Source organism: Agelaius phoeniceus, chromosome 5 (genome assembly GCF_051311805.1).
Source record: "Agelaius phoeniceus isolate bAgePho1 chromosome 5, bAgePho1.hap1, whole genome shotgun sequence".
Taxonomy (NCBI): domain Eukaryota; kingdom Metazoa; phylum Chordata; class Aves; order Passeriformes; family Icteridae; genus Agelaius; species Agelaius phoeniceus.
In genome coordinates, this window is record NC_135269.1 from 10685528 (window position 1) to 10973885 (window position 288358).

Consider the following 288358-nt stretch of genomic DNA (forward strand, 5'->3'; position numbering starts at 1 on the left):
TCTCCAGAAGCAGGGCTATCGAAGGAGCCACAGCAGAGCTGCAAGGGTGGCTCTCAGTCCCATCTCTGGATAAAGCACACTGGCACACACAGATGGCATTAGCTGGGTAAAGCAGGGCTGCAGACAGGGCAGTGTTGCTCACCTGCTCTTTTCCTCTCACTGAAGACTAATTAGGTGTCCACAGGCCAGGATGCTTGGTTTGATTTTTTTCTTTGTTTGTTCCTGATGTAGATTTTCCCTTCTTTTACAATTCTTCGTTGTGAAATTTCGTTATGCTGTTCTGGTTGCTACAGTTTAGGTATTTATGCTTTGATTTGCATCACCTGCTGCAAATCATCATTTGCATCATCTGCTCTTTTAGAATAGGGGGAAGTAGTGACTGAATTTGGATTCCATCAAAAAAATACAGGACTTCAGCAAAGACTAAAAGTTAATCATGCACTTGAGTGAAGAACTTCAAGTTAAATACTTTTTGATGTGCTCCTCTGGCCTAAGATTAGCGAAGCATGGAAGGTTGCAGTCTCAATCACAGTAGTGCTTTACTTGTATTAATTGCATTTTCCCTGTGTACCCATCTGGCCTGCTCTCCCACATGGGCTCAGATCTGATTTTGGGGAGTATTTGGCAGTGGAACTGTTACATCAGCACAGACTGGCAGAGAGAAGGGTTACAGTGCATGTCAGAGAAGCCACCTTTCACATTGTCCATCCTGGAGCTGCTGGTCTGCCAGACTGTGGTGATGGGATGCTGCTTAAAGAGAAGCACAGCACAGCCATCAGATTGCTTTGATGGTGCAGCACTGTGTGAGAGCTGTGTTTTCTGGTGGGTATAAGGGAGCTGAGCAACACCTCCTCCCTCACACTTGTAGAAAGGAATTGTATGGATGAAGGTGTGGTTGGTCATAGGGGAAACACAGTCATTTCAGCAGGGGAAATAAAAGCTTTGCATACTGTCAGTACCACACGCGTAATAACAGCCAGCTGGTTTTGCTTGCAGAGTCCTTTGGAGAGGAAATGGGATTGGCATGGTTTGGGTCAGTTGGTGTTCCTTGTATGCATGGAGTACATGGTGTGGAAACTTGAGGGGGTAGGAGAATGTTTAGATACTGGAAGTTTTATGGGTGGCTTATGGCTGGCAGAGTGAAAAAGTGGTTCTTTTCCCCATTATGTCCTCTTGCCTTCTGCCTGTGCAGGAAGCAGAAGGGAGCACAGACATTGTCTCTCCTCAGGAGGATGTTCTGTTGCCTGCTGTGACGTCAGAATGCAGGAGGGAGGATAGAGAACCACTGACATGAGCAGACTGGAAAACCCAAATGGAAGCAGATTTGACTGTAGAGTGGTTAAATCCAGTCATTTGAGAGAGCAAATGCAATTGAATCTTCCTTGGCAGGTTTTACCTGCTTGTACCCAGCAAATTGGGCTTTGGCAGGTCTCTAATTCTCTCTCTTTCTCTAGTAGTTTTGGTGTAATACACAAAACATTCCAAGAAAGGGACACTTTTGACTGTGAAATTTTTCCTTTTTTATATATTCAAGGGATTGTGTATTGTAATTTGGTTTGAAGGCAATTCCATTAGCAATTTGAAGGGCAATAAACCTGTTTTTTTCTTTAACCAAAGAGAGTTTATTTTTTTTAAAAAGAGAGAAAGAGACTCCCATCTACTCCAGAAATTAAATGAAGCCACAAATCATGAGCACCAGGCAATGAGGATACACCGTGGAACTCAATCTTTCCATTCACTTCTTTTTTTCTTTTTCTCTCTCTCTCTCAAGTTTCTGACATCTTTTTGAGTAGCTAGCTTGATAAGCAGAGCAGAGAAATTCACACTAAATATTGCTGCTATCCTAAACTGTAGGGGATGTCAAAAACTTTTTTCTTCTCTTGTTATTGTTCACATTGATTTAAGTGTTTTAGTGGTGACATTGCATTGTGCAAATGGTGAGCTCTGTAGTGGGGATAAGCTTCTGGATGCTCTGCATGATTCTGTAGTGTCTCCTCTGGATTTAAGACACTGGTTTTGTTCCTGTGGGTTCATAAAATCATAGAATATGCTGAGTTGGAAGGGACCCATCAAGATCAAGTCCAACTCCTGGCCCTGCAGAGGACACCCCAAGAATGACACCATGTGCCTAAGAGCATTGTCCAAATGCTTCTTGAACTCTGTCAGGCTGTGTGCTGTGACCTCTTCCCTGGGAAGCCTGTTCCAGTGCCCAACCACCCTCAGGGTGAAAAACTTTTTCCTGATATCCCAAACAGTGATGCTGTGGTCAGGCCAGGCACAGCTGGGCGTTGGACTTGGGCTTGTGTTCTTCCATGGCTTTGCAATCATTAGAGATCTGCAGTGTTACTTGTGGGCCAAATCCTGGATACCTGTATGCAAGGTCTGCTGTGGGTAGGCAATACAGATGGGAAAGGTGTGGGAAGGGAATGTTTTCCCTCTTCCTGTTGACATAGCTGTCCCTACCATGGTCCCATTTGCTGTGTGAGCTTCAAAGCAGTTGATACGTGGTCCTGGGCACTTATCCACGTCACCCTCCTGGTGCTCCTGTGAGAAGGACCTGTGTCCCAAGTACCTGGAATCCCCACCTTATTTCTCAAGGCCCACTTCTGTGCCTACAAATCATTTTTCTCCCTCCAGACATAGGGAGGAGATGGTTCTCTGCTGCTGAGGTTCCCCCACTGCCGTACTCCAACAAAGCTGCCTCTGATGACGGTGACAATTTCACCCTGGGTTGCAGATGCTGAGTGAGGTGCTCAAAGAAGTGGTGCCAGTCCTGTTGTTGGTGGCTGTGCAGAGACTCCTTGCAGGGGTACTGCACTGGGTTAGAGGAGCTGGGCTTTCCATGCTGGTCTCCATCCCTGTGGTCCATCCTCCCCACCACTACCTGTGTGTGTATTGCTGTGTTGCCACCATGCTCACCAGGCACACAGCGAGACCCACAGCAGGGGTGGCTCTGGAAGGAAGGCCTGGCAGTGTGCACAGGAGCTGCTCACAAAGGCTCTGTGCTCAAGGGTTCCTTGTCCCCTGTGACAAATGTGATTGCTGTGAGGGATCCCAGAGGCAGTGGTTACCTGTGAGGAGCTGCTGATGCAGGTGGTGGTGTGAGAACCAGTCTGAAGGTAAACTCACCTGGGTTCTGCATGTGTCAAACGCTTTCAGCGGGAAGACGTGGATTTAGAGCATTTGTGTGTGTTGAGAGTGAAATTTGAATGGTAGATTGGCTTGGTTCTTCAGAAGTCTTATGAAGCATACTAGGAGGTTTTGTGTTCGGCATTTGTGGTTTGAAACTCCTGTTTCTCATTTACGGGTTAGCTTTGTCCTTCCAGTTTTAGCAGTGCTGCTATAACAGACTATTCATGTGTGTTTGAAGATAAAGTTTTTGTTTTTAATCTTTTGCTTATCATAGTTAATCTAAGAAAGGCAATACTAAAGGTATATTTTTTTCCAAAAATGATATTTTTTACTGCACTGATAAATATTGTGACATCTCTGTTCTTAACTCTTTCGCTGTGAGGGGAACTGTGTGCAGATTCACACAAACCTTGTAAATATTTGTGTGTACTTCTGACAGCCAGGGATCGATCTTCCTTCCTTCCTTCCTTCCTTCCTTCCTTCCTTCCTTCCTTCCTTCCTTCCTTCCTTCCTTCCTTCCTTCCTTCCTTCCTTCCTTCCTTCCTTCCTTCCTTCCTTCCTTCCTTCCTTCCTTCCTTCCTTCCTTCCTTCCTTCCTTCCTTCCTTCCTTCCTTCCTTCCTTCCTTCCTTCCTTCCTTCCTTCCTTCCTTCCCTCCCTCCCTCCCTCCCTCCCTCCCTCCCTCCCTTTCACCTCTTCCTCCCTCCCTTCCTCCACCCCTTCCTCCCTCCTTATTTCCATTCTCATTTCCTTCTTCCTCTTCTTTCTTTCTTTCTTTCTTTCAAACAAGGTTTCCTCTTTGAAACAGAAAGCAATGGGGCAACAATGCTCAGCAAAAGCAAAGCTTATCCCACTTTTAGAACGTAGCCAAGGAGTTTTTGCAGTGCTGGCATAGAGTTAATATTTAAGCCGATGTATTTTGATTTTTCAGCAAACTGTTTAGAAAGGAATAAGATGGATAGAAAAGCTTCGGTCTGGAATTCTGATCAGAAGAGTTACCCATCTATTTTATGGCATTTTCTTTATGGTTTCCTTTTCTTTAAAAAAAACCTTAAAAATTAAAAAAGGCTTGTTGCAGGCTTGCTTGCCTGAGCTCTAGGCTGGTTGGTGGCTGTTCTGGGAGTGCCTTGTGCTCTGGGACTGCTGGCTCCTTTGGAAGCAAACCCACTGATCAGGATTCTGGATTCTGATTGCTTCAATGGGTATCCCCCAGTACTGTGGGATACTTTTGCTTTTTTAAAAGAAGGATTTAAATACACTTACATTACGCAAACTGTGACCTAATGGCAATAATTACCTCAAATGTGGGCATTCATCCTGGTTTTAGCCTTTCTGAAATCATGTAGCCAGCTTGAACTTTGATTCAAAGACTCTGAACTCCATAGGGGCAGAATAGCGATAAATGCCCACCCTGGTCATTGTTGCTTGAGTGAATTCTGAAGACAGTGAATCTTTAAAAAGAAAAAAAAAATTAAACCAAGGAATAGATTACTCTTTTATGTATTTTAATCAATTGTGATGTTAAAATGCACATGTAAGTATATATGTTTATAGCTACTGTAAAATGCTTTGGCCTTCTAGAAGATATTTAATGAGTCACATTTTAAACCAATATGAACTGAGTAATAGACTGTGGCTACTTAAACAGTTTTCTGGCTACATTTTATAGTTACTACAGTGTTTTATAGTTTACATTTAAACTGGTACTTTTTAAGGGAAATCTTGTGTTTATAAGTGACACCTTCAAAAACTCAGTACAGCTGCCTCTTTTTTAATTTTGCCCGTTAAAAATAGAAAAGTACAAGTGTGTTTTTAATATGTATATTCTGTTTTGAGATATAACATAGTGTTGGAAAGTCAGTCCAGAGATGAAGTAATCCAATGTGTTCCAAAATCTGATTAAAAAAACACTCCACCCGCTTTGAAGATTTAGTTCAACAGATAAGCTATTTGTTTGTTTGCTTGTTTTAATAACGTGCTTTATCAGGCCTCCCTGGTTTGAAGCAGGGAGCATGATAAAAAATTCACTGTCCTATGTAAGATCCTCATTTGGATGAAGATACCCACATTAGGAGAATGAAGGATATTCATAAGAAGGATTGTATTGTACTGTTGATAAATCATTAGCCAAACAAATAATTCCTGAGTTAGTGAATGCTTGTTTTATTTGGGGGGGGTGGGAGGGGGGTTGTTTGTAAGTGTGTGTGTGTGTGTTTGTGTGAGCCACTCAGAGGCAATGCTGTAATTTGGCTTTCATCTGTTCACCCCTTTCTTACAAATGATGCTCACCACCACAGAAATGTTTTAAACCAGTAAACAAAATACAAAGTTCACTCACCATCTCCGTGTCAACTCTGTTTTCTCAGCACATGCCAGTCCCCATTAACGCTGTTCCCCACTGCTGCTACCCTGTACTTTGCATTTTGATATATCACATTCCCCACTCCCTGGTCTCACTTAGCTGTCTAGTTTTTTCTGTTGTGTTCTCTCACTTGGGTAATCAATGAACATGGTATAAATGTCTGCTGGGCAAAATGGTACTTTGAGGTCCCGAAAGTACAGGAACTGACATTTAAAAATATGTATATGTACATCTGGGCTTCAGCTGTGGAGCTGGGCTGCTCATGGGAGGGCTCCTTTTGCGTTTCCACCGTGCTGTATTTGTCAGCTGGCAGCAGAGGTGGGGAAAGGAGCAATCGTGACGCTTTGCAGCTGGGCACGGGTGCTGCTCCCAGTACAATCACAGCCCTGGGGCCGGGGAGCTCAGCCCGCTTCCTCCTCCTCCTCCTCCTCCTCAGCACCGTTCCGGTGGTTGCCATTCCTGCCTGGTCGCATTGCCAAAGCCATCAGGTGTCACACGGCAAGGCAGGAGTGCCAGCAGCACTCGGGCCAGCTGGCAAACATCCACCCTCCCTCACTGTGCCCCACCACTCAATCACCAGGCTTCACTGCCCGGCTCCTGCCCGGTCCCCTGTTCTCCCGGACGGAGTCACACTCACGAATAAATGCCAGCACACTCCAGGAGCCACAGAGTCTTGTTGAATACCTTGGCTTGCAGCTTGTTAAGCAAGAAGGGGTTTCCAACACTGGCAACGCAGATCCCATAGGATCTGGATGGTTACATACAGCACCTCTGCCCTCAGCAAGGAAAGAAAGCGCTTCTGCAACGCTTCCACCTCACATGGTTACATACAACACTTCTCTGGCTTTTCTTTTCCCCTGTTATCCCTTATGTGTTTGATTTTTTAATTTTCTCTATATATTTTTTTTACTCTGTATTCTTGAAACAAAACTTCCACAGCTATTCCAGGGCACAACCATTTCAGGTGTAAAAAAGGATCTCCACATCCCATGTTTCACCAACAAAGCAATCAAGGCGTTTTGGGTACCAGATTCTACTTGGGCAGAACCAGAATGTAGCCTGTATATTTCATACCAAATCCAATTTCTGAAAGGAGAGGAAGTGTCATTAATAGCTTTAATAAAGGAGTGTGTGTGAGAGAGAGAAAGAGAGGGAGTGAGAAAGAGAGAAGAACAAGGGGCATCTTGGAAGGTGAAAAGTCTAGATTTCGGGTAGTTAAAAATGAACCAATGGGTGAAACATTTTTTTTTTTTTTTTTTAATGAGCTGTAAAATCCTTTTAAAAACAGGAGGGGTGAAATGGAGGGAACATTTTATACCTTTCAACTACCCACAAGCCCAGCATACTCTGGATGGAAAGTGGAAGTTAATATACACTGCACCAAAATTATTAAGGGAAGGTGGGGGCAGAGCTGTGAGAGGCAATTGCAGTCGCAAGGGAAAAGATGCCCCTGCCCCAGCTCTGGATCTCAAGTGGTTCTTTCTCTACAGTATCATCTCAGCCCAGTAACCCCACGAAAGCCCTGAGCCGTTGTGTTCCTTCACTGTACGGTTTCTGTAATAAGAGTGTTAATCCATGTTAATCTTTGTGGAAATTATTGTGTGCAACAGTATTTTCTTGTGTACTGCTTTTTACCTATGTGAATTGTCCCTTTCTGTTTTCTTTTTTTTTCCTTTCCTTCCTCTTTTTTCTTTTTTTTTCTTTTAGTAATATGTCTTTCTTCTTTTAAAAGAAAAAACAAAAACGAACTGATGTGTTGTAGACCTATATGTAACCTATTCCTTAGTCTCATATTATAGGTATGTTATAAGAATGGATATTTTACTTGGCTTTAGAATGTTTTACAAGAAAACTAATTCTTAACCAATCAAGTTCTTGCTACTAAAAAAAATGCTTGTGTTTTTCATCATGACGTTGTGTGCTTCTAATTAATAATCATTTTCGTTGTAGAAAAATGGAGTGAATTTATATTAGTCTTGGAAACTAATAATAGCATTGTAAATTTATGAGATGATTTTAACAGAAAATACATTATAGAAGAATATAGTTATTTTAATTGTAATATTACTAACTGTAGGGTGAGAAAGGAGGTCCCGTTGTGGTGAACTATGTTATAGCTTGTTATTCACAGTTTCTTTTTGATCATTTTTTCAGTCTCTGAGGTGAAACGAGTTATTAATCAGAATTTGTCAACTCACATATGCATATTGTATATGTGTAGAAATGTAATCACACTTTGTCTTGGAATTACATTAAACTGTTTTAAGTCACTGCAAAGTTTGTGTGTCTCTGTCTTCTCACTACTTAAAGTTTGGCCTGAACATTTGGTTAGTTTTCAGATACTATTATTTAAACTCCTCAGTCAGTTGAAAAAAGAGCCCTAATAGTACCACTAATAATAAATACTCTTCTCTTTGAGGTAACATGTTTGGATTTGTGAAATGCATTTTTTTCCCAGGGCAGAAGAGCATCTGCATTCAGATGCTTCACTGAAGCACAGGAGGCTGCTCAGAGCTGCTGTGTTCAGCTGAGTCAAGAGCTCCCTGCTATATCCTGCTATGCCAAATGGAGTGTGGTCATCAGCTGCAAGTACAGGTCTGGATTTTCTTTTAACCTGAGCCCTCAGTTCATTTGCTCCCTTTTCTCTCTTTGCCAAGTCCCAGCTGACCTTTGAAAGGCTTATATAGACATTAAATGCTGAAACCAGCCTGTGTTGGTAATTGCCCTTTTGGGCTGGGCTTGATTTTCACCAGGAGGTCTGCTCAGGAGCAAGCTGGAGGCATCTGCAGAGGTCTCCTGTTATACCATAGTGTCACCCTGGAGGAGGCCAAGGACTCCTCAACAACTCCTCTCAACAGAGGGAGAGTAAGACCAGCTTGGGTTTGTTGCTGGCCTTTCCTAACATGGTGACAGGGTTTCCAGCCCATGGGGTTCATCTTGTTGGGTCAGCTTCTCCCGTCTTAGGCACAGCCTGAGGGGTGCTCCAGGAGCTGTACTGGCTGCCCATGGTCCAGGGCCACACTCTGCTTTCAGGGTCTGGCAAATGGCTTCTGCAAACACCATCACTGCTAGATGGCTCTGCTTATCACTGCCAGGTGAGGGGACTGCCTCAGGATGCAAACCTGGAGATAGCACAGGAGGCTCCTTTATCAGCGAGTACTGGCACCTCGGTTTTACAGCCTTCTGTCTCATGTTTCCTTGGAATAAGCAGGGAGCACTGCAGAAACTGTTGCAGTGAATTTCTAGGTGGAGATGAAACTTTTGGTAACAGGAGGTCATGGACACTTAACTGACTTAAGCTGGCTGAGACCCAGCTGAGCAATAGCAGCTAAAACTGTGTGTGTCCAGCAAACCAATTAAGTCAGTGTTTAATTTAAAATCATGTGTCCTTTTAAACAGCTAACAGGTAATTGCAGTGTTAAGTACTCTAAGGGAAATGAGGAGTTTACTGGGTCATGATATGAGAGCCATTAGTGAATGATCTAACATCAGCAACAGATGTAAATCCAGAACAGATAGTTTAACTAGGGTAGTTGCTCCATGTGCATGTTGTGTTATGATGTCTTCTTTATTTGTTTCTTCTTTTTGTAAAACTTATCAATAAAACTGTAAAAATTATTTGTCACACTGTTGTCCAAGACCAAAACACATTAAAAATGCATTGTAGTTGGAGAATGTACTTTCTGACCCTTTTTTCCCAGGAGGGAGAGCAGGTTCTCACTTGAAGCAGGCTTGCTTTTAGCAGAGCCTGTGAGAGGAAACAGCAAGGGCTTCAGCCACCATATAAGAGACTGGGAAGGGTCTTCTCAAACCACTGGAGCTGCAGTAAATGTCAGCACCTGGAGACCACAGTCCTGAGCAGCTGGTAAAAATTACCACCAACAAACCTGAGCACATTCAGCTCTTTCTGGGCTACAAGGAATCTCTGTTGATGCTTTCAGTGTTCACCTTAGCTGAAGCAGTTTATTCCAGGTGGGTATGGGTCTCTTAAAATTGGGAAGGTGGAGGGACTCATGGTGTGGTGTATGCACAGTGGTGCTGCTGTTCCTGGCATGTGCTGCTTGTGCTTTCCAGTGCAGTGGCTATGTTTTAATTTACTGAAGTCCAAAGTTTGGCACCTAAATTAGTATTTATACATATAAAAAGAGCTTGTTTTATGCACAGTGCAGCTCTGCCCTCCTGATTGCCATTAATGTCAAATTAAACTGTTAATGGGGTTCTGGTAGAAGGAGAATGGTCCTGCTCTGTGAAACACAGGCTGCTGTCCTTTGGTTACCTGTGGAACTGTGGAATCTCCACAGCAAACCTGTGCTGGAGCAGTGGATCTGCAGCTTGTAAATTCTCATTCTCTGCTGGTCACGCCAGGGCAAAGACACCTGCATCAGCATTTCCTGCAATGCGCTTTTCCCTTTATGTTTTCTCCTGCAAGGTGGCTGTGCAAATAATGAGCCATAAAGGCTGTTATTTAAAGGCCCCTGCACTGCACTATATATCAAAGGCTCTGCTGTGTGAGGCTTTTGCTCACAGGAAGGCAGCCACAAGAGGGGCTTGATGCACAGATCCACACTTAAATCCATTTGGCAAAGCAGCAGTTACAGGGACAGGAGCAGGCTTCTCCAGGCAGCACTGCCAGCCCTGGGAGCCCAGCACCAGCAGCACTCCATTCCCATGGGGACTCTCACCCCTGTGGTAATGGTGTAAGGAGCTCCAGTGGAAAGGCACATGGGGTGGCTTAAGTACACTTAACTGCAGGCTGCATTTGTGCACAGGCTTTTCTAGGCATATCCAGACATGTGTGTATGGGGTGCAGGAGGCTGCAAGTCCAGGAGGCACCTGGAACACTTCCCGCTTGGACTTGGACAGCATATTGCCTCGGGTGTGTGAACTCTTTAAATACAAAGAAGTCATTTTATTCCCTTTTCTTCTTTCCAAGCTCATAAAAAAATAAATTAAAACTTGAAGTAATGTGTCAGAGGAAAAAAAAAAGGGAAGAAGTGCAGTTTAAAAGAAGGACTTACTGTAATTCACAATACGGTGACAGGACCCTGCACTGAAAATTCTCATCCCCTCTTGACAGCCATTGCCAGTCTGAAAACCACAGAGAAGAATTCCTGCTCCCACAAAGATTGAGTATGCTTACTGAATTGGACTTCCAATGACCAGGGTTTGGGGGCTGCTTGAGAAAAGCTTGCATCAGTTCTCTTGAAGTTGTTTCTTCCATGCCCAGCTATCCTCCATCTGCCTCTCTCCTTCAGACATCAATAGGCCTCCTCAGGAGTTTACAGAGCAGGAGTGACAGGAACAACAAAGGCAGGCCTGCAAGGAGACTGCAGGAGGATCGATGAAGGTTCAACCACACTTCACCTGCATATGCCAGATTATTTGTCTGTCCTGTACCCTGTTCTTTGTGATGGGGAAATGCAGATGCCAGAGCTCTGCTCTCCTCTATCAGTCTGCTGGTCACATTTCCCTGCTTTATCCCTGTTTTCCCTGGGTTAGGATTACCCCCTCCTTCTTTTATAATGACCCCTGTCCTGCATGATCCCATTTCCTCACCTCCTTTCATGTCTCCCAACGTGGTGCTGACCCCAGGGTGCAGGGAGAGGGGAGGAGATGGGAAAAGCAAGCGCCATAGGGCTGGGTTTGGTTTTTTTAAGACTTTAAAATAATATCAGGAATGACAGTGTTTGCAGGTAGGTAAAGGCTGGAGACACTGCCTCCCGTGACAAGATGTGTGAGGGGGTCTGGAATTACTGAGAATGATGGATAAAGGGGATGAAATGCTTTGAAAGCAGATACGAGGGGACATAAAAGACAACCGAGGGGGGAGCAGGCTGAAGAGAAGTAGAAAATCGATGGGAGAGTGAAAATTCTTAGATGTCCTGAGTTTCCACTGCTGGGAGTGGGGCTGCAGGGGAGGGTTGTATGCTCAACGCCTTGGAAAAATCCGGTCCTCTCGCCATCAGATTTCTCCATGCAGCCTATGGAGCGGGGTGTGCACACAGCAGTTCATGGGAGTGCTGGAACGAAGTGTTTTTCTCCCGGCTGCGAACAGCGGAACCCCCGGGCACGGCCTCTCAGGGCAGCGGCCGCCGGCGAGCACCGGGCCCTGACGAGGCGGAGGGACCCGCCGGCCGCCAGAGGGCGCCCGCACCTTCGCTCGGCTCGGCTCGGCTCGGCTCGGCTCGGCTCGGCTCGGCTCGGCTCGGCTCGGCTCGGCTCGGCTCGGCTCGGCTCGGCTCGGCTCGGCTCGGCTCGGCTCGGGTGAGTGGGTGTAAGGCACACGCTGTCGGTAACAAGAAGTGAAGGGATTAAACAAACCCTGCCTTGTTCCTTAGCTGTAATTAAGGGGCACTGGAAAGTCAGTCTTGGCCAGCATGCTGTGCTGGGTGCTGTGCATCCGTATGGCACAAAGTAGTTTGGTGCTGGGTAACACTTCAAGAGCTGAGCACGGTGGGAATGGAAATAGTCATGGATACAGGGGTGAAAGAAAGCTAAATTGAGATTAAGACACCTTAATAAGTAAAGAAGAAAACCCAAAGTGATGCAAGGTCACTCACCACCTCCCACCAGCCAGGCAAATCTCAGACAGTTCCTGGGCAACCTCCTTGGAATCGCCCCCTTCTCCACAGTTTTTATTGCTGAATGTGATGTTCTGTGGTATGGAATATCTTTTGGTCAGTTGTCCTATCCCAGCCTCTTGCCCACCCCCAGCCTTCTTGCTGAGGGTGCAGAGGGAAAAACAGGGAAAAAAGGCCTTGACCCAGTGCAAGCAATGTCCAGTAATAGCTAAAACACTTCCATGTTAGCACTGTTTTGGACACAAATCCAAAACACGGAATTATACGGGCTGCTGTGAAGAAAATCAACTCCATCCCAGCCAAACTCTGTAGAGCAGGGCAACATTGTGGAAGACATTATAATCCAGGGGCCTTGAAACAGAACTAGCAAAAAGGATTCAGAGAACATACAATCACAAAAAAAAACACTTACAGATTTCAGTCAAAAAAATAGATGATACTAGAGGGAAAGCAAAAGCGAACAGAATATTCGTTCAACACTCAAGTAAGGATATCACTGGTGCTTTTCTCTAGAAAGAGTCAAACACACACCTTTGATCACAGGGCTTGCTTTTGATCACAGGCAACAGCCCTGTGCCTGCACAGAGGATATATAGTACCTTAGCTGGGTATCAAATATTAAAAGTTCTGACACATCTAGTGCTGGAACCATTGATTGTGATGTTCACAGCAAAATGATGGAACTGCCTGAATGCAAATTCTGGATGGCAAAAGGTCACAAGGTTCCCTTCATCCATTCCTGTTGCCCTTCCTTTAAATTGGAATGGGAGTCCCTGGCTTCTTAAATCCATTGCTCCTAAGATGCTTTTGGCTACAGTAAGGAAGATGAAGAACACAACTTCTGATGAAGGTGAGGAGCTCTTTGGATTGCTGGGGTCTTTTCACAACTTTTCCCAATTCCCCGGTATATTTCACTGCAAAGGCAGCATCCTGATTTCAGCCCCAAGAGAAAAAAAAAAACAAAAACCAAAACTAGAGAGTAGAGAAGTGTGTCTGTTTTGGATTTTTCTCATTACCACTTCCAAAATTTTCAAAGGAGACCAGGCTTTCACCAAGAAATCCTCTAAGGTTTTGATCAATGTGAAAACACTCAAGAAGCCAATGATCTGCTTTGCAGAAAAAGTGTATCTTATAAGGAGTCTCTGAGAAGCAAACTGCTCTCAGTTTCCACCTTATGTTGAATGAAAATTTGGGAAAAATTTTTCATAACTGTGTATGACCTTACAGTGAAGGTTACAGAGAAACCTGTAACAAGGTGAAGGTTACAGAGAAAGGATCTGGGGTTTAAAAGAGATTTTTAATAAGGTACATGTCTCCTTGCCCTCTAACTCTATGCAGACAGTGCCACAGGTCAATGCACACACTTACTATAAAGCTGAATTTTCTGTGACTTCCTTCTCTCCCACTTTTCTTTTTTCTTCTTTTATTTATTTTCTCCCATCATTGTGATTTTTCTCCTTGTGATAAGCAGAGTTATCAATGGTCTGAGCTGGTCTGTGCTGAGCTCTCTGTAATTGAGCCATCTCACTTCCTTGCCCAGGGCACTGTATTTACTCTCTGAACTGTGAAGCAGTTGCTCTTTAGTTTATTATGGCCTTTGTCTCCATTTATTAATAGGTTTTCTCACCAAATAGCACTTGAAGTGCTTTGCTGAATACACTAACCTCATCTGAGACCAACTCTGCTGCATCTGCCCTCTATACAGTGCAATGTGTGTTTCTCCTGTGCCTCTTGTGGTCTGAAATATGCACTTTGTACAGGCTCATATGGCAGGTTACCTGGATGGGATAGCTGCAGGATCTTGAGTCTGTTTCCTTGTGAATAAGCACTGATTTCTTTCAGGATTTGTGTGGAAAATCTATTTTAATCTTCTGGTGAATCCTGAAATCAGAGAATGTAGCTTGGTGGAAAGGAGCTCCACCAGAGGCTCTGAAGCTGTGTGCTGCATGAAAGAGGCCTGGTGAGTGGAAAGAAACCCTGTAACTCCTCTGGAAATGCAAATGCTGCTGCTGTTCTGCAGGACAGAACCGTGCTGAGTATCCCAAAAAGGAAGAGGAGTGCAAGCATCTTTTACATCTCCAGGGAAATGCAAGAATAAACTCTGATCTGATGCTAATGAAAGGACTCTAGCAGACTTTGGGATAGGCCTGCAGGTAAGGAGAAATGATATAATTTGAATCTCACTTCTGCTAACAACCAAAAGGGTTGTCACAACCAAAAGGATTGTCACAATCAAAAGGATTCTGATAACAACTAAAAGACTATGCCATCATCAATCATGGCACAACTGTTAAACCTTTATACAAAGATTAGGAGCAGTGTAAGCAGGGGCAGCAGAACCTCCCAGCTCCATCTTTCTCACTTATCCCTTTTTTTGGGTCAGTCTGGTCCCTCTTGTGACCAGGGCTGTCTCTGGATCAGAACAACACATTGTGGAGGTGCCAGGGTGGTTCTGTGGGCTTGCAGATCTCCACAGCTCTCTCTCTTGCCCCCTGCCCTGCCTCCAGGAGTGAAAGAGAACCTGCTACTCTGTGAAGGAGAGCAGGGTAGGGACAGTCAGAGAAAGGTGGGGTCAGGGCACATTAAAGACACGGAACAGAGGAAAAAAAGACTGGTGATAATTTTGCCCCAGTGAATGAGTCCAGTAATTGGAGGCTGGCTAGACTTAGTTACTGAGAAAGTAGAGGAAAGCTTGTATGGATCAGTCAAGAAAGAACTAAATGAAAGAATACAAATAATTCCACTGACAGAGTTTATGGGACCTATAAGCAAACTTTCAAACAAACCTGATTTTTGTGCTTTGATGAGACTATGCATTTGGTTGACAAAGGAAACTGCATAGTGATAAGGTATATGAAACTGTGTTGGGCACATGAGTCAGCAATACACTCACTGCCTTTTCAGCCTAAAAATGACATCAATACAGCTTGTGTGAACAGCACCAAGAGGAGGCTGAATGACACACCTCAGGATAGCCAGTGAGAAGCCCAGGAGAGGCTCATGCAGATTAGGACAATGCTGGGAGCTGTTTAATCCATTAATGTAACAATTTATTATCTAAATGCACATGAAATCACTTGGTAACAGCAGGGGTTGGCAATGAGTAGCAGGACAGAAGACAGTGATGCAGACAGTCATGCAGAGTGATCAAGCATGGTCTGACAGCAAGGGGCTACTTAGGCTTGGAAAGCTGGGAGATGTGAGTGGGAGTAGACAGGGAAGTTTTAGCACAGTGGGTGGTGTTGGTGAGTCTGAAACATTCAAGATCTGAGAGGAGATTTAGTGAAATGAGAAGCTTTTGATCCAGAGTGCATAACGGGTTTGTCTTGGATCCAGAGGCAAGATCCAGGACACAAGACCTCCATGATCAGGACCCCCTCTGACTCCCTCTCAAGCTTCCTAAGTAGCAGAGGGCCTTTTCCTCCCCAGTACATATGCAGACAGGGATGTGAAGAGGACACTGCTTCCTGCATCCCATTGCCAAGACGTCCTGTAGTGCAAACAGGAGTTGAAAAGTTTCAAGCCCATGTGGAAAAAAGAGAGCATCTTCAGGTTCTGCCTCCTGCTGCCATTTGCTTGATTAACATGCTCAGGTCTGCCACAGGGGAAGATTGTGCTGTGTCTGTGAGGAGTAGGATCACTCTCTTTTTGCAAACTGATACCTTTTTCCTTGCCTTCAACCTGGCAGGGGCAGGCAGCAGCAGGAGAGCGGTCGCCTGGGAAATATGCAGCACAACCCAGTGGGAGAAACTGTAGAGTCAAGTGACAGTAAACCTTTCTCAGGTTTACCTGTTTGTTGGGGGGATTTCTTGGGTTTTGTTTTGTTTGCTTGCTTTGTTTTGTTGTTATGGAGTTGCTTCTCTTGTATGAGAATAATGAGCTCTCCCACTTGTGTACTGCTGCCTAGGGGAGGAAGCACAGGCTTGTGAGGCAGCTGGCATGCTAAGTCATGTCATGTCCCTGCCAGCCAGGGATGGTTTTTTCCCTCCACACAGTCCCCTCCAGGGTAGTTGAATACAGCACTCACCATGTGAATAGAGAAGCCAGCAGTGCCTGCTTTGCACTGCACTGACCCAACGCACTTGGGGGCTCACAGCACTGACTGACCCAGCAGCTGATCCACAGGGCTCAAGAATATATATTTTTTTCTACAGAAAAGATGTTTATTCAGCCAAAGGAAATCAGAAGATGAAACAAAGAGAGAGCATCTGTACATAAGTCTTACCAGAAAACACATTTGTTTTAGCAGTTCTCACAGAGCATAAACACACCTGTTCAAGGTCAAGTGCCAAACCCAACTCTCTCTTAAAGACTGACATTTTCTGACTCATCTCAACACTGCTGTTCATCCATTCCCTTTGTCTAGCTGTGCTTTTCAGCAGTTCAGTGTCTTCTTTATTCTCCCAGGAGAAGGGAGAATAAAGAAGAGAAATTAAGAGAAAATTAATTTGTTCAGGAGAAATTAACACTCACCTGCCTGAAGGTATGTGGGAAGATATTCCTTAATATACTACTCTTAACAGTGCTGTGATATTTGAAAACTGTATTGGTACATTGTTGTTGTTTTCTTCCTATTTGCTTCCCTCTAACATTCTTCTGTACAGCCTGACAGAAAAATAACCAAAAAGAAAACTGAGATATTGTTGACATTCATAAAAATAACTTGTCTTCTCTATCTTTTTTTTTTTTTCTCACAGAGATCTTACTACTTCTGTTAAAAGCACCCCAAATCATTGGCAAGTGATTTCAGCAGAAAAATATTTCAGGGATTTTAGTATGGTGCATCTTTCTGGGCCACATTGTTTAAGTGCAGTGCCTTGAACAAATGGAGCCAAATGGCCAAAAAGTCCAGATTTCCCAGGCTTGTAGTGAGGATTGGCACAGCTCAGTCCTGAGGCATAAGCTGGTAGAGGTCCCAGAAGAGGCACAATGGCTCTGGACATGTGCTTGGTGTTTCCATGGTGGTGATTATATGAGAACACCCTCTGTGTAGACATGCATGGTTTGGCCATCCTCAGAATCTTCCTGGTATGGCTCATACACACACATAATTTTAAAAAACCCTCAGCCAGCTCCAAAATGAGTGTCTAGAAGAGGAAGGCCTGAAGCATCTCTCCCTCAGCATAAACAGCAATTGTTTTATTAATGTGATCTACCTTGTTTCTCTTTCCCTAGAAGTATACTCTGAGGAATATTTCATTTTCTACGTATCTGACTTTTCTTTGGTCATCTGATATTTCAAAGGTTTGCAAGGTAAGTCTGCTTGCCTTTAAGTGAGCTATTGTTAGGCTACTTATAAAAGCATGACAATTACCCTAAGTGATGAATTATCAAAAGGCAGCCCTCTTCCCCATAAGCTTTTTGTGGCTTTTCTTTCCCTTCCTGCAGTTGCTGTGTTCATCCTCCCTCTTGGGCACACTGAGGAGCAGAATACACTGGTGAAATTCCACTGAATTTGAGGGGAATACCTCAGATTACAAATTACATTGGTGAGTCACCCTTCTGTCCTTCACACAGTCACCCTGATCAGAGTTGTATTTAAAGTCATAAAATCAGTGCAACTGTCAGAAGCTATGAACTATCCAGGTGGAACACATTAGACCTTAGGGGACCACGCAGATCTGTAACTTGCCTGAAGGTACCCAAGTTTAACCTCCTGAGACTTCAAAATTTTCTCTCTGGCTGTGACTTCATCTAATTTATTCTCTAGTTGATGCAGAGTTTTTGCCTTCTATCTTCCTCCTACACAGTTTCCCATCTTTTGCATCCTCCTTTTTTTTCCTCATTATTGCTTTTGCTCTTCAGCTGCATGTTATAATAAAGTGTGCTTTTTTCCTCAAAGCATTTCTGCATGAGGTTGTAGGGAAGCTAAGGCTATGGTGAAAGAAAAGATACCACAAATGTATCAAGTGTTAATTTAAATTACACTGCTGTGTAATTTAAAAAATAATATGTCTTATGTTAGTCAAACAATAGAGCATTTGATAAGCTATCTGCAGCTGAGAGGATCATTTTCAAAGGGCTGTCCACCTGCAGCACAAAATTCAAGGATAGGAGGTAAACTTCAGACTGAACTCCCAGCCAAGGATCCTCAACAGTCTTTCCTTTTCTTTCTTTGTGGTGGAGGTCAGGATGCAAGAGCTGGAGACCAGAACATTTGACAAGATTCTTTTTATTGTAGCAAGAAACAGCAAAATGGGAAGGAGGCATAAGGACGGCGAGGGATGGAAAAGATTGATAATTGTTTCCTTGGCAACTGAAACTGTGGAGCCTCATGCAGGAATCCCTGAGAAAAATCCTAAAAGATCATAATGGTCTCTTCTGCCTTCAGACTCTGTTCCAGGCTAAGTTTACACATCCCAGTGTGGTGCTGCATGAAGGGATCGAGTTAGTGCTAAATGGAAACCAGAAGCTGCATGGTTGTAAAAAATCCTTGCGAAGAAGAGAAGCACTGTTGTCTCCCTTTCATAAAATGGGGAACGTTTTATATTGCAAAAGATGAAAAGATTGAATAACTTGGCAGGGATTATTAAAAATGTCTTTTCAACACAGAGGACAGCAACATACAAGTCTCTGCCATCTCCCACATCACTGCAATGAGAACATAACCCCCCTCAACTGAGACTGCACTGTCCAAGGAATTAACAGAAGGGCTAAGGGAGCAGGAAGCAGGTGAAGTGGTTGCTGTTTAATAAGTGCTGTTTGCCCATCATGGAGTTCAGTGCTACACAGGGCAGCACAAAAGGGTCCCAGTCCTGCAGTGTTCGGCTGCAGCAGCAGTGAATCTTCATTAGTGAGTTTAAATGTAAGAACTGGGGCATATATATGAATATTAATGAAAGAAAGATTGACTAACTTCATGCTATTAAAAGATTTCTAGTCTCAGAGAGTAGGTGGAGTCTTTTGAAAAATGTATAATTAAATACGATATGTGATACACAAGAAGCTTTAAGAATGTAGATTTTGATCTCTTCCAATTTTCTGGAAGAAGGAAATTTTCTTTAATAAGGAAGTAGGAAATGGAAAGATGCCTTCATTTGAACATGTTTCTTTTTTCTCCTCTATATCCTACATGCAGGTGTTTGTTAATGCAGAATTTCATGGCCATGCATTGTGGGGAGCCACTTGGCAGTGGGCAGCTAGTATTGATTTCTGCTCCAAAAATAGGGCATCAAATGCTTGTATATTTATAGAAGTATGGGTGCATGTATATATATATACATATATATATTAATGAGTGTTGCAAAGATGTGAAAGACAGAGGAATGTTAAATCAAAATAGTAATTAATTACCTTGCCTGTTCCAATGCAAACTTTTGTGCTAGCAATGCAGATAACAAATAAATGCTAGAAAGCTTTTATACAGTTCCATGCCTGTGAAAGGCATTCCTGAGGAGAGGCTGGTGTATTACTACACATTCACTAGAAACCAGAGATTCAGGGCAGCAGAATTTCCAGACAGTCATGTGAGAATGAAGTGCTGCAGCATCAAGGCAGCCAGTCCACTTATTTCTGTCTGTTCAAAATGTTAAATAATTGCCAAGGCCTGCATTGCTATCAGTTGCTTCTTAGAGAGGCTTAATGAGAGGAAACCAGCTTTGTGAGTGATTCCCTGTGCAAGCGAGTGGAGATGTTACACGTGTCTGTCTCATGCTCTGCAAGGAACGAGCAATTGTGGCAGCTCTAACAAAGCAGACAGAGCAAATGAAAGGATCCTGAGAGAGCCAATATATATTTTTTTATTCTTTGACATCTGTGATGGGGATGGCTGGCACATAGCACAAAATGAAATTTGTTTTCCCCAAGACATTCTTCTGGGCTAACAGTAATTTCACAAATAAAATCCCGTGTAAGTAAAATGCCAGAGTGGCCATGTTTGCAAGTTCAGTGACAAGGGACTAGTGTAGAGCATGCCAGCCAAAATAAGATGGGAGAGTCATGCCTTACTATCTATAGGATTCCATAAAGATAATTAATGACAAGGGTATCTATGTGTGTTTATCCGGGTGCATGATTATATAAGTAGTATATAAAAGGTGAAATGCAAAGGTAAAACCAGTGTGTTTGTTCTTTATTGCTCTCCTGCTTAAAAATTTTCTGTTCTTTTTTTTTCCCTTCCCTCTTTTTCTGATTATTTTTCCCCCCTTTAACAACCAAAATATGATGTCTCAAATTCCTCTTCTATGATGAAGGTCATTTGGAGACCTGAATAATGATATCAGATAAATATGTAGCTTTTATAAGGAACAGAAATTTCACTGCCTGGAAAGGCAGCTGTTCCTTTAGGGCAAAAAAAGATGGAAGATATTTAAGGCAGCAAAAATGAAAAAGGAATTTAATTTTACTATTTTGAATTATGGCTATCCAAAATATGACATCAGGGTTGAGATTAATTTCATGTAACATTATCGATGTACAAAAAAAGCCCAGGTTATCGAAACCTTCCTCTATAGACAAATGAGAGAGCCAGGCAAGGCCAGAGGCTGATATCTGCCCTATCTCATAAAGAAATGAATATTATTTCTTTCAATTCACAACAAAGGAATGGAGTTTAGAGTCTCAGTTTCAAAGAAATGTAGGTAGGTAACTTCAGTTAAAAATGATCTATTACATCTGTCCTGGTTGAATCAAGCAAGGCTTGTTCCCTCCAAAGTGGATGTAAGAATGATTTCCTCCTACCCAATAGGTCTGCAATCGACCAAAAGCAAAAGCACAGTAAAAGAGCACAAATAAGGAAATGCAGGATAGGTATTTCAGAGGAACAGGAAGAGTGGGATGTACTAGACCAGAACCAAACCCTGCAAAGCTTCAAGGAAGTACACTCTGCAGTATGGCACTATCCACATTTTTCAAGGTGCATGTTTTCTTTCCAGAAAGGCAGGTCAGCTGACTAGGTTAATTCATTAACTTGATTTGGGGAATATAGCACATTGTCCCTGGCTCTTACAAGTTTCAGCTTCTTTAGTATTTTTCTTTAAGTTCTAGTTCCTGGAGTCATATGATTTAATAAATCCTGGATTTTACTGAAAAAGAAAAAAAAAGCTCACTTTTTTTTTCATAGATTGTGGACTAAATCTCACAGATACAAACTGTAAAGGCCCCAAAAAGGAAAAAGTAAGTACTAAACCAAACCAAACCAAACTTACCAAAAGTAAGTACTAAAACACCTGTGAACCCTTAGCCAGCCTCAGGATATCTTAATACTCAGACTTGAGCGCCAAGTTGGCACTAATGGAGTGTCAACATCATCCACTGCTTGCCTTTCAAAACTGTGTTAGCTCTGTTATATATGTAAGGAAAAGAAGATGTAATTCTCTGTATGGCCTTCCTCTTTTCTTCCCCTGTATATTCATAAAGCCACACTTTGCCCCACATGTGCAGCTCAGGAGATATTTAGAGGTACAATTATGGTGCAAACACAACTGGCTCATTACCACAAAAACACAACAAACCGCTCCAGCTAAAGTATATGTATTGCAAGGCTGTGATGTTAAAATCAGATTTTCTTCAAGTGCTTTTGGTTGCAGACAATGAAAACAGCCTGCATGGCAGAAGACCACTGAAAATAACTTCTAAAGAAAGGTTACATTTTTACAATAGCAGCGTTTCATCTGAGCTTGGTTCATAATTGAAAGTGAGACAGCCAAGGGAACTAGTAGGATTAGGTTATGGGAATTCAACTGAACAATGTTTTGCATTCAGATAATTGCACGAAATTGGGCTATTAGTGTAAGTTTTGTAAATTGCAATAAACATAAAACAAAGTAAAATATTCTCTGTGTATACATTCAACTAATATGCTGAAAGAGAACCCCACTGACTTCAGACAGAGGACAGAGAACCTCCATTAACTCTTCAGAGCTGTGTCCAAATATTATTCTGTTTCACAGGTTCCTCAAATGGACCTTCAAAGGGAAACTCTTTTTATCAAACAGTAAGTAAATAAACATAAAGTAGTAGTGAACTTGTGGTTTTCACTGGCAAGAACACTACTAATATGTCCTTTATCTGACCTTAATTTAACATTGCATAAAATATTGCTGAAAAGAACGGGAGGAGGAAAGAGTTTCGTCTCAAATTGCAGCTGCTTGCTCCAGTAGCTCTCCTAACAAAACTTTGGCAGCAGCTGCAGCTCGTGCCTTTTTAACTTTTTCTGTGGCACAGGATTATTTTGTCCTCCTTTGTCTTAACTTCTTGGTGTCTCCTCTTTGTGCTGCCTTTTCCCTTGGGACTAAGCCTCGGTGTTTAGAAGGAGCATTTACAGAGTTTTGGAGGCAGCTTTGACGAGGCAGCTCCACCCCAGTAAAGTCATCACAGCAGAAAATACTGGCCCACCACTGACTCAGGCTAATTATTCTAATGCTTTAACCCCAGTCTGGGTGATGCCTGCTGCCATGGCACCTGAAAAGGAAGACTGCAATTAGTCATGCATTTATCTTTATGGAAGACTTGGCTGCTCAGGAGCATGTGCCAGCCACATGTCTCACTGCACTGCTGAGGCAAATGCCCATGTCACTGATGTCTCTCTGTGCTTCAGAGGCAATTTCACATTTGCCTATGTCTTCTCTCCCATTTTTGAAGGAAGGAAAATAATTTTAATAACTTCTGTGATGAACACAGAATATGATAATATCAAATAGCCAATTAATGCATCTGTGTCAGTAATTCAATCTTGTTCACAAGGTTTTTCAGCTTAAAATCTGTATCAGAGTACAGAAGAAAACACCAGATCAGCATCCTGTAATGAATATTAAACGTAAAAGACAGTTGAGCTTGAATAAGAGGTACCTTGGTAACACCAGAGCTTTCAGCTCATTTCTCTGTCTCTGAATTTAGCAGCAGAGTAAGCCTTTCATGGCATCTAATGTTTTTCCCTGGATTCTGCTCTGTGCACAGTCTACATGAGCCTTGAAATTCCAAAGGAAGAGGGGATTATTGCTGTTCTTAGAGGGTGATTTCCATGCTGGTTTATCCCACCGCCAGAAATTTTACCCGGAGGTTCTGACTCAGGTCTGGCTTTTTTGGATTAAATTATTTCTCTTTCAAACATTGTCTTTACCAAACTCTTCTTTTTCTCGTCGATTAAGGCTTTTCAAGTGTTTTATGCCTCTCTATTATGCCTGCCTGTCACAAGTCTGTACAATGGTCTTTTAAAGTTTACTTAGGGCACAGCTGCACTGTGACACACCATGGTGCAAATATCCCTGAGGCAAAGCTGAATGAGCCAGCTCCAAAACTGGGATTTGTACTCTGGCTGTTTAATAGAGAGAGAGAGACAAGGACCATCTTTTCTAGTTCCCTTTGCTCTGTGTCTGTTGAATTTGATACAAAGGGGTCATGGTTTGCAGGCAGGGTTTGTAAGCTCTACTTTTGGAAGAGAAAAAAGTAATGAACGTAACAAGGAGTTGCACATCACCCCGACTGCAGTGTTCAATGCTAACCAAGGTAACCAAGGGTGTTCAGTGGGGGACCCTGTTGTCAGAACAAATAATGTGAAACATGGTTTAGGAATCACAGAATTTGGGTCTCAAGTATAGTAATAGAAAGTACGTTTCTTGCTTAACAAAGATTTGGATGGTGACATTTCACTGAAAGGTGGGAAAGCAACAAGGGGAGAAAAGGTCTTTAGGGTGATATAAAGGTAGGGAAACTGTAGGAAGATGAATGTGAGCAAAGAAAAAAAGAGGAGAGAACAGAAGTATAAGTATTGTGTGACAGCTATTGAATGGGAGGGAGCGTGGGGTTGGAACTTCTAGAGGGACCAGAAACCATCAACAGTAGGAAATCAAAGTGGATTTGAGGGAAGGGAAAAGGGCTGCTAAAGCATTTCTCTTAGGAAGATCAAGCTAGCAGCAACTGTCAGCAGGTGCAAAAGCTCACTAGAGGGGAATGGCAAGGACAAGATTTTGAAAATGTTCCTTCCAGCTGTTCCTGCTAAAATCAGGCAAAGCATCTACCAGTTGCCTGATTTAGTTATTCTTACTTTCCAAAAGACACTGGTCCTTGACTCTAGTGAAACTTATTGATCTGCCCTGTTCATTATATAAATTCGGATAGCATTTGATTAATCTCTGCTATAAACTATATCTGGGCCAGACAGGAGAAAGCCTTATCATTTATATGAAGTTCAAATGGTTTCTGGAATGGGATGGGAGATGTATTCTGAATTATAAAGTGATAACTAGAAACAGATGTGGGGGAAGATTTTGCAAAGTCTGGGTATTTTTTGGATGTATTTATTGACATTGCATAAAGTGACAGGAAGGTTCATTTATTCTGTTTTGTGGGAGGAGCTTAATGGATATATGTGTAAGTGACCTTTTCAGTGAGCACTGTGTTCAAAATGGGATTACCAAGGATATTTTATAGTAAATCCACTGTACTTGAAAATTGATTTTTTTAAGTTACACAACTACAACAGAAAAGATCTAGCTTGCTCTTTTTTATGTGTGCGTCATTTCATAACACAGTAAAATAATCTAATTGCTAATATGATCAGTGCTATAGCATTATTGTTATTACAGTGTTATTTTAAACAGGGTAAGTTAGCTAAGGAGAGATGGAATTATTTACAGTTGCTCAGTGAGTAAGAATGAAGTATAGTTTGATAGAGCAAAATATATCTGTGGTGCAATAATTTCTGAATATGGTGTGTCTATGTGTTACAAAATGATAGATTATGAACAAAATAGGATAGTTAAGGGTGAGGTTGGCTGTGGGTATGAAGGAAAACTGACCAACACTTCAGACATCTACACACCTCTACTGGAGGAACACTAAGCCTGTTATTGTAACGCATTTTCTCTGGAAGAGAAATGAATTTGAGATAAAAGGCTTTGGCAGGTAGTGAAAGTGAGGGAGTCAGGGAAAGCAATCAGAGTAATCAATCTTAGGAGGAATAGTATGAAGCTGTATATCAGAGATGTGTTGCAAACCCAATGCCAGAGGTCCAGGAACTTGATTAGGTATTTGCAAGAAGATGATGAGTCTGTCAGAAAACAGAGATGCGCTCGGACAGTCTCTCTAATGTCTCAATGAAATTTGTAGTGGAAAATGTAAAAGAAAGACATTTATTAGACGACACCTTTTTCAAAATGCAAGGCTATTTCTCAGAGTTACCTCTGTATATTCATGTATTTCTCCAGCTTAGAAGCTCAGGATTGCAAACAGAGTACACATACATCTCTTGTCTTTTTACTTTTAATATGGGGAGAATCTGGTATTTGTATGAGTGTTTCTGGTGCCAGTTCCCAATATCACTTCTTACACTGTTACAACATGAGACTGTACAGGAGAGTCTTGTTAAGCTACTGGAATACAAACATTGATACTCTTAGAAGGTTTGGGTTTTTTTTTCCTTTCACTTTTTAACCTAGAAAAAATACTTTCCAGTACTTTCATGGGACTTTTCTAGAATAAAACCAATCTGTTTCAAAGTTGGCTTTTTTCTCTTGTGCCAGCAGTTGTTGCTACTGTACTTCCTCAGCTAGTTAAAAGGAGTAGGGCAGAAGTAACCCAGAGCACAGGTTTGCATCAAGCAATCTGTGACAATTCAGAAATAGAACATAAGAGCACAGTAAGACTGAGCTGTATTGTTCTCTAAATGATTTGAGTCTTTTTTATATCACATACCATGTGACTTTCCATAGCACACAGCTTTGCAGAGACTGAAAGGAAAACATTAATTTTAAAAAAAGCATTCTCTGCTCCTTAGACACAAGTGTTGGTAAGAAAACTAGATGTCTGAGAGCATTGGAATAGTCCAACAAACTGTTTGAAGGTCTTCACAAAGCCAGGCTAGAACACTGCCATCAAATATTTTTTCAATGGGTAGTTCAATAAATTGGAAACATTCACAAAAAACTATTTCTCCACAAATTTATGCAGCAGCAAAAGAGCAGGAGAAAAAAAAAAACTGTTGTTTTTTTACACAAATACTGTTCACAGAAGGAAAATATATCAGCAATAGCACTGGTCACTGAGTCGCAAACTAGAAATAACTGGAAGTTAAATTACTGGGCAGTTGTCTGGATCTGTGGGAAATAATGTTGATGATTTCTGATTCACTTCAGTGTCTCTGAACCAGGGTTCTGATGTGCAATTTTGAGAATTGTGTTTCTGGATTTGGGTATTACATTTGCCACAAAAAGCGAGTTGATTGGAAAGTGTTTCCAGGTTGGCAAGAGGGTCTAATTTCATACCTTTCTTTCCAGCAGAACCTGGATGTGAGCAGTTCCAAGAAGAGCCTTCTGAGGACGCTCTTGTTTCTATCACTGCAGTGAGGGTGCACATTTCCACAGCCGAGGATGCAGCTTCTGAATGTCCCTCTGTGTATATTCACTTGTAAGGTTCCTATCTAAAATGTTGTGGGGTTTTTTTCCCTCCTTACGCCCTTCACAAAACAAACTCTCAGTTTCCAGGTGAAGCCTGTCATCATTAATCTAATCATACTTTGCACAGCCTTTGATTTTTTTTTGCATCCTCAGCCTTGACCCAGTGATAAATCAGAGTAGCCGCCGCTGTAGTGGAAAGCTCAGTAATGTCAAAAGCTTCCTGGTGAATGTGCAATGGGAAGTCATTCAGAAGTAAGTAAATAACCCTTGCAAGTCACACTGTTAGAAAAGATTGCTTCTACTCTTCCCTTGAGCAGGATGTCTCATATCTTGCTCCATATCACCATGGATCACAGCAGGATACCACAGGAAACAATTTCTCACCTTCAAAGTCAGTTACTTCTTATGATAAACGCATTTGCAAGCTGTAGTTTAAAACTTAGTTAAAATTACAGCTGCTTTCACTCTTTGAGTTTGCAAAGTTCCACTATTTCTGGTCTGTTTTAATGTCCTAACAAAATGTGACATTATTTCAGATTTCTGTTTTAGTGGAATCTGAAGTGTCCTATAGGTCTTTGGGGATTTTGTTTTTTTTAGTTTTTTATATTTATATAATTTACTGTCCTTCTTAAGATACTCATTAGAAGCATGTAAGGTGTTTTGGGTTTGCTTTTTTTTGCTGTTCTAAAGGGAAAGGAAAAACACAGCCTCCACCACAAACCCCAGCATGTAATCTGAACAAGGGACATCTGTGTGAAGTTCTTGATGGTTATTCTGTAGCATCTTTTATCTGTGCATCTGCAATAGGTGAAAAGGAGATGAGAGAGAGGGAGAGTAGGCAGTTGGTCTTAAATCAGTGGGAGTCAGCTACCACAAAGATGCAAAGTTCATGTGCATAAATCCCACCCTGGTTCATCAAGACAAATGGGTGAAGTAAATGTCAATCAGGTTGACACAAGTGATGTGGCTTTCCAGGACGGCAAAAATTAAAGAAACTAAACAACAGTACAAAAATCCTAAAGTTAATGTAATTACTAAGAGGAGTAGGACTTACAACTGCAAATGCATTGCCCCAGTGTGGCAAAGTATGGCTCTGGTGAAAGAGGAGGCTAAACAGGACAGAGGATCATCTGAGATTAGGGAAATTCTTTCACACCTTCTGGGAAACAGCAGCCCAAACCAGAGGATGAACTGTAGCATAACAGGTAACCACCTCACAGCTCCTCTTTCAATGCCTGGTTATTGTTTAACAACAGGACTTTAATTTGGAGGTGTCTGCTGGAACGTGTGAAATTGCAAGGGAATAGAGAATATGTGATGGAATGTGACAGTTCTTAAATCGCCCCAGGAAGCGGGAAGTAACAGAAATACCAGTTTGGTCTCAAAAGACACAGAAACTGGGGAACAAGAACCCAAATACAAGACAAGGAGATTATTTTCGTGAACTGAACTCTGGGAACTGGAGCAAGAAATCGTGTTAGGTGAGACAGTGAATGAGTTAGTGGTTGCAGAGTATTTCATTATGGATGACATCTTAGAAATGCGAGAGAAGTCTCACACTTTAGTCTGGAAAGTTACCTCTGAATCTTGGTGAAACAAATTATCTACAGGCAATCTGAAATGTACTAAAGGCAGCATTAGGTGCTCTGTTACTAGAGGCACTGTTAGGACAACAGTGAAATGTGTTATCTTTAGGTGAAGATGATAGGCAGGGTCTGAAATGTGTTTTGTAATTAAGCATTTCAAGGGTCTTAACTGCCAAATCTCCCACAGAATCTGAAGGAGAGATGGATTCCTGTCCACTTACTGAGGGCTAGCTTATTAAAAGAAAAAGAAAACCACATTTTGCAAACAGAAAGAGTATGTGACTGCATGCTCCAATGCCAAACATGCATGCACACAGCTGCTTACAATGAAGTCATATTGGAATGATGTGGGATTTTTTAAGCTTTTGGTGGCTATTGTTTAGTCTGCGCTCCAGGTTTGCAGGAGAGGTTAGGGAGGACATGAGTAACTAAAAGAGATGGCAGCAATGAAGTACCTGACATGGCTTGTATCCACAAATGGTGGGTATGTAATTACAACAAAAGGCTAGAGTGCTCTTTTGAGCTGAGCTGTTTTCAGGGACTGGCAAGTCGCAAAGAAGAAAATTATGTCCTAATGGGTTCTGGTTTTAGTAAATTAAAAGGAATATCAAAGCCATTCTTCTGTCTATCAGCAATTTAATGCAACAGAAGTAATCCTCAGGCCCTGATTTTTTTATTTGCTCAGATAAAAGGGAAAAAGGGTGATGTGATGCAAGTTTTTCTGCCTCCAGTTTTCTGTTAGATATTTCAAAAACTATGGGGCGGAGGGGGATTTGTCCTACTGCGGTCTTCTTTTTGCAATGTTTAACATCTTTGCATGAGATTTTATACCTTAGATGTTTAATTTAGAGTGAAGATATATGTTGTAAACACCCATGAAATACTCTGTAAAATGTCTCTCCACTGTACAAATTGAAAAAAATTATATCTTGCTGACCAAGAATGACTTTTAGAATGAAATTATAGGTCAGTATAGTAAAGTATTGTGCTACAAGGCCTGAAATACTCATCATAGTTGATTGCTTCTGATAAAATGGCATCTGTGGACTTTTTGACCCTGAAAATGTCTAATGTAAAACTAGGGTTTGGGTTTTTTTTGAGATTTCCCACCCTCTCTTTACTTGTGGTGTCTATATTGAGCCACACCTTCAGCTGATGTGATTTCAGCTTTGCTTATTTCCATTGCCAAGGACTCACCATGCTTTATTTTCCTTTGCTGAGTGAGTGTGATGTACATCGTATGATGTACAGGTATAGCTCATTGTTTTACTTCTGTATGTCAGCAAAATGAATCCTCTCCTTCCATCCATCTCTGGGAATGAGTTGTTTCTGTTGCAATGGATGTGTTCCTGATGAACTGATACCCTGGTTAATTGTGAGTGCAGCTGAAAAATATGTGAGCCCAGCTCTAATCTGTAGTGGGATCTTTTCCCAGCTGTCCCTGGTTGGTGCTCCTTAGTGGCTGTGTGCCCTGGCAGCTAAAAGAGCCATCCATGCCCTGGGATGGATCCAGCACAGCATCTCTGGCCAGTCTGCCCTACACTGCTGGAACCTCACCTTGAGTCCTGTGTGCAGTTTTGGGTGCCACAATATAAAAAAGAATCTAAAACTATTGGAAATCATCCAAAGGAGGGCCATGAATATGGTGAAGGGCCTTAAGAGGAAACCATAGGAGCAGCTGAGGTTGCTCGGTCAGTTCAGCCTGGAGGAGACCTCATAGCGCTCCACACCTGCCTGGGGGGGAAGCAGAGTGGCAGGCACTGATTTCTCTCTGGTGACCAGTGACAGAACCCGAGGAAATGGCCTGAAGCTGCGTCAGGGAGATTTGGCCAGGATATCAGGAAAAGGTTTTTCCCCCTGAAGGTGGTTATTCAGTGGAACAGGCTTCCCAGGGAAGTGGTCACAGCACCAAGCCTGACAGAGCTGAAGAAGTGTTTGGACAACGTTCCCAAGCACATGGTGTGACTTTTGGGGCTGCCCTGTGCAGGGCTCCCCTCACAGCTCAGTGTATTTTGTGCTTCTTTAACTGCTGCACTCACGCCTGCTCCTGAGGAGAGCAGGGCTAGGACAAACCCTGCGGTGAAAGAGTCCCCTGTCCTTATGTCTGCAATCCCCTGGATGTCCTGTCACAGAGCTCCACCCTCATAGCCATGCCCGGTACCGTTCCAGCTCTCAAACTTCGTGCACCGCCTGGGGAAGAGCCCAGGCACCACTCAGCCTGCCCTGAGGGCTGATGGACGGGACTGTCGGCTTGCCAACCTCGCTGTGCCGCGGGAGAGCGCAGTCAGGGAGCAGCGGCTGCAGGGGCACCCCGGTTCGGGAGCAGACAGCGGCAGCCACCGGCCATCCCGGGGCACTTCCAGCGCCGTCCCGGGTCGCGGCGGGCGGGAGGCGCCGGGCGGAGCCGCAGCCGTCCCGCCCCTCACGGCCCTGCCCCCGCTCCCACCGCCCCGGCGGAGGAGGCGGGCCGGGCGCGCCCCCGCGCAGACGCGGACGCGGCCGGGAGCGCGCAGGTGGCGGGCGGGCCGGCTGTGCGCGCCGCCGCGCGCCGGGTTCCGCCGGGGGCAGCGCGTCGCCGGCGGGCGGGGAGCGAGCGGGTGCCGGGTCCGGGCTGCCGCCGCCTTCTCACACGTGAAGGGCCGTAGCCGTCCCGCCGAGGAGCCCCGCTGTCCCGCGGTGTGGGGGCTGCCCCTCCGCCTGCCCTCCGGGCGCCGAGCCGCACCGCTCGCCCTCCCCCGCCGCTCTTGGGAGGCGCCGCGGCGCTGCCCCCGTGAGGGCTCCCCACGGGGTGGGCGTGGGGAAGGGTGGGTGCTGCGGCGGCCTCCCGTCCGCGGGCGTCCCAGCTCCGCCGGCGGTGGATGCGCCCGGGAGGAGCCGCCGAGCCCGCCCAGCCCTTCCAGCCCCCCGCGGGGGGGACGCGGGGACCGCCGCGATGACTTGACGCCGGGCCGGGCCGTGCCGTGCCATGGAGGGGATGACACGCTTCGCGGTGGCCGCGGCGCGGTGGCGGCCGGCGCTGCCCGCCCTGCTGCCGCTGCTGCTCGCCGTGCCGGCGCTGCGGGGCTCTCCCGCCGCAGGTAAGGGAACAAAGAGGGCCCGGGGGCAGGTGTGCGGGGCCCGGGGGCCGTGCCGGGAGCGGGGCGGTGCGGGGGGCGGCAGCGCCGGTAACAATGCGGCGGTGCCGGCGGGCGGGGGCCGGCGCGGCGCGGCCGGGGAGCTCCGCCAGAAAAGGCGCGCATTGTTCGCAGGCAGACGGCGAAGGCTCCGGTGCGGGGCCGCGGCAAGCCCCAGGCTCGGGGGCTGGCACCCGACCGGCGGAGGAGAAGGGGAGAAGCCGTGGGGGGACAAAGGGGACAGCCGGCGTTTCGAGCTTGGAGGGTGTCCTGTGCCGGGCAGTGGTCACCGCGCGTTGTGGCCTCAGCGCCCGGGGCGGCTGGAGGTGCCCCGTGTCGGGCTGCGGTGGCACCTGCGGGGTACATGCAGGGCAGCCTGGCTCTCCTCCAGCTTTCGAGTAAGGAGGCATTCGGAACCTCTCGAAACGCCCAATACGACTTTCCAAGCACAGCCGTGGCATGACTTGTGCGTGGAGAGAACGGTTCGGGCTCCAGAGGGTGGTGTATTCAGTAGGTGTTTCGGAAAAATCATGAATCAGTGACCCCTTTTTTTTTTTCTCTCGTCTTTTCTCTTGTGGCTCTAGGTATTCAAAATTAGTCTGTAGTTAAGCAGGCAGTTTAATCACAAAGATGTCTCATTTGGTTCTGGTCCCATAGCACTTCTTGGTTCATCTTTAATACTTAAAAAAAATATTAATAATTATCATTTCATGGAAAGGTACAGTTTTGCTGTGATTAGATTTTCATTTTAGTAGATAACAGGTATAAAGTAATACATTTTACTCAACATCAGAAAGTTGTTGATAAGTGGCAATAAGTGATAAGAGCCTGCAGTAACCTGTGTCATGAAGCAGACCAATTAGTGTTGACTCTTTTGTTCAAACACAGGAATTGTGGTGATTATTGTTGGGTGTTTAAGAACCCTTGGTGTTATAAAACATGCTTATCTCTTTATAATAATCCTTTATTCCACTTCAGAAAGTAGTTCATGATTTGGAGGTGACTAGTTAGCTTTTCAGAGAAGTTACACTCTCCTCCAGCTCCCGTCCTAGCCTACGAGAGATGTTCCAGGCTACATGAAAATTGATATTTCAGTGTAAACTTCAGTGATTTTTCTTAAATAAAACAGGCTTTGCATACAAATAGAAGGCAAAGCACTAGGTTTGTAAGTTGGAAATTTACCTGTGGTGTTTTTTGCCTCTGAGAATGGCTGGGTTTCTTCTGTATTTTCATAGTAAGTCATTGAAGGCTCTTGTTTGTTTCTCTGGTATATAGTAGCTTTTAATGAAACGTGGCTGTGAATTTCTGTAAACATTTGTGTGATTCTTGTACATTCTTGTATAACTTAGAAACAGCAGTAGAAAAATTATGTAACTCAGCCAGTGTTTGAGCTGCTGGAAGAGAGTACTTAGAGACAACAGATCTTGCCCAAAGCGCTGCTTTCCTGCTCAGTCCAGGGCAGGAGCCTTTAAGCTGTTTTGATTTGAGAGTCCTCTATGTTTTCAATTTCCACTGGGCATGTGAATCATGTGCAATGAACTTGAGGATGCTGTGAGTAAACTTGCTCTTCAGAGGATGCTTTTTTTATTGGCATCTCATAAATGGCCCATTGGTTGCAGAGATTTAAAGTCTGTAAGTTGAAGAGAGCAAGGATATTTTGTTCCTTTTTCTTAAGGTGAAATGCTTTATTTAAAAGCATGGCAGAAGTCTGATTTCTCTTTCTGGGGCCCATAAGGTTTAGAAAACACCATCTTTATCATAATCTTGTCTTCAGTGTTGAATGTTTTGATGGGGTAATGGATGTTGTGAAACAGAAAAGCTGCATACTGATCAAATGCCCTAGGTTTGGGCAGCATTCACTTAACTGATCAACAGATTTACAATTCCTGTAAATCTCTCTAGGGTGCAGTTCATTTGCCTTTCAGTGCCATATGGTCTTGACCAGTCTAGGGACAGCAAGAGCAAACTCCTACAGCTCTGAGTTACACAGAAGGAACATACAGTAAGAGTGGAATGGCCACTTACTGCAGTTGAAATAGCAAGGACAATACTTAAGAAAATTTAGTAGTTAAACAACTTGGGTTTTGGAATGCTTGATCCAGCTCCCACAAAAGTCACATGTTGCTGAATCAGGGCTTCAGCTTCTCCAGTTAAGCAGATGCTGTACTCTTAGTATGTGGTTGGGCACCAGTGTGCTGAAGGTAGGTTTGCCTCTGAGCACCTCAGCGAAACAGGGCCTTGGCCAGGCTATTTGAATTTCTTGCTGCTCAGCACAGGCTGTGTTTTTGCTTTTGTTCCATTGCACAATCTGCACAACTCCCGCACTGACAATCAGGAGGATTTATCTTGTCTCGCCGTGCTGTTTTCATGGGAGGGAGGAGAACTCTGTGGTGTGGACTCTGAAAAGACTGCAGTGAGTCTCCTCAGAGACTCGGGGACCAAGGGCAAGTTGTGGAGGTCAAGCAGGGAATCAGATGTAGCTGTCTTATGGGAGAGTTGCAGGATATTGTTTATTCAACTTAATTGCATTAGTCTGTTGCAAACACTTGAGTTGGCATCACATCTCTTGTGGCCAGTTGAGCTTGTCAAGCTTGCTTCCAGTTCATTTTCACAGAAGACCCATATGGTTGGAGGATTCTCTTTATGACTGCTTTCTATGCTGTGCTAGCTTTATTTATGTCAGCCTCGTGTCTACAAGCTACACTTGTAGTCCTGCCAGAGGAAATGTGTTTTTTGTTTGCATGTTCTTTCAAGAAGTAAGAATGCTAAACAAGCTAGTGGACAGTGCAGCTTTTTGTTCAGTGGTCTGTTTTGTGAGTGCTTTTTGTGAAGCAAAGTCTTTGACTTCTCAGGCAGGGCTGGGACTTGAAATACAGCATGACTTTAGCAAAGCAGGCTTTGACCTACCTTGGGTGATAGATTTCAGGAACTGGGCACACTAAAGAGCAGTGACTCCTGCTGCAGCACAGATCTTTGTCTTGGGAAGCTGGTGATTGTGGTAAATGGCAGGTTCTGACATCCCAATTCTTGCTTGTCAGTTCAGAATGTGTGTGCATGTGTGGGAGTTGCTTGGGAGAGAAGTGAAGCAGAATAGACTTCTTAATAATACAGTCTCACTTCAGCTGTGGGAGACATGGCTTTCCTTCATTTGAAAGTAAATCTCATTGTGGCTGATGTCCTAAACTAGCAGAGAGTCTCCAGCTCTGCCCATTGTGGCAGACAGAATGAATAACACTGGTTGTGTAAGAGTTATTGTGGATGGTGTCCTTAAGTACCAGTGTGTCTCCAGCCTGGCCTGTTGTGGCATACAGCATGATGAATGCTAATTACATAAGAGTTATTAAATACGGTGTGTCCTGGGAACCTGGGTATGAGGAAAAAAAGCTGCAAGGAAATGGTTATCCTTGAAATTTTGTATTAGTTTAGTAAAACAGTAGCATTAAATGAACTTAATTATGCAGTCAATTTCTATTTTGGCTCATGTGAAGAATCCCATTCTCATGGAGTCCTTGTAAGTATGGACAGTTTTTCACTCTGGAGTTACCTGATATGATGCCTTTCTAGCTCTTGAAAAGTCATATATTTCTATGCTTTTTTGCAGTGATTGCCAAACACACATGAACTCAATAACAAATTTGATTGATACTCCCTATATGTAGGGAGTATTAATCAAATATGTATATATGTAGGGAGTATCAATCATGTGTTTTCAGCTGTTGATGTTACTGGAGACAGCTGTTTTGGAAGACTAAGGAAAAACCTTTTATAAGAGCAATTCATTAGCGGTGTCTTTTTTTGGTAGCACATGAGATTAGGGGGAAAGAAAAGATAAATTTGACTATCAGTACTCATTTGTCAGTGTAATTAATGGCATGTAAAATGCCCAAATAAATATTGGAAATGGGCCTGACTGTCCTAGATCTTACTTAAGTTGTAAGGTGTGTCTAAGAAATATTTCTGCTTTGCAGTGGAGTTGAGAACAAACTTAAATATTTCAATTGAAATTTTGTAAAGTGTGCATTTAGCTATGGGCTGGAGCTTTTCCTTCTTTGCAAAATATCAGTTGAAAGAGTTCAGCAACTGCTGATGTTGAGGCAAGAGGAAAACAATGGCTTCTGCTTTGAGTTCTGCCAGCTTCTTTTCTTAACAACTTTAATACCCTTATGCTTTGGAGCAGTGCAGTTAAACTTTGCTGGATTGTGTCTGCTCTGAGGGGATGTTTTTTCCAGTCTTGCTTTAAAAGTGATTTTTCTTTTTTGAAAGCTTGTAATGACTGAATTTAGGTAGACATGGCTAGATTAGAGAAGATGACTTTTCTTTTTGTTGGCTGAAGTTTGAATATGGACTATTCTTGTGGGCTGTTCTTGAATATGGATATTCTCACCTACCTGTCAGTACCGACCTGGTGTATGTGTGTTGCTTGGGCAGATGTACTCAGCACTCTTCCCATAGTCCAGAATGGTAGGTGAAAGATTGGACTTTGCTGTGAAAGTCTGTCTAAGCTGCTCCAGAAGTGGGACTGGACTGAGCTTCAGGACTGAGAACTGAGCACCTGCCTGCCTTGTTTTTAAGGCCATGTGTCTGTTATGTAATGCTTTACTTTCTTTAGGGTGTCTTTGGCATCTGCCTTCTGGTGCTCTGTTGTATGGTGGTCTTTGATTGCATCAGGCCCAAGGGGGCAAACAGAAATAAGTCTTTAGAAGGAGTCAACATGGGACTCAGGTTTAATTTGGAGTAGGGTCTGAGGATCTTTCCAGTCACTCTTCAGTTTGTTGATGAGATTATGTCCAGAAACCTGGAAGTTGTAGGAGGGGAAGAGACACAAATTGCAAGAAGGCTTGTCAGATGAAAGAAACTGGAACTGGCAGGGCACAAAGAGTAGGATGCAGGACAGTGGGTCAGCAGTGTAAAATAGGTCTGTAGATGAGGGAAACTGCAATGCAGAAATTAATCCTAGGTGAAGCAAGCAATGCAGTTTGATGGTAGGATAAGCACACTGGGAAACACAGATGGACTCAGTTTAAAAAAGGAAAATAAGCATCAAAGAAAATAGTGTTGAAAGGATGAATCAGAAGACAAGGAAGACAAGGGACTGGGACAAGTGTGGAGGAGATGTGACCAAAAGCATCAAGCTTGCAGTTTAGAAATGGGAAAATGTGTGCCTGCTGCTCTGGGACACTTCCTTCAGAATTTGGCACAGATTTTAGGGCTTCAGAGTGTTGGTCCTTTTCTCCTCTTAGCCAGAAGCATGATAATCTGCTGCTGCTCCTTAGAACATTTCATGAATGTGCATGAATCAGCCTTGTGACAGAAGTGTTTTTCTAAGTTTGTTTTAAGAACTGGAAAAATTCCGCCACAAAAATTGTAGCAGCATATGAAGACTGCAGAGACAAAAATCAGCAAGTTGGAAATATTGACATTAAAATAACCTATTAACCCATACAGTTGTAAACTTCTGTACCTGCAAGCTGTTGTACAGCTATGGTGACAAGGCATGTATCCATACAGATAATATTTCTAGCTATAGAGACACCTGCACGTGCACACACCTACACACAGACAGCACCATCGTTGTGCTCAAGGACTGATCCTGTTCTGGGGAAAGATGGGAACTGGGTAGCAAATGAAGAAGTCTGTAGGACTCTTGCTCCTTCTGTAGCAGATGTTTGAGGTGTGACATGAAGGGAGGGGCAGGGAAGTTTGAATAAAGGTTTTGCTGTTAATGTAATTGTCCTAGACAATTGAATTGTGTTGCTGTTGCAGAGTTTCAGTGATGCTCAAGTTGCTTAAACCAAGCTTGCCACAGGTGGTCACTAGCTGTGTGTGTTCCTCATTTACTGGATGTCAGACCTCTGGGATCTGTGTTGCAGAAATACTGAGTGCTTCCAGCTGCCAAAAAAATCAGGGGAAGCTGTTCTTAAATAGATGTTGTGTCTTAAATTCTAAATACTAATTAATGTTTCAGATTAGGCTCTCAGAATTTGACCTTGTTTCTTAGTTTTGCCATTTGTAAAATGTGATTTCTCAGATGCAGTTCCTCATTTGATTTTCGAGATCCTAAGCAATGTCCAGATGCAATAACAGTGAGCAAAAAAAGTTGGTCAGAAAGCCAGATTTTTGTCTTGAGAGCAGAAAAAGATCCAGCAGATGATAAACCAGTCTGCAGAACTTGACTCTACAGAAAACAAGTATAAGAAATAAACTAGTTGTTAGCAAATAGAAAGTAACCGGTGATGGTGTAGCATGATGTATTTACCACACTAAGACTTTTTTAGGGAGTTAACTTCCCTTAGAGATGGGAAGATGTATTATGCTGTATCGAAGTGCAGTAGGATTTTGATGTTGGAGTTTTTTATAAATCAAATATTCTTTAAAAGAAATCATGGTTACTGATGTTTGCTCACTTTCAGTTTTAGCAGTTTCAGCTTACATCCTCTACCTGTTTGCTCTTCATGTGCAAACTGTTTTCTAGTCCTTTTAGTCCTTTTCCATTCTCCCCTCTAGTTTAGAGAGGCGTCTCTTCTGTGAATTAATATCCTGTATAGAGCTTTGATTTGGCTTCAGCCGTTTGCTCAAGACAGCACGTTAGATCTTGTGGTTAGAAATAGATAAGAGGCTAAAATTCACCTGCAAGTAAGGGCAACAGGAGGGAGGAATGGTGGAAACACAGTAAATCAAGAGCCTGAAATCCATGCTTTTCAGTAAGGAACATGCATAATAGTGTCATACTGAAGGACTTGAAAACCTGCTTAGCTCTAGGATGGGGACTGGACAATGCAGTAGTGTTGCCTTAAGGGGCCTGGTGTCTATCAGGGATCATGGACAGAATGGGATTCAACAGGATCCCAGTGATACTGGGCCTCATGAACGCATTGGTTTTGAACTGAGCATATCCTGTGTAATAACTCATTTGTTTTCTTAATAGCAGAAGAGCTCCAGCTGGAATGCTGTGTCTAGTAAAGGGCCTTGGCCTTCAAGGAGCACAGGCTACCAGAGACAGTTCTGTTCACAAAACTATTGGGACTGTATAATCTAGAAAAAATTCCAGGTGGACAGGACTTTTTTCAAACATATAGAATATTAAAGGGAGATGAAATAAATAGTTGTTTATGTTGAGGAAGAAAAGAAGACTTGAATTCAAGTGGACAAGACAGGTTTTCTAACTGCTGATCTTTTTAACAGTGGGGATAATGAAACTGTGAATTGCATGGTTTGGGGCAATAATGTCATGTGTCACTGGAGTTGACATGAGCTTGTAGAATGACCTAACAGAAGAGGATTGTAACAATGATATGAAATACTTTGCAGTTCTGTTTTTGTGAGATACTACAAATAATAAATAACAAATAAATAAATGTCATTTATGTGCAGACTGCAGCAGTGGGACTAATATCATTCATTACTGAGAACTTTGGTGTACTGATGAGGTGAAGAAACAGTCTGTGGTTTTCATGTTGGTTGATTTTTGGGATTAACATTTTTTAAGGTTTCAGAGAACATTTTATAATCCTTGTTATAGTTTTTTTTATCCATGGTACTAACAGGCAGGATGAACACCCTGACTTTGTAAGTTGCTCTCTGTGCGAGGTCAGTTTGTGAAGCATTTTAGAATGCTGCTTCACTGAGAGGTTATCACTATCACTGAGACAACAGCTACTAAGTGGAATGGATGTGAGTCTGCATGTCTTTATTCATCAACTGAATTATTACTAGTGTTTTTGTATCTCAGAGGTGGGAGAGAGAGCCAGTATTGAGCTCAAAACACTTTATTGGTATTTCTATGAAATGTGTAGTTGGTCAAGCTGGGAACTTTTTCATCCTGGCACAGAATGTAGGATTTGCCCTTGTCCTTAGCAAAAGGAGTGATGGTGCAAGCAAGAGGCCCAAAGTGATGCAAGACAATTGGGAGACTGGGCAAAGAAATGGCACCAGACCAAAGCTTTCAGCTGCCACGTTCTGTGTGCTGCCATCTGTGGGTCTGTGTCAAAGGGAGAAGACAAATCTTTAGCTCTTCAGAAGCTGAGAGACATCAGTTCTCCCACCTGGCATTCTGACTGGAGCAGCAAGTGCTAGGATAGCAGCAGGGGTGTCCTGGCCAGAGCTGGGAGCTTGTTGGGCTGGGCTCAGGTGTGTCAAGTTCTCAGTTCTGACAAAGCTTTTCTGGACAGTTAAAGCAGCGTGGGGCTGTCTTTGTGCCCTCTCTCTGAAATTGGTTGGTGTGGCAGGGTGAGAGCAAGGAGGGGGATACGAACTTTGGTCAGGAGGATACTGAAATAAGGAACAGCAGAGATAACACTGGGCTGGAGCTGTACTCAGAGCGGGTGAAATTGGGAATATAGATCAGGGTATCAATAATGGAAGGCTGAGTTGGGAAGTTTTTTGAGCTAAGAGGAGGGCTGCTTGATGTTGCAGATTTGGAGGGGTTTTTGTGGCTGCTCTGAATATTTGACTTAAGCATCCTCACTTTAGAGCTTGCCTTAGAGCTGTGGAGAAGGGCTTTATCTAAATGGGTAGCTGGTCTCAGTTATAACAGAAAACTCTCAGATGTCTGGTAAGATAAACTCGAGAACTCTAAATGCACTCTGAAAATAAATGGTCACATAGAACAGGTAGATAGTACAGGTAAAGATTATTTTTCTTAAGCAGTATTGATACAATTTACAGATTTTGTTTTCAGCCTCTTTTTTCTTAATTCACACCGTCTTGGACTGAATTTCTTACTGAATCTTTTGATATGGAATAAGAAATTTAAACTGTTACAAATTCTTATAGGAAAAGAAGGCTCTCCCTTTTTTGCTCCCCAGCCAGTCATGTATTGAGCTGGTATGTGGAGAGTCTCTAAAGTTCTTTCCTTATTTAAAGGCAGCTGTTTAGTGCTGCAGGGTGGTTGGGTGTGAACTTGATTAGATGTTGAGCCTGTCTCACCTTTTCCTGTGGCTCGTAATTCTCTTGTAAATAAATTCCTCCTCATGTATGCAGATTGCAGCGAGCTCTGCTCAACCGCAAAGCCACAAGGATACAGCTGAGCATTGCTTGGAGACAAAGCTCCAAGCATTTATGTAGCAGACCCCTCTGGGCTGGTATTAGGTTACTTTTTGAATGGGAGGCAGGCCGTTGTTTGTCAGCTACACTGGATTCTGGTTGGGTAACTTCTCCAGTGGTGGCTGTACTTAAAACTGAAGCTGCTGCTGAATTGGGACTAGCTTGTGTGATATATTAGGATAGAAATTGCACGTCACAGAACAAAATCCTGATCTAGAGCAGAAGTCTGGTTTGAAGATGTTTTCAATTAAAATCTGTCAGTGACCTTACTTCCTGTGCTTGTGGTGAAGGATGAAACAGATTTGGGCTTCCAGCCATTGACATTCAATTTTTAGAAGATGTAATTTGTTCCATTCTGAAAGAACAAAAAAGGATAATTTTCCTTTGTCTTCCCAGAGTATGTGTGCTTTTTATAGTAAGTTGGTTTTAAAAATTACATAAATGCTTATCAACATGGTAATCAAAGTTTTCTCAAGAAATATTTATCCAATATTAATACAAGCAAGAAAGTTTCAAGAAAATAAATTCTATTAGTCTGTCTACTGTTTGCCTCTGTGAGCAGTTACTTTGTTGCTTCTACCACAACCATGTTCTTAAAACTGTAAAATTTGTCAGAAGGATTAGGAAAGCTGAGGAATGTGAAATGAAAGTAAATCCAGTTTCTTTTTGAATTGACTGGATTCCAAGCAGACAGTGTCACTTGAAGGTATAATCTTCTTAACATCCTGGGAGTATTAGAAACTTAGAAACAAAACTGAAAAAAATTTCTGTACTGACCAATTCTTGTGATTCTTTAGTATTTACCATGTATAAAGTTTAAGCAGAGGAATCAGGTGAAGATAGGTCTAGAAACCGTAAAGAGGTTCCTTCAGATTTTTTCTAAAATAAAACTCAAATGATGGTTTTGATGTATTTTTTAATGAGCAAAAGCCATCATTGAAACATGCTATTGATGTGTGAAACTGCACTAACAATTTAGAATGGTTGTATTATTTTATATTTGGAAATAAAACTCAGTCATTGAAGAATAGAATGCAGCCTTATGTTGGATCATATATTCAGTAAAAACATCTATGTGACTTAGATGAGATACTTCAGAAATATTCCTCAGTATTTTCCTTCATTCCTAAATAGTATCAGCCTTGGAGGCCACATGTAAAACTTGTTCTCTGTAAATATGATATGTAAATATGAAAGTTAAATAGCTTTCTAGATATTTTCAGAAGAAATAAATATTTTACATCTTCCAAATGCAGGTGCGAGAGTTAATATGCTTTATGAAGCCAGGTATGCTGAATTGAGTGAATACTTATAGCTTGTACTTCCATTTCTCCTAATCAGAAATTATATTTCTAATGCATTAGTGGACTTGGGGTTTATGAAAATGTATTTTGAGATTTGATGCTTTTAGTTTTGAGAGAGCTGGTAAAAATGAGGATATTACCAGTAGGATGAAAGTAATGGATTAAATACCAGCAGCTATTTGGATTCTTCAGAGTGTTTAAGATCAGTTCTTGTGGATGGAATTATTTGTAGGAGGACAGGTGAAAAGCACAGGTGCATGCTAAGTATAGTTTGTTGCAGACAGGGAAAGCAACCACCCAAACCAGCAGGTGTTTGTGAAACCTCATCTAGGCTGAGGCATGTAGTGCTGGGTTATGCTCATAATTCATTAACATGTGTGTTTTGGATTGGTTTTGGGGTTTTTCCCCCTCCCTTGGGAGATAAGGGACAATATTCAATCAGGTAGTTTATTTTTCATGACTGAACAGTGCATAAAGGTTGAAGCCTATCTGTGCTGGTTTGGCCATATGAACTCCTAAAGTTTAATTGGAAGTGCTGTCTCAAATTCTGTTTCTATTGTGCTCACCTTGGGAGCTACCTCATGCAGTAACCTGAGAGCAGCTTTACTCTGGTAATTCTACAGTGCCTTCCTTAGGTTTCTTTTCCTGCAGTGGGAAGGAGCAGGAACACAGGCTGTCAGCAGGAAAGAGCAGGGAGCATGTGGAGTTCATGAGATGGGGAACCCCAGTGACTAAGGTTCCCATTTGGCCTGTCTCTAAAACCTGCAGTGTATTTATTGTGCCAACTTTAGTATGATTTATCTTGCTTGGAAATGGTATAAGGTCATAAGCTTGTTGGTGCTTCCTGATTTGTTTCTGCAGTGGAAGACAAGTGGCATTATTGCATCCTTTGTAACTTCTTGGATTCGGTTCCTTACTGCTTCAAAACTGTTGAGGCAGGAATTTCCTTTCTCTTCCAGTCTAAAGAATATAGAACCTTTAAATTGGAGCTCTGTTGTCTCAAGCTAGGTGGAAATATTGAAGTAGAAGTTTTGCTTGAAACCTAAATATTTTAAAAGAACATTTATTTGTTTGGGTTTTTTTTCTGATTTGCTTTCATGAAAGAATATCAAAGCCAATGGAATATGTTATTAACAATAAATGTTGTGCATGTCTCAGACTCCTGTTCATAGTCTCTTGGGGGAGCAGGTGGGGGTTCTTCTTAATGTGTCAGATATTTTTTATATTGAGCAGTTAAAAAGGACATGCTGAGTGTATTTTATTTTTAATTAAACACTTATGTTCATGCAGAAATTGTTCAGTGGCCATGTAATTGAGTTAAGAGTAGCATGACTTGTGATGATGTAGTCTCTGATAGCCATATCAATAGTCTGTTTGCCATCCAAAAAATCTTGCAGGCTTCCTCATACTATTCTCTGTTGGTGTTTATGGAAAATGGCACATTTCTAAATAAAAATCCTACTTTGGTAAGTGGGCTGTTCATGAAGCAATCAATTTCTATTTTAAACAAGTAAACCCTCTAGATTTTCCACTGTTTTTACACATTACAGCAGGTGTTATGTATATTTAATCAGAAGACACAGCAATAATAGTCAAAGCTAGTCTTTTGAGCTCAGCCTTGTTTCATATCAATGTTTTATGTTTGTCTGGAATGTTGAATTGTCATAAAATGTGCCTGTTCAAATAGAGACACAAGACCAGGAGATTTTGCTACACAAACATGGTAATATGGTTTCTTCTAACCAATATAGTAAACTTCAATTACTTTTTTTTTGGGGGGGGGGGGGTGAGAAAATAATTTATGAGATTTTTTTTGAGCAAACATTGCCTTCTCTGCTTTCCTCAGTGCTTCTCTTATTTTCCCCCATATATTCTGTCCTATTTGCTACCTCTTGTGTCTTAGAGTGAAAGTTGCAGGGAGTTCCATCTTACCTCTTACTGAAGACCAGGAAAAACGACCTGATTCCATCTTGTGTTGGTTTTTGCATTCTGTGTACTTCTTCCAGGCTCTTAACAGCAGAGTTTGTTAGGCATGGGTGGGGTTTTTTCTTCTTGGGGAAGGGAATACTTGGAAAAAAGGGGAGGAGGAAGAAGGAGGAGGGAGTGTAGTCTCTTGCCAGACATGAATGATTCAATTTAAGATGTTTCTGTTACTTCTGTCTTAACTTGCCTCATCAGTATTTTTTTTTGTATGGTTTTTGTATATATTTATTTTAAAGTAATTTATTGTGATATTTTTACTGTTTTGGTTTTGCCTTTTCCACTTTAAATGGGATAGTTCTTAAAACCCTTAATAGAGCACAGTCATGCAAACAATTGTATTGGCACCTCTGAGTGCAGCAATGAGTATCAGGGGACAGAAGGGAACGGCAAGAACCTTTCAAAACACAGCTGCCACTGACAGAATGGCACCACAGCTCTCTTTTACTCCAAAATGAATTTGTTAAGCATTTGAACTTGCTTGATGTTAAATAATAGCCTGTCTTATTGAGAAACCTTCATTTCGACAGCAGCTCCTTTCTCGTTTGTACTGCATAACTTACTAGTAGTTTGTATGAATTGTTGGTCATTCTGGAAGTTTTATTGACTGAAATGAAAATGGATCTTTGTTCAACTCAGAGTACATAGTAAAAAATTTTCTTTAAGGAAACATTCCTATCAATGATTGAATTAAAATGTCCCGTTGGTCCTCAGTCCAACATAATTTGTATAGAAAGTTTAAGCTCCATAAATTCTCCATAGATGAAGAATTTTCCCTTTTCAAGCTGACAGGTATAGAGAGCCAGTGTTGTTGCTCATGCATTTTGGTACATCCTTTTTTACAGTTGATGCCTTCTGTTTCAGTCCTGGCTTCAACACTTGCCCTAGCCTGAGAATTATTTACTGTTCAGTCCCCATGTGACAGTTCCTTTCTTCACACTGTTTCTGCATGTGCTCTCCCTGTGCAGCCTCATGGGCCCAGAGCTTTGCCAAAGTGCTCAGCTTCCCTCCATCTGCTTGCTGCCCTGAGCAGCAGCACTGCTCCTGCCTTGTGGAGGGCTAGCTGGGCTACTGGCTAAACCACTGCTGCTCTTGCATTTGTGGCTCTCTTCTATTTCTGTACACTCAGCTGTCCAAAAGGAAACCACCTTGTAGTTACACCTGTATTACTGTGTGTACAAATCAGGCCATTGCTAGAAATTTGTTCTGGTCTAACGAGCCAAGCTTGTCAGTAGGGCAGCAAATGCATGCCTGGGTGTTCTGAGGTGAATCCAACACATCTCAGAGATCTCAGTGCTCCTAATTCAGCAAGCTAGGACCATGTGAAAAGCAAGAAAATGTTGGGGTGACCCAATATGAAATGGTAAAGGTCTAGCACCTGACTGCAATCAGGTGTTCTGTCATACATCATGATGTCTGCCTAGCACTGCTTAAGATGTTTTCTGCATCGTCCAAGAGAGAGCAAGCTTTCAATTAGTGAGCTTCAGCTTTAAATAGGTAGTGGAAATGTTTGTTTTTCTGCCTGACTCAATGTTACCATGTGAGAGACAGGATTTGAAAACACTGTCAATAGTGGAGACAAAATATTTTGTAATGAGCACACTCATCAATTCCAGCAGACTTTTGCAGTTTTTTCAGCAGGATCTTGCTGGCAGTGGCTGCTGGTGGCAACTTTCCTGTGAGCATAAGAGTTGAATTAATGGTGTGGGGCAGCATGGTGGCATGTCACCCCTTTTGATGGAAACTAATGTATTTTACAACAGAAAATGCATGAGTCTTCCTGAAGGTTGTGATAGTGTAGAGGGTTGGGAGCAGAAAAGAATACTGAAATACTGTGGAGAAAAATATAAGTGTAAATGGTTTTTATTTTTGTCTTTATGGTCTTTTTAAAGCCAAATGATACAAAACTCAGTATTTTGTTTAATTTGCATATTGGCTTAATGATGGAAGAGTGTCTTGGGGAGAGGAAGCCTCACTAGAGAAAAACTAATAGAAGTGAGATATTTGAGGCAGTGCATATTGTAGGTCACTTGAGAGACTTGTGTGAAACTGGAAGTGTTGCCTTTGTGGTTTTGTTATAATGATTTAAATATCATCACATGGATGCAAATGTTAAAAATTCTAAAGCATTTCTGGCACTGAATTTAAAAAAATCATGATTGCAGTTCTCAGTGGTGCCTAAAATGGAGGAGGACTTTTTTTGCCATTATAGGCTTTCTTTGAAAAAGAGTTCCTGATATGTCCCTCCATAATGATGTAAAAGATTTAGACCTTTTGCTGTTTTCCGTAGTTAGCTTCAATACTAAAATTTTGTGCTGCCACCAAGAACTAATGCAGGAAAAATTTCCAGAGGTATATATTTCAGCATAGAATCTCAGTCAAATTTAATTTCATTTACACTGAGAGTTTTCATGGGTTCTGTTCAATAACTATTTGGAGATCAGTAATAGGTGCTTCTCTGTCCATAATGTCTGGTGGTGTGGTCTTTGAGATACTCAGGGAAATATGGAGACCTCTCCTGATGCTGACTCTAGCAGATTCAGGCTCTAATTAGGGCTGGTTTATGTAAACCAGTTGGGGAACTGACAAGTTCTCAGTTTCCTCATCCCGTGCAGAGAAAGGAGGAGAGAAAAAAAAACAAACCCAGAAGGCTCAAGAGCACCATACAAATCTGAACATGCTGACATTTTAAAGAAAACTGCAAGTGTTGGAAATGCCAAGCTTTATTAAATTTTTTTCAGGTTAGATGGGCTTTACTGGGACCTTTTTTCGCACTGAAACAAACACCAAAAAGTGGTTTTGCTCAGAAATGGTACTGTAGTGAATATTAAGATGTTCATAGCTTTTTTTTTAAATTTTTTTTAATCCTTGGCCTGTTCCCTGTTGTAGAAATAGTGGTGTATGGCACAAAATTGAGGAAGGGGTAAGAATTTAGGTGCAGATTTACCAGGCTCCTGTAAGGAAACTGTGGCACAAGCTTGATGTAGTGAACTGCTTCTCATCGGTCACTTGCGTTCTACAGAGCAGGCATGAAAGTAAGGATGCTGTGAGATGTCCCAGATGTTTGGTGAAAAAATGGTATCAATGGCTTTTAATATACAGGTTTTTCTTCTTCCTAGACCAAGCTTGAGTCAAAAACACAGGTGCTGACTTTTCAGATAAACTTGGTTCTTCTGTCAGCAGCATCACTTTTTGGCACCCACAACAGAGATGCTGACATACTGCTGGCATTTGATAACCTGGGGCTACTTTTTATAGGCTTAATGTCTTAAGAGTGTCATTTTGGCTTGGTTAAATACAAAAGTTTCTTTCACTTCACATGTACTTCGGTTTATGATGAGATTATTTCATTTTAAGCATTTCTGAGGTAAATTGCATTTCTTGGAGTGTTAATCTCCGGCTTAGAGCCCTTGGAAACTGTCTTCCATGCCAAGGTCTAGTGTCTTTATTGAGCTGGATCTTACCCTTCATGAATAATATAGCTGGTGCATGTAGTGAAATGCTTCTTGGTGAAGGAGAGAAGGCAGTGTTTCTAAAATCCTCTAGCTTGTTAAACCTGGAAATGTACTGGATAAGGGGGGAGGAAGGGCAGAGGAAATGAAACATTTTGTTCATTGGCTTAACTTTCTAGAAAGTGCATGGACCAAGCTTGAATCTTGGCATTACAGTAGAATAAAACATGGTAAATATATTTAGTCATGTGGTTTGGAGTCTTTTAGATCCCTAATGACAGAGGAGGAAGGAGGGTTCTTTTTTTTTTTTTTCGTTTTTTATTCCTGTCTTGTTTTAAACCCTATTTATGTGATTTTATTCCCCAGTAACAGAAGTTAATAGAATAAAATGATGGTGAGGAGAGGGAAGGACTCTTGTGCAGCTCTCTTTTGGCATTGTTGACATTATCCAATTTCATATTTGCTGGGAGGAGCAATTGTTAACTGTGCTTAATGAAAGATACCACAGACATTTTCATTTACCATAACTGGATTATTGATAGTGAGAAACATTACTGAGTATGTTTCTCCCTTTTATTCTTCCTTTGTGGAGACAGGAGCATTCAGTTTTTAGGTTACAACAGCATCTGCATTTGTGTTGAAGTAGTTTTAGCCCAGCTTAATGAATGAACAATTTAATATTTTGAGTATAGCCTCCTGTTTTATGACTATGGAAAGACCCACTATTGCAACTCCACTGGTTTCTGTGAGATGAATCCTTGGGTAGCATTTTACAGGTGTTCTGTGCATTGTCATTTACACAGCACTACTGCAGTTCTGTCATGAACTATTACAAACTATCACCCAAGGTACCAGGCCAGTGCATGATAAATGTGGCACACTGCTTGCAAACATTAGAGGGATGTTGCTGGTTTAGGGTTCATTAAGCTTTTCAGAGATGTTGGTTTGTCTGGAGGTGTGAAAGAGACATGAGGTGACTTTCTGAATTGCAGAGATGTTATTGGGAGTTGGGAATAACTTCTCCTGTGGGAGCTGAGCCCTTAAAAGTGTACTCCACAAAGGTACAGCTGTTGTGATAAGGTATTAGCTTTAGATTAAAAAGCTTATTAAAGCCATTTGTTTAAAGATGCAATGGAACAGTCACCAGCATGTTATACCAAGCTTTGTTCACTAATATTTTGAGTAAAATATGTGTAGGTAATTTCATTTTGATTGTTTTTGTGGGAAGGTTTTTGAATAAATAGCACAGGGAGACAGAACTGATTTCTCTAGAGATAAACAGTGAAGTTCTGTATTGATAAGACGGCAAAAATTTCTGAAAACCAGTCATGTGGGGCTGGAAGGGAAAGTATCAGGAGGAGGAAGAGTTTGGTGGGCTGTTGAAGAGGAGCTCACCGTGCAGTGGTATGGTTGGGAAAACAGTTTAAATGTGAGTGGAAGCTGGAAAGTTTTCCCACTTGTGTGCCAGCTGTGTGGTAGCTACAAATGTCAACTGCTCAGGAAGGATGTTGATTAAGTGGGAATGGTTCAGAGAATATCCCTGTGATGCTTTGGAAAGATGGTTCCAGGTGAAAATGTCAAAAATAGCAGCCTAGTTACTGTGCTCTAGAAACAATAGAGATGTGACTTAATTTCTGGTTGTGGAAAATATTAATTCTGTAGTGGAAGGGCTCTTGGACCAGATAGGAGAAGTTTTCAGTGAGGGGAAATTGAAGCTTAAGAACATTAGAGTGGAAGTTACAAGATTTGTAACAATGAGGAATAATTATCTGTAGAGCAACTTACTGTGTTGGAAACTTTAAAAAGCAAGAGTTAATTTAGGCAAGATTTATGAACAAATTAGGCCAGAGATGGGGATGGAAGATCACATTGTCACTTTCTGTCCTTAAAGGTTTCTGGCTATGTGCTGTAAGAGAGTGACATTATGGAGTCTAATCATGTAGCGTGGAATGTAATTCTCCTTTCCCTTGACTCCAGTCACCTTCTATTGGAATAAATGGCAAAACGTGCTCCGACCGAGAGCATGAGACGTTGCTTGTGTTTGTTTCCCTTGGCTGGGATTTAGAGGAGATTGATGCAAATTTTTAGTGGTTTGGAAACATTCACTTGCATACCAAAAAATATCAAGATGGTCATGAATTGCACTAAACTTACAGAACGTGACATTGAAGCATAACATGCAGCTTGATAAATAAAACTTTGGCTTATGTAACAGTTTGCAGTGTCATTCAGGAACATACAATGTTCTGGAGAGTGACAAGGCACAGCATGGATGCTGGTGGTGCCAGCAGTGGGGAGCTGGAAGTGAGCTGGGTCCCTACCACCCAGGCTGCCTGTGCCTCTCCCTTCTTTTTGGAAGGTGCCAGAGAGGAGTAAAGGTGTTACACAGACTGTTGTGTACCCATGCTAGGAAGGGTTCTGTGGGTGTAGAAGCAGATGGTTGTGTTTGGATGATATTCTGAATTTCCATGGAGAGTCAAGAAGGAAGAAGGAAAGGAAAAGAAGTCTCGGAGTCAACTTTTGCACCAAACAAGAAACTCCCCAGAGATGTAGGCCACCACAAGTAAGAGGTAGCTCTAGAAATAAAACTGGAAGTAGACCAGACAACAACATGTTCTTCCCTTGCTGAGTGACTCTTCTATAGCAAAGGTTTAATTTGCTTGGAATATTTGTAGTATTTCTTTAAAAAAAACCAAAGTTTAGGTGTTACTGCCCATTATTATTTGTGGAAGGCCCACCTCAAGCATATTCTGTACACTGGCAATTGTTAGTGTGCACAGAGTGGTGAAGCTGGAGTGAGTTCAGCTGACACTTCTTTAGCAGTGGAAACTTATTAATAAATAATTCAGTGCAGCACTGTGGAAGTTGATATCTGTGGTGAACAATCTCAATCATTTTAATGACTCTCTCTTGCTTCATTGCTCTGTTAGCCATTTAACAGGAGTATTTGTCATTTTAATCTGTGATTGGAGGGGGACAGCAGCAGCTCAGTAGTTTTGTGTGGTTTTCAGCTGTGACCTTTAAGGTCTCTGTGAAGTTAAATGGTAGCATAGGGTCTTGCTGTGCTGTTCTGAGGAGAGGTCCTATTCATCTTGTAGTTCCTGTGCTGAAGATGGCACTATCTCACCTAAACCCTTCAGGCCAAGCTCATTTACTGTTTGCTAGCTGAACTCGTTTGTGTTTGTTCAGCTCAGTTGTTTAATGCTGAATTTCTACCACGTTCAGAAATCCTTACTGAATTTACTGGTCCACAGGCCATATGCAGCACAGCTATGACTCTCTTTAACTTGTAGACTTTGAGTAGCTAGGAAAAGTTGGTGATGATAAGTTTTTCCCTTCTGAGTTTGCTTTTGTGGGTGTTTTGTGGTCTTCCTCAGGAGACTGGGAAGTAATGGTTGAAAAATCTTGTTGTAATGACTTCTGGGATTCGTGAATCCAGTTTTACACCAGATTTCAAACTTAGTGCAGTGGTTGACCAAGAAAAGCAGTGACTGGGGGAAAGACCAGCTGGATTAATATGAGGCAACTTTTACAGCTTTTCATTGGAGAAATGAATGTGTCTTGAGAGTTTTTTATTGCTGCTGCCCTTTATTTTATTCACGGATAATAGAAAATGTGAACGCTGGGCAAGAATGTAAAAAAGTGGGAGGGGAAAGATGGTGTGGTTCAACGGGGTTGTGTTCTGAGAGGTGAGGGCAGAGGACAGACCTGAAAAAGGCATGGCAGATAAAGGTGCAAATAGAACAAAAAGGGCAAAAAAAGAAAGAACAGAGAATAAAAATAGGATTTTCAAAACCACTTTGTCTAGGAATCTTGTGTTCCCTTGAAACTAAATTAAAAGCCTCCATTTCTATAGGTAGTGGTACATTTCAGGAAAATTATTCAAAAGCTCCACTCCCACACCCAAATACATTAATGTGCAAGAATTGTCTGACAAAAAATATTGCCATTTATAGGAGCATTTGATGAGGAAAAACCACTAGTGTGGAAGAAACCAAGACAAGTATGTGTCCCTTATGTTTGTCTTGAAATGACAAAACTTGATTGTCAGTTAAAACCTGACAAACCTTTAAAGGTATGCTGTGTTCATGACTTAGTGAAACTTGAATTCCTGTTAAACTGAGGGCTGTAACTTGTGTTGCAATATGTTGCATACAGAACAGCATATTCTAAAGTAATGTAACTTCATGGAATACATATTACCTAAAGATTGATAGTGTTGGAATGAATGATGGCACTTCCATGGAAGTTGTGGGGCAAGTTTTCAAGCAAGTGTTTAGATAAAATTCTTGAGCTAAAATTCTCAAATCTTCCCTGGTCACATGAGGAGAAAGTTGACTTTCATCAACCAGCTGCAAATTTCTTAAAGGAGGGTAGTGATTCCAGTTTATGTGGTTGATATTTCTGCTACTGTAAAGGTTCAGATTAATTTCTGAAAAGAGTTCTAGGAGGAGATAACATTTTACCAACAAAACTTCAATTGAGAGAGCGTTAGAAGTGTTTTAATGAACAGTTTAAAAAGTACCATATGTTTAGATAACATGCACATCTACTGTCATGTCTGGGGCTGTGTGTTTAGTGTACTTTATCCACATGGCAGATCCTGAAATCTGTTCCTACATTACTCCTGTCTCTGCTGTTTTGTAGCAATGGTCAAATTAATTCTTGTTACTCATAACTAACAGAGCAAGCTTATAGTATTCATTTCTCTGATGTTTATTCTGGTTTTCTGCAATTGAATGCAGCATGAATATGAATACAGTATTTTCCAAGTGTTTCCCTAGGTTTTTTTAAAACTTATATATGCTCTTTGGGCTCTTAACATCCTATGGCATTGAGTTTCACAATTTCATTATGTCTGGGGAGAATCTAATTTCTCACTCTTAAACTTACTCTAGTTGATATCTTTATTGAATTTTTTAGCGATTTATTCTGAAACATCGTAATTTTTATTTTAAATTCATCACATCTGTCCTGCTTGTGGTTTTAGAAACCTCATTCTCATCATTTCACTTCTGTTGTCTCTTCTCCAGTCTGAAAAATCTTACAATGGAGTCAGCCTGTACCTACACTTTATCCTTAATTTTCTCTGAGACACCTCTGTTTCTCTATTCTCGGGGTGATAATTATAACCATGCAGCACTTGAGATGAGATCACAATGTTTGCATATAGTGTGGCATAATAACACATTTCTATTCTCATTCTCTGCTCCTTTCCTAGGAGTCTTTAGTATTCTGCTTTGTATCTTTGACTTCTGATGAGCACTGAATGGGCATTTTGAGATCATGGTGGATCATGCTTTACAATCTCTTTTTCCCAAGTTAGTAGTAGCTAATTTAAGCTTATTGTTGAACGTGTAGGTAGGGTTTTCTTCCTTTCTATATTTTGCCTTCACCAATATTGAATTTTACTTAACCTGACGTAGACCCATCGCATTGGAAGAGCCTTCCACTCTTTTTCAGTGTCAGTTTCCAGTGGGGACTTTCCTGAAACACTGTTGGCAAATGGTGTCAACTTTACCTCTTTGCTCCTGATCACATTTTGAGGACATTTAGCATTCTAGCTGCACCTCTGCTGGAAATATTTTTGCATTCTAAAGCTTTTAATTGGTTTCTGCTGGCACCTTGAACTTACTCCATAGTGGTTAAATTTAAGAGTTTTGACCAAGAGCCTTGCTAAAGATTCTGAAAATCCAGTTTAAATTGTTTCAGGTGCAATAAGGTTGTGTACAGACTGCTCTTCACTGTACTGTCACTGACAAGTGAGAGACAATTTACTTCTACTGAAATTATTTGTGAACCTCTGAGATTGCAACTATTAACTCTTTGACAGATCATTGTCTTTAGTCCATCTGTGCAACACAATTAGGTAGCAGATCCAAAATAGAAATGTTGATGGATTATAGGGAACTCTACTCTCTTGAAACTATCAGTCTGAACAAGAGTAATCTTTAGGTGGGTTTATTCAAAAAGTAGGTCTTTTTGGAGGTACTCTCAGCATAAGCTTGGGGGCTTCTGTCTGCTGTCAATAAAACCCTTCTCCAGTAAGAGGCTGTGTGTCATTGCTGTACACCCAGAACTTGGGTCTATAAGCAGTGCATCTTGTGAGATTTACCTTTGAAGTGCTTGGCTGCTATCAATGGAAAGAAAAGTAATTTTACTTATTATTTTGGCTTTCTTGGGGATTGGCAGCCATTCACAAATGTTTTACTTTTTGGTTTATGCTATACGTATTTTCATTCATTTGGTAAACAATTCAGAATTATTTGTACCACTAGCAAAACCTGTGTGAATGAAAATGATCTGTGTGAATGGAAATGTTCTAGTTTCTTTTTTTATGTGTATGTACAGCCATGAAAGAGCAGAAGTGAATAATCAGTATGTTTATTATACCAGTTCTAAGGAGGCTGAGAATTTAGTTGAAATTACTTAAAAGTGAATATCTGGACCTCAGGATACTGTGTGTATCTGAACTCAACATATCCTGTCATTGATTTTCTCATGTTTCTCTGATATAAATGTTTATCAGTGAACTTAAGGATTGTATGTTAGTAGGCATCATGGCCCATAAATTTAAGATCCCACAAAATAATGCTGTGTATTAAAACCCATACATTTTCAACAAATTTTTGACTCACAGCTTAAAATCAAACAAAGTGTGTTTAATAACCTTCCAGTCTGCCCTCAAGCAGCTGAGTTGATGTAATTCATCAGATCATCCTATGTGGTGGATGTTCTCTTGTGAAATCATTCTCTTAAACATGGTGGGGGGGGTATAGTTTTCTACAACTTTTGAGTGGGCTCTTGATACAGGAAACCCGTTTATCTCGGATACGCAGCATATGTGCATACATAGCATCCAAATCCTGCCAACTGTTGCTGTGGAGGAATTTTTAGGAGGAGGTATCTGGAGGAAGTGAAGCCATGATTTGTTGTCTGTTCCAGAATTAAGTGCATAACGTTTTTGCATTATTATTAGATTAATTATTTTTGGCTATGTGTGGTTTCCCATCGCCCTTGGAGTGGCCTTTGCTTGTTCAGATGTAGGTGCAGTTAGCAACCAAACCTTCTGGAAGGCTTGCTGCAGGTGTGAAGGTAAATGGGTACTGGATTGTCATCCCCAAGCAGCTAGAGATATGCCAAAGGTGACAACAGCATGCAAAGCATTTTTAAAAATTGTGTAAGCCACTCTAATAATCTCAGTTGTGAAGGCACCAGAAAGGTTGCTGAAAAGACTGAATATTTTCATTGTCAAGGCCACTTATGAACAAGGTCTCATATTATAAACTTAGCTGTCACTTTTATCTGATTTTGCTTATTAACAAAGATTAGGAGACCAGTATAAATGGTAGCCATCTCTCCTCTTGAAATCCTCAGAGGAAGTTATGTTCAGGGTCATATAATTTCCTTACAAACTGTACACAACTGATGTTTACAATCCTTGCAGATGACAGCAGGCTGATAAGCCATGCAGCTGGCTAAGGCAGGCTTTTTATTTTGCTTAGGGCTTTTAAAATAAGTCTGACCACAGAGTTTGTGGGTTGATACTGCATAGAGAGCTGAAACTAGGAATTTGCTGTTTTCCTTGGAAGTACTTGATATACAAAATGCTCAATTTCTGTTTTTCTTGCCATGTTTGCTAATTGAGAAGAATTTTAGTTTATTTGAGATGCCAGACAATGCAAGAAAATGTGTGATCATGTCAAAGTTTTTTTCTATTCTGATTCATACTTGTGTGATGGAGAAGATTGGGGGTAAGAAAACACCTGACACATGAAGTTCATTAAAAAACCTTGACTTGCAAATACACTGACAGTTGTTTTCTGAAAATAATTTGCATTTTGAATGTCTTTTCCATTATGATCTTGGTAATTTTTTAGTATTTTGGCATTCATGCACAGTTTTGCAGAACCTGTCTGTATAAAACTCAAATTTTAGTTTCTGTAAACTTACATAACACACGAGAGAATGCAAACTAATCCAGACAAAATGTCCTCAAACTATCAGAGGTGTTCTGTTGTTCTGTCTTCAAGACCTTGCTCTTACAGAGCTGTGAACTGTGTCAAAGAATATAATCCATTTACTAGAAGAAAGATTAATTGAGTAGTACAGTTTGTCATTATTTTTTCCAGTTTCCACATAGCAGCCAAATGGAGCCTTAAAATTCTGGTGCAAGGAGTCAGTGCCTGAAGATATTTTTCACGTGTGCCCCAACTGGCTGAAATAAGAGGGATGTTAAAGCACAGTTCCTATTTAAACCACATACCTGAAATTTTAAATTGTCCAGTGTTTCTTCAATGGAATGAAAGATTCTATGGATGGTTTGTGGGAGCAGTCGATACTGGAAGTGTGACATATCCATCTTCAACTCTTGCAGTCTGTGATTTTGGAAGTAAAAAAGAAAATAGAATTGATGTAGTGCTGGCCAGTGTTCTCATGATAGATGCATTTGTTGTTAGTAGTAAAGTCAACATACATAGTGTGCAGCAGAACAACTGGTCTGAGTTATTTCTACATGTTATTTCTACAAGTGTTGTGTATTTTTTGGAAACAACATGATTGTATTGACCTTCCTCTGTTGAGGTAGAACCAAATCCCATAGTTCTCAAATGCAGCAGACAGTAACTGGTTTGGTAGGAGAAATAAGACTTGGGCCAACATCTCAATCTGTAATGTGGCTGTACACTTGTTAGTTGTATTTATTTACTTCCCTCCATTTTGGAAATCTTAAGAAGTTGGAGTTCCTTATCCCTCCTATGTTCCCTCACTTAGTGCAAAAGTATTACATAATGCTCATAAAAGCTTGTCAAACATGTGCATCCTAATGGGAAAGTCTGTTTTGAAAGCAATATTTTTAACTGTCTGCATCTAGGATACTAGAGAAATTTCCAGTTAGGATACTGAGAACATGCCTTTTGGTTCAGGTTGGTTGATGTTCTTTAAAGCAACAGCCCTGCAGGGTGCCTTGCACCATCTACATGTTCCTGTGTTTCTTGATGAAAGTACACAGATCAGAAAGGTATCGTGATAGAATCTCTTTGAGTATCCCTGGGTGTATAATGAATCCTACTATATTAGAATTTAAATACTGAGGTTAATTTTTCATTGGTGTCAGTGAACCTTTTAGTTATCTCAGCTGGGAATGAGCTCACTGCTCTGTATAAATATTATGAGACTTATTAGGTCTATGAGTGTTGCTGTTTAATTGGGAGAGTAAAATGAAACTTCAGTGCTACCTAAGGCATTGACTTAGAGTAGCTTTTCTCATTAAGCTTCTGAAAGGCACCCTTCCACTTGCTTTCCAAAGCACACTGTTGATGACAGGGTTCTTAATTTTTACTATGTAATATATAGTGTATACTGTATAATAATTACAGTGTGCTGTTTTCTTTTGTAACCCCTGAGCAAGGAAAAATTACGATTTCCCAGCTGTGTTTAGTAGCATGGGTTCCCTACCTGTATTGTTCTGTATCCTTAATATGGGAGATATGGAAGTGAGAGCTGTGTTTAAGTAGCATAACACTTGCTTCTGTCTCACAGTGACTTCTATTAGAGCAGTTGATAAGATTATTTGCATAAATAGTGACTGCAGAATTGGGAACAAAAATGTGTTGATGGAAATCTCTTTAATTAGGTTGCTTGCTAGCTTATGGAATGTAATTGAAGAACTCTGCATACATTCCAGGTTATCCAGCTGTTCAAGGTACAAACCTTACAGTGATGCTGAGAACATGCAGAGCAGCAGTAGTTTCAATGTTTGTGCTTCTGTGTACATGCTTTCTAAATGGACTTTTTCTTTTGATCTCAAGTGACAGCTGTCCTCACTTGACCAAGGTCCGAGATCAGACACGTCTCCTCTCACTACCTTTGGTGTTGCAGGGAGCATTGGGGTGTGCTGCTGTGGTTTCTTACTCTGAAGGCCATGTGGAACTTCAGCTGGCCCTCCCAGAACTTGGATTATAAGCCACCAAGTTTTGGAAGAATTGAATTGCCCCAGTATAAGGCTGCCTCAACTGCTGAAGGCTTAAAAGTCTGTTGGCTGGGCTGGTTGCCCAACTGTTGCTCACTGTGTGCAGAGTTTTCATCAATCTGTTGGCTCAGTGTGTGGTGGCAGCTGCTAGAGACTGAAACATGCCATGCCGTGTCCTTGTACAGTCAAGAACACCGATTTCTGCATCCTCTAGGGAGTTAAAACAAAAGATAGCAATTGGAAAGAGTCTTACTGAGAGTTTCCTTATCAATTACTAGGGCAAACAGAGTAGAGTGTGTCATAGATTTGTAATATGTGAATTCTGAAAGATCCAAGTGTATGTTTTGTTTTGTTTAGCAGAGGTTAGAGCTGGGGGTGATGTGGGGGTTGCAAACTGTTGCCTGCTGGTGTTCCTGATGGCTGCCTTGCCTCTATCAAAGGTTCAGCTACAACAGTTGGTACTTTGTGTCAGGCAAAATGTTGGTTAGATTATACCCTGTTATAATGCAGCTGTTTTCTGATGGGGCGTGGAGTCAACAGATTGATCATGTGTCTTTAGTACTGAATGTTTCCAGGCCTTATGGCTTCATGAATTATCCTGAGTCAATGAACCTGAAGCAGTTGGGGCCTTGGGGGTGTTGGCAAGGACAAACTAATTTAACTTGAATTTAGCCGTTGTTTATATATTCTATACAGCTGGTGTGATATGTCTGCACATTGTTATGCAGATCACATGATACTTAGTGAGAGCTTGTAACTGAGTCATGAGGGAAAACAGGTAATGTTTCCATCAAAATATTTTGATGTTAATTTACATTTGTTAATTTTAATTTGGAAGAACAGAAGACACTGGCTAAGATTTCTTGTATAAATCAGTGTATCAGAATGATGGGGTAGCATAAGCAATTGCAAAACACTGCTTCTCTGAAATACTGTAGTGTCTGGAAATGTAATTTCCAGCTCTTGGAATGAAAGAGGAAGGGGTCTGTGTCTAGCTGAAAGCAACGTAAAAGAGGTGTCAATGGTTGTATGTACAGGGAGGGCATAGAGTGATTCTGCTTTCAGGTCTATAATAAGCTTTTGAAATTAGGAAGCCTACATAGGCTTGTATGAAGTATATGATTTCTCTTTTTAAATTGACATTTGCTTGTAAACTACTTAGTGAGCCAAGGCATTTACATCCAGTGTTGAAGAATTGTCTTTACATTTAGCTGGAACCTAAGAACTGCTATTGGCTTCCTCATGTGTTCCCTATGGTCTCACTTAAGTCCCTTAATGAGTCATTATGTCTTAAATTTCCTAAGTTCAACAGACTTATTAAAGAAACAGAATAATCTGAATTTTGGATGGTTGTTCATGTTGCTGTGTTCAGTACATTATGCTGCTGTTAGTGAAACTTCAGAAGGGACACGTGCTGCAGAGCTGGCAGGCTGTGCTGAGGCTGTGGTACAACCTGCCTAGAGACCTGTTCTGGTCTTGGCCAGTGATGTTACTTGAGTTATGTAAATTTTAAGTACTAAACAAGCTGTGTTCTCAGCAAAAACTGACTTCTATAATGCACTGAAATGTTGGGCCAAAGAATCTGTGGTTATCAAATCTGGTTGAAAAGGAAATCTTGCCCCATGAAAGACAGAGAGTAATAAAACTTTTTATAAGTATTTTGTGGAATACGTAAAAATATGATGTAAGAGTTATGTCCAAAAACACAGGACTCTAAAGTGTAAAAAGCTATGACCAGAAAGTTACTAAGAGCTGTTTCATCTGCCTATCCAAACTTGTGAGTTTGAGCTAAAGGGTAGATGGGGTATGGTAGGACAATATAAACCAAGATCTTGCTTGTCTTGCTTGTGCTCTAAGAGAATAGGGGTTTTGATTCCATAGTGAAATCGAGGTAGAGTTATATTAAATGCAAGGATTTATTGTACATAAACAATTATGTTTGTGTATGGGGGAAGCCTTTTTGAAGTTTTGCTCCCATTTGCTATTTGAAAATTGCTTTCTGGGTTCCTCAGGATTACTGAGCAGTGCAAATATGCAGTAATGGATTTGTTATAATGGGGATCTTGTAGACCCTAGATATGTCGACACCTGCCTACATACATACATATGTATATAAAATTGCTAATAGCAATCCTTAAACTGCATTTTTCTTTACAAAGCAGACTTGATATTATATCTCTTTATCGTGAGTCATCTGCTTAAATCAGACTTCCTTTAGCCTGTAGAGTGCATGTTGATACAGCAGAGTTTTCATTTTAGCGTTCCGTAGACTTTTCACAAAGGCGCAATTGAGCGCCAGGCACTGGCTGTCTGCTTTAATGGAATGCGTGAGTTAAGGCAATTTCCTGTTGCACAGAGAGAAACCTTAAGTAGATTTACTGAATGTGACAGGAGATGTACGCAAAAAGCAAATTATTTAGTACTTTGGAACAAGACATTATGTTGCTTTGGAAGATTTGACTGAACGACATGTTACATAACAGGTAATTCTGTAGAGTATTAAATATATCACTTTGGGGTAAATTATCAACACAAAGGCACTTTTCTTGTGCCTCTTTTACATGCTGGATGATAAGGCATATCAGACAAGACTCTTGACACTGTATTGTCCTGTTCTTGTCCAATTTCTCCTTCTGATGGTAATGGAGAAGCGTGACACTGTGGTAAAGTGCATCCAATTGTAGGTAGTATTTAATAAATGTTTCTCCATTGTTCACAATTTGGCGGCTGTAACAGTCCCTTTTAATGGCAGGCTTGTTTACAGCATCAGCTGTCAGAGCACCAGGTTGCTTTTGAACCAGGCTTTTGTTACTTTTTTTTTTTTTTTGCTCCTGTGAAAGGATTTTGCATTTATTTAATTCCAGGGAAATAATTTCAGGGATTTATTTTTTAAATAAAATGACTAAACGCCACGTGTAGCTTGGCTAAAGAGAAGCCAAGAATTGACAATTTTAAACACCAAAGTTGTGCAGGCTTCCCCTCACGTAGTACTGCTCGTAAGTGAGAGTGGTCCATTGAAACAGAGAGATGGGGTGGAACAAGGAAAATGTCCTTAGCTTGTGGCTGGCCTTGAGGGAATTAGTTGCAGCACAACAGTCCATTTATAAAATTAAAATGAACAAACATGCAGTAAAAGATGTGGGGATAAAAGCATCACAGTAACCTACAGTGGAGCAGAGTACGTGTACGGGTGGAACACACAGGATATGAGACATCTTTTGCCACTTCTGTTTGTTTAAAACCTTAGCTAAAAAGTTAAAGCTCTCGTTTGTTCTTTCACGTCCAAGGATTTGCTAAACGTTCACATTTTGAAATTAATGGAAAATTTGAGTCTGAGAAAGGATTTGTCAAAGGTGTTTTCTGTTCTCTTTTTTTTTTCAATGGAAAAGATTACTTTAGGAGTAAACACTGTGCTATTTATTCCTGTTTTTTCAAAACAAAAAACAGGGTGACTGTTCAAAGGTAATTTTGAGGTCATCTGTTATAAATAATTTTCATTTGAGAATTACTTTGCTGTATATGGCACGAATTCCTTTAATTGAAAAAATTCATCTTCCCTTTTCTTGTGTAGCTCTGAGCACTAGCACTGTATTTTGTACAGGCATGTGAAAGATGCATGCTATAGCAATGTCCTGGTAGAATTTTCCTCTTTTCAAGGAAACCTAGTATTTCAAGAAAATTGAAGCCACAGATGTTTGTTCACTGTGAACTATTTTTCTATAGTTACATTTTTTACATTTGTGTAATTACACAGAAGATGGTGCTGGCCTTTGAGATCAAAGGCAAAGAAGGCTTTCTGTCTTCTCAGCTCCATTTGGGGTGTTGCCAGTGGGCCAAAGGAGTGATCCTTCTGTTCAGGGGAGCCCACACCCAGAATACTGGGTCCAGTTCTAGGCTTCCCAGTACAAACAAGATACGGGCACCCTGGAAAGAGTTCACCAAAGAGCTGCTAAGGGGTTGGAGCATCTCCCAGTCTGAGAGGGCTGGAGGCTCTTCAGCCTGGAGACAGGAGGTTGTGGGGGGTGAAAAGCAGTGTATGTTAGTGCCTGGAGTGAGGGTGCAAAGGAAACTGAGCCAGATGCTATTCACTGATGCCCAGGTGCAGGACAAAAGGCAGTGGGTACAAACTGAAGCACAGGAGGTGTCCCTGAACATCAGGAACCGCTCTCTGTACCTTGATGGTGATCGAGTATTGTCACAGATTGCCTGAGATGGTTGTGGAGTCTCCATCCTCAGAGATACTCAAAAACCTGAACATGCTGGACAACCTGCTGGAGGGGAGGGAGGTTGGATGAGATGATCTTCAGAGGTCTCTTCCAGCCTCAACTATTCTGTGATTACAGAGGTACATTTTGCTGTCAGTTAAATTGAACCAATAAACAAGGAGAGATTTGTCATTCTGTTTGTGTTTGTTGCCTCGAAGCAAAAGAAAGCTTGAAGAAATGATAGATTTCCTAGGAAGAGACCTCATCCTTTTTTTTATCCTTTTCTTAAAAGCTTGATATGACCATATTTAGCCTAACCTAAGGTTATGCCATGTGAAATTATGTTCCTTTTTAAAAGAGGAGTCTTCTGATTAATGTGTGATTCCAGTATGGATAAGATTGCCCGCTCTAGATCTAGAGCAACAAAGCAGGCGAAGTAAAACCAGGTGTGGTAGTTTCAAGTAATCTGCAACATGTATCCCACTGTTCCTTTGGAGCACTGAGAGGGAGTGGTGAAAGTGGTTGTACTGACAGCTCTGCAACAGAGTTATCTCCTAAGGCAAAGGAGTATTTTAGTTAAGAACTTCCTGAAATGTTGAGATGGATGGCAGTCCTTAATTTTTTTGTGAGTAATTTTTTTTTTCCTGTGCGATGTGCATTATAAACTAAAGTTGCTGGTTTGGTTAGAATTGGGCAAGGGAGCATTTGAGTGTTTGTTCAGGCTGAGCAGCATTATTTTGACTTCAGCTCTCTGGGAGATAATGAGAAATGAGCTGTCTGCACTAATACTTACTTGCTTTGTTTTCTGATGTAAAGAAAAGAGAACTGTCATGTTGCAGGGTTTTTTCCTTCCTTTGTCTTGTCATGAAAGTTCAAGAAGAGGAAAAGAACTACAATGCTTTGTGACCTGATCTAATGTGTAAAAGCCAGGTAGGGGGCAGGTTGTCATCTGTGTGTCCCCCTTCCTTGCCTGCTTTTCCTTCCAAGACATTTCTCTGGCACTCCAGAAATATTATGAAACCTGAGCTGCAGTGAGTTCTAGTCACTTACTATGTGTAATTTGAATAAATGCAAACTATATTTAGCATTACTAGAGCACACTGAACACCATGTCATAGGAAGGATGTCTTAAGCTACCTGGTAAGTCATTCCTCTGAGCCTGAAGCAATGTGTTTCATCATTCTTGAAGAGAGTTTTGAACAATTTTGGCTCTGTATATGCCTGTGGAGAATGTGTTCTGCATCAGGGTGTAACCTGCCTCTAAAAATTATCTGTTAAAATGTCTTCTGATTGACAACATGGGAAATAAAACATGGGAAAATAAAATGGTTGTGAACCCAAAGTCAAACCTTGCTGTACAGATACCGATTTCTACAGAAATTACTTTGGGACTGAGAATCCATTTTGTAAATTGTGACCATTAAAATGACCCACATTGTATATGAAGCTTTATGAAACCCATTATTATATACGAAGCCTTATGAAACTCATCTGCCAGAGAGCCTGGTGCTCCTGTTATTGTGTTACAGGGGGACTAATGCACACACCCTACCACATAGGAAAAGGTAAGGTAGATTGTTTTTGGGGTTTCTATAGCAGGTAGTGCTGTGGAACTGTAACTTCCTGCTTGTCTGACTATTGCTGGAGAGGTTAATTGAGATATTGCTTGATATAACATAAATATTTCAGAGGTAGGCAAGGGATTCTTAGTGCTCTCTGTTCAGCTACAATTCCCTGTAGTGCCTTTTACATTCTTGTGGCTCCCTAAATTTGTGAGTTCAAACTCTGCCAGAAGCTTCAACTACACGAAAATCACAGTTTTGTTCCTTTTGACAAGTCTGTTTATATTAACTGTACTAATGCTTCTGTAAATTGGTCCAAGTTAGTTTTTCAAAAACTAAAATATCTCAATTAATAAAAAAAGAGACCCATTTTATTTTCATAACTCTGTCACAAATTCCTGGCTTATGGTAATTCAGATGGTGGGGAGGATGAATCCTGCTGCTGCATGACTAAGGCTTCAATGAGCAATTAATTTGTAAATGTCCCACCCTACCTGAAGCATACTGGTGGTCTCAGCTCAGTTCTTGGAGCTCTGCTGACTGCTAGCCAGTCTTTTTCTGTCTTTTTAATTGGCATTTGCACTTTAAAACCTAAATAACAAATCTGTGGAGAATAAGGGGCCCTAACACTACCACTCTCTCCTACCCATCACATGAGGTGAAGTTCCCATCAGTATGGGGGCTAAGCAATTAATTTTGTAAATGTTTAAAGACTGTTTAAAAAATATTCATAAACTAAGTCTTCTTTAGCCATCTTGCTCCTCACTAAAAATGAACATCCTACCCTCTTCCAAAAAAAAATTATCCAGTAATGAATTAATTTAAGTAAATGACAGCATTTGTCATGGCTTTTGTTACTAAAGGCATTCTTACTATTTGGGTATTCACATGCACTTAGTTGGGTAACTTTAACTTCTGATTTCTTCTTCAGAGGTCTCTTTCAGCTGCCCATTTCCTGGATGTGCCATGACTTTGTCTGTAAGGACTATATTGAACATCACATGCTCACCATACAAATGCTGAGGGGTTGAAGACCTGCAGATTTCTGTACCTCCCAACAATTCAATATCACTTTGTCAATGTTGAGTTCATGTTTGTCACAGTAACATGAATAAATGCTTTGATAGGCTGTCTCCCTCTTCATCCTGAGAACCCCACTCTGAAGTACTTTTTGAGTAGGAAAATACGTCAAAAGCTCTGTACAATAGAAGTTTTCTGAGTGAAGAACAGCAGTTTACTGTTTGTGATCTTTCTTGGAAGTGCACTATTTAAATGGAAGTTTGTGCTTGCCTCATAGAATGATGAAATAAATTTTAAAGCAACTAGTGTATTTTTAAATGCACAGTTACAATAACATGCATTTAATGTAGGCTTTTCTGTAAATTCTTTATTAATAAAGAGTATGATTTCTAGTTAGCTGCAGTGTAGTGGGGATAGAAATGCCCCCATGCAAGACATTGCTGATGAGGACTTTGCCTCGTGTGGTGGGTGGGAGAGAGTGGTACTGCCAGGTACTCCGTATTCTCTGTAGATTTCTTATTTGTTTTCAACTGCAAGTGCTAATTGAAAAGACAAAAAAAATTGTGGCTAGCACAGCAGAGCTGTAGGAACTGAGCTGAGACCACCAGTATGCTTCAGGTAGGGTGGGACATCTTAATTCTTTCTGTCACTGTCTTATGGGCATTTTGGCCCTGTTGCCTCTCCTAAGCAGTGATCTGAAGATGTGCACCACCAAACGTCATTGCCGTGGGAAGCTTCTTGTATTGGAATGCATGGATGTTACAGGGGAGGGTGGAATGAGCTAGAAATACCTTGCAGGACTACCACAAGTATGGCTCCAACCAGTCCTGAATCTTCAGGCTCTTCATCTTGATAAAATCCCTGAGAGCTTTTGAAAGTAAACACTACTGTGTTTGAAAATGATGGTGGCAGCTCACAGGAGGACTGTATCTGTCCCTGGTACTGCCAGTTCACCGGTAATTCTTTAGAGATCTTGAATCAAACCCAGTTCTAGAGGCTCAATAAGCAGCCTAGTCTCCTTCAGAATCAACTGCATTCAAAACTAAGCAGAACATTTTGGAACCTAATGGAGTTCCTAAGCTTAAACGAGCCAAGTGCCTGAACTTTGCAGCACATAAATGGTTTGTTATCAGGTTGAAGGGTAAGTCTTGGAAAGCCTTTATCCACTCTTTGTTCCTCTGAGCTGTGACTGCAGTACCTGTATCAGGCACCTGTCTGTTATTCCCCATAGAAGTGCATGTGCAGGATGCTCGAGATGTGCTTCAGCAGAACCAGGCCAAGCAGGTTCCAGTCTCTAGGGCAGTCAAAAGTCACAGCTAGAGAGAATTTCTGTGTTAGGGAAGCTGGCCTATTCTGTCCATTTTATATTAAGGGTCAGTTATGTGCTCTGAGACTGGAAATTTTCCTAATCTATAGTTTTGTGTGGTTGGTAACACAGTGATGAAGCTAGGTGCAGCTTTTTTTTTCACTCTGTTCAAATTAGCAAGGTGTAAGGAATAGTGAATACATTTGTTTCAGGAGTAATTCCTAGGTACTACTCTTGTGCTGCCTAAACTGGAGAAATTTCCACAGAATGTATGTGCTTGTTTGCACTTCTGCAGGCAGAGACACAGACTGAAGCGTGTTCAATGGTATTGACATTTCTGACTGAATGGCACTTGATCTTCTATGCTAGTTGTTGTTGTTCATTGGTGGGTTTTTTTTTTTCTTCTCTATGAGTCCCGTTGGGTTTTTATTCCAGCCAATTCTTATGTCTGCAGCTCTCAGTATGGTGGCTGTGGAGAGTTCATAGGGGTTTTTTGTTACAACTTGGTAAGCGTATTTATTTCAGGAACTCTTTATCCTTGTTTCAAGGCATGGAGAGCTCATATGGCTTCTGAAACTACTTCAGCTGAAGTCTGTTGAGGTAATTTATAACAAACAGGTAGTTTTGGTATGACTGTTTATGTAAACATAAGCCAAATAAATACTAGTTCATTAAGTACACTTATGTTAGATCAGATGTCTTGACAAACTTCTTATCTTAAACACGGTAACATTTGTAACATCATCTGAACCCACAAGATGCTAAAATATTTATTCTGAATATCTAATTTTAAAAAACAAACCACTTACTGTTGTATTTTGTATTTTGCCTGGGAAGTAATGAGGTAAGACTTGCAGACTTTTCCATGACAGCCTTATCTGAGCACTAGAGTATTGGATGTAGCAGAAACCTGCTAGAGATACAGGCTCCCAGAGGTGAATGTCTCTCAAGCCTATTTAGGTTGTGTATCTCCATAACTTGCTAAAAGCCTTTATATGAATAAGAAATACTTTCGTATACGGGAAGTCTGAAGGCCATGTGGTGCTAAAAGCATTGGCTTTGCCTGGCTGTCACTTTCTTAATTTCACAAATAGCCTTGGCACAGTCGCTTTCCTATATCAGAGCCCTGTGGCATTTCAAGTAAGTATTGTTTTGAACTTAACTGATTTGCCATTTCCTCTTCAGTATACACTTACTTCAGAGGGAAAACTGAGCAAACTTGAAGTGCACAAGCGCTTCCTTGAAATGGTGAGGGAAGCGGAAATGATTTCTACCTTGTAGTTTATTTAATGTGTTTATGGGCTGCCAGTGATTTGCAAGGGCATGTTTTGTATGTGACTGAAATTTTTTTCAACTTTTTTTCTCATACAGCTCAAAAATACATTGGTATTAAGTCAGTTCAAAAGTGTTTTGGGAGTTTGTTCAAGTTTTTCTGCAGGTATTGCTTTGATTTTTAAGTGTTGGAAGTTGAGGTCCATTTTCTCTTTTCACAGGACTGCTCGCTCTGTATATAAGAGGCCTCACTTTCCAGAAAAGTCTTAAAACAGTTACGTGGACTACTTAATAACAAAGATTGTAACTAATAAGGAGTTATTTACAAATGCAGGAAACTTAGGGATAAGTTTGTTTTACGATATTTCCTTGACTTGTTCTATAACTGTCAGGCAGGACCATTTACTCTCTGTACTGCAAATATGGTCTCTGCCAACAATGTTTCAAAAAAGCGACTGGCCTAGTGCCAGCACCATTATCCTGTCATTATTCTGACAATAAAGAAATGCAGATGTGCCCAAGTTCATACTGCCTGAAACACTGAAGAATTAAGAATGATCAAAGTACATCTGATAGGATTTTGGCGCAACCTTATCTCAGGGGAATCTGGAGGGGAGGGTGGGGTTGGTTTAGCTCCCTTTTTCGTCTGCTTATTGTATTTTAAACAATGCTGGCTCATTCTGTTGGTCATGGAGCTAGTGGCAAAAACGGACTTTCAGGTACTAAATTAATTTTATGAAAATGGTGTTTTATAAAATGAGAAGTTTTCCCAAATAATGTTGTCTTTTGAAAAGTCTATATGCTCGTAACTGTATGCCCAAGCATTATGGGAAATGGTAAGACATCCTTATCCATGCTGGAGACTTAGACATCTTAGCACAACTAATGCTTCTTAGCTCTTCAGAGTGTCTGGAATACTTCACTGCTAGGACTCTTAGGTTTTTCAGGCCTGGCTTTGTACCTTTGTAGTTGCTGGAGATTGCTCATACCACACTTTAATCTAGCTGAAGATCCCTGACTTAAACTTTGAATCTCGTGAGAGATTCAGCGTTGGAGTAAAAGTTGTTTCTTTGCAGAATAAATTCATTTTAATGTTTTAAATATCTTGAGGTGAAGGCTGTGTGACTCCATCTGACTTTGCTCTTGAGGCAATGCAATAATATAACCTAAGTAGTAGGTTATATTTCACTTGATGTGACTAGATTGCCCTGCTTGCACAGACAATTCTTCTGAGCAGTGAAGCGTTGAAGATGCATGGGCAGTGATTTTGAGCCTTGGCTGGCCAACAGTGATATTTTGAAAGACCTGAGAGGGAACAAGAATTGATGTAGACCAATAGCACTTTTGAAGTAAGACACGTGAAGTAGCTCTGATGCTGTTCCACTAAATGTGAGATAAACCAGTGTTCCCAGCAAGGTGGAGCTGAGGCCTTTGTGTAGTATTTGACACTGGTGAGCATCTTGGCTTAGGTGAGGGAAACATTCAGTATCCCTCAAGAAGAGCCTGTTGTCTTCCTTTCTTTTAGCTTGTTTTACATCTGGGAAACATGAGAGACACTCAAAGGAAGTAATGATCTTGGGAAAAGAAATTGTCGTTAAGTTTTCATAGCAGCATGCTTCAGTCAGTACTTCTAGGCCTTTTGATTACCAAAAATGGCTTTACAGAGGTGCCTTTTACAAACCTCTGCATGCAACCCCTGATTTATATCTTATTGCTTTAATCGATAGTCACATCTTCCCAAAGTATCTGCTTGGCTGAAAATATTGAATAAACAATAATGGCACTGAAAGATGATACTTGATGTATTAGCAGGAGAAGAAAAACTATCCCCACAAACACTTTACCCATTTAATTAGGCAGAAAATGGGTTCTGTAGATTGGTTATTAAAAAAGGCTTTTTATTAATGTGATTGTTATTCCATTAGTAATTGGATTGAGAGAAGTTCTCTTTCAGTCTGCAAAGAAGGAAGAGAATACAGATTTTAATACTTGGGGTTTTGTGTATAACCAATTAGAGCTTAGGTTGATGATTTACATAATGCTTTCTTGGTTTTTAAATGCAGTGGAGAGAACCTCTCCATTATTTATCTCTTGCTGCAGGGTGGGGCCCACAGTTTTAATTATCTTACAAACCACTTTCTAGATCTTTGTATTAACAGTGAAAGATCTCATTTAATTTCTTGTTCCCTATAATTTCCTAGTTTGCAACTACAGGTGGTAATTATTGAGTTCTTCATGGAGATGGCTGTGTGCTTCATTTAAGGAAATTTCTTTAGAGGTCATCTGTAAGTCATTTTGAGTTCCTTCTGGAGATTCACTTTTGCCAAGATTGATATTTTGTTGAGAAATTGGGCGACAGAGAAGGTTGCCAAAAAAATAGCATGGGATGTCTTCATGACTGTCCAAGGCATGTAAAACCTTGGAGAAAGAGAGCATTTCTTGCTTGTCACTTTGATCCTGTCTCCCTATTATGGTTTTTACCTTTATCTTTTCCGTTCTGTGAAAGGAATTTGACAATAGCTGTTTTTAGAAATTGTTTGACATTTTGGTTATGTCCAAGATGGCTCTGTGCAAAGCAGTCTTAGATGTTTGAAAGGGACTGCTTGCTTTGCAGAGCTGCTCTGCTGCTGATTCCAAAGCCAGCACTTCTCTTCTCATAGTCCTGCTGCTGAGCTCACATGTCCTGCTGGGCCTGTGGTATCCAGAGCAAGGTTTGTGCAGGCTGTATTCCCTCTTTCCTCCTAACTCAGTCTCCTAGCATGGGAGCTTAGATAGTCTGTGCATGGGCAAAGTAGAGCTGATCTACTGACAGAAAAGCAGCTGCTTACTGACAAGTGATGTAATCTGTCTGCCATGGTATTAGCACTTACACAGTGTCCTGATTCATCAGTGTATTTTTGTATGGGTGTTTTTCATATGGTACTTTTATAAGTGCAGGTACAAGGAACAATAACTTTACAAGTCCAGAATTAGACCTCTCGAGTATTGTTTGCTTCATTCTCTGATGTTATGGTGTCACAGAATGGGTCAGATTGCCTGACAATGGATCATCTGCTCAAGCAGGGTCATCCTACAGCACTTGGCACAGGATTGTGTCCACATGGTTCTTGGATATCTCCGGTGATGGAGAGTCCACGTTCTCTCTGGGCAGTCTGCTTCAGTTTCTGGTCAGTTGCACAGTAAAGAAGTTCTTCTTCATGTTCAGGTTGAACTTCCTGTGCATTGGTTTCTTCACGTTGGCTCTGTTGCTCAGCACCATGGAGCAGAGCCTGGTCCATTGTCTTGACACCCTCCCTTCAGATACTGAGAGACATTGATGATGTCCTGTCTGTCATCTCCTCTCAAGGCTGAATGGGCCCAACTCCGTCCTTCCTCATAAGAGAGATGCTCCAGTCTCATCATCATCTTTGTCACCCTCTTCTGGACCCGCTCCAGGAGCTCCGTGTCTGTCTTGCCCTGAGGATCCCAGAACTGGACACTACACTTCAGATTGTTTCTCACCAGGGCTGAGTAGAGGGGCAGGATCCCCTCTCTCCACCAGCTGGCAGTGCTTTTCCTGATGTCCCCCAGGATACCATTGGCCTTCTTGGCCCCAAAGACACACTGCTGGCTCAGGGATAGCTTGTTGTCCACCATCCACCACGACCTCCAGGCCCCTCTATGGAGAGCTGCTTTCCAGCAGTGACAGGCCCTCCAGCTAGACTCAGTGCCATGATCAGACCCTCTGGGGTGTGCCTTTCAGCCAGCTCTCCATCTGCCTCACTGTCTGCAGGTCCTTGCCTATGACCATCTTGTTGAAAGTCAAGGTGGACAATATCCACTCTGCCCTCATCTAAGCAGTTGATCATAGAGGGGAGATCAGCATGATTTACCTTCAGTGGCTGCATGCTGACTACTCCTGATCACCTTTTCCTCATCCGTGTGGATAGAGACAGCCTCAGTGAAGAGGTGATTCCATCAAGCACTGTTTCCTTTTAAATTCAGACCCTCACAGCAGTGAGGAAGGAAGAGACAATAAGCACCGAGTTCTGAAAAGTCTGTCATGTCTGTGGGGAGAGCTGGGGCTGCAGAGGAGGCAGGATGGCTTTTGTAGCAGCTCAGCAGCATTGAGTATGTCTTTGTCAGTTCATTTGCATTGGGAGCAAAAAGCTTGGGAATACATTTTACATATGCAGAAAAAACACCAAACAGAAAATAGCAATCTTAAAGTCTTGAAGGAAAAGAGGATTACTGCATATGTAGCTTCTCAATGCTTGTGGCCTAATTTTTTTTTACCATTTAAAGCAAGCAAATCTGGTTTTATACCACAATGTGCAGCTTAATCTTAGAGGAGTTTGAGTTGAAATAAATCTGGCCTTTCTTGTGGACAGATATCACATTTGCTAACCTCCAGTCACCCAGGTCCTCGCTGGTCAGCCAGGACTGCTGACCACCAAATCACACCTCAGAAGTGATTAGGGTCTCTTAGTGAGAAACTGACTATTATTTTAGTTAAAATATTGCTGCATCATATTTTATTCATCATTCTCATTAGCATGGCTAATTTCATGTGGCATTTTTAGTATTGTTGAATCTTAAATATTTTGAAGCTTTGCTGGTTTTTACTAGCTAGGGAAATCTTGCTACCCTTCAGGGATTAAGGGTTTTTTTAAAGTCATGGTAAATATTTCAAATCTTTTCACTTGTGATGTAATCTGTTTTTTAAATGATGATAAAAAGATTTTTTAAAAACCCAAACTTTTATGCACATACTAATTTCAGCTTTCAGAGTTCTGATTTCAAGGCAGAAAGTCCAGTCTTGTCCAGCCAAACTTTAAAAAGCTGTCCTATTTTTTCCCTGTTTCCAGTGGGTGGTAGGCCCATATACATTAGAAAATAAATCAGGTCACCTCTATCTCAGCAGCAAGCTTCACATGTAATGTTGTAGCTTCTAGTTCAGCAATAAACCTGAAATGCTACCAGCAAGCACTTAATGACTTGCCCCCAATCAAGGGGGATTGTAAGATGGAATCCCCAAAGTGTAAAGGTCATTCTGACTAAGTTACTCAGAAGATTCAGTTTGTTTTACGTATACTGATGGCTCAATTTTTATTTGTCCAGATATTTCTGTCTCTGTATGTGTACAGATGTATAAATATATATTTAGTGTGTGCATGCAGTAAATTTTCATGAATTTAAACATTTATTATCCATTTGAGAACTTCCTGCCTTTGAAATGTTTCTAAGTTTTTTTTATAACTAAATCAACTTAAATATTTAAAAGATTAAGTTCTAGAAGTTATCACAGGCATCTTGCTTTGGTAGTTTCACTTCTTCCTTTCTATTTAGTTGGAATTCACTTACCAGAGCTGCATTTGCTGTTTTTTCTGCACCTTTGATATAATCTCATATACACCATTGCAATCGAATAGTAGTTTTCTCTGTAGAAAGACTTGAGACGAATAAAAAATCTGCATAACAGTGTACTGTATGTCATCAGTTCAGATTTTTCACTACTAACTGGATGACCAGTCTGACCTAAACTTGAAAATCTTGATCCTGACAAAAGTACTGAGCTTTTGAACTTGGAAACAAGGCTTAGTTTGAAAAAGTATGACCATGTATCAGGTCTCCCATTGCTTCCCAGAAAAGAAGTAAATTATATGAAGTATATGTAATGTCAAGACTTGTTAGTACTTTGCAGCAAGCCTGACTTAAATTTTAAACATGAACTTTCATCAGGATATTTAGAACCACTAAAAAGGAAAGTAAGAATAATTTGCCTTAATAATGGCTGGACTTGGAAGAGCTTAGAATTTTCCCATTTTGGCACATTGGTTGAATTAGTGAACCTTAACTGCTTTCAATAGACTGCTTCTAGTTGTAGATGTGCTAGTAGCTAAAACCTCTCTCTTGCTGGCATAAAGAAATGCAGATATATTTCAGTTTTCAGTATTAATATCACTGCTTCCTCAGTGTTTGACCTGTATGAATAATATCCTGCCACTATCGATGAGGACCAAGTGCAAAGTATCTGCAGCATTCTCCAAGCACAGAGTGTCCTTAGCAGTGTTGTGTAGATTAATGCTGCAATTGCATATTCCAGATGCATGATCAAGACACATTTTTTGAATAGTGAGCAAAATGATGAGCAGCAGATGCACCTTCATCCAGGCCCAAATGCTGTTCTGGTTCTGTCTGACATGGCCTGAGATCTCCATGGAAAAGCAGATGATGATGTTGGAAAGAGGGGAGTTACATCCTATTCTCTGTTGGAAAAATTCATCCTGCTTTCAGCCAGAATGGGTTGCAACTGTTTAGCTCTAGATGAATTGCAGATTTGCATCAATAAAAAATTAATGACTTGCAGCTCAGTCTAAATTAAATATTTAAACTTCTCCATTGTGCCCCAACTTTATTGTTGCAAGGAGAACTTCAGTGTTTAAAGTTTGTCATTTTTATTGGGCAGGACCTCTTATAAAATACTCAGTTTTTATGTAAAGAGGCTTAATTGCCTTATAGGTTTCAGAATTAAAAGCCTTACTCAGTTAGCTATTTGCTAATTCTGTAATGTGCACCAGAGCTGAGACAAACTATATTTTTGCTAAAAATAAACAATCTTTCAAAATTTCAGCTGGACAGTATCTGGCAGTCTTAATTTTGAAGTCATGAGCCATGCTAGGGGCAAAGTATTTTTGTAGTGAACTATTTCTCCTCATGTTCTCTCTTGCCAATAACAAGAAAGGGAATTTGTATGTATTTTTGGAGGTACAAATTAGATTCTTTGTTAGCATAGGATAAATGACAGGTTTTGTATATTTAGCAAATAAACCAACTAGCTGTACATGCTTTTGCAGGTGTTTTACTTTTATTCCTCACTAAAAGATTGTGGTGACACATGCAAATATTCTATTTAACATTTCATGTAACTTAAAATGTAAGATCACTTATGTTTGTAGTGTTACTGAACTGTTAGCACTACTGTCCACTTCTTGTTCTGTAACCAAAAGAAAGGGATGGTTTGAAATGAAAAAAACAAGTGATACTTATTCACCAAACTCTTTGCTGTATGGACAATATATACATCGGATTATTCAAAGATGCAGCTCAGTAAGATCTGGGAATAGTCTTGGAGATCTTGGTTTTGAGGTGTACCACTTATAACCTATTGTGTTCAGTCAGTATTTAATGTACTTTCTTCTGGCAGAGAGCACTCGGAAGCTTGTAGGAAGAAGCTCAGTCTTAAACCAAATTACATTTTTCCGAGTAAAATGTAAGTAATCTTTAGGTTTTCAGAATAGAGAGGCATTTGAATGCAACATGCATTTGACATATTTTGTAATCAGGTTCATTTGGGAAAGATGCATTTTGAGTAACTTAAAATTGTGGTATCAGGTTACTAAAGTGCTGACTTTATTTCTGACCTTTGCTTCGGTTTCCATAGTTATGCATATTCACTGCTGCAATTCCATATGGGGCAGCTCTGAACTGCAGTGTATACGAACATCTGGTTATGCAAACGATTGTGGATGGAGGGAGAGGGATGCAAGTAAATTTCATGTGCTAAAAGACTTCTGCCTTGAACAAAAACTTTGCATGTGGAGTTCAAGTATAGAATGAATTTTGTTTGGTTTTTCTTTACCTAAAACATTTTCCAAAATAACATGTGGTTCTCATTGAATAGTTCTCCAAGCATTTTATTCTTTCTTTAGCATACATAACTACCTAAAAATCAAGAAACAAAATGCTCATCATCTCCTTAATCCCATTTTTAAGACTTCAGTTTCTTCTGGAGAATAGAAGAATAGAAAGGGCTTGGAGAATGCCAGATTGCTGAACTTTTCTGAATATACTGAACATAACCATGTGATGCTGGGATCTGTGAATTAAACCTGTCTGATAAAAGCAAAGCCCTTCGGACTATAGGAATATCAAAGTATTACTGTGGAGTCATGAAATAATAATGTAGGTGGAGGAGAGCAATCAGGTTTTACCTTGATTAGCTCCAAGGGAAATGCTTTTGCACCCTAAGCAGTGATTAGTGTTTCTTCTGGCACTTCCTTCGTGGATGAACCACTGATAATTGGATCTTTTTGAGTAGGAACTGCTGTAAGTTTCACAGAGTGGTAACAAGCTGTGTGTGCATTCTGTTCAAATGGCTGTGTCTTCCCAGCTGAATGACTGTAAGGAACCTTTAATTTGAAACAGGTACTTAAGTGAAAGATGCATTCGATATATTCATTAGAATTATGTACATATTTGATATTTATGTAATGCTCAGGATATTCTTTGCTGTGGTAACCAGGGGTGGTGGTTTTTATTTTGGTTTGTTGTAAGACTCTCCTGGAATCTCTTTATCAGCTTAGGGGTAGCATAATTGAAGTCTTTATTACATTTAAAAATAGATAAAAATCATACTCTTTTATGTGATAAAGCTGACAAGCTGTTGCAAAACATGAAGTGCTGCATTGTTGAATATCTAGATAAACATAGGTAAGTGCATCTAAGTGGTGACTGTCTTGGATTTAAACATCTATTCTTGCTCATGTGGAAGAGTAAAGAAGAAAAGGGAGATGGCAGGTAAATCTCAAGATTTAAGACTTCAGAAGACAATTTTCTTTCTCCCTTTCTTGTCTAAATTGTAGTGTGAGGTTGGAGTCTATTAAGGAAAAATACATGGTAGTTTTTTGTGCAGCCTTGGGGATTACATCTTGTTGTATCATCAACACAGCTGTTACATTGCAATACTGTGTCATGATTCCATTTTACAGGAGGGGAAAAAGAATTAGATCAAGTGATCCTTTAAGCTCCCAAGGATTTAACATTCTGTTTTAAAACATCTTGCAGCTTTAAATGTAAATAAAAATAAATAAAATTTAAGTAAATATAAATAAATACAAACAAAAAGGAATAGCTGTTTAATATTTACATTGCTGTCTTAATTAGAGGAATATGAGAAGCCAAAATAAAATGTTCACAATTTACACAGCATTAAATGTAGGATGTACAGAAGTTAATCTGGAGTTAGAGAAGCCTGTATGGCACTTCTGACTTGAGAAAGATTTCTAAGCCCTTCCAGGATGATTGCAACAAACTGGACAAAAAAAACCAAAAAGAAACCTCCAAAAACCAGGTGCTTTTTTTTATCATGTAGGTTTTTCTTGTTTTCATGATGAAGTGCTAGAGACTCTAGCAGGGCTAGAAAAGAAAATGGTGGTGAAGATGAGTAGTTGTAGGAGCTTTGCTTTAGAGAGGCTAAAATTACACTTGCTATGTTATCCGTTGTTGGGAGAAGCTTTAATGAGCTGGCATCACCCAAACCAGGATGTCATTTTTGAAGTTAAGCAGGGAATCAAAGGAAGTATCCCAGTTAAGAGATGAGCTGAAGGAGAGTGCTCTGAAGAGAGGATGGGAGGTATGAGGAGGAAGTGCAGGGATGTAGAGAGTGTGGTTTTTTCCTCCTGCCAGGTGTGTTGAATTCAGGGAACCCTAGGGTATTGAGAGTTGCAAGTCAAAAAAATGCAGAGATTTTATTAATAAATTTTTGTTCCAAGGTTTTGATTTCAAGGTACTGATAAATCTACTGCTTTTAAGTGGTTTGTGTTTTGCTAATGAACTTCAAACCTGTGTTCCTGAAAGCAGACTTGTATGTGGTGCACTCTCAGCTGGACTGCTGGGCTAGCCAAGAGCAATTCCCTGAAGACTGTGGCTCGAATTTTTACTTAGAAACCAGCAAATTGGAAATGATTTGGAGTTTTCATGCCTGACGTGAGAACTGCAGGAAGATGCTGTGATAGAGCTTTGTTGATAACCAGGTCAGTGCTGAACCATGGAGCACTTGAAGGTTATATTGGTCGGCAGAATTTACTTATGGTACAGGGAAAGTGTGTTAAGCATAGAGCTTGATGGGGGGAGAAACAACTGCACAATGAATCAATCTACCAAAATAGGTAAAATCATCACAGTGGACTTTTGCATATTAAAAAACAAAACTGCAAATTAAAAAATGGTCTCCTGTGCAATTTAAGTCCTGGTGTTTTGAGTCTGACTCAGTTTCCTTCATGTTTTTCCTCATGGTGAAGGCCAGATAATGCTTTTTGTGGCAGTGGTCCTAATACACGTCAATCTGATGTCAATGATTTGTTTTTAAATGAAATATGAAGAATGATCTCCTCTGAAATTAACCCTACCCAGTGATTGGAATGTTTAGATTTGTGTTGTTAGCATATAGAAAAAAGCAAAAGGCAGGACAAATTTAATACTTCATTTACTTATAAATCATTCAGCACCCACAGCTCAGTTTTGCTACTATTAAGATCAGACATTCTTTCTTACATTTCTCTAGAGGTAGAGCATAAGCTAAACAGATTTTGTCTGCTCAACTACATGATCTGAACCTGGTCTCATTTAATTTTCCCTTTTTAGGTTTTTTCCTCTCTTTTTGGTGTTAGCTTTCTGTTGCTGCTAGGATACTGAGCTGGCTGAATTGGTTTACTGTTGCTGAAACAGGACAGCTCACTTGACTTTCTCTTCCTTCCAGTGTTCTGAGTGTTGGCCAGCTTCACTTTTTCAGTGGTTGTGATGTACTTTGGACTCTCCACTGAGCCAGTTCATCCAACTCACGCAGCAAAACCATTTTGCTTTTGCCAGGTCTGTGCTGTTTGTAGGCTGCTCACTTGTATAAACTAGCTTTATTGTTGGACATGCTTAATACCTTTCAAATAATTTTGCTGAAATAATTGTATCCTGCATGTTGTTGCCACTTTCAGAGACAGGACATTAAATCTGTTTTACAGAATTTTAGAATTTTCAGTAGTTATACTGACTTTGAAGGGCACTGCACATCACCCAGCACAAGTGGAATTTGCTGTTGAATTGTACTAATTGCAGTTCCGCTTTTTGGATTTTTAGAAACTGAGCACCAGAAAACAGAAAAAAAAAAAGTAGATCTGGAGTTAACAGCTACAGGTACACTCAAATAAATCAGAGCCTCTCATTATTTCATTCTTCAGTTTCTGAAATCAAATGCAGAAGAAGCAGGCTTGAGATGGAGATGTTTTTAATCAGTAAAGCACCAATTGTGTTTGTTTCACCTTCATAGCTGAGCTTAGCCAGACTGAGCCTGGTGTCCTCCTGATTTCTGTCATCTGAAGTCCTGTGCAGTTTCAGACTTTACATTTATTGTATTTGCAGTGCTTCAGTACTTCCGTTCTTGGCACCTCAATAAACATTTTGTGATGTTCCCTCTCCATCTCATCCTGTATGGCTTCTAGACTGCTGTGTGTAAGGAAATGAGGAAGAGATTACATCCAATTTGTCTTTGCTTACTGTTGTTGTTTGTTGGGCAAATATCAAGCCAGAAATTATCCTTATGTTTAGCTAGCTATTCAGTTACATAATTAAGTGATAGAGCATCTCTTCAGTCTTGTTCTCTCCTGGGATTTCATCTTATCTTGCTGCTCCATGATGTAAAAGGGGTATGTTTTCCTTGACTTCTATCTTGTACTGGGTCTTATTCCTTGTTATCTCTCAGGAAAGAATTAATGTCTTCATTTTTGGTTACACATATGATTTTAAGCTACTGCAGGTGGATGTGTGGAGTGTTTTAAGCACTGTGATCTTCTTTCTATTCTCCTTTAAATGTAAGCATAGTACTAGTATTAACTGCAAGTAATAGCCTATGTTATGAAAATTTCTATCACTGCTTAAATTTCAAGAGTTGATGCTTTTTTCATGTATTTAAAAGAAAAACTTAAATCCTAAACTGTTAACAATGCAAAATAATTTAGTTTTATTTCAAAAGTTCAAACCATAGAATGTTAGAGGATCTAGGATTTTTTTAATCTGGTTCTTGTCACTGTAGTGTTCAACATATAATTGGAATTTCACCTAATTTCATTTTCTCTTAGGCCAAGGTACAGCAGACAAATTCTGACTTTCTTGTTCAGCCTCCTCCTCCCTCTTCCTCCCTCAAGGACTGAAATGTCCTTGCAGAGATCAGAACCGTGCACTAAGAATGCGGAAATTAGTGCTGTGCAGCTGGTTAATTCATTAGCCTTTCTGATTCCTTATGGGAGTTAAATTTCTGTTGGAAAGGAAGGTACACCACAGTGGGATTCTTGAATGCTGTGCTAATCAAAGCTGGCATGCAACTTGGGTCTCCCAAATCTTATATTTTTGAGAGAAAAGATCATTGCCCTACTTAGTCACAGTGCTGCAACAACATAATTTTCTGAGTAATTAGAAATAAAATAGCCTACTATATCTTTTTCTGGTAGGGTATTGTTTGATATTAATTAATTATTTTTTTTAACAGACACTTAGCAGAGGCTTGGTATGCTTTCTTTGCTGTCTTAGCACATTCTCTTCAAGGGCTGATTCGGTTTTGCTGCTTGGTGTTTTGACAGGCTGACTTCTGACATGACACGCATAAAATGATGGTGGCAGTTTTGGTTTTATATAGCTTACAGATAAATCTTTTGTACGTATGTGACTTGATTTGGGAAAATAGCCCATAGATTTTAGACTTCTGCCCCCCTATAGCTGTCTGTCAGTTCCAGAGTCTAACCTGTGCATATTGAAGTTCTGATTGTTAAGCTGGAATGTGTAAGGAGCAGGAAAGCTGAATGCCATGCCTTTATGCCAGATCTGACCTCTTGATGTGTTCAGGGGCCAGTCCTGTTTAATATCTTTGTTGATGATCTGGACAAGAGGGTCGAGTGCACCCTCACTTTTCAGGGAACACCAAGTTTTGTGGGAATGTTGATCTCCTCAATGGGCTGATGCCAACTGTGTGAAGTTCAGCAAGGCCCAGTGCCAGGTCCTGCCCTGGGGTCACAACAACCCCTGCAGTGCTGCAGGCTTGGGGCAGAGTTTGGAAAAAGCTGCCCAATGGAAAAGGACCTGCAGGGGAGTGCTGGTTTGACAGCAGCTGAACATGAGACAGCAGTGGGCCCGGGTGGCCAAGAGGGCCAGTGACATCCTCCTTTTATCAGCAATAGTGTGGCCAGCAGCACCAGGGCAGTGATGGTCCCTCTGTTCCTGGTGAGGTCACATTTGGAGCGCTGTGCTCAGTTTGGGGCCCCTCACTACAAGAAAGGCATTGAGGGGGTGTCCAGAGAAGGGCACAGAGCTGGGGAAGGGTCTGGGACACCAGCTGCTCCTTATTAGACTGAGGGGGAGAGCTGGGAATGTTTAGTGTGGAGAAAATGAGGCTCAAGGGAGACTCCATCACTGTCCACCACCTCCTGAAAGGAGGTTGTAGTGGGGTGGGGATCAGTCCCTTCCCCCAGGTAACAAGTGGTAGGACAAGAGGAAATAGTTTCAAATTGTGCCGGAGGAGGCTTAAATTGGATATTAGAAAAAATGTCTTTACTGAAAGAGTGGTCAGCCATTGGAACCAGAGCCCAGGGCAGTGGTGGAGTTGCACTTTCTGGAAGTGTTAAAAATCCATGTGAATGTGGCATTAGTGCCATGGTTTAGTGATGAATTTGGGTTGTGTAATGGTGGGAGTCAGTGATTTTGGAGGCCTTTTCCAAATGAAATGATTCTATGATTTATCAAGATCCGATAACAGATTGTGCAGAATTTAGCTTATGGTTTGGAAATAGAAGTAAAATTCTAATCCATAGAAGCTGAAAGGACTGACTAAATTCCAAATGTGCATATAAATACAGTGCTGCTCTAAGTATCCAGAAATAACAATTCTCCAATGAGGACTGACTGCTAAGCCTAATTACAGATTTTCCAAGTCAAATTATTAAATAACTTAAATGCATTAATATACACAGAATTTAATTGTGCACATAAATTAGGGCCAGAAGGCTTTGGAGAGTAATGAAGATGCATATTCTCTATCCTTCTCTCCTATCCTGAGTGATGCTGAATTTAGTGCTCTGACTAATTCACGGTGATGTATTCAATTCTAGCTATTACTTACATCTGACTCATGATCTCTGTAAATCTGAAGAGAACATCTACCTTGGTGTAACTTCAGCCCCAAGTCCAAGTTATACTTGTAGTTCAGTCTACTTTAGTTTTTAGTTTATAACCATACTCCTCTCCAATTTATTTTCTTTTATACATGTCATGTAGGATGCTCATTTTGCAATTTTATATTAATGAAATTATTTCTTTTGTGAAGTGAACAAAATGTTCAGTAAGAATGAGAAAGGAAATCACTCTTCAGAGGACTTCAAGCTGCAGGCTGAAGTGTAGGCCATGCTGGAGCTGTGTATTACTGTTCCTCTGTTAAACCAAGAAAGAAACCATGCTTACTGTCGAGTTTTTGCAGTATTTAGAGCTGGACACAGGATTTGGAAAAGGGCAGATTTCTCATAGATACAGGAATTTGTTTTAGTGGAAGAGGGAACTATCGAATACAATAGTTTTCAATGAAAATTTTGGTTTTGAGTAATAGGGAGTCTGCTGCAGGACTGCCATCATTTCATGTATGTTCTTTCTGTAATGGGAACAGGAATCAGAATTGGAATAATGTAACAGTTTCATAATATCATCATCAACATCATTGTTGTCAAGCAATTGTTCTAATCTTTTCACTTACCTAACAAGTGAATAATTATTTGGGGAAAACAAGATTGCCTCTTTTTTCATTGGGTGAGAACCCATTGTTTGTGTTGGGCATTTGGCTGTCTTTGGCACCCTGAGGTGATCCAAACACCGCAGGTTGAACCTGTGCAGCTTTTCCTTCTTACACCTGTCTTGAATAGGCTGACTTTGGGAATAAACCTCTGAACTAAAAAGACCTTGAGCCCCTCCAAAGAAGGTCAGTGAAGCTGGAATAGGGGCTGGAGCAGAAATTTTATGAACTGAGGGAATATTTAGCCTGGAGAAAAGGAGGTGCCCTCATTCTTGTCTCTTCTCACAAGTAACAGGCAACAGGATAAGAGGAAATGGTGGCTTTGAGTTGTGCCAGGGAAGGTTCAGATTAGGTATTAGGAAGAATTACTTAATTGAAAGGGCTGTCAAGCTCTGGAACAGACTGCCCAGGGAAGCCATTGAGTCACCATCCCTGGAGGTATTTGAAATACATGTAGGTGTGGCTCATAAGGACCTGGTTTAGTGGTAGACTTGACACTGTTAGGTTAATGTTTTGACTTAATCTTAAAAGTCTTTTCCAACCTAACCAATTCTATGATTGTTTGCCAGCTTGAGCTTTGAGTCTGGAAGAGTTGGGGTGCTCGAACCATATGCAGAAGTAACTTGGAAGTAGGATTCACTTTCTGAAGTGATTAGGTTCAGTGTTTTGTGCAGCCAATTGAGAAACTGTCGTGACTAGGTGGATTTGGGGTTTCTGCACAGGACAGAACTAAGTGGGTGGATGGAAGGACATTGTGATCTCAAATAAATATATTCCATGATGGGCAGAATTTATGAATCCTAGTACCTTGACACTAGTGTTCTGTTTCCCTCTCCTCTCTTTATCTCTATCCAACCAGGGCAGTCACAGAAGATCAGTGTCAAAGAGATATTTGAACTGGGCAGCAAACAGTACATGTGGTGCTATGTGTGGAACTGTGGGTATGCAAGCTTGCTAGCCACCTGCTCCCAAAAGGCATCTTAAAAGCATGATTTCTGCCTGAGCCTCACTCTGGGGAGAAGGGCAGATGAATGATTAATTTATACTTTCATCATCTCAGATGCTTATGTTCATGAAATATGAAAGTGGCTATTTCTGAGTTTCTAGACTTCTGTTGAGTATATTTTGAATTGGCTGTTGGATTCAGAAGTTACTGGAGAAGGCAGAAGTAGAATAAGTTACTCCATACTCGCTTAGGAAAGCAGGCTTAGTATAGCGATTTTGGATTATGGTCTGTGCATCGTTGGCAGCTGTTAGAAACAGATCTGCAAAGAAGGCTCCTGCAGTGTCTCCCAGAGACTGGGCTGGCAATCATGTTCCTCAAATTGCCCATTTCCAGTGCTGCCTTCTGAAAGGAGGAGCAGCATGCTTTATTTACATGTCTTTGGTTGTTACTGCTGGCTGGTTTTCTTGTAGCCTTCCTTAAGATGATAATTTCACTTACTATGCCAAAGGCCCTTGGAATTTTTAGAGGTAGATCAGTATCGATGCAGGCACCCTGATGACAGGGAATAATGTGCTCTGACTCCATGATTCAGGAGGCTGAACAATTGTTTATGAAGCTATACTATATTACACTAATACTAGGCTATGTTAAAGAGATGCTATACTAAAGAGATACTAAAGAAAAACCTGTGTCTGTCTGGCCACAGTCAGAACACAGCTTTTACCCAATTGTCCATTCAATCCAAACAACCATCACAGGTGTCCAATTAACAAATCACTTTGTGTGAGCAATCTCCATAACACATTCCACATGTGCCAAACAACAGGAGCAGCAAGTAGAGATAAGAATTGTTTTCTCTTCTTCTCTGAGCTTCTCACTGCCTTCCCCAGGAAAAATCCTGGGAGAGAGAATTGTGTCTCTCTGTTCAGACAATGTGAATACCACAGGTCAGGGTCTTATAAATCTTCACAAGAATATTAAGATCTTCATCTTGATTTAGATTGCTGAGTGAAAATTGGGCAGAGGAGGGAGAAGAGAGATGGAGATGAGGATTTAAGTCTCCATAAAATCATAGCAGAGTTTGGATACGAGTGTTATGTGATTCCCTGTACTTTGATCTCTTGTGTGAAGACAGAAGAATTTGTTACTGAAATAAGAGCTGAGTCTCAGGCTAGGAAATGGTGAAAGATCCCAGCTTTAAGCTCTGCTGTGTAGGGAGGACCCTTAGAAATGACCTTGAACATGCACATATTGATGTGTGTGTTATGTGTATGTATATACTAGAGCTAATATATGTATGTTTATGTTTAATGTTCTCTTCACCTGCTTTTTCCAAGACCTTTAACTGTTCATATTTTCATGGCATGAGATGCCTTCCATTTGCCTTCATCCTCATGGTGATTTGTGTAATGTGACATTTCAGAGACCTGGCAAACAGGAAACCACATCCCACATCTCTGGGCATGGAAACTGCTAAAACTAGAACTGGCAACTGTACTTAGTTCATTGAGTGTCAATATTTTTCTCCTGTCTCCTAAAAGGATAACTGGTCCTTGACCACAAAGTGTGGTTACTGTTTTTTGAGTTAGTGCTGCAAGATATGGCAAAGTGATTTTTTGGGGGGGTTTTATGACAACTAGTGTTAGCAGGGACTTCTGAGAACATAAGAAGATTGTGGAGGTAATTATGGGGGTGCCTGGACCTTGAGGGTCTCAAGGAAGCTTTTCAGAAGCTGAATGGGTGCTTTAGTGACACAGCTGCCTGTGAAGATGATGGTGCTCTGGTTTTGTAAATACTTACGATAATATGGCTGTTTTTCTGTATGTTTTTTGTTTCTTTATTAAGCATGTTGTGGTTTGACTGAAATGTGTACTAGACCTGGCTATTTATTTTTGAATAAAGTTTTCTTGGATGGAAACTTTACTGCTTACACCTCCCAGCTGAGTTTGGTACTGAGTGTTCCAGTCTTTTAATGTCATTCATTTTGAGGAAATATTAAGCAAAACCACTTGTGGGTTAAAGATTTGATGATCTGATGGACCAGAATGGAAAATATTGCTGGAAATAACCTCAGATGTTACTGTTGAATCTGTAGAAAGCTTACGTGGCCATATGCTTTTAGCTTTTTCCAAATCCTAATTAATAAAGAATGAACATGTGTATGTGTGTGAACAAATAAAATCTAGGCTCATCTTAAGCTGAAATGGTGCCAGGTGGTTAACTTTACAAGGAGGGAGAATAAGAAGCTAGAGGAAAAGATCTTTTGGGTCTCGTTTCAGCAGTTCAGAATAAATTTAATTTATGATATTATGGCTGAGACAAAACTCCTGCCAGCACCTTTCATTAAGCTGGTTTTCATGGAACAGGTATTGCCATGGCCTGGAGTCTGGGTCTCTGTTGGGGCCCTGTACATGGTGCCACAAACCAGCAAGTGAGAGCAAAATCTCTTTCACCTGCTTTATCTTGGAGCATCTCCAAGGGTTCCCTTTTAAACTTTTCTGCCTGTTGGGGGTCAGTGTATTATACTAGAGGAGGCAAACCACTCTTCTTTGATCCTAGGATGGCAATGTTAGAATAGCTCTATCTCTTAGGGCAAAAAGTGCATACATAGATTTTCTTCCAGTTTTACTTGCACAGAAAGAGCAGCCTCTGTTGCCTTCCCAGCTGAGGCTGAAATAACCTCAACTGCTGCAGGTGCCAGAGCCTTCACCCTACAGCACACAAGTGTGACTGTCTGAGTCCATTTCTCATCTGAGTTTTGCAGGTGGAAGCATCATAAAGGATAAGTTTGGGTGGGGGGGGGGACAACTTCCAGTGCAGTATATGCTTGGAAATTTATCTCACACCATTTTTGTCAGCAGCGATAGGAATTTGAGGCATTCCACAGCAGCAGGAACTGTCCTACTGTGCTCTTAATCTCTGTTTCCAGGGCTGCACTAGTTGTTAAAATGTGTGTAGTTTTGGAGGTCCAAGCAGGTCTTGGGAGTGCAGCTGAGGATAACCACAGCCTAGGCTGATAAAGAAAATTCTTAGCTAGCTGTAGGAGTCCAAAGCAGCTCAAAATAGATTTTTCATTTGGTTTCATCCTTTCTGTAGGTATTGTGGGAAGCAGCAGGGTGGGGGAAGGAGAGGGTGAAATGGCCTCATGAAGTAAAGGGTGGCATGTTTGTGATGGGGATGACTTTTTTGACTTTACAATTGTTTGGAGGTTTGTACTGGATGCTTTTAAAATGTCTGTGGTAATAACTAAGAAACTATTATAAGTTCTTTCTCCTTTCTCATGGTTGTAAGAAGATGCAGAAACAAATTCTGGGGAGCTGAACATCAGCTGTGATTTGCTTACAGGTGGAAATGCTGCTTGGTTTATTTGAGTCTTTCATAACATTTGACTTGTTATTCCCATTGTAATCAAGGACTGAACAGTGTGGCCTTTGAAAGAGAATGGGCAATGCTGGAAGGCAAAAAAGAGAATTTGGAGGCTTGCCTCACTTGAGAAAGGTCCCTGACAGCACAGCTAGACAAGTTGTGCTTCTATAATGAGTTTCTGTGGTTGTTCAGAGATGCTGTAAATAACACATTCACCACAAAGGATGCACAACTGGTGACTAAGTCCTACACATACTGCTCTCAAACACTGGTCCCTTTCACTGCCAAGTTCTCAGTGGTGTGAAGTTGTTTGTATATGCTTTTATCCAGCTGAATACAGAACATATTGTTCTGTTGCTCTTCTAGTTCTATGCACTTTGCTTACTACCCATGGGCAACTAATGGCCAGTTAGGATTAGGGAATTCCCTATAATCACTAATTAAAATCCCCACTCAGCATACCTTTAAGTGTGTTAGTTTACCTTTTCCTTGGCAACTTCATGTTTATGGTGAATATATATATATTTTTTTTGTATCTACATCCATATATCTATATATCTCACTATATATAAGATAATATTTTTGATTTCACATATCCTAGAGAGGTTTCTTTCTCAAGTAGTGGGAAAGTTTGGATGTTCATAAGCACAGCCTGTTGAGGAAATAGGTCTGAAAGAAGTATTAAAGCAAGAATCAGCTGAAATTATAATTCCTGATGTGGTTCTTTTAACTGTTCTTAAAGACCTGTAGTGATGGAGGCTCCTGGATCACCTGGAGCAATCCTTTCCAATACAGACTGGCCTTTGGAAAACATCCTCATGGCTAGTAGTAAATTGCTGAGCTATCCAGTATAGATGTGGAAAAGAGATTACTCCTTCTTTCTATAATTTTGCATAAGCTTGAAAACAATTGGCATGTTTTATTCTGCACCTTCTCTTTAGACTCTAATAATTTTTCTTTTAGGATGATTAATCCCAAATTTATCCTAGTTGTTTCCTCATTGGAGCACCTCTGTCCCTCCACTTGTGTATTTTTCTTTGGATTATTTATAATTAGACCATATTTTTCCTTAAGTTCAGCATCTAAATCTAGACAAAGTCACACAAAAAGCTCATTTAATTCCTTTTCTAGTATCATAGCATGAGACTACCCACTTGGGTTTGTATCCCTTCCTGAAGAATCTTGTGCAGTCAGCTGGAGGAGAGCCACTGTTTCCTAAAGCTCTCTGGGGGCTCTGCTTAGGACTGCTAAGCTGAGTTGTCCCACTGTGGTGGCTGCCATGTCATGTTGGCCCTGCAGGAGAAAATCTGCACAGAAAAGAAAATTCTTACCTCAAATTTTGAATTAAGGCTCAGATCATTGCAAGTGGAAATGTTTAAATATCATGCATTTGAATTGAAAGCAAAGCTCAAACTGTGATACTTCCAGTGCTTTTCCTCTTTTCATTTTAATTAGCAGGTTTTATCTGTACCACATCCTTTCCTGGGCAGTCCAGTATTAGTTAATGAACTGAATTCTCTGTGTAGTTGAAGTTTTGTGTGCAAACCTCCCCAGGTTAGGATAACAGCACTTGACAGATGTGTGAATACCTGTGTCAGATTAAAAGCAAAGGATAACCAAGCACCTGTACTCCAAAGTCTTTTCTTTAGACCATTTTGAGCCCCATCTGATCCACTTTAAAAGAGTATAGAAACTTCCCTGTGTTTTCAGAACAATTTATTCTAATTATTCTTTGGGGGAAAAAGCCTCACTGAAGTGGGTTTTTTTCTATCCAGGGAGTGGAGAAATTGTCTTAAGTCTATGGTAACTGTATTTGTGCCAGTCTGTATATTAGGTCAGTTTATAGCAAGAGAGTATTCATGGGATAGTGGGAATATTGCAGTGAGAGATAATTAGGCTAAATGTCCACTCTCAAGTGACTGTTTGTTGTGGGGGGAATTGAAAGCACAGGGAATGAAATAGAGTAGATTGTAGCTCATAGCTTGTGTAAGACTGACCTGCTTTCCTTTAGCATAAATAAAAATTGTATGCTAGCTTGACAATACAGGCCAAAGTAGTACAGAGTGTGTGTGCTGTGAACCATAAACACTGGCCTTTTTTTGAAAATGGACACCTAGGCATTGTGACTTGGGAAAAGCCAAGCTTTGGTCAGGGGAAAAAATACCCATATGCATGTGTAGCCACTTAAATAATTGAAATCAACTTCATACAGAAGACTTAATTGGTTGTGGCTGCTTTTCTCCATAGGAAAGTATTTTCTCATGAGATAATTTTATTTATTTAACTGTATTTGAAGTAGTTGCTTCAAGAAATTTAATTTGGGGTGTCTCAGCACTTTTGGTGGTTTCAAAGGTGTGGACATATAGTTATCTGTAATGTTATTACATTATCTGTAATGTTATTTTTTGGGATTAGGTTATTAGAAAAAAATGCATCAACTGTCAGTGGGGATCTTGAATTTAGCCCTTCCATCTAAGAAAGGGGAATGATCCCAATGTACAGGAGCTCGGGTTGGCTCTTAAGAGAATGTTTGGTTATACCTGATGTGCTTTCCTTTAGCAGTCTCTGTCCTTTAAGGCAGGTGTGGATTTTCCAACTTTCTAAGGGATACGTGAAGGAGCATTTATGTACAGGTGTGGATTTTCCAACTTTCTAAGGGATATATGAAGGAGCATTTTTGTACATTGTAAATACTCTGTCACAAACACTTACTAGAGAACATTAGTGTATTTTCCCCTTTCTTTTGAACCCATTTCAGGTTTAAATAGGACTCTTTTGAGCAGTAAGTTTCTTAAGACTGATACACTATGGAAATTATCAGATGAGTGTTATTTCTTTATCCAGTGTATTTTAACAATACTGTGTATTTTATCATTATCTTGGATAAAAGTGGAAGTAGTTAATAATATGTGCACTCATTTTCATTTCATTTTTGTTTGGAGACATTGTGTTGATAAGCCAGTTTTTTTGAAAAATCAACAGAAGAAGCCTGCAATTATTTTAAATTGTACTAAGCATGCAGTAAAGCAGAATAGCATCTGGTTTTTTTCTTGGAAAATCATATATATTTTCAAATTATAAAATGTGCATCAGTCTTGTCTCTACTTTGTGTTCTTATTCTTGAAACTCAGGTCATTATTCCCTATAAAACTGAACTTGTGCTTTCCCACAGCTCTGTCTCATTACAGATGTAACTGAATTTATTTCCTTCCTCTGGGAAAATCTGGAAAGGGAAGGGAAATGCTTTAAATGTGTGGTACCTTGTGGAGAACAGTGGCAGCCTCAGTTTCAATGCAGTGATATTTTTTAAGTAGAAAGGTTGTAGCTATTTGTGACATCAACCCCCAACTTCTAAATTCAGTTTAGAATCCAGTGGGTGGCTCTTTCAGCTTCTAAACATAGTTAGTGTTGTCCTGAGGTGTTCCTATGAAAGGAACCTGGTACTTCACCAGATTCAATGTGACAATATCTTTTTAAGTAGATAGATTGAATTAGATAGGTTGACCACATCATAAGCAGAAAAAAAACTACAGTTTTTCCAAGTTTCTTGGTAATCTAAGGTGTATGTATTTCAGCTTCTAAAATCTTTGTGTACTGTCTTGAGAGGTCCCACATAATGAAGGAACTCATCACACTTCACTAGTTTAAACTTCTGTGTTGTCCTAAAATGCAGATGAGATTGTGTCAAAACAAATACCAAGGTCTGAATTGAAGAGAAGCTTGTATACTTCTCGTGACACCCATGCTTACTGTTCTGGATATTATTCTTTTTACTTGCCTTTGTCTTGGAGACACAGCAGCCAGAATGCATCTCAGCCCTGTTTCCCAGTTGCTTTCTCCAGAGTGCATGGGAATGAGGCTGGTTCTAACCAGATGTGAGATTCACCTGAGTACCTTTTAAACCTGGCCCAGTTTTTTTCAGCAGAGACTGTTTTTACCAGTGCCATGTGTGGTACATAGAGTGGTATCTCTGGACCTGTGCTTGATCAACGTGTGCTGCAATTCCCAACCCTTGCTGTCTCATGTCTGTAGCTTTACTGAGCACTAATGGGGGGAGTTTGGAACCTTAGGTAGTCTTGCACAGTAGAGACGTGGAGGGATGAGATGACCCAGGGAGCTCAAGGGCCAGCAAAGGTCCTGTCAAGGACTTGGAAGGATCATTTCTTCAGTGTCATCATTTGCCTTGGTAGCAATTCCCAGCCAAGCTGTACTGCAGGATCTTGAGTAGTCGTTGTCAGCCAAGGTGACAAGTGTGCAGTGATTATTTCTGAATGTGTCAGTCTGGCTGGTGTTATCCACCTGTGAATGATGCCTTGCCCACTTTTTTCCTCCTTGCTGCTTTAAGGTAAATATGTTTTCTTGAATGCCTCTAACAAATGTCAGTCATAATACAAACATCTTCTCCGAGCTGTGCTGTGGTTTCTTAGTTTTTTTTAATGCTCAGTTGTTCTGAAATGTGTTTCAGTTGCTCTGCTGGTAGTCTTGCCTGAGAAAGGCACATGAATGGATCTGTTTCCCAAGATTGTTTCTAAATTGGCTGGTATGTCCTAAGTTTTGGTAAGATGAGATTCCTTGCCTGCCCTTTTTATTGTTGTTTTTCCAATTCCAATATATGAATTAGAAAGTTTTACTTTGTGATGTTTCTGAAGAGATATTGTTCCTGTAAAACATGCTGTGAGCAGACTGCCCCATAAAGTATGACTGCGAAATGCTTTCCACTCCCATATACTTCTCTTGACAGTTGTTTTGTTACCTTCCTGGTTGTCCTGTACACAAGAAATATATAATCTATGCTTAGATTCTCTTTTTGGATTATCTATATGTTTATCGTTTCCTCCAGCAGATCCTTTTATGGTTTATTTCTGCTACTCTTAGTAACATAATGTTTACTCCTTTTTTTTTTTTCCTGTTGTTAACTGAGGCTATGAAGTTTCTAGGGCCATGGAGAAACTGTAGTTCTTATTACAGGATAGTCTTACTGCCATGACTTGGGGACTTCAGTATCCACAGCTCCTTTATGCTAAGTTTGGGAGGCCACACGACTCTAAAGCAAAAAAGAGTACCGCGAAGTAGAAGACTTACACCTTACAATCCTGGGTATTTTAGTAGGTATGTCTGATAACTGGTGGTGTCACAGCTTCACCAACTTCTGTGCTGGGAAAAGAGGGTCTAACCTGGCTGGAGCTGGCTGAGCTGAACTCATTTGTGCTGGTCATGAAGTTGTTCCCAGGTCTGGAAGCTTGGGCAGCAGTAGCTCAGGATAACGTGTTTCCAGCAGAGTGCTCTGAGAGCGCTGATGAGGGCTGTTGGATTGCATTAAGGACGTGGAAGGAAAGGCTTTGGGCAAGTTTCATTTCTCTGCAGAAGCAAGCTACTGCAGTTTCTTTACTTGTCATCTTTGGAGTATGTTGCTAAGGAGAAAAGAACAAAAAGACAAGAATGAGTTGCTAAATCTTGAGATACTTGCACAGGAAAACATCCTTGATAACATAATTATTCTTAAAGCCAGTGCAGTTCCAGAATCTCTAATAAAAATATCTGCACTGAATTTGTCTATGTTGTAAATGGATGCCTAAGTTTGACAACCTCTAGAGAAGGTAATTTTTGTTTGTTTTGCTTAAGTTCTTGTATGGGTCTTATTGTTTGAAGTAATACTTCTGTTGCCTTCTTTCTAGTAATTTTGCCAGGAAATTGCCTTCTGGAAGTTCTATGGGTATGAATTATGGCAGAAGTCTGATCTTTGGTGTTATGCAGTAGCTCTATTTATTACAGGGTGGGATGTCTTTTTTTTTTTTTTTTTTTTTTTAATTTCTCTTTTTCCAGGTGAGGTCAAGGTCAATAACAATTGCACATTGTAAAGAAAAGGCTTAGGTAACCTCCACTTAAATGTACATGAGTACTTCTTGAATTTCTGTTCCATCTCTTTGAATGTCCCTTTTCTTTCCATGTTTTCAGCACTCTTTTGGTGAAACGCTTATTTTCAGCCTCAAAGGCTGGGGTAGCTGGGACTGTTCTGCTCTCTTTCCCAGCTTTTCTTTGAGATCTCCTTTTCCTGTGAAAATGCGTTGACAGATTCTCTTTCATGTGCCTTGATTTGCCAAGTGATACATGCTGCGAGTACCACTAAATGCCTTCATATCCAACTGAGCAGGAGATTTTTGGTATTATTTGCTTATTCATATACAACTGTTTGAAAAATTAAGCATGTACAGGCATATTGTTGCGATCTGGCCCCGGAGCAATGAAGTTGTTGTTCTGAGTTCAATACAGAGTGATGGTACCCTGCCAGCTGAAAATCTCATCTTCAGATTTTTTCATTGTGCTTTTGTGTCTGCAGCGGAAGCCTTGTGAATTAGCCTCTCACAGGAGCTGCTTTCAGGTGCTGCAGGTTGGGGCTTCCATTTATTCCTTGAAGTAACAGGATTTTGGAGCAGCAAGCCTGCTGACCTGAGCAACTTAAAGCTCAGTTGAGGGTATTTTTCCTCTGTTGGTAGCACAGCACAGTTAAGGATATGTGTCAATGAAGAGAGTCCCTGTGGATAACTGGGTTTCTAGGATACAGCGTATGATCTGTTTTAATTAGACAGTTACTCTTGTCTTCAGGCTCTCTCATTTCATTGCTTGTAGAGATTTTATAGTGATAATGCAGTGTAAGAAGTAAAATTGTTTCGTTTTAAGGATGTATTTTTTTGCTTGTGTGCAAAATGCCACTCAGCGATCTGTCACCTGCACTAAGAAAGAGGCTGGTAGGAATTTATTTGGTCTTTTCAGAAGCTTGCAGGATCTGCATTTTGGTGGACACTGCAGTGTTGAGTATAAACATAAAGCTTTTCACTAGTCATTCAGTTGGATGAAAACTGACACTGCCTGCTTAGAGACTAAAAATCAAGTTGCTGTGCAGAAAGCAATTAAAAAGGAGAAAGAAAAAAAAAAGGAAGTGGGGGGAAGGAAAGCTTTTACATTTTAAAAATGTGACCTGGTTATCCCAATGAGCAAATCTGATAAGAGTTTTTCTTAGAATTAACATTTGTAAAGTCAATTCAAGTTTGTGTGTACTTTATCTCTAGCATATGGCTTCCCACACAATGATGTCATGTACAACGAAGTGCCAAAAAAAGCGTGAATGCTCCCAGCAAAAGCTACACTTTGAACTGGGATTTGATGTGTGGTTTCTGTGCCTGTGTGTGCGTGGCCAGACAGCCGGTCCTGTTGGAGCACCGAGCTCTGCATGGAGGCACTGCTGTCCTCAGCTGTGGGTGATGGTCTGCAGGAAGGCACAGTGGCCATGGAAGGCTTCAGTGTCATAAACATCTACTTTTCTCCTCTCTGAGATGTTGGAAACGGAGTGAATTGTCACAGCTAATTTGCTTCAGAGGAGTTCTGGAGAGGGACTGTCAGCTCGAGGCATCTCGGTGCTGTAAGAGCTTCATGCAGTTCCACAGGAGAGGATTTCTGTATCCTTGGGGTTTGCAGGTGTTGTGTAGGCATAGCAAACTCTTCTGTGCATGGGCTTTGTTCCCAGCCCACTTCTTAGCTGAGTCACGGTTTTCCAAAGGTTGTAGTAATGTTTGGGAGGTGGATCTCGCTTTGTGCTTGTGTTTATGGAGTGGATGGTGGAGTGGCTCACTCTGACCCCTTCTCTATGTTCTCCTGGCCATAATGCCTGACCTGGTGGTCTGCTTGTTGTTACCTTCTGTTACAGAAAGCTTTCCTTGGGTTGCACAGTTTTCGATCTCTCTCATGCAAAACAGAATGTGTTATAGTGGCATGAAATAAAGACAAACTGTGGGTTCTTTTTCTTTTAGTCTGCCATTTACTGTAAACTACTAAAGGGTCCTGTTCTGCTTCAGCAGTGGCTATGTTAGGAAGATTCCTGGATCAGAGCATAGATCACAAGTTTCCTCCTGAGCTCTTCCATTGGCCATAGAGTGGAAGTTGGAATCTCAGACTGCCTACAGGTCTTTAACAACGTGATGGTTACTAGCAAATGTCCTAAAGGAAATTTTGAGGGTGGCTTAAGTGTTGGAGAAGGAAAAAAATGTCAGTGCCAGTGCCTGCTGTTACAGGTTCATTGGTATTGGCTGCCAAATGCAAGAGTTCATGAGGATTTTGTAGTGTATGTTTTGACTGGAGTATGAAATGCAGTTAGGCTGCCTTCTAAACCTCTTTCTTTACAAAGCCTTCATAACTCTGCTGGCCAGCAGGTTTGTCTTAGCCCCTTTGTGCTGTGGTGCACGTTTTCTCCTCATACAGAGATGGAAGCTTGTGCTTGTTTGCTGTGCAGCAGGGAGAGGTTCTTGTCTACTTGCACCTGGGCAGCAGCTGAACCACAGCTGTGCATGTGGGTGAAGAATGACTTCAAGATGTTCCTGATCTTTTTTGGCTATGTATTCAAACCTGAAATATGTAAAAGTGAGCATGTGTGTACCTAGGCACTCACTTTGCCTGCTTCTTCCTAGTAACACTTATTTTCCTCATAATACAGATTTTTGTGTCATGAAATTTTTTCATCAACTGCAGTGAGAAAGAGGTCTGAGACAGCATAATTTTTCAATTTCATTACTTTCTCTTTCTTTTAGCCTTTCAGGTGGTACAAGCAGCTTCATTAGTTAAAATTCATATGAGCATCTGGTAAATGGTGAGAGATTCTTTTACAGTAAGAAAATCAACATCTTTGAGAAAGAACTGTTGAGACTTAGTATGGTTTGTGTCCCTTGCTGCCCTGACGGTGCACTGGGCAGGGGTGCAGCATATGCTCCAGGGACCAGAACCTTCCAAAATCTGCAGGGAGCCCCGCAGAGCAGCTGTGAGCTGGAGCCTGGGAAGGGAGGGACAGTTCAGGCTCCCATCCCCTCCTCTCCCTGGCTTTTGTGTGCCAGGGGTAATTATTGTCACTGTTCAATCCGTGCCTAATGCCTCCCAGAGAAGAAAGCAGACAGCTTTTCGTCTGCACATGCTTCTGTGACTGGTATTTTCCTACAAGCCAGACACCTAAGAAATTTAGTTAGAGGCTTGCACAAGGGAGCTATATAAATTTTTTGCAATGACCTAATGCATACAAGCTTTTTTGGTGGAAGCTGTACTAAATCCTGTTAAATAAATTAGGAAGTTATTAAGTGTTAAGCTGTAGGAGGAAGAGTTAAGTTTTTTTTCAGATCCATTTGCTTCTATCATTCTTTCTACCCTTGGGTGGTCTTGAGTCCTATGCTGCATTCAATTTCCTACTACCCATTTCTGGAAGAAAAAGTTAAAATATATGTTATCAAAAGCTTCCCTTAAGTGGGATATGCTGCTCCATGCCGTAATCAGGTAAATGTTTCAAGCGGTGACTATTCCTAGTGAGCTCATAGCTTTAATTTTAATAATTTGGGAGCTCCTGTTATGTAGTTAGTCAGGAATTTTACCGTAATATTTGGAATGTATGTAGCATTGATTTCCTTTTTACCTAAAACACATCTGTTTGAAACAATGGGTAGCAGTAAAAGAGCAGTTTTTCTCCTTGCCTTAAAAACATAGCTACTAAAATTTAATTTTGTTGGTCATTGTGTTAGTACACTGAAGATTTTTTTTTAAGTGATACGTGTTTTGAACTTTTTTGCTGCTAGTCTGCTGGCATTTTCTGTTGTTTGCAAACTTTATTATTCATAACTTAGTTTCTCAAAAATAATAGAGTGAAAATTACTTGTTCTATTGTTAAGGCCTAATTTTTATTACAAGTAAAGATTTCATGTCTTTGTTGTCATGCCTGTACCTGTCTTTGATTGAATATCATGATAATATAGAAAATTACTGACTTTTTAGTAAATATTGAGAATTGTGGTAGTGTACAGTTGCCGTATCTTAATAGCAGAGCGCAGAAAAGTGATGCAACTTTTTTGAAGTCACATGAGGCATCAGTGACAGAAGTGAGATTACATCTGGATCCTGCATTTAAAAAATACGTGGAAGAATATTTGTTATAAATGAAGAATATAGAAAAGCATATCAGTATATATATATGTAATGTATATATGCATGTATATATACATGTATATTACAAATATATGTTTAAAACATCCTTTCTTCTATTTATTACAGGTTACAGAGCAGACATTACTTTTTAGCACTGCAGCTACAGGAAGAATGCAATCTGCATCCCTGTAATTGCTATCTGGAAGAATGACTAGTCTAGTTTCTGGTTTATGAACTTGCTGTAGTTTTCTGGCGTGCAGACATGGTATATTTTTGTCACCAAAGAACTCTGTGGACTGCAGCAGTCCTTTGCTGTAGTCATGAGAAGCTTCTGTCCTTGCCAAATTCACACGTTGCAGCAGCCTTAGCGGGGCACGGCTGTGCTGCTATAATTTCAGATTTGGCAGTTTCAGGGGTCGCTCATTTCAGTGACAGGTTGCATTACTTGTGACACCAGCTAGTTGTTTTGGGGGGCAGCAGGAGCAGCAGAGAGCTTGCCCCCCGAAGGCCACCAGCAGATTTCCTATGTTACTGCTCCTCCCATGTCCCAATGTCATTGTCTGAGCTGTGGCATTGTAGCAGTGCCATCTGTGACTCCTGTGGCCCCTGCCACTAGTGCTCGTCTTTCCGTGCCTTTGCTGTGGCTTGGGATCACAGCTTTGTTCCCTAAGCTATCTATTCTTTTTCATATTGTTATCAGCCTGGTGGAGTTTGGCTTGTCTGATGTGAGCCCATCTGAACGGGAACGGGGAACAGTCACCCGACAGTGACAGCTGTGCAAACAAACAAGTCAGCGTTGATACTCATCAATAGCTTTGTGCAGCCATGGCATTGAGATGCAGCAGAACATGTGCAATCTGTCTGCTTCCTTTGTCCCACAGCACAGCCAGAGCAGCCACTCTGCGTTGATTGTCATGCCATGGTGTGCCTTCTCCTCCTTCCCTTTCTCCTTTGCTTTGCCTGCCTCTTTGTGGGCTGTCTGGCTGCTCCCAAACACATCTGCCACGCGTCCCATCTGCTCTCCCTGAGAGGCACGCTCAGTCCTGACAAGCGCTATTCAAGTGGTGCACTGTTCTGTGGAGTTGACAGAAAACACTAATTTGTATTATTAATGGCGTATCACTAATGCTCCCTGCTTCTGAAACACTGAGCAGAGTAAATAGGGTGGAACATCAACTTGTAAACTTGCTGGTTGGTTTGCTTCAAAATCCTGCATGCGTAGGCGAATTTTTCCTATTTCCACTCACCATAGCTAACAGTGCTCTTACTTTGTCTTAGAGCTTGTAACTTTCTCAAGACACCGTGTGTTTTCCTTCCAAAAAATGAAACATTTATTTCAGAAGTTGTGTTCTTTCCTTCCTGGCATCAGTGGCAAGATTCTTTACATTAAGAGGCAAGGCACAACTGTGTGATGAAATATTAATTTACTATTCCTTTGTCTTTCAAGGAAAAAAAATATTATCAGACCATCCAAAAAATTTAAAAACCATATTCTAAAGCCAGAAAGAATTTAAAGCCTTGCCTGTTCTACACGTCTGTTGGAAAGCTTAGGGTTATGCACTTAACTCTTCAGAACATCTTTTCTGTGACATTCACTTACTTCCAGCAGGATCTTGCCATGTGCCAGCTCCCCAATCAAGCTGAAGAAAAATAAAGTGGCTCTCTGTGGGTGAAGGAACATGGTGCACAGTATAGGCATAGCCAGGCAGTAGAATTGTTTTTGTGGCATCACCTCTAGCTTTGAGTCAAAGATTTGTGGAGATACCTGATCAAAAGTGCAGTTACTAATTAGTATGAGTATTCAGCTCTGTCTGGTCATATTAACTGTCAGCTGTATTCACTGTGCTCATTATGTTGGTGCTGTCACAGCTGCCTTGTGCACTGCTGCAGAGATTTACAACATGAAGCTGTGGTGAAGAAGGAGTAACCTTCTCTGGTACCATGTTTGTCTGCAATGTGGAATTCACTGTAAGCAAGGGTTTGGTGTCCAAAGTACCAAACCTGGGCAGGATTTTACAGGGCTGCCTAAAAGGAAATGCACGTGCATACAGGGAGGGAAGTGGTTCATTTTGGCAATGTTTGGTCCATAGCCTTGTAAGTCTTCCTTAAGTAACTCCCTGCTTACTCAGAATGTCACAAAGAGAAAAGTAAAGGTTGGAAGCGTAAGTCAAAGCAAAGAATGAGGCCAAGGAGGCTTTTAGCAATGAAAAAAAAGTTGAGCAACTTTTGGTCAGCTAGCAGAGCTGTGTCAGGGTGCATTTTGGTTCTGTGCTTCTTGGAAGCTGCTTTGTCTGGTACTCATGTTAACTCTTTGTGAAAGCTGTTATTCCATGGTGGCTGCACTGTTCTGCACTGTGTCGTGTTCAGGCATCTGACCTGTGCTGAAGAGTTGAGGATGGACTTGTTTACTTGTCTTACATAGCTTTTACAAGAGTGTTTTTCTTGTCTTCTTGTTCTTTACCTTGGAGCATTGTAATGCAGGATATCTTATCATCATACTCCAACTAAGCATCATAAAGCTGGTAATGCCTACAGTGAGTTTGAGGAGGAAAAAAATGGATTGGGACTGCTTGAGAGAATAGTATCTGTCATGCTACAAAACATTGTGCATGGAATTTTTAAAATAAAGGATATAATTACAGCATTCACTTAGGTGTGATCAGTGGTAAGCATTAACTCTCCTAGTTGTGCTTTTCAGATCAGCACCTTCAAAATTTATCAAATCAGTGTGTCAGCACTTGAAAAGTTGTGCCAGGGAGTTCAGCAGAGAGACCAGGGAGAAGGGGATAGGAACAGCAGTTTTGTCACCTCTGGAAAGTGGTGTTAGACACTGGGAAACAGGTGGGTGAGCTATTCCTGCAGGACTTTCTGTGAGTTACTGAGTTCAAGGCATCCTCTAAAGGGTTACAGATGTAGTTGCAGTTGAGCTGTGTACTGTATCACTTGTCCAGCGCTTTATAATGTGTATGCTTGTTTTTACTTTAAACTGGTCCCTGGTGGTTTAACTGGATGTGATTCCTGCCCCTCCAGCCTTGTTAATGGGTGTTGCCAGTGGGTTCCAGCAGCACTGCCTGGACACTCCCATGTGAAAATAGGGTGATCAGGCATGCTAGATAACTTAAAGATGAATGCTTTGTGTGTACCCTTGAAAACTATTCTGCAGTTTTCTGTGATTTCCTTTAATAATTCAGCTCTAAATGCTATTAATCCAATCTCAACATTTCAGGAAAGCAATCAGCCTTTTCTCTGCCAAACTCATCTGTTCTTGGAAAAGCTTATATACAGATCTTCTCTGTAACCCAAGAATGCTTTTTGAGAGAGGAGAGTATTTTATTTGTTGAAATATGTAGTGAATTCTCAACTTTTTCTCCTTTGTGTTTGAATCTGGCCATTACTACTTGAGCTCTGCAAACTAGGGGAGTGAAGGCTTTATTACAGGTGGCCTCTTCTTTATTCTTCATTAGCAGTCCTATAGAGGGCTGTGAATAAACATAGCAATTGTGTAAGGAAGCAATTTGTCAGTGACTGTTAACAGGCCAGACTTCAGATGAATGGTGGACAATGTAAAAATAACATATTACAAATGTGTCACAACATGTTAGCAAATTCTTCCTGTTGATACCAGGCCTTATGAAAAAGGGAACCCTTCTTCATCTCTGGTGTCACTCATTTCTGATATGAGGGGGAGGATCTGGTTCATGAACAGAGTAGATCTTTTAGTGACCTTAATATTAAGAAAGAATGAAATCAGAGGAAATTAAGGGATACTAAAGGAGAGGAAAACACCTAAAATGATGTAGATTTTCCCGTGAATTGTTCCTCGTTTCCTTTTCTGATGTGTTTGCTTTGGGAGACCACTAGTTGCCATGGAGTGTAACATTGCCCAGGTAAGAGGGAGGAGGCACTTTCTGCTCTTCCACAGGTCTTACTGGAGTGCTGCTGTAGAGACATATCAGTGCTTTGAGAGGAGCTTGTGTTGTCCTGTTCATTTCCAAGGAATGGAGTTTCACAAAAATTCTTACTATTTGTGCTGACTTGCTTGTGGAGGGTTTTTACTTACTTTATATTCACCCTTGAATTCTGGGCAGTTGTCTCCAGAAATATTCAGTGTCACATTTGCTCATGGCAATCTTGCTGCTTGTGCTGATCTGTTGTGTTTTGGCTTTTTTTTTTTTTTTCTCTCCCTCTTGATTTAGATGAGAGATCCTTGGAACAGCAGAATTTTTCCTTTTTCTCAACGGTGCATGAAAGCATATCAGGCAGCAGGACACAAACAGCCTTAGCAAGAAGTACTTTGGAGTCCCAAGAAAGTCATTTGCTTCAAACAGTTTTATCATCAGTTACCACTTCCTTTGATGGGACTTTACTTAGCCAAGAAGAAACAGCCATGATTTCAGAAGGGAGAAGTACGCCGTTGGTAGATGTCTCTGTAAGGAGCAATGAGGCATTCCTAAGTGATGATGAATTTATTAGCTCCTTTTCAAAGGCACAGTGGACTCCTCCCGTGAAGTCTTTTGCAGTTTTAACAGATCATCACTCAGTTAATACAGTAGAGCCATCAAGAGAAATGTTAGAAACTGTGTTGCTAACACCTTCATTATCTGTCCTTTCTTCACTGTATGATATCTCAGAAACAGCACAGCAGAAGACTCCCTTGAGTGCTGTCCCTGAACGCAGCCACACTCTTATGGAGCTAAAGCCTTTTGTACCAGATCCTGAAAAACTAACAGCAAGCAGAGACTTGCTGTTGTACCCTCCAAATACAGCTGTTCCTTTCACTTCCATTCCTTCTGACACGGGAGTTGTGGCACAGGAAAACATCAATGCAAGTTTAACAGCTCTGCCTTTTGGGAGTGCTTCAGAAGGATCTCCTCTCCATCTCAAGCTGCTGGGTGAAACCAGCCCTGGAGCCCCAGATGCCACAGTGCAAGGTGCAGACCTGTATGGTGATGTTTACACCCATGTGAGTAGCAGGGCAGCAGAATCTCTCAGTCGAAGGACTTACCCCACTCCAAGCATTCCCTGGCTCACACCAGCTTCAGCAGCCAGTGCTGAGCCTGCTTTTTATCCTATTAGTCTTCCACTTGTGTCTTTCCCTCTTGATTCAGCTGCCATTTCTGTGAACTCGAATACAGTTCTTAATGCCAGCCTGTTTACACATGACTTCTCCACTACAGCACCAAATTTGCCTGCTGGTTCAGAAATACCAAGTCAATCAGAGCTTGTCAGTGAGCTCAAGAGTCCAGTGCCTTTCACGAGATCCTACAGTTACTGTCTGTATTGTGACTCTGTTTCCCTTCTGCCAGAAGCAGGCTTTGCCCCAGAACATGATGTGGGCTCAGGCGATGATGCTGAAACTTTGTCCATCAGAGCCTCTGAAGTACAAGGCATAACTGCATTTACAACTATAATTACTGATGGGTATGAATTAGAGGAACCTACACCTGAGATTTTTGATACTTCTTTTCCATCAAGACCAGTTGTTTCACTTTCTTCAAGACTTGCAGAAATCCCTGACTCAAGCATGTTTTTATTAAGCACTACAGACACTACAACACCTATAACAATATCTCCCTCCTTCTATCAGCTCCCTGGGGAAACATCACTGAACATCTCAGTTTCCCAGACCCTCCCTGTTCTGGAAACAATTTCATTGACTCCAAGTGCTCATGTAGAATTTCCTGGTGCCACCACTGCTCTGTTGGACTCTGCCATCACCCCCAGTGAGCCAGTTGCGTCGTTTGCAATCAGTCGGACAACCTTGCTGGAACTGCCAGAATTAATGCCATCAGAATCCGTGGTTTTGCTTGGCAAGACATCTACAAGTGATGAACTGTCTTTAAATATTTCAGATTTTCCATCCAATCTTTTATCAACACCGTTTCTTATTGAATCTAGCTACTTGTCTTTATCACTGACCATGCTAAATTCTTACTCTGTCACACAAAGTGATTTATTAACACTGTTACCTCAGACCTTGTTGACTGGGACATCAGTACTTCCTGAGGATGTTACCAGCTGGGACTTAGCTACCACTGTCAGCTCTGCCACTGATGCCGAGGTTTCTCAGTTACATCTTAGCCAAACACCATACTTTCATTCAAATACATCATCCCTTCCAGATGCGCAGGTTCCTGAAATAACGCCATCATCAGAGTTTCACTCAGAGTCATCTGTGTTTCTGGAAGCATCCTCAGTACTGCTAGTGGGCTCTGAAGTTGTGTTTACCTCAGCTGCCACAGGAGCTACCTCTCAGTTGGAGCCTTCCCTCTCCACCTCTCCCTCTGTGGCTCCTACCCTGGTGCTGCCCACTTCCGACACCCAGTCTGTTACCAGCAGCATCTTGCTCAGTGAAACAAATCTGATCTCTTCATTTACTACCTTCCCAGCAACTCCTGTCTTAAACATATCTTCATCTCTACTTTCAATTGCTCTGGGTTCTGATGAGGATATTGGTGCTACAGTTAACCCCACGCTGCTTTTAACATCTGGCAGCAGGGGCAGTGTCCCCACAGCCCTTCCTCCCACAGACCCTGACATCCTTGCATCAGATGCTGACGCCATCAGCATAATGCCCTTTCCTACAGCATCTCTGTCCGTGACCTCATCGTTTGCTCCCACACAATTCCCTCTGACTGCCAGCCCTCCCCCTGGACATGAGGTTCCATCAGGAAGCAGTGTAACTGCTGGTGCTGATCCATCAGCTCCTTCCACCGCTGCCACCAGTGCTACAGGCAGCCCAGGGACCATCTCCTCCAGTGCTACAGGCAGCCCAGGGACCATCTCCTCCAGTGCTACAGGCAGCCCAGGGACAATCTCCTCCAGTGCTACAGGCAGCCCAGGGACAATCTCCTCCAGTGCTACAGGCAGCCCAGGGACAATCTCCTCCCATGCTACAGGCAGCCCAGGGACCATCTCCTCCACCCCTCTGAGGACCACTACTTTGTCTGAAGTGGTGGCTGTGACCTCTGCTGTGACAACCACCAGGCAGCCGTACGTCTGCGACATCACCATTCCCGACGCCTACTTAGTCACTGCAGGTAAGATATCCCCAGCATTTTCATTTTGGTTTTCAGAAGCCACTGTAACATGAACTCCTAGCTAAATTGCAGATTTTGGATTAACTAAGTGAACCTTCTGGTGTAAATTTAGACAAAGAGCTGTAAAAGCATTGATTTATCATTTGTTGTTAAAAATAATAGAGTTCACTTGAACAAAGTCCATTGTGAGAGAGAGTTACAAATACATTACACTGCACAGAGAATGAAATTGTCCTCAAAAATTGCTGATACAAATGTGCTGAGTTAGAGGCTGCTTTATCATTTCATTGGTTGTAAATGAATGTTACTGTCATGGTACTGTTCTGCCAAACTGTTTATTGTTCTGACTGAGTAAGTTTCTCCTTTCAGTTGTTGCTGCTGTTTATTAAAAAAACACCTGCATGTGAGGTAATGTTGTCATATTTAAGAGGAGAATTGGTTTAAAAAAAGTTTGGGTTTTGCAACCATGTTTATAATTTCACCTTACTAGCTTATGTTTGTATCTTACCTCCTCCCATACTTACTTTCAATTGGATTTGGTGTGTTTGTAACCAGAAAAAGTGACATTAGTGTGTTTGAAAATTAATTGTCTTAGCATCTGTGTTTGCTTTTCTGGTGTTTTGCTGCCTCTTCCTAGCTTGTTAACAAAACAGTGCCAGCAAACTAATCCAGGGCAGCTGCAGAAGTGCTGCATTTTTTGCTGAGCAATTTTTTTTACTCTCAAGACTTAGTTGCAAGAAATAAAGCAGAATGAGATAATCTCATCCTCCAGATATATAGGTGATCTAGCTATGCTAGTGATGAGGAAGACTTTTTTAAAATGTAATTTGAGTACTTTTGTAGGCAAGTAATTGATGGAAAGTAAATGCAGGATGACAACACAACACTTTCCAGTTGTTTGCTTAACCCACAGTCACAGTGTCAAGTGTGACTGTAACAGACGTGACATCTATTGGGATGTAGGGATTTTAAAGCTCTTTCTAACTCTGTGGATATCCCTTTCATTAATTAATGTCATGTTTGCTTACTTTTTATTTAAGAGAAAAGTAGATGCATATTTTCTGTGGCTTTTGTCTGACCTTATCTGCATTCCTTGTGTTGCCTACAAAACTTTTAACTGTGTTGTGACAGCGAACTCACTCACAAGTCAGACCAAATATGCTGCTACTTTCCCATTTGAATGCCTTAGTGGCTCTTTAAAAGTTTCTTTTATCAGAAGGCTGAAGACATTAGCTGTGGAAAAACAAAACAAGAGAAAATAAACTTACAGTTCCTTAAACTTTACAGTCACTTTTTAGGATACAGTCACACCTTCACCCCCATCCTTGTTGTTCATCTTACCTGTTTGATGCAACTGATCTCACTACCTGCTTTTTCATGCACTGCACAGTTGAAAATGCATCTTTGAATAAAAACCTTAGAGATGAAGCTAAAAGGTATTTTCTGACTGACGTTAATTTCTAGTGCTGGCCCGAAGAGCTGTTCTGCGAAATGTCAGTGAATCCATCAGAGAAGTGCTCAGAGTTCAGTTCAGGAGATCAGTAGAGCTGGAGGTAAGTGGTATGAAGTGTGTACAAGTAATCTTTGGTCAATATAATACAGTAGGGGTTTAGTTCAAAAGTTAAAACAGTAATTCAAACAGTCTATAGATACTGTATCAGAGAGAACTTTATTTTAAGTTAAATGTTAGTCATGTTTTGGTTGTTTTGGTTGTTTTTTTTTAATTTGAACATGATGTCAACTTTTTTACTTTTAGAATGCCATAATTTTCTAGGACAGACCTTTCTTGGTTTTGCTAGAGGTGAGCAAGTCATGTCCAGAATCTACTGCTTACCTCCTTTGCCTTGTGAATTGAAACTGAAGAACTTTTACCCTTCAAAATACCTGTTAAGCAGATCTGTTTGTTCTGCTAGCTGATTACATACTTGGCACTTTAAACAAAATTAATCCTTCTGCACAGCCTTGTGCTATGTTATAAGTGAGACCATCAACACTTGCAGGGGAGGTGGTGGAGTCCTGAATGCCTGATTTGGCAGATGGAAAAGGTAGGGGGGAAAAATCAGGTGTGCAGTAGTAAGATGTTATTTCTAAGCCTTCAGGTAGGTGTAACTCCTGTCCTTACTTCCCTCAGGAGTAGCTGTACTCTTGGGGTTTTCTGAAAGTTTTCTCTGCTTTGGTATTCAAGGAATCATCTTTGAACAAGATTTCAATATTGTTTTCTAACTCCAATTGTTGAAATAAGGGTTAAAGGCTCTGTTCCCTCTGTGTCAAACCCTCTGAGAGGAAAAGACACAGGGGTAGTTTGGGGTTACCTTAGTTGTGTAATCAGATACTTCAGTGGTGAGGAAATACTTCAGTAGAATTATTGGTGTAGATGACGTTCAGCTGCACTTGCAGTTTTGCATGTCTGTATTCATCTAGTTGTCACAGCCCAGTACCAGATGATCTTTTGTGAGTCAGTGATCTCATTTTTGTTCTGTAGTTAACTCAAGTAGCAGTTCATTGAACATAACTTGCATTTCTCTGTGCACAGAATTGCTTGGTGCCTTTAATTTTGGCATCTCCCATGATCACTGCACTCAGTAATTAAACAACTCCTGTCTGATGTTTGAGGATGCACATCTCTACTACTCAGTCAAGATAGGAGTGTTATAAATTCCTGCCAAACTTCAGCTACAGTGAGCTGCCTCTGTAAATTATGAGTAGTTTATTTTTTAGCAACAACTGCTCGTGAGCTACTTAGATTTTATATATATATATATATATAAGAGATTTTTCTTCTGGTTCTCTAAATTATACCTTTAGTTTGTGCAAACTGGAATAGTCAAGAAGAAGTCAGATGTTCATAATGATAGAAACATTTAATTTTCAGTGACCTTACACAGCTCATTAATATGGAAGCACTTATGTTCTTATTATTAACAGCAGTAGGACAAAATCAATTACTTAATATTTGAAGGTTAATTGGAACAAGCATTCAATTTACCACTTTATATTTTTCCCTTTAATTTCCTGCCTTTCATGCCTACTATTGCCTTGTAAAGCTCTCAATAGGGAGAAAGCATCCAAGAAGTCCTAAGGCTTCTCAGAAGTAACTGTTTTTATAAATAATGCAGCTAGTCTAGCTTCATCCTTTGGAAAATCTTTTTTATCTAAAGGAAAGACATCTTTGCTGAATCAGTTTTGCTTATTCTAGAATGCTGCTATCATATGGGTTCTGCACTAAAAATAATCACTAGCAAATATGTTTTCACCTCTAACTGTGGAATACTAACAAAACTGTTGGTTCAAAAAAGAGCTGTCTATAACAGCAGTGTGTTGAGTGGTGATGTAATGCAGTATTTTAAACAGAATTTCTCCATCTTGCTAAACTTAATCAATCAAACAGACCTGACCTTTGTTAGTTGAAAGTACCTAGAAACCATGTGTGTGTTTGCAAGTTATGGTAAAGCAGTGCACTTCTCTAAGCTGCTTTTTTACTGTGTCTCTTATTACAGCTCACAGATGTTCCCTTGCTGTGATGTAATGTACAGTAAATCAGGAGACAGTCCAGTTAAATTTAACTTTGTAGTAATGTATGCTTTAAAAATAAAATCCATGGCTGTGATGGCTATAACTGCTGCTCACTTTAAATAAGAAGCAAGTTTAGCAGTGAAAGGAGGATTAAAGCATTTCTTGCCCTCAACTTTTTCAGTTGAAACTTTGGCCTCTGCTACTTTATTGTTTCAAACACTGTGAGTTGCTGAAGTGGAAAAAAGAGGAGGCAGGATCCTGCCAAATGAAAAAAAACTTCTGTCACTTTTTTCCCTAGAGAAATCCTTACAGCAAAGTGAGAATAACCAAAAATTTCAAAGTTTTTTCTAGTTGGTCTCAACATATTGCATCTGCAAAAGAATAAGACACCATTGTCTGAGTAAGAGTAATTTTAGTCAACACTCTGTAATGTAAAGCTTATGACACTTGGGTAGGATCTGTTAGACAATGTTCTCTTGACTTGACTTGAACTGGGGTGTAAAATAAAGTAGTGTTGGCAGTGACTCACTGCCAGGACCCCTGGTGCCATTAAGTTCATGCCAGCAGGAAAAGGGTTTTTGCCAGCCTCATTTGCACTTGGAAATTTTATCATGCATCTGGCATTTTTACCTTAGCCACTAGGTTGTTGTATTTAATGTGGGTTTGGTGGTGTGTCCTTAACCTACCAGTTCCTATATTCCCAAATCAGTGAACTCTGCCTCCAAAGTGTGGAGTTCAGGTCATTGCCAGGTAAATGCTTCTTCCAAAGATGCCACCTTGTGGACTTGCACTGACTTCATCTCTGCTTCACTAAAGTTGTGGCTGGTATTGTAGAGGTGTGCAAAACCAGTGAGAACTGCTGCCTCAGGATCCTAACGTGCCTAGAAGCAGAAGCTTTATTTTATTTTTAAGACCTGTGAGCCTTTGTAGTCCATCTTCAGGAAGTTAAACACCCTCTACAGGCTCTTTATAGGATTCTTAATAAGGTGGTGGTGAGAAAATCAGTTGTTGATGCTTTCTGCCAGATGTTTACACAGCGTAGTACAGTAGAATGTAGGCATGGATTGGGTTGTGGCAAAGGTGCATCTGGTCAAGTATTTTAGTAGACAATAATCAATAGCAAATGCTTAGGAAACATCATAAGGGACAAAGAAAAGATACAGTCATGCTTTTCCTAAATACTCTTCTAGCCTTAGTAAACTGAGCCTTAAAAGCTTTCTGTGCTGGACGTGCTCTCTCTTGTGAGGGTAGCTTGGAATGAGCTAGGTTGTGTCCTGGGAACAGCAGAGTTGGGCCAGTCATTGCACTTGGGAGCAGGGATAGCTTAACTCGAGGTGTTGGAAGAGTTCTCTGCTTCTGCTGAAGGTTTCTGCTTTTGCAGTGAGGATGGCTCCAAACTGCACGTGGAGTTTTGTGTGCTTCTCTGGCTTTCTGGCCCAAGGTGCTAAAGTTAAAATACTTGTACATTTTAATATAAGAAATCCATGCTTGTGTACTTTAATAGCGACACTCTAAAATGTGGTAGTTCAGCCACCTAATTTGTTAGCATCCAGCTGTCCTGGCAGTAGAGGTGAAACTTCCAAGAGAGAGCTGGATTGGATGGCTGGGTCTGTGAACCATTAGAGCTGTGCCAAGAGCAGCTATTCTCATTCATGAATCATGATTCCAGAGTCATGAGCTGTGCTCATCTAGCCTTGATAATTTTGTAGGCTTCTCTGTGAATTAGCTTTTAGACAGCATCAGGCTGTCGTGGGTCTGTTATTTCTGTCATATGGATGAGGCTGAAGAGAGATAATTCTAGACAACCCTGCAATACCTCAAGCAGAAATAGCTATTGTTTTGACTTGTAGTGGTTCTAATCTGCCTACCTCAAAATTACTGTTAAAAGTGGATTTTTATTTTGGATGTCCATTCTGGAGTTGCTGTTGCTCTTCTGATGAAGTGCAGCACAGAAGGGAACCAGTGTTAGCTGTTGAGCTGAAAAAGTTAATTCCAGGGCTGCTTTCCTGGCTGTCTGTGGGGCAGCACAACCAGTCAGAGATGGAGGGAGCTGAGTTGGTTACAGAGGCTTGCTTTTGTGTCTGAAATACCCAACTCCCGTGCATAAGTATATGCTGGCTGCAGCAACCCTCTCTTCCTCAGCATATACTGCTTCAGAAATCACCAGCAAATTGTCACTGAGATTTGTAATTCTAATTCCTCCTTTTCTTGCCTTTTAAGCAGTCTCATTTGCAAGTAATGGGCAACTTTCTTTTGGCATGTGTTACCCATTTTTAACTGCTGTTTGTTTGACAAACTGAAGCTGCGGAGATTATTTCATCATGAGATAAAAGAATAAAATTTCAGATAAGAGGAACTGAAAGGAGCTGTGCACATTATTCATATCAAACAAATTTGAGTTTTATGGATCTAAATCCATTTAAAATAAAAGTTGGATGTTGCATATATTTGTGGGCAAAGAAAGAAGAAAGGCATAATGAGCAGCATAGATTATTTTTTCTCATTTCCTTCTGCTGCTGAGGTAGTTTCTTCTGGTGGAGATGAGCTCTCTGAAATGCAGGCATTTTAGAAGACAGGAAGGAGCTGCTTGCTGTCTCATCTCAGCAGCAGTTGCCATCACTTTATACTACAGCAGAAATACCAAAAAGGAATATGTGGGTCGCAATTTAGTGGCACTGTGGTTTTCTATAAGGCTGTTCCTGAAGCTTAAGGTGTTTAACACATCCCTTCACCAGCATGGCACCTGCAAGGTGCTGGCATCCCTTCAGTGAATTTATCAGAAACTCTGGGTCTCTGGTTTACATGATTTATCATTGAGGCCATCATGTTGGATATACCAAAATACTTTTGAAGTGTGACTGCCACAGGCAAATAAAGCAAACTGGGGGAGTAACCCAGGAAGGAAGAAAGTAATGGTGGGGAAACAGGTGTTCTTAATGTTCAGAGAGTTTCTCTGAAGGAGGGAAGACACTGCAGTATGTTTAAATAAATAAAACCTTTCCGTTTGTTCTACTTAGGTGGCTGAGAAATGATGGATAAGAGTGTCTGCATGGTTCAAGGTTTATATTTAACTTGCAATCTCATTTCTTTTACATGATGTGTAAGGCTCCTCAGGGTTTTTAAGAAGACTCAAAGTCAGGACATGAATTGGAAGAGGAGAATTGTAATATGGTAACTGTGTTGAAACAAGCAGATAGAAGTGTTCCCTGGAAGAAAGTTTCTTGAGTGTGAAAATTATATCTAAAGAACATTGTTTATGTGTATTTTACTCCTTGTGCGCCACATATGAATGGTATAGGATGCATTCACTATGTGATGTATGACTGAAATGCAGAAGCTATGCAAGCAGTTCAGTAAGTAAACAGGAATTTTGTATGGGAAATGTTATGTACACCAGGGGAACGTAGGCAAGGGGGAATGCTAATATGTGGGAATGTGATAAATGAAGGAGTGCTGAGATTGGTGTGTTGTACTGAAGAGATTCCAGCAGGTGCACCTGGCACAGGGGAGTTGTCTCTGATGCACTGGAGCAGAGACTGCAAAGCACAGCACTTGTGTTTGTGCTTCTGCTGCACTTTGAAAAATAAGGACTGCATTTTCCTGCCTCTCAATGAGGTGGCTTTGAACTGCATGGGACTGTGTAGGTCTAAAATGTTGCCAGATTTAACATTGACATATTTGGATTTTCTTAATTTCAGATTTTTTCTTTTTTTGTAGGTTTATAAAATTTCCCCCAAATTTGCTTTCTTGGTGACATCTGGTCCCTTTGTTTACACGGCCATAGCTGTCATAAATGTGCTTGTGAACAGCAGTCTTCTTCGTGGGGAAGCCCCCATCATCCTCTCACTGCACCCTTCTTTCACTGTGCCAGACAACAGATTCCAGGTTCAGACAGGTGAGTTCCTCCTACACAGAGGGGAAAAGGTAGCTCTTGTTGATTCGCACTTCTTCACTTGCCGTGCAAGGTCAAGTCAAAACCCTATTGTGAATCTTAATTCTTTTTGTTAATGACATAATTTGCAGGTCTGTGGCAAAGAGGTGGTAAATTGTAAACAGTTAAACCCATCACTTCGTGTGTTTTTTCAGGATTTTTTTTGGTACATTGCAAAATAGTTGTGCTCTTTCTCTTGCTTCTCAAGGTGAGAAGAGAAAAAAAATCCATGAAACGTTTATTCATAAAATCACAGTGCAGCTACTTTGTAATACTTGTGTCAATTTCAGATTAAAATTATGTTAAAAGCTGCCTTTTTGTGTTGTTGTGATGTAGGAGAACTGGTGAGCAGGAGGATTGATTGCTCATGTATAACATGAGCAGGAGGGTTGCTTATGTAGTATTCAGCTTTCCATGGCTGCTGTATTGCAGCAGTTCATGCAAAGTTTGACTGCTAATAATCTAAAGCAAAGCAGTACCCATGTAATAGATATTGAGAGTCAGTGTTGTCATTTAAAATCTTCTTTGGGCCCTGTTTGCATGATAAAACTGCTTGCCTGGTTGGTTGTCTGTGTAATGAGGTAGTGACAGGGACTGAGCATACAAGCAGGTTAATAAATGTCAGCATGGTACTTTTGTTCAGATACGCTTTGTGTGTTGTTGTGCTGTGTTAATAATTGTATGGCAAGACATCACTTCAACTGTGCAGGTGTGATGTCTTTTTCCTCTGCTTAACATGGTTATATAGATAGACAGGAGGTGTATTTTTTGGGTTGGAACCTTGTATAACATTGCTGTTAGGATCTGTAAGCTAACTATAGCATTTCTTTGGTAAGGCTATATGTGGAAATGCACAGATGTGCATGTAGTTAAGGTCTGTGTGCCTGATCACCTTCCACTACCCTCACTCCTTCTGTCTTGTGCTCTTTCTTTCTCCTTCTGAATTTAAAGATGTCTGTATCTAAATTTAACAGATAGCTTACTAAGTGTTTTGAAAGTATTAGACAAATACTAATGTGCATTCATGGATCCAGTATGTAGTCTTTTAGGCAAGCTAAATACTGTATTTCAGGCTACAAGAAAGAGACATTTGTTGCTTTATTTTCTGAAGATTTTCATGGATTGGTTGGTTGCTCAGAATTTCAGTGTGGCCAACTCAGTGGTCAGGTGAGGTAAAGTTAGCCACATGTATATAGTGAAGGTCTTTTAGTATACAAGAGGAAACAGTATTTGTCACTAGTATCTTTTAGAGATCTAATTACTGCTGCAACCAATCTTAGTGAGCAGAGAATTTACTGCAGCAACACAAAATTTATTTTTAATGTATTTTCATCTGGTGTTTCACTGAATGTGTCCTGAGCTTCATGAAAGAAGAAAATGATAGCCCTGTGAATTCTGTTGTTCTGTTCTCTCTCAGGGAAGTACTTTTCTGTAGGAATAATTGCCCTTTGCTTTCAGTGCTTCAGTTTGTACCTCGAAACGTGGATATTGGATTCTGCACCTTTAGCCAGCGCATTGAGAGGGGGCTGACAATGGCATTCCTGGAGGTGAACAAGCACCAGGAGTCCTACAACTTCACTGTGCAGGTGAGAGGATGAGCATGGTTTGTATCTGTCCCTTTCCCCCCCTCACCTTTGCTTGTCCTGTGTTTCTTCCAGACAATAAAATGAGTTAGGTGTTCTCTGGCTGTCACTTGCAGTCTAGGTCATGTAGACCTACGAGGCTTTGTCATGAAGTCAGTTGGGCTTTTCCTCCTAAAAAATAACAAGGCACATGTTACAAGCTTTTACAAGCTTCTTGAAAAAAATATCCAAGGTGATGGTTTATATCCAAAAACGTTATTGAATATGATAGGGTTTATAATTTCCCAAATAAAAACTGTTACAGCCCTTACCAGAGTCACTCCCATCATAGTTTACTATAAAAGACTAAGGTGTGGTTAAAAAGTTTTTGTTGGAAGAAAGCTCTCAGGTCTCATTGCCATGCTGTTTTTCCCCACCCTGTTAGGGAATATAGGAGTTACATGACCCTGCCATCATGTGAGCAAACATGCTGGTTGCTTCTGAGATCTAGAAATACTTACAGTGTATGATGTCTGGGACAGCTGCTAGTGGAACTTCACACATGAAAAGTATTGCACATGTGCAGAGCCCTGAATCACACAGCAGAGCTTAGAGCTCCCTGGAAAATCAGTAATTCAATTTAATGAGGTCAACTCCCTCTTCAGTTTGAATTCTTAAATTTATCTAACTTTGTTGTAATACCAAACTCAGTAAAAATTTTATTATGTTGTTTAACTGACACCATAAATACCCATCTGTTGTACACTAAGATAAATTCAGGAAGAAAAATGACAAATTTTAGAGTGTCTAAAGTACTATGTAATACATATAGAAGAGTGCTCACAACTTGAAACACAGTGCCACTGCATAGACTGAAGACAGAACATGTAAAACAATTTCTTGGACTATTAGCTTAGCCAACTTACTTTAAATACTTCTTATTTTTCAGAAGAGGTTTATCTACATGAATACATTTGCTGTTTATATTGTTGCCACAAAAAGGCTTCTAACAACTGGTGGATTTGGGTGTGCATGGTGAAGGAGATTTTTACCAAGAGAACATCCATTTTCAGAACTTTTTTTGCCATAATCAATCCCTTTCTTCTGTTCCGTGTAGTTTGGAAGACTTATTTATGACTAGATTTATTTTGCTGTCTGTCTTGCTAGGTGTATTTTTCTCATCATTTTCTGGGCTGTAGCTGTCAGATCATTCTGGATTATGATTGACCTTAAAGTATGACTCTTTGAAGAGAAATTCACATGTAACTTTGCCTCTTCTGAGACTCAGCTGGCTGAACCAATCTGGAGCAGATGTTCCTCTGTCTTGATGTGAATTGCCCCCCTCTTCATATAAGAGGAAAAAGAAAAGTCTGTCAAGGAAGGGATGGAAATGGCAGTGATTAGATTTTGCTGACCCTGCTTCAATGCTGTCTTTTCAGATACTGAATATAACTCTGAGCAGGCCTGGGGTGGCATTTCGGCAGGGCCCTGTGAGCATTGTTTTTGCCATCCGAGACAGGTACGGTTTTCTCAATGGGTCTGAAGTCAGCGAGCAGCTCAGGAACTTGTCCGTGGTGGAATTCAGCTTCTATCTGGGCTTCCCTGTGCAGCAGATTGCTGAACGTGAGTATTTGCTGTTATCCAGCACTGCAGAATGCTTCTGTCCAGTATTTTCCCTCTGTACAATTTTTAAATAATTTCTTGCATAAGTGATAATGCAGCTTCAAGTACCTAACTTGAATAATGAGTTCTGCAGGGCAGATCTGTGCCTGTTTCTGCTCACATTTTGGTGTTACAGCATCTTGCTGCTTTTGTCATCATACTTTCCTTGTGTGCTGGGTCAGTTGTACTTAACCTGGCTTCATTAGTTCATTGGTCTTAGTCCAGATCTAAAAATAAGAAAATCACTTAGATCAGTATTGCTGTGAAGTGCAGTGCAAGGTGTGTGTCTGTGCTTATGTCTAGAGAGACCTTTGCTAATTCTCAGGAGTTTCAGTACTTTCAGCTGCTCTTAACCATGTCTCTGACTTCTAGAAACTCCTGGGGCACTGGCTACATGAGTTGATATTTGCCCATATAGTCTGAATTAATTTGTCTATGCAGTCTGTTATGTTTTAAAGTATTACCTTTCTCACTTTTTATGTACATTTGCATGGCAAGTCTTTTTTTTCAGACCACCATCATCCTAAACGTAGATGAGTGGGAACTGCCTGCATAACAGAGCTTGCTTGACACTTGGCCTTTACAACTTATGTTAGATTTTAGATTTTTCAGATGACTCAGGAGCATAAGCAAGATCATGGGAGAATAGTACTTGCCTTTTCGTGCTGGTGGGTGTCACTGACTCAGTCCATTAATTCCCCATTTCTCCTATCTCACCATGCTTTTTAATTTTCGGAGTTATTTCCGTGAGCTGTAGAGATGCATAACATCTGACACAGTGAGTTTTACAATATAGTTAAACATTTAGTGGAAAATCAGGTCTAATAGTAGCTGGTGTTCATTATGCAGCTGTGTATGTCAGTGAAATTACTGTAAAGAGAGTCACTGTCAACAGAAAAGTTGCTCTCCTTAGCAGCTTTCAATCTAGGTAAGGTGATTGCACAGGATACTTCCCCATTTACTGGATGCACTCTAAACATACTAGTTTTTTGAAGCTTTTTATTTCATGTTTTCAGCATTTTTGATCCCTCTACTCCCATAACCAATTAAAAGAAGTATGAGGTTGTTGACATATTGCTGTTAAGCATTTCTGTTCTTGTTTGGTCTCACATAAAGTGTGAGCTCTGTGCAGTGGTAGGTCTATTTAGTTGAGCCAGGACCAAGTCTTGAGAATCCCTGTCCATAGATGACCAGCATTTCTTTTTATCTTGGAAGCCACAGAACAACTCACATTTGTGGGCTATGGTCTTTATTGCTCACTGAATGCAAATAAAATGTTGCTCTTGCCTTGATTGCTTGAAAGACACCTCTCTTTACTCTGTGTCCTCTCTTTTATGCATTTGAGCTTGAGTTCAGGTAGCTTTTAGTCTCTAGTAATATTTTTGGTGTTGAGGGACCCTTTTTTTCCTGTAAGAGCCTACATCAGCTCTTACAGCTTTTAGTCTTGTCCACATATTCTGAAATTATATTTGTGCATTTGCAGGTTGCCCCTTGCTGAGAATCCATCTTCTGGATTGTGCAATGGAGCTACAGTGCAATTAAGTGATAACAGAATTTCTACCAAGGCTGGTGTAGCCTGAAAGAGAGGCTGGTCAAAGGGGGAAGACATTCCCATTAAAGATGAATGTACATGCTTCTCCTTGGGCTTTGAACTAGGTGACCTCCAAGGTCCCTTCCAAACCAAACAATTCTATGATTCTATTTTCCTTTCCTGATGGTACTTAGGAAATTTGAAATTGCTTTAATGCTCGTATCAGGAGCTGTCCCTGTGTTTGTTACCTGCATGTGTACAGTGCCTGTTCAGTGGGGATGGTGCCAGTGCCAGTGGAGCCCTGTGGTCACTCACATGTCAATTACAAAACAAAGTAAAGTAGGATGAGTGGAGAGCTCAGGATTTTTAGGAACTATGAGATTTTCCCAAAGATTGCAATGTAGAAAACATGAGGATTTGGTGGATAAGGTGTCCTAAATTAAGGAACATCTTGTTTTCTTGCTGTTAGGAGAGCTCACATTTACTGTAGATTGAGCCCATTGTAGGACAGCACATTTGGGTTTGAACTGGTCTAGTTTGGTCTCAGAAGTTCTTTAATGGGCACTGTTCTGGAATACCAGCTCTGGTGCTATTTGGTAAGTTGGCAAAGTGGGAACACAGTTTCTCAGATTACTGGAGCTGTGGGTCCTTCTGTCAGCAAGCACAGAAATGATGAATGTAGTTCAGACTCTTTTATCAGTGAGACAACCACAGCCAGTTATTTTTAGCTGTTCCTACAGTTTTTTACACTGCTGCTGTGACTGGATTTTGAGCCTAAGGGTTTTAGGTCTTCAGATTCAGAGCCAAAATCCTGTGCAAAGGCTCAGCAGCATTGGGCAGATCCTTCCTGAAACATCTTATTCAGCAGACTGTTGAGGGTGACCAACAGCCAGATCCTCAAAGCTACTTTAGCAGGGAGATGCCTAAATGTTTTTGTTTTCTAGGCCCTGAAGTCTACAGAGCAACTGTAGCAGGGAAGGTGTTATAACACCTTAGATTGATATAGCTGCTTTGGTCTGTGCCAATTAATATGCAAACCTTTGCTTTCAGTGTGATTTTTTTTCTAGGAATGTTGGATATTTACATGTAAACCATTTATGTATGTCAGTGTTCATATGTAAATATGAAATGTTCCATGGCATACTGTTCTGTGCCATTTGTGCCTTAGTTTATCAGGCATGCTAACAATTCATACTCTTGGTAGTGACTTTTCTTTTTCCCTTAAGGACTTTGTGCATGATCTTGTAAGCTTTGTAGCTGCATCTAAAGAAATTATTTGTGGGTGAGCTGAGTGCCAGGGCTCAACCCCCAACCTTGGGGGTTGAAGTTAATCATACCCAAGAAAAGCTACTTGTGCATCTCTACATTGTTAAGTGAGACCATGACATCAATATCCCAAATATGAGCCTTGTTCCAAAGAGTGCTCCTTGCCACTTGTTCACTTTGCATTGCCTTTCACACACTGTCCTTACATGGTTTTTATTCACATAAATAATATGTCCTGTTTATAGTTTTAATTGTGTGGTTTGTCCCATCATTAACACCAGGAATTCTTTTTCAGTTTTTTCCCCACTCACATAGAGTCAGGATCAGGAGTGAAAGTTGTTTGGCAGATGTGGACTGTTCTTTGCAGGAATAGGGCTGTCAAAATGGCAAAACCTGGAAACTTCCAGACTTTCTTCTTTCCTCACAAGACTTCTAGGTGACTTAAGCAACACGTTTCTATTCAAATGTCCAGTTTACACCTTTCTCGTGCTTATTTTTCATTGTCCACCTTACAGCTCACGTTTCAGATTGTAAATTGGTTAGATGGTCATGACCTACAAATCAGCAGAAAGAAAACCAAGTCTAATCACAGGGTTTGGGTGCTAGTTCATTAAAAATAACAGGAAACTATATATTTGGTATCTCTTTATGGCTAGCAGATTTCTTGGGGTACAGGTAAAGGCTAGCTGTGGAGTAGATGGCAATATTTGCCTTCATGAACTTACCCTGAATAAAGCTCTTTGTTTTTCTTAGGACTTTAGGTAGAGAGAGTTGCCTTGGGACTTGCTATTTTTTCAGTTCTAAGTAGCACTTTGATGCATGTCATCTATTTTGGCTATCTTAGAGATGTTGCAAGGCCAATAGGATAAATATAAAATTGTATGATATGGTCCAAAGACTGCAGAAATATTTGGCATTTTTTTCTGGGTGGATTTTAGATCAGGTTTTAAAGTCACAGTGTGTTGCTATTGCCCACACCCCAGTATCTGCATGGAATCTTACTTTTCATTTAATGCCTTCTCATTTCACATCCTGCATTCCCTCCATGCTTTCTACTACTGTTCTCTGTTGATCAGAAGTAAGAATGATCAGCATGACACCAGTTGTATCCTGCATGGTGCCACACATCTGTAAGAGAGAGAGATCCTGGGAACATCTGGCAGTGGCCACACTGCCTGAGTGGTGTGCTTTAGACTGCTCTTAGTAGGTCTCTGGTGAGCAGGTGACCCTTTCCCTTTTCATCCAGCACCAAATCGATGCTGTTACACGGTATGGTGCTCCAGGGCTGCCTGTTGGCATCTCCTAATGATGCCAGCATCTACTTCATTAATGCATCCAGAGTCATTAGCAGACCAGCTGCAATCTAGCTAATAATTGCATTTTGTCTATCCAGCTTCCCCCTCAGAATAACAATCAGTCAGTGCTGTTTGTAATTGTTAGTTCCAGAGGACATCAGAACTCTTGCAAATTTGATCTTGCTGCAAGTGCTGAGACTCCAGATGAGCCCAAGGTCTGTGTGTCAGTGAGACACTAGAGTGACCTGTGGTATAAGAATTGGAACCTGGATTGGCTGACTTCTGGCAATTTTCAGCATTCTTTGTCAGGTTTTAGAACCTAGTCTTAGTTGGCAATGATCACAGCACATCTTCCTTTTCAATGTCAAGATTTTCTGCTCAAGTTGGTTTATTTTTAAGTTGCATTAATTCCGTGGAAAGTTTAAATGAATAGTCACCCAGCAATTTGCATGAATTAAATCATTTTCTAGTACTAATTAGAAAAAGTTTGAAGAGCACAGTAAGTATTGAAGTGAAACATGATTTTGGTTTAAAGAAGGGAAAACTCAAAACTGCTAGTAGTTCAAAGCATTATGGTCACTGGAAGGATTTTGATTTCCTTATCGTGTTCTTTCCATGCATTGGAAAACAACAGAATCAGTTTTCAGTTTAGTTTATGCTTTTTTTTGTTCAGCTTCCATTTCTAAATTGAAGTAAACAATTGCATGACTAGAGTAAATAGAATTTCAATCTAAAAGCTACAATCAGAAGAATTGAGTATCAGGATGCCAAAAATAAATGGGTGTGTTTAAATGGACTCTGAGGTGCTTTTTGCTTGTCTGAGACTTTTGGAAATTTAATGCATTGTGATCTGTTGCATAGAGGGCCAGTGTTTCTTGTTCAGAAAAAAAGGACCATGTTCCAACACCCTTCTGAATAGTAAGTCACAGAGTGCCCAGCCCGGTGGTCATCTTGAAGCTAGTGCTGCTATTACTGAAATAAAGGTGGAATAACCAAATTTTCTTTTATTTTTTTCTTCCAGTAGGAGTTAGCTATAAATCTGTGAAAATAAAAGGTAAAATGTAACTAATGATTCTTTTGCTTTTACCTTAAACAAAAAATTCCTAAGCTTTTTAATGGGCAAAAGAATCAGATTTTTGGTACACTGACAGAGAATGGCTTGTCTACAAATTCTTGCATCATTAAATTAGAAAAACTTCAATTTTCTACTTCCCTGAAATGTGGAGTAGTGGCAAACTAGTCCACAACTGTAGACATCTTTGTTCTAAATTGATCCAGCATGGGCCAGGTCATTTAATTGTTTGTGCTGTGTTTTTTCTGTTCATGAAATGGTTTAAAAATTAACCTTTGTATAATGCTTAGCAAACTGCATCTGGATTAAATATTTTGAGAAAGTTAAGACCATTCCATTTCCTTATTGCCATAGTGAAGCTTAAGACTTCCCTTGAGGAAACTGTTGGCCCAGCCCCCATCTTCACTTCTTTCCCAACATGTCTTTACTGCTCTCCAGTGGAAATCTTGGGAAAAATCTTATCTATACTGAAGTCAGTAGAAATAGACTGTTTTCCTTACTGGGGCAAGGATTTCCCTCTAGAGCAGAGCTTTTTTTTTTTTTGAAAAATTGAGAAATTAGGAAAACTTGAAGCCACCAAGCCAAGCAGAAAAGCCACGAGGTTTGTCTGTAGCAGTGTTATTTGTGGGTTTTGTAAAAAAACTGCACATGTCTGGAACACAAATCATATATGTTTAGTTCTCTGCTTTACATTTATTGTTTCCTTGTAGTTTCTCCCTCAGAGAAGGTCTTATTTTCATCCTGACACTCAGGAATTGCCTCACTGCCCTTTGAGCAGAGTCTGATCCTGCAGCTAGCTCAGTAAGAGTCACAGCTCAGACAGTGAGCTTTTTAATTCCTGGGAGCAATGAGCTCGGTGCAGCAGCTTGGAGTCTTTCATGTAATAAATCTGACTGTTTCACTTAGCTTCTTTTTGTTAGAGACAAACTCAGCAGTGTACACTGGGAGCACTTCCCTTGCTATTGTGTCTGCATTGCCTCAGGAGCAGAAGTGCATCTGTGTAAATAAGATGCTTGCTGACAGTATAAATTATGTAGTGGCTTCTGGTTTTGTGTACGTTGTTTAGAAAACTGTTCTTATGGATGTTTTTCTTCCATTCTGTTTTTTTCTTCAGCCTTTCATTATCCTAAGCTTAATGTGTCCCAGTTGATGAAATCTTCCTGGGTGAGAACAGGTATGTATGGTCTCTGTGAGTAAGTAAAAGTGCAATTAGTTTTGGTAGTGGGATAACTAGCCTGCATAAATATCAATAGCTTAGGGGTGCTGCATTTTTATGAGGTAATAACATGTCTGAGCTGAATAAATTCTAAAACCAAAGGCCCAGTGACCTGAAATATCTGGGAAATATAAATCCCTGGTCTAGAATTAACTACTGAAATTCCTTGGTAATGCACACAAAGCACTTTTTGTCTACAAGGCCGTTTATTCTTAGTGAAACAGCTCAGACTGTCAGGCATAAAGTATCTACTCTGCATGTTGTCAATATGCCACATTGATTTTTAGGTATCTATTTTAATTGAAAATTAAATTTTTATTTGTGTGACACTTTCTACCAAAACATGCCCAGAATAAAACAGAGAGAAAATAGATGAATTCTGAGTACATAAAAAGTTTCATCACATTTCATTGATCTCTTCTGATTCGTTCACAGAAGATCCCTCCCACCAAAGTCTTCTGAGTGTTTTATTCTGTAATTTACAGATGTGCTTGAACTGTCACATTTAGGTGCTCAAAGGCTGTTGAGGTTGCCTCCCTCCTGTAGGTCTTACCTGCTGCTTTTAAGCCTGATTGGTGAGGAGGCTTTGCCTACCAAACTTGTTCTTAGGGTGCAGGTGCCCCACTGGATACTCTCTTGTCTTCCTGCAGCTTTTATCACCTCTAGTTCACCTGTTGTATAGACTTGCTCTTTTTTCCAGGTTTCCCCGTCTCTTCCCACCAGTCACCACTTCACTCTTTAAGCAGGAAACCAAATTGCACCTCAGTTTCTGATGTCCACATGGTTTGTTTCAGAGAAGAAAGATCTAGAATTTCAGATAATGCTCACTGATGTGGCAGAATCTCCTACGTGTGTCTCATAACCAGTGGCATCCTTCCTTAGAGATTTGTGTTGGCTTTTTTGGCTCCACCTGCTCCCTCTCTTGCTCAGCCTTAGGATTGTCCATTGCTGCTGAAAATTGCCTTAGCTCCTGCAGTAAAAAAAAGGGTTCTTCCAGCTCTAAAATCACATTCCCTTGGGTTTAAATAAAGTTCTGCCTGTAAGATTTTGAAAGCAAATTGCAGCAATTTTTTTTTTTTCCTGCAGAGGAATTTTTTGTAGTCTCAGTTCTTGCAGGATTCTGGGAAGAGCTGGTAGACTTTGGCTGAGTCATTGCTTTCAGTCAGTGTTTTGTATTTTAAGGGTAATGAATCATGACATGGGAAAATGATAGAATCTATGCATGTAAAGATTTTTTAATATCAAATTACCCCGATATACGTGCATGTATCCCAGTAGTCATAAAAAGCTGGGATATACAGTGTTCTCCCTCTGTTGTAGAATACAATTCATGCTATTAAACATAATTTATTGATACTGAAATCCAATACACAGGCAAGAACAGTTTTCTGCTTGGTGTATATAACAGCCTTAGGTCACTGTCTGTTTTGCTATTTCATTCTGAGATACTTAGTCTGTGATTGAATTCAGAAGACAGATACTGTTGATCTGGGTGAGAAATCATGAAAATGTTTCCTTTTTCTGACATCTGCAGTGAAAGCTTCAAATTGAAAACGTGGCTTTAATAGATTTGTTTAAAATTTTAAAAATTTAAAATTATATTTAATTGATTTTATCTAACTGGTGGCTTTTTATTAAGCTCTACACTTAAAAGAATAAATGTGCAAACACAGAAAAAGCAGCTTTTAAAAAATACATGTATTTTTAGTGGAGGAGAATTAAAACTGAATTTATTTGATGCAGTGAGCAGTGAGTTGGTTTGCTGTCCTGGAGGATTGTTCAGTTGAATCATTTGAATGACTACTGCTCCATTCACTCCACATTTCTCTAACTGGATGCCATCTTGCTAGTAAAAGTCCACCCTTTTTTTCATCTTCCTTCAGGGATTCCTCTCAGCATTAGCTCCCCCAATGACCCAGGGTACCTGGTTGCCAAGTAAGCAAGGCTGCAAACCATTTTTTTTGTGCTGTGATTGGCATACTTGTTAATCTTGTCTGGGGGAGTTGCATTTGAATACACAGCTTCATTCATGTGCTGCTGTTCTACTTTTTCTCCAGGACTCTGAACCCTTGCCCTCCCCAGCTCCATCTCGGTACACAAGTGTTAGTACCTCTCCAACACAACACTTTTGACTGCAATTAGTTGAAGCAGATGATTTAGACTAAGTTTTCTCTTTTAGCAGTTTTTAAAAATTTATTGGATACTCATGATTTTATGCATTTTTAGAATCGAAGTAGTTTTCTTATTATCCTGGGTCTGTCTAGCCTGTTAAGGTTCCAAAAAATCCTCTACCTGAATTCCCCCCCCAGATTATTTATTTTGGGGAAAAAAAATTCACTTCACATTTCTCTAACTGGATGCCATCTTGCTAGTAAAAGTCCACCCTTTTTTTCTTCTTCCTTCAGGGATTCCTCTCAGCATTAGCTGCCCCAGTGACCCAGGGTACCTGGTTGCCAAGTAAGCAAGGCTGCAAACCATTTTTTTGTGCTGTGATTGGCATACTTGTTAATCTTATCTGGGGGAGTTGACTTGAATACACAGCTTCATTCATGTGCTGCTGTTCTACTTTTTCTCCAAGAACCTTGCCCTCCCCAGCTCCAACTCAGTATCACTTCTGAACTCAACACTTTTGACTGCAATTAGTTGAAGCAGATGATTCAGACTAAGTTTTCTCTTTTAGAAGTTTTTAAAAATTCATTGGATGCTCACGATTTTATGCATTTTTAGAATTTAAATAGTTTCCTTACTATCCTGGATCTGTCTAGCCTGGTTAAGGTTCCAAAAAAATCCTCTGCCTGAATTTTTTTTTTCCCCCAAATTAACCAAATGTGTCCTTTTTCCAGCAAGTAACCTCCACCTGAACAGGTCAGGTGCTCTCGAATTATCCCTGAGCTGTCCCAGGGCGACTCAAAGCTTGTAATTGAAGTTGTGGAGAAGGAACTGAGAAGTTTTACTGATGAATTTGTTTTCTTGGGCTGTTTTCTGTGCCATGCAGTTCTCCTGGGTGTGGTTGACCAGCGCATTCAGGAGGAAGTGTTCCGGGCTGAGATGGAGCGGAAGCTCGCTCACCTGTTCAACGAGGCTTTGCTCAGAGGCAGGATCTGGAGACGGGCCAGCTTTGCAGGCAGCAACATTGTGCAGGTATTAAGAGGATGAAAAATAAAGGATAATAAATTACTGAATTATTTAACATGAGTGTTAACAAAGTGCTCAGGTTTTGAGTTAAGAAATATAACTCAAAAGCATGTGTCACCTTTAGCTAGTTGGTGATATTTGTGTTTTGCACCTAAAATATGGGTCTTCTTTCAGGCACCACATATGTCTTTTAAGCTAAACATAGCAAATGCAAATAACTGATTACTAAAAACTTCTGATGGCTTCATAGAAACAGCAGTGAAAATTGTTTTACCAACGTCTTACTTTAAAAATGTTCCGTCTTGTTTGGCTTACATGAGGCGCCTAGCAAAAGGAGACAGGATGATCATCTGAAAAACACTTATCTTCTGGGACAGCTACTTCACAGCTCTCTGAGATGTTTTGGCAGTGGTGGAAAAATACAAAGTAGAATTATGTGTGGCTTGGTGCAGCAGTAGAGTAGTACATTCTACCCCTTAACTTCTTATTTGTCGCAGTACTCCTGGTTACAGGGTTGGATTTCAGGTAAAAATGATTATTCATACCAAATTTTGCACACATAGCAGCTTCTGTTATCTGAATTCCAGTGCTGCTTGAGAGTTTTAGAGTCACAGGTGGATTTATTCACATAAAGTCCAAGAAGGCTTTACTATTTAATTTAAAGTTTTAAATTCTGATGTGTTCTTTTTTTTCAGTTCAACAATCTGAAAGCCAGAGTACTTTTTTAATGGTTCATCTTCTTAAAAATTACCATTTCCAACTAATTCATTGACAGTTGGTTTACCTCCCAGATGCCCTTTTTGCATTTCAGACCTATTGTCTTTATTTAATTTAATCCTATGGTTTTTGCTACCACTTAAATTTCCAGATGTTGGGGTATTCTTACTTCTGCTTTCCTGTCTCAGAAACATCTGTTTCAGTAATAGAGATTTTATTTTATTTTTCTTTTGTACAGCTTCGAATTGCTGCTAATAGGTGTCTGCTTCAGATCTCCTATTCCCAGCACCTCTTATTGCACTTTGTTCATTATGCCTTTGTCCTCCTTTTGCATATAAATTAAACAAATATTCCTTATGTTGCTAGTGAAGATACCACAGCCTATAAAATGTATATGTTTAGATTACAGTTTTATGACTTTGCAAATAAAGCTCAGGTAGTTTATTTTTTCATGCACAAAATTATAGGCACATCCTTTTTAGATAAGGAGTGGTATTTTGGAAAGTGAAAATGCAGCATTTTTTTCTTTTGACTTTGTGTTATGTACTGGGACATAAGATAAGGTCTGCAGCTCATGTTCCAGACAGCAGTGCTGCTCATTTATGCCACTTAATTAGTGCAAAGAGCCTGCCAACTGCTGGCTTTGGGCAGAGGAGGGTTCTATTCATTACAGTCAGCACATCTTACCATCACAGGGCTTCTCCAGGTGCTCCCAGCCCACCCTTTCAGGTGGGGTTAGAGCTGAACAAAGGAGATGTGGAGGGAGGGAGGCTGAAGAGAAACCTTGCGGTGAAGTGTGTGTGCTGGGTGTGCTCAGAACAGCAGGTACCTGCAGGTGCCACAGCTCCTTGGTGCTGCCTTGGCAGGATGTTCAGGTGTGTGGCAGGTGAGACAGCCTGAGAGGCTGTGGTGTGCAGCTGCAGTGATGGTGAGCTCCAGACTGAAGGATAGTTTCTTTCCAGGATGTTCCCCTCTTAGCTGAGGATCTTGTCCATAGGCATCTGCCATAAACCTTTTACTGCTGTTAATTCTGTTCCTCTTAGCCAAGTTTATAAGCTGTGTTTGTATCTTCTGGGAGAGTTAATAATGTTTCTTGTGCTTTACATTCACATTTTCCTGCACACAAATCAGTGACTGCTATGATAGTAGAGCATAATACAGTGAAAATAAGAAAGAAAAGCTGCCAGCACCAAAAGTGTTGCACAGTTTTAACAGAACATGTTTATATATCCATTAAAGACTAGACTCACATTTCACTTGCCTTGTGACCCTCTAGACTGGAGTTTTTCCTGAGGTGAAATATATTTATAGTGTATTGAAATGTGACATTTCTAAGCTCTGTGGAAAATCAGGACTGCAGGTCAAGAGGTGAAGCAATTATTTGTGAATGTTACTGCAGGCATATTAGTTTCCTTTCACGTGCTCAGGAAATAGAAGTGATACCTTTTGAGGTTTAGATTTCATTTCTAAAGGCATGTGTTAGTACCTAAGAATGTGAAAAATTATGCTTTAAGCCTGGGCAGTCTGAAGAAGAGCTTTGGAGGGTACCCAAATAGCAGGCTTTCCCCTCCTGTTTCACTGTCTGTGCTAACAGGTGGCACTCCATGATAAAAAAAAAAAAAGTCTGTAACCATTATGTACAAAAACCCCTGCTAAAGCCTCACACCTGGTTGTTGTACTTCTGATATTTCCACTGATTTTTGTGTGACATTGTATTAATATTTCACAGAGTAGGTCATACATATTTTCAATGTGCATCTTCTGTTGCTGCAAATTTGAAGGCATGTGCTTACTGTGGCTTGCATTGCATCTGCAGACATCTGTGCTATATTTATATTTTAATAGCTACAATATATATTTTATTATATCATAGTTTACTATAATAACTCATTACATTTTTTTAGAAATTAGAGGGCTTAATTGTAGTTTAAAAATACAGCAGCAGCTAAGAAAAAAATAAATTTTCCTTTATTTCAACATGCTTTGTCCTTTGAACCTAATAGAAAGTGAAAAGCTGATCTTAGTGAATTAAACAAAGAGCAATGTTCTGATTTAAAGAACATGTTAGGCAGCATTTTATTTGCAATGTATGTGAGGAGTAGCAGCTTATGAGAGAGAGAATGCAATGACTGAATTGAGCTTTTCATTAAGGCAAAAATTTGTTCTCGTGTTTTTCTGCTGACAGCTTGTGTGTCTCTCCTCGCTGAGGAAAGCCTGTCTTGCTGTGAGTTTTTAGGTTTATAAATAAAGGCTTGCTGTGAGTTTTTAGGTTTGTAAGTGAAGCCTTTGGGCACTGCTGCTGCTTCACCTTTTCCTCTGAGGCTTTTTGCCCCTCCAGCAGCCATCCCAGGCAGCAACTGACCCCTCCTGTCAGGTTGCTCACAGCCTGCTTGTACCTCTGTGTGCTGACCACAGTACAGCTTGAATTAATTGCCCAGACACTAAAATCCTACTCTTAATAAGACAGAAAGAGTATCTTTTTCAATTATTTTTTTCCAGTATGATGAAGGAAGGCAAGAAAAGGAAATAATGCTCCTGCACGAGCCCTGGAGATGCTGTGTGCATATCTGCTTGTTTCTCAGTAGTGCTCATGCCTTCCAGACCCTGAAACAGCTCACCAGGCCTTCCTTGCTCCTGTGGGGATTGCTGACCAGGACATCCCACTGGCTGCCCAGGACTCTGAGAATGCCTTGGAAGCTTCCCCACCACTTGTATTTCCGTGCCTGAAATTACCAACTAGATTTTGTTACCAAGGCAACTCTGTTCACTGACCTATGATATTCACTTGAAAACACTTTTTAAATTAAATTTACTGACACCTGAACACAGTTAAGCCTTTCCTCTGTGGAGGTTAAATGCACATCTAGTATCAACAAAGATGGTATCATTTATGTACACAGGAGTTGAATTAGTCTTTTCTTCTTTTTCTTCCCCCCCCCAACTTTCTGCATTTAAAATTCTTCTATCTCTTCTCTCCCTATGTCATCTCTCACTGCCAAAGTGTAAATGTAAAATGCTTAAATGCTTCCTTACATGTAGGCTGCTTTGCTGGATGGCTGGCAAATACTATTTGTCTCTGCTTGCATTCTTATCATTCTCAAGGACAGAGACTACAGCAGTCTGAAGCTGCACAAAGAGTATAATTTGGAACCATGTGTCACAAAACTTAGAATCCAGAAACTCTGTAACAAACAGGCACAGTGACTGTGTGCCTCAATTCCATGACCAGATTTAAAAGAGTTCAGGCCCAGTATGCCATTTCCTGTGTTCCAGCAAACTCAGAGGCTAGTTACAAAAATCTGTAAGGAAAATCTAGATGAAAATTGAGGTACTGCTATTGTCACAGGTACTGGGTTTATGTACAAATCTAACTGTCTTGTATTTGCTCCCAGACTACCCTGCTAACCACCAGCTTTCCCAGAATAGAAATCCATAACCATCTCCCCATGGTTTTGAAATTTTGTCTGCAGCTTCTCTCTGTGAAGCTTCTCTCTCTGTATGGTGTGAGCAGTCATAAAATACTGTGTATTCAGAAGAAATTATTTCAGATAAAATTTAGCTTAAAATAGTGAGTTTAGTTCATCAGCAGTAGCCTGTACCTCCACTGAACTTTTTTGTGCTTGTTCTCCTGTTCTCTGTACTGTGCTGAAATACCTCCAGCTACTTATTCCTGTCTCCACTCTCACTGTTCTCACTCATCCCTGTTCCTCAGCATAGGGAGCCAAATGCTGTTGTTTTTAATTCTGTGTTAAAATTTGTCCAGTTTCCATTGTGACAACTTGCACCGAAATCTTGTCCTTCTTACCCTCTGCCTTTTCTAAAGGCAGCTGTGGAGAAATTCCTTTGTTAACCCATACAGGCAGCTTGGTACCATGACCTGATATGGGTAACACACATAATTATACTCCTTGGATTCTTCACAGGCTGTAAAATATATGACAGCTCAGTTTAAGAATTTTCTCATTTTCTCTGATTCTCTGGCTATGCACAGAGGAGCTTCCTAAAATTAAAACTAAGAACTCATTGATTTTCAGTCCCACATGGCCTTTCAGCTCCCTCACCCACCATGTGAGTTAGGTGCTGTTTGGGAAGGTTTCATCTGTGCTGGGAGCAGATACCAGTCTGTACATTCTGCTGCTCTGTGCACTGAGACCAGGCTGTGGCAACCCTCCTGAAGCAGATGTAATGTAATATATAATACAAAGCTGTGCACATTTGTTAACCAATTGTATATTTGAGGTCAATGAAGCCAGATTTAGCTTTACCGCTGCCAAATATGTGTGTTGAAACCTCATTTATTGATGCTGTTTTGTTACCTTCAGTCAGGGATTTGTTTTCCCTTAGCTGGTAGAAGAGGGAATGGTGTTCAGGTGAGCAGCAGCATCATTTAATGGGTCCTGTTAGCAGCTCTTGCTGCATTTCAGAGATCTGCACATTTTTCTGCTCTATTTGTAGATATTCTGTTTCTTCCACCAAATATGGCTGACACTGAACATTACTTTTTGCTTTCACTTGATTTGTCCTAGAAGATTTTTATGACAATTGTGCTTTCTCTTGTTTTGTTTTTCTCCCATCTTTTTTTTTTTTAATATACATATATTTATATATACATCTTGTTGTTACCATTACTGGGAATTCTTTTTTAGGACTTGTTGAGTTGCTGTTCCTCAAAACCAGAACATCATTCCTGTTGAGCTAGAAATTGTACTTCTTTCCTTCAACATGATTTGTTTAGTTGGAAGCTAAGAAAGAAAACAATATAAAGATTTGCTTTTGTAAGCCTCACATGCAAACATTTATGTGTTTGCTTTACTTTAGGCCTATGGGCAGTTTCTGAGATTGTAATTTATTAAGTATGTACTTCATAGCAGAAGGATAATTCTGAAGGAAGCAAAATACTTCGCTCTATTTATGTCAATTCCTTCCAGAGCCCTTCAAACTCTTTAAAAAAAAAAAAAATCACATACCTCCTACTGTTTATCCTAATTCTAGTTTGAGCTCACCATTACATGGTAAATGGTTAAACAGAGGAGAGTTGTTATATAAAAAGATGTAATTTTACAGGAATTCAAAGTTATGTGGTTCTCATATGCAATGTAGATGTTTGATGGTTAGAGAGTATCTACAGGGCTTCCTCATAGCATGCATTCTTTTGATTATTAATGTCTTTAGATGTAGGTAGGAAGAATTCCTTCCCACAGCGTCCAATACATTCCTTCCTGAAGAAGGGTGGATGCCAAGGGGAGCTGTGTGCAGGATGAAGGTGATTGTGCAAGTGCTTAAGTTGAAACAGAGCAAACAGTTTTATTTGATGCTAACAGAATATTCACCTGTGTAGCTGCTTAACATTTAGAAAAACTGGAGCAAAGAGGTGTGTGTGTTATGACTAACAAATCAAAGTTAGAGCAGGCATTTAGAGAAGGGAAAAGTGCAGTCACACTTCTTCTAACCAACCATTGCTAAAGGCAGTAGAGGCTTCCAGGGTGGCACAGTGTTGGCGTCTTTAGAGTGAAAGCAGTTCTCTTACTTACAGATGTGTACATTTTTATGATTCAAGTAGTGGGGAGAAAAGGAAGGGTTAGTCATAAAATATATTTTTAAGGGATCACTTCCCTTGAAATTTTCCTTTCAGTTACAACAGAGGAGAGAGAGTATGAACTCTTAAGACAAAATGTATGGGAGCTCCAAATAAATACAACTTAAAATGTAAAAGCTTTGCAATTTCTTTTCAGATTGTGAACGTGTCACGCTTAGTTGGTGTTGACAACCCCGTGGAGCTGATCTATTTTGTGGAGGACCAAGATGGGGAGAGGCTGAGTGCTCTGAAGTGCTCAGACCTGATGAACAGAGTGGACATCCAGCGGGCTGCCATCATCCTTGGGTACCGCATCGAGGGCAGCGTTGCACAGCGTAAGCCCTGTCCCATCCATGCCACTGCAGAGCCCTGTGCCATCCCCACACCACTGCCAAGCCCTGTCCCATCCCCACCACTGCCAAGCCATGTCCCATCCACACCTCTGCAGAGCCCTGTCCCATCCCCACACCTCTGCAGAGCCCTGTCCCATCCCCACACCTCTGCAGAGCCCTGTGCCATCCCCACACCACTGCCAAGCCCTGTCCCATCTCCACCACTGTCAATCCCTCTGCCATCCTCACCTCTGCCAAGCCCTGTCCCATCTCCACACCTCTGCAGAGCCCTGTGCCATCCTCACCACTGTCAAGCCCTGTCCCACCCACACCACTGCCAGCAAAGGCAAACTGGAGGGGTGGCTTTACCTGGGCGGGTTATGGCACTGCATGGTGCCCACTGTTGCAGTGCTTTGTTTTTGGGGTGCTGCAGCTTTGCCACTGCTGAGGAAATGAATTTTAGCAGCCTTGCAGTGAGCTGTGCAGTGCTGTTTTGCCTCTCTGAGCTAAGGGTTGCAGCAGGGTCCTTAAGCCCAGCCTCACTGCATTCACTGTGTGCTTGTGCTGGAAAAGCACAGTGCTGACTGAAGACCTTCCTGCCATTTTCATGTCATCCTGGCTAGGCCAGTATTTACAGTTTGTCTTGTCCAGGAGCTTGGACAAACCCCACAGTTGGGAGATGGGGAGTGCAGGGGTATGAAATGGGTCTTTCCTTTGGTTGAGTGTATTCTAGTTTTGAGTGTTTCCTTTAGCAGTGTATTCTAACACCAGTCACTGCTTTTTTGTCTGAATTATTTTTTCTGTGAAAGATGTACACTAAGGGTAGTTGGGGCATTTATTTCTTCCGTGGAATATGATTGACCTTGGTTTTACTTGTTTGTCCATCAGCAGTATACAAGCAATATGATCTTTAAATGAATATAATTTAAAAGTAATGTGATTTTTTTTACTAGATACCCATCAGAATAAATAGGATAGGTCATGTAAACTCATATAATTACTTCATTCAGGAGGCTTGGTATATAAATAATTAAACCCATTTTCAGTTAGTAGCAAGACAGAATACCTACTCAAAATTCCGTGTTACCTTTAAGTTTCTTTCCTAATTGTATCTGAGGAAGAGACAAGTATGATCTGCAAAATACCTCATTGGTATGAATGCTTAATTACCTTTTCTCATTTCTGTGCAATATGGAGGTGTGAGTTACATGGTACCACAGGGTATTTTGCCAACAGAACAAGCATGTGTCTGAGATTTAAAATTCTCTGCAGAAAGAAAAGAAAGAAAATAGTAATAATTGTACCATCTGTATATGTTCCTAAATTTTGTCCCTCATTAAAACAGTTGTGTACAGATAGGTCAATAGCTCATATACATCTCCTCAATATCCATAAATGGACTGTAATGCTGGTTAGACAGAAGTGAAAAACATTGCAAGAATAAATTCTCTTTACAAAAATGATAAATGTTGAACAAACTTCATAAAGTGTTCATAGCTTATAGTGCATGTTGAAACTTTTTATCTTTGACCTGTCATTTAAAAGTTCTTCTAAGAGTCACAGATTCATAAAAATCTTTAAGTGCTTCTATTGGAAGAAACTAGACCAAAAAAAGAATTTTTTTTTGTAACAGAAAACATAATGCCAGAAATGAACTGTTAGATATCTAAAACACAAGAATTCTATGTTCTTTAAGTTCTAGGCTCATCACTGGAATGATTACTAATAAAATGATAAATAGAAAAAAAATAGAAATACTCTTTTTACCTTAAAAACATCATTTTTACAAAGTACATAAATTTGACTAGAAATGTATTATTGCTATGGTTTTTAGTCCCATAATTAAGCACTCTGCAAAATTAACAAATAAAAGTTTTTCATTTATTTCAGTTTACCTTTTGCAAGAATAACTTGTTTGATTACACTTCCCAGCAGTTGTTTTCTGCTTGGGGCCAAAGGATCTCACACTGACAATAAAACAGAGAGAAGAAAAAAAAGTAATCAGCAAGGCAGAACTATACACCTTGTGGAGGAGGTTCAAATTGGTTTTGATAACAGAATGTTAAAGAGAAGAGGCAGCTGGTAATACTGTCTAAAGCAGGGAACAGGCAGCAGTGTTGGACAGTTTATCTTACCTTTGCTAGTGGTAATTTTTTTAGACCCATTTCACTGTGTCAGCTTAGTTTTGGGTTACAGGATGATGTGGCAGAAGAGCCATTTTCATTAGTATTTTAAGTAAGCTCTTCAGAAGGTGGGCCAGGACAATTGATCTCCTGCCTCATGCTTCCCGAGCATGACATCCCTTAACTTACAGTGGTATGGCATTTCCTGTGATGTGCAGCTGGTTTCTGATAAATTCCTTAACTAGCATTTACAGGAACATAAAAATACATAACCTTGAAGTGTCCTCAGTTGGAAATATAACCACGTAATGTGTTCCTTTTCACTTTACAGCTGTGGAGAGGCTGAAGGAGCCCACTTCAGAGACTCAGAACAGCAACCTCTGGATTATCGTTGGGGTGGCAGTCCCAGTTGCTGTGGTGCTCCTGATTGTTATTATTTTATACTGGAAACTGTGCAGGACAGACAAGCTGGAGTTTCAGCCAGACACAGTGAGCAACATTCAGCAGCGACAGAAGGTAAACGGGGAAGCTGTGCTGAGAGGAGCTGGGGTATTCTAAAAACAAGGAATGTGAGACTCTGGGGAGCACCTGGCATCCTTAACTAGCATGTGTAAACACAGTTTCAGAGCATTCCAGTTTAGAGGGGAAAAAAAAGAAGGAGGGAAGCAGTCTAATGATAGTTGAAGTTAAGAATCCCATAGTGTTTTATTTATTCTCCTGAGTATTTGATACTGCATTAGATAGATCCATCTTTCAGAAATGTGGGCACTGAGGCTGAAAGGAAATCGTCTTTATCACTTCATTTCAAGGCTGTGGCTGGGACTGAATAAGAAGAAATGTACTGAGTCTTGAATCACTGACCTTGTTTTCCCCAGAAGGCTGAATTTTTCTTTGGAGAGTTTCTGCTAACCAAATCTGACAGCTAAAGTGCACCACCCATCATACCTCATACTGGAACTAGAATTTGCTAGAACCTGTCCTGGCTGCTCTATGTTCTGCCAGGTCTCTTTTTGTTGCAATTCTGAGAACCTGTTGCAGTACTAGGACATAAATTAGTGGATCTGTGTGTGCCTGCATAAGTGAGTTTGTTGGCCAGAGTTGTTTAGGATAGTGAGAAATTAAGTACTCTTGTCTTTTTCTTGCCCAAGAGTGTAAATCAAAAAATTTGTGATCCAGGTTTTTCACAAAGGATGTATTCAATAAAAAGAATGATAAAGTGCCTGAAAGGCTACTTTATTTTTACAACCAAAGAGAACCTATGTGTGTCAGAGATTCTTGTTACAGACTATACCTTCAGAAGCATTAATAAAGGCAGAATAATCTGCCTGTGCTAATCCTGTGGTACTGCAGTCACGTTCTGCACTGTGACCTTGTGTTCAGTCACACAGTTTTCTCCATAACAAGCCTTGTCTGTACACCATGCTCTCTTTTCAAGATAATTAATGATGTGAAAGATGAGAGAAGCAGAAAGCGCTCACACTTCCAAAGCAGTCAGAACAAATCAATAGCAACTTCCACTTGTCTTGTGACTGAGAACTGTGTGTTGGAATCCAGGCTGGCAACAAGTGGTACCCTTTGATGAACACCACCCCCTGGTACCTTGTTTCACCTCTGCTGGGGGAATATGTAACACACGTTTTTGACTGAGGAAGTTCCCCACAGTAGTTTTGACTAATTTGAGAAGGGTCATACAAGAGAGGCAAGAGAGGGCTGTTACCCTCAGTACTCTGTTTGATCACATTTTCTGTTCCTCTCTGCTAGCACAAGCTTTTTTGTAAGGAAGCAGTTGGGTTGTACTGACTGTAAGGCCAGAAACATCTTTCATGTAATTACTTCCTTTTAAGAAAATGGCTCAGTTGCTTTTCCCCACTGCTTCCACAGTATTCTTCATCTTAATCATTCATGAGTCAGAAGCCTCAAACTTGTTTATATTCAGGTCTCATTTTGGATTGCCTAGGGAACCTGTCACTTTGCCTTCTTTGGGGAAGTTCCTGTAAGCAAACTAGAAAGAACCAGTAAGGACATCCAGCTCAGTCCTTGTGCCACTGGAGGTAAAGCCATAAAAAGCGTCTTAAATTTTTATCACTTTGCACATCAAGCTACTGGAAGAACCTACTTTGCAGACCATTTCCTCCTTTGCCTGGAATAAAAGCAGTACTCTGGCTTCCTTACTATCAGGCTGTCATTGGGATTTCATGTCTTCGAACAGTGGGTTGGAATTCTTGGTCAGAATAGGGGTGTATTCAACCACCCCCTAAGACCCCCAGACACTCAAAACAGCATTGAAATTATTAGGGACATTTGATCTGATCCTTTAAATTTTTGATCTGCCCTTTAAAATTTTCTATGTATTTTATACTTTTTATTAGAGTAAATGCAAAGAAGTAATCAAAGGAGTGTCATCATCAAAGGTCTGGGATTTATGTCTATAAAAATGGACTAGGCTTCCTCTTCCTCACCACAGCCACATTTCCATTCTCTATTTTCAGAGCTTGACCTTGGTACTGAAGGAAGGTGAAAGCCTGCACTACGTCTGTAAATAGAAAGATATTTAGATTAAAGATCTGAGTTTTTCTCTTGGAATCTATATTTCATGTTTAAAAAACGTAAAGATGCATTTATAGTGTGCTAGCTCTTCTCACTTCCATTAATATTTAACAAAAAATTCATGTAAATATAAAGTTTTTCATTAGCATAGATATGGCTGGAAATAGGAGACAATACTTTTCAACCTTGTGATAAGTCTGTAATGTGTTTTGTGCTTGAAAATGTGCGTTGATTGGAAGATAAGAAACTGAGACACCTGTTTCTTGTTCAGCTGATAGCAGATATCCTGGATCTCCAGGGGTGTCACCAGTCTTTCTTCAGTGTCTTCAATTAGCCACTTTAACATAGCAGTTCAGTGGGCAGCATAATGATCTGTTAGAATTTACAATAGAAGCTAAGAGCAGATTATGTTACCTGTGACTTAAAAGAAGCCTGTGTGCTTCGTGCTGCAGACAAGACTAAAAGGCTGATTTCTTGGAACATGGAGAGGGAGAACTCTGTAAATGTACTGTAAATGCAGATTGCATAAGTAAGCCACAGGTTATGCAGGAGCTTTTTATTCTTAGTTAGAATCTCTCTTACAAATTGCATTATCCTTTTCAGGGAGATTCTTAGACCCTACAAATTTTACTGGATTCCATAGCCCCATGTGTCAGTCATATGCTTCCTTTCTTCTCTGCTTTCATTTAATTGTTTCATTCTGCTTTGAAACTCCTGGATTTTCCTGAAGCATTTTGGTATTCACTGAGGCAATATAAGTTTTATTTTTAATCTTTCATATGTAAAGGTTTACTTATACAGAGTAGGTGTGATTTCTGTGTTCCTATGGTCACCAATAAAAGTAAGTCATAAGCTTCATATCCTCACAGTCTATCTTCTGATGAAGGAGCCCAGTGCTGTTATCTGCTGGCATTTAGACCCTACATGACTTTTGGGTGTGTGGAGTTTGGCTGCTTGGGCCCACCTTGGTGAGGTGGGTGAGGCTCACCAGGGCATTGTTCTACACAGCAATTCAGTCATACTGCCAGCATATCTTGCCAGCACAGCCAATTGGCTTTGATCCCTTAAATGCTCTGTGGACACCCCTTTAGAGTAGTTGGGTCACAGTCCCTCACCTGTGATGTTCAGAAATAGCAGATTTCCCACTTGAGTGGACATGGCTGTGTTGAAAAATACCCAGATCCTGTGGTGACAAGTGCACAGAATCTCCCAAGATTGCATGAATACTGATGTGCCACAGCAGCCTTGAGGCTAGAATTGAGTCCAGATGTGCTGCTTGGCCCCACCCTGAAGGCCAGCTCATTCTCCAAGGCAGTGTAGATAATAACGGGATATTTCGTTCTGCACTTTGGCTGTACCACTCCACCAGTTTGTGTTCTTTCCATCTGGCCTTCCAGCTTCAGGACAGGATCAGTGTCTTGCAGACAGGATGGCACAAGGATCCTGCTTTAAAAGGCTCATAATGTTACTTCGTGCAAAGAATATTGAGATGAAGCCTGTTATTAAGGGATTTTTTATTTATCTGCTGCCTCAGTGAATATAAACATAAATACATGGGAAAGAAATCTTTTGTGGGAACTGATAGTAGCAAAACTAGGTTGCATCATGAAGTAAGGAAAAATAAAGGATCTTGAAGAAATTGTGATTTGCTAATCCATCCCTTTGCGTCAGAACAGGATTAATAACACCTGTAAAATGTTAGGTTTCCTTTTCCATTGTGGAGATTAAATGGGAAAAGATGCTTAGATCAAAGTTACTTTTATGCTTTTTAAACTGAGAGTTAAGGAAACAGGGAAGAGCAGTGAATCTATGCAAGATTCATTGGTCTGTGCAAGGATAATTCTTTTGAAGAGATGATACTAAGATATTTAAAGGGCACATCAAATATTCATGACTTGTTCTGTAAGCCATAGCATCCTACTGGAAATTCACCTTGATATGACCTGGGCTGTTGCACTGGATTAAGATGTCCTTGCCTTACGAAATAAAAAGATGCACAAGTGGTATTTCTAAATAACAAGATTTTCTCTCTTGCCATTGTCTATATCCACCATAACATTGTCCCAACCTTTTGCTTGTCCCAAGCCTTTTTTTTTTTTCCTGCAAAGAAGCTGTGCCTTTTGTGGGCAACTGAATTTTTCTTCATGAAAAACTCGATGAATTTCTTTAATGCTTGAACCATCATTTTGCTCTGTACCTGTACTGGGCCTCTGATGTTTTTGTGCAAAACCACTTCTTTTCTCTTCCCCAGAGAGCAAAACAACCATTTTACATGTTATTCACAATGGAAGCAGAGTCAGCAGTATTATTTCTTTCTCTCTGGACATCCAAAAATTAAAATGGAGCCTGCTTCTCTAGGGGTTTCACTTTCCTTTCTGTGTTACAAGCATTTGAAGAAAAATATCAGATCCCTTCCTAGGACTTCTCAGAGATAATTTCAGCTATAGACAATTATTCAGGGAAAGACTCCCTGCCCTAATGGCAAGAACTGGACAAGCTAATTGGCATTTTATATAGAATGTCTTGGATGTTCTCCTGTAAATGCTGGGTGTGCTGAAGTCATTGCTTTTGCAGTGATAGCTTTGAGTGGCTTGCTCAGTTCCTTGTGTATCCAAGGGTGCATCATAAAACCCATGGGGAATAATGTCTGCTTCTCCAGTCAGATGTCACTCCTCTCTGGAGCCTTCTGCATGCCACTGTGCTTCCTAGAGACTGACACTGTCCTTCTGGTTCAGTGCCCCTCCTGTGGGTGTTTACACCTGGCACAGGTGGACTGTTCAAAGCCTTGGACCAAGTCCTGCACCTCCTCCTGGAGCTGCAGCACAGGTAATGCCAGTGCTGGAGGGCTGTGCCAGCACGGCTCAGCTCAAGTGTCATCATCTCCTGGGGACTGTCACCAGCCCTTGCATGTCTGCTGTCATCTGCTCACGGTCACAGGTAATGAGTCATGCCTGCTGCAAGATGTCTGAGAGGCACTTGTGTGGATTTTTATTTCCCCCCTCTAAGCAGGAATATCTGATATCCAAATGTCATGTGTCAGGTGTAACTTTACACCTCTGAATTGAGAATTTTGCTTATTATTGTATAGTCTGTAGACTATCTCTTGGATGTTTCCAAGATCAGAGGCCAGCCCTGCTGGAGGCTAAATACTAGGCTTCTGCTCCTGATGCAAATAATTCTTGTGATGTTTTGACATCCTGTAATCCTTTTGTTCATCTGTCTAATGTCAAGGCAACAGCTCTGCGTTGCAGAAAAATTCAGTCAAAAGAGACTCATGTTAAGAAAGGCAGCTGACACCAATCTTATAAAAACTACTTGAAAACTGACATGAGTTTATGCAAGAGATTCATGTTTGCATAACAAATACCATTCATTTCTAATAGCTACCTTGACTAACTATCCAAACTGTTGTCTTCTTGGGGATGGCATCCAGGATCTCCTTCAGAGTCAATAGCTGGATTCTAACGAGGGATAGAGTATTCAACATCTTAATTACTTCTCAACAATACATTTCTCTGATGGCAATTCCTCTGAAAGAACTCTTTTGTAGTAACTCTTTCTGTAATGAGGATTAGCTATTCACAAGTGGTAGAAATAAAATGCCACACTTAGATACGCTGCTTATACAAATAGGTATTAAAAGTAAAATGTCTCCATCTGCTTTCTTAGAAACATTTGAGTATCTATCTTTAGATCATTCCAAAAGGCCAGCTAGCCCAGATGCCACAAGGAAAAGCCTAGAGAAGGGGAGAAGGACAGGGCAAGTATATGGATTGTTTTGCCTTGAGTAACTCTTCAGCCTCCAGTTATTTGTGGCTAGAAGTGATGATATTTAGCAACCCTCCACATAAATCTTTTCCATTAACTTGTTTGGTCCTTCTGAGCTCACCTCAGCTGCTGACAGGGGTTTCCACAGCATGTTACATGAGGAACCACATGATCTTGCTTCACCATGCTTTTATCCTGCTACTTCTGAGTTTTTCTGTGATGGCCCTTAGTCCTTGTATTGGAGGGGGCAGGGAACAGCTGATTCCGAGGCACTTCATCTTTGCCAGTCTTGACTTATAGACCTCTGTCATATTGCTGTCTCTGTCACCTCTTTTTCAAATCAGAGGAGCCCCAGTTTTCTAATCCCAGTTTTCTAATTCTTTTGAACTGACATTTGAACCTTTAAGTAACGTGAACATTTTCTAATTCTGTTCCATTTGTTTTGAGAGGGAAAGAGTAGAATTGAATATACCATTCAAAATGTAGGTGGTCAGTGGATTTATGGAGTCATGTTTATGTAGTGGTTACTTTTCAAAAGGAGTTAAACAAAAAGAATCTGTTTTCAAGATACAGGTAAATGTTGTGCCACCTAAGCATAATAAACCTCTGAGATGAGATTAATATTGGAGAAATAAATTTTTCTCTCCTAAAAAAACATGATAGAGAATCTACTGTGGAATTTAGCTGTTTTGGGAGCATGGAAATGCACCAACATTAAATCATTGTGGCCTAAGGTTTTAATGCACTGTGCACTTGTGTTTGAAACTTGCAGTTTGATTTCAGCAAGCAGAGTATTTCTGCAGTACATGGGAATGTACTTTCTGTGCACATTAAACCCCTCTTAGGTATATAAATATGTGAATCATTTAACCCAACAAAATACCAGCATGAAAAGATAAATGAAAATTGCTGACCTATGCTCTGTCTTGGAAGTCTAGTTAAAAGTGGTAACATTTCTCTCATTATTTCTAAGAGGATGTGTTTTTGGACTGTGTTATGTCTGTGCAGATGGTGAGAGTCATGTTAGAATGTATTTGTTTGTTTCACAAGTTTAGAAAAGAGTTCCCTTAATTTGTAATTTTTTTATGTGTAGTGCTCTTAGAGGTTGCAGTTGGTGTTGGAGTTATGTACGTGGACTTAGAGGAGCAATTGTTAACATAACCTAGGGATGAAAAATACCTGTCTATTGTATAAAGTTACCAATCTTCTTCTAACTTACTTCTGACACTTCTCTCCAACCAGTGTGCAAAGGAACCTCACAAAGTATGATTAAGATAGTATCCACCCAGAGGCATTTCTGTCTGAGAAGGAGAGCTAAAACTGTGTGATTCAGGAACAAAATTCTGCCTGTTACAGCAGTTATCTCAGCAGCCTGTGGGCATATATGTACTCAGAGTTATGGGCTTTCAACAACATGATCCCTCTTGTATTTTGTGAAATTTACTGAGCTGACATGGTAATATTAGTGTGGCAGGAAGAAATGCACAAAGGAGAAGAAGAGAGATGATGGAAATCCACGAGAAGAATCCGTCTTAAGAAAATATTTCAGGACAGGTGTCTTGAGAATCTCAGGCTTTATAAAGTTTTGTAAGTTTGGGTTTTTCTTTATTTGTTTTTAATCCTACTCCAGAAGCAAAATTCCTGAGGAGGTATTTTCTGTGGGATTCCTGCTTTCCTTACTATTTGTTTGGTGGTAAGCAGTAACACAGTTCTGGCTTTACAGCAGAGGGAAAGAGGACCACAGGCTGTACATCAGCTTGTTCTGATTTTCTGTGCCAGTGCTGGCTATACAGGGTGCTACTTTTTCCCAACTTGATGAGAGAAACCCAAGCAGCTCTAAGCATATTTCTTTTCCCCAAGGACAGGTTTGCTCAACTGCTTTACCTATTTCCAGAGATGGCAATAGTTGACCGAAGCGCTGTTGTGATGACAAATGGAAAATGTAATTTGTATAGAGGTAGTTGGTCTAAGATAAGAAAATGGGTGGCATTTTGGACCTGCAGCCTCTTTTTTGGCCCACAGGTCTCAAAATCTTGCTTCTGGTTTGAGGCTTGCCTCAGAGGGCACAGGCTGTCACCCCACTGTAGTGGGAGGGTGGTGGCATCCCAAGTAAGATGTAATAAATACAGGAAACTGTCATTGCATGTGCACTTCTGTTTACATACCAACACTGTTACCAAGTAAAGGTATTTAAATTAGAGACTACTTTTTGTTTTGGTCCCTAAACATATTTTCTAAACCAGCAAAATTGAAGGAACACCTCTGCACATTACTCAGTGATGCTTAGTGTTGGGGTTTTGTTTTAAAGAAGTTTGGCTTATACAAATACATTGTATAATATCCCATGTCAGAAAAGAAACACAATGGCACAAAAGACACAAAGGACAAAAAGACCTCAAGGGATACAAGTGGGTCTTTTTTCAGTATTTTGAAGGTGTCTGTGGAGTCAGAACTCTCCTTCTATGAGATCTTCTAATATGCTTTTCTCATGAATGAAGGGGTTTTGTGTCTTAAATCAGATATGCATTATTGTTACTGAATCATATGTATATATTGTATGCATACTTTACAGGCAGTCCCTGGCCATCATCCCAAAGGGGTTTATGTCAAAGGAGAGCAATGCAAACAAAAATACAGAGTTTGTACTTATGTGGAAAGGTATGTAGGAATGATAATAGAAAAATGAGCTGAATAAGAAAATAAGACTCTGTAAGGTGAACATGTCTCAGTACTTCTAAATTCTTATTTATTGGTAGACTGGTAGGTGTTTTGAAATATCTTGTGGAACAGTGACTGCAAACCATATGGATGAATGGTCCTTGTGGGAAGAAGATGTAGATGACTTTTTGGATGAAATAGTAGACACATAATGAAAAAAGAGTTAAAATGAAGAAGACTCTACCAAGCACACAAGCAACTACAAATTCTTATCCTTTTTGATGCGTCATGAGAGTGATGCAAGGAATTCACACTATAACTCATGTTATGGTGCCTTGGGGATATGAACAAGAGTTTGGTTGGTGTGAATGTCAGGTTGTGAAGTCAGTTGGCAATGTGTAGTAGCTTTAGGCTGTCCTAAATCACGCTGACTTACATCTTCAACCCGCATTAATTTTAAGAGCAGTGTGTCTCATTGACTTGCTGTCTTTAAGCTTGTAGACTTTGTTTTTTTCCTGAAAAGTTTCTTTATCCAGTAACATTCTATAGGTTAGCATGACAGTAAGGTGGTAAGTCAGCAGGACTTCTTTATAGGGTTTCTTGTCCTGTTTGCAGGTTATGCACTGACACTAAAGCACATGCTTAGCTCCTCTGTTTCCTTACAAATGTATGTTAACAGACTCTGCTCAATTCAGCTGGCTCTACAAGGAGCAAGGCAAGACCATGGTATAAAATAAGTGGAAAATTGTCTTGATACGTTATTCTTCATATTGTGTCCAAATTCAAATGCTGCTTGTAGGAACTACAGGGAGAATACTGAGTTAAGTATATTTCTTTTCTTCTGCTTTCTGCTGCAATTACTCACAGAACTGTTAGCAGCATTTGCTTTCTTGAAGACAGGTTGTTGACATTCCTGGTGTGTCTCTGCATCCAAAAACAATATATTGGCAACCATTTTGTATTTCAGTGGCTTGAACAATGCTGAAACTATTACCTGTTTTTATGCAATAAGAGTTAACTGAGGTGCACAGATTTTGTTGGCTCCTGCAGAAATTATTTGATTTTTCTATGAATTGAGCTTCAAATACTGGTTTGGGGTTTTTTTTAATATTTCATTCAGTAGGTAACAGTAGAATTAAAAACTCTCTTGACTTAGCAATATAAAATCATCTTTCTCTAAGATTTTGGCAGGTTCTGCATTTGTATAATAATGTAATTCCTTATGAGTGCAGTAATTTAGACACGTTCATTTTGATGGTAAGCTTCAGAGTAGTTTACCTCTTTCCTTTTCACAAGTATATTAAAGACAAATTAAAACCTCTAACAACTTATATTTAAAGCAAGAAATCTTTGCCAAGACTGTTTTTGTGCAGTCCTGGGTAAAGGCACCTGAGGCTGGTGAAAAGATGCTCATTTTCAGTACCTGAACAAATAACAATATCAGCACAACTTAATTGCGATATCAGCAAAACTTTAGAAGTGCTCTAGGAAAGCTACCACATTCTTTTCTTGGTGGTGATTAATATATGACTGATCCACACATGGTATCCTGACTACCAGTCCCAAGATGGGCAGAGTGATACAACCTGTTACATAACTTGATCTAAAGAAAAGAAGGAACTCAGCAGGTGACACACAGAAATTTCTAAGAAAACGTTGGAAACATCTTCAGTCAGGAGTAACACCATTCATTTCACTGAGTCAGTGATCTGTCTTTTTTTCAAAAAAAAGCAGAGTTGTGGTTCAGTGTCTTTCAGACACTTCTCACTGGAAATGTGGATTTTGCCTGCTGTCATTTCTCACTTAAGTCATAATGTTGTCGTGGTCTACAAGGAGAAGTATGAGAAGCGTAGATTGTGTTTTTAAGAAAACAAAGCAGGCTTATGTCAATGTTATTTCTACAGTAGTAATCCTATTATTATTTCTGTTTTTCAAATAATACTATTTTTAACAAGTGAATTTATAATTTTTGAGGACCATCTTTCTATTCAGTCATGTATCATGTTTTATATGTATGTATTGCCGTATTTTTCTATCATGTTTTTTCATTCATGTGCACAAACACATACATACATGCATACAATCTTTGTATTGGCTGAGCTGGTAGTGCCATCTGAAGTTTTTTTAGCAGGAGATATCTTGAAATGTTTGGCTGTACAGAACTCTGTAAGACTTGAAACATTCAGCCCATTTCCATTCAAGTATCAGTTTGGTACTGAAACTATTTTTTTAAGATGACAAGAAGGGTTTGTTTTCCAGAGAACAAGGTTAAAAGAAAATGAAATGCTCGGTCTGAATTTTAAAAATTGTTGTGGAGAAGCTCTAGTGCACATTCTGGGCCTTAAGGGGTGTAGGTTGTTGAAGAGAACAAGAAGGTTGTTTGGTGTGAGGGAAATGCTTTTGCTGCCAGTTTCTGGCTTAAGGTTTAAAGGTTTAGGAAAATGTTTGCATGGGGTTGACAAAGCCCTGTTATAGATTTACCAGTTAAATTGTCAGAGGATTACAGCAGTTCTGTGCTTATGAGGTCTGTAGAGCTGTCCTGTAAAGCTGAGAGTGTTTTTCCTCCGTTGTGTTACACAGAGCTTGTTATGACTCCAGGTGTTAAAAGTGTAAAGACTGATGAGCCTCAGGTTCTTGGGTGCTGTCAACCAGCACTGGCAGCTGGCAGGAAGAGAGAGTGGGGCAGAGAGAATGGTTCTGCTTGTCAAGGGAAGAGTAACACCAGCTGAGTTTACCTGGCTCCAACTTAAGGAAATACCTATATATATAAGGAATATATATATATATATATATATATATAAGGAATATAGCTATAGGTTCTGTGGCGCCTGGGGTGATGATAGCTGAGCTTGGCCAGTCCTCTGTTGCCAGCCAGTGTCCATGAAACTCTAAAGTCTCAGCCACCCTAGCTATAAACATGCAAAAAAGACTCATCTTGCATCCCCTTCTCCTTTCAGTGGGGTTTGCCAGCCTCTGTGTGAAATGAGATGGGGATCCTGCTTTTGCAGATAGCATTCTTACATTCTGCCCAGCTCTGACTAACAGCAGAAGGGCCAGTCTATGCCAAGGATCCAGCAGGGTGGGAGAGAGCAGGAGGGTTTCTGGAAGAACTGAATTTATGATGTTCTAACTCAAGACTTTATTGCAATGCTTGTGTGTGAGAGGATTCAGTTGTTGGTGGTTGTTTCAGATAATCTTTACTGCCATTTCTTACAGGGGGAGTGCTGGTCTCTGCAGTACTGACAGCCTTTTAATTCAGCTGCTGTGTGGTCTGTCTACAGATAAACATTCATGCATACATATGCTGTGGCACATGTGCCTGGACACATAAATATATCTGTTCCTGTGACTGTGCTTAGATAAAAGGTCATGTTGGACTGCAACTACGAATAAGACTATTCAAAGTTGAAAAAAAAAATGAAAATTTTATATTTTTGTATGTTTTTTTACTTCCAAACAGGTTTACAAACTCAGTCTGCTAGAATGACTCCAGGATAGGTTGAAATTCATGTTTCAGACATGGAGCAATCTTAGTAAAAACATCCTGGTAACTCCAGTCTTCCTGCAATGTTTGTCTCTTCAGTTGTCCTTCCTCACCCCACCCATCACACTATTCAAAAAGCAGGGGTAACTTTGCAGGTTGACAAGAAAAGGGTAGAGAACCACCAGACTGATTTGTGGAAGAATTGTGCCTAGCACATGGTGAAGAATGTCATCATCTTTGAGCTAAGGGCACTGGAGTCTGTGGAGGGGAACGCAGTGAACCAGAGAGTGTGATCATTGCGAAGCAGCAGCAGGGCTGGGCAGGCAGGGAGTGTGAAAGGGTTGGAAAAAGGGAAGCCACTGGAGGCTCAAAGGAAGAATATCATACACAGGAATATCTTCTAGGAGAATGGACATAAGACAGGCCCTAAGTGAGGTGGGGTAGCTAAGAAGTTTCAGCAGTGGTGCAGGCTGGCCTGATAATTCAGACAGCAGAAGTGAAAAGTTTGTCTTCAGAAGTGTTTGGGGGAGGGGATGGGGATTTTTGGAGGGTTTTGGGGGAGGGGTTTTATGAAGTAAGCAAAGTCCTGAAGAGAAATGTTTAACGTCTGAAAGGGAGAAAATTTCAGGAAGGCTTCACTAGCTGACAGTGACTCAAAAAAATGGAGACACAGTTACACCTTCAGCTAGTGTAGCTCCCTGGTGCCTTTATGAATCAGTGGTTGCAGTTATTTGCATAAATTCAATATAAATTTCATAAATTCAATAAATCACCCATAGTGCTGAATTGAAGGGACTGTTGTGAAGCCCAGGACAAATGGACATAGCAGAAGACATCCAGATTTGTTCCAATAATGACCTTACTCATTTTGTGAGAAATTAACTCCAAAACCTCAGCAGATAAACTGTTGGATTTTACAGAAGAGCTTTTATTGCCATCTACTGGCTTAAACAGGCAGCTTGCTCGAGTGCAAGAAACATTTGGAAAATGTTTGCTTACTGAGAAAATATTTTGAAGAGATTGTTTCAGAATATTCCTTAGGCAAGCTTATCTTTGGCATGGTATCAGAGGAGTGTGTTTGCAGTTAGCTGTGCTGGCATGCCAAGCTTTATGAAAAGGAGTTCATTTAAACATCTGGAACCAGATGCACCCCTCAAGGCACTCCAGCACTTGCTTCACTTTGCAGGAAATCAGCTCTGGGAGCACACAGAGGATTTTGTGCCTGTGGTGTGCAGCAGGTTTAGTGTGCATGTGCTTCTGAAACTGGAAGTTGTCAACGTTTCTTTCTGCTTTCAACTTCTAAACAACATGAAATTGAGTGGGGTTTGAGGAAAAACTCTTTTAATGAGTTCTTCAGATCTTCCAGTTGCTCCAAAGCCCCCAAAAAATAAGCAGAGAGCTTGAAACTTGGAGCCTTGATTAAGTCTGAATCAAGTCGTTGATAAGGTGAGATTAGCTTTTTTTATAAATTCAGTTATGAAAGTAAAAGGCTGAATTCTGTGTCTTTCTCAAGCAAGATGCCTATTGAATAAGGTCTTTAGGATAATTTCTCTAAATCCCAAATCCTTTTGTATATTTCTCTGTCTGTTCAGTATGAAATTCATAAAAAATTCAGATTTTCATTTTTTTTCTGGAGGCATCAATACTGGCTGACAAGTCATTGCCAGGCTGCTGTTTAACTCAGATCTGCACAGTGTTTATCTTTCATCAGATGAACTAGGTGTTTGTATAAGCACTCACAGATTTGGGGAGCTCAAAATGAGAAAGATCAGTAGTGACAGTATTCAAATTATTTAAAATCCTGCGTCCATTTTGGTTGGAAGAAATGGAAATATGACCTGGTGGTGGTGGCCATTTCCATCTGTACACAGGTGTCTACAGCCTTGCACTCAAGAGTACACAAAAAGTTCCCCACACAATGATTAAATCTAAAGAAATAGCAGTAAAAACAGTAGCAGCATCAGAAGTCTGTTTTTTAACTAGATTTATTGATTTGGAATTTTGAGCTGTGTATCATATACTGCAGTAAGGTGACAGAATTGTGGAGAGTTTCTTTTTCTTTTCCCTAGTGCTCTCGTGTTCCTTCCTGAGACTGCCATGGCCTGACCATCCTCTCAGTGGCCATTGTTTGCAGATCTGAACCAAGGCCTTTGTACTCATTGTCACTCACTGTTCCTGTTTCTTGTCTTTGTTCTTTTCTCACAGCTACAAGCCCCCAGTGTGAAAGGCTTTGATTTTGCTAAGCAGCATCTGGGCCAGCACAATAAAGATGATGTCCTGATTATCCATGAGCCAGCTCCTTTACCAGGACCTATTAAGGACACAACCCCATCTGAGAACGGAGATGTGCCCAGCCCCAAATCCAAGACTTCCACAAAGCCTTCAAAGACTGTTCGACACAGAGGGAGGTCAGTTCACAGATATAAAAACAAATTGCAGCAGACAACAGTTTATTAAGGGCTGCTGTATTTTTAGGGCAATTTCAGTGGAAAGAGCTGTTCCAGAGCTCCGGAACTCACATTTTCTAGTGAGCCACCACGGTTACACCTCGCCACTCCTTAGTACAAGATTGAGAATTTAGTGTTCATTTTTCTTTTAAAGAGAACATACCCAGTTAAAAGGGGTATTTAAGATACTGCTGAGCTGACTGGAGTCAAGTCCTTGCTTGGTCACTGGAAACACCAAGTGTATGTTTTGCAGTGCAGTCTCTTTGTGATCTCTAGCCACTAAGGCAGCAGGTGGTTAAAAACAAATGAAAACCACTAACAAAGGTAATGTATTTCCATCCCATTAATAGTGATCAATACATGTATGAGGAGTCAGGATTTCCAAAACTAAGCTGTATCTCCAAAATTCAGGGAAGATGCAGAAATGTTGTTATGTATGATTATCTGGGGGGTCTCATAGCAAATGACTCTTATTCAGAAAAAAGAATGGTAATTCACAGCTGTGCAAATGGAGAAGGGTCTGAAACCATCAGCAGAATTTGCCTAACGTTTTCCAATAATCACATGATATGACTGTCCCTTGCTAGAAAAAATGGTGTTTGTAGGATACATGATGTAACAAAGCTGTGCGGTAGAGATGGATCTATGCACAAAAAAATGTGGGGAAAAAATGGAACTCTGAGAAGACCCTCTCTGAACTACACTTTCCAGTAATTCTTCTTCCTTTCCCTCACTCTCACACTTCTTTGTCTCCAGCTCTGCATTCCCTGTGCTTATATCATATGTGGTACTGCACTGTGGGAGGAAAAAAAAGGCAAACAATCAAGAGCAGGGTTAGATGAGCTTAGAAGGAAACTAATGGTGATTCTGACTGGGCTGCAGGTCTCTGCAGCACAGCTTGCTTCTCTGTTTAGCCCTCTGTGCTTCTCTAAAGCCCCAGTTGTCTTAAGATCCTTGCTTCATTTTCTCCATGTGGGCTTCCTGAAGCTCAATTTCCCCCTTCCAGAAGCGAAGCCTGTCTTCCTAAATCCCTGCAGGCCTTGTAAGTAGAAGACTGCCAGTGGTACAGTGGAAGGTGGACAAAACTGGAAAATAATGGAAGAAAAATGAGCTATACTAGTTTTGGTGTAGCTTACATAAATTGAAACCAAGTAATATAAATCTGAAAGACAAGCGTTTCTATATTTCTTTTGAAAAGTTCAGAAATGGCCTAGGACAGAGATGATACGTGGATGAAGGGAAGGCATCTATATTTATATGCAAATAAGCAAAAGAAATAAGTTTAAATTTGGGGTTGCTGCTGTATTTTGTCTAGAATAATTCAGAAGATTAAGCAGGAAAAATTTCAGAAGCCAACATTCTAATGATAGGCTGTGGTGGTCTTCTACCACAGCCTATCATTAGAATGTTGGCTTCTGAAATTTCTCCTGCTTAATCTTCTGAATTCAGGTGTGATTTGCCCTTAGTGAAGCCATGTTGGCTGTCCTAGCCCTTTCTTATTTTTCATGTGGCTTAGCATCATTTCCAGGACAATCTGCTCCATGTTCTCCCTAGGCACAGAGGTGAGAGTCATTGACCTGTAGTTCAGACACTTGAAATGTTTTCAGAAGAGAATCTCCCTCTTCTCTCTCATATTCCCTTGAGAGCAAATCTTCCTTTAGGCTTAGCTATGGAGATGTTGCCATCATCTCCCTGCCATGCCGACGTGCCCGTGTCAGCTTGTGATTTGAAACATTTATTCCCCCAGGCAGAAGTTGAAATGTGAAATGGTATCATACTGTGTTGTGTTGGGTTTAGCTGCTTGATGTTTTGTGAGGAAATACAGAGCTCAGTTCATCACAGTTCAGCTCTGGATTGTATGTTACATGCCAGGAAATCTAGTGGTGATGTGAGTACACGTTCTGTGTCTGTAGGAAGCAACAAACAAGAGCAGCTGAGTTCAGAAAGCTCAGCATCCTTAGGCTCCAGCTGGGAGTTGGACCTGTTGTTTTGACTTGAGAATATATAAGTGCATATTCCTCAGGACTTACAAGAAATGGCTGATGCTGACTCAACACTATTTATGTTCCTGTTACTTGGTGGCAATTTGGATACACTGAGAAGGGAGTATCATGGGAAATGCAAAGCACAATGAGATGAAACAGAAAGTCAGTAGGAGATCTGGACACAGAGCTCCAGCCTCATACTCTGCTGAACCAGGACAAAGGTGATGGAGGTGATAGCTCTGCACACCCTCTCCCCCACAGGAAAAGATGCAGTGATGCAGATCTCTGAGCTCACTGAGCACCATTTATCCTCTTTTCCCTGCTATTATTTTTTTTTAATTGGGATGTGACATTAGTATTACAGTCCTGCAGATCAGGGCATTGTTTAGGGAGGAGAAAAGGGGAAGTTGAATTCAGAGCTGCAAGAAGTCGATTTAACTTCAATGGACTTGTCAGGCTGCATATAGTTATCTTAGTCTGGGTGCTTCTGGGCAGGTTGATGTTTAGCCAAGAGCCTCAGTAGTTCAGATATACCCATCTAGCCCAAGCAAATCCTGCACTAATGAGGTTGGTGCACAGACATGTGCACACTCTCCGTGATTTAACTCCCTGCCAGAATAGAATATGAGTGTTCACTGGACAAAGTAGTCACTAGAGACTCTATCACAAAGGCTGATCCCATGTGAAGAGACAGGCTTTGGTGTCAGGCAATGGTGTGGGCCCTGTATTTTTTCTATTTTTATATTATCAGAATAATTTTACAGCTGAAGATCATGGTATTTTTCTATATTGCCTACAAGAGCTGTGAGCACTGAGATGGTGGTTTTTTTTAGATAACAAATGTTCTTAAAAATCTTGTGACTGCATGGAATAAATACATAAAAGAAGCATTTTTGATTTGCCTTACATTTGACTAGTCAGGGAAATATTCGCATAGATTTGTATTGTTAGCAAGAGAGCACCAAGTTAGGAAGGCTGAATGTTAGACTAGTTACCTATGTGGGTTTCATATTCCTAGTACAATTATTTTCTCTCTAAGAGGTAAATTGCTAGCTACAAATGCAGAGCTTTTTTCTTGTATTTTTAGCAAAGATTACTTAATAATATTGTCACATGTGAACTGTGGTGCAGTCATGTTTCACACACAACAGCAGTAACATCGTGACAATGAATATCTAGCTATGGTAATGCATTATACATTTACTTACAAACAGAGGAAAATTTTAGCAGACTTCACAAGGTATTTTAGCACAAGATTCTTTGTGTGTGACAAATATGTCCCCTTGCAAACTTGTGTTACATGTCGGTTTGTTTGTTTTGTCGTGTTTGTGGCAGAATTTCACCATCAGATGCTGAATCCACAGCAAGTGAACAATCCAGCGGGAGAGAGACGGGAGAAGAAAGTGCAAGACCATCAACTGCTGCAAACGAGGGCAAGCCACGAAGAGCAGTGAAGAAGGGTTTGTTTCCTTTTTTTTTTCCCCCTCCTTGTGTGCTGTCCTGCTTTACTCAGGCTGAAGAGTTACTTTGGTGCTGTAACTTTTCTAAACTCATCTTTGGCTGTTGATTTTTCTGCTCCTTGCCGCAGAAAATCCCTTCATATTTGGTTTAGTTTCTTCTGTTGAAACTGGGGAGCTGTACATTCCTTTCATTCCAGCGAGCTTTTGAAACAAATGGCTTAGCTGGAATGAATCTTGCCTCCTTTTGTCCTACACACCCCCAGCAAAGCTCTGCCCAGCCTGGCCTAATTGTGTCTCCCGTGGCAGCAGAACTGCAGACAGTTACATGGGCAGCAGAGGTCACAGCAGGACTGCAGACCACAGGGGTGTGTCTGTAACAGTAACTTTGAAAAAGTGATAATGAAAAAAAAAAAGACACCAGAGAGATCAGTGTTTTACAAATGAGTTGGAATTCAATCGTCAAAATGCCTGCATGATTGTACATTGGAAAGATCAAAATTCAGTGCTGCTGTGTAAATAACGCTGGTGTTTTTTTAGAAAGAACCATCTTGTTTCCAGTTAAAGTGCCACTATTTTTCTTGGAAGTACTTTAAAATAGATATATTTTAGATATAGATATATATTAGATTAATAGATATATATTAGATATATTTATATATTTACAAAGATGGGAAAACATCTCAGGAGGGTTTGAGTTCCTCCAACCTATCTGACTTGAATTCTGTTGCTCTGTTTTAGTGTTCTCCCTCCCATTTCTTTTTACGTGGGAACTCCAGATTCATCTCCTTTTTCTTTCTGGCTTAAAACTTTATGTAACATTTAACATTTCCTTTTGGTGTAGAATGTTGCTGCATCTGAATTACCTGGTAAAGGCAGCAAGGAGACTGTGTAAATGTGTCCTTTCTACCTATCATGCCCTCACTGGGGAAAATGTACTATTTTTTCAGCATTTGGTGCCCCTAGTTTGCAGATCATAGGGACTATTCTTAGCATTCAGAATTTGAGGCAGTGTCTGCAGAGAGCTCTCTACTAAATGGGAGATTCAGTTCCCTTTTTGTGCAGCTGAGATTTGGCAGTTTGATCCAAATTCATGCATTTCATTCAAAAGTAAATGCAGTTATCTTACTGCTGTGGTTTGTTTTTTTTTTTTCAGTTGCCATTCTAGCTAGATTACTTGTCATAATTACTGTGTTGTCTCTTCTTTTTCCTTTATGTTGTCAGGAGCAAACAGAGTGGGTAAGTAACCAGAGCTGGTAGTTGAGTACAAATATGAATAGGGGTGTTGGGGTAACTGCAATTATGTCTTAAGGATGGAAGAGTTTGTCTTCTGAGTCTAAGAAAATAAAACTGCTTTTGAGCTATTGAAGTATAAAAAAAGTCTCAGTAACACAAATTATAGTAATCCAGCACATTTTTCTAATTTTTTTCCTCCCAATTCTTTCAAATTATTGAGGAAAACATCACTGTGAAAGAAGCAAAACTCATGCAGCTGTTGGTCCTGAAACCAGCTTTGTATAAAACAAGTTGGAGATAATATTAGAACTAATGTAGAATTAATTAACTGGAAGCCCAAGAAAAGCATGAGCTACCTGCAAAGAAACACAAATATTTTGTTGTGAACCAGTGTTTTCTCTGCCAGGGTTGAGACATGGCAAACATAGGGCAGGAGAAAGCTGCTGCTGTCTCTGATAATGTATAACACATCCAGTGATAAAATAAGAACTGTGTCCTCTGATAGCACTGACCATCTTAGAATAGATGTCAGACCCTCTGTCTGTCCTTCTGTGCTCTGCTGCTTTCCACCGGTGGGTGTAATGAGTCATCAGCTGCATCCTAGGGATGTCACCTACTGGGATACAAAGAAACTGTGTGACATTTATCTCTAATTGCTTATTCTGGCACGGTTAAGATACCAGTGGATGAGTTGAAGAATCCCATTGACTTTATCTGATTTTGGATGAGGCCTTATGCACCTTGGTTGCTGTGTCTCAAGGGTGCAGGAGGCAGTAGCCTTTCTCTGTCTCCAGCTGTATTGCTTTTCATGTGAAATCACAGCTTCCTGACATTTGAGTTAATGGTTTCAACTCAGGGAGCAGTGATGAACACTGATCCTGGGGTGTGACCTGTATGGACTGGTTGTTAAAACATGATCTGACCAGTCTTGGGGTATTAAGTACCTCTCCATTATTCTTTAGCCTCAGCTGAATTATTCTGAAATCAAAATTTCATTCATGTAGTTCCATCCAATAGCTTTATAAGGAAGATTTTCTAAATGTGAATAATAGTGTAATAGAAGAACTTTGAAATGAGAAATTGTGCTTATTCTCTCTGTCAAAACTTCTTCAGGACCTCGTTCTTATGTTGTGTTAGAAACCATTTCTCCTTTTGTTGTATGTATACAGTGCTACTCTGTTCCTGACTTTATCTACTTTTCTGTGCTTCCATCTTGGTTTGTATTTATAGACACATTGGGTGTAGACACACAGAGAGGATTTAAAGGTCATATGCAGCTTATGAGGGGTTTTTGTGTGTATCTTTTCTGTAAAAAGGAGTAACCTACAATGTTACTGTATGTTATTACCAAAATTTTTCAGTGGGTCTTCTGTTTTACCAAATGAGCTTAAAAACCCTTTGAACTAAGAGGCCCCTGCCAAGTACTTGTTTATGTGTGTACAAGGGAAAGTTATGGATGATGTTATAAAGATTCAGAGTGAATGCTCAGTGTAATTGAAAACATTGGACCTCGCTAACCAAGTAATAAAAAAATACCCTTACAATTTCATGTTGGAGGTCAGTGAGCCTGATAGAGTGAAAAGGTGAGGACAAAATGACTAATGTTTGGGGAAGATGGATGCAGAAGTTCAGATTTCTATTGACTACATGATTGCTCTGAGAGGTTCACACTAAGTCCTTAATCTATCTTGTGCCCCTCTCTGTGAGAGGCAATGCTTGCACACTTCTGAGAGGTGCATGAAGATGGGGCTGTGAAGGCAACAAATGGTTAAGATGATAGAAATAGCTGCAGAAGAGAGATGGATATGTTTCATTGAGGCTCTGTGTCTTGCAAAACATTTGGGACACAGAGGTCTTGAATGGAGCTGTTTACCTTCTTTTTAAGAACACTTGTACAGAGAAATCACATTTATAAATGATGCATGCCTTTTGTAAATGTGTATGTTTCACAATACTTTGATCAAGTCTGAGAAATAGGAGTAGGGATTTTGCTTAACTTGTGGCCAGACTGCTCTCCAGCCCCAAAGTAGTGTGCTGTGAATGTAATAAAACATACTATTCCTTTCTGGTCCTGCTCCCTTGTGCTGGAAGAGGCAAAGGAGCAAGTAATCTACTGTGACCTTCCACAGAAGATAAGATTCACTCCTCTTCTGAACCCTATCCTGCATTACCAGCACATGTTGCAACAGCATCACAGCAGGGACTATTTTATTTCCCTTCCTGTCCATTGTAGGTGGATCATATGGATCAGCAATTGATTCTGTATCAGAAGCTGATTTGAATATTGAGAACCACATTCCCTTATTAGAAGTCTGTGGAAAGATGTGGGACTCAACACTGATGTGTTCCTTCATAAGAAGGAGAGTCACGAGTCTTGATCTCTCATTGCTTGTATTTGTTGATGTCCCTCAACACTGTTGTGTTGCTTCTTAAGGAGAGTCATTAGTCTTGATCTCTCATTTCTTGTATTTCATGGTGAAGAGCAGATTGAGAATGTGTGGCTTTATCACATGGATAAGACAAAAAGTTATTTTGAAAGTTTCCAGTAGCTTTTGCAAGCCTCATCTGCATAACAGTTTCTGATTTAGGTCTAACTCAGAAAAAAATTACTAAATCTGTGCTTAACTGCAGATCACTGGGGTGATCCTGTAGATTTCAAGTCTTTTGAAGGAGATGACCCATTTCTATTGAAGTAATTAACTGTTGGCAGGACCTGGGTGCACTTCTGTGCATATTGGTTTCTATAATGTCTTTTGCTGATTGTATTCGAGTTGGTTTAACCTCTTCAAGAAATTACAACATGACAGTATTAATGCAGCTTGCTTATTATTATGTGACTATTTATCCTGTCACAGAGAAAAAAAATCTGCTTCAAAAGTGTTAATCAGTAAAATGTCTCTAAAAATCTTTATATTTTGTGTGGATTTCTAAGGGGTTTTTTGTTGGTTCCTGTATCACTCCTATCACTTAAGAAATGCATTTTGCATTGAGACATCTTTCATTGCTCTTTGAACCCCCATTTGAGCAATTTGCATCTTCTTAAGTACTGATAAGAGGAATCATTAGCAGAATGTACTTAAACAGCTTTTTATGCAGGAAAGTAGATTGAGATTTTGGGGGTGTGCAAGTGCCAAGAGCTTGATTTACAGAAATAAAGAATGACAGCTCACCTTCTGGAAATATAATGGGAAAATGTTTATAATTTGCAAACCACAGGGTAAACTTGTTGTACACTAAATGTGAGTCAGCTGGAAGGCCTGTAGGGCAAATTAGACACAGATGGAAAACAGGGCATAGTTTTTGTAGCACAGCATCTGTAGAGCTTAACATTTGACTGTGCTAAGCATGGCAGCACTGCTTCACTCTGTATTGGTTCTGATCATTTAGGACCTCCTCAGACCAGCAGTGGAAACGAGCAGCACTCCTCAGCCTCTATCTTTGAACATGTGGATAGGATGTCCCGTTCCTCAGATGCCAGCAGACGTGTCCCAAGCAAGATCCAGCTGATTGCCATGCAGCCCATGGCAGCACCTCCAGTTCAGAACTCTGTGCTCTCCGATCGGGTGGCAGAGACCAACAAAATCAATAAAGAGGTATTTCTGACAGGAGGGCTTTGCATGTTTTTGGAGGATTCTATGCCTAGCCAAGTGAAAAGCAGCCAGTTTCTTGTTATCAGGAGTTCCCTGTAAATTCCTTTAGTTACAGGAATAATCCTGTTTCCATCCAGAGAAATTATCTGACCTGTTTTTAAGAGATGCCTGAACTAAAATTTAAACACAGAGAGGATCTGATGGTCAGGATATCTTTGTGTTAGCATCCTTTTGCTAGTCAGCAGGACATGACTTAAAGTTGTGCTAATTAATATATGAGAATTGGAACATATGGCCCGCCTTGGTTTTCATTCTACACTATTCTTTCACTTTTCAGGACTCGGGATGTTGGTTATAAAAAGGAGTTGTCTCAAAACATTCCGGGGTGTGAATTTGCAGCCCAGTTCATTGCTTTCATCTTCTAATATGTTTAGCTGACAGTAAACATTCAAAATTTCCTGCTTTCTCTGAGGCTTATGTTACTATTAGCAGAGTATGAGCATACCTGGGGCATGAGGAGAGGTGATGTACCATAAAACCACATCATACACTGCCTGACAGTAGCACCTACCTGCATCAAGGTTTGGTATAAGATGACATTTTTTCATAATTCAGAGTGGAAGATTACTCAAACATGTAACTGAATTTTGATTACTCAAAAGTGTAACTTTGTCAAGAATCTGTTTCTCAGTACCTTACTGAAGAGAGGCAAATATAGATATCTAGGATACAGAGGCAAGAGGAGCCACAAAACAGAAATCTGTCTGTTTGGACAGAAGACATATGATTCTAACTATAAGCATAAAGAACAAGTCTGACTTCTGTCCTCTGTATGCTTTTATTTTTAAGCATTTTCATGAGAGAATACATAAAAATCAATTTTTATTTGGTTCTTAATTTGCTGATGCGTTCCAGAACTAGTCCAGGACAGGCAGGGCAGTTGTTGCTACCTAATCTGGCGCTCAAGTGTTTACCAGTGATGAGAATCATTTCAGTGGGTTTTGGGCCAGGACTTACAAGTGTGGTGTTACATCAGCTTTACCCAGATAATTAGATGTACTCCATGTAATTTGAAAAAAGGTGGGAGAGAGGCATGAAACCTCAGCCTCCAGGATGATGCAGAGCTGATAATGCCCTGTTCAGCTGGGTATCTGGGCCCTTGTTTTGCTGCTGTGTTCCTGCATAGCATATGGCAGAGCAGAGGCACCGAGTTATGAGCTCAGTTGGCTCTTGAAGTTCTTGCTTCTTATGTGATGAAGGTCATTAAAGGGAAAGAGTGGCAGATTTTAACACTGTTGATCAAATATCTGTTTGCCTAGCATAGCTAAGTACAGACTGGTTAGTCTTTTCAGAGCAGTGTTACGTCTGGCAGACAGGAGTTTTTTGTGTTCCTCCTGCCTTTTATTAACAAACTGCCACTTCCCTCTAATTGCACCTGCTGTGCTGGCAATCATGCTGTGTATAATAGTACATCTACCTGGGGAGACAATGGGGAGACTGCAAAATATCCAGGAAGGAAAGTGTGCTCATAAATTGTGTGACTTATTTTAGTCCTTCAGAGATTTGGGGGAGGGAGGCAGGGGCAGGCAGAGAAGTGGGGAGGAGAGGTTTACAGAAGAGCAGCAAAATCCAGTTTGCAAAGTATACAACTGCAAAAATATTCCTCCTTTTTTTTTTTTCTTTCCTTCTCCTTCCTGAAGATACAAACAGCCCTGAGGCACAAATCTGAGATCGAGCACCACCGCAATAAGATCCGCCTCCGCGCCAAGCGCAAGGGGCACTATGAGTTCCCAGTGGTGGATGACGTGGTGGTGGTTGACTCCAAGGAGCAGCACAGGATATATCGCAAGGCACAGATGCAGATTGACAAGATCTTGGACCCTGGAGGCAGTGTGCCTACTGTCTTCATAGAGCCCAGGAAGAGGTAGGGATTTCAAAGATGGAATGAACAATTTTCTTCTAGAGTCAGTGCCCAAACTGCATCAAAACTGTACTTCTTAACTATCAGAGCTGGAAATCATTTTGATCACTAGTTGAATTTGAGTTGTCTAGGTGAAAAGGATTGGGGTGTTCTAGACACTTTTATTTATTTCTGTATATGCCACTATGTTTTGATTTCAAATTATGTTTTTACAAGTTCTCAGCAGTGAATTCTTGATAAATAAGCCCAAATGTATGAAAACAGTCTTAAAACAATTTAGTATTTGCTCTGCCATTTGTTTGAATAATTCCTGTGTGGTGTAGAGGGATCAGAATTGCAATATCAGCACTAAAAAAGAAACCTGCAAGTAATATATATGCAAGTAATATAACCAGCAAGTAATAATATTTTTATAAAGCGGGGGGCAGGGAGAGGAATACGTAAAATAAGGAAAACCCTGAACAACCTAAAAAGCCTGAAGATTCTGAATGTTAAAGGCAAATTCACAAATCAGTGAGACTACCCAGAGGGAATACATAAAAGGTTATGAGGCACATCTGTCAGCTTCACAGATCTGCCTTCCTGGCCTTGTATTTGCAGAGAAAGTTTTCCTGCTGTTCTGTTTTGGGCTTACGAATACAGGCACTTTGTTCCTGGAGCACTGGTGCCCAGTGGGTGCTTCTGCACTGATAGAAAGTAGCTTTTCTCCAGGAGTGTGGGCTCCTCAGCTCATTTGCCTGGTGGGGTTAAACCTGTTCTGCAGCTGCAGATGTGTCGCACATTGGGCTGGGGAGCTGGAACACAGGCAACCTGGACAGGTGAATGTAGGAGGGAGGTGAGAATTTAAGGGAAGAATGAGATGATTCAGAGAGTTGCCAATGAGAGTGTTATTCAGAGAAGCTTGAGGAAAGAGATTTTAGCTACCTAATGGGACTGGCATGGAATACTGGGAAAAGGAAGAGAAACGGGGCTGAGGCAAGGATGACTTGGAGGAAATGGGCAGAGGAGTTCAACCTTGAGAAGAAAAATTACAAAAATAATTGTGATTACCTTTGTCTTTCTCTTTCTCTCTCTGTTTTTGGGGTTTTTTTCCTGTTAAGTTCTCGTGCAAAACGTTCTCCCAAGCAGCGCCGTCGCCATCAGATAAATGGGAGTCCAATTGATGCTGAAAAGGACAGGTTAATCACAACTGACAGTGATGGGACATACAAAAGGCCTCCAGGAGTCAATAATTCTGCATATATTGTATGTATGTCTCTTGAATGGGAGGAATGTTCTGGTAATGATGACAGCTGTGACACTGGCAGGTTTTTGGCCTTCTGTTTGTGGTCCATATGATGTGGTTAGTTTCAGTCATGCAGTTAGCATGTAAATCAAAGTGAAATAAGGATTTCATTGACAGACTGTCATTTTTAAGCGGTAAAATTCTGCTGAATATTCCTTGGTATTACAGAGGCCAAGAACCAAAGCCTTGTTTTGATTAATGCCACTGTGTTATGCACATGAAAGTGTGCTTGACATGTTCCACAATATCTTGAACATAGTTTCACTCTAGTCCAATTTGCTGGATGTTATATATTCATATATTACAGCAAATTTCATCCTTTGCTCTTACGGAGTGGAAGACTCAGGTCTTTTTGTGAGACATTTTCTCATCTTTCAAATGCAGCAATTAATTATTAATGATAGAGAAACACGTCTTTGTACTACAGTAACTTGAAACTATTCTAGTGCAATGTCTTGAAAATTAATTTTGTCTCACATCTAAAGAAAGAAATACACTGGAGAATACTTCTGTTCAATCATATCCATGTTACAAACAGTACTTAGGCATCTTTAACCACTTCTAAGCAGATTCCATGAAGCCAAATGCTAATATTGGAAGCCCCTGGACAGTTCTTATCTTTAAAGATGGTTTAATAATTTTAAGAATTTCACTGTTCTTTTCATATGTGGTCAGGTGATTCTGATGTCAATTTCTGCAGTTTCCCTTTGCGTTCAGACATAAGTGTGATGATTTTAATGTCATGCTGCAGTAGAATGAATTATCATCTGAAGCTGTTTAATTAAGACATGGCACACAGCAGGCTCAGCCCCTTTGGCATCTGCAGTGAGACTGCTTGGAATGCTAAGTTCCTAATAAAGTAGAGGCTTGTGCCTCTTGACAACTGATTTTGCAGTCTGCATGCAGTGGTAAGAATGAGCTCTGATAATAAGTCTGCTGCTGTAAAAGCTCGTTTAATTTCCTCTCACTGATGAACAATAAGCCCATGTGGTAAGATCCCAGGTAGTAATTATGATGCATGCCTAAGGTATTGCTGCAATGAAGCACTTACATGAATCCCATTCAGGTGATGCACCCAAGTTCAAGCTCCATGCAGGTTACCACTTAGTTCCTTAACAGCTTCCTTTCTGCGTTTTTCTAGGAGGTGATAATTGTTTAATGTTACTGCTGATGTGGTCAGTTATAAGCTAAAGACTGAATTAATTTCTTAGAATTGCAAAAGCTGCAAAGACATCATAGATGTTGACAGAGCTGATTGGTTTTTTTCTGGGTGAAGAAATGCTCACTGCATGACTTCCTTACGTGCTTGCAAACCACAAGATTTCTGTTATAGCTGAGTAACTCCTGCCCAAACTCTGCTGCCTTACCTGAGATCAGAGTCCTTCAGATCACACTGAATGAAGTGTTTGAGTGTTGAATGAAGTGTTTGGTGTTACATATGTGCATGCAGCAGCAGGGAGGGTAAGGGCAGGTGCTGTAGTTCTGGCCAAGACTGTGTTGCTCAGCCTGAAGGCCCGCAGGGGCTTGGAAGCCAGTTAGATCTTCTCTGTGGCTGCCCTTCACCTTCCTTCTGTCTCTCCAGTCGGACCCAGACCTGCCTGCGGAGCCGCAGACCTTGTCCTCGGCGGAGGTGGGGAAGTTTGCGGGGCTGCCGGCGCACGCGGTGCCGCAGTACGTGCCCCCGCAGCCGTCCATCGAGGAGGCGCGGCAGACCATGCACTCCCTGCTGGACGACGCCTTCGCCCTGGTGGCTCCCAGCAGCCAGGCCAGCTCTGCGGCCGTGCCTCCGCCCGGGGGCTCTGCAGCACAGCCGGTGAGCAGCTGCCAGGGAGCAGGGAGGGACCGCCTCGGGGCTGGCTGGCCTGTTGGAATAATACCAATATTATTGGGATTTTAATATCAGTAATACCCATCTGGCCCTTGCTGCTTGACCAAAGGTGGCAGCTGTGGTGGTTTCACCTCAGAGACGCCTTCTGGCTATCTGGATGTTGCAGCTGGGCACATGGAGGCAAGTCCAGACATGCAGGAGCTCAGGTTTACCTCAGAGGTTTACCTCTGGTGGAGAAGCTTTAAGGCAATGGTGAAGGAAAGGAATCGGTTCTGATGGAGGGTTTCAATCCAGAGCTTTATTCCTGGCCCACAGGCCTCTGAATGCAGCAACAGCTCCAACAGAACTCACCGAACAGCGTGGTTGTTGTTCCTTTTAACCCCAGGGAGAGGGGGAGGGAAGGGGCACGGGGGGCTACCAACCAGGTACAGGGGGACACCTGGATGGCCCAATGTCTTCCAGGGGTGAAAGGCATCTTTTGAATTCTGCCCATCACTCCATGCCCTTCTGGAATGCCAGGATTGACCAACAGCACTCAGCGGGGGTCAGGGTGGGGGAAAGGAGAGGTGGCTGACACACCTGGGGAAGAAATCTGCAGGGAGAAACCCAAGGTATCTGAGGCAAACCATGACATCACACCGCAACACTGGGCAGGTAACATCCCAAATGTTTATTTGGGATGCAGTTCTAAAGGCATCTCTGGGCAGGGAGTTAGTGCCGCTTGAGCCACGGCCGCTGCAGTTGTGCCCTTGCTGTCAGGGCTTAGCACAAACTAGAACGTTCCTGGAACAAGGAGAATTCAGAAATGACTGTCACAAGATGGTGAACTTGCTTTCTGAGCTGTTTGGTTTCTTTTTCCCTTTTCCCATCTCATTTCCTTCAGGATAATTTCAGTTCTTCTCAGTTATGATCTTTCACAAGTCAGTCTTGCTGTGTCTAAGAGTCAAACTTTTTTTTTTTTAGTATGTGTAGTAGATCCAATTTTGACAATGAAAAAAAGAATGTATTTGGCATAGGTCATATTTTTCAGTAGGATATCCAAAAGCTTTCAGGAAGCGAGGGATAGGGAAGCAGTGTTTCTTTGTATGATTTTTTTTGTTTTGATGGAGCACTGAAACAGATGGATAATCCTGTAGATCATCATAAGTTCTGATGAATCTGAGCCCTGTGATCTCTTTGCTGCAGTCTGATGCTTTTTGAGGTCAAAAGAGATTTCCAAATGCCAAGGTTGGTTTTTTGCTAAGTAGATATTGGAGCAGCTCTTGATCTTCTGCAAGTGAGAAAAAGTATTTCTGAAAGGTTTTTAAATTAAGACTCTGCTCACACAGAAGAGACTGTAGCTGCTGTAGCAGTGATTCCCAGATCTTCTTGTGCTCCTTTGTTTGTAAAACTTAAATTCTTAGGGCTGCCATCAAGTCCTACATACAGGCTTAGTGATCTCTGCCATTCATCATTTAAAATGCTGACTGTGGAGTTCCCAAGGTATGAATTTTGATTTTAATTTGGTGTTTTCTTCATTCTCCTGACAGAGATACATGGAATTTGGAATGACTCCGCCAGCAGCACCAGGTCTCCTACCGAGGTAGCTTTTTACTGATCAAATTATCATTTATTATTTTCCTTGCAATTACTTCAGATTTCTTACTGACAGCGGTATATTATTATGCAAAGTACTGCGTAAATGAGAAGTAACAGGAGTCCAGATCCAGTCTTTGTTATTTATTTATGAAGCATAAATGACATATGCATGCTGTATGGAATCCAAGCCTCTGTTTAAAAGAAATGTATTTCTGGCCCCTCAGCTATAGCAAAATCCTTCCAATATTCAGTAAACCACTGAGTAGGAGCTTTTGGAGAGCCTGAAACAGTTACTCAGATGCATGTAATTCTCCCAATACTCTTGCTTTCATCTTGTTTCTGTATCCTCAGGGCAACACTCACTCACAACAGCTTTCATATGACTAACAGATTCATTCTATTTTTAACCAAGTTGAGAATAAATGACAGAGCACAGTGACCCTCACAGAGAAGGTCTGCCTTGCAGCCCTATTATGATAAAATCAGGGGAAGAACAAATTTTCCATCTTCTCCTGCCCTTGCCATGAGAGAATTGTGTAAAGGAGAGAAAACGTTTGTCCAGGTGATTGTTAATTTCACATTTGGTTTGTGTGTTTTAACCACACGTGAAGTTGGACTCTTGAGTCGTGGTACTCACTGGAATGAAACTTGTCTCAGTTTCTCCAAGCTGCTGCAGCCAGGCTGGTCAAATGGTGGCCTTGTGCCGATCTCTCATTGCCTTCTTAGAGTTCACCATGTGAGATGAAATCCCACAGCTATTCATGTCATTCATCAGACCACCCCTGATGTCTTCACTGCCTTGGAAACTTGATGGTAAAATAGCTGTGAAGAACTTTCCTTTATTTATTGTTCTGCAGCCTGATTTTGAGAAGACCAAGTAGAAAAGGAGGAGTTTCTAAGCATCTTGCATAGTTCTTGGCTGGAGGTGACAGTTTCAGTGTGAGTGGAGCAGACATGAAATGGCACACAGTATGTGCATATTCAGGGAGAATGTGACAAATTAATCATGAAAGTGCTGTAGTCCATGTTAATACACCTGAGCAAGATAGTGTCTTCACAATGTATTTTTGTTCAAAAGTTTATCATTCTTTGGCAGCCTGAATTTATGTAAATCACAAAAGGCCAAATGCTGGCTTTGCCAGTGTCAGCAGAGTAAGTTAACAATCTCCAAAGTCATTGATCTGGACAGAAAGAATTCCTCTAAGTTTTCATTAAAATAGAAAGCTTCCTAAAGCTTGGTCACTAGAAAACAAGTTGTCATGGTTGTGCAGTGGGAGTTATTCTCAACATCTGAAGATAATGATAAACAATTTGATAGAAGCAGTGCACCAGCTAGAGGAAGGAAAAATAACCTGAGGAAGGAAAAATAACCTGATTAGGTGGCATGTATCAATGTCATAGTCCATTGGGTTAAATATCCAATGCATGGAATACCAGTTGGGTGAGCATACTGTTCTCTTCCCTGTAATAACACCATCAGCATCTTTAATGGGGTGGAACCAACCTGGGGAAAAAAATTAAATGTAAAAGACCTAGGTCACATAACAGCTAGGCGGTCATAAAGGCACAATGAACAGCTTTTGCCAGGAAATGGGTATCAAATCATGCAAATACTGAGCTAGAGTGGATTAGTGGTGTAAAATTGATTCTTGGAGCAGGATCTCCTGACTTAAATGACTGGAGATAATTTTGGGGTTTTATTTGGATGTGCAAAAATTGAAAGCTGAGTTTCAGTCTGGAAATAGGAAGGAGCACTAGAAGGCCTATATGATACAGATGCAGAGCTGTATTCTGGTTTTAAGCTCTTATGTTGAGCTTTGACTTTATAGAGGAGCTATAAGTATCTATTATAAAGAACATTGAGAAGGTGAAGCCTTTTTAAATGTGAACCTTTCAGGTGCAAACACATCAGCAATAAAGAATTTACTTCCCATCCTCTGAAAAATTGGCACAAAAAGAATACATTTGCAGTAATGTTGAGAAAATATTTTCTTTAGACAACATCAAAAATTGTAGTAATTTATCAGCTTCAAAATTCCAGCTCAACACTGCAGGCATAAAGGGCCAGATGATCACATCCTTTACTGATTACAGTGATTAACATAACAGAAGTGATGTTGTTAAACATTACCTACCCATTGAAGCATTTATTTTAACTAGCTTGTGTGGTTGGAAATGGTTTCCTCTGGATCTGCTGAGTGGACAGGTGGGGATTGGACATGAGGGAACTGGGGAAATTCTAGGACTTCCACAATGGGATTGTTACAGCTTGAAGCCCTTTAACCTCCTCCATCTTGTAACGCTGCATGCCAAATAGCTGGTACTTTTATTTACCATTACTTGTTTGTGCTTTATTAGGCAATTTATTATGTCAACTTTCTTTGCTATCTGGCTGTCATATGAAGGTGGGTAGTTTTCCAAGTAAAGCACAAATCAAGAATAGTCTAAGCTAGATGCAGTCACAGGATTTTGCAGTAAAACAAAGGGGTGTAAAATTGAGATCTTGAGAAATAGTATACACTGCAGACTGTAGCCTAGGAGGGCTAAGATGCCACTGGGGTAAAAGGCATGGAAAACTCATCTCTAGCCCTCACTTTGGTGTAGTTCCATGTGCCTGAGCCTGGCTGCTTGTCTCACTTTGCTTCATTTACATTCAAACAAATAGTGAAGTTGGATGGATTACAGTTTCTGTTGTCAACTCCTTTTAGCAAATACATAACTGTCACTACCAGCGCCAGCCTGATTGATAGGAAACATTAATTTCAGTACACATTGCATTTCTTCATATGTGCTAATGCTTTGAGTTGTTTCACAAATCTTAAAGAGCACAGTTTTGAAAACTTCCTGAAAAATTATCAGGATACTTCATGAAGGAATAGTTGTTCACAAAATACACATGTAATGCAGCTTATGCTTTGGTTTAGACCAAAAGTGTGTGCCTAGAAACTCTTTGAGTACAGTCAGCTTTGTTGCTGAGGTAAGCAGCTACATCACTGCTGAAGTCTTACTTTTCTATTTTTTTTCATTGAAGATACTTTTTCCCCCAAGGGGAAAACAAGATCTCAAGATCTGTGAACTTTTTTCTCTGCATTGAGGAGACTGCAACATGTGAAAAATTTTACTTGTGTAAAATTTTGTTAAAACATGTTCTTCAGGTGTAAATATTTTCCTCAACATTGAAGGTTGAGACTGCAACATGTGAAAAACACTTGTGTAAAATTTTGTTAAAACACGTTCTTCAGATGTAAATATTTTCCTCAACATTGAAGGTTACAATTACATTAAAAGGCCTAAAGAACCACTACATTATTGTTTCTAATTAGGGATTTCACTTCTTTTAACCTTGCCTCCTTTTCCACAGGCAGAACTTTGGGCCAGGTTTCCTTCAGCCTGCAGAGTTGATGCACGGAGAGCAGCCACCCCCTGAGGTTCAGTACTCCTCCAGGGGGATGTACTCAGAGGAAATCCCATCAGTGGCACGGCCACGGCCCGTTGGAAGCACTGCAGGTACACTTCACTGAGGTTAAATATGCAGGAAAATAACTGAGCCTTTCCTCTATCTGTTCTTATGCCAAGGTCACCACTAAGATGTCATTCTCCTTCAGCTGCTACATGTGATATGGTCTTTGTCCTCAATGCCCAAAAAAGGATGATCACAAAGTGAGGTTAACTTTACTTTTTGTAGGACCCTGCATTGCCTCTCTTTTAGTATCTTACAAGCACTGGTTATCACAAAGTGTGTTTTCACAAAACCCCATTTGCTAAGAATGGAAAATTACTTGTTTTAGAGATTACAATGTATGCTAACTTTCCATTTTGAACTAATTTTTGCAACCCAAATCAGCATGCTAAATAGCAAAATTTTTTAATACTACTCTATGTCTGTGTTTCTTCTTTCTCTTTGTAGAATTGTGTGCATTAAAGCAGTATCTCTTAGTTTTAGATTGAATTATCTATTTCTGCTGTCCCCCATGAAGTCACCTTCTCTGATCTGGTTGAGGTAATTTTGATGGCAGTCACCAATGCTGTCATGATGGTAACATCACATGGCAGCTAAGCAGCAAACAATTCTAAGAATAAAATGTTGTATTGCTATGTTACAGTTAATTTTCTCCCAGATAAATATTTTCTTCCTTGAAAAAGACTGAAAGTACGATCATATACTTATATCAGAAGCCCAGTTTTGATAGTTGCTCTCATCTCCCTCTAAATGTTAAACGAATAAGAATAGTAGGAATGTTGTAACTATTACAGCTTAATGATGGCTATTTTATTTCTCTAATTCACACTATTGTCTAAATGTTCATATGTATTCTGCTTTAAAGTTTGGAGGTACTTAATATATTTAGTTTCTGTCCCTCAGCATAATTATGTGTAAATATCAAGCTTCTCAAATATTGGCAGGTTTTGAGAGAAAATAGGGAAGTGATCAAACTGTCCATCCCGTAAATTACACTGTTGTTTTTGTCTTTTCGTCCCCTTTTGTACATACACACACTTTTATGTATCTCTGGCTTAAATGTGTTTCATCTCTAATGAATAATGAAGTATTAACAGTAATTTTAAGAATAAAAATGTAAATGACATTTCCCTGTGGGGGACAATTAATGAAGAAGGAAAGCTGGCATGTTGTTACGTATGTCTTGAAATTAATGGTGGCAGCTATCCTTGCATATGTTTGAAAGCAGTGGGAAGGAGGGAAGGGAAGGAAGAGGAGAAAGGAGGAGGTTGGCTTTCAGGCTGGAAGGAGATGCAGGGTGTTCTGACCTTCTCTTAGTTAAGGACAGCATGGTTTAATATTTAACCACAAAGCAAAGCTGAGAGAAGCACACTCTTACGTAGTCGTGTGTTTTATTCTTCAGAGCCACGCAACAGGAGGTAGTCTGCCGAGTTAGGGTCTTGCCAGTGTGATGCAAATAAGGTGTGCCACAGGAGCAAATGTCCTCTCTTTGCTGCTGAGTAATTGGCATGAAAGCATTGCCAGAGCTTTTAGTAAGCACTGTTTGGAAAGGGCTGGCATGTTTTTGGAATGAGTAGTAACCCATGTCAGAGATGTCTGTATCTCAACCTCTTCTTTCAGTGCAGTGCCATGAAATGCATCACACTCACATGAACTGCACAAAATGCACATAACCTTTCTGTCTTCATTCCACACTGACAGCCTTCTTTCTGCTGATTTTTATTAACTGCACAGAAACAGAGCTCCATTTTCTTCTCGTCTCCTGCTTCCAACAAAGTTTTATGTTATCATATGTCTGCCCTGCAAACTTGACTGTGTATGAAGATGAAAAAAAAACCAATATTTGCTTTTAAGGTTCTCAGATACAGCACCTCACTCAGGTGGGAATTGCTAGCAGGATCGGAGGTCAACCAGTGGAGCTCCCCTCAGGCAGAGCAGGGCATGGCCAGCCGGGGGGGCCAGGGTGGCCCCAGTATCGTGGAGAGGATGAATGTGCTAGGCGAGATGCAGTGAGTACTCCTACACATTTGCATAGTTTCCAAAGTAGTGATTTGTTTGGGTATTTTTTTTCTTGCATTACTGTTTGGAACTTTTTTCCCCCCCCGGAATACTTTTAGTTGCTTCTCTGACATCCTTTGCTTTGCTCTTCAAACCCTTGTTAGCTCTTCTGACTTCTGCTTGCTGTTCTTTCACCTTTGCTTCTCCAAATGCTTTCTCTCATTTTACCCTAACCTTTTTTTTTCCTCACTCGAGGCCTTCACCCATTAATTGCATTAATCCAGTTCTGCTTCTGAGCTCCAGCAGAGGTGGATACTGCTTTCCATTCCTTCTTTGAAATATGCATCTGTATTTTGAGATCATTGTCATTAGAAAACATTGAATTAAGTTGTCCCCGGCTACCATCCTATTTTGTGTGCATAAAGTTCTTTTTTCTCCTGTATCAGTGCTAACAGCAGGAGTCAGGGCAGCAGAAAAAGGTACATACTTGCCCATAACATTGGAGGTGTTTCTAAACAAGTTTCTTTCCTAGCCTAAGTCAGCAGGAGGTGGTAAATGAACACATGCTCATTTACCTGTGTTGCCCAGGCAGCCATGGTGATGTCATGTTCTTGGCAGCTGTGCTTCCAGAGGTTGACATTTCTGATTCAACCAGATGTGTGAGGTTGGAGATAACATATGGCCTTGCCAGGAGAGAGACACTTGGCTGCTAACAGTCCCTCTTTGGTGCATTTGCATCCTGGAGCAGACTGACCTGTGACAGGTTAATTGCAGTACTCTTGAGAGTGACAACTTTGTGCTTCTTCTTTTGCTTCTTAGTTTAAACTATCTTCTTCTGCTTTCTTCCTTGAGGAAAGAAAGTGGGATCCCCTCCTTTTGCATATTTAGGGCAGTATTGATGTAGTAGTGCCCCAACACTACTTGATGTTGCTTTGCAGTATTGCATGATCATGACATAGCTTTGCAGAAAGGAAATGCAACAGGATGGGCTTATCTCTAGATTTTGGTGAAATTGAGCTGCCTCCACTCCAGATAAACTCAAGAGGAGCAGCATAAGTTTTTGAGAACTGGGTATGCTGTTTAATAGTATTCAAAAATTTCAACTGTCAAAGCTGAAAGATCTGTTTCCCTAATTTAATGTGCATTCTGTGCTTGAAAGTGTGGCATTTGAATGCAAGATCATAATTTCAGTTTACATCTAAAAGAGCACTTGCATGAGAGATCTCAGTGTCTCAAGTTCCATTTTCAGAGACATCTCTGGGTTACCATTTATTGACCTTTCTTTATATTTGTCTCTCTTTTCTGAAAATGGCTTTTCTACATCTGTGGGCGTGTTCCTGTTCAGGTCATTTAAATCCAAGCTGTTTTTCTTTTGGTTCATCTCAGTTTAAAGATTTCCTCAGCTTTGACAGCATTTTTTGCTCACTGGTTGCTGCAGTTCATATGTTACTGAAATGTGATTTTTTTCAGTTTGCTATTAAAAAACAGGCAAAAGGAGGAGATAATGAACTAAAACTTATTTGAATTTGGTGTCATGCAGTTGTAGGAGAGCTCATGTATTGCCTGAACTTTCTTTTTCCTGTGAGCAATTTTTTTTTAGAAGGATTCTTCCCATTAAAAACAAAAAGGAAAAAAAACCCACCAAAATAAACAAAAACTCATGGACTTGTAGCTTTCTGTAGTTAAATAATTACCTTCACAGTTTGGATTTTTCACTAGGACAGAGCTCTAAATTTGTCTTTCCTCATTTTGGCAATGAGGCTTTACTTAATGATGGTCATGTTCTTTATGGTGCATTATTCAGCTGATCCTATGCAAACCTTGTCTTACTGTTCCCTCATTCTGAGCAAGTTTCTAAAATTAAACTCTGCATTTAGGAAGATTGAAATCTAGAGCATTCTTCCTGCACACAAACTGGAGAGGGATCTGCATTTGTCTTCCTGCAATAGTGCTTTTCCTCACAGCATCCTCACCCCTTTATTCCTGAAGTCAATACCTGATTTTCTGCTGGAACATGACCTCTCACTTGTACCTCCCAGCCCAAAGCCAGTGTGCAGGATACCATCAATTCACCTTCATTCTCCATCCAGAAGGCCCAGGGCAACCAGGAGAAGGACAGCATTTCCTTAGCTGACACAAAATACAATCCTGAGCAAGTGCTCATCTGAGCAGCAGAACAAATGAAGCCTGGCTTCTTACAGATGGGCTCAGTGTCTTGCATATCTGCACCTCCCTCCACCACTGGCATCACCTCCTACCCATCCACAGTCCCCTGGAGCTTTCCAGTGTTCTCCCAAGCCTTCCTGGAGGTTTCCAGTGTTTCCCCCAAGACACTCCTACCCTTTCACTCTATTTTTCTACTCAGCTGCCCACTCTAGTGTCTCTAAAAAATCTCACCAAACTTAGTTGTCTCTCAAATCCCCAAGATCAGCCCTGTGAGATCCATGCTGGCTAAGAGATCCAGCAGAGCACAGCCTCACTTGACTTTTCTGCCACTCAGATGCAGATTCAATGATAACAAATAAGCTGATAACAACTCAGAAGATGTCTAATTAGCTACCTGGTTTTGTGAATTTTATCTGTCTGTTCATACACAGGTATGTCTGGGTATATATTTATACATTCAGTTCAGTTGAAATTGGCCAGAGTTCAATGGGTATTAAATGGAGATTAACAAATTTACACTTTCATCTCATAAATCTTCATTCCTTAAGAAGGAAGATTCAATAAAAATATTTTTGTCAGTTGTTTCATACTGCTGTTAATTATCTAGAAGTTTTTAGATAAAAATGTATAGTTATTATATAGAACTATATATAATGTTATATAACATATCTTTGTGTGTTTCTGTTAGTAAAGAAATTTTTAAAAATGGCAAAAATTATTTCAGATTTTTATTCCTGTTATTTTGCTATTGTAGGTTAGTAGAGGTTAGGTTTCTAAACCAATGTACTACTGAAATTTTACAGGCCTGTTTAATCCTGTTGCTAAATGTGAAACACACCCTTTTTCTGAGATATTTAAGAAAACCTTGAAAAACTTAGTGTAAAAAACAGCCACTGTGGTCATCAGACTCCCTAACTTCCCTTAAGAAACCATTCTTATGGTGGTGATTTAGTGCAGTGTGAGAGAGGAGCTGAATCACATAGTGCATTTTAATGTGAAAGTAACCTGAACATAATTTAGGTTGCTGTTAAGACTCATGTATCAAGGAGTGTTTCCTTTTAATATTTTTTTAATGTCATCTCTTCCCCATAAACCCACAGAGTACTTGTCAGGTTTGCCAACTCTAGACTGCATGTATGAATTAGCTTCAGGTTTCACTGCCAAATGAATAATTCTGAACAATCAGGAGACCCATTCATTCCTTTCTGATACTGAAATCACCTCTCTTTTATAAGAAATAAGACAGGATGTTACTTGGAAAACCTTTACCTATCATTCTTCTATTAAAGCCTCTTTTCCCCTTAATCTGTCTCTCAGAATTAACAGTATAAAGGAGGAGTGCTGTATGTGAGCTGCACAAGAGATTCAGAATCTATTATTAATTCTACTTTATACAAAATGGCTTAAAATTTCTTCCTTTGTATTATGAGAGATGTTAAGGAACTTGCTCCCATGCATTTTTGAGTGTTCCCTGCACATGCTGCCACTGTCGCTGCAGGTCTCCCGTATCCTTCCCAGGCTCTGCTTTTGTAATGTCTTCCTTCCCCTCCCCCTTGCTCCCAAATCCTCTTTTAGCTGACCTTGCTGTCCTTTCTTCCCCCATCAGGCTGCTCTCTCTGCTACTCCTTAAGGCTTGTTCCCAGACCAAGGTAGTGCTCACGGACTTGTGGTGGCTGTGCTCTGAGCCTGCTGCTCCCCCTGCAAGGGGATCACCTTGCTTTGCTCCCACCTGTGCCTTCCAGTCCTCTGTGTCCCATTTTCTTCAGGCTGTCTCCCAGCCTTCAGCAATTTGAAGCAAGAGGAAACACTTGCTTCAGGGTTGTCAGCTGGAATCTGGATTTTCAAAATGTGCCTTGTTTGTGTCTGTACTGGGAGTTGCTGCAGTCTCCCTGTGTACTGTAAATCCATGCTTTGTTTTAGTGTAAGCAGATTGTCTTGCAGAAGGACAAGCCATAAACTCAGGCTTCTGTTCTCTGTCTCTTGTTTTGTTAGAAAATGTACATTACTGAACAAAGGCAGAATTAACCCCTCCCTGCCCTGAAACAATGATTGTCCCTAAGCTGGCATAGCGTTTCTCAGATATTGATTATGGAAAAATCTAAACTTTCAAATCCTAGTAGTTTTCTTCTGCTGCTTCTTCTGTTGACAGTGTTTTCCTGGGCACTGGTCAGTCACAGAGTCCTCAAATGTGTACAGTCTGAACAGGCAAAGCAGGCAGGAAAAGGGAAGGTTGAAATAGTTGTATCTCTGCTTATAAATAATATGGAGAAATGACAGCCAGGGAAAAAAATGATTTGCCTGCTGTCTTTTAGGAAGTTCATGGAAGTGGATGGTAAGAGAAGCCAATTCTGTTGATTTCCAGTCCTGTGGGGTTTCTCCCCATCTCCTTCCATTTCAGTTTCTAAACATACTGTAGATTGGAAAGAGGGTCTCTGAATTTGAGGCAGTCCAACAGTTTTGTGTAAACTTGTTGTTTTGTGCTCCATAAGAGACATCACTCATTCATGTGACAGAAGAGCCGTTGCAGCAGATACAAGCATCTCCATGTTGTTTTGCCCCCTGTTCTTTGCCTTTTTGCATTCTTGTCTTTTCTGGGATAATCACGTTTATTCAGGAAATACAATAATGGTTTCTCCCTTTTTCCAGACGCATATGCATGGACACCAAGAATATTCCTCCTCACCAGTATTCCAGATGCAGAGGACTTCAGCCAGGCAGCCCTCAGCACCTCCTGCTCAGCTTCCACACAACAGCCTTCAGGGCCAGGGCCTTTGCTACACCACCAGTTCCACTGAGGACCTCCAGCCAGGTCACTCGTCAGCCTCTCTTATCAAAGCAATTAGAGAAGAACTTCTGCGGCTTTCTCAGAAACAGACAACAGTGCAGAACTTCCATAGTTGATTTAGCATTCCCTTGCAAATCTGCCAGGTATCTGCTTCCTATGGAAGCAAAGACTCAGAGGAAATCAGCAATGTTGTTCTCACAAAGGAAGGAACTTCCACAGCTCTGTTGACAGCACTCTGGAAAAATCAAAAAAGGCAACAAAATGAGAATTGTAAGGAGAGATGGGGGACAAACAGGGTAAATCATCAGTGTCATCACAAGTAATATTAATTAATCTGCTAATATTACGGTGCTCCTCTTCTCTCCTTACTCTCATTCAGGCTAACACATAAATAAAACCATAGGTCAAGAACTCAGTACTCCAGCAACAACAACAAAAAAAATTACAGGAACTATCTCCAAGAATGATGGACTCCTTTTTCTAAGGAAGTAGGTGATGTTTTTAATGAACTGAGATGACATTTTGCAAGAGATTACAAGTATTCTTATCTCTCCAGTGCTTATGGGGAACTGGTTTGTGTTGCTGTTCTGCAGGATTGCAAACTGTATCAACTTAAGGGTCTTGAAGGTCCAGTCTCACATAGGAATCACTTTGGTTGTCAGGAACAATGGGACTGCTTAGAAAAAAAGTCTTTATGAGTTACTTGTATTAAACTGGAACAATAATTGTTACAGCTCTGTGGTTCCGAATGGAGCTACCCTCTGCACTCTTCCTTGTTTTCCTTCTGGTGCTGAAGCTTCAAGTGTTCCTTCATCTTCAATGTTTGCAAAGTGAAACATTGGCCTTGTATAATTAAGAAAATACTTGTAGACTCATTCAGGCTGGAAAAAGAAAGCAAAGCATACAAACAGAAAGGGCTTGGTATCTAATTTGTTTAAAAATTACTGAAAACTGGAAGGGGAGTATTCAGCCACAGTTGAATTTGGGGAAATGTGTGTGTATATCTTTAAAACACCATATTTGCATACTAAATGCTCTTGCAAGACCAGCGATAAACTATTGCCACTCTGTAGTTTGCTTTGTGGACAGAAACCAATCCAGCCTGACTGGTACAGGGTCACCAGCATTATGTTATAAATTGATGTCCTAAATCATTGCTTATGTTTGGATCTGAATAATTTTAGTGGAAGTCAGTGACAGTTTAGAGCATTAACATAGGCTTAGATTTGCAGTTTTGAGACAGTTTCTATATTTATACTTGTTTCCACTGTCCCTTTGGACAAAGGGTAAGCATTATGCCCATGGTAAGAATGGTACGTGCCATGGAACTGTTTTGTCGCTGTTTTTTTCAGAGTTTTTATTTAAAATTAGCTATGAATTTACTAATATTGGCCATTGCATAACTGTACCTGACATAATACACACGGACATTTTGCTTAAGTCACGATTGGTTGAAGTGTTTTCATTTTCAGGTCAGAGTGGACTAAAGCTACTAAACTGGCACAGGGATGGAGGGCAGGCTCAGTGTTGGTGAGGAGGCTTGGGAGCCCCACCCTAGGGCAATGGACAGCAGGAGAATTAGGTGCTGCAGTGTTTCAAACACGAGCAGATGGCAGTGCTTGGGGGTCTGAGGAGCAGAGATCTGCCAGAGAGAGCACTGAGCAGCCAGGCAGGGGCTGCATTTGCCTCACTTACTGGGGTAGAAATGGCAGTGGTGAAATACAGGTACCATAACACCGGTGTGGTGTGGTGTGGTGGTCCTTGGCTGCCACATCTGCTCCTGGCTCCAGTGCACGGTTCACTAAGGACAGCAGGACTAAGACTGAAATGAAAACAACTGGGAGGATGTGGTGGAAGAAGTCCATACCTTATTCATGTCCTCCAAACCTTATTCCTGAAGTGTGTCCATCATACTGGCAGCCGAAACCAAAACCTCCGTTGCTCGCTGATGTGGAAAAAAAGATGGTATGTCTCCCTCTTTTCTAGGAAGCTCTGATATTTTTCTGTTTACCTATGATCATCAAAATGCTGTATGAAACTGTTTTGAGGGACTTAGAGTAATGAAGCAGTTATTATAATACTGAAATTAATTTCCAGTTCCCTGGCCTATATGTGAAGCCCTCATGAGCACCGGTTAAGGTTTGAAAGGAATCAGGACACCAGCATGGTTGTAACAGCAGTACCAACAGGTCACTATGATTTGAATTTTTTAAGTTTTTTGTGTGATAACTCTAGGATAAAAATAAACATTTGTTTTCTGCCAACTTTGTAAACATGAATGTTGCCAATACTTCTGCAAAATGCCAGGTTTTGCAGAATGAAGAGTGTATCAGGCAGTGTTCATTTGGTCGTTTTGACAGCACTGAAGACTGACTGTTGCTAAGTGTTCCCATTAAAACCATCTCTTTCAGACCCCACGTCCTTCTCCAGTTTAATTCTGTAGTGAGCTCAGAGACCGATGCTTATAAAAATATTAGCACATTACTGTGACTTCAAGAAAATGTGGACTTCTAGGAGGTAAATTAATTTTGTCTGGTTCCAGCTATTTAAGAACAATATGTTCTCTGTGAAATGAGAGCTTTGAAATTTAGAGGTACTTAAGCCACTTCTCTTTTTTTTTTTTTTTTTTTGCTAGTGATGGTGATGATGCTACTGTAAAATTCCATCTTCTTATATTTGGATGTGTATCATTTCTCTTTTCAGTCCCTAATCTTATGAAGAACACATGATAAATATGTATTTGTAAATAAAAGAGGCTTTCTGATGAAGAAAACTCTCTTTAAAACTTTCAACAGGATAGTAAAATATAAGAAAGCTGTGTTTGGAAGTTATGTTCTCAGGTTGGCTGGAGACCTGATCCAGTGTCCAAAAAATTGGTATGGCCTAGTCTGTATCTTCATATAGGAAGAAAAGTAACATCAGTTACCAGCCACCAGTTCCAAGAACAGCCTTAACAAGATAGACCCACTTTTTTTGCAGCTACAGGAAAAGCTGTTTTTTTATGTGCTACAAAAGGATTCTGAGGAATGCATGTGCCAGAATGTGTTTCCACTTGGAAATTCTGGGGGGAGAAAATCTGCAAGTTTCTGCATCCCTGTGTGCTTGACTTCTTTCACCAGTTTTTTTTTTATTGCCCTATTAAAAGGCAGGAGGGTGAAACCAAACAAACTTAAAGTATCCTATATTTAAGTATCTGTTAATGAATCTCCTGGTCTGTAAACATCAATCAGATGAAAAGTTGGTACAGGCACAGAAAGCTGTTACCAACTGTTGCATCCATTTCCATGACTAAACCATCTGGTTCATGGAATCCTCGGGCTCTTCCCTTTCTTCACAATTTTCCTTGACATTTGTGTTTAGTCTCTGTTTAGTTTGGCACATAAAAGAACTTGGCAAGATGAAAACTACGTAATTTAGCATGCTTGGTTTCCTTTTCATGGCCAGAATGTTGACCCCCAACCTGCTTCTTAGCTCCAAAATTTTTGGAGCTAAGTGAAGTGTTACAGTTATTTTTCATACACTCAGTGTGGAAGGTGGGGTGTGCTTCAGTACTATAAAATATTCTCCACCAGGATGTGAAATGTGGTCATTTCACACCAGTGGCTGTGGGCTTTTTTTCTCAGGGGAGAAAACCTTGCTTTTAGGAGGAGCAAACTGCATAGGTGCTGGGCTGGGAATGTTAAAAATGGCCAGTCTGGAGCAAGAAGTGGAACCTTAGTGACTCTTTGCAATGTGTTGTACTTGCAGTGTTTGGATCAGGCTCCTTTCAGAGGTTGGGGAGCAGCAGTCAGTGTCAGCCAAGGTCTGTGAGTGTCACCCTGCCCCAGGAGGCTGCTGTGGTGCTGGCTACCCCAGTATGGTGACATTTATGGACACAGGTAAATAACAGAGTGATCACCCAAAAGTGCATGTTCCTGCCCAGCCAGTGCCTCTAAACTGGACCATGAACAGCAGAGAACCTGTCTTAGAAAGAGGCTGTGTACAGCAATCGTAACTCCCCAAGAACCACAACAGCTCACGCTGCTGTTGTTAACTCATGGCTTGAAAACACGCTTGGTGGATTACATAAGGAAGCTGGGTGTATATTCAAGCCCAAGGGAAGTCACCAGTTGTGTGATCTGGGTGACAGTAGGCAGCTGAACTCACTTTTTTAACTTTTCCCCTCACTACATTCCTCACTTCTCCAGCTATCATAGTTTTCAGCTCAAGGAAGAAATGTGCATTTTCTATTGTGTGCCTTAACTAGCAGTTCCTTGTGAGCAGGTGCCAGTCCTTGAAAATTCCCTATTTTGGCCAAGAGCTTTGAAGTGGCAGGATAAAGAACATCTGTGCCTTTGAGGTGGGGACATGTTGTGGGCCATTTGCAGATGCAAAGAAATGAATGGATTTTTTTTTTTTTAAATAGCACCAGTTTGGTGTGTTCTGAATATGGACAGGAACCTGGAAATTGATTAAGAATAAAAAGGATGACATCTGATTGTCAGAAGGCAGAGGGCACCAATCAGGTCTCCAGGACCACTTGTGACAGTGCTCTGTAAAGAGAGGTGAAATCTTAGGGATTTCCCCCTTGTCCCACTCAAGCAGAGTCCATGACAGCCCCTCTTTGCAGTTCTTCACCACTTGCAGTGCTGGTTTGCATGGGTGAGGAACATCTTTCATCAGTGAGACTCCCAAAATCAGTTCACCATGGCTGTGGAGTTTTTCCAGGACTGTTTAAATGTGCCTAGAGACCAGTAGCAGCTTTGAATCACTTAAATGTGGAAATCAAACTCCAGTTCCCTTTTGTAGAGGGTATGTTTTTTTTCTTCCTGTTAGATTTTATTTAGAAATGGAGCAGACAGGATGGGGATGTATTCTGCTGTCACCAGTAGACCTGTTCATGGCTCAGCCTGAGGCATAGGATTGACAGGTCAGATCCAAACATTGCTCTGCATGTTGCCCCTGGCTGCACCTACATGAGTTCCACTGAAAACCATGGAGCCACATGAATTGGAAGAATTCATCCTACAGTTTCTTTAGTGCAGTTTGGGATGCACTTGGCAAGATGTTCTAGCTCTGCTGTACAAGATACCAGGCTGAGTTTACTCACACAGGGTAAGAAACTTGAGAAGCAACAATCCCATGGACTTGCACTGCCTTTTTAAGAGACTTTTCTGGAGTGGGGCTGCAGTCCCATGAATCCCACTGAAGACTGATAGATTAAGAGGTTACATTAATGTTAGGGAAATACACATTTCTTTGCACTTCGTAGTTTGTGGAGATGGAATGTTTTGTCTTGATTTTTGTGTTACTTTTTCTTGGTACCTTTTATACATCAAATATTTTTTCCTTTGTAATGGCCACTCATATTTAGTTTTGAATAGTTCTTACTCCATAACTGGAAGTCTGTGTTTAGGCTGTTGCATCCAAACTGGAATAAAGTATTGGCACATTTGAACAAATGCTCTGAAGAATCTTTTGAAACAAATGCAAAACCTCCTTGGATCCCTGACATGGTGCTTTTTGAGTTCACTTGCAGAAATCCTCTTATTGCCACATGTAGAGCAGGTGAAATGAATTGAGAACTAAAGAGTTGAAAGATGAAAATTATTGGTTTGCATTTCCAGATATATTCAAATGTACATACTTCTTAAGAGCTCTGTAGTGTTCCCCAGAAGGCTTCTCAAATATTTTCGTCCCAGGGCTTCTTGGAAGTTGGTTTCCTGATCCAGGCTGTTAGAAGGATTTATTGCTGTGCATGATTTAAAAGCAGTAGCTGCATGTTGTTTGTGTTTCAGGAGCAATTTTTTGATATTGAAGGAGAATTAATGCTGTGTTGTATTTGGCAATGCACAGCACTCTTTTGAGCCTAAAACACAGATCTGAAAGAAACTTGACTAAAGAAAAAATTTAAAAATAATGTGATGATGAAAAAGCAGAAATCTTTTAAGGAACTTAAGGAAGTAAGTTCCTTATTCCTAAAAAGAAAGCTTTTAAGGACTTAAGGAAATAGGAGAAAGGGTTGTGGATTTGCCACTGTCAGTAATAATTCAGCATAGCCACCAAATATGAAATAGTTCAAGTTCAGTGCAGTACAGGTGATGTGAGCATCCGCAAACTTCTGAACTGATTGCTGGATTTGTGTCCATGCAGTCCTGGATAAAAGGGTTTCAGGAAAGTTGCTTTGTATTTTGCATGGAACACTCCCAGTCAAGCATTCCCATGGATGATTTTGATCCTGACAATTATTTCTGTCTTTGCTGTTGATGGTGGCACGGGAATCTCCTGTTTAGAAGATCTGTAATGCACAGCCATGTATTGACATTACTGCTGCATCCTCCTGCACTTCACTGCTGTGTGGAAGAAAATTTGCTGGGGTGATGGAAACGATGCTCTTGTTTTTGCAGAGTAGAACTGCAGTGAAGTTACAAGAAGTTCTTTGTCACTTCCAGCAGACAGCATCACTGACACAACATTGCTTACAATAATCTAGCTCTGCCAGGGTGCAGAGAGTGCCCTTTCCTGTCTGTAGCTGAAAGAGCACTCAGCACTAGTACCAGTGGGCATTATTTAGTCTTCTCAAGGAGGAGCTGACCTCTCTTAGCTAATGTTGTCACATCTGTATAGTATTGCTCAGTTAAAACATGGTGCTTTCTTCATGTATTTGAGCCCAGAGGGTTGCTACATTAGAACTTGCATAGTTTTGAACTAATCTGACTTATATACACAATGTGTTGAAATGCCATGAAGGGGGAACAGTCTAGTAGAGGTGGAGCTTTGCAGGTGTCTCCTTTCTCCCATTTAGACAAAGCTGTGGAAAACCTGAAGTACTTTAATTTTTGCTCCAGAAGCCAGGCTGTCAAGGTCATGCTGTCAAACTGGACAGGAAAAGTCACAAGTCTCTTACAGCTAGTTTTTTTTTCAAGTAGTTTTCAGACTTGCAATACTGCATTGTTTATGTTGTGGTTTATTTCTGGATGGTTATTGCAAACTAGGAGTTGGAAATTAGCTCATTGAACATGTTTGATTCTGGGACAGAAACCTGCAGTGAACTTTGAATTCCACAACAGATACTGGTGCCACAAATGCCAAAAAATAAGCAGAATCTGGAGTGTAAGGATAAGAGAGGTTGGTTTGCTTCTCAAGAATGCCTATATTCCATTCCTTGGTAGTAACTAATGACAATAAGTTTTTGAAATCCTAGATTTTGTAATGACTTTATCAAAATTCCTACAGAGTCCCAGCACAGAGCACCTTTTCTTGTGAATTTAACCTCTGTCTTGTCTGTGTGTTTCATGTGAGTAGGGAGCCCAGATGCTTGCCAGTTTTCATTCCTCTAGTGATTTGGCAAAGTGTAATCATTGTAAAGTGCAATTGCTTAATATGTAGCTCATTCACTAAAACCCCAAGGATCAAGGCAGTGAGTAATGTGAGTCATTACCAAAGCAGTGGTATCTGAAAGGATGAAGAGTCATGCATCAAGTACCAATCCATTTAGGCTCAAATTCAGAATTGTTTAAAAATCACTAGTTGGATGTGATTGATATTATCTCCAGGCAAATTAAAGCAGTTACCTGCAATGCTGTGCTGCTGCTTTTCTCCTTTGTTATTAAAAGTACTGCTCAGTTACATGTCCCCAGTGCTCTGTTTGTCTGTCTGAAACACTTGCAGACCAGCAGCTTTCCCAGGTGCCATCTGCATCTCCCTTCCCTTTTCAGGCACTACTTATCATCGTGCCTGAGATTCAGAAACTTGGTGCAGAAAATAGGAAGAACTCTGCTGATGTGGTCAGCAGTGCTGTGGTTCAAATTTGTGAATTTTATTCACACTTTTTTTTTTCCCAGCCAGGTTTCAACAATTTTCTTGGTTTTCTTTGTACTAAATCATAAGAGCAGGAATAGATTTTTTTTCTCCATCTTGTTCCGCCTAGTGCCATGAGGTTGTATGTAGAAGTCTGAGGAGGCACCCAGGTTTAACACAAAAAGGATTTATGCATGCTGATAAATCAGTGGTTATGCTTTGCTTCCAAGGTTTCCTGTGGGAATAAAAATGACAGGGTTCCTAAAATACAGTGAAAAAACCCCAAAGAACAAAACAAGGCATGTGCTGGATGTTTGTGTAGCTCCCTTGAAGTCAGCAGGGGTTGGACAGCATTGCACTAGTTGGGATCTACAATTAGAGGTATTAAATTGTGAGTGATATTAAGAGCATGAAATAATACACAATAAATGTGAACATCAGTCTGCAGCTCTGCTCATGGACCACTTTTATAAGGCATTGTAATATACAGTCATGTGTATTTAATTTGTGCTTTTGTATGTTTAATTTGTGCATCAAGACCAGACCACAGCCTTCAACTGTGACTCAGTTGCTTTTAAATGAGGGTTACAACCCACAACCACTGCTCCTGTGTGTTCCCTGGATAAAATTATTCCAGGAAATGTAACAGCAGACTACAGATCATCTTTACATTTTAGAAATCAGGTATGTATAATCCATTTTTGCCTACTAATTTCTGTCTTTATATCAATTCCTCAAGTCTGTCAGATGCAAATTTTTAATTCAGTGCTTTCTGTAACTGGACAAGCACTGACACCACCATTAGGGCTTTTCTCCTCCTTTTGTAAATTGAGTTGTTTTGCACTGTACTTGTGATTGCCCTTAGGATCAGTACAGCACAGAGTGTGTACCTCAGAGAGTCCCTTTAAAATAATACTTTGCCCTGTAATATGTAGAAACAGATAAGATGTTTCCATTGATATCCTTGGAGCCTGTGGAACACTGTCACCTTGTTTAGGGATCCCAGTGGCTTTCTAAGTGGCTCCATCAAATGATTTGAAGGAGAAGCAGCTGCAGATCAAACCTGACAATGTCAGATGTCAGAGTAGGTGATGCAGGAAGAAGCAACCCTGTCACATCAGATCAGAGGTTTACAGGTCAATGATCTAGAAAAAATGTACATTTCACGGCAGAAATTGTCTGTGAGGCGTACTCCATTTTTATACCTGATTTTTGTGGAGGCTTGGGTATCACCTCTGAACACAGGCACACAAAATCCTTGAGGGCACTACATTATGACAAAATATGGAGTTTTTTTTCCTTTTCTCCCCCCCCCATTTGGTTGAGCTGGGAATCCTCAAAGGAAGTTGCAAGAAGCAAAACCTGAGGTTTAAGTCCACTACAACCCTTGAAGGTGTCTGCACTGTTTTGGAAAGTGTGAAGAATGAACAAGCTGTGCTTCTACAGGCAGGCTTTAGGAAGCCCCACAGTTGCCCAGTTGTTGGGCATCACATGCTAAAAACTCAAAGACATGCAAAACATGTCTTTGAAACATGAAACATGTTTTTATGAAATATATCCCCTCAAAGATGAAGAGCAGTGCCATATCCAGCAGGCACTTCTGTGTTCCCAACCCAGAGAAAAATGCCTGTAAGAGGAGATTTGCAGAAGGTAGACATGAAGGCAGTAAATGGAGATTTTTTTCACAGTATCTTTCACATTGCTTTCACATTGTTTTCTGTTATTAAAACTAATATAACAGGAAAAAATTATGTATGTAGGTAGAAGACTTGTAGTACCTGAGTGACTGCAGTGGTTTAACTGTCAGCTCACTCTCTTTACATTTTGGTGTTGGCTGAGAGCCCTTTGTTTCTGTAAGTTTGTGTGGCAAGAAGTTGAGTGTCTCCAGCACTGAGATTTGTTGTGTGAAAATTACTTTTGTTTCAATTGCTGTGTATTGAAATGTTGAGAATTGAGCCCTTCCCTTTCAAAATTTACTTTTCTGACATGAGCATCTCTGTTCAGCGTTTCACCCTGAAAGAATTTTTGTCTTTAATGATAACAGTGATAGGGAAGGATGTATTTTCTTTTCCTCAGTGTCTAATTTGCCCCTGTTCCTCTTGATGGGGGCTAGTTGATAAGGGACAGCTGCCCATCACTTTGAAGTGACCAAATTGTCCTGATTGAAGTGTTAATTGTGCCAGAATTAGTAGGAAGAGTCTTAAACTGATTTCTGTCATTTCTCACTCATGAAGTTACATACTGATGAGCTGATGGGAGAGTATAATTATTTCTAGCAGATAAAGATCTCCAATGGTGTTTTTTAGATTTAAAAGTAACTTTTTATGTTTAATTTCAGTTGATTTCTAGCAGGTTTGCTAACCTTGTGTAGATATAGGTAGGTTTAATGCTGATTTATTGAGATAGAAATAAAACTGGTGCAACTACACCAATCAGAGTTTGACTGCAGTGAGGCAAACCCTCCTGCATGAATACATCTTCTGAGATTCCTGTTTCTAACAATTTCTAAGCCTTATCCATATAAACCATTCAGTGAGAGTCTTTCAATCAATAAAAGTGTTTATTATCATCTTGGATAAATAGGAACAGTTTTGTGCATGAATTGGATATGCTGGTTTAAACCTGCTTGCCACAGTTCAGCTTGGCTTAGTTTCAGGCAGGTGAAAGCTGAATAAATACATCCAACATTCAATTCCTGCAACACAGTTCACATCTAAATAGCTCTGGAAAAATTAGTTTTATTTTCAAACCAGCCCAAACAATCCCTAAGTTTCCATAAGTCTTCCCATGTATCAGTTTATAGACTTTTAAATATCACAGGTTAGTGAGTGAAAAGGCTTCAGTAAAGTCAATTAATTGCTTCCACTTATTGATGTGACCTGGCCTATAGCTTAGTAATGGCTCTGGTAATGTTGCTGCTCCAGAAAATAGCTTTATTTGCCAAGTTTCTGTGTAAAACCCAAAGGCTATGTGCTATAGGCTGGTCACTGGTCCCTCAGCCTCTCGCTGCTGTGCTCACAGCAAGCATGAGAGGGCTCAGGGACAAGTGGGGGTTTTGTACTGTGGCAGGTACGTGGTGGCTTTCAGGGACTTGCCTGCTCCACACCTTCTGGCAGCTCCAGCCTGCCAGAGAGGGTGAAGTCTCAGCAGCTGCCCTGCCTGGATCTGGCCTTTTTGGGCTGGAGGTGTTTTCCCTTTCCCTTTTGTTTCTCAGCAAATATTTGAAATGCTCTGTCAGTCTGCCCAGTGCTGCTGTTTTCTGGCTCGCTCTGCTTCAGGCCACCAAGTATTTGGGTTCGTCAGGCCTGAGCTTCATGATCTTGTCCATGCAGAGCAGGATGAGGGTGAGGAACCAGAGGCTCCAGCCGACGGCTGCTGCGATCCACCCGTAGTCATCCATGCCCGAGGGGCAGCACGTGGCTGCCTGCCTGCAGAAGTTCACATCTGGGGGAGGAGAAGTGAAGTGAGCCCACAGGAGGCTGAGTACATGACAGGTTTCCTTCACTAGAGAGGGCAGATGGCTTCTGCCCTATCACTCTGCCTTGGCAGCTTTCTTCTAAGCCTGGCTCTTAAGCTGGTGGATGATTCTGGAGGAGTGGTGGGACCTCGGGTTGTTTGGGGCTGGCTGTCAATGCAGGGTCCCCCTGACCTTGGTGTAATTAGCACTGACTCCATGATGCAGAAGGCTGAACCATTGCTTTATTCCTCTATACTCTATTAATACTATATTCTTAAGAAACCCATAACCCCTTCTAGCCAGTCTGATACAGCTTTGGCCTCATTGGTCCACCAACTAAAACACCACCGCCTCTTTGGTAAACAAATCTCCATAACACATTCCACTTTTGCCTGGCAACGGGTGCAGCAAGTGGAGATAAGAATTGTTTTAATTCTTTCTCTGAGCTTTCTGACAGCCTTCCCCAGAGGAAATGCCTGGGAAGGCCTGTCCCTGCTCTCTGTGGCCAGAGAGCTGCTGCCCCAGCTGGCTGTTTGGGGGGAAAGGGGTCTTCTTGGGAACCCCTATCATGCCTGCAGGCAGTCTGGCAGGGAGCTTTAGGACACAGACTGGCTATCAATTAATCTGTTCAAAGCTATCAGTCTGTCTCAATGTACCTAAGATATCACACCATGACAGTGGAGGAGTCTTAGAAATGCATCCTAGAGGTTGGCCCACAATGGAAGACTTGAGAAGAGATAAATCCCTTTCCAGGACAGCTTCTCAGTCACTGTGCAGACTCATCACCTAAATTTAACAGGTAGTAATTATTTATGAAGACTTACTAAGACACGATGGTTCATACTCAGTTGTTGAAACATTGGAGATGTCTTCAGCTGCTGCCAGAAGGAAAGCACAGGACAAAAGGTAAGTTGGATTAGAAAAGTGATGTTGGGCATCAAGCAGGAAAATCTGAAAGCCATTGGCCTTGTAGAGGTCTGTAGGGTGGAAGCAACTTATTTTCTTTAAGTTCCTGTCCCTAAACATTGCTGTATTAGGTTTTGCTTCCTTATCCCACCACTTTTAACTCCAGCTCCAGAGACTTGCTCTAGCAGCATCCCTCAGGAGCAGGTGAATCTCTGCACCTCTGCCTTGCTGTGACCCTGGCTGGGCCATGCCCTGGGAGCTCAGATTAACCACTGTCCTTGCCCAGGCTGCAGGGGCAGAATGAGCAAGCACGGAAAGGGGAGACACCACTCAGTGGCATGGAGAGATCCATGGCCAGCAGGCTCTACCTCTGCCTCCTTTTACCCTTGGAAAATCCCAGAGTGTACAGGAGTGTGGCAGAGCCGAGGGCTGAGCCACCTTTGGGGAGCCTCAGCAGGTCCATCAAGGCCCCAGCTTTGGCTTTGCTGCAGGTCAGAGCACCTGAAACTGCTCTGGCTGGACTCTGGTTCCTACCAGCACGGTAGCCAGCTCAGGGTGGAAAATACAACATCCAGAAATAAGTCAGGAGGGAGAGGCCTGGAGCTTTGATGAGCATTCTGCCTCTTTATCCTGCTCCCTACCCAGAATCAGCACACACACACACACTCTGATACAACTCTGTAGCTGGTGTCCAGCTCTCCAAATCTGCTCATGGTGTCACAGGCCAAACCCTCCTTAGTCCTCTTAATACTGCCTTGCCCCTACAGCACTGCAGGATCAAACCAGGACGCCTGCAGGGGTAAAACACAATCTGCACTGGTCCCTGTGCATCTGCCCCACTACAGAAGGAAGGGGATCAGAGAAACACCCCTTCCTGTCAGCAGCACAGTTAAATTCAGCCAGGTAGAGTATTTCCTGCACAGACATGAAAAGTGGCCTAGGGAGGCTGCAGTAGTGAGGACTCCTGCTGCATGGAGAAGCCCTAATGTGCTGCTGGTCCATGGACCAGGCAGAAGCCATGAGAGATCTATTTCCAGCCAAGGCAACACTCTGAGCTGGTAATTTGGAATGTAATAGAGAAAATCAGCACCAGCTTGGTTTCACCAAAGACTAAAATAATAGCTCAGGTTTAGTTTCAGCTCAGGAAAACAAAACAGAATGAGACACATTTGACCAAAGATTTGCTTTGAGTTTGTTGTTTTCCAAGTAACAGCAAGTAAACCGAGGTTGTCCTGCAGGACATGTTCCCCTTGGGGTCACCTGCTCTTGCCCAGCTCTGTGTTTTGAGCTGATCCATCATCAGCAACACCAGAGCTTTCCCTGTGGCTCTGCCATGCTCAGAGTGAGCCCCTGGGCAACCTGCTTCAGGGAAGGGTCCGACTATTCCCCATTCTTCTGTCTGACTCTGGTAGGATTTGCAGAATGACCTTGGCCAAGCCCATGGTTTGTTTTCTCAGTTAATAAGTACCTCACAGAAGAATCATTAAAACCTGTGTATGACCTGTGGAAGGAAGTACTGCAGAATGCCAGGTGCTGGTTTGTGGTTTTAAATCTTGCAGCCCAAAGAACAGGCTGTCAAAGCCAGCCCATCTTTAAACAGCTGGCAGCTCTCATCTGGTGCTGATACACAAATGCAGGCTGTAGCCTGGTGAGAAAGGAGCAGCTCACAGGTCCTATTTACATTTTGGTTTTCTTCTACTATTAAGGTGGTACTAAAGCCACATTTTCTGCAAAAAGCTTGTCATGAAAGTGAAATCAGACTACAGTGATCCTAATGGGGGGTCTTGCAGGTGGTCCTTTGCTTCAGCAAGCAGGAGAAGGCCAAGTAACAGTGGCCTCTGTCTCCTTGCCATTCAGAGGAGCCACCTGCAACTCAGTCACAGTTACAGTGGCTCTGTAAATAGCTGGCAAAAAACCATCCCTTTACAGTGTGATCAGTCATGTCTAGTAATTCTCATCAGCATTAATTAATTAATTCCAGCTCTTCATGCTTTTTAGGTGAAGCGAGGGAGTGCCCCCTTATTTTTAAAGAACAAATTACTGTTGGTGGGCAGTACATGAAGGCATTGAGAGGAGCAGGGGGAAGGGCAGGGTATCAGAATGGGAGAGGGAGAGGGAGAGGGAGAGGGAGAGGGAGAGGGAGAGGGAGAGGGAGAGGGAGAGGGAGAGGGAGAGGGAGAAGAGAAGAGAAGAGAGGAGAGGAGAGGAGAGGAGAGGAGAGGAGAGAAGAGAGAAGAGAAGAGAAGAGAAAAGAGAAGAGAAGAGAAGAGAAGAGAAGAGAAGAGAAGAGAAGAGAAGAGAAGAGAAGAGAAGAGAAGAGAAGAGAAGAGAAGAGAAGAGAAGAGAAGAGAAGAGAAGAGAAGAGAAGAGAAGAGAAGAGAAGAGAAGAGAAGAGAAGAGAAATACCTGCAGAGCAGGAATCCCAGAGGGCAGCGGCGAGGCAGAGCACAGCGAGGGCTGCCCGGGGCTCACAGGACAAGCGCTTCATGCCGAGGGTGCCACTCCAGTGTCTCCACAGAGCAGGTGGCTGTCACTGTCGCTGTCAGATCTGCTGCAGCAGTCCCTCGGTGAGCTCAGGGAGCCGCTGCGCTGGGCAGAGGGTGGAGCAAGGGAGCTTCCTGCTGCCAGGACACCTTGAACTTCCCTGCCACAGCCAGGTGAGGAAAGAGAAGGGCTCTGACCAAAACAGCTTCAGTGGGAGGTGGATACTAGGAGGTGGCCCCTGAAGGTTAAGCCTGAAGGTTTCTCTCCAGGATATGCTGCAGCTGGAAGGAGGAAGGGCCTCCAGAGCCAGCCCTTCCCAACAGGGTCCCAGGCAGCTTCTGTCTTTTGAGTCCTGTGAAGATGGTTTAATAGAGCCAGAAAGGAGCAGAGGACTGGAGCTTTGTCTCCCAGTTTGGTGATTTTTGTTTTACATGTTCACTGGCTTGACTTGCAGTAAAGTGATGCTTTTTTGAAATAACTGTGTGGAATCCCAAAAACCAGCAGCATTAGGTCTGCTTTTGTTCTTTCCCTGTGAGCACAGCTCTCTCCCTGCCTCCATCACCCTCTGCAAAGTGATTCTGGAAGGGCTGTTCTTTCTTCTCTGGTGGCTATTGCACCTCCTCCTTGGGATGTGCCAAGCAGAATCTGAGCCTTCCTGCAAGCATAGCTCTGTCTGCACCCAGTAGGGATGACAGAAAAATGATGCTCTCTGGAGAGCAGGGATTTTTCTGCAATCCTGGCTGGAAAAGTCACACCGTAAAGTGCATGTGGTGTTGTCCTGGTCTGATGAGCAGCACACTTTGCTGCTCTTCCCCAGGCTGTTGGCTGTGCTTGCTCCTCTCTTTGACGTGATGATATCCTTGTTAGAGGAAACATCGGGCATGAAATCAGGCAGGAAGGCACTGGCAGAGGTGAGCTCTGCAGGGAGCAGGTTGCTGGTGCTCTTCTGCAGTGGTCACTCATGGCTTTGGGTGCTCATGCTGGAAGAAACCTGTCTGGGATCTGCTGTGGATTTGCAGACATTTTAGGGGAGGCATGGGGCAAGGCATGTGGGGCAGCAGTCCTTGTGGGATGGAGAGCATTTAACAAATTTCTCTCTTTTCCCTTCCATATGGCTGAAAGCCACAGGAAAGGACATAACAGGCTTCCCACATGAATGGCACACACCAGGGTACAGCTCTGCAAGGCTGTGAGGTTGATTTGGTCTCCCTTCATTTAAGGAAAACCTTGACAGCAAAACCCACATGGGTTTAGCCCTGCCCAGTGTTTCTGTGGGGTGAAGCCGCTTGTCCTCACCACCAAAAATGCTCTGCTCCCACCTAGCTGTGAATATTTCCAGGATGCATCAGGACAAGGCAGCCAGATGTTCCCCAGGCAGAGGGCACACGGAGCTGCAGGTGAAGGCAGGTCAGGCATGTGTGCCCAACCTGTTTTCATGTCAACACTCCACCACCAGTGCTGGCAGAGCTGGAGCTGTGCTGGCTGGTCTGTGACAGCCCCCTCCTGCTGCTGCTGTCCTCCTGTCCTTCAGCTGACACCCGAGGTGTGGCACCAGGTGAGGCCTGGGGCTGTGACCCAGCAGCCACCGCCCCCGGTAGTCAAGAGTCACAGCAGGAGAGATGCTGTAAAATGCTCAGAGCTGCTTGAAATTCACCCCTGGGATAATTTTCGCTCTGGCTTGTTTCAATGTCTCAGCCTCCTTTTGTGGAGGTTGCCTTTAAGTTGTATATTTTCCTGAGCTACCTGTTGCATCAAAACTAAACTTTAACTCTTTAAGTGGGAAGGCTCCTCTGCTGTCTGCCAGATTTGCCTTTCCATTTTGAATTTCTCACCTTCTATTCCCACTGAAAATTGACCTGGCAATTAATTTTGCAAAAGTAAATGAATTCAAAAGTATTCTCTGCAGCACAAAATGCTTGAGGAGAAACAAAAAGACAAAACTGATCTGCTATTGCATGAATGATTCCATTTTTAATGAAATCTCTTTTGCATTTTAACTATTAACTAAATACTCTTTGTCAGCTTGTAGGCAAATGTCCCCATTTCTAAGGGATGCTGAAGATGCTTTTGCACAATTAACATAATGTGTTTCCTTTCTTTTCCAAATGGTGTTCCCTCCGTGGCTCAGAAAGGGCTGCTCCAAAGTCTCCTGAAGCAGAGAACAGGCTGCGCTTGGCTTCAGTGATTTTTGGATCAGGTTGGAAATGAAGGCTCTGCTTGATAAGTTCAGACACAATGGGAGCTCTGCAAAATCATTTCCTGACACAGATTTGGATTTGTTTCATTTCTTCTCTGTAACACGTTTATATTTCAGGGCTGTGACTGCCTGGAGAGCGATAAGACACTCCAGAGCCTTCCCCTGATTTCTACTCCCATCTCCCTCCACGAGGGTGCCCTGGCATGTGAGGCACAACTGCAGACCCTGCAGAGATGGTGCTTCCTTTCCTTGGGCTCCCATTTCCATGCTGTTCTCAAGACAAGACTCTTTACTCTAAAATTAGGTCCTTCCCCAGCTCTCCTCTTGGAAATTCTTCCACAGTGTGTAGAGCTGCTGGGCAGCTTTCCCTGATGGTTATGGAGGAGGCAATAGCTACTGTGGGGTAGATTTTGTGCCACAGAGAGCTTCAAGGCTAAGATTCTCTGGTGACCAAAGTATTGCCCTTGACACATCACCAGGTGTGGCTCTCAGGAAGTTCTTAACCTTTATCACACACAAACACACTCACTCTGTGTGTGTGTATACATATTCTGTTTACATAGGCAACTGGTTTGTATTTCTCATTCCAAATGAAATCTGATTGCTGCTGCTGAAAAAAAAAAAAAAAGCTCAAAATCTTAAACCTGCTGCCAATAATGTGTCCATCAGGGAGGGGGCCAATTTGTTTGCTGTTTTCATTGATGTGAAAAAAAAAGGCATCTAAGATAAAGCTACCTGTGAACAGGGGCATTGGTTTTTAAAACTCAGACAAAAAAAATGTCAAAACCACAAAGGTTTTACTCTTTAATGCTTAAACTCACAAAGTTTTTACTCTTTAAAAATGAAAGAAGGGGAGAGGGGATGTGCTGTCACACAGAGGAAAGCAAGTCTAGCATTTTGGAAAACAGCACAACCCTGCCCTTTGTGTTCTCCAGTCCAGGCTGGGGGTGGTATTAGACAAATGTTGAGCCTGTGGCCCTGCTGTGACCTCATGCTGTCCATCTGGAGACCCCAGAGAGAGGGCTCCAGAGCAGCCAGGCAGTGAAGGGCTGGGAGAAAGGCTGCCTTCAGCTCACCCAGGCAGAGCTGCCTGCACCAACAAAGAGCCCACTGATGGGGCTGCTCCTCATGGCCAGCCATCATCATCATCTCATCTGCATTAATGGGATTATTAGAAAATAATGTTCTTACTTCCACATGCCAGAGGCATGAAACAGGATAGGCTTTCTTCTTCTCTCCTCTCTGCTTCTCACCCAGGGAGGGTGGGGGAGGGCAGCAGAGAGGCTTTATCCCTGCTCACTCCTTGGCCAGCAGGATGGAGCAGCCAGCTTGCTGCAGCTTGCTCTGGGGATGGACTGTGCTTTGGGGGGCTGAGGAAGAGCAGCAAAGGAACAAAGAGGAAGCAAAGCCTGGTGTCATCAGATGAGCACGGGGGGAAGAATGTGGTCAGAGGTGAGGGGAGCAGCCTGAGGAGCTGTTTTGTTTTGTTGTGTCAATATGCACCAGTTTGGGACTGAATGATGACTCCTGTTGTTTGGTATCTCTCCATGGGCTGGAAGGCAAAGTCCTCCCTTTGCCTCACCAGCTTCTCCCCAGCCCTGTGGGGCATCCACACAGTCAATGGCAGTGACTTCACATCTGCCTGATCAAGGTAATTTCCAATTTCCTGACAGAAGGTGCTGACCTTCATCAGCCTTTAGTCCCTTGCTTTGGTAGCACTGATAGAGAAAGCAGAGCCCACCATGGGCAGTGGCTGGTCCAGGAGAAGCACAGAGCAGCCAAAGGGGGTGGGAGCCCCACAGCCAGTTCATCTGGGGGGTTTGCTGAGCAAAATGCACGTTTTATGCCCACCTGTCAAAAATACCTTGTAACTTTTAGTATCTCCTTTTTGGGTCACATAGCTTGATACAGAGCAAGCTTGGACTTGAGCAGGTGGCAGGACCCTTCTCACCAAGCTGACTTTGTGAAGTGGGACAACTCTTTGTTGCTTTTGAATAGAAAACCCCTGCAGTGGGAAACCCTCTGCTGCTACTTGTTTTTTTGGCAGTGTTTCCATAGACTAACTAAATCCTTTGGCTTGTTGGGCCAGGGTTACTGGGTACCTCCAAAAGAACAGGTCTGAGAAAGCATTTCTTTAAGGCTACTTTACTATTTTATATAGCCATGCATTTTGATTAGTTCTTATTTTGGGAGTGTGACTGTGTTTGCAGGGGTCTTAGGATGAGGGAAGAGACAAGGATCTGACTCCATGTTTCAGAAGGCTTGATTTATTATTTTATGATATATATTATATTAAAACTATACTAAAAGAATAGAAGAAAGGATCTCATCAGAAGGCTAGCTAAGAATAGAAAAAGAATGATAACAAAGCCTTGTGGCTTGGACCTCTCTGTCTGGGCCAGCTGGACTGTGATTGGCCATTAATTAGAAACAACCAGCATGAGCCAATCACAGATCCACCTGTTGCATTCCACAGCAGCAGATAACCATTGCTTACATTTTGTTCTTGAAGTCTCTCAGCTTCTCAGGAGGAAAAATCCTAAGGAAAGGATTTTTCATAAAAGATGTCTGTGACATAGGAGGGATTTTTTTTTTTTTTATTAGTTCTTATTTTGGGAGGGAATTTTTTTTCTGGGTGCTAGATTTAGTACTTCCCCAGCTTGCCTTTTTTTCATCAGGATGAAACCCTGCCTCCTCAGTGGGAGATAAGCCACTGGTTTTAGGTGGGGCCAAATTTCTCTCGGGACCCCTTGCTTTAGTGGCCGAAGTGGCAGAGAGTCTATAAAGCCCCTTTTGCCCCCCAGCAGTGGTTATGTCAGGGGTTGCGAGTCGATTTCCCTGTCAGCACTGTCCCTGTTTAACAGAGCCCCTGCCCTCCCAGCCCTCTCCCTGCTCCGTCGCTCTGCCCGTCCCCCAGCGCCAGGAAAATCATTAATCTCCCGTTGTTTCCCTGGCCTTTCCCGGGCTGCCTTCGGCGAGGAAAAACCAGCGAGAAACAGCGCTCAAGCTTTTCCCACCTCCCTGGCCGCTGAGCCTCCCCCGGAGCTCGCAAATGCGGGGTCCGCGCTCCGCACCCAGCGGCTCCCGAGGCTCCCAGAGCTCCCCCGGGTGCCCGGGGCGGTGACAGCCGGGTTGTCCCATCTGTTGTCAGTCCCAACAAGCTGAGCTGCCACAACACGCCTGCCACCGCCCTGGCACGGAGGTGGTGACCGAGCTCGCCAGCGTTCGGTCCCGTCCCCCTGCGGGCTGTCTGGGACACAAAGGGTTTCCCTTCTCTGGTCCAGACCGGTTCTGACCTTAAAAGCAAAGGTTTGCCGTGCCCTGGGTGGGACGGGACATTGGCCAGGGCTGCCCTCCCCTCCCGGCAGAGCCGCTGCAGAGCCCCGCTGTCACTGTCACCTGCGCACGGACACCGGGAGAGCCGGGGACAGAGAGGGCGGACGGAAAGGAGCGTGGGGCTCACAGGTAAACCTGCGCTGGCTGACTGGTGTACCTGGGGTGGCTGGCAGGTAAATCCCAGTGCCTGGCAGGTGAACCCGGGATGGCTGACAGACAGGTACACCCGTGGTGGCTGGCAAATAAACCCATGGTGGCAGACAGGTAAATCCGTGGTGGCTCACAGGTACACCTGTGGTGGCAGACAGGTAAATCTGTGGTGGCTCACAGACAGGTAAACCCGGGGTGGGGGCTGGCAGGTGAACCCGTGGTGCCTGGCAGGTAAATCTGTCCTGGCTCACAGGTAAACCCATGGTGGCTGACACGTAAACCCGTGGTGGCTCACAGGTAAACCTGTGGTGGGTGACAGACAGGTACACCCGTGGTGGCTGACAGATAAACCCGTGGTGGCTCATAGGTAAACATGTGGTGGCTAACAGGTAAACCTATGGTGGGTGACAGGTACACCCGTGGTGGCTCACAGGTACACCCGTGGTGGCTCACAGGTACCCCCGTGGTGGCTGGCAGACAGGTACACCCCGGTGACACCTTGTGCACCCTCTGCCCTGCCCAAACGCGGGAGCGCTTTCGCGCATTTCAATGGGAAAAGCGACGAGGGATTTCTCAATTAACTGTTCTTCTGCCAAAGCAAAAAGTGGGGGCGAGGGAGAGTAGGGAAGGGGGAAGTACTTCTGTCTGATTTTGACAGAAGTCTTGCTGGCCAGCAGGTGCTTTTGAGCTATCCCCTCCTGCACCTGTGGGGATAACTGAGGGCTGAAAGCTCTGCCTTCCTTGGAGTAGGTATTTCTCTCATTATGAATCAATGTGAAAATGAGCTTTTGGAGATTTCCCTGACAGATTAGCAAGGAAGAGTAGAATCCTGGTTTTGGATGCTTTGAAGCAGCTTAATTAAGATATTTCTAAATATTTTATTTGAGTTTTGTTCTATTGTTTCTAAGGATTTAGCACCTTTTTTAATGGAAGCTAACTGCAGGTTTAGAAATACAAACTGCTTTAGATTATAGTTTCTTCACACTTTTCAGTCTAAAGAAATTAGGATTGGACACTTTGATGGTCCCTTAAACGTTTTTATTTACTTACCACAGATTTACTTTGCATGAGTAGTGGGTCTCTTGCAGCTTTTGTCTTTTTCTCCTGTGAAAAATGCAGTTTGCTGGAAAATGTCCAAGCAAATTTAAAATGTATATACTAAATCCATTTAAGTTATCACTTGATGTTTTCTCTTAACAAGCTATTACTTATCATGTATTTTCAGCATCCTAAATTTTAGAGTGAATGGGTACAGAGAGTAGGAGAATTCCTAGAACATTTGAGCAAATACAGACCTGTGACTATCATGCTCCTGTTAAATAAGCCTTTAATATCTTGAAATGCTTCTCTCATATTTAAGATTAATCTTTTTGTATATTTTAAAAACAATTCTTAGAATCCACAATTTATTTTTAAAAATGCTGAAATATAAGGTTCATAGAGACAGAAGGGGTTAAAGACAATTGACTTTCTACCCCTGTCAACAAGTAGAAGTGAGGTTGTGAAGGGATTTTGTTTTGCTATTTATAAAACGTACACTTGCTACAAAATTAAATGCATGCAAGTGTATCTACTTGCATGTTTTTCTCTGGAAAAAGATAATTACTGTGTTTGTGCATGCTGATCAGTTAATTTTGTGTGAGAACAACTAAAGACAATTTCTATGTTCAGGTTATTCAAAGTAAATAATAATAAGCATAGAGATGATGGGAAATTTTATGCAATGCATGCTATTTCATGTATCTCATTTTGAAAACAGTCCTTTATGGGGAAAAAAATTCTTCTGAAATCCTAAAGGTTGTTTTAATTTAAAGAAAATAGTCTGCTCTTCTCCCCACGCCCATATGACATGCTCCAGATGGGTTTGCAATGTTCACACTATCAATGACAGTGACAAAAAAGCAGCCAGGCTCTTTCACTTGTCTAATTGCAAGGTGAAATCACTGGGGTTTGTTGCTTGGGGTATTTTTTTTTTTTTTGTCTGTGTGTATAAGAAAAGAAATTGAGTTCTTTCCAATCACAGCATCCAACACCAAATTACAGAGCCTGAGTGCAGTGGTCTGGAGTGCTTAGGTCCAGCAGAGGACAGGGCAGGGAATTTGCTCATCATTTGTCACAGGAGACTGGTGACTGCCCCCTTTCCCTGTGGCATGCACATTCCTTAGCATCTCTCACTGCTCTGGTGGGATGAAGCCTCATGTGGGTCCAAGGAGGCTTTAGAAGGGGGAGAAACCCTTTTGGAGGATGTGATGGGCAGCACTGGGTTATGTGCCAGCACTTTGACTCAGTGACCCCGATGTTCCTGCAGAGCTTGGCACCTTCTTGCACCTGCCTGGGCAAGGAAGACAGAGCTGCTGCCACGAGGACTCCCAGGGCCTCCCAGGCCAGAGAAGAGCTTGCAGGATGGCCTCCATCTTCCGGAGCGAGGAGATGAGCCTGAGGCAGCTCTTTCTGCAGGTGGAGGCTGCCTACTGCTGCGTGGCTGAGCTGGGGGAGCTGGGGCTGGTCCAGTTCAGAGATGTGAGTAGTGCCTGGCTGGCGTGCTGAGCTGTTGGAGAGGTGCTCCAGGGTGTGCTTGTCCTTCCCTCAAAGCACTGGGGAAAGATGCACCTGTAGGGAGGCCAAAAAGTCCACGGTGAAAGCGGGATTTCCCCAAGGCTGATCTGAAACCCAAGCATCATGCCAAGACCCCCACCCATCCCTCAGTCCCCACCCAATGCTCTGCATGCCCTCTGTGCAGCCTTGGAGCCACCCTTTGCATCATCAGGACTCAGAAGTGTCTCCATGAAGGCCCCTCTATGATTCTTGTTGTGGGCAAGGCCACCTGGGCCATGATGAATCCCACGGGATTTCCCTGCCAAAACCCTCTCACACCCAGTGGTGTTTGCCATCCGCACCAAAGGCACTTGTCCTCTGCTAATGTTCAAAAATGAGCACAGCACTGTGCAGCCTTCAGCCCCAGGCTTGTTTTCCCTCCTGTTTTTAGCTGAATGTGAATGTCAACAGCTTCCAGAGAAAGTTTGTGAATGAAGTGAGAAGGTGTGAATCCTTGGAGAGAATCCTGCGTGAGTAAACGCTTGTCAGATGCAATCGGCTTCCTGCCAACTGGTGGTGTGGGATTTGTTTCTTTAAGTGCTCTCACACTGGGGAGCAGAATTAGTGGCAAAATGGTGATGTTTTCATCTGAGCCCCTGGAAATGTTTTCCATGCATCAGCTAATTACCACTTCACCCCATATGGGCAATAAATTGTTGCCCTTGTTTTGAAAATGGTTAACTGAACTTAAAACTGTTAATTAGCTTTTATAAAATCTCAAGATAAATCTGGGGCTGGTCCAGATTTAATCTGACTCTTACACCAGTGCACCAGGTTTTGGCACACACTTCTTCTGGCCAAGGGCTTCAGCCTTGGGATAAGTCCTTAAAAAGCAAGCAGCAGAGCTTGTGATACCCACAGTCCTGTGGATGTGTGTCCTGGGAGCTCTGCATTCTCTCCACCACAACGCTGGCAGTGGCAGCACCTGGCATTGTTGGCCAAGCAGTGGAACCTGAGCTTTCTGAGTGCCTTACTCACTGCCCCAAATAAAGGGGGCCATGGTGGCCACTTGTGCCAGTGGGAATGGGAATGGGCACTGTGACTTCAGAAGAAACAGCACCTCCACTGAGAAAGGAGGCTGGGGGTGTTAATTCCTTGGTGGCTGTGTTTATGCACTGGGATGATGGCACTCATGTATCAATTAATCTTGTCACAGCACCACAGGATGCCTTGGTCCTGGCTGAGCAACAAGCTGGTGACCAGGATGATGCACCAGGGATGATTCTGTGTTGAGAGTTCTGTGCCCTTTCCTTGCAGGTTTTCTGGAAAATGAGATGGAAGATAATGTTGAGATAGTCAAAGGAGAAAAGTACCCAGAGACACCCCTGCCTCGGGAAATGATTGATATGGAGGTACAGAATTTGGAGTGGAGCCAGGAGAGGGAAGGGTTGTGCACAACAAGGGTTGTCTGTGTAATGTGCTCAGTAGAACCCTCCCTGCGAGGAAGAGTCTGGTGCCTGAGGCTGGCACAGCTCTCCCTGCCCAAGGAGGTGCTCCCCAAATTGCTGCCTCAGCACTTAGGTTGAGGCTGGTCCTGCTGCCTGTTCCTAAAGGAGCCCAGTCTTTTTACCATGCCCTGTGAAACATCCCTCTGGTCCCCCATATTAATGAAAAAATATTACTTTCACAGAATGCCTCATCATCCTATAGGAGAGAATAAGAAGGGTTTGGTGTTTTACCAAGAGACCTGATGTTAGAACCCACTTCACTGCATAAAAATCCCAGGACTGCCTGTCCTGCTGGGACTGTGATTGTGATGCTGGGGCCTGACACAAACACTTGGGCCTCGCTTTTGGATGTGCAAGGGATGCTTTATTCTAGCCCAGCTGGTAGGAGGGCTAGAATAAAGCCTGTCATTACTGACAGGGTAATTTTAAAATGCTGCATATGAAGGTGACTAGAAAGGAAAATCGAGCTTTCCAAGGGCTTCAGCTTCACAAGCAATGTGATTTCCTGGTGTATTCCCAGCCCCATATCATCATCTAATTTCTGGCCTATGGCTAATGTACCTAAACTAATGTAGGTTGCTTTTGTAGTCAGTAAAATGACAGCCAGTCAGTCTGGGGTGTGAGATGTCTGTGAGGAACCACAGAGATACCCAGCCAGGCTGAGACACCTCCACCACACACACACACACCTACCTGCCTGTGCTTGGGTCAGGGGCATCAGAACTCCAGTGCCAGAAGAGGACAGCACATCCATCAGGGAATGTTTGCAATGGAAAACCGATGCACTGGCATTGACGAATATCTTCTGTTTATCAAACTGTTTGTTGAATATTTCTGTATTCTCTCTTGAAAAAAAACAAAAAACAAAAAACCAAACCCAAGACTGTTGTTTGAGATTTTGTATCAGCTTGGGAAAGAGCCACTGATCTGCTTCAGAGTTTTTCTGGATGTGCTTGGACCCTAAACAGACAGTGCTGGAGAAACTTGAAGCCGAGCTGCTGGAAGCCAACCAGAACCAGCAAACATTGAAGCAGAACTTCCTTGAGCTGACAGAGCTCAAACATCTGCTGAAGAAAACCCAGGATTTCTTTGAGGTGAGAGGCCTCTTTGCTCTTCCAACAGAGAGATGTGGAAAGTTCTTTAAAGTACTTGCACTTTCATTTAGTGTATGTTGCTTTTAGAGGTTTCTACCACAAGCCATGATGAGGTTTGCAAAAACACCTCGGTCACTTTGGAGCCTTCATTGCTCCATGAGTCAGTGGGACTCAAAAACTTAGCTCACAGATCTCTTTGAAAATAGCATTTATGCTTTTCCATTGCTAAGATATAGCTTACTTTTATTGGTTTTCCTTTGGTCTTATCTCCATGGAAATCTCCATGGAAAGCTACCTTTGGGGAAAAATTTTTAAGAGAAAAATGTGAAAATAGTTTTCAAACTGGCAATGCTGAAGAGTGTTTTGTAAAACTAATGTTTTCCAGGCAGAAACCAATCTGCCAGATGATTTCTTTAGTGAAGACACATCTGGACTGCTGGAGCTGAGAAGCACTCCTGCTGCTGCAGCTGCCAAGCTGGGGTGTGTATTGGTGATGGCCTCCAGCTTGGCCAGACTTTCCCCCTGTGCTGCATTGCTGTGACACTGGCACAGCTTCCTTCAGCTTCTTAGCAGAGGGTGCTCACCAGCCTCCTCTGCACAGCTGTTTCATGAAGATAACCGAGAGACTGTCCTCAGAAACTGTCATCAAAACTATGGTCAGGTTATGGGTCAGTGGGACAAGTGGACTTCTGCTTCCAGGCCACCAATTCCAGTGATCCCTTAGTAGGTATTGACTGAAAATTTATATCTTAAGGCACCTCACCCATGGCTTCTGGACTCAGGTCCTCATGGATGGATGTCTAACCACAGAAAAAGCCATGCTATTGCACTGGGCTGCAGTCAGATCCTTTCTCAGAAAAGGAAAACAGGAGAGTAAAGATAAACCAACACTTCAAAATTTCTACCTCCTGCCTCTGCCATTCAGACACTCTCATTTTTGTGACTTAAGGCATCTCTCCATTTTTCCATTTCTAGCCAGAATTTTTCTTCACCTTCACCTGTTTATCTAGGAAAGGTTTTTTTTTTAAAGAAAGAACCACGGAATAAAGTCAGTAGATTGAGATAAAAGCCAGGCTTGAGCAGGGAAGGTTTTCTTAGAAGTGCCTGCAGCAGCAGCAGCAGAACCTTGGCTAGCACAGACTAGAAAACAAGGGCTTGTGAATTCATGTGTGCTACAGGTCCTAAAAGGCATGGAATGGGCTTGTAATTAATTTATCTTGTAACTCTGCTCAGATTCACAGCAGGGGTAATAAAGAGGGAAAGGATGATCCCCTTTGAGCGTTTACTGTGGCGAGCCTGCAGGGGAAATATTTACCTGAGGTACACAGAAATGGACACCCCCATGGAGGACCCTGTGACAGTAGGTACCAACCTGGTTGTGCTTTCCTCTGCCCTCTGTGGGTGCTTGTGACCTGCAGACACAAAACTGGGGACCTGGACCGTGCTGCAGCACTGGCTGCCTCTCCAGAGCTCAGTGTCTGAGCCTGTAGGGCAAGTGTGGGACAGTTTGAGGGTGGGAGAAGTTTCTCTGGCATTGCTTTCCCCTTTTGCTCCTGTTGAGGTGGTTTCCTTTTCCTGCCTGTCAAGATGCACACGAGGCCTCACAGGGCAGCTGTATTACAAGGACCACCATGGAAGTGGACTGTGGCTGTCCCCAGCTGGAATTAGCCATGGAGGGGCAATTCCCCTTGGTGTCTCTGGGGTGAACCCTGTGCCCCAGTGGAACTCTGTCCCCTTTGCTCCTTCCCCCATAACCCAGAGCTTCTGCCCATGCCTGTTTCCTGAAAGAGCATCTGGGGAAGGCACTGCTGATGGGAAACTGGGGATGGGGGATAAAACAACCACTGCAGAGGCTGCCAAAAAAAAGATACCAACTTTTCTGCACTAGACTCTGGGTGTGTTCAATGCTGCTTGAATTGTGTGTTGCAGAGAGAAGAGGTGAAGAAGAACGTGTTCATTATCTTCTATCAAGGAGAGCAGCTTAAACAAAAAATCAAGAAGATTTGTGATGGGTAAGGCAGGCCTGTGGGCGAGCCACAATGGATCCCCTAGAGGTGGTTACTGGCAGTCTGGGCTGGCTGAATTTGGAGCTAGATGTCAGATCTCCAGCTGTCAGCTCTGCAACCAACCTCCCTTCCCCTCCTCAGCTCTGCTGCTCCTAATCATGACAGACATCCATCACTTTAGCACTTGGAACTTGAGATCCTACATTTTCCAAAGTGGCATGCAGCTCTTGAGAGCTTCAGCTGCTAGGTTTTTTACTTGTAACGTCTAAAATGGGGTTCTTTAAAAAAATACCCAACATTGAAAATACCCAACCCTGAAAATCAGGGTCCCTAACTTGAGGACTGGAAACATGGTCCTCATGTTTCCAGTCAACTTGCTCTCAAGCCTTCCTGCATTTCTTCAAAGAAAGATGATGCTGTAGTTTATTCAACCCCTTCCCAAGGCCTTTGAGCAATATCTGTGTAATCAGAGACAGAGCCCAGGAGAGAAATGAAAGCTTCATACAACCTGACTTGTTTCCACCCTGTTAAGCATCTTGAAAAGATAATTCAGGCTGAATATTTTGTTACTCTTTCATAACACTGATGACCAATGAGCTTTGTTGCAGTGTAAATCAGATTTGATGAGAGGATCTGTCTGCTGTCACCAAACCCATTTCAGGTACAGCTCCTCAGCCAGGCAAGGCCAGCCAAGAGCCTGCAGTGAGAGGCTGAGCAATTGCTCTTCCCTGACATCCGCACTCAGGGCAGGCCTTTCCTTACATCCTGCATTTCATCAGAATAAAAGCAGGTGGATGTTTCATCCAGCTGGCATGACTGACTTCAGTCCCAAGGAGTGAGAGAACCCTGGGATCTGTTAGCAATTCCTGCCTTGCAAATGGGGCCCTCCAAAGTACCTTCTATGAGCAGTGGAGGGCAAGGACCATCCAGAGGGAAGTTCAGCCCTCCTGAGGTGGGCATCTGTGCATGAAGCAGTCATGGACATGAGGGAAGACCCTCAGCTCTCAGTCACTGATTTCTGCCCCAGTAGCTCAGACATACAGGGAGTTGTGCCATAGCCATTGTGCAGGGTCAGACTGCTGCTGCCAGTGACCTCTGAGTTTCCAGCAAGCCTCGTTCTCTTTCTGGATTACAATTTCCTGCCTATAATAGAATCACAGAACAATATGAGTTGGAAGGAATTTTAAAGATCATTTCATTTCAACTCCCCTGCCATAGGCAGGGACACCTTCCAGTAGACCAGGTTGCTCCAAGCCCCATCCAGCCTGGCCTTGAACACTGCCAAGGATGGGGCATCCCCAACTTCTCTGTGGTACCCTGTGCCAGTGCCTCACCACCTTCACAGTAAAGAGCTTCTTCTAATATTAAACCTAAACCTATTCTCAGTTTAAAGCCATTCCCCTGTGTCCTGTCACTACCTGCCCTTGTAAAAGGTCCCTCTCCAGCTTTCTTGTAGGCCTCTTTAGGTACTGGAAGGCTGTGGTAAGTTCTCCCTGGAGCCTTTCCTTCTCCAGGCTGAGCAATCCAAATCTTCTCAACCTTTCCTCAGAGCAGAGGTGCTTCATCCCTCTGAGCATCTTCCTGGCCCTCCTTTGGACTTGCTTCAGCAGGCCCATGTCCCTCTTATGTCTCATTTCTTTTCCTGCTTTTTAAATGCTGTTCAGACCCCTTCTCCCTTTCTGCATGGGCAGTTGCTGGTGGGGAATGCTTCCCATTGGATTTTCCCCTGTGCCTTGCAAGTCACCAGGTCATACATTTAGAACTGGCTGAGGCTGCCCATAGAGTGCTGCAAGTTCTCCATTTTGGTTGTGATTTTTTTTCCCCTGCAGCATTTAAAATTCCCTGCAGTCAAAAGCCAAAACTTTTTTTCCTGGGATGGGAGTAAAAGAACAAGCAGCACAATGCCTGTCAACATATTCATTGTTGGATTTGGGACACCAAAATCCCCCAAACCATAGGCACAACTTTCTGCAGCTAGGGCTCAGGCAGTGCTGGAAATGTGGGCAGATCCCTACAGGGAGGTTGTGGTGTGCAGTTTCTAGGAGCTAGTGTTGCAGATGTATGTGGTGGTAGGTTTGTAGGAGGGAACTTAGACTGGTTTCTCTCAGACCCTTGTAACTCAAGGAAAATACAACTACCAAAGGCAAATCCACAGAACACTCTCTTTGCAGTGCTAATGAAGTAATCTTTTATGTTCTTTCTTAATCTCAAATTTTTTGGTTGCTAATATGCCCATCTATTCAGATGTTTTCCTGTGTGGCAGATCTCTAAATGTCTTAATCCTCTGGCCCTCCTTTTGTGCTCTGTGGCCCATCAGCCACCCCTGGTACCCAGGCCAGGACACCTTAGTCTGGTCCACCTTAGTCTGGTCCACCTTTGAGGCAGGCATGACTACACCTAAAGCAGATGGCAGTGTCGTTCCAGCCCCAGCAGGATATTTCTGCTTAGCACTAAGTCATCATTCATGACAAGTAAATATCCTGCAAAAATCATGGGACTGGTCTGAGCCAGCCTCTTGCAAGGCAGGCTAAGATTTGTTTGCAGAGCTGTGTGCCTCAGGTTACTCTTGTAGTCCCTGCTTGACTCTAATTGGTAACATTAGTCTGCCAATTTCAGGAGCATTAAGTCCATGCACAAATTTATTAGTGAGAGGTGTAGAGGGAGCAGGAAGGAGGAAAACGTAAGAATTTTTCTTTTCCTCCTTTTCTTGCAGCTGCCTCAGTACTAATGTGAATACTAAGCTGAGTTTATCAATGAAAGGATTCCCTGCTGAATTCTCCTGGAGCTTTCAGAGATGTCTGTGCCATTAGGGCAAAGCTGATACTCAGTATGCAAAATGGCTGTTAAAAGATCAAAGCAGCACTGCTGCAATAACGTTATTGGGAATGGGGGAACTGTACAGCATGGAGGAATAGGCTTTCAAGTTTGATTAAAAATCCTTATTAAAGATGAACTAAGAGCTGTGAAGAATAAGGAGATGGAAATAATTAGGTAGGGTGAATAACCTTTGGAAATGAATACCAGGTGTTGAGTGAGGAGAAATTTAATTCTGGAAAGGGAAGTTTAGCTGAAGAGCACGTGCTGTCATTACACACACCTCTGGGCAGATCTCTAGGAAACTGCAGCATGTTTTGTTCAATTTGCAACTGTACTCACTTGTATGTGTGCTGGAACTGATTTTGTAGAGCAGGTGGTGAAATATCCTGTGCTCAGATAAAGCCAGAGTATGATGCTTATCTGTATACAGAGCCTGTACGTTTTTGTCTCTTAAACAGGGATAGACCCCTATGACCCTGTTACATGAATTAATCTCACTTGCAGAAAGACAGCCCTTCAGCAACCCTTACTCAGCATATTTGTGGCAGGATGGTGGAAATGTGTTGCCTTAGGTCAGGGGCAGGAGATCTCTGCTCTGCAAAGAGGAAAGATCTCTTCCTGCAGATCTGATGGGCGATATCAAAGTGGCAGGGGTGGCACATGCACTAGATATCACTGAACAAGCCAAGAAGTAAAAAAAAGGAGGGATGTCTGCTATTTTAGTTACTGCAGCACCTCAGCTTAGGCTTGCAGGCAGAGAGCAGCAGCAGTGCACCCCGTGGCCTCTAAGATCCCAGGGGGAACTCCTTGTTCCTTGTGCCCACTGTTGTGCATGAAGAGTACTCTGGGACTTGCTCTGCAGGCAGGACAGGTAGCTGCACACTTCTCAGAGAGACATGCAACTCATTTCTAATTGTCTGTGCTGGGATCATATGGTGTCCAACACTGCAGTGTGCTGCACTGGTGGAAGCAGCTTTGCCCCAGAGTGACCTGCAGCTGTGCTAGAGAGGGTTGAGTTTCGTGCTACAGCTGAAGCACTACCTGTGTGGAGCTAAGATTTTCACTCAAATTAGAATCCCTCATTAGTCCTTCTTATACCACACTAAACAAACCCACTGAATCTTCTAAACAGAACCTTGGGGGTAAGCTTATAAAAGCTTTCATATTGGTTATCTAAGCTGATGTAACAGACACACTCTCAGGTGTTTAAAACCCTTCATCTATCCTTTCCTTGTTTCCAAGGTGTCTAGCCAAACAGGTGGACCAGAAGCATACAGCCATTCTCCTATTTTATCCTGAAATTGTTGTTCTTTTGTTTGTTTGCTTGCTTGCTCGCTTGTTTTTACAGGGTTATTTACTCATGCAGCCTGCCCGCACAAAGGGCGTTTGCTTGCAGTGCAGCAGCGGCTCAGCTGATGCCTTCTCCCAGTGCCTGCAGGAGGGTAGTGCAGAGACAGCCACATGGTATTTTTCCAACCTCGGTGCAACAGAGACATCTGTTGGCTACTGTGTTAGCGAGGCTGCCTTTGCCAGGATGGGTTTTTTTGAGTCTCAATTCAAGCAGCTTGTGGACAGAAGAGAGGCGTCAACATGTTAGTGCTGACCTCTGTTTGACATCGGGTTCTTGTATCACCTAAGACAAAGAGGGTTTTTCAGCTAGAGCAGGCGAAGGGATCCTTATTCTCATCAAGGGTTAAAGGTACCTATTTGCACCTTTCTGCAAGACCATGTGTAACTTTGTGGTATGTGAGAGGAGTATACTGCTGGGTCAGGAATGAAGTCCAGTTTCCCTGCCTTTGAGCTGAGAAGAGTACAGAGGAAGAAAACTCAGTCAGGTTTTATATAAAATTCACATAAAATAACGAGTGTTTCTCAACTCTCTCTTACTGAGGCTAGATTTCGTGCCACAGTCTATCCTTGTCCAGAGTCTGCCACCGAGCGCCGAGAAATGCTTGATGGAGTCAACACAAGAATCGAGGATTTAAACACAGTAAGTGGCAGTGGCTTCACTGAGGACTGAACCCTACAAGTGGGACCTGCCCAGATATGTGTCCTGTCTAAAACCATGCTGCAGACCACACAGGTTGTCTTCCTGACACTCAATCTCATTATCTCCCTCGTTCACTAACGCAGCAGCACTGTGGTGGCCCCGTGATGTGTGGAGGTCCCAAGAGCATGAACTCTAGTTCTACTCATGGGTGTGATATTCCCCAGGTTTGTGGCACAGAGCTGCCTGCAGGAGATGCCAGCTTGGGAGCACGTGGTGAGATGTGGCCAGTCTGTAAGCAACTGGGTAGGGAGCCAGTCCCACAGCTAAGTAACCCCCAGTGGTCTCTCCTCTACACTTCCAGTGAATCAGGACCATGCAGGGAGAGTTCTTGGTGAGCAGCACTGTGCACCTGGTGTTGAGTGATCCTGTGTCCACACCTGCAGTTGCTGCTCTCCAGGATACCCCACACATTCATGCAAATAGCTCCTTTCCACCTGCCCTCTCCAATTAACTGAGTAGCTCCTGCCCCCTGTGCTTCCCTGTCCTGAGTGTTGCCCTGTGTTGTGCTTACAGGTGATAACACAAACCGAGTCCCACCGCCAACGACTGCTGCATGAGGCAGCAGCCAACCTGTGGGCTTGGGGGATCAAGGTGAAAAAAATCAAGGCCATCTACCACATCCTGAATTGCTGTAACATCGACGTCACCCAGCAGTGTGTCATTGCAGAGATCTGGTTCCCAGTGGCTGATGCTGACCGGATAAAAAGAGCTCTCCATCAAGGAATGGTAAGAGAGCAACAGTTTGGGTCCTTGAAGCTCTCACCCACACTGAATTGTTTATATGTTGAGCATATGTTCAGACAGGTCTGTTACTGTAATGTGTCCCTTTTCTAAGTTGAGGTTGTCCCATTGTCCTTTGACCTTTCATCTTTTGACACAGCTTAAGGTCAGCATTAAATGTTAGCAGGTTTGTGACAGACTCTTGAGCCAGAAGTTGTGTTGTGGGGCCAATTCTTCCATCCACTCTGTGTCTGTCCTTGTCACTGGGTTTGCAGGAACGCAGTGGCTCCACAATTGCCCCCATCCTCACTGCCATACACACCAAGATGGCACCGCCCACCTTCAACAGGACCAACAAGTTCACAGCTGGGTTTCAGAACATTGTGGATGCATATGGTGTGGGCAACTACAGGGAGATGAACCCAGGTGAGAAACACTCAGCTACATACATCTGGTTTGCATGAGCCAAAGTAAAGCCTTTGAGCTCTTTCACTATCCTAAAAAATGTACTTGCTGCTGATTGAGAAATCTGAACCATATTGGAACTGTTTGGTGTTTAGGCATGGATTTTCTCAGGCAAAGAATTTGGCTGTTGGTCTTCAATGAATGATTGTGATGAAAATAAGGAACTATACAAATACAGGATGAAGAATAAATGGTGAGGTAGCTGGTCTGAGGAAAAGAACTAAGCTCATAAGGGAAATGTAAGTTGAGCTCACTGTGTTGAGGCAAAGAAGGCCAAAAGGACCTGACAAAAGTCTGAAACAATAGTAGAGAATTTCAGACCACTGAGAATTAATAGAAACCTAGAAATGGGGGCCTATGTGAAAGGGTGAGATTTAACTCAGATTGTTGAGGCTGAGCAGGTTGAGAAACATGATAGCAACCTCCAAATACATTTTTGTGTTGCAAAACAGAATGCAGTTGTCTACACATGGTGTTTATTATGATGAAGTAAGAAGCAAAAGATAAAACTGCAAGGAAGGTACAGGTCGTACAACTGAACATTCTCTGTGATGGTAAAGCCAGTTCTGCACTAGTTCTGACTGCCTGGTGTGTAGGGGAGGAATTGAGGAGGCCTTTTAGGGCAGCACCTGTAAGGAATGGCCTGCTGGAGTAGACTGCTTCTTTGATGAGGCCTTTTTGTTTAGAGAGAGCTGAGCTTCTTGACCTTTCCCTCCTGCAGCTCCCTACACTATCATTACCTTCCCCTTCTTGTTTGCGGTGATGTTTGGGGACTGTGGCCACGGCGCTGTCATGCTGGGCTTTGCACTCTGGATGGTCATTAATGAGAAGAGCCTTCTGGCCCAGAAAAGCACTAATGAGGTGAGTACCAGGGGTGCACCCCAGGGAAAGGCTCATCAGCCCCACTGGGTAAAGGGGGCATCCAGCTTCCCAAGGGCTGTGTGGAGATGGTTCAATGGTACCTGTGAGGCAGAGGCTGGCAATTCTACCTACTCATACACCCAAGGGACCCAAAATTTTCTATGAATAATTGTATATACACAGACTAGTGCAATCATGTCTACTGTTGGTTGAGGCCCACAAACTGATGGACCTGCAGGTACTTTGGTCACTGGCACTGCCTTCTCCCCCTGCAGATCTGGAACACCTTTTTCAGCGGGCGCTACCTGATCCTGCTCATGGGCATATTCTCCATGTACACTGGCTTCATCTACAATGACTGCTTCTCCAAATCGTTCAACTTCTTTGGTTCTTCCTGGCACATCATCCCCATGTTTAAAAATAACACTTGGAAGTAAGTGGTAAATGTAGGAAGGAAGTAAAAACACACCAAATGGAGCATGTAGGCTTGGAAAGAGAGACTGCCTGTGTGGGGAAGGGAAAGACTCCCTGCTGTGGATGCAGCCATGAATGAATCAGAGGTTTTGTCTGACACACACAGATGAACTCACTATTGAAATGGAAATGTAGAGTTCCCGGGAACACGCCTGTTTGTTCAGGCACTGATGTGCATAAAAATCTGCAGGTGTCCAGGACTGATGCATAGAGAATTATCAGTGTCAGGGAGGCTGCCATTGTGTGGGGCCCATTTACATGCACACAAGTGCAGGATAACAGGTCACAGAAAGGCTGGAGTCAGCTACAGATATCCTGTGGTAGTCCTCAGCACACCTCACATAAATATACTGTGGGCTTTGATGGAGAGAGTAAGCTGCAAAGGTCATTTCCCTTTTCTCTTGTAGTAAGGATGTGCTTCTAGAAAATACAGTGCTGCAGTTGAATCCAGCAGTCCCAGGAGTCTACTCTGGAAATCCATATCCATTTGGAATAGATCCGGTAATTAAATTAAATTGCTCTAAGATAATTTGTATTTCAATCCTGTTTCTGCATATCAGGTACATTAGTAGCTCCCTGCACTCTCTCCTGAAGCTGTGCTTTTCATTTCTTGCTCTTTGTTCCTTATATAGTTGTTGTGGTTTAACCCCAGCCAGCAGCCAAGCCCCACAAAGTCCCTTGCTCACTCTCCCACCAGTGGGATCAGGGGGAGGATTGGAAGGTGAAAGCTGGAAAACTTGTGGGTGGAGTTATAGACAGTTTAACAGGGAAAGCAAAAACTGTGCACACAAGTAAGGAATTAAGTCATCTCTTCCATGGGCAGGCAGGAGCTGAGCCATCTCCAGGACAGCAGGACCCCATCACATGTGATGGTGACTTGGGAGGACAAACACCATCACTCCAAATATCCCTCCTTCCTCCCTCTTCCCTCCACTTTATGCACTGAGCATGATGTCCTATGGTCTGGGATATTCCTTTGGTCATTTTGGGTCACCTGTGCTGTCTCTGAATCCTCCCAACCTCCCGTGCCCCCCACCAGTTCCTCACCAGCCTCATGAAAAGCAGCAAAGGCCTTGGCTCTGTGTAAGCCCTGCTCAGCAATAACAAAAACATCTCCATACTATCTACCCTGTGTTTACAAATCCAAAATACATCCCCATACTAGCCACTATGAAGAAAAATACCTCTAAATCGGGCAAAATCAGCCCATCCCACCCCTTATTCCACACTATTTACATCGTGCTCAGGTACCACACTATTCCATACAACTTCATTAACCACCACTCACCTCCCCATTCATCAGTCCTTCTGATGCTTTCCTTTAGCAATTAGCAATTGATATATTGCTAGCAGCTCTGCACAGGCAGCAGCAAAATAGTAAGCAGGAAGGAAGTTTGATTTTTCTGGAGAGTGGTCTTGTGCTACAGTTTTTTTCTACCACACATCTGCTAAACTCTGTTTCCTTACTTGAGTACTTAACCCATTCCAGAGATAGCTCACCCGTTTGAAGGCAAACTTCCAAATTTCATGCAGTCTATTTGTTGCATGGAAGGTGAAATAAATGGCAGTATTATACCCCCATCCCTGCTGGTTGCACTCTCATTTCAATTGGTCACCCAAAGGAACTCTGTCTTCCCCTGGTTCTCAGAGACATTGACCTTGTAGTCAGTTTCTTATAAACTCAGCTCTAAAGCTCTGCCTGGGATGTGGGCAGTCTGGTTCAGAAAATTACCTTGGAAGCATCTGAGTTTTCTGTATGTTGCTCTGATACATCTCTAATTTATGTTGACCTAGACTACCTCTTCCAGCTTGGCTTCTCCTGTTCAAGAGTGTAAAAGTCCTGGCTGGGAGGGAAGAATGGCTGAGCAAGTGCTGGAAGGGAAGGGGTGGACAGGAAGCACCAGCTTCCAGATGATCTCTGAGGAGATTATCTGTGTCATCTGCCCTGAAGGATGGATGGCTCTTTGCATTTTGCAAATCCTGCTGGCATGACTGAGGTGTATCTTGGAAAAAACTCACCCTGAGATGAAGAAGCTAGGCAGTATCTTTGATATCCAGAGAAGAGGCAAAGCATGTCAAACAAACATGCAAAGCGTGAAGGTTTCACCCCCCAAATAATCCTCCTTTCTCTTCAGGTACTACATTTAGTGTCTGAAAAGTGGTGTCTACTTACTGTCTCTGAGGACAGAGGACTTTGGGGTCTAGGAAGTTCGAGAAGAAATGAGAAACAACCCTGAAGCTCTGTAGTGTAGAAAAGGCAGGACTGAGAAGGGATGTATGTCCTAACATAACGAAAAAGTTAGTGCAGAGAGGCAGGCAATAAGCTGATCTCCATGGCCAAAGAGTTGAAAAGAGTTTTTTCTGTTCAAACAAAAAGTTTGAAAATGCTCTGTCCTCAGTACCTCTCTGGTGAGGGTGGAACTAATTTTGGTTGCAGCAGGAGGGATTTTCTCACGCCTTTCCACTTTTGCTAAAGATGATGACTCAGGCTCAGGACAGGAAATGACACAGAAATTTTCTAGGTTCTGCTACCAGTCTTTGCAGTAGTTTCTGGAGGACTGAAGTCATAGGATCATTTTAAATCCTCATTATTTCCTTTGTTAAACAAGTTTAATACTTTCTACGTTTTAGATTAATACCTTGGCAGAGTGAAAAGTAATAAAAGGATCATCTAGATTTCTGTGCATTGCTACCCTCTTACTAGAACTGGTAGGAGTAAATCGATGGTGCCAAAGCAACAACTTCCACAAACCTTTTATTGATAAAACACCTGAAAATCTTGTTTTTTCTCTCTCCTTGTTCCTTTACCCAAAGATCTGGAATGTTGCAACGAACAAGCTGACTTTCCTGAACTCCTACAAAATGAAGATGTCGGTTGTCATAGGGATCGTGCACATGGTTTTTGGGGTGATACTCAGTCTCTTCAACCACATGTAAGTTCATTTCAGCAAGCTGTGTGGCTGCAGCAGCACACAAGTCCTCATCACTAAACTGGTGTCCTTCATTGAGAGAAAGTCATATTTTGGAGTGATGATCTGAACTTTGACCTTTCCCTGGTGTGGGTAGAAATGTCCCATACACTGGCTGGCTCACACAATGGTTAATATACAGTGCTAAATCCAAAGGACAGCCATAACATTGCAGGTATTTTCTTCAATAAACTCTTTTTTTAACTTACTTCCTTATATTCTCAATTCGGCAGAAGTATTGAAGCACACTAAATTAAAAAGATGCAGCACCTCCCACTTTTGACAACTTTTCTCTTGAAAGACAAGTTCTTTTGGCCTAAACCAAAACACACTGAAATCTTGCAGGGCGTGTGCATTTGGCCTAGCTTAGCAGCTCTTGGTCAGGATTTGTGGGTGTACTCAGCTATATCTCTGCCTCTATGTTTTGCAACAACAAATAAAAAATGGTGATAGAGTGCAGAGGTTGATAGTATTGTGTTGAGAGACTCTCCAAAGCTGCAGTATATGTAGTGACCTTCAGAAAGTGTTTTATACCTTTCTTGGCATATAATAATTATATATAATTATATACCTTTATATTATATATAAAGGTATATATTTAAATTTATATAATATATATTATATTATATATTATATTTATTATACATAATTATATACCTTTTATATACCTTTCTTGGCATATAATGCTCAACTTTTGAATAAGACATTTTTTGAAAATTGTGAAAACGGTGTAATAATCTTTTGAGGTGCTGAGATACTGATAGGTCAAGTACAAAAACCTGAAGATAATCAGTATAACAGAGCTTTTGTATTTAAACAATGGCTTTTACTGATAAAGCCTGTAATTATGGACTTCTTTCTTGGCTAGTGATAGTTGTAAATTTGTTAGGTTATTTTCCAAAAATTACGTACTGCCATACTTGGGTGCAAACTTGTATTAATATCTAGTGTATTAACTCTAGTTTTCTTTCCTGATTCTTTCCAGCTACTTCAGGAAATACATAAACATTATCCTTCAGTTCATCCCAGAGATGATTTTTATTATCTCTCTTTTTGGCTACCTTGTCTTCATGATTATTTTCAAATGGTGTCATTTTGATGTCCATTCATCCCAGACTGCACCAAGCATCCTCATCCACTTTATCAACATGTTTCTGTTCAACTATAGTGACACTTCAAATGCTCCATTGTATCTGCATCAGGTATGGATCAAGCAGCCTGAATCCAGTGTAGTTTTGTATTTGCAGTGGGTGTTGTGGAGAGTGGGCACAAAGATACAGGCTCAGAAGCTCAATCACAAGTGTCAGTCACAAAAGTAAAGTTTATTCTTCTGGTATTTGTGTTGGTCTTGTCAACAGGGAGGGGAAAGCAGCTATCAATCAGTGATGCAGAGGAAATCTCTTTCCTAGTGTCATTCTGACAAGAATAATGATGAAGTGGAAGATACTATTGGGGGAAAAAAATCAAAGTGTGACTAGAGATACAAAGCTGTGTATTGCAGGCATGCTGTCCTGCAGTCTGGTCACAGTGCTAGACACATCTTCCTTTCTTCCTATAAGATAAGTTCCTATTTCATCTTTGGAAAGCTTTAATACTTGACATTTTCACTTAAAAAAGTAGAAGTAGCTAGAGGATTTTCTGGCAGCTTTTTGTCAGAAATAACTCCTCTTGGGAGTTCACTTAAAAAAAAAAAAAGGCAAGCAAAAAAATATCCCCTAAGAGGAAACTTGTTTTAAAGTCATCTCTATTTATATTCTCAGAACATGGAATTTTTTTCTTTGATTGATTTTACATCAGCAGCATCAATGAATAATCTGCAAGCAAGTGTTGCATCCAGCCACATGTGTGCACCCACATCTATACAGTTGCACACTGGGCACTCCAACAGGAGCTCAATTCTAGGGACAGCTGGTGAGTCAGAATTAGTAGAGAGCCCTGATCAGCTCTGAGAAGCTGAATTAAGGATTCAGGGGAGTATGGAAAAACACAGTCTTCCCAGCCTTTAAAAAGTCTTTAGGTAACATTGTGCTTTGTAACAACCCAAAGCTTTCCCAGGGTGGCAATTTTTTTCTTATATTCCTGTCTCCCTGCCCCACCACAAACAGAATGTGCCATCTGCCTGGGTAGTCTGAAAATATTGTATGAGCCCATCATAAGGTGATCAGACATCTGAGCCAGCTTTAAAAAATGCAGAAGTTGTGGATTAAGGTTTTCTTTGTTTGTTTTGATGTTGCTGTTTTCTGAAAGTACCAACAGTTTTGTCAGGACAGCAACAGGGGTGCCATACTGCAGTGTAAGAACACCTTATATTGTGGGGACAATCTGTTACCAAACCCAAGCTATGGGGATTCAATTCCTTCTGGAACTGCAGATGTGGAGTAAATCCAGGGCAAGACTTGAATGACCTGGCTCTTACTGCAGCCTTTCTACACTGATCAAAGCAAGGCAGCCTGACCGACTCACACAGAATTAGAACATTCACTTGGGACACTGAGTAGCCAGGTTCAAGTCAGTAGCATGAGATTTTGATAAATTAACCTTTTTCAGCATGAAAGCCTTTTGTCTCCAGATCTCCAACCATCTCTAGCTGAATGTGCTTTCTGGAGCCTTAATCACTATACATTTATTCTTATTCTCACAAGCAGAGGATACACAGCCACATACAACAAATACAACAGGGAGTTGAGTTGTATTTGTTGTATTAAAAAAATTAGCATTATGTAGACTCAGGTTTCTAACCATAAACCTAGTTGGCTAAATGGAAGTAAAGCAACTTTTTGCTCTTGTTGTTTTGTCTTTTAGAAAGAAGTGCAGAGTTTCTTAGTCATATTTGCTCTGATTGCTGTTCCCTGGATGCTCCTTATTAAACCTTTCATCCTCCGAGCCAACCACCAGAAGGCACAGCACATGGTAAGGGATGTGGATCAGCTGGGGGGATTCAGTACTGCAAAGGCAAAGCTGGGGAGACAGACCCCAAAAACTCTTTGCAGTGATGTAATTCTACATTTCTCTGACCTCAGGCTTTCTCTGAAAATTTCAAAGTGCACTTTATGCCACATATGCCCAAAACATGTGTATGGACACGTCTAAACCATCTAAACTAGAATCAGAGAATGGCTAAATTTGGAAGGGATCACTGGAGGTCATCTGGTCCAAACTCTCTGCTGAAACAGGGTTACCTAGGGCTCATTACTCAGGTTTGTGTCCAGACAGCTTTTGAATATCTTCAGTGAAGGAAACATTTCCCTGGAAGCAGGAGCTTTGCTGGCAAGGACATACCCTATTTGTTAAACTGACACCAAGCTCTTTCACCTGTTGTATCCAAAACCAAAGCTTTAGAAAGATTGAAGTACTGGTAAAGGAAAGACAGGGAAAATACCTCAGTTGTCAGTCCACAATCTCCACTAACCATTAGTTTGCTCTCTGAAGAAATGGGGCACCTGTGAAAGTCCTGGCCATGGAGAGAGCAACAGTGCTTGAAGGAGAGGTTTGATTTAAAAGCTGTTGCCTGCTTTCTGTAGTTCTTTCTTCCTTAAGTGATCGCCTTCACATTAACAGAGCCCTCCTTCCCATGGGCTCTGTGGTTTGCCCACAGCTTCCCAACACACAGCTGTGGCAGCTGCAGCTTCCCAGCTGATCATTAATTCTCTCCATTACTGCACTAACAGGACTTTACTTGTCAGTCAAGATTTACTTCTCTTTAGAGTTAGAGTTAGTGGCTGGAGTACCATTTATAGGGCACAGATGTTTCCATTTGAAGAATGAGATGCTGGTTTTGCTGCTTGACCTTTTCCAAGTCAGTCACTTCTGACCTATAATTGAAAGCCAGGTCCCTGGGAGACCTTTTCAGCCCTGCCTCTGCACTGTAATTTCTTATTTTGTCATTCTTCTGGGATTTGGATGGAGGCTTGACATGGCTGACTCCATCTCCTGCTTTTATGCCACGAACATCTGACATGTTTTACCCACCTCCTATTGTGCCCCCATATTTCTATTCCTAATTTTCATATGTTAGCTGTCTGATCACATCCTGCATTCCCCTAGGTTTATATGTTTGCAGCAGAGTCTGTTTTCTGTGCTGACATTCAGGTAAAGCAAAGATAAAGTGGGTGTGACAATCATTACTGCTGCACTAGGAAACAATACGTTGTCAGGAGACCTTTCCCATGAAACCTGCTGGAGGCTATAAAGGGTGACAAGGCAGAACCTGACAGAAGCCATGAGGTCTCTATTTGGTTATGCTGTATAATAGGACTTATTAGATCAGGTTGTTCAGGCCTCTAGAAAAATCCTGTAAATAATAATTGTAGAGAAGTTGACACAAGGTTTTTTGCCAATTTAAAGTGAATCAAGAGCATTGAATTTTATTTCTGCCTGTATCCAAGAACTGTGTGACCTTCATCAAGTCATATGATACCCTCAGGCTTCGGTGTTCTTTTGCTTGACACTAATTCCTTTGATTTGCACCCATCTAATTGGGAACATCAGCTTTAAAAGTACCTCAGTTTTCTCAATTGCTAAAAGGGATGGGTCTTCTCATGGTGGGACCAAAGAGTGCATTGTGACACTAGAAACTAGCTACAATATAGTTTGAATCACTGGAAAATGCTCTAGGATGGAAAACATTTAGGTATTAGTAACCATTTGGTGGAATATTCAATTTCTGTTGTCCTTGATGACTATTGTTGAAACTGTCTTCATGTTCATGATATAATCCTTCACGTGTTACCCATCATGAGGTTATTGAGGGAGGACTTCTTCATTTTGGTATCAACCAAACATACTGCATTTTGTTTCTGAAAGCTCCGTTCTCAAGCCATCTCAGGAAACTCAGGAGGTGAAAATGAGGTAGATGTCCCAGAGACCAATCACCCCAAGAAAGCTTCCCAGGGAGACCACAGCGGCGGCCATGAAGGACATGAGGGTGAGGATGAAGAGGTAAGAAACTTTGGGCAGAAAATTATTCATACAAACACAGTAGTAGAAGACACAAAGTCAAGCAGAAGACTTTTGCAGAGTTGCCAGCCCTTCTTTCTAACAAGATATCAACACATACTGTTGTAACAGTTTGTGTTTTCAAACAGAATAGGGTTTGAACTTTCATTGAATTAATTCCTCTGAATTTTTCCTTTGGTTTTGCCTGGTGGTGGCAAGCATTTGTGCAAACCTCAAGCTTTTACAAACCTCAAGGTTTTGTTTCCTCAGGGGTGGTTGTTCACTTCCACATTGCACCCAGGGAAGGTCAACTCTTTCCCAAGAGTCAGTGAGCTTTCCTTCCTCTAAATTGCAAAGAAGCACTTAAAGTTGGCAGCCAGAATTGTTGACTAGGGAGAGAATCCTTCCTTTGGCAGATATTGTCAAGAGCTTGTACAGTAGGGAACAACACAGGAAAAAGTGACAAAAATATTTGTAGTAGTTGGGAGTATCAACAATATTGAGTGTGGATAGGGCTGGCTGTTCCCAGTCACAGGGAATCTTCACAGATTTGCTTATTCATTATTATGAGATACAGTTATTCAGTGATATCTCCCAAAATGTGTATGCCCATAGGCAGATAGTCTGAAAGCCCCTATTTTACATGAGAATTTCTGTCTCTGTAAGAAATCACAGAGATTGGCAGCAACTGGATTGACATTTAAGGATTTGAAATCATAAGAGTAGAACATGAGCTGTTCCCCAAACATTTAGTTTTCACTGGAATTGGATTTCTTCAGTGAGAATGTATGGGAAGATCATACAGAACTGACACTTTTCAGAGGAGTCTCTTTTCCTGGGAAATACCTTTGTGTTGCTCAGGACATAGCAAGGAAAGGAGTTAGAAAAGCCTTTGGTGGAGTGTTGCTCTGCTAACCAGAAAGCCCTGAAGTGAGAGCCAATAAAACTTTTTTGGTTTTGTATGTTGTTTCAGTTCAATTTTGGAGACGTATTTGTCCACCAAGCTATCCACACCATTGAATACTGCCTTGGCTGCATCTCCAACACAGCCTCCTATTTGCGACTCTGGGCACTGAGCTTGGCCCATGCACGTGAGTGATTGTCCCCCTTTAGTGTCCTCACCATGCTGGTGGACATGGCTTCTGCTGGTGTTTGACTATTCCTGCAAATTTCTTCATGAAATCCCAGCTTGTCCTTGTGGACATTTATGTGTGAGGATGTTTTGCTTCTGAGGTGATCCCTGGCAGCTCTGATTGCATTCACTGGCTGAGGCAGTTTCCTGCACTTTAGCCACCCCTCTGACATGGTGGGAGGTGCAGTCCACCTGTGTAGTCCAGTCCATGGAGGTGAAGGCAGTATGGGAGCCATAGCTGCTTTTCCCAAAAGCACATGCTGTAGCCTTAGGGTATGCAGATGAATGCCAAAATTACTTGAAACAGTAATTTTGATTCTGTTCAGCAAACAAGAAAGAAAAGGTCTGGCTCAAGAGCTTCTGGAATTTGTCAATTTCACTGGGATTTTTCCCAGAAACATTCAGTGGAACATCACATTCCATGAGAAATGTACAGCATTTCAATGTCTTTTGTCTTGGTTTGTGATAAAAACAGATGCTCAAATACTAGAAATTGCCTCAGGGTGGAACTTAGATTTTCAATGTTTCTAATTTTTCTGAAATGCTTTTTATTAATATTGCTGTAATGCCTCTGGTGAGGAGTTGCACCTGCCCTAAAGAATTGTGCACACAAAAAAAAGGAAAACAGAAAGGGGTGGGGGGCAAGGAGGGGGGCTATGGTGTGGCGTGCCATGGATTGACAGGGCTGAGCTGTACTTCTTGGCACAGAAATGAGCTTAGTAAGAGTGGAGTGGAAGCTGATACACACTAGCTTTACATGTAGAACAAATACCCAAATAAAATAAAGCAACTAAATAGCTTAGCTAAGGGCATACATACTCTACACACTGAGAAAAATGGGTGAGCTGGCAGAATGCATGCTGTGTCTCTCCGTAGCAGCTGCTCAGCACTGTTTTCCTTTTATTTCCTTCTGCAGAGCTGTCAGAGGTCCTTTGGACCATGGTGATGCACAATGGGCTCAGCAGCAGCAGCTGGGCAGGCCTCATCGCCATCTTCATCATCTTTGCGGCGTTCGCGGTGCTGACGGTGGCCATCCTGCTGGTCATGGAGGGGCTCTCGGCCTTCCTGCATGCCTTGCGTCTGCACTGGTACGGGCAGAGCTCCTCTGGAGCTTTTCCAGATCAGGCTGTGGGAGGGAACAGGCTGTGGGAACAGCTGGGCACAGTGTCAGACATGCTGTGCCAGTGCTTTGGACCATTAATTGCCTTAGGCAAATGAAGTGAGGGAGGCTGTTCCAAAGGGAGCTCAGGGATCCCTGCTCTGACCTGCTCCCTGGAGCAACCTGCTTGTCCTCCTGCACCTGTGGTGGTTGTCAGCATGTGAGACAAATGACAACCTGCAGTTCTATCCTGGTAAACATGCAGAGCCACTGAGGCCTCTTTGTCCTGCATGACAAGGCCCGAAGGCAGCACAGCCACACCACTAGCTGTGTATCTAACCCAGGGATCTAACAAGACCACTGCCAAGGGCAGCAGGAGTTCAGCTGGGAGTGCAAAACCTGATGAAAACCTGGGTCTGTGCTTGTGTCATCAGGCCAAGTTGAGCTTCGGGCTGCTTAGGCTTTGTGGCAAACCAGATCCAAGTTAGCTCCTGATCATCAGTGCAGGCAAGGACAGCGTAGGGGACCCACCATCAGCACATAAGCAAGACCAAGGTGACAAAACACCCTTTACCACCACTGTAACTCAGTATCCTACCTGAGCCCCAAGCTGTGGCCTTTTTCACCAAATAATGCCCTAGCACAAATCATAAACACTGCCAAACCGTGGTGCAGGTGCTTGTCATTGTGCAGGGAAGAGGAGGTGTCTGTCTCCCTCCAGTGTATTTAGCAGGTGATTATCTCAGCTCTCAGAGCTTCTAGAAGCAGGTTACCAGGCAAGGTTCTGCTCATTGGCCTTGTGATGAGCATTTCCATTCTGGCTCGACGGAAAGTCACAGCTGATGTGTGCCATGTTGCTCCCTGGGCTGCCTGTGTCTCAGTGCTGGTGCCATAAAGGGCACACATTCACAGCTTAGAGTCCAACAACTTGTGGCCTCTCTTTTCCCATGGGTGCTGTATTTCAGCCTCTTGGCTGGCTGTAGGTCCTGCCTACAGGCAACTCTGATGCCTCCCTCTGCTCCTCCCTAGGGTGGAATTTCAGAACAAGTTCTACGTGGGAGCTGGATACAAATTTTCTCCATTCTCCTTCAATCACATCATCAATGGCACTGCAGAAGAGTAAAACCAGTGCATCGCTGCTTCCCTCCTTAGACCAGGCTCTGTTTCCTTGTGGTGGCTCACCCACAGAGTAGGATGCATGGGATGAAAGAGAATGGGGCATGGCCCTTGAAAGAAGAGCTGTAGATGAGTATGTCCTAGCTATATTCCAATATACTGCTGTATCAGCTAAGAGATGACCTGTATCAGCTGGTCTGGCTGGACCGTTGGCTGAGACTTCTTTGATGTCTGCAAGTACCTGGTCCTCAGCATTTGATGGGATCAGCTGCCTACTGCTTGGTTAAAAAGAGGAGATGCAGCTTTGGAATTAAATTGGTGATTAACAATCAACTCACATGTGTTCTGCTCCATTTGCTGCCTTGTCGTTGTGGTGCATTTCTTTCCAAGGAAAATATGTTTTGTCTGTGGTTGATCGTATGACATAATTAAGTCCCTTATAAGATTTCAGCCCTTCATTTAGCGCACAATGCAAACCATCTCAAAGACAGATCGTATTGCAGACTTGCAATTTTCCACATGCTTTAACAGAATAACGCCCTTTTTCTCTGATTTGCTCCAGGGCTTGACAGCACTGAATTATAGAAATGTACACACATCATCACTTAACAAAAGTGTTAGTTTTGAGCTGTGTAAACAAAAGTTTCTACATTGGCAGCCATTTTATTTATCTCAATTGACTTGTTTGTCACTGAAGACTCAAGATGTGCTGTATTTTTCAAGATGAGTTGTTAAAGCAGATTGTGCAGAAATGCTAATATCTAATGAACAGAAAGAAAAGTGGAATCAAAACAGTTGGCGTGAATTTGAAGTACTGATGTACTGCGATCTTCTGAAATATTCATGAATTACTAATCCTTCAAACTGAATAATGTTAATCATAGCAGGCTATGATTTTTTAACCCTGAAATATGTAAAGAAATCAGAGTACACCAAGGGATTTGGAGTGGACAGTGCTCCCTTCCAAGGGGTGTGACCAAACAAGCCCTTATTTTCAGAACTCACTGCCTTGATATCCAGCTCCACCAAAAAACCCATATGGGAGTGTTCCCAGCAGGACACACAGTGTTATACTCATCACAGGTTATGTTTCTGCAGTAGTCAGGCTTGAGAGTCACCTCCAGCTACAGTGACAGGGGAGAAAATACAGCCTCAAGCCAAGCAGGAGTCCCAGTTTTTCCCTTGGGGCCTCAAGAAGCCATACCAACCTTTCCAACAGCTTGGTCTTGGAGCAGCAGCTGGAGCTGAGAAGAGGTGGGCACAGGAGTGTGTCCATGACCCATGCATGGTCCCAGGTCACCAGTTCTTTGGGCATAAGCAACCTTTGGCCCAGGAAAAAGCTGCAGAGACATGACTGCAGATGGTGTCACAGTTGCTCAGCATATGCACATCACCTTTGTTTCTTCCTTCCAGCCTGTTTTGTCTATTCCTACTCAGGAGAAAAGCTGTCTTGCAGAAAGAATGGCCAAAGTAGTTTGGTGCATTATCAAACGCAGAGAAAAGAATTTGCTTTATGAAACAGTGGGTGAATTTTCTGCACAAACACATATTTTATCTTAATTGCAGCCTTCCATGTGATTGCAATGTAACTGAGAAGATGATTACCAGCAACAGATTAGCTGCTCCTTTCAGAGCTTCTTGGTGTTTTGCTCTTTGTCTAAGGCTTACATTTTAAGCAAGAAAAACAAGTTATCCTGTGAATACCTCAGGTGACAAGGTGGTCCGTTGTTTACTGTACTGAACAGCAACTCAAACATTGGGCTTAATTGTGTATTCAGTTCTCTCTCTTTCTGTGTGCAACCAAATAACACAGCACAGCCTGTGTCTCACTTGAGCATTTGTGATACAGGAATGATGCTTCCCCACTCCACCAAGCCCACTAATATTCCAGAAGCATCCAGATTGCTGAGAGGCAGGGTTGCACTGACACATTTTGAAGAGAGCCCTGGGTTTCATCTGGGTTCTTTTTAAGAATTCTTTAAAAACCTAGAAATGTTCCGGAGAGTGCTTTGTTTTTGAAAGATTTTCCTGCAGCAGATGAGGAGGATTTTGGAGTAGAGCAGTGACTGCCTGTTCCCTGCACAGCTGCTGAGTGGAACATGTTGTTTAGCTGGCTCTGTGGATGTGGCCATCAGGTGTGGTCAAGTCCAGCAGAGACCATTGTTGTAGACTAATAGACCTTCTTGGTACAACAGCCCAGTGTCTTTAACTGGACTGTACCCAGTGCTGGAACAGCTGTGACTTGTGGTTACTTGACCCAAGCCAGGACCTCAGCATGCCCCTCTGCAGCAGAATCAGGATCTGTGCCTATGGGAAAGGGTGCTTCTGGACCCAAAGCTCATCCCATTGCTAGGGAGTAGTTTGTTTCTGAGAACTGGTGGCATGAGTTTTCGTCATTTTGTAGGGAGCAAACATTAAACAAAGCTCATTGAATGACCTTGTAGAAAGAAAAGGCAAAGAAAGGAAGTCAAGTAAACTGGTTTTAGTCCCTGACAGCCATTCTTTCCTGAATTTTTTACTCCTTCTTGTGAGAGCCGTTGCTCTGTGTGTGTCTATGCCTTCCCACCAGGACAACTTTGTGATATGGAAGATGAAAAAAACTGGGTTTCAAGTTCTTGTCCAGTCTCTTAGGTCCTCTGGATTGGTGATAATGAACTAGCTCTTGGACTGAGGTTTCAGAAACTCCAGAAGTCAACAGTTTTTTTGGGATTCAGCCTCTGGCTCCTCCAGAAAACAGCACTTTGCTTAGTCTTTACCTATACGATGGCTCTCCATTGTGTCCTTGGCCAGCATGGAGACCTTCCTTTTCTCTGTCCCACTCTTTTGTTTCTCCTGGACCTTTCATGCATGTAAGCATTTCCATTTGTTCTTCACTCTGACCAGCCTTTGCCTTTCCATGGCAAATAAGTATAATACCATGAGGTGGTTGGAAAAATGTAATAGACATAGTATCCCTTTGTGCAATCCCAGACACCTGGGCCTGAAAGCTCATCTTTGTGGCTTTGAACTTCACTGGAATTTTGGTCATTTTTTCTCTTCTTTGCTGGGGAGCTGGAATGCTTAAACATCCACATCCTCCTGTCATTGCACACACGCTGTTGGAGTTTTTGCAATGAAAACAAAATGGTATGGATCTGGCAGCTTGGATGGTGCAGCTCATTCAGCAGATGCCAATAACAGCTGAATATTAGATATTATTAAGAAGAAGAAGATATAAAATAAAGCTGTGAGATAGCATATGTTGGCTGGTAGCAAATATCTTCCAGATGCTTGTAAGGATGGGATTCAGCTTGGGAGTTACTTCGATAAAATTATTGCACCATTGCAGCCAGCTCAGTGTATGTATTCAAAACAGAAGGATTTTGGAAACCTTTGTGAGACCCATACCAAGCCTGAGTAGTAAATGTCAGCACATTCCTAGTCAAGAGCCCACAGCTATCGTGGCACTGAGATTTGCTGCACAGCAAGGCTGGGATCCCTGTGGCAATTTAAAGCCAAGGATGCTCCCTCCATTTTGCCACCCCATCAAGAAATTTAGAAGGATGAAACAGACCTCATTTTTCTCATGGTGCTGATGCCTGGGTTGGTTTTATCTGGCCTAGGAAGAGCTGGTGGCTGCAGTGCCCCGGCAGGGGATGGCAAAGGTGCCTTACATGGGCACTGACTGCTGCACAACCAACCTCTGAAACCTATGAGCTAAGATCTTGCTGGTGCTTCAATAATGATGTGTCCCAGCACCCTCCTTCCACCTGCTTGTAGTTATCCTCACAAGAAGGGATAAGTAAGCACCAACACCTGTGGTAGGCAGTGCCTGTTAAGGACCTGCAGATGCAGTGAGACAAGCACAGGTCAGCACTTGGGCACCCTGCCTGCAGCACCTACCCCTGGGTGGTGGAGGTGGGTGGAGAGGGACCTGCCTGTGCCCAGCAAGGAGGAAACCTGACTCCTGGGAGCTGGATCCCAAAGAAACAGCACTGCCAGCACTGTAAAAAGTAAATAGCAGAGGAGAAACTGTCAGAAAAGAGAAAAGGTCTTCTCCTCCGAGCCTGAGACACTACAGAGGTAAGAAAGCTTCGCTAAATAAAAAATATTTAGTAAAAGCTTGCTTAATATTGGGGGCATATGATCATTTGTATAATCATATAGCCCCACTCTCACCTGTAGGGAAAATTCTCAGCCAGAAAAGGTCTCTGACCTTACTGACAGAGTTCCCAGGTGGTGTCATAGGCAGCACTGTATGTTGTATGGCCTTTGTGCCTCACAGCCCCCTGGGGAGGGGTCACAGCATCATTCTGATGGGTCCCAGCAGCAATTTCACTGTACTTTTGGTTGCTCCCTTCAGCTGGAGGATTTTTATTTTCCTTGCCAGCAACAGCTTTGTCACGGCTGTTCTTTTGGCTCTTGTAGTTGGTGTTTAGTTGGATTTACAAATAGAGGGAAATTTGTGACTCCCTGAAGATAGACACTGGCTGCTCCCTCAAGGCAAACAGGGCTGCAAAGGTTTGTGATGAGCAAAACTCAGGTTTGGTAGGAAAAGTTAGGAGGTTTACTGTGCCTGCAGGGATTTCTGGTGTTATTTGAGGTGCTGGAGAGTGTATCCCACCTGCTTACCAGCTGCTGTTTGTAGTTTTATTTGTGGTAGAGACTAGTGTGGTTCTCACATTAGGTGCTATCCACCATCCTGCTGCCTCTGAGGGTGTCTGGCTATTGTGGGGTGCTGGAGGTGGCCCTGCAGCTTTCTGCTTGAGCACCCGACCCTCACTGCAAGTTCTGCACAGCAGCACCAGGGATTGGGGTTCCCTCCCCTTCTGTGGAAGAGTTGTGGCACTTCCCAGAAGGAATGCCCATAGCCCAGAGCAGGCACCAGTGAAATGCTCCAACACCCCTCAGCAAACAGTAGCAGGATGGGTGGGCAAAGGCCCAGGCCTTGATGCTTGTCCTGCCACCACTGTGGGCTGTGCCTGCCACAGACCTTTTGGAGGACAGTGTCTGTTTAACCTGACAGAGTGTGATGTGGCAGCTTAGGGCAGAATGTGTTTGCAGGTCTCTAGGTATAAAGGAACAGAAAAGGAGAAGAACAGGTGCCCAGATTTTGTTGTTGCAGAGCCTTTGGCTATTCAGACACACAGTAAATCTTTACCTCTTCCCGTGGGCTCTTCCAAGCACCTTGTTTGGTTTCTGTTGAGCCAGTTCCACTTGGAAATAGTCTCTAGCTGTTGGCCATGATAATCTGTGAGCTGCTGGCAGCTCTTGCTGCCTCTGAGGGCACTGCTGAGAGACAGATGTAACCAATATCCTTTGCATAGTCTTTGGTGCTGGATTGTAATGACCTGTGACAGCAAGGTCAGTGCACGTGACCCAGCTGACTAATCTGCCATTAGTCCTTAATGACCTCCTTCTAACTGTACCTCAGTATAGGATCAAGGTGTCCATCCTGGAGTACTGTAATTCCATGCTTTCTCTGCTCAAGCTGCCCTCTATCTCAAATGGAATTTTGTATCTTTCATTAGATGCTCTCAGCCATTAATTCCCTCCAGCTCTTGCCGTTCTGCAGTCTCTGCTGGTTGGCTGTGAACACAGACTGGGACAAGCCCAGCACTCCTGAAGGGAGGTCATCAAAGGAGAGGGGATCAGCAAAGTGCAGATGTGCTGAGCCCCCCTCTGCAGTTTCCTGAGCAGCAGGAAAGGTTATGGGTTTAAGCAACCAGTGTGCTTAGGATTAAAATAAGTTTTTCTGATGAGGAAAAGCAACAATGGTGAGGCCAAAAGATCTAGTGCTGAAAGCCAGAAACACTGGCAGAGGAATCGAGCTTCCAGTTGCAATCCAGAACACTTGGCTGTGTTTATGGATGGGCTGAGAGGATGGGGATTAGTGTGCCAAGGGGTGAGGCAGAGGGGTTGGTTTGCAGCAGGAAGCTGTGTGCTGCTTGGGTGAGGAGCCAAGTGCTACCCCTGCCACCCTCAGGGGTAGCTGGGGTTAGGGAGCTGGCTGGGTCACCTGGCTCTGCCTCAGTGGGGGCTCCCACCACACTGAGCCATTGCAGAGTGCAGCATCTCTACTGCCCATTCAAACCCAGCGCCACTGGGGAGCCTCCTACAGGGGCAACCACTACTGGTTGTATCATGTCTTGGCTCCTGGAGATGCAGCACCTTTTAGACTGGCACTGCATTTCACTGACCTCTGGGCTGGGGAAATTGTCACATGCTCTCTTGTCTTAGCAGGTCTCCAGCCTTCCCTAAGGCAATGCCTGGACTTTCCATAAAAACAGCCAGTGTGATGTGATGACTGATGTCTCTCAGTTAACTAACTTACCCTGTGATGTTTCTATGTGTTTTTCACCAAAACCCTAATGGGAAGGACATCTTCCAGTAGCTGCATGAAACTCACATTTGACTGTATCTGAAAGTTTCCACTCCAGTGTGAGAAACTGCCTTGCTGTTTTCTTGCTGAGGTAACTGTTGTGAGATCTTACAGGTAAATCCTAGCCCTACCTGCAGTGACAGCAGGAGCTGAGATGGCCACTGCACCAAAAGAGGCAGAAAATGCCATTGGCTTGGAGGAAATCCACACAGAGATAAAAGAACCACCAAAAGGTAGGTTTCTATTGACAGGACTAGACATTTGGGTCCTTGTTTAGCTGGGGTAGAGGGAGGGTCCTCAGTTGTGCCATTCCAGCCACTTAAAACCTCTGTACGTGGAGCCACAACATCAGCACCCTACATTCCCCTCCCACCACACCTACCAGGCTGGTAGCTGCTTCCTATGGCAGTGGGAAGAGCTGGATGGCTTGGCCTTTCTCAGGCCTCTGCTTTGTGTAAACATTTTATTATATTGGTAATTTGAGGATTCATTTACTTGGAATAATTTTTGAAATGTTAATCTGTTTCAAAAGCATTTTAAATAGTACAAGGCTGTCCTTCCTCCGTTTGCACTGGCTGCTGTTTCAGCCCTGCCACCAGGACATCCAGGGGCTGGTCAGTGGACATAAAGCTGGTAGATGTTTCCAGGCTTTTTCCTGGTGCAGTCCCACAGGAGCATGAGAAATTTTTTATGAAGAGGAGGTACAATTTGACTGCTGATAGGTCTTGTCTCTTAATTTTCTTTTCATGTTTAGGACAAAAGACATTTACAGTGGAAGAAGCTGTGGAAACCATTGGGTTTGGGAGGTTCCATATCATGCTTTTCCTCATCATGGGCAGCACTGGGGTAGGTATCTGCAGCCATCTGTGCTGGCCTGAAAAAAGCTTTCTTCTCATTTTTCTCATTGCCGTGCAATAACAACCATAAGCACATACTGCTGCCAGCCCATTTTTTTCCATACATACCTTCTCCAGCAGGATTTCTGCTGTTTTCATCCTTAGTGAAAATAGATTCTGGTCCTGTTGATATCAGACCCATTTCAGGGCAAAGCTGAGCAGGTTGGCCCAAAGCATCCACAGTCTGGCCCCTGCTCTGGAGCACTGTCAGGGCACGTCTTCAGTTAGGACCTGAAGGTTAGATTCAGCTTCACAGTTGCATTTTTCATGTCATCCCCCTGGCACCCAAATCCTGTGCAATCTGGCTCAGAAGGCCTGGCACCTTCTCACCCCTGGCCACCTGAAAAATGCCATAACTTTCAGGGTCTTGGGTTAATTGTGTATCTGTTTTTGGGAACTTGGGCAAAAGCTGGAGGCCAGGCTGGGCTAAAGATGTAATGAGGGTCTATCCATGAAGATTGCTGCAGCTAAGGTGAAAAAGTCTGAAGTTGTGTGTAAATATTCAGCTCATTCCTAACTGAAGCCAGCACTGGGGCACACAGCCAATGGAGCAATGATGGTTTTAACCAAAAACAGTTTTAAGAGTTCATGTTAGATGCCTGAATCCACAGCTAGGTACCCAACCAAGCAGGTTGGTTTCCAGAGATAGTTGAAGATCTTCTAATAACCCAGCAGGGTAAGGGTCTTCTCTGCCAAGGATGACTCTTTCCAAACTTCCCAGATACACAGTGTACCTGTACCTGCTTTCTAGGTGTTCTTTTCTCTCCTCCCTGTCACCCAGACCTCCCAGGTCAGGCACAGGGCTCAGACCACTGTGGAGGTACCATGGCTTCACAGAACTGTTCTGACATGGTGGAACTGCCACAGCTGCAGGCCTTGTAGGACTGAGAGACTTTTCCCTGTGGGCTTCTTGTGGTTTCCCTTCTTGCTAACACACACATTTGTTCCCAAAGGTGGCTGAAGCCATGGAGATCATGCTGATAACTGTTGTGTCCCCTCTCATCCGATGCGAGTGGCAGCTCCAAGACTGGCAGGTGGCTTTAGTGACGACAGTGAGTGACTCATGTTCCCCCAAACAGGTCATCCACCATGTGGTCATAGTCATGGGTAAAGCACATAGTCACTTGGAAAGCACATTTCCCAGCAAACCAAACAAATTCTTAGGGCCTCTTTACAGGGACAAGAACAGTCACAACTGCAGACATCAGAAATGAAGCTGATGAGAGCAGATGTCCATGCCCAGAGCAAGCAATGCCAAAGCAAATCCCCACTTCCACATTCTTATTTTGAAAACCCTGCCACCCACCCCCAGCTTTGAGGGTTGCAGCAGTGAGTGCCCACAAGAAGCCATCCCCTGAAAGGCTCTCCCTTGTGGTTCTGGGTGCCACAGTTCATCCTGCTGCCCTGAGAACCACAGCTCTCCTGCAGCTCAAAGAGCAGAGCTGCCCCATGTCTCTGGGAACGGGCCCTCCACAGCTGTGTTCCAATTCCCCTCAGATGGTGTTTTTTGGCTACATGGTGTTCAGCATAGTGCTCGGGCTCCTGGCTGACCGGTATGGCCGCTGGAAGGTGAGTGACTCCTGGGGGCCACGCATCCTTTTCCTGCGCTCCACAGGAGCCGTGCACCTGGCTGAGCCTGTGCCTTAATGACCCCAGTTCCTGCCCTTTTGCAGATCCTGCTGCTCTCCTTCCTCTGGGCAGCCTATTTCTCCCTGCTGACCTCGTTTGCCCCGTCCTACACCTGGTTTGTGTTCCTGCGGGCCATGGTGGGAGGCGGCGTGTCGGGCCACGCGCAAGGGTAAGGCTGTGCCAGCCGCCTTCCAGAGAGGGTAACGGAGGGGCTGCAAGGGGAAAGGGGACCAAATTCCCACATCACCTTCAAACAAAAAGCCATTCTGTAATTGCCCTAAATCCCAGTCAACTGACCTAATTTGCAGTTCCCGACGACTCCTGAGGCCTGGAGTAGAGGGGGCAGCTGGTTTGCATTAAACTGGTGACAGAGGGGTTATTAAGCACATATAAAAACAATTAGACAGGTAACAGATGCTTCCTCCTTAAAAAAAAAAAAGTCACAACAATTCTGCTTAAGTAGAAAATTACTTTTGAATTTTATGAAACTTTCCCAATGAAATTAAGTTTTTGTCTTGTTGGGGCAGAAAGGAGGATTTGAGGAAGAAAAATTCACAATATTAACAACCACTTCACTAGGGGCCTAGAAAAATAGGGTTTTTTTTGTTGACTCTATTATGGAAACAAATCAAACATTTCAGCACCATCCATGGTTCCTGGTTTTTGCCCACAAAGGAAAGCCTCAAACTGGTCACATTGACCCAAAAGGCCTTTGCTGAAGGAAAGGACATAGGGGAGAGAGGTGCTGTTGGGAGAAGGCACCCACGCCTGAGTCATGCATCTGCTGAGCTGCTGGCACAGCCTCCCTCACAGGAGGGCCCCCATTCCCTGGCCATGGAGGCTGCTCATGAGCCTCATGAGGATGGAAGGAAATTGAACATTTTATAAAACACTTCACTGGCTGAGACAGAAGGACCCACTGAAGGCCTTTTGCCACCTCTCTCTCCCTGCCCAGCTAAGGAAACACAATTCACACTGGGGACCTTGAGAGATGCCCGTGCCATGAGTCCCATGCCCCAAGGGCATGCCAACCATTTAAAAAGTGGAACAGAGTTTTCCTTACTTCATGGAAAAAAACCTTTACTAAAATGTTCATTTCTATGAACATATCTATGCCTGTGCTGACACCTCAGTCACCCCACAGGACCTTCCCATAGGTTTCCTGATGTATGGACTGCAGTGTTTACCTGCTTGTATCCCACAGCCATGGGCTGGAAAGGAATTGTGCCTTGTGTTTCCCTTGCATGTAATTTGGTGCTGGAGTGGGAGGAATATTGAACAGGGATTCCTTGTCTCTGGATGCTCAAGGTGGAAGAGGGATGGTAAGAGGGATGGTATTCATTCTGTGAGTTGAGCTGAACTGTTACTTGATCTGTATGGAAATTCTCATTGCAACCTTATTTCTGCTCTTTTTTTTCCTCTTTCCTAGACTTATCATAAAAACAGAATTTTTGCCCACCAAATATCGGGGATACATGTTGCCCTTATCTCAGGTAAAAGTGAGCACATTTCTTCTGTCTCCAAGTCCCAGGAGATTTGTCCCACCACAGTTTGGAAGCCATGTCTCCAGCACATCAGCACTTCTCCCAGACTAATCCCACTTGTCTGGGTCTGAGCGAGTGTACACTGCCTCCTGCACCTCAGAGTGTGGCATCTGTGCTATTAAAGACATACACAGGAGAGAGGCAATATCTTCTCAGATGATTTGATGCTCCAAACACTTCATAGGGACTTTGAGTGATGGCTGACACCCAGATTGTCTTGGTTGTCCTATTGGCAATGGGACTACCTGGTCTGATGGGGCCAGTGCTGATGGACTGGCAGGCACCAGAGCTGGTGGCATTCCCAGCCCACTCCAAGCTGAGGTGTATCCCTGCTCCCTCCTCTTTGGACCCCCAGAGATAACAAGTGGTTTATGTAGTGACTCCTAGGTGAGGTCCTAATCTGCTCCTCTCCCTGCTCAGGTTCTGCCAGGGGCTTTGCACAGGAGGGTTAGCACAGATAGCCCCAAATTTGGCCTGATGCATGCTGGGAGGGTTGTGCCCAGTTGCTGGGTCATTGCTTACTGCAGACTTCTGCAGTGGGCAGTTGCTGCATGTGCAGATGATCAGTGGTGACACCTCTGAGTGCACAAATTCATCCCACTGCTCAACCAAACTGTACGTGTCAGGGAAAATTTACTTTTCACTGCAACCTGATCCCAGGACATCATTACCAAAGTGTCATCAGAAACACAAAGATTTATGGAAGAACAATCTTGTATTTCTCCCCAGAAATTTGTTATTTCTGTCCACAGGATATTAATTAACTTGCTGCAGCTTTTGTGATTTCTGGCTGACCTCCCTTGGATGGTTCCCTGGAAAGGGATGTGTCTCCTAATGGCAACAAGTGAACTTCAGAAAGGAATGTACTTGCAGACCAGAGGCCAGATTCACTGTTGGTATAGCTGGGCATTGAGTCTACTGGAGAGCCACCAACTTTCAGCAGTGGAAATCTGGCCTGGTTTTGCCTTCTGAGCTTGTAAATCTCCTGAATCCTGAGCTTGTAAATCTCCTGCTTCCCTGCAGAGACCTAGACAAGAGGAAAATTTGTGAGCATGAGCATTAGCAGAGAAGTGACTGAAAGGACAAAAGCAGTGGCTTTAAGTACAATCGTATCCTCGTATCCACAGCAAATTATTGGTTTTCACCTGGAGCTGATTAAGACTACCTTCACTGTCCTTCCCCAGTCTCCAATCTTTTGTCTTTCCCTTTGCCCTCCCACCCAAGCCCAGCTTCTCAGACAGCCACAGGATGGCTCAGTTGAACCTCAGCATTTCCTAGCACAGTTCCACATCTATGCACAGAACCGGACCAGAAGAGAAGAAAATAAACAAATCATTGCCATGTGTTCATGTTCTAACCCCTTGCTTTCCCTTGGAAAGGTGTTTTGGTTGGCAGGATCCTTGTTGATCATTGGCCTGGCATCAGTGGTGAACCCAACCATCGGCTGGCGGTGGTTGATCAGAATTGCCTCCATCCCTGGCATCCTTCTCATCCTGGTGTTCAAGGTAGGAAGATCTCTACTCTCCACTCCCTGCTGTACTGCCACTGCCCTGATGTCTCCCCAGGCACCATTGCCCTTCCTCCCCTTCTTCTTAGGGCTCTTCTTGTGTTCTCCTTTCTCCTCTTCAGTCCTCTCACTCAGCAGCTTGGTAAGGTCCTGAAGTCCTGGCGGGGCTGCAGTCCAGCCTCTGGGAGATGCCACCTTGCTGGTGATGGCCTGGCTTTACTGGTCTGCTGTAGCCCTCCAGCAGCCCAGGTTCCAGTGTCCAGGCTGCCAGCAGCACCCAGGGATTGTGGTGACAGGCCAGGTACCAAGAGGAAGACAGGCTAGATAGTATGAAAAAAATGACAAATAATACCTTCAGTCTAATGCTGGGCACAGCACACTCTCTTCATTAACATTTTCTAGGGCTGAGGAAAGTAGCCTCAGTGAAGTGTTCACAGAGTGCCAGGGTAAACCACAGTTTCCTCCTGCTTCAGAAAAACCAGCCTTGGACATGAGAACCATCTGGTTTGTGGAGGGTGGTGTGGAAAATCCCTGCTTACAGTGCTCATGGGCACTGCAGTGCTGAGCTGTGGCTGATGGAGGCTCTAGAGATGTAAAAGCTCTTCGTGCAGCTGGGTGAATGCACAATTCCATCTGGGGTGCTACCTGGGCAGGCAAATGTAAGGTTGCTGAGATTGTACACCTGTATAACCTGGGTGTTTAGTTTCCCTGATTATTTTTGCCAGAAATTTTGGATAGCTGAAATTTGTAATCCAGGGGAAAAGAAAAGACAGAGTTAGTATACATACCTTTAAAAAAGAGGCCTTTAATTTACATTTGAGTGAAATAGATGTAATTGTTTATAATTTAATAGAGTCATTTAATTAAAAACTATTTTATTTTGGAAAGAGCACCAAATGCTAGTGACGAGTTACATTTCAACCACTTCTTCTTTCTTATTAAAATGGCCTTTTTGTGCCTTCCAAGACTTTTGCTTCAGCAAGTAATAGGTGCCTCATCTCATTTTAGAATGTCAATTAATTCAGGATTGTTTTTGTTAAACCTGTGTCCTTGCCTTTAACCTTTCACAAGTGCTTGACTCAGATCAAGTGGTAGACCCCTGGGAGCTAGACCAACAAATGGGTTTGTTTGGCAGGGTGAGCTCCCCAGCATGGGGAACTGGGGGCTGGGGCACACAGAGTACCCCAGGGCATGGCTGGGCAGGGAAGGACAGACAGGAGGCTGCTCCAGCTCATGGAGTGCCCTGTGCCAACCTGAGCAGGCTCCTGGGCATGCTGTGAAGCTGTGAGTAGGACAGGAGAGGTGCAGCAAGGCTTCCTGCTCTGCTTGCAGTTCATCCCAGAGTCGGCACGGTACAACGTGTCCACGGGGAACACGGGGGCTGCGCTGGCCACGCTGCAGAGGATAGCCAGGATCAACGGGGCAGCTGTGCCAGAGGGGGAGCTGAGGGAGCCTGCCCAGGTGAGTCCAGGCTCTCCAGACCAAGGTGAGTCCAGGATCTCCAGCCCATCCATCCCAGGAGGGCTGCCAGCATCTGGGCTTCAGGGAGGGAGTGGAACTGCCAACTACATCTTGCTCTGCCTCTCTTGTCCTCCTTGCCTGATTCTTTTCCAAACAACTGCTGAAAGTAATGATGAAGATGTCAGTTTTCTTTTGGAGAAATAGTAACCTTGGCCTTCAAAATGGAATGGAATTTTCTGCTCTTTTTTTCTTTCTCGGTTTGTGTTTGCTCAGAAAAATATTGGGCTAAGAAAATAGTTGCTTCCTTTCCCTACTGGCAAAGCATGCTGTTCCTTATTGCCCACCCATCCTGCAGGGGTGTTCCCTCTGCCATGAGATCTGGGCACTGTCCCTTGGGGTATCTCTCAGCGTTGTGAGTGGGCAGGCTGCAAGGATCCTGCCATGAGGTCAACCCAGTGCTCCCAGAGGCTTCTCCAAGCCCCTGGCCTGGCTTGTCCACTGTGTCCCAGGACCACAGATCCTGAGAGTGGAGCCACAGACCAGCAGAAGAGGGTCCAAGGAGGAGAGACTTTTTCACTGACAGCACCACATGTACCTGTAAGCAGCTGAGCAGCTGCTGGGCTGAAATGCCCAAACATGTGGGTGCTGCAGGGGGGGCAGTCTCCCCCCAGACTTCTCCCCCTCTCATCCAGTCTGGGCCCTGCTGACTGAGGACTTGAGTGGCTCCTTTGACCCCCAAGACGGGAAGATAAGACAAATCTATTGTTCAGGGCCTCAAAATTATTCAGCTCTTTTAAATCCCTTTCCTGGATCTTTTTTTCCTGAATATTCAACCCCACAGGCACTGAGTATTGTCCTTAGCAATTCATGCAAGATGCTGCTATTGTATTGGAATTAGTTAGGATTAAAGCTTCCCTGTAATTTAATTGAATTTACGTAATGGACCCACATTGGATGTGGGAAGGGCTTTTATTAGTTTTGCCCTCTCTCAGGTTTAAGCAATAATGAGGAAAATAAAAATAAAGTCAGCCCACACCATCCCTGTGAACTTGTCTCCCCTCGGTGGTGGGACCCTGGAGGGCAGCAGGCCAGGCAGGGCCCCCAGTGCCTGCCAGTCTCTGCTCACTGGCACTTCAGGCTCCCCAGGAAGATGTATGTGTCCAAAAGCTTGCTTCACAGGCAGAGCAGCACCCAGGGCAGCGGGAGCTAACAAAAGTCCCAGCAATGCTGCTCCCCCCACAGCAACCAGGGCCCCCTCTGGCACCATCACAGTCACAGTGGGACCAGACTGCTCAGATCTGGGCATCCTTTGGGGCCAGGAGAGCTCAAGAGACTCTCTTCTCCCCTCCTCCACCCTTTGCAGTGCAGCTTCCTGTGGGTTTGTTTTGGGAAGCAGGGCTTTGCTCTCTGGAGGTTTGATGGGTGCTGGGTTGCACCATCTGTGACTCTGTCTGTGCACAAGCAGTCTGGGGACAGGGGGGGAGCACAGGAGGGCCTGGCGTGCCAACTGCTCTCACAGATGCCTTTATAGAAACTTCTATTTCTATTGTACGATTTTCAGGAAAGAAGGGGAAGATTCAAGGACCTCATCCACCCCAAATACCTCAGAACCACTTTGCAGATATGGATCATATGGTAATTTTTTTTTGTCTCTTGCTTATCAGCTCATTCTCTTGGTTGACAGTGTGCAGGGAGCAGAATTCTCCCATTGACTCTGCCTTTAACAGGACACCACTCTGCCTCTGATGGTGGCTGCAGATCCCTGGCAGCTGAAGGGACATGGATCACCATAGGTTTGTCCTGTTTCAGACCACACCTCAGACACCCTGACTGGTTGCTGTTAAGTTAGGCAGAAAAGGGCTGGACTTCCAGGATGGTGCTATGAGTCCTTCCTCAAGACAGAGCAGCTCCTAGGAGCCAGGGGAGAGCCACGGGGCAGAGCCCACACCTGACTGCAGTGGGACCAGCTGTGTGCCTGCAGCTCTCCTTCCCTGCTTGGGGAAAACTTATTCTCCCCAAGGATGGCCAAAGGACTGCTGAGACAGAAACATATTCACCATTACCAGTGCTACTCCCTGGGGGAAACTAAAGTTGAGGAGACAGGTTTCATATGCAGTGTTCCCAGTAGCTGTATGCAAGGGTAATACATGTTTCATTGGCTTTGCTCTCTGGAATGGAAATGTATAAATAATAATTTTGTGGAAACCCATCAACCCGAAATATTGTGAAGTCAGGCCTTGAATTTTTTATGTTTTTTTCCCCTTGACTTCTATGAATGTTAGGAAATATATTTTTGATTTTTTGAATCTTTCTTTGTCTCCTAGTTGTCCCAGGAGTTCCTGGTATGTTCTCAGGTCTGCATTTCCATCCCCTCCAGCATTCCCTGCCTTCCCTCGTGGCCCAAATTCTGCTGCTCATTTCTGAAACTGCCAGGGGGGATAAAAAAGTGAAAATTACTTTTCAGCCTGCTTATGATCAGGTGTATTCTGAATTACTTGCTAATGACAAAGCAAAGCTGCCCTCACCTGGGTCCCCCAGGATGTCACAAGTCCTGCCAGCAAACTTGCTCCAGCATGGGCTGCTCTCTGCACAGACCCACAGGTCCTGTCTGGAGCCTGCTCCAGCACGGGCTTCCCATGGGGTCACAGCCTCCTTCAGGCACCCACCTGTTTTGGCATGAGAACCTCCAAAGGCTGCAGGTGGATCTCTGCTCCACTGTGGACTTCCATGGGCTGCAGGGCACAGCTGCCTCACCATGGGAAGCATGGGAATCTCTGTTCTGGCACCTGGAGCACCTCCTGCCTTTCACTCTTTACTGACTTGGGTGTTTCTCATGCCAGAGATGTTTCTCACACATGTTCTCACTTCTTTCTCTGGCTCCTTGTTGCTCTTGCACAGTTTTTTTCCAGTTCTAACAAATGTTATCCCCCAGGCACTGCCAGTATTGCTGATGGGCACAGCCTTGGTCAGCAGCTGGAGACAGATGGCATGGGCTCTGTCAGTCATGGAGGACTGAAGCTTCCAGAAGCTTCCCATAGAAGCCACCCCTGTAATCCCAACCCACTGCCAAAACCTGGCCATGCAAACCCAATACAAAGCTGAGCTATGAGCTGGGGTGAGGTTTACTGAGAAAGAGCAGTGGCTGGATGTAGGTAGGAGGGGAGTGCCATGGGACAGGTGACCAGTGGCCTGCTGGATGCCTGAGCCACCTCTCTGCTCAGGCTAAGGGGCTCCATCATGCAGAGCTGGTGCAAGCAGCAGCAGAGTGTGGTCACCAATTGTTGTGGTGCTGTTGTGAGGGTCCCCAGGATGAGGTGAGAGATGAGAATTGACTCCAAGTTCTTAGAAGGCTGATATAATATATTACATTACATATTATATATTACATATTATAAATTATATATATAATATGTAACATATTATATATTATATAGTATATAGCATTTTATAGTATTTTAATATATATTTTATATTATATTATACATTATATATTATATGTTATGTTATATTATATATTATATATTATATGTATATTTAGTATAGTTTAGTATATAATTTTCATATAATAATTACATATACATATATATAATTACATATAATATATATTATATATATTATATATATTATATGTATATTTAGTATAGTTTTAGTATATAATTTTCATATAATAATATATATATGATTATATGAAAATTATATACTAAAACTATACTAAAGAAAGAGAAAGGAGACATCAGAAGGCTAGACAAGAATGAATAAGAAAAACTCAGACTCAGAGTCTGACACAGCTGGCTGTGATTGGTCATTAAGTAAAAACAATACACATGGAACCAATCAAAGATGCACCTATTGGTAAGCAACTTCCTTAACCACATTCCAAGCAATCAGATAATTATTGTTTACATTTCTTTTCTGAGGCTTCTCAGCTTCTCAGGAGAAAAATCCTGGTGAAGGGATTTTTCATAAAATATGACAGTGACAGCAGAGATTCCAGGACACTCCAAACCTGCTGCATTTGAGTTTCCTCACCTTCCCCACCACAGCTACACCTCACTGCAGCATTTCTCCTCACAGGCTTGGCATAGCTTTCGCTTATTACGGCGTCATCTTGGCCAGTGCTGAGTTGCTGGAGCGGGACCTTGTGTGTGGCTCTGCAGCCCCAGCGCTGCAGGACTCCAGCGATGACTCTGAGGAGAGCCACAGCCCCTGCCACTGCCACTTGTTTGGGCCTGCTGCCTACCAGAGCATGATCATCAGCACAGCCGGGGAGATCGCACGTAAACCCTTCCCCCATTCCCACCTCACAGTGCTTGCTGCAAAGCTTTGAGCTGTGCCTGCACTTGGTCACAGGGCCTGACGTGAAAAGGGCACTGCTGGCAGCTTCTGGGATATACAAGACCACGAGCCTGTGGCTCCTGGTTGAGCAGGGCACTCAGTGGGACACACCTCAGGCTGAAACCCTCCCCACCCCTCCGATTTGCTATAAATTTCAAATTAAGGGGATCTCAGGCAAAAAATATGGGAGCAGGAATAACAGTTCTTTATTAGGGAAGAAAATAAAAAATAAAAGGATAATATAAACAATGCAGTTCACTAGAAAAACACTGACAGAAGCAGAACACAACCTGACACCCTGTTGGTCAGGGGGTTGGTAGCAGTCCAATTGGAAATGTGGCTGCAGCCCTCCTGGAGTGTCAGGAGTGGTTCTGTTGGAGCAGGGGGTCCTATAGAAAAGGGTCTAGTCTTCCTCTGAAGTTCCAGTGGAAGAATAGACAGCTGTTCCTCTGGGAAATCCAAGAGAAGCTGTGCCGATGTTTCAGAACCTCCAGATTATATCTGGGTAGGAATGCTTGGCTCCTCCCTCTGGGTGGAGCATCTCCCGATGGGATGCTGTAGTTCTTATCAGTCATGCAGGGACATTCAATAGCCTGTTATCAGCAGATGTCCCCTCCCGAGGGAGGAGTGATTGTGATCACTCAGAGAGAGAGATAAGGCAAACTGCCCACTGACAAAAGACAGCTGCCATACAGATGGTAAAAGAATATGTCTTGCCTTGCAATCTGGAACAGCAGAGGGAGCAAAACCACCCAGGCCTGTCCTGCTCACCCGGCTGTGCCTTCTTTGCATGGCTCAGCACAGACATTGGTGTCCTGGCTCAGCACAGCCGATTTCAGAGAAGCACGGGCTTCACCATCTGAGGGGACGGGTGAAACACAAGGGGCATGGGGGTAAATCACAAACTTTGGGTGCAGGAAGGGAATGATAGGGTATGTGCATTTTACAGGATGTTTGGTAGGCACTGGGCATGCAGACTGGTATCTTTGAGTCACACTGTGTAAGGTCTGTCAAGGCAGACAATCATTGCAGTTAGATCATCAAATGTTTTATGGTTTTCCTTTTTATTTCCAGTGAATCCTGTGAACATTCTCAGCATCAATCTCCTTGGAAGACGTCTAAGCCTGTGTATCACCATGGGATGTACAGCTCTATTCTTTCTTCTCCTTAATATCTGCACCTCAAGGTACTCTATGGGTCTTGTTTGAGGGTATGCAGTGCTGAGGGCAGGACCTCTGGTATTCTCAGGTCACCAGTCTGTCAGGCCAGTAATTCTTGTAGGTGTAAGAAAAGCCTCTGACTGGCTCTCCTTTTCCTGGGAAAGCTGTGGCAGCAGATTTTGTGGTGCAGTGGTGTGCAGAGGGGCTTGCTTGTACTACTGAGCCCACATGGCTTCCCCTAAGCATCCAACAAGCTGCTTTCTGGCACAGTCCAGAAAATTAAAAAATGCGTAAACAACATGCACTGGAAAGAAGTTACATTTTTCATTCCCTTTTTCCCCTGTTTCTTTCTTTCTGGCATCTCTGCTGATGCTGTTTGGTGACATTAACTCTGCTGCACATGGCTTTCTCTCCAGGGCAGGCATGGTTGGCTTTCTCTTCATGCTGCGTGCCTTGGTTTCGGCCAACTTCAACACCATCTACATTTACACGGCAGAGGTGGGTTCTCCTTGAGGTGTGTTGAGCTGCTTGGAGGCTTCAAATACCATTTGTGTAGAATAAGGAATCAGAAAACCAGCTTGGAGATGACAGGAGTAGATGGAAGAGGCGTGCCCTACTAAGCCAGCTGTCACTCTCCTCCTATAAAACATTATTTTTGAGGATGTTGGGTACCACTGTCTTCCAAAACCCACAATCTTTCCCCCAGTGAGAAAACAGACTACCACCAAAAGGAACATTTTCCAGCACTTAAGGGGCTGTATGAGGTAGTATATGGGGTTATATCTATGATTCTTTTCACTTAATGGAAATTGCTATGTTCTGTCTGCAAAAGGTTTTAATCCTTTAAAGAACTTTTCTTTCACACAACTTTGGAGCCATGAGTTCTGTGAGTTAAGGTTAAATTGTTGGGGTTTTTTTGTTGTTCTTTTTTTTTAAAAAAGATTGTATGGTGTTAAATGGATTTCCTTGTTAATTGACTAAAGTGATCCAAAGCAAACAGAAGTAGCTCCCTTGCACTTTTAATAGTGCACTGTAATATTTAAACTTGCACCTGGCTTTAATACCACAATTTTAGTAGTTTTGAATAAGTTACTGTTGATGTAAAGACCATTGCTGTAACAGCCACACCATAAATCAATTCTACTCACAATTTAATCCATGATCAAAATCTTTTGAGCCAAGTGCCTGGACTATTCTTTAATAACTTACTCAATTTGCTTGGCCCAGTAAAGTATTAAAAAAGGCTTATATGAGTATACTTGCTAAAATCTGTGGATATTAAGAGGACTAAAAGTTCAGTAAAATTCACATTTAAGTGTTTCATTGGCACAGGTGTTGGGGAGGTGTGAAAGATAAACAGCACAAAGCATATTTTTTTAAGCCTGACTATTTCTTACTGGGATCTGTTGCTCTTTTTCTTCCTTCTAAACAAAGGTGCTGTTGATAAAAATGAATAGGCAGACTTGAATGCTGCAGACAATATCTTTTCTTCCTGCTTCCCAGATACAGGGGGGCCCAGCAGTAAAAACAAAATTTTTCCTATAGCATCCAAACTAACCTCTGTGATTTTGATCATAGAGCCAGGACATAAAGTGGTGGTAGTGGTGTTAAACAAATGCTAAACAAAGGGGATTCACATCCAACTTTGACTTGCCCTAAAACTTTTCTTGGGGCAAAAAACGATAGATTTGTAATGGCTCAAATGAGGCCCAAAGGAGCTTTTATTCCTTTTCATATCTTATCGCACTGGCAGCCCTTGATAACACAATGGGTCTCTCTGATAAAAAATTTTAAAAAGAAAAAGAAAAGTACAGATATTGCAGATTGCTGTTGCACTAATCCAATTTATTTCTGGCCTGTTTTAGGTTTATCCCACCACAATGCGAGCACTGGGGATGGGGACAAGTGGGGCATTGTGTCGTGTGGGAGCAATGGTGGCTCCATTTATATCACAAGTAAGAGCATGCTTGATAATGTTGGTAAACATTGTGCTGAACACTACTGACGTGCCAACTGCTCTCACAGATGCCATCAAATACAGACATGTCCCTGAAATTCATCCAAAAAAAGGGATGATGTAATCAGTTCCCTCCCAACACCATATACAGAGTACTTGGGTGGTCCTTGCCAGATGCAGCTTTGAGTAACTCTCATCACAGAGTTCAGCTCACTAATATTTGATACTTTCTGAAAGATCTTAAGGTTCACAAGATACTGTTTTTTCTATTGTGGAGTCTCTCAGGCACTTGGGACCCTTTGTCCACTCTTAATTGCTAATTAAGTGCCAGCCCCCCCACACCAACGAGCTGCTGTTTGATGTTCTTTGACCTGCAGGTTCTTATGAGTGCTTCTTTTCTGGGAGCCCTGTGTCTCTTCTCCTCTGTGTGCATCATCTGTGCCATCTCTGCAGTGACACTGCCCATCGAGACCAGGGGCAGGGCCCTGCAGGTGGGTACCACCACTCCAGGAGCTCCTGGGGATCCAAAAGCTGTTAGGGACTTGTAGGTGATAATGCAGCCAGAATCCAAACCCAGCTCTCCTGAGGTTTCTCAAGCCTGTCAGGCACTCACAGGAATGTGTTGCTGCAGCAGCTTCAAGCACTCTTATCCCTGTTGCCCAAAGCTTGCTTCTTGTGAAACATTACATCATATCATATCATATCATATCATATCATATCATATCATATCATATCATATCTATTTTAATATACATGAAAATAATATATACAATTATAAAAAGTAGATATATATTCTATATATAATAGTAAAATACAATATAATTTGTATTAAAATATATTAGAAAAAATTATACAGTATATGCTATAATATATATTATACATTATGTACTATAATAATAAAAATATTTTACAATATATATAATATAGAATAAAAAGTATAAACTTATAATATATAACTGTATTATTTTGCATTATATTATATCATAATATAATAGCATATGATAACGTATCATATTATACAATACTATATTATAATAAAATATAGTAGCATAAAATACATAATATACCAAATAATAAAATAATGTATACTATATTGTGCTATATTATATGTAATATAGTATATATAATAAAATATATACTATATATTATTAGATATTATAATTTATAATAATATATAATATATTAAAATATATATGATATATAACAAAAATTATATATTATATTTTAGTGTATCTTAATAAAATAGCATATCATAATGTATCATAATATACAATAATACAATATAATAGCATAACATACATAATATAACAAAAAAGAATACATAAATAATTTGCTATGATATTAATATATTACATAATATTATATAATGAAATATATATATTATATAATAATATAATAATATAATATATATTACAATACATATAATTGTATACAAAATCTTATATTAATATATAATTAAAATTATAAATATAAATATTAATCTATAATTATATTGTTTATTATATTAGATATCATATAACACATAATAATATCATATATAATACAGTATATAATAATATAATATATTATATAATATATTAGGTTATTATATTATTATATTATTATGTTATAATATTAAAATATATAATATTAAAATATATAATATATATTATAACATATTAATATATATTCTATATTATTATATATAATTGTAACATTATATATAACACACATGATAAATAAAAATTATGTAAAATTATGATGTATTATTATATATTATATAATGATGTACCATAATATAATAGCATATCATAAAATACTATAATATAATAGCACATATTAGCATATAATAGCATTTAATATAATAGGACATCAAAATATAATATTATATTACTATAACATAATATGGACTATTATGCTATGATATAATATATATTATATTTGATATATTATATATAAATATATCGTTATTATATATATTAATATATATTATGATCTCTATAATTAAATTATAATGTAATGTATTATATTAATATAATATATTATTATGTTATATATAATAATATATATGATTATATTGATATATATATTAGATATAATTATATATAATATATCAAATATAATTATATTTATTATAATAATATATTTTATAAATGTTATAACATATAATATAATATCATATCATATTTATTAATATATATTAATTTATATTATATTAATTAATATTATATTAATTTATTTTATATTATAATAATATAACGATTATAATAGATATTGTAATATGCATTAAAATAATATATATGAAAATTATAAAATATATACTATATTATATTTATTAAATTTTATACATAACATTAAAATATAATAAAAATTATATTATATTATATTACAAAAACTTATACAACATATATTATAATATATATTTTATATTAAGCACTATAGTAATATAGATATTTTACAATATATAATATAGAATCTATAAAAAAAGTATAAAATTATAATAAATAAGTTTATTATATTGCATTATATTAGATCATAATATAATAGCTAATGATAATGCATCATATTATACTATACTATAAAATAATAAAATATAATAGCATAACATACGTAATAACACAAAAAAATATAATAAATAAAATATTTTCCTATGCTAGTATTATATAATACTATATCTAATGTAATATACATAATATATTATAATAACATATAATATAATATTATGATATATATTTTAATATATATTATTACCTAATAAATTTCATCTTAATATAAAATTGTAATAATAGATATTAATATACTTATCTGTAATAAAATTTATTATATTATATTATATCATATCATATCATATTATATTATATTATATTATGTCATGTTATATTATATTATATTATATCATGTTATATTATATATCATATTATGTTGTATTAGATATCATATATATTATATAATACAATATAATGTATTGTAGATATTACATTGTGTTATTATATTATACTAATATAATTATTTTAATATATAATTATTATTATTTTATATAAAAATATTTATTATATTGTATTATAATTATATATAATATATAATATATAATACGTAATAGGTAACAGGTAATATATATTATATTAAATTATGATATTATATCATATATCATATATAATATAGATCATATCAATTTATTAATTCATATTCTATATCATTAAATATAATTATATTATATATATATATATAATTATCATTAAATATAATTATAATATTATATGCATAATATGCATAATAAATAAAATATATAAAAAATATGATATATTATTACGATATCTCAGATCATAATGTATCATAATATAATGGCGTATCATAAAATACTATAATATAATATAATAGCATATAAAAGTATGTAAAATAATCGCATATCATAATGTAATATATAATATAATATAGAATATTATGCTAGGATTTAATATGATAAAATATAATATTAGATATAATATATAAAATAAATCTATAATACATTATTATATTTATAACATAAAAATAAATATATTAATATATTACAATATATTACATTATAATTTTAATATATAGATCATAATATACACTATTATATGTAATAATATTTATTAAATTGATAGAATAGAATAGAATATATATTATTATACATTAATGTATATTATCTGAATATATATTATATTTATATTATTTTATGCTATATTATATTAATAAAAAGGTTATTATAGATAAAATGTATATTAAAATAATATATAATTATAAAAATTATAAATATTATATATACTATAGCATATATAATATATTTTATTTTATATATAAAATTAAAATATTATATAATTAATATTAAAATATATATAGCATATGATAATGTATCATATTATACTATACTATATTTTATACCATATAATAGCATATGATATATAATATATAATATATAATATAATATATAATATAGCATATAATTATATAATATATACTATATTGAGCTATATTATTATATATTATTATATTATATGTAGTATAATATGTAATAAAATATATATTTTATGTATATTAGATATTAAAATATAATAATATATTATAATATTTATAATCTATAATAAAAATTATATATTATAGTATATCTTATATAATAGCATATCATAATGCATCATAATATAATATAATATAATATAATGCAATAGAAGTGCATAACATACATAATATAACATTAAAAAATATAATACATAAAATATTTTGCTATGATATTATTATATTATATAATATTATATCAAATATAATATATATAATATTATAATAAAATAATACAATATATATTAATATACATATTATGATACTAAATTTCCTAAATTTTATTGTATAAAATAATCTATATCAAAATTGTATATTATAATATATTATTATTTTATATATCACAATATCATATATAATAAAGCATATAATAATATAATATAAAATAATGTAATAGATAATATATTATAAAATGATATTTTATGTTATGATATTATGATATGATACGATATATTATATATAATATATTATAACATATTAATATATATTCTAATATGGATAATTATAATATTGTATATAATATACATTATAAATAAAATATATGCAAAATTATGACATATAATATTATATCATACTGTATCATAATATAATAGCATATCAAAAAATCATATTATAATATAATATAATAGCATATAATAGCATATAATAGCATATAATAGCATATAATAGCATGTCAAATTATATAAAATAAAATATAGAATATTATGCTATGATATAATATTACATTATATTAGATATACTACTTATATATATTTCTAATATATATATAAAATTATATCAATATATATCATTATATATATCATAATAATATAATATATTAATATATTGCAATATATTACAGTATAATTTTAATTTTTTGGTCATAATATATATTAATATATATAATATTTATTATAATATTATATTCTTTATATATTATAATATATATCATATAATATAACATATATTAATATACGTTAATATATATTAATATACGTTAATATATATTATATTATAATAGATAATATAATATACATTAAAATAATATATAAAATTATAAAAATTATATATACTATTATATATATATATTTTATTATGTATATAATAATAAAATATCATATTATTTATATTATAATATATTAGAAATAAATTGTACCATATATATTATAATATATATATTAGATATTATGTACTATAATAACATATTTTACAATAAATATAATATGGAATATATAAAATAAATAGAAAATTATAATCGATAACTATATTATATAGCATTATATTATATCACAATATAATAGCATATGATATCATATTGTACTGTAACATACTACACGATAATACAGTATAATAGCATAAAATACATAATATAGCATATAATAATATAATATATAGTATATTGTGCTTTGATATTCTATTATTTGTAATATAATACGTATAATAAAATAGATATTATATTATATATTGTTAGTATTATTTATGATAATATATAATATATTATAATACATATAATCTATAATAAAAATTATGTATTTTATTATATTAATGTATATCTTACTATAATAGCATATGATAATGTATCATAATATACTGTAATATATTACAATATAATATCATAGCATACATAACATAAAATTATAAAATACATCAAATATTTTGTTATGATATTATAATGTAATATCGTATATTATAATATAATATCATAATATATAATAATATATAATAATATATAATAATGTATAATAATTTATAGAAATATATAATATAATAATATATATAACAATACATATTATATACTTAATTTCTTATTAGTATATAATATAATAATTTCTAAAAATATATAATACTCTACAATTATATTATATTTTATATAATAATATAATGTATTATGATATTATATAATCTAATATACTATGATATATTACTATATTATGATATTAATTTATTATGTTATGATATTATTTCATATAATATATAATATATAATATATATTATATAATATTAATATATATTCTATAATATTATATATAATTATAGTACTACATATAATATACATGATAAATAAAATATACGTAAAATTATGATAAATATAATATATATTATTTCATTATAACATAATGTATCATAATATAATATCATATCATAAAATAATATAATACCATACCACATAGTAGCATATAATAGCATATAATAGAATAGCATATCATAATAAATTATATAATATAATATAGAATATTATGCTATTATATAATATTATATTATATTAGCTATATTATATATAATATATTTAATATATATAATTAAAATAATGTATATTATTTTATATATATAACATAATATAATATATTACAATATATTACATTATCATTTTAATATATAGATAGTTATATATATTACAATAATTATAATCTTTTTTATAGTAATGTATTTTATATATTATAATATATAACATATATTATATTATATCATATCATATTATATTATATTATATTATATTATATTATATTATATTATATTATATTATCTCTAATATAATATATAAAGATATGAATATATATAATTTATATTTTTATATCATATATTACATTATATATATTATAATAATTTAATATATAATTATAATATTATATCTAATATATATTATAGTACATATAATAAATATTATAACATAATATAATGTAATAGAATATGATTATATATATTATACTATATATACTATCTATCGTCTATTATATAATTATATATAATATATATTTTAAATATAATAGTATACATTTTAGATATATTATATATTAAATACTATATATCATATACATTATATATATAATATATTGTATGTTTGATATAATATGTTATGTAATGCATATTGTATTTTATGTATTATATACTAAGTATGTTTAGCTATTATATTATATTATATTATATTGTATTATATTATATTATATTATTTTATATTATATTATATTATATCTCTGATATTATATGATATGATACAATATGATATAATATATTATATATATTTATGTATTGTAATATAATAGATATATACTATTATATAATATAATTTATATATAAAATATATTTTTTTATTTTAATGTATATATAAAATATATATTTTTAATATATATAATTCTGATATATTATTATAATATATGATATGATATAATATTATAGTATTGTATTTTAATTTTTTATGATAGAATAGGATATATAGCATATAATAATATAATATATATGCTATGATATTATAGTATTATATCCTAGTATATATAATATAATATATAACATATATATTGTAATATATATATTAATATACATGTGACTCTCTTGCCAGAGGCCTGACTCAGCTGGCCCATGATTGGTCATTAAGTCAAAACAATTCACATGAAAGCAATCAAACAATGACCCGTTGGATAAACAATCTCCAAACTGCATTCCAAAGCAGCAAAATACAGGAGATAATGATAATAAATAATGAGATAATAAAAACGAGATAATATTGTTTTCCTTTCTCTCTGAGGCTTCTCAGCTTCCCTGGAAAAGAAATCTTGGCGATGGGATTTTTCACAAAATATGATTGTGACAATAGGCTAAGAATAATCCATATTCTTTAGCAGCCATATTCTTAATAATCCATATTATTTAGAGCATGACAGGTGTTTTATCAAGCTAGTTTAGGGGGGCTTCCAAAACAGAATTAAAAAACCCATCCCTTCAAAAACAGGGATTACCTGTCAGAAGTGAGACCTTTTGGACATATCCAAACACTTTATTTTCCATATCCATTCCTGTTGAGGTTTATGTGCATTTTATTAATTAAATGTATTATTTTTTCTTTCCCTATTTTTAGCAAGTAAAATGAGAGGAATGTTTGATGTTGAACTGGATAGGAAAGAAAAATAAACCCCTGGTGTCTGTCACTTCGTGTGAGCTGCATTTGATCTTCATTGCTTCTCCATAACGTTTCCATTATTAAAAAAAAATGCAATTTAACACCATATGGGCTATTATTTGTGTAAACAAATGGTAAATTTCTCAAGGACCTTTCCTTTCTTATGATTCAATAAACAGATGTTTTCTACCTTTCCTGGGAAGTAAGATGAAGATTCTTTATTTCTAGTGCTATCAATAGTGACACTGCATACATAATATTTTAAAAAAAGAGGAAAATCATTGAGTGATTTGAGGAAAAGGGGGGGAAATACACAAAGCAGATACAGTCCCTGCCATAGCAGCTTGAAAGGATGTAATACTTTCCTCAACTTTTTGTGCAAATACGATCTGCATGGAAGTAGTAAAATTTGGATCTCAAACCACACTGCAGTGATGATTTCTGATCATTGTTAGGGTGATATTTAAGACCAAAAAATGAAAGGTGAGTCAGATTTTTCAAGTGGATTATTTGAAAAGAATGATTCTCAAGCAGTTTACAGCAGACAGGTAAGTAACTGGATGTGGAGTACATTCACTCTTCTCAGCGTTTTCCACAGGGAGAACAACTTGAGTGTGAAGTTGGATCTTTAGGATTTCAGGTTGTGGTGACAGCACCTCTTTATTTTTTTTATTCTCTGCTACTGTAGAATCACTGTGTGCACTGATCACACTTCTGTTACTAGAATGGTCTCCCTCACCATTTTGTTCTGCTCCTTAACTTCTCTTTAACTGTTTTCTGTTTCCTGGTACTTTGGGATAGTATCACATATAAGCAACTCTCTTCAGGTAGTTAAAACTTTCCATAAAAAACCAAACAGCAATATTTTTACAAAAAGAAAACAAATAAAAAAGACTCTAGGCAGCCTAAAAATCCACCACATGATCAGAAGTTATGTCAAAGGCCTGCTGCAAACAGAACTGAGTATTTTTTGGGAGTGTCCTCCATATTTTAGTGTGCAGTGCCACCCTATGACAAAGACCGATAGGCGGGATTCTCAGCAGGTGAGAGGCAAAGGCAGGCCTTTTTCTCACTGCACATGTACACAGCAATTCACACCTGATTCACACAATCCTTGCTTGTCTTCTTTCTATTGGCTTTTTTCTTTATTTTTCTTGAGATTCAGTAATTTGTTCTCTAAAAGTATTCGTTCATATTTTAGTAAAGTATTGTGGGGTGTTAAGTTTATTGTAAACTGAAAGTATTTGAGGAAGAGTTGGAAGTTGGTTAGGTAAAGTTAGAATAATTTTTTGTATTCTTCATTTGTATTAGTAAAAGTAAGGATTTTAGGAATGTAGGGGTGTGTTTGTTTGTTTGGATACTGTTTCATAACAGCTTGTGTTAGTTCATTTTAACAAGTACTGTAGGTTTTTCACTCACTTTGTATCATTGTAGAGTAAGCATTTACATGAGTATTGGTTGGTTCAATGGTGAATAACATTTTTCCTGTAGTATTTTTAATATCTCTAAGTACATGTTTAGGTAGGATAGTTGTTTGGTCACATGGATTTTTGTTAGTTAATTGAGTAATAGTAAAATGAGTATAAGGACTATTCACTTATTTTTTAAATAACTTGTTGAGAAGTCTTTTCTATTCTAAGTCCTATAAAATGTATTGTGAATTAGGTAAAATCAGAGAAGTTACATTATGATAATCTGTTGGGATGAGGCTATAAGAATTAAAAATATTTTTCACTAAATTTTCAAAATAAGGAGAAGCTAGCTTGCTATCTTTTATTATTTGTTTGAGTTTTTTAGTATGATGATGTCCCAGGGTTTTATACTGAAGATTATGAAGGGGCACCATTTGCAGAGTTTTTTTCCCCTCACAAACAAAACAAGATTGCTAGAGTACATTCCTTAAGCTTTATTTGCAAAATCAACCTCATTACATAGCTGAGACAATAAAAAAATAAAGATCACATACACCCAACAATAGCCAAAGATTACTTTGTTACAGAGCATCTTAAAAACTTTTTAACCAATAACATTTTACTAATGTTAAAAACCTTTTAAAGTTAAAAACTTTTTAAACCAAAAACATTTTACAGACAGTTGTTTTAACCAATTACTAAAAATACTCATAGACTTACTTCACACAATACTTATCTTCTTTCTATTAACAGTACACCATTATTAAGCTTAAAACCTTCTACTGTCTTGCTAAACACATTTTTCTACAATCTTAAAATCTATCTTGAGCAAGCCTAAAACTCAAACTATTGTTTCATATCTTTGCTTACTATACTATTATAACTTTTTCTACCTTCAAATTAAACAACTAAAACTAATTCTAAGTTTCTCTACTCTTTCTGTTTCTAAAGCCTACATTTCCCAAGTTTCTAAAAACCTTTTTTCCCTTTACTATTTCCCACAACTCTGACTGACTTTGAAGCCCCAAATGCTACCTGTGACCTGACCACAGGACACAATAGGAATGAGATCTATTTCCTAAGGAAACTGACCATTATTCACATCCTGTCGCATCAACTGACAACAGGAGGCAGCCTCCTATATTCACAAACCAGGCAGGATTTCTCCAAAAACCAAAGGTGCCAGCAACTAGCACACTGCAGACCCTTACAGCCCCAAATGCCACCTCTGGGCTGATACCCAGAGCTTGGAGAAATAACTTCTTTTTCCTGTGGAAAATGACCTCTGTTAGTGGCCACTCACTAGGATGATAGAGGTGTGCCAACCTAAAAATTGGCAAACTTCTCTAGATTTCTCCACAACTAAAGAGGGCAGCAATTAGGAACCTAGACTTTTACAGCCCCAAACACCACCTCTGAGTTGATGCCCAGGCCCTGGGGAAATGACTTCTTTTTCCCATGGAAAATGGCCTCCATTTGCAGCCACTCGCGCTGGACGACAGTGGGGTGCTAACCTAAAAATTTGAAAACTACACTGGATTTCTCCAAAGCTAAAGACACCAGAAATTAGGACCCTGGACACCCTTACAGCCCCAAACACCACCTCTGAGCTGATACCCAGACCGTGGGGAAATGACTTCTTTCTCCCATGGAAAATGACCTTCATTTGAGGCCACTCGCACTGGATGACAGTGGGGTGCCAATCTAAAAATTTTCAGATTTTGCAGGATTTCTCCAAAACTAAAGGTGACAGAAACTAGGACCAAGCATTCCCTTACAGCCTCAAGTCACCTCTGAGCTGACCCTGGGGAAATTACTTTTTTTCTCCCATGGAAAACAGCATCTGTTTGTGGCCACTTGCCCTGGACGACCATGGGGTGCTAAGCTAAAAGTTTGCAACCTTTGCAGGATTTCTGCAAAACTAAAGCTGACAGAAACTAGTACCCTGCACACACTTACAGCCCCAAATGTCACCTCTGAGCTGATATCCAGACCCTGGGGAAATGACTTCTTTTTCCCATGGAAAATGGCCTCCGTTTGCGGCCACTAGCCCTGGACGACAGTGGAGTGCCGACCTAGAAATTTGCAAACATTGCAGGATTTCTCCCAAACTAATCTTGCCTGCAACTAGGACTCTAGCTGCACTTGGAGACCCAAACACCACCTGTGACCTGACCCCAGGCCACTGGGGGAACAAGTTTTTTCCCCTATGGAAAATGACCATTTTTTGTCTCCTGTCACAGCTGGCTGATCATGGAGTTCAGCCTCCTAAAATTGCCAGCATCGCATGAGTTTGCCAAGACAAAAGCTGCTTCCAACTGGTAGTCTGACTACTCTTGGAGCCAAAATGCCACCTCCTACTTGACCCCAGGACACTGGGGGAAGAAGTTTTTTTCCTTATAGAAAATGGCAACTATTCGTGTCCAGTCGCATCTTGGAACAGAGGGGTGCCACCTCCTAAAATTGCTAACATCGCAGGATTTCTCCATGACAAAAGCTGCTAGCAGCTAGGAATCTGACTGCCCTTGGAGCCTCAAATGCCACCTCTGAGTTGACCCTGAGACACTGGGGAAATTAGGTTTTTCCCCCAAGGCTAATTCACATCCAGTTGCACTGGCCAGCAGTGGGGTGCCATCTCCTAAATTCACGACTGCCACAGGATTTCTCCCACAACAAAACTGCCAGCAAATAGGACTCTGACTGCCCTTGGAGCCCCAAACACCACCTCTGAGCTGACCCTGACACACTGGAGGAATGAGGCTTTTTTCTCCACAGAAAATATCCACCATTCACATCCAGTCACTCTGGCTGACAGTGGGCTGCCGCCTCCTAAATTTGCCTATTTTGCAGGATTTCTCTGAAGCCAAAGCTGCCAGTATCTAGGACTCTCACTGCCCTTGGAGCTTCAAAGACACCTCTTAACTGACCCCAAGACACTGGGGGTATAAGGGGTTTTTTCTCATGAAAAGTGGCCAGTTCCACTGTTCCAGTCCAGTTCCACGTGGCCTTATCACAGCTCTACTCAAAAACACAAATTGGCAGCTGCATATGGATACTTGCAGGCAGGTTCAGGCCACTTTAGAAAGCTTCAATTCCTGTCTTTCCAAGGTCCCATCACAGAAAATGAGCTTTTTAGAAATCTCTTCAATGGCACATTAGAACCCGAGTAAGAAATTCAAATCTAACCTTTTTTCCTTTGGTCTTACAGCTTGAATTCCAACAGGATAGACGCGTCCCTCTCCTTGGAAGGCAACTTCTGCCTTCCCCAGCTTTTGGTGACCATTGTCTCCATCCTCCCACATATGCTCATCTCCCTCCTCAGCAGGGTTGGCTTCTTCATCCTGTGGAGCAAACACAGGGACATTCACCAGCCTGCTCATCCCAAACCTGGGCAGCACACACAGACTTGTGGGACCCTCTGGACGTCCCTGTGCTGGGCACTGAAACGGGGTTGGAAATTTAACTCTGGATAGAAACCAGTTTTGGATTTACCTGGCATCTGCTTGTTTGGTCTGGTAACCTGTGTGCTCACAAAAAGGCCTGCAGACAGAACAAAGGAGATTCAAAGTGTTTGTGACCATCAGAGACTACCCTGAAGCAGTGAACAAAGCTCCTATTCCCACACCCTCTGCCCCCCAAAGGCCTGCTGGGGCTGGACAGAGCAACAAAAACATCTAAGTTCCTACTAAAAATTTTTCCCCTTGTACCCATAAACCCAGAGAAATCATGGCTGTCCTATCCCTGGAAAGGTCCAAGGCCAGGCCAGATGGGGCTTGGAGCACCCTGGGCTAGTGGATGGAATGACAGGGTGATGAAATGTAGTGATCCTTAAAGGTCCCTTCCCACCCAAACCGTTCCACAATTCCAGGACCTCTCCCTGTATTTATTTTGCATCATTTCCAAATATGAATTCCCAAATTTAAATGATTTTTTAAAGGAGTACTTTAGAATTATTCCAGGGGTATGAAGGGTAGCATCAAACATACAGGAATCATTCCTACGCCCATCAAATTATTATTAATTGGAAACTTATTCCCTCATTTCTGTCCTTGTTCTCCTTTCCTGAAAAACCTCATGATCCCACAGTTTCTCTGAGAGATCTACTGGGATTACTGGAAGCTTTGCTCTGTCAGAGAGCCAGGGGGGTTTACAACACTTGTTCTTCCGTATCTTTATAATTTAACCAGCTTTCCCCCAAAATGGTATTGTGGGAGAAGTTTAGAATTACTAGAAATGAATCAGTGTCACCTTTTTTCCCTCCTTCTTTTCCAATTAATTCCAAATCCTTGGAATTACCCTCAAATGAGGCCTAGAAATCTACTGTGAAAACATCAATCAGAGGAACATCTTGAAAAGAGAAAACAACATCCAACAGCAGCCAAAACAATCCCATTTCTATTTTTAACTGGTCTCCAGGTGCTCCTTCCAGAGCTCCCAAAAGCCATTGCCATTCCATGAAGGTGAGGAGGCAGTTTTGGATGTGTTCTTTGCCATAGGATGGGATAACAGAGTCCAGAGGGTCTTTTTGGTCTCTTCCAAGCCAAACTACCAATTCCATTCCAGAAATCGCAATTCCCTTCCTCCCATTAACCCAAAAATTTTCCCCCCTCCTCTTTTTGCTCCACATCAGGCTTGTGTTACTGAGTGCCACAGGCACGGGATGCCTCAGCATTCCCTGGGGATGCAGATCAAGGCTGACCTTGTGGCCTAAAATGCCCAGCTGGCCCCAATTCCCAGCTGTAATGTCTCAAACAGCAGTGTGAGGGTGTTCCCTCTCCCATCCCACCACTGGGACAGCTCACACAGAATGCGACTTACTGGGTTTGGAACTCCTGGCTCAAAAAGCACGTGTTGGAATATCTTCTTCTGGGTATATCCACAACACCAGGAGACTCCCTGGAAGCCATGGATCAGGGGCAGAGTCAGATGAACAATCCTGAACTGGTCTTCAGGGGATGCATCCACAGCGTGTGGCTGAAACAACTTCAAAGCTGTTCCTTCCCTTTGTGACAGCCAGGAAGAACATCCCAATCACAGATTTCTGACAGGAAGAAAATCTCACAACTCCAGGCTAAGTGGCTCCTCCCAGATCCAGGCCAGCACTCCAATGGGCTCTAAAGAATAAACAACAGGCAAGACCATCTCAGGGCACACGCCATGGGTACCACATTCCTCACTGGAACTGGGGTGTTCCCACATCCCTGTGACAGTCAGAAGTATCCCCATTTGCTCCCTCTTCCATGCAGGAGAAAGAGACAGCAGAGCCCTTAAACACCCAGTGTGTAATCCCAACAATGCAGGGAAAACTACCTCGCTCTGGGGAGAAACAGCATCACGCCCAGTTCTGGAAAGAACCAAAGAGTAGTACTGGAAACATTTCCAGGCTTGGAGCCTCCCAGCTCTGGAAATGCAGCTCCCAGGCTTCTTCCCATGGAAACCCCATTCTTGCCTGGCACTGGGCTCAGGGAGAAATCCCCACCTGTTTCACCAGCCTGGCACAGAGCATATTCCATGGACATCCCAGGAGGGTGTCCCTGACCACGGAATGGGGGTGGAACAGGATTATTTCAGGAGTTTAAGGTGGATTTGAGCCACTTCTCAGCTTGCAGTTCCCAAGCCATGTCCTCTAGGCTGCCTTTCCCATACCTCACTGGGAAGCAGTGGCTCCTCTCCCTAAAGGCCCAGTTGCTGTGCCCTTCCCAAAAAACACCAGAGAACACAAGTGGTCAATCCACTGTTTGCTCTGCTTTCCATATCCAGCACTTCATTGACTCCAGAGTCAGAAAATCAGGATAAATCCCAGGTTACAGGTACTGGCACAAAGCAGCTGCTGCACTGGAAGGGACAATTTTGGTGGCTCCTCTCCCCTCAGCTGGGAATTCAGTGCTGCCAAGAGCCTGACAGTGATCATGGATTTACCTTTCCTATGGATTAATCCCCAACATTCACTTCCAAGTGTTGCTGGAGCATCTCTCCAGGGAAAAAACTGTGCCCAGTTTCCCAGGAAGGATGGGAAGCTGCCACTGACAAGCTGGATCTCAGGAGAACTTCAGTAATTGGCTGAAAGCTTCTAAAACAGGGATTTATTTCCAGGTCTAAGGCAGTTCAAACCCTATGGCTCACCAGGATTCCTAATAAAGTGCATCAAAAACGTGTCTGTGTGTAGGAACCTTCCCTTAACCCAGTTTCAGGCTCCAAGGGCAGCCAGACTCTTGGCTGCTGGCAGCTTTGGTCTGGGAGAAATTGTGGGTTTTAGTGGGCTGGCTTGGCAGGTTCTCAGAACATCACAGCAGTGGCAGCAACTCTGTCTTACTATCCCCAAGCCAAACTCTTCAGATAAATGCAGAGATGGAAGACTGTGCTGCCACCTCTTAGGCAGGCCCCCCCTCTTTGCACAAATTACAGTGCAGTTAGGGTTGAAAGAACTGTAAACAAGTCTTCAAGAAAAGTGTTTAAACTCCTCATTCACTCCTTTTCTACTAATAACAAAGTCAAAGCTGATGCTGTAAAGCAATTTAGTGGCACTAGAAAAATCTAGTATGCAGAGGTGTTTTACCACACACAGTACTTCTTGCTCCATGGATGTGTTAGAAGTTGGGAAACTGCTCATGGGGAATTGGGTGTTTGGGTTTTTTTTTTTTAAAAAAAAGAGATACACTGCCTTTTTAGGAAAAGGGACCATCTGAAAATAAATGAGGCCTTCTAAATTCAAAGGAACCCTGCATTGAGTAAGGCTATGGACAATTGTTCACTGATATCAAGCTCTGTCCCCCAAATAAACAATGCTGGGAAACTGGTAACAATAGATCAGGAGAAGGCTGAGGTCCTGAGCAGTTTTTTTTTTACCTGTCTTCAAAAACAGCCTCTCTTCCCACATTTCTCAAGTGGATGGACAGCAGGATGGGTACTGGGAAAGCAAAGAGTTTCTACCCTGAAGAAGCACAGATCAGGTTTGCTTGACTCAGAGGGCCACACCTCTAGAAGCAGAAAGAAAAGAAGGCAGAAGTTATTGCTGAGCTGATTGGAATGACTTCCTAAGCCCCACGCATGAGAGAGTGAGTATTTCCCATAGGTGCCCCACCCTGGTGCAATGCTTTCCAGAAACAGTGAGGTTTTCATCACTCTTCCCAGAAAAATCTGGTATTCCAGGCTTTAGACCTGGGTATTCCAACAAAATGACAAATCTGCTTTTCCAGTACAATTCATTATACACTTGGATCTCTTGGGAAGCCAGCACAAGCAAAACACAGCAGCCCTAGGAGGGGAAAACACAGTACTTCATATTCTCTTGTATAGGTAAGAAAGAGTCATGGATTTTGTTTAGCTCTCCAGGGATTCCTTCTCCAATGTTAAACGTGGCAGTCCATAACTTCTGAGCTCATCATCTGATGGATGATGTGCTTGGAGAGAAATGAACCTGAAAGCTTTATATAGAACTTTGGCATTTTTTCATCTCATGTCATCCCACAGACACTGCTGCATCTTAAAATCCTTTGTATTCATTTTCCTGCAAAAATTTCCAAAGGATTCAACTTTCTGAAGCCATAACAGGCACTGCAGAATAACCAGTGTTTCAGGGGCCCTCTGCATTGCTCTTACCTTGCAGTTACATTTCATACTTGACTAGGAAAAAAGGCCAACAAATTTATTTGTCACTGCTTGTGAATATCCATACTATATTCTTATGACTAATTATCTACTGGCAGCACTTCACTGCAAACATTTCAGATCAGAACCAAGAGATTTAATTTTTCTCTTGGCAAGGGGATGGTTGAACTGTCCCACCACAAACCTCTGCAGAAGTTTAAAAAGTACCTCAGAACAACAGGTATTATTATTTATAATAATTATTATTATATTTCACATTATGGTGAAACTTATGCCAGTCCCAAACAGCTGTGCAGCCTGGATGGATTGTTCCTACTCCATACACAGGATTTCCTATGATCTACAGAGGCAAAGCAATTTTCCTGTGAAAAACTGCAGTTGGGTGAGAAGGAGAGGTAGAGACTTCTAGGTGTTATATTAGAATCACCATATAAAACATTGCCAAAGGTCTTGTAGGTTACAACCCCAAAACTGCTTTAATTAGTGGGGAGAACCTGCAAGACAGAGGATTCCATCCTAGCACAACACATGGGATACACTTCTGAGTCTCTCAGAAGAAAAGCTGTGAAACACTTTGTCTGCCAGAGACAAAAAACTTCCAAGAAGCTGGGAAGAAAGACAAAATGCCCTCCTGAGGGTGAAAGAGATGGTTAAAGACTGCTTTCCTCAGTGTCAGTGTACTAAATCTAAAGCAGGACTGTTCCAAATTATCCCCCCACAGCCCAGGAGAGAGACAAACCCCGCTGAAGTTGCATTGAGGTGTGAGTAGTCAAAAAGATAGCAAAATTTAACTCTAGTCCAGGACACCTCCCATTATTTCACCAGCTGTTTTAAGAGAATATCTTTTATTACTCGTGTTTTTTATGGGGGTCCTTTCTTTTCTTAAGAAGCCTTGTTGAGGGCATGTTTGCTTTCAAGATGCTAAAGGCTGTTTTTGAAAGGCTGCTCTAAATTGTCTAAGACAGAACAGAATATAGCTTCCTTCTGTCTGAGTGCTGAGCAGCTTTAAGAGGCTCATATTTCTCTTAATGCAGCTGGACAGGCTTTCTTTCAGCAGAAGCAGACTTGAAAAACTGTTTGCTGCTATATCATCTCATTTTATAATCAGAGATTGCCTCTCAGAAAACATAAAGCAGTAGGCAGTCTAGAAGAAAAAGGCTGAAACTCCAAGATGCAAAAGCATCTTGCAAAAGGTTTCCCTTTGGCATGCTCAACTGAGAGGATGAGAAACATAAACATAGGAAATTCCAACAAAGCATAAGAAAAAGCTTTTTTTACCACAATATGGCCAGACACAGGAACAGGATGCCCAGAGTTGTGGAGTCTCCATCCTTGGAGATATTCCAAACCTCACTAGAAACATCCCTTTACAACCTGCTTCAGGTGACCCTGCCCTGAGCAGAGCTTGGGCTGGAGACTTCCAGGGGAGCCTTCACACCCTGGTGGCCCTGCAGTGCTGGGGGGACAACACTCAGCCTGGCCCCGGGCAGCCACATGTCCCACACTCACTCTCAGGGAATTTTCCAAGGCATTGAGCTTTCCAGAATATTCCTGTGACAGCTGCTAGACAAGGGTTGAAACCAAAGTTAGCCACAGAACAGCACGTTGTGCTCCACCTTGTGTAGGTCTTTAATGCAGCTGTGTAGGCTCATTTAATTCTCACCTTCAAGGTGAGTCAAAGCTTGAAGTTTGGATGAATTTTAGGTGAGTATGTCTCTGAAAACCAAAAGAAAGCTCTGAATGCTTTATGTTCTTATTCTGTTGGCCAGTAGAGGGAGAAAAGAGAGAGGAAATGGAAAGTCATCCTTGATTCTCTGTGGATGAACACCAATTCTCTATCATACAGGCCCCAGGAGTTCACAGCCCTGGGGCCAAACTTCTTCTGTCAGAGCTAATGTAACAGCTAAACCCACATGATATTTAGATATTGGTTTAGGTATTGTAACCACACTGAACATCCTGCTATGTAGCTAAGGTCAAGGACTGAATCCAGCTGTAATCTGCCCTGGCAGCTGACCCATGGCTCTGGAAAACTAGACTCAGCACAGTTTTCCATACACCTAGAGCTGCATCTGTTGCATGAAAGTCTGTTTCATTTAAACCTTTTCCCTTTATCAAGACTGTAAAATGATCAAATGTGCCCCAGCCATTCACAAGGATTTTTGCTGATACAGAGGAAGAAAGCATTTTCAGGTGCTTACTTCCAGCAACTATCCCTGGACTGAAAGGGGACAGGCAAGATCAGCCCCTCACCCCAAATTTTCATTGCTTGCAGTATTTGATGGCAGAGGGAAAGAGAAATGTCCTGAAGCCCAACCAATTGGCAAAGTGAGGACCTCATGAGGGGTTTGTTCATGTTCAATACTGATACAAATTCACCTCACAAAAGCTAAATTTGCATCACTTCTAACAGAATTGCATCTCTATGCTGCCTTTTTATATAGCAGCAGCTTATAAATGCTTCATTTATTGATTAAACAATAAATAGAAAGTCATTGATGGACAAATATAGGAGAACAAGTTACAGTTCAATCTAAAATTAGATCATCCTTGTCTGTGTCCAGTTTCAAATACAGTTATCCACTTGGCTCTGGCCTGATGGAGCCCCAAGGTGAGCAGGATCCAGATCACGCTGCTGCTCTGAAATGGAACTGCACAAGCTGCACCAGACATCTCCAGCAGTCCCTCTTCCACTCTAAAACTCCATTTTGGTAGTTTCAATAGAGCTCTGCTCTCAAAACAATATTTCCAGAGGAGCATAAATGGTGTTGAGTACCAACTGCAATTTCCAGAGCTGAATGTAGGGCACATAAAAGCCACTCAATGAGCCTGCAGTGACACAGAATCTCCTACCTATAACTGCCTCAGGAACAGCCCTTTGGAAAAGTTTTGCCAATGCTTGAGCCTGGTTTTTGATTGAGATTGCCTGTCCCCCTAGAGTGAAACTTCTGTCTGAGGTTTGTAATTTGTCATGCACACTTAAGTAAGGTTATGTAGAAGTAACCGTAGTTATTCCTACATAACCTTTTCTAGAGGTGAAAAATGTACACCTTCTGCAAGTAATTCAGGAGAAAAACAGGAAAGAAAAACACGATGGAGATTCTCTCTCCTTATCTTGTCCTTTTAACGTGTCAGACTCCACCCCTGCTGAATTCTGTGGCAAATGAAGAAGCACGTTGTGCACAGCTGAAAACTGCAGCACAACCAAGGATGGAGGGGATTCTCCTGAGAGATTAATACAAGCCTTAAATAAATGAACACCGAGCCGTGCCCACGCGGTGGCAGCAGAGGAAAGCGAGGAAACAGCCACGGGCAGCCCCAGGAGCAGCATTAGTAACCTGAGCTGAAGCATTTCTTAGTCAAGGGCACACCTAACAAACAGCACGCACCTTCAACATTAGGGTGATCCAATGTGCCGAGCATCTGTGACCGCCCAAACCCAGTCGGAAGGCTGAGGTCCAAACAGCACTGAGGTAAACGAGCACATCCTCACCTGGCAGTGCTTGGGAGCAAAGATGCTCTAAGGAGGGAGAGCAGATGCCTGAGTTTGCAGAACACCACACCACCAGCCATGAGAGCACCTTTATTGAGAGGGTATAGCAGTGCTGTGATGGGATGATACATCTGACTCTATTGCTATCAGAAGGCTAACTAATTACTTTATTATACTCTATTATTCTATTCATCTAAAACTGAATCTGCCAAGCACTCAACTCTGCTCACACTGCACAGAATCTTGTGACTGTCACCCAACAATCCTGAAACACACACACACTTGACCCTGACAGAAACAAAACACCATCACTTTGGCTAAACAATCTCCATATTGCACTCTACTTTTGCACAAACACAGGCACAGCAAATGATAAGAATTGTGTTTTCGTTCTCTGAGGTTCAGAGAATGTGAAACCCAGAAATATTCTTGGGAAGAACTGTGCCTTGCTTTTCTCTGGGAAGAGAAATTGGGGCTTTGAGCAACCTGGTCTAATGGAAGGTGTCCCTGCCTACAGCAGAGGGGTGGAAAAAGGTGGAGCTTTAACATTCCCAAACCATTCTATGACTGATTTTCCTTCCTGTGCCTCACAGGTTCTCCCAACACCCAGCAGCACCTGGAAGCCAGGCACAGATTTCAGCTGGAAACTGAGCAGCAAGAGCAGGCAAAGGGCAGCAAGATCTGCCAAGGTTTCCCTCTGTACCCAGAGGTACAAACACAGTGAGGTCTGCAGCCTGCCACACATATCAGCAATGTGGCCTTGGCCCCTAAGGAGTCTCTGCTATTGCTTGTAACTCTGGGAAATAAAAATCTCAGCTTTAGGGAAACCTGCACCTCTCACTTGGTCAAGTGGGATGGAAGAGCTGATGGGAAAAAAACAAATGTGCCAGGACCTGCTTGGCTTCACAGCCTCATGTGGAGACTACAAGACAAGGGTGGTCCAGATTGGACCTGAACTGTCCAGCATCCTCCCCACAACAAGCTGGCCCACAGCTATTCCCCACACATGCATGCCCACACTCATCTTCCCTCTCCCAGGAAAACCCTTTCTGCTGTCACAGGTCAGGAATAAAGAAAGAGGAGCTTAGTAAAAACAAAGGTGGACAAGAAAAACCCACAAGTAAATAATGGCTTTCTAGTCTGAGAAATATGTGGAATAACTGAGACCGTTGTATCTTTTTAGAAGTTATCATCTCTGCTTTCCCTCTTACAAGCTGGGTGAGTGCACTCTTCCTTCTGCCTCACCATCTGGAAAGGCTCTCACAGACAACCCAGTCCCAGGTTTCTAACTGGTGGTGGGCCAGGTGGATGTTTCCAGTCAGGTCACCTCTGAGCAGATCTCCCAGGGATTACAAGGGAGGAGCAGGACACAGCATATATATTTTGCCAACTGTCATGATTTTACCTCGGAGGAAAAGAATGTGCTGAATTCCACCTGAGCAAGAGAAGGGAGTGATAGACTAAGGAGCTCCTCAGGCTTTTCACAGGAGCTGTATTTCCTGAGAGGAACTGCTGGGAGCAGAGAGGGACATTTACAGAGGAATTCAGGCCAGGAGCTTGCCATTATAATTTGCTGTAGTGAGCAGACACCTATCCATAACACACTGATTTCCAGACTCAAATTCAAAGTCCTTAAATCTGGCACAGTTCCACCTGGCTGGTCAGAGGCAGCAGCAATGACCCATCACCCTTGTACACAAAGGGGGTAAATACAGGCTGAGAGCATTTCTCTAAGATGCCTTAGACAAGGAAGTGAAAAGAGCTGGAGCTTCAATCTATCTGTGCTTTGGAACCACCTGAGAGAGGCAAAACATGGCTGGACATAGCTTAGGACAGGATAAGTCAATTAACAAATAACATGCACATCACTAAGTGCTTTGAGTTTTAAAAGGCATTTTGAATGGAAGAGGAGCCTGTTTCTCCAACTCTGCTGAATCCCCAGCTGATTTCTACCTTATATAATCACCTGTTTCAATAGACTGGATGTAAGTTGGTACTTACTAAACCAGAAACCACTATTGTCTCCAAAACTGCAAGCTGAAATTATTTATGCTACCCTTGACATGCATGAATTTCAGGACCTGCTAGTCAGCAATGGATTTTTGCTGGGTTTTTTTACAGAAATATGGCATTTAATAGGTCCATTCAGGACTAGCAGCCAAGCAACTGTGAGTTCCTCTTGAGCAGGCAGGCCCAGCTAATTTCAAAATGGATTGCTCTGTGAAGGAAGCATAGCACTTCCCAGATCACAGAAATGGTTTACTGGCCCAAGTCTCATATAAAATAGTCTCTTGGTGAGAAGCTGAACAGTTTTAAAATGTGTCAGAGAAACCATTAGGTGATAAAAATTCACAGAGCAATTTTGCAAGAGAAAAAGCATAAGAAAAAGCATAAATAAAAAGGGTATAGTTTCTCTCCCAGACTTTCCCGTGAGTCAGCTGCATTCAAAGAGATGTGCCACAGCTAGAAATGAGCTAAAGGCAATTAAAAAGTTTGGCTGCCTGTGTCAAACCTTCAGCTTGTACTCATGCACTTTAATCAGAAAAGCAGCAATTACATAAACAGTGCCACTAAATTAAGGGAGAGCAGAGAGAGCAGCCAGCATAGATCAAACCCTGTACGGGTCTTGAGAAGGAAATAAATAGCAACTGATCCTTGTTGGTGTGTGAGAGCATTCATTCTGCATCCAAAAAAAACATACATACAAAGAGCTGGCTCTTGCAAGGAAATGTAGATGCTAAAACACAACTTCCAGCCAGCACAGGCAATCTTACTTCAAGGATATTCTGATCTGCTTTTGATCTGGTAAGGTTTTAGTTACTGCAATGTTACAGATTCTTGTTGGAGGCCTCTCACATACAAACATGACAGGCTACTTGGAGTGGAAAAAGGAAGAAATCTGAGCCCCAACATTAAGCACGAGATATTCTGGGGAAAAACGTAATCAAAATTTCCCACCACTCATCTTAACCCAGCACTAGCTAAAATTTTAAAAACCCCTGCTTATAAAAGCAGTAGCTTGTAGTTTCTTGCTAAGCTACTTTTAAGCAAAGAGAAAAAAAAAATCCACAAAGAGAAAAACTAATCAGGAGAACACCTCCATTGCAGTGAGGCAGAACTTCCCTCTTTGATAGGACAACCAGCTTGGTGCAGTAAGTGCAAAGAGCAGGACGTTTCTGGCTGCATCAGGATGGCTACCTGACAAATTGTGATGAGAAGTCTGTTTGGGATTTCCCAGTCCCATTCCTTGTGCCATAAAAAAGTCACGTGCAGCATTCAAGCAAACGTAACTATTGCCAGGCAGAAACCCTTCTTCTCTCAAGATGTTGGCATACAACCTCCAGAGCCATGGACCCAGGAAACCAGGCAGGCTTGAGCTACAGCTTGGGCTGGTGCAGGATTTGGTGGTCAGGAGAACCTTCTCCTGGTTTTGAATTCCTGTGTTGACCCTACAGTCACATGGCATGCAAGAGTTGCAGCTGGTACAATAAACACCTACTGTGCCCCCATTAAGCCAAGAAAACATCAGTGCACAAGTTATTTCTGAAGGGAGGAATCAGGAGCAATATTTGCAGTGTGGTAAAGCTGCTCTCCTGCAGTGAAGAGCTATTCTGAAAAAAAAAAAAGCAAGTAGCAATGCTGTGTAGATTAATTTATTATTACCCTTGCTTCAAACAAGTCTGGAACTGGAGAAAAGAGCTCATTAGAGTCCACACTAATGGGAATTACTTGTCACACTTAAATTATGCAACTCTCCTTTCCCCCAACATCTATGACTCCTTCCTCAGTATTGCAGTGCCTCTTCCTTCAAAAGATGTAAATAATTCTTGGTTCTGCTGCTCCCTTTCCCTCAGGGGTATATTTAGAATATAAGAGCCAGACTCACTTGTAAAAATGTGGGAAGGGAAAACTCCTCTGCACAAAGTGCTGCACCTCACCCTGAATTGTGTGTAATTCTTCTCTTACCAAACGCCTCTGTATCAAACAGATGGTCCAAAAGAAGACCATCCAACAGATCTTCAGACACAAAATAAAACCCAGCAGATACCCTACATGCATTTCAATTCTAGCTCTGCACTGGAAGTCCAAATTATTTTACCTGATGACACTTTCCTTAGCAGGCTAGTAGTTACACCTCTGGCACCCAGCTGCCCATTTCTAGGTCAGAACAGTAAAAATGTTCAGAGGAGGATTGATTGCTGTTCTTCAGCTTTGCCAGAAGCTTTCCTAACCCTCTTCCTCCAGTGAAATTTAAGGTATAAGGTCCCCTCTGGAAGGCCAGGGGGTTCTGTCACCACCACAATCATGCCTGGGAGCCTGGTTTCACCCTGCAGCTCTGTCCATCTCCCAAGGCACAGGGAGCACCATGGCTAGGGTGAGGCTGTCACCTCACTGGGCAGCACATCCGTGGGAACCCAGGACATCCCTCTGGCTGTCCTGAGCAGCCAAGACCCCTGCCAGGGGGCTCAGAGTCCCTGGCACAGAGCCCAAGATGCCTGTGGTTTTGATTATGACCCGTGGAGCAAATTACCAGCCTTAGATGAAGATCTGCAAGCCACGGCAGTTGACGTAGAATGATAGTGATTTTATCACAAGGTGAAAAAGTAGATTTTGGGGTTTTTAGAATGGGGGTTCAGGAGGTAAGATGGAGGGATCTGGGCATGTCCAGCCTTTCTCCTTCTTCTGCTTGGCCTCCATCTTCTGCTGTGATGTTGGCACTTACAGATTGGTTTAGAGTAGAAGCTCACTGTCTAACATGGGTGATAGGTATTGGAAAGTAATTGTAAACATTGTATATGTAGTTTTTAGTATAAAGACATAACACCACCCTGGGGGCAGGCAGAGTGCCCTGGACTGTCCTGCTGGATGGACCTCGGCAGGACAGGAGAAAGAATTTTACAGATAAGATACAATAAACAACCTTGAGACCAAGAAATGAAGAGCTCTGACTCCTTCTTCAAGCACTGGGCTGGGAAAAGAGACTTTCTAACACATCTTGGGGTCACTGTGACCAGCTAGAGATCCCGACACAGATCCTCTTTCCAGGTGTGAGAGGTGGTGGCTGGCACATCAGGAGCCCTGAGAACAGGCTTCCTTCTGCCAAGCTCCCTGCCACCAGGAGCAGGCACCCAACCCATCCTGCCCCTGCTTCCTGGAAGGTTTCGGTCAGGATGTCACTCCCCTAATGCCACACACATTTTCACAACAGGAAGCCTCCCTGCTCTGTGATACAGCACTAAATTACAAACACTGAGCTGCTCTATTTGCACAGCTGAAGACACACTGGGGAAATCACATCTTTAAGCCAAAACCCCAACACATTTGTTGTCATGATGGCAGAGCAGTTTTTTAAAGTTGGTTGGAACACGACAAGTCAGTCATCAGCAGCAGCCTGACAAAATACTGCAATTTACAGCTCTGCTAGTTCAGGGGAACTATTATTTTTGTAAGGATTGACTGATGTTTTCTGAACTGTGCTAGAATATGAGGTTTTCTTTCCAAAAGCAGCATGAGATGAGGATAGGAGAAAGAAGGGTTTCTTTTAAGCAACAAATACACTGGTATTTGGTACATCTAATAAATCAAAAGTTGCCCACACGATCTTTTAATAGTTGTACCAGAATGAGCTGGTATAAGGGCAGGCTGAAGTTCTTCAGCCATTTAGCAGCAGATGGCTGCCAGGTTCACTGGTTACATGACACCACATTGCTTCACCACATACACTCCTATGCTTGTATTTCAATATTTATGTGGACTATGATAAGCAACACAGAGATGGGAAAGAGCCTGCTCTCTTCTGTTTAAAACATAGATGTGTATGTAGTGCACAGCAGTGCTGAAACCAGAGGAGATGGAGGCAGGCAGATGTTTCCTGGCTTGTAACTCATTGATACAGGGTGATAGGGCTGAGCATTAAAATCCTTCTTCACAACCACACTTCACTTCCAAGTCTAGTTTTTATCTACCAGTTCACAGGAAACTTTGAGTCAGACACCACCCTTCCCTCTCCTAAGAAGGCACATCTAAACCCTTCCACTTAAAACAGAGAAAAAACAACTGTTTGGCAAGTGGAAATCGTGTCAGTATGGCCCCCTTAACATCAGAGCCAAGACTAAGAGCTTGGCATCGATAAATCTCTCTGAAACCTCAAGACATATTTAAAATGGGTAAGCCATGTAAATGGATAAGCCAGCACACCAAGTTCCAGATCAGTTCCTTTCCAGCAAGATAACACTGCAGCCAGAGCAGCCCATCTTAGTTCCCCATGCTGCTACTTCCCTCTGGTAAATCAGGTTATCCCAGAGGAACAGGGCTGCCAATTCTATTTTGACAGATGAGCACCACTGGTGTGCAGGACTTGGCACTAGCCATGCACCCAGATGCTGAAGGATAATATTTCCTGGGCACCTTTCAGGAACTGAATAGATACAAGCACTAAAGCACCTCAAGGTTTACTGTAGTAAAAAGATGATTTCTGAAACAGGGTGGTCAAGTCTGGACTTCCAAAGAGGGAGGGTTTGGAGGGAAGTTACCCAATTCCCAAACATTTACCCAGCACACATGACAACCTCTTCATGGAGGAAAAATACACAAAAGCCCCACACTTCAATACTGGCCAGCTTTGTCAAACAAACAGCTGTGTGGCCACCAAGAGCCTCCCTGCAAAAGGAGAAGGAGATGGCCAGAGTTTGTCAGACAGGCAGAGACCAGCTCAGTGCTGCACTCAAACAGCTCCTGGCAGAGGGGCAGGAACTGTACCAAAGGAGGGGTGGTACAGCCCTCTTCACTTTGCAGATGAGGGGACAGGTTTCTCCTCCCCAGACACTGAGGTGTCCCAAGGAGACCCTGGCACCACGAGGTGTCTGAGCAGCAGCAGGGGTGACATGGACCACTGAGATACCATGAGAGTGATCCCATCTCCCCTGAGTTCACTGCCCTTTGCTTAGCCTCCACCTTGGCCTTGCCTTTACCAAAGTTTCCCAACAGAAGAGACAGCCTGGCTCCCAGGTGAAAAATATTTCACACACTGCAGGCAACATTTAGGGAGCAGGGGAAATCTCTCTTGGCAGTGCTCCCAGTCTGAGCTGTCACTGCCCTCCATCAGTCACAGGTGCTCTTCCATGTCAGAGTAACCCACACTCAGTGCCAGCTCCTGTCTCTCCCCATCCTGCTAAGCATCTCACAGCAGTGTTTGCTTCAGCCCCAGCACCTGCAAGCAGGCTGCTGTCAGATCTGCCTATGCTGGAAAGCAAATTCCCACCAACCCCAGCTTTCCTGCTCTAACTTCTGTCAGCCCACTGCTTTTCTTGCTTCTTAGCTCACTGCCTCATCTCTCCATCCCACCAAATATCTCACATCAACACTGCAGAGCAGATGAGACAGAGCTTTGATAATGCATCCATTCCCTTGCTGTACTTGCTGGATGCCTGAGAGCACTGTTTTAATGAATCACAACAGGCTTTCTCCTGGTGCCATTGTTTGGGGCCACAGCACAGCCAAACTGAACATATTTTGAAAGCTGTTTCTAAGAAGATGAGGGATGAGACCCTCCAAAGAGACATGGGTCTGGGGACTTGAGTGAATACACTTTCCTCAGGCAAGTTTGACCCAGGGCATCACTCCTTTGGTGCAGAAGCCTCCCATCATCAGTGCACACAGTTCTTAGAATAACTGTGGAATTTTCCAAGAGGATATGGTGAAATCCATGTGCTTTACAGCCTCCTTATTCACACACTCTGTGCTCATGCACTGGCTCTGTTCAGACTGTATTTCCCCATGCCTAATGTTTGTCTTCAGTTCTTCTCCCTCCCTTCCCTTTCCCCAAGCCCTGCTCCAAGCTGTGCACAGTAAACTGAAAGGGGCAACTTCCCTCAGCTCTGTCCAGTCTTTGCACTTTATATATACATATATATAAAATCGAAATTATATGCCACAGAAAAATATTCCTCAACAAGAATATCCTGGGGTTTAGACAATGGGTACAGACAACTTAAAAGCTTTCTTTTAAATTTCACCTCCTGCCATGTCAGACATTAATTTACTACCAGCACAGAAGTGCATATTGTGTTAGTGCTGTTCATACCAGTCTTCATGGAGGGAAAAAAAAAAAAAAAAAAAAGAGAATAGCTCTCTAGGGACATGCCTGCTCATTTCTGGCTCATTAACTTTAATGTCATACACAGCTCTGACAGGTTGGGAAGACAGAATAGGTGATCTTTGCTATTCTCTAGATCATGTCTAGCCCACACTTATACCTTAAAGTCACATTCCTGACCCTGTGCTTTAACCAGATAAATAAGTAGTAAGCCTGCCCAAAGGTTTGCTGTTCATTTCACTCTTAGCATCACACACAAGCACTGGGCCCCTTGTCAGAGTGTTACTATAATCATTAACCCTGGCACAGCTGAATTGCTGGGACTCCAAATGGCACCTGATGCAATAGGTTTCTGCAGCTCTGGGAGTGCCAGGCCACTTCCAGGAGGAAACCCACCCAAACCAGAGTGTGCACACAGCTTTCACAAGCAGGGGGCTTGACACATTTCACATTTGACAAAAATTTTTTTTTTTCCCCTCAGAATTGTTCTGTCTGATGTTGGGCAAGGAAGAAGGAAAAGGAAGATATTTTTTTTTTCTGTCTAAACCTCCCCCATAATTCAGACAACAGGAAGAGTCAAAATTTCACTTTTAACATCTGCTGCCAAACAACTCTCATGCTTCAACCTGACATCACGGGGACACTTCTGGGAATACCAGTGAGGTCCCAGTGCCCTTTGTGCTGTGCTGACACAGAACCTTAACTTGTACTCCAAAGTTTTGCTGCTATTATGATCAACCCAGGGAGTCCTGAGGTGAGACAGTCTCTCACCTTCTCAGCCACCAGACCCCAACACAGATGGAGCCCACATCAAATCTACAGATCTGATGAAACATTCTGCACCTATGCCAACATCACTGGGGTATCCCATAAAACAGAGATTAAAGTTCAACAGAGACATGGGTTACCTCAGCCTGATATGATTTACCAGGTACACAGCAAAGTGCATGCTCCATCCATCTCGTGGATGCCACCACTGCCAGCAGCACAGGATGCTGCACAGGAAGGTTTGAGCTGCTGGGGGGCAGCCCTGGATGCATGCAGACCTGAGGGGAACAGTAAGGCCACCTGTTTGCCAGGATTGGCAAGATGGCTTAGAAATGTCCCTTGTCTGGAGGCTAGCAGGGTGTGTACAGGCTGGCAATGCCCTGGGTAAACAGCTCTTCACAGATTTTTCAGGGAGCCACGTTCTGCAGGTAATAGTAATTTCCTCACTCTTTCAGTCAAAATGGTATTTATAAAGCATTTCCATTACAATAAGTCTTCACTTTCCAAAATTAGCTTGCCAAAGTGTTTCCAACCATCTCAAGTAACAACATCAAATTAAACAGTGCATAAATAACCTGCATCACACGCCCACCAGCTTCCAGTGATCACAAGGGGCATGAGAAAGGAAAGGAACAAAACTGGAAGTGAAGAATATCTGCTTTCCTCAGAAACTAGTAATGCAGAGGATGAATCTGGGGGGGAAAATAAACTTTAACAAATTAAATCCACTAAATTATTGTTATTGGTAGAGCTGATCCAGAGAAACCTGAGAATATTAAGGTACAGCACATGGCTCTTCTCCCCCTCTTTTGGTGGTGCTCTGGGTCATGTCATGAGAACTGACCTTTTCACAGTGGACTCCCTCTACCCCTTCTGTGTGCCCCAGGAAAAGGCACAACCATCTCATAAGAGCAGCCGAGCTCTCAAGCAAAAGTCAGCACAGGTGGCTTAAGCTGTTTATTTTTCTACTTCCCGTTTAGAGTGTCAGGTTGCAGACAATGGTTATTAATTAATTAATCAGAGGTCAGTTCCATGCTGAGACCAATCGTCCCTCCCAATAAGCACCTTTCTTAAACAAGCACAATCCAACCCAAAAAGGAGTTTAAATGGTCACTCATTCCTCAGGGATGCTCCTGTGCTTGATTTGGTGGCAGTGCAAACTGCAGAGATGTGGGGACTGCCACCCATGTGGGAGTGCCTGGGGGGAGCACTGAATTAACTTGCTGCAGTTTTGGATACATCAGAGCATGGAGGAGTATCTTGGAATGATCTCAGGCAGCAGCTTAAGGCAAAGCACATTCAGCAAATAAACATTTTTATAACAGCAGCACTGCTTTGTGGCTGTCATGGTGTAACCCCAGCTGGCAGCCAAGCCCCATGCAGCCACTTCCTTGCTTCCCCACCAGCAGCATCAGGGACAGAACTGGAAGAGTAAAAGTGAGAAAACTTTTGGGTTGAGATAAAGGAAGTTTAAGGAGTAAAACAGATGCCATGCATGCAAAGTAAAACAAGGAATTCATTCACTATTTCTCATGAGCAAGCAGCTGTTCAGACATCCCAGGACAGCAGGACTCCATCATGGGTAAGAGCTACTTGGGAAGACAACCATCACCACTCCAAACATTTCCTCCTTCTTCCCACAGCTTTGTATGCTGAGCATGATGCCACAAGGTGTGGGGCATCCCTTGGGTCAGTCAGGACCAGCTGTCCTGGCTGTGTCCCCCTTGTGCAGCCCCAGCCTCCCCACAGGCAGGGAGGTGTGAGAAGCAGAAGAGGCCTTGGCTCTGTGCAAACCCTGCTCAGCAGTACCAAAACCATCTCAACACCCTTTTCAGCACAAATCCAGAACACAGCCCCTTACTAGCTGCTGTCTAGTGAAGAAAATGAACTCTACCCCAGCCAAAAGAAGCACAGTGGCATTTGTGAATGGAGAAGGTACCTCACCATTTTCAGAGCTCGGGTTAGAAATTCACCTTGGAAATGTGCGTGTGCACATGAAAAAGCAAACAGATCTATGCTGATGGTGCTGCAAGTCTGGTGCATTTTAATATGAGAAATTTAATTGCTGTGCTTTACTTCTGAAGCCCAAGACAGTTGCCCAAGCAGATGTGCTCATTCACAGAGCAGTGAGGAACACAGGTAAGACAGAAGAAAGGAGGATGGGGAAGATTAGACATGGCTCAAATAGCTAGAAAGGCAAAACAGTTTGCTTCCACAAAACAGAAGAGACAGACTGGACACATCTTTCCAAGCTCCAAGTTTCTCTGATCTGAGAGTTCAAAGTACTAATTTGCTTAATGATGCCAAGGCAGCTCTGCTCTTCAGAGAGAAAACTGTCCACCCATGTTAGCAGCTGTGCCCTTGCCTGGGAAATGAGAGTGAGGGAGGTTTCCTTTTGTCTTTAAGCTCAGGGCCCAATTAACTGTGTGGGTCCCTGGGCCTGTGGCAGAGATGGAGGCTGGGGAGGCGAGCAGTGGTAACAGCAGCACCTGGCAGAATTAGTGCCTAGCCAGGGGAAGAAGCCTGAGAGAGATCACAGAAGCACGAACAGACTGAGCAGGGGGACAGGGAGCTCTGGTTCTGTAGAGCAGGATGCAAAGGGGCAGAAAGAGAGCAGCAGCTACAACAGGTGTCTCATTTTTACAGGTTTACACTGGGAAATGAGTACAGTCATTAGATCACTGCTTAAGCATTCAATCATCAACACTCAAAATCTCAAATAGATCTCTTCTTATTAATGGCCATTTCTCTTCAGAACAGACGGATTAATTCTTTTACATAGAACAGCCATACTTTAAGCTCTACTTTGCCATCCTCACTCCAAAATCAGAACAGACTTACCAGATGATGTTTTCTGAGTAGAACAGTTGGGAGAAAGCCTTTCATGGCTGCCACAGCCCTTTGAAGGAAGGCCACTGTCACTGCTGAACCTCGAGATTTTATGGGACAGAGAGGAGTGCCACCACAGAAGTTGCCTGTAAAAAAGACCAGGATGGGATGTGAACCTTTTACTCTTGAGGGCTGTAAGGCACAGTCTTTCAAAATGCAGTGTGAGAAAATATTTCCCCCCTAAAAACCCCCTTAACAGAAAATCCTCATGTCCTTTAGCTTTGAGCTCCTGCATTAGGCTGCAGACATGGCCAGAAGAGAGCTGGCTGTACTTGTAACCAGAATGGTGGCCTCTCTCAGACAGACAAATAGTTACAGACACCCCCTGTAACCACTACAAGTCACCAGTGGCAAATGCCCACTGCCTGGACCATTCTGGCCAGAAGAAATCCCTGCCCTGACAGGCAGCCCCTCCCTCAGGCTCCTTTGTACAAGACACCATGCAATGCTCACAAGACTGCAGGGCATCCATATCCTCTGGGGAATAAATCACTTGGAGTGTCTTGTCACATTAACATTCTCTGAAAAATCCCTTCGCCCAGGATTTTTCTCCTGGGAAGCTGAGAAGCCTCAGAGAAAGAGGAAAATAATTTTATCTCATTTGCTTCTCCTGTGTTTTGCTCATGTGGAATGTGTTTGGAGATTGTTTACCCACAGGTGATTGTTTCATTGGATTCTGGTGTGAGTTGTTTTCACTCTTTGGCCAATCAGGGCCAAGCTGTGTCAGGCCTCTGGAGAAAATCACAAGTTTTCATTATTATCTTTTCAGCCTTCTGCAAGTATCCTTTCTGTGTTCTTTAGTACAGTTTAGTATAGTATTCTTTAATATAATGTAGTATCATAAAATAATAACTTAGCCTTCTGAGAACATGGAGTCAGATTCATCACTCCTTCCTCCATCTGGGGGCAACACAAATACAACAGTGTCTCACACAGCTGACAGCTGGCACTGAAGAACCTTGTATTCATAGTGTTTTAACAGTTTAAATTTCCAGTCTGTGCTTTTTCTCAGGATAGAGGATATTTGTGCAGCTTCCCTTTCCCCACAATGTCCTAAAATGTCCTACACAATGTCCTACAAGTCAACAGTTCTTTAGTCCAGTTGGTACCTCCTCATACCCAGCAGAGCTGTAGGAAAAGCCCTGCCTGCCCTGGCCCCTCTCTCTGCCCCGCTGCCTTGTCTTTGGCACACAGTTTTGGACACACACTGCAATTTGTCCACCTGCAAGTTAAAGTCTGGGAAAGAGTATCCTGCACAGACTCACACAGTGCCAGGGCACAGCCATGCCATGATTGGGATTTCATACCCAACAAGCTGGATTACAAAAGTATTTCTAGGAAGGGAAAGGTGATTAGGCTAGCTGACATAACCCCAAGTGTTACCAGAAATTCCTCCAGGAGCATGGAAGTGAGCCATGTAAAAATCCCTTGTCTGTCAGCAAGAAAAAACTTGGTTAAGCTCCCCCATTACTCTCACCCCAACATTAATGTGAGCTGTCTCTTACCTAGTGACTCTTTGGTTAGCTCAAATCCTTCACACACCCTCAGCTGGCCATGACAATTAGAAGGATTTCTTTCAGTCCAGAAATTCAGGACTTCAGGGGGAGTAACAGATTTTAATGGGGCTACAAGTCTCCCGTGGCAGCTGCGGCACAAAGCAAAGAACAAAGTCACAATGCTGCATATTTAACAATTGGCTCTTATTTCCTAGGGATAGCTATCAAAATGTGAGCAAAGGCAAAAGGGATTGTAATGCCCTTTAAAAAGAGAAAAGAAAAAAAAATCAAAGGCAGGATACTGGTCCAAATCTATTTTGGTCATATTATTCATTACTTCTGAAGTTAACCTTTCATATGGTTTAGAAGTCTATGGTATTGCCACATGAATGAAAATTTATCTCTTACCCTAACTAGGCACATAAGGGAGGAAGAAAGGGAAATAGATGAAAGTGCCAGAAGATTTTTAGCACCACAGTTTAGCATTGCTATTGTTAGCCCCTCACTTCTGCCACGTTCAGGCCTCTGATGTGCCCTGTGGTGAGAGCTTTGCCCAGAGGTCCAGGCTTGTCTGCTTTTTGCTGGAAGCAGGATACTGGCACCCACCAGCTCTCCTAACCCTCTCTGAGGAATGTGCCCAGTTTCCTAACATGCTCTGAAGCCCCCATGGATTCATTACAAGCCACACCACAGATGTCTGCGGATTTTCACAGGGGAGTTACAAAAGCCAGGAGAACTTGGATGCTCACCTGGTGGCGTTTGTGGCTCACAGGGGCGTCCCAGGGACTGCATGATTCCTTCTCAATCTGGAAGGATGACATCCATGCCAAGCTCATCTCCTCAGGAATTTTTGGGGCATTGAGAGGTTTTGCCCTGGGAAGAATAAGAATGTAGAGCATTAAATTAATTCCTAACATTAAGTTTTAAAAAGACCTTCACTAGGTACTAGAAGAATTCCTATATATGACCCTCATTGAAACACATGGATCATGGCTGAAGACAGTCTGAAGAGCAGAACCTTAAAATACTCATTTTAAAAGTTCATCTGGCAACAAAAGTGTTCAATTAGATGGCAAACCAATTAGGAAAACTCCCACATTCCTATGTTGCCAGGCCTTGTTCATTATAATCCTACAAAACTCAAATTCACTTTAGCCTTGTTTCCAGCTTCAGCATTTTGCCCTTACTGCATCTCCACTGATAGGTACTTCCCTTGTTATGCACATTAAATTGTTTTCTGGTTACTTTCTGTCTCTTTGAATTTCCCAGCCTCCTGCTCCCCTGTCATAACAACATCCTAAAGTTCTAGCTCATTCTGACACTAAAGCCTAATTCTGTTTTTTAGCTCCTGGGTAAAAGTAATTTAGTTTAGGGACAGGCATCGACAAACTTCTGTTATTCACCAGCTCTAGAGAAGGAGGGGGGTGGAGGGAAAAGGAGAAAACAGGCTGTTTCAATATGTTGGCACATAAATAGGCATTGAAATCTACTTTAATATAACCAGTCTTGAAAAACTGCCTGCCATAACAAATGCTATTACATAGCAGCGAGTCTGTGTGCCGGAGGATGCTCCAGGGAGCTGTCTGAGACTCCCATTCAGGCAAAACTTTGACTGATGGCCCCATTTCTGATAGTATTTTCCACTGTACTGCATGTAAATAGTTATGATAGCTCAACTGCTATTCTCAGCTGTAATAGATATACTTTTAGAATTTTTTTGTGTGCTTTTACCAATAAGCTCTTGGAAGAAGATAGTTGTGGAGTGCTCCAAGAGCTCCTTAGCATCTCTCCTCTCTCTTTCCCCCTCTCCTGTCCTTTCACTCCCAATTCAGAGTTAATTGACATGCTAAACTGTAGATTTGGTGGGTGGTGGGTGCTTTCTTGATGAAAATAATATTCCTAGCATGTTCCATTACCCTAATAGCCTTCAGCAGGAGGCATTGCTGCTGCATTTGGTAACAAAAGTGTTCTTGTTCAAGTGTCAGGGAAAAACCAGCTTCTTGCCCACACCTGAGAGCTACAATGAACATGCACATCCATTCAGAAGTGAAATAGGGCCTCTTCTCTAGAGCAGGAGCCACCACCACTGCTGTGATGTTAACAGCATGAGGGTCTACACCAATAGGTACTGTCACCCTGTTCTTTTAAAGTTCTTCTAAGCCTTCTGATGTTTACATTTTGGTAACGGAGTTTCTCACATACTTTTCATGTAAATAATGATTGTTTTGCATTCCTTTCTGGAGGAGGAGAGAATTGATGGACTGTTGGTTTGACTGGCGTGGTTGGAGAGGTGGCAGTTTCATCCTCCAATCCATGGTCACTTTTGGAATTCTATAAATATCGGAGTTTGGAAATAAACGCGCCTTTTTTGCCTTGGACATCTCAGCATGAGTGTTGTTCATTTCGTGTCGTATTGCAACAAGTTACTATCCAAAAACTCTCTCCAGAGGCATCACTTAATTTTGAAAATATTTGGAGAAACATGTACACTAAAATTCACCTGCAGCACCCCCAAAGTCTGGTGCTGGATTTCTCCACCAGGCTTTGTCTAACAGCAGATCAGTGTGGATACCTACAGAAATTAAGTTCTTCTATGTAACATCTGCAAACTCAGTATATTAAAACCACACAGAGGTATAGAATAAAGGGGAATGAAGGAAGGGAAGGAAAAAACCCACAGTGAAATGGTGTGAGGAGATGCTGGGAGAAGGAACACATTCAGCAAACCAAATAAAATCCCTGCAAGATCAAGTTTCTTGAGTTTTTTCCCACTCCTTTCCTACTACTTCCTCCTTCCCCATTTACTTCTTGTGCCAACAAGTTCCAGTTATTTCCTTTTGTTTCCAAGTTGCTGCTTGACACAGCACTTTTCCCCCCTCCTCCTTCTCCCCTACACTGTTTACAGACCCTTTAAAACAGGAAACAAAAAGCATTTACTCAGTGTATTTTAGAATGGAATTACCTTGATATGCTCCTGCTCCCTGTCTCACTGCATTTCCAAGGAGCTTTTACTTAACTCCACAGCATCCTGTACACATGCAGATAGAGAGGCCCCAGAAAGTTTACCTTGCTAGTAAACAGCATTAAAGTTCTCACTTTCTTTTTAATTTGTGAATTGTATTTATCTAGACTACTGTCTCAGTGATGGGATTGCACCTCAGCAGGATCAAGGTGAGGAAAACAAAGCCTTCTGCACAGAAGTTAATACATTTTTTTGGCATGAAGATTCACACCCAGACCCCTCAGTGTCATCCATTCCACCTCCAAGAGGTAAATCATGCAGCATCACTGTCTCAGAGGATATGGAGGATGGGGCTCACCTTTGAACACGAAGCCGACAATACAGCAGGTCACAGGTCACTTATGTGGACAAGTGTCCCTGAGGGGATGCCCAAACACCACAGCTGACTCCTCTTAGTCCCTTGCACTGTTCCCTGAGTCACCAGGAGGGCTGTTCCCCTGCTGGATCCATGCAGCATGCTGACACAGGGATTGAGGTCTTCAGCCAAGCTTACAGCCTGGGCTCTGCAGCTTAACCTCAGGCTGCCAACACATCAGAGCCCAGCACCTGGAGCTTTCTGAAACTGGCCCAAGTCAAAGTGGGAGAACTTCTAGGACTGAATGTCCTCAGCTGTATTGTTTGTTGTTACCTGGAACTTTTTTTCCTCTCTGACTCTCTCCATAAATCCCAAGAAACTCCTCTTGGCAGTTCAGTGATGATGTTACTGAGGGATACTTTACAATGATCTTTGCCATGCCTTTCAGAGACAGAGAATCCAAGGGCACTCTGTGCTTCCCCCACAATGTGACGAGGAAAGAGCAGATATAAATCCCTGGGGCTCTTCCAGCTTCACTTCTGATGCCCATTCTGTGGATAAATGTGTGCTTCAGTGATAAAAGCATTAAGACAAGACAGTAAGAGCTTTCCACAAAACCTGGCAGTCCTGCCCATGATTGAAGAGAGTCTAGCAGGTCAATAAAGTTACTGAGAAATGGGTTTCCAAAATTTCCTTTTCTTTTCTTATTTTTTAAACCTATTCCTCCCCTGCACCAGTATTACTGGACTTGGTGGAAGCTTGAAGATCCTGATATCACTAGCAAGAGCACAGGTACTTACTGGAAAGGTAAAAATGATGAGAAGGCTTAACCTACATATGTCATCTCTATATATATATAAATATTTAAAGCCTGTTCTGCACAGTTGGATCATTTCTTGGGTTCAGCATTCAAGCTGGTACAAGTCTGCAGGAGCTCCTGAAGTGTACCTGATCACACAGCAGCCCTGCTGCCTTAACCTTGGAGACCCAGGCAGAGACACAGGCTAGGAGCACAAAGGAGTGAGCTGCTGGGCATTGGGGGAAAGCAGATTTGCTTGCAAATCTGCTCTGAGCTGTGCTTTAAATCAATGCCTGGAAAAGAGATAAACAGGTAACAGGCTGGTCACTTACCTGGGGCTAAAAGACCTACCAACCTCAAATACTCACTACTGAGGAAGAAATGCAATTTTAAGAAAACGCAATTTTCTTAATTGACCTTGTGACCAGCTCTTGAGAAGAGTTATGAAATATTATACTTTTGTCTAAGAAGTCCCTGATTCTCCAGAAACACAGGAGAGCAGGTCTAGCCAACAGCTTCATGTACACACAGTGCATCCAGATTCAGCACTCGTTAAATAAGAGACCAAATCAACAGGGAAATATTCGGAAGCATCTGAGTGGTTATAACAGAGCAGGAGGAGAGAAAACAAGATCACTAATGAGAACTGTGTGTCCCTTTAGTACCAAGCATAATAGGGTTGTTTGCCTCCCAAGGCAGCAATTTTTTAAGTCATACCCTCCACAGAGCAGCTGAAATTCTGTGTCAGTGTGCTCCCTCCCACAGCAAGGTTTTGTGAGCTCTCTGCTCAGATGGGATGCTGACACCATGTTGTGTCTCTGTGCACCTGCACAGGATACCAGGAGTGCAGGGAGGGAGGGCTGAACCCTCCTGCTGGGGCGAAACCCTTCCAGTGCAGAAGGGAGGTGAAGAACATCTGCCTCCTGAGGAAGGAAGGAAGGAAGGGGCTGTGGTGGGAACAGCTCTGCCCAGCAGTGCTTGGGAGAGGGAGCACACAGGGAAGGGGCAGGAGCCTAAACCCCCTGTGGAAGAGAGCTCAGCCCAGCTGAGTCACAGGGAAAGTGCCCTTCCTCACCGAGAGCTGGCTTCAAAAACACCCAAAGCTCTTCCACCACACTCTAGGTTAAAAGCAATGAGTCAATCACACAGTTTTGCATGAGAGCTCCAGCACACACCCAGCACTTCTGGAGGATGTGGTCCCTGTGCTGGCATCAGGGGACAGCAGGGAACACCAGTGTAGGGCGTGTGCTGCAGTCTGGAAGATGACAAAGCCCAACAGGCTGAGCCACAAGGGCTCATCTCTGGGTTCAGTTTAATGGTTGTTTTTGCTTACAGGTTTCTGAGCTTGCCATGGCTTTGAGCTCATCCAGAGATGAGCAGCTCAGCTGAGACATGGCTGATTCAGGGTGAGCAAGAGCCTTTTGCACAGTTCCAGCCTCTGCTAAGCAGCCCTGAGCTGCCAGTGATGTCCCCTCAGCTGCTGGCTGTGCTGCACTTCCCTGTGGAGAGAAATTATCCCCACCTCTGTTGGAACCCAGGACACTCCTCTGGCTGCCCTGGAGGACTTGAGACCCTGGCAGGGGGCTCAGAGACCTTGGCAGGGAGTCAAAGACACCTGTGCCTTGGATTTTAACCCATGGAAACAATTACCAACTTTGTGTGAGGAGTTACAAACCACAAGGGTTTGAATAGAACAATGGTGAATTTATCACCGGGTGAAAATGTAGAATTTTGGGGTTATTAGAATGGGGGTTCAGGAGGCAAGATGGAAGAATCTGGGCTTGTACTTCCTTCTCCTTGTCCTCCATCTTTTGCTGTGATGGTGGCACTTCTGGACTGGTTTAGAGTAGAGACAAACTGTCTAACATAGGTGATAGGTATTGGAAAATTATTGTAAATAAAGCACATGTAGTTTTTAGTATAAAGACATAACACTGCCCTGAGGGGCTTCAGGCAGGAGGAGGTGCAGAGGAGATGGTGGCCCCATCTGAGCAGAGAGCTCATAAAACCTTGGTGTGGAGGACAGGGCTGTTTGCTGGCTTTTAGAAGCAGCAGTGAGCTGACAGTGTCTCATCCAAAACCACAGCTCTGTTTAAGTAAAGTAAGTGTACAAGAGATTCAGCCCAAACCATGGAAGATAAAAAAGCAATGACTTATTTCAAGGATGGTAAGTGAGGTGGTGTTTGAGGGTCCCCAGGACGAGGGAAGAGATGAGAATCTTGACTCCATGTTTCAGAAGGCTGATATATGATATTATATATTATAATTATATACTAAAACTACACTAAAAGAAATAGAAAGGAGACATCAGAAGGCTAGCAAAGAATGATAATAAAATCTCATGACAGACTCAGAGAGTCCGACACATCTGGCTGTGATTGGCCATTAATTAAAAACAATTCACATGCTGGGTAAACCATTCTCCAAATCACATTCCAAAGTAGCAAAACATGGAGAAGCTGAGGCTTCCCAGCTTCTCAGGAGAAAAGATCTGGCAAAGGGATTTTTCATAGAATATCACAGAGAGCAGATTAAGCAACATACCCAAGCATACAGGAAATCTGCAGCACCAGTGGTAACAGATCCCTGCTCCTCTACTTCCCACAATAGGAACACAATCATACAAAGGTCAGATAAAGGAGCCAACTACCTGTATACTGAAACTCTGAGTCAATATCTCGCTCAAAGAACCCTCAGGGCTTTGAACCTTTTGTATGTAGGCCTGTGTGAGAGCTGTGTGCACTTAGGGAAAGACTTACACCACAGAGCTGAGCAGGTCCCTGCACTGAGTGCCTGGCCAGAGAGCCTTTACTGCCTTCAGCCAGTTGTGTCAGATCCAAGGGGATGGCCAGCCAGCTCCCAGCTTATCTGTGGGGATGACCTGGCTACCACACAAATGGTGACTTGTTTTGGTGATTGGTTTTAGCTTAGGAGAATGTTCTCCCTTAGTCAGCATCTGAACTGACATCTCTGTTAGGTCAGTGTGGGACTAAGGAAGATGCCACAAGGGAGAAAGGCAACTGCAGCACAAAGCAGGGGCGTTCAAGTGTTCCTCTGATCTGAGAGTGGATCCACAGCATGCTCTTTTCTTTAATTTCCTGCTCCTAACTTGCACCATATTTTATTCAGCATGCAAGGAAAAAAAAGATGAAATTTATTCCTATCAGCAGGGGTCTTCCATTTACTGCTGGCAGCAATAGGAAAAAATGTAGGATGGGCAGAAACACAAACACTCTGTCCAGGATTAGGTTTTTCCTCTTAAGAAATGACAAGGGACAATCACACCTATTCATTAATATAGCTGGCTGTATGTGTGCACGTGCAGGGAAGGAAGAGGGATAAAACTCTGGAATACAAAGATTTTGCATCAGCAGTTTCTTAGTGCAACTACTTCAAGCCAAAAGGAAACGTTTCTCTAGAATGACTAATTAATTTATTTAACATGTAAAAAAAGATACTTGGAGCTACGTCTAGAACATTTCTGAAATCTCTCAAATCCCATCAGATTTGATTACACAAGATGAAGTAGTGGATTTTTACATTTGCCAATGAACCCAAAAAGCCAAATTCCCCTTGACCTGAGTAGGCTCAGGAGAAAAGAAACTTTTGGGGAAGAAGAGAGAGAGCTGGTGCAGGGAAGCAGAATGCCAATGCTGGGTTCACATGGAATATTTCAAACAGGTTTTTCGCCCCCCCAGTTCTCTGTATGAGAGCCCTCCAGTTTAAGAACAGGGGCCTCTTCTTTTTGTAAGATGCCATCACTTTTGTGCAATCAGTGCTTATTCACTAGCAAATGCTACTCTTTCTCTGGCAAAATTTATCCTGCAGACTTTTGAATGTGTTGCTAATTATATCTAGATACATAAATGCACAAGTTCAGCTCAGAGCATTTTCCCAAACTCTCCTGCCCATCAAAGTGTAGGGCTGGTAGGAATTTCCACAAGCAGCTGCTTTTTACTGAGAGAAGTATCTGTCCAAAGTTTATACTCTATTTGAGAGTCAGAAGTGTAAAACACAAGCCTGATGGTTCTGAAACTCCCATTCTAATTTCAATTAAGCTTTGTTTGGGGGAAAGTTATGAGGAAAAGGAGGAAGTAGAGCCTTGCTGGAAGAAATCACCTGCATCTTCTGTTCCTTCATCTTAAGTTGCCTTAAAAAGCCTACCAGACAAAATCCCAATGCATTTGGAATATTCTGTACATAGGCATTATATTCAGGACTCATCCCAGACAAAGACAACTCACCTTTCTTCAGCATTCCCATCAAGTCCAGGAAAACCCTCACCCTTGAAGAGACCCCTGGTTTCTTTGGGCTGGCACCAGCCCCACCCCATCTGACAATGCTGTCCAGTGTAAATGGTCCATCTCCAATGCTGCAAACCAAAGGGCCTCCAGAACCATCCTAGGAACCAAGAGAGAGGACCCAGCAACCTCATTTGGCCTCTGCACTGCTGCAGGTAAGAAGAGAACTGTTGGAACCCTATTTTCCCAGAAAAGCCCTCCTGCAGGAACTGGGAATAGAGCTACTGGTGCCACTCAGCAGCAGCCTGAGTTGTTGGACTAGGCCATGACATGGAGCATTACAATCAAGGACACTCCTTGATTTTCCTTTTCACTTCCAACCACCAATAAAAGAGAACCACCACAAAGATATCACTAGACCGGTGTTACCACCAGAGATGAAAAACTCACCTACTATTTATCAGTATTTCATAACAAAAGCTTTGTCTCCAACCCAACAAAAACACCCACAGTCAAGAATTTTACACTACATAGATGACTTACTCATTGCAACAGCAACTCAAAAAGAATAGAACAGACTCAAGACAGTGTCGTTGCTGAAGTTCAAAATACTAGACTAAAAATTTCAACATCAAAAATACAATAAATGTCACCCTAGAGATGTTTCTATTTCTATCACTATATTATAGTATAAAAAGTTTTAAATTAATTATCTAAAATTACCCCTCATAAGTCTTGCTACAACATATCTTTCATAATTCTATTTCTTGAAAATATTTAATCTTATTTACAAAACCATCTTTTAAAACTTATTTTTAATTCTATTTCCCTCTTAACAATATCTTATTTTATAATATTTCTAAATCAACATTTCTTATCTCAAAATTTACATACAAATACATACTATATAAACTTTCTATTAAACTTTTAAAATTCTCTATGAATTCATTTCCAACATGCAACAAAGAGACTGATTTAAAGGCTTGGTTATCATTGAATGAGGACTGAGCACAGGCTGAAACAAAGTATGGCTGAAGTGTGCTCTTTAGTGTTACACATAATTTATTAGGCCACCATAAGATTGTGATATTGAGCAGAACTCATATTTTAGCTTGACAATGCCTCAGTCAGAGTCACTTTGCCTTTTATTTACTCAGCTGTTCTTACCCTCTTGTCTTGTGATTTTGGGGAGATGAGTCACTTCTTCAGCAGTACTACAAGAATTTTATAAAAAGCAATACAAGTCATAGCTTACCTTGCAAAAGAGTGCTGTGAAAAGGAGTTCCAAGCAAGTGACAATGGGAGGTGTTTCACTGGGATCACAGATGGGCTTTGGGATGTGCAAGTCCCCCCCAGTCTCTTTCCCTAAGTGACACACAGGCATTCACATGCAGACATTTCCAAGAGCACTCACCTCTAATGTTTCTTCCCCTGACAGGAGTCCTGCTCTCCCAGAGAAACACAGCCAGCACAAAGGATCCTGGCAGTGATCCCTGCAGGGTGACTGAAGCATGATTTATCTCACAGACTCCATTCTCAAGTACAGGTGCTCATGTCTGCTGCCACTACCTAGCTCAGCTCCCATCTGGCTGGGAAATAAATGTGAGGTTAGGTCTGGGCAGAAGAAGAAAATACTTCTGAGAGAAATGGAATTCCAGCAGCATCAAGGGAAATGTTGAAGTCACAGCTCAGCATGCCTAAGTGGGGATGCACCCCACTCAGGGGTGTCTCATCTGTGACCAAGACAGAGAGGAACAAGCTACCTTTTAAGTGCAGCCCAAATGGATACTTGTAAAGGAAGAGGGGAAAACAAACCCACAGATTATGACCAGCTTCCAAAGAGGTCATGAAAAGAAATTTTAAAAAGGTTCAAGGACTTGGAAAAACAAATTCCCCACCTCTCCAGTCAGTTGAAAAGACTACTGAGACAGATTACAGGGACCTCCTGAGACTAAAGTGAAGGCTTCACTGTGCAAACACAAGCCACTAAGGTTTTGCAGAAGCCTAGTGTGAGCTGCTTGAGCTTCTTTCCCACATGTATTTCTTCCTGTTCCCCATTAGGAAGAAAGAGTCAGCAAGGTTTTTATAGACAGATATATTGCTGGGCACTAAGGGAGTAAGATGTTGAGGGTACACAGTGATCTCTGTTAGATTTTAAGACTTTTTACTGCCAGTAGTAAGGACCAGGTATAAAACATACTTCCTTACACTGCAAGTTAGCTGAATGAAACCAGAGTTACTGGATTTCAGTCCTCATTCTTCAGCCTGTGCTACTTATCAGTCATTTTGCCTTGCTGCCAACACTTTTATCTGTACATATAGATCTGGTTTGAGGAATATTACAGGGTCAAATACACCAAAGTCAGCACTTTTGATGGTATTGCTTGGATTTTTACCTGTTCTATTGACTCTTTTAGAGCTTCACAATGCTCTCCTGCTGTCACAGTCCAGTGCAAGGGGGTTTATTGGACCTGCATGATAAAAATCAAACATATTGATATGATGATATTGATGTTTGATGAAATCAAACATATTGGAGTTACTTACAGTCAGCCATAGAGCTTCCTAACTCAGCAGTCACACATCCCTTCTGGCTCTTCTCTAACTAGTCCCTTGTTCCCAGGACTGCTGAGCAGGAGCTCCTCATGGTGACAACAGTGTTCCATCAGTTCTGATAGCAGACAGTCCAATTAACTTAATGGATCTCCTACAAGGAAAACCAAACCCTTCCCATCTCAAAAATCAACGTTCATGGAGAAAAGGCAGATGAAAGGTTTTGCAGAGGACAAAAAGACGTGAATATAATTTATTCACATTTATTTAGCTGTGCCCCCAGCTTGGAGGAGCAGGGGAGTGCACAGCATGGGGAGAGGAGCAGAGGGGGCCTGGGAACATGCTGGTCACAGCCCTGTCACACTGGACATCTCCAAGCAGCTTCAGGGCAGCAGTGAGGACAGCAGGACAGCCTCCTCAGTCCCACTAATGTGCTTGAACAGTCACTGGGGAGTAACTGGGGAAAAAAACATGGGTGTCCGCAAAGGAGCCAGAAATCTCTCCATACCTTCACTGGCAAATTTCTTGTTTTCCTGGATAACCTCACACCATGGATTGCAGCAAGGCTAAAGATGTAGGAGAGAGAAAAATTGTCTGCTCTGTCTGGAAGTACTGGGGGTAGGAAAAAAATCAGTGAATGAAAACTTGAATGCTAAGGAGCAGCTCCTTCAGGGAGTAGTGAGGCTCAGGTACTGAAAGAGGATCTCTGCCACACTCCACCCTGTGCTCCTGCTCCCAGTGGGAAGCACAGGCTACCAGAATGGAGAGGATGTACCACAAGTATGGATACGAGTGATGGAGTGCCATAGACATGTTTTATGAAAAATCATTTCCTTAGGATTTTTTCTCCTGAGAAGCCGAGGGGCCGCAGGAACAAAATGTAGACAATGGTTATCTGCTGCTGTGGAATGCAACAGGTAGATCTGGGATTGGTCTCGTGGTTGTTTCTAATTAATGGCCAATCACAGCCCAGCTGGCTCGGACTCAGAGTCACAAGCTTTTGTTATCATTACTTCCTTTTCCTTGCTAGCTTTCTGATTAAATCCTGTCTTCTATTCTTTTAGTATAGTTTTAGTATAATATATATCATAAAATAATAAATCCGCCTTCAGAAACATGGAGTCAACATTCTCATCTCTTCCCTTGTCCTGGGACCCCTGCAAACCACCCAATGGAGCACCTATGAATCACTTTTCATCCACACAAGTGCACAAGAGAGGACTTGAGGTCAGAAAACAAATGCCTCAATGCATAATCCTCTTATAAGTTAGAGGAAAGAGCCTCAGAATGAATCAACTGAGCCAAATTTAATTTCTTCTTTCAGGGGACATCCTGAAGATTCAATATTGGTGCAGTTAATCCTGAACCTTCTCTCCTGCCTCCTCTGTAACAGGAAAGAAATAAGAGTTAGCTCTGGCTTGGGTCTATAGCTCTGGCTTGTCCCCTCAAAATCCCCACTCTGGAAGGCAAAAGTCTCAAGTATCAACCATCTCAAAAAACCATCTCAAAAAAAACCATCTCAAGCAGCAGCTGGCACACACTCACGAAAGCAGGAAGCAAAATGGTCCCCAGGATCCAGGCTCTCCTCTGTAGTGAGGTTTTCAAAGGACATATCAGACTGACAGAATTAACAAGATTACTTGTTTGAGGTAGCAGATGTTAGGCATCTCATTTCTCAGCGAGTATAAGAAAAAAAGCATTCGATTCACCTCCCTTATTCAGCAAAGGGAGCTCTGCTACAAGTAACTATTCTGTTTTAAAGTTACCTTGACATAATGCAGCAAGATTAAGCAGGAAAATAAGCTCAGGTATTGAAGGATAGCTGCAGATGATGTAGAAATCCTCAGACACAGCAAGCATCTCTCCACTAACAAGTGAACAAAAGTGAGCCAGGCTCTAAACTCTCTGAAGGTGTTCTCCCCATCACTTTGAAAATGGTACCAGCATGTACTCCCTGAACTCAGCACTGGTTTGGGAGCTAAGAATGCACAGAGATCACCTGCAGGAATGAACCAGAAACTGTATTTTCAAGATGAGAAATGTCATCCCATAAGCACCTGTGGCTTTAGCTAATTTAGGTTTTTAAAAATCCCAAACCATAAAGACTTGGCAACTTTCTGATTAGAAAGCAAGAACAGCCAGGATTAATCTACCATAGTTATGCCACATGTACATAAAATCAATCCTAATTTTTTTTTACAGAGGAATTACAAGTGGTCTTCAACACGCAGTGCGAATGCCCCTCATTACACAAAGCAGAATTCCAACCCAACAAATCACACTTGAGAATTGAATTTGCCACCATCACAAGCAAAGTCTCTCTAGAACAGACTGGGTGTCCAGGTTAAGGACCCAGAGAGCAGCTGCCAGACTCTTCTCCCTATTGAGAGCATTCAGTTTGTATAACATCTGAAAGTCCTGTAGCTGCAGCTGGATAGGAAGATTTATTCCAGAGGTTTCGTGTAGGAATCTGAATTTCTGATGGCTAAACTGTGCTGGAAAGCATCAAGGGAAATGCTCCAAGATGCTGAAAGTTCTCCCATGAAAGATTCCAGATCCAAAATTGTCAGCCTTGTTCCTCCCACCTAAACAGTCCTTTCCAATGGAAATCAGATTTCTTCTTGCAACTGTAGTGCTAATACTCATGCAGCACTTGGTAAACACATGCAACTAAATTACCACCACAAACAGATTCACAGGGACCAAATGAAAAACAGAAAAAGGGGGAAAAAATAGAACCTTTTGCCAAAGATCACTTGCCAATGGCAGTTCAAGCCTTTTACCCATCTTATTTGGTAAAAAGGAAAGAGCACCAGGGCCTGATCACTCTACTCTGGTTTCTGGTTAACATACAGGTCTGTAAAGAGGCAACCAGAATCCAAGTCAAATATCCTCACTTCTGAGCACAAGATTGCTTTTGACCTCAAGAATAAATAACAAGGTCTGTAAAAGTGAGTGTGGTGCCTGGGATCTGTTTTTTGAAAAAAAAACAGGCTATTGCAATGTGCTTTCTTTCCATCCAAGTAAGAACAACACCTGGAAATACAGAAATTAAAAAAAAAAAGGAAAGTGAAGAACATTTCTTTCACTGAAGATTTTCATATTGATAGAACTGAAGCAGATTTAAAGTGAGAAATTAAAAAATATTTCCTTCTGAAAGTGTGGGCAAAAGATGCCTCAGATCAGCAATTTTTTCATTAGCGAATCTTCAACAGAACTACTTCAATTTACTAAGAATCCATTTCAGTAGGATTAAACACCCACCACCAACCGTCCTTTCACTCTGCCTTTCTGGAACATTTTTCTTTTCCAGTGGCACTTAGAGCAAGGTTCTCTGGCAGTTCTGGGAGAGAACACCACCAAAAGCCAGGCCCAGCATCCCACACCTGTGCACTCCATGGGCTCTGCAGCCCTGCACTGGCAGCAGGCTCTGCATGGGACAGCAGGACCTTGGACCAGGATGGGGATCTCTGTCACTGTCACACTTTCTGAAAAATCCCTTCACCAGGATTTCTTCTCCTGGGAAGCTGAGAAGCCTCAGGGAGAAATAAAAACAATAATTATCGGATTGCTTCTCCCTCTTTTGCTGCTTTGGAATGTGGTTTGGAGATTGTTTACCAACTGGTCATTGCTTGATTGGTTTCACATGAATTTTTTTAACTTAATGACCAATCACATCCAGCTGTGTCGAGGCTCTGGGGAGTCAAGAGTTTTTCATTATCATTCTTGTTAGGCCTTCTGTATGTATCCTTTTTCTATTCTATAGTAGAGTAAAATATAGGATCATATAGTAAAATATAATAAAATAAAATAAAAATAAAATAAAAAATAAAACAAAATAAACTAATTTTAAAAATTAAAAAATAAAACAAAATAAACTAATTTTAAAAATAAAATTAATAAAATATAAAAAATAAAATTAAAAATTAAAAATAAAAACAAAAATTAAAATAAAATAAAATAAAAACTATTTTATTTATTTATTTATTTTATTTTTACTTATTTATAAAAATAAATAAAAAATAAAAATAAAATAAAAAATTAGAAATAAAAATAATTAAAACTAAATAAAATAACAAAAAATAAAATAATAAAAAATAAAATAAATATTTTCTAAAAATTTTAAAAATTAAAAAAATTTAAAACATTTTAGAAATAAAACATAAAAATAAAACTAAAAAATAAAAATAAAGAAATTTTAAAAATTTAAAATAAAATGTAATAAGAGAATAAATAAAAATAAATAAAACCACAAATTTTAAAAATAAAAAATCAAAATAAAACAAAAATAAAATAAAAATAAAAAACTAAAATAAAATTAAAAAATTTTACACATTTAAAAATTACAATAAATAAAACAAATTAAAAATAATATAACATAATATAATATAATAGCCTTCTAAGAACACAGAGTCAGATTTTCAATTCCTCCTTCATCCTGGGGACCCCCAAAAATACCACAGGATCTCCTGTGCCATGGCACACCTGGCCATCACTACAGGCAAGACAAAAGGACAAAGCCTCAAGGCTGCTGCAGAAATCCTTCCAGAGGTACAGAGTACCATGGTACCACACAGCATATTTTGGTGATAAAACACACCTGTTTCCACAGAATTTCTAATTAAAGTCTGAAATAATTAGTGGTCACACAGCTAAATACTAACTATATCATAAATGCAGCCCAGGCTAAATTCCACAGCAAAGTCTTCCAACTGTAGCTGCAAAGTGGACAAGAAAGAGGGGATTCTCAAGACTGAAACAATTAAACTTGTTAAACGTGGGCTGGGGGAAAGGTAGATTTTGGAAGAATTTGGCAAGACTTCCCTTGGTGAGTGTGTCACAGTTTTCATGGAAACAGTCTGGTGGCAATCTTGGTCTGACTGCTCCTTCCTGTGCAGGGCTACTCACAGGTCTGCAGGGGATGATGCTGGCCTAAGCTTTGTCCTAAGGCATTTTAGCTGTCATCTTCACTGCAGCCTTCTACTTCTGAAAGGTCAGTGCCCCCTATGGAATGCCCTTCCAAGAGCTTTTCCTCCAAGCATGGGAAGTGTGTGATTTTCCATTCATTGATTTTGGTTTTAATCCCAGCTGCAGGTTCTCACAGCAAGAGAGCAGCAGCAAAGCAAAGCCAAGGTCTCCATATCCTCAGGCATCCCTGGGTTTAACCACAGCAGGCAATGAAGCAGCACACAGCCACTCACACACCACCACCTCTCCCCAGATAAGGGAGGGAATTGGGGAAAAAATAAAGGAAAAATCTGTGGGTCTGGGATAAGAAGAGTTGAAATAAAAAAAAAATTATAATAATAATTGTAATTGGAGAGAGCAAAAAGAGAGAGATAGGAATAAACCCCAAGACAGACAAGTGATACACAATACCAGCACTGACCAATGCTCAGTCCATCCCTTGTGGAAACCCAGGGCACAGGGAATATTTCTCTGTCTGCTCTGGGGTGCCCTGACCCCCAGGGGAGGCACTGACTTTGACCCTCATTCATGGAGAAAGTTTCCCAGACTTCAAGATAGACTGGAACCCACAAAAGTGTGAAATAGATTCTAGAGAGTAGTGTAGGTGTATCACTTGGTGAGAAATTTAGGGTT

The 288358-nt window shown here is 41.5% G+C and overlaps 4 protein-coding genes and 2 long non-coding RNA genes across 10 annotated transcripts; 4 read left to right on the plus strand and 2 right to left on the minus strand.

Moving 5' to 3' along the window:
- The first annotated feature begins 14046 nt into the window (after nt 1-14046).
- LOC143694036 (uncharacterized) lies at nt 14047-17535 on the plus strand. Its single transcript, XR_013182212.1, has 3 exons — nt 14047-14226; nt 17249-17326; nt 17462-17535. It is a non-coding gene; the product is annotated as an uncharacterized LOC143694036 (long non-coding RNA).
- Nucleotides 17536-30492: 12957 nt separating this feature from the next.
- On the plus strand, nt 30493-173495 carry KIAA1549 (KIAA1549 ortholog). Of its 5 annotated transcripts, XM_077178283.1 has the most exons (22): nt 30493-31069; nt 99256-102099; nt 103564-103652; nt 109330-109507; nt 111002-111129; nt 112545-112728; nt 119046-119105; nt 122143-122288; nt 128732-128909; nt 131361-131545; nt 145692-145894; nt 149254-149378; nt 150600-150614; nt 153999-154204; nt 155902-156125; nt 157223-157367; nt 158990-159220; nt 160765-160817; nt 164175-164320; nt 166128-166282; nt 170044-170086; nt 171084-171299. In XM_077178283.1, the coding sequence occupies exons 1-21, from the start codon at nt 30958-30960 to the stop codon at nt 170065-170067; spliced, it is 5631 nt and encodes a 1876-aa protein (XP_077034398.1). In that variant the 5' UTR covers nt 30493-30957; the 3' UTR covers nt 170068-170086; nt 171084-171299. The 5 variants fall into 5 exon arrangements, with proteins under 5 accessions (XP_077034398.1, XP_077034395.1, XP_077034396.1 ...); XM_077178280.1 differs by lacking the exon at nt 170044-170086 and having other exon boundaries at nt 30494-31069; nt 171084-173495; XM_077178281.1 differs by lacking the exon at nt 166128-166282 and having other exon boundaries at nt 30494-31069; nt 171084-173495.
- An 8053-nt stretch (nt 173496-181548) lies between these two features.
- Nucleotides 181549-186409, minus strand: TMEM213 (transmembrane protein 213). The gene is made up of 3 exons (XM_054632361.2): nt 185771-186409; nt 183283-183336; nt 181549-182445 (listed from the first exon to the last, which is right to left on the minus strand). Exons 1-3 carry the CDS (start codon nt 185850-185852, stop codon nt 182276-182278), a joined length of 306 nt encoding a protein of 101 aa, XP_054488336.1. The 5' UTR covers nt 185853-186409; the 3' UTR covers nt 181549-182275.
- A 5017-nt stretch (nt 186410-191426) lies between these two features.
- On the plus strand, nt 191427-217514 carry ATP6V0A4 (ATPase H+ transporting V0 subunit a4). The gene is made up of 21 exons (XM_054631237.2): nt 191427-191510; nt 193840-194051; nt 194518-194596; nt 195384-195478; nt 196543-196668; nt 197054-197148; nt 197902-198028; nt 198598-198680; nt 203388-203481; nt 204055-204267; nt 204537-204687; nt 205448-205587; nt 205863-206020; nt 206469-206562; nt 208876-208994; nt 210016-210232; nt 211833-211940; nt 213834-213968; nt 214939-215056; nt 216014-216185; nt 217226-217514. Exons 2-21 carry the CDS (start codon nt 193935-193937, stop codon nt 217317-217319), a joined length of 2535 nt encoding a protein of 844 aa, XP_054487212.2. The 5' UTR covers nt 191427-191510; nt 193840-193934; the 3' UTR covers nt 217320-217514.
- An 8488-nt stretch (nt 217515-226002) lies between these two features.
- Nucleotides 226003-246187, plus strand: SVOPL (SVOP like). The gene is made up of 12 exons (XM_054632189.2): nt 226003-226138; nt 226243-226367; nt 227628-227691; nt 229122-229247; nt 230582-230710; nt 232272-232345; nt 234785-234987; nt 236120-236231; nt 236622-236703; nt 238071-238160; nt 238540-238653; nt 246045-246187. The coding sequence occupies exons 1-12, from the start codon at nt 226019-226021 to the stop codon at nt 246054-246056; spliced, it is 1251 nt and encodes a 416-aa protein (XP_054488164.2). The 5' UTR covers nt 226003-226018; the 3' UTR covers nt 246057-246187.
- Nucleotides 246188-250738: 4551 nt separating this feature from the next.
- On the minus strand, nt 250739-252429 carry LOC143694054 (uncharacterized). The gene is made up of 3 exons (XR_013182229.1): nt 252317-252429; nt 250991-251038; nt 250739-250839 (listed from the first exon to the last, which is right to left on the minus strand). It is a non-coding gene; the product is annotated as an uncharacterized LOC143694054 (long non-coding RNA).
- Nucleotides 252430-288358: the final 35929 nt, after the last annotated feature.

Excerpts from the sequence above, each read along its gene's own strand:
- KIAA1549 (XM_077178280.1), top strand. The coding sequence starts at position 30,958 with ATGGAGGGGATGACACGCTTCGCGGTGGCCGCGGCGCGGTGGCGGCCG. Across the intron at positions 122,289-128,731 it reads CAGGCAGCAACATTGTGCAG|ATTGTGAACGTGTCACGCTT; the intron begins GTATTAAGAGGA and ends ATTTCTTTTCAG. Across the intron at positions 166,283-171,083 it reads AATGTGCTAGGCGAGATGCA|ACGCATATGCATGGACACCA; the intron begins GTGAGTACTCCT and ends CCCTTTTTCCAG.
- TMEM213 (XM_054632361.2), bottom strand. The coding sequence starts at position 185,852 with ATGAAGCGCTTGTCCTGTGAGCCCCGGGCAGCCCTCGCTGTGCTCTGC. Across the intron at positions 183,337-185,770 it reads CTGGGATTCCTGCTCTGCAG|CAGCTGAAGACATCTCCAAT; the intron begins GTATTTCTCTTC and ends TCCTTCTGGCAG. Across the intron at positions 182,446-183,282 it reads GTATGAACCATCGTGTCTTA|ATGTGAACTTCTGCAGGCAG; the intron begins GTAAGTCTTCAT and ends CTCCTCCCCCAG.
- ATP6V0A4 (XM_054631237.2), top strand. The coding sequence starts at position 193,935 with ATGGCCTCCATCTTCCGGAGCGAGGAGATGAGCCTGAGGCAGCTCTTT. Across the intron at positions 203,482-204,054 it reads GAATCGAGGATTTAAACACA|GTGATAACACAAACCGAGTC; the intron begins GTAAGTGGCAGT and ends TTGTGCTTACAG. Across the intron at positions 204,268-204,536 it reads GAGCTCTCCATCAAGGAATG|GAACGCAGTGGCTCCACAAT; the intron begins GTAAGAGAGCAA and ends CTGGGTTTGCAG.
- SVOPL (XM_054632189.2), top strand. The coding sequence starts at position 226,019 with ATGTCTCTGGGAACGGGCCCTCCACAGCTGTGTTCCAATTCCCCTCAG. Across the intron at positions 227,692-229,121 it reads ACATGTTGCCCTTATCTCAG|GTGTTTTGGTTGGCAGGATC; the intron begins GTAAAAGTGAGC and ends TCCCTTGGAAAG. Across the intron at positions 234,988-236,119 it reads CACAGCCGGGGAGATCGCAC|TGAATCCTGTGAACATTCTC; the intron begins GTAAACCCTTCC and ends TTTTATTTCCAG.